The 214,483-nt window shown below is 45.1% G+C and overlaps 16 protein-coding genes, 1 long non-coding RNA gene, 8 other non-coding genes and 1 pseudogene across 38 annotated transcripts in view; 7 read left to right on the forward strand and 19 right to left on the reverse strand.

Moving 5' to 3' along the window:
* Positions 1 to 7,359: 7,359 nt before the first annotated feature.
* On the reverse strand, positions 7,360 to 11,320 carry Ubxn1 (UBX domain protein 1). Its single transcript, XM_055614210.1, has 10 exons — positions 11,276 to 11,320; positions 11,105 to 11,190; positions 10,948 to 11,001; positions 10,748 to 10,854; positions 10,576 to 10,645; positions 9,339 to 9,530; positions 9,193 to 9,244; positions 8,783 to 8,899; positions 7,647 to 7,839; positions 7,360 to 7,502 (listed from the first exon to the last, which is right to left on the reverse strand). The coding sequence occupies exons 2-10, from the start codon at positions 11,161 to 11,163 to the stop codon at positions 7,453 to 7,455; spliced, it is 894 nt and encodes a 297-aa protein (XP_055470185.1). The 5' UTR covers positions 11,164 to 11,190; positions 11,276 to 11,320; the 3' UTR covers positions 7,360 to 7,452.
* A 146-nt stretch (positions 11,321 to 11,466) lies between these two features.
* Positions 11,467 to 13,973, forward strand: LOC129681822 (microfibrillar-associated protein 1-like; annotated as a pseudogene).
* Positions 13,974 to 34,828: 20,855 nt separating this feature from the next.
* Bscl2 (BSCL2 lipid droplet biogenesis associated, seipin) lies at positions 34,829 to 52,996 on the reverse strand. Of its 6 annotated transcripts, XM_055613758.1 has the most exons (13): positions 51,035 to 52,996; positions 49,106 to 49,322; positions 47,425 to 47,741; positions 45,675 to 45,756; positions 42,891 to 43,034; positions 42,089 to 42,223; positions 41,818 to 41,915; positions 40,615 to 40,756; positions 40,417 to 40,483; positions 40,155 to 40,226; positions 39,974 to 40,054; positions 38,663 to 38,758; positions 34,836 to 36,704 (listed from the first exon to the last, which is right to left on the reverse strand). In XM_055613758.1, the coding sequence occupies exons 2-13, from the start codon at positions 49,178 to 49,180 to the stop codon at positions 35,980 to 35,982; spliced, it is 2,034 nt and encodes a 677-aa protein (XP_055469733.1). In that variant the 5' UTR covers positions 49,181 to 49,322; positions 51,035 to 52,996; the 3' UTR covers positions 34,836 to 35,979. The 6 variants fall into 6 exon arrangements, with proteins under 6 accessions (XP_055469737.1, XP_055469738.1, XP_055469739.1 ...); XM_055613759.1 differs by lacking the exons at positions 49,106 to 49,322; positions 51,035 to 52,996 and adding an exon at positions 48,282 to 48,352; XM_055613760.1 differs by lacking the exons at positions 34,836 to 36,704; positions 38,663 to 38,758 and adding an exon at positions 39,644 to 39,877 and having other exon boundaries at positions 51,035 to 51,664.
* Gng3 (G protein subunit gamma 3) lies at positions 49,661 to 51,094 on the forward strand. Its single transcript, XM_055613767.1, has 3 exons — positions 49,661 to 49,903; positions 50,249 to 50,348; positions 50,614 to 51,094. Exons 2-3 carry the CDS (start codon positions 50,250 to 50,252, stop codon positions 50,740 to 50,742), a joined length of 228 nt encoding a protein of 75 aa, XP_055469742.1. The 5' UTR covers positions 49,661 to 49,903; position 50,249; the 3' UTR covers positions 50,743 to 51,094.
* A 2,152-nt stretch (positions 52,997 to 55,148) lies between the features above and the next one.
* Hnrnpul2 (heterogeneous nuclear ribonucleoprotein U like 2) lies at positions 55,149 to 70,168 on the reverse strand. Its single transcript, XM_055613757.1, has 14 exons — positions 69,189 to 70,168; positions 66,871 to 67,006; positions 66,498 to 66,574; positions 66,113 to 66,252; positions 65,468 to 65,558; positions 65,053 to 65,165; positions 64,465 to 64,728; positions 64,196 to 64,318; positions 63,714 to 63,842; positions 62,641 to 62,809; positions 59,312 to 59,512; positions 58,333 to 58,406; positions 57,959 to 58,069; positions 55,149 to 57,841 (listed from the first exon to the last, which is right to left on the reverse strand). Exons 1-14 carry the CDS (start codon positions 69,721 to 69,723, stop codon positions 57,761 to 57,763), a joined length of 2,244 nt encoding a protein of 747 aa, XP_055469732.1. The 5' UTR covers positions 69,724 to 70,168; the 3' UTR covers positions 55,149 to 57,760.
* A 441-nt stretch (positions 70,169 to 70,609) lies between these two features.
* On the forward strand, positions 70,610 to 83,850 carry Ttc9c (tetratricopeptide repeat domain 9C). 2 transcript variants are annotated; one of them, XM_055613766.1, is made up of 4 exons: positions 70,610 to 70,962; positions 71,317 to 71,556; positions 76,344 to 76,526; positions 80,706 to 83,850. In XM_055613766.1, exons 2-4 carry the CDS (start codon positions 71,319 to 71,321, stop codon positions 80,798 to 80,800), a joined length of 516 nt encoding a protein of 171 aa, XP_055469741.1. In that variant the 5' UTR covers positions 70,610 to 70,962; positions 71,317 to 71,318; the 3' UTR covers positions 80,801 to 83,850. The 2 variants fall into 2 exon arrangements, with proteins under 2 accessions (XP_055469741.1, XP_055469740.1); XM_055613765.1 differs by having other exon boundaries at positions 70,610 to 71,556.
* A 3,548-nt stretch (positions 83,851 to 87,398) lies between these two features.
* Zbtb3 (zinc finger and BTB domain containing 3) lies at positions 87,399 to 89,925 on the reverse strand. The gene is made up of 2 exons (XM_055613934.1): positions 89,905 to 89,925; positions 87,399 to 89,459 (listed from the first exon to the last, which is right to left on the reverse strand). Exon 2 carries the CDS (start codon positions 89,406 to 89,408, stop codon positions 87,876 to 87,878), a length of 1,533 nt encoding a protein of 510 aa, XP_055469909.1. The 5' UTR covers positions 89,409 to 89,459; positions 89,905 to 89,925; the 3' UTR covers positions 87,399 to 87,875.
* A 3,011-nt stretch (positions 89,926 to 92,936) lies between these two features.
* On the forward strand, positions 92,937 to 98,173 carry Polr2g (RNA polymerase II subunit G). Its single transcript, XM_055613704.1, has 8 exons — positions 92,937 to 93,028; positions 93,150 to 93,259; positions 93,902 to 94,061; positions 96,833 to 96,883; positions 96,993 to 97,058; positions 97,141 to 97,212; positions 97,711 to 97,744; positions 97,949 to 98,173. Exons 1-8 carry the CDS (start codon positions 93,017 to 93,019, stop codon positions 97,960 to 97,962), a joined length of 519 nt encoding a protein of 172 aa, XP_055469679.1. The 5' UTR covers positions 92,937 to 93,016; the 3' UTR covers positions 97,963 to 98,173.
* A 3,749-nt stretch (positions 98,174 to 101,922) lies between these two features.
* Positions 101,923 to 115,044, forward strand: Taf6l (TATA-box binding protein associated factor 6 like). Of its 3 annotated transcripts, none has more exons than XM_055613727.1 (11): positions 101,923 to 102,003; positions 104,480 to 104,639; positions 105,082 to 105,168; positions 105,923 to 106,073; positions 106,211 to 106,261; positions 106,750 to 106,844; positions 109,284 to 109,358; positions 109,480 to 109,700; positions 109,990 to 110,122; positions 114,020 to 114,148; positions 114,252 to 115,044. In XM_055613727.1, exons 2-11 carry the CDS (start codon positions 104,493 to 104,495, stop codon positions 115,008 to 115,010), a joined length of 1,848 nt encoding a protein of 615 aa, XP_055469702.1. In that variant the 5' UTR covers positions 101,923 to 102,003; positions 104,480 to 104,492; the 3' UTR covers positions 115,011 to 115,044. The 3 variants fall into 3 exon arrangements, with proteins under 3 accessions (XP_055469702.1, XP_055469700.1, XP_055469703.1); XM_055613725.1 differs by lacking the exon at positions 101,923 to 102,003 and adding an exon at positions 102,042 to 102,205; XM_055613728.1 differs by lacking the exons at positions 101,923 to 102,003; positions 109,480 to 109,700; positions 109,990 to 110,122 and adding an exon at positions 102,042 to 102,205.
* Positions 115,045 to 115,071: 27 nt separating this feature from the next.
* On the forward strand, positions 115,072 to 116,999 carry Tmem179b (transmembrane protein 179B). The gene is made up of 5 exons (XM_055613729.1): positions 115,072 to 115,201; positions 115,874 to 116,061; positions 116,139 to 116,273; positions 116,389 to 116,467; positions 116,648 to 116,999. The coding sequence occupies exons 1-5, from the start codon at positions 115,106 to 115,108 to the stop codon at positions 116,807 to 116,809; spliced, it is 660 nt and encodes a 219-aa protein (XP_055469704.1). The 5' UTR covers positions 115,072 to 115,105; the 3' UTR covers positions 116,810 to 116,999.
* A 58-nt stretch (positions 117,000 to 117,057) lies between these two features.
* On the reverse strand, positions 117,058 to 118,707 carry Tmem223 (transmembrane protein 223). The gene is made up of 2 exons (XM_055613730.1): positions 118,328 to 118,707; positions 117,058 to 117,476 (listed from the first exon to the last, which is right to left on the reverse strand). The coding sequence occupies exons 1-2, from the start codon at positions 118,629 to 118,631 to the stop codon at positions 117,184 to 117,186; spliced, it is 597 nt and encodes a 198-aa protein (XP_055469705.1). The 5' UTR covers positions 118,632 to 118,707; the 3' UTR covers positions 117,058 to 117,183.
* A 21-nt stretch (positions 118,708 to 118,728) lies between these two features.
* Positions 118,729 to 132,604, reverse strand: Nxf1 (nuclear RNA export factor 1). The gene is made up of 21 exons (XM_055613724.1): positions 132,444 to 132,604; positions 127,486 to 127,669; positions 127,134 to 127,287; positions 126,170 to 126,253; positions 125,985 to 126,089; positions 125,779 to 125,859; positions 125,626 to 125,695; positions 125,426 to 125,514; positions 125,202 to 125,309; positions 124,577 to 124,686; positions 122,764 to 122,800; positions 122,449 to 122,517; positions 122,314 to 122,369; positions 122,089 to 122,196; positions 121,931 to 121,989; positions 121,718 to 121,833; positions 121,546 to 121,588; positions 120,783 to 120,855; positions 120,267 to 120,449; positions 119,301 to 119,361; positions 118,729 to 119,065 (listed from the first exon to the last, which is right to left on the reverse strand). Exons 1-21 carry the CDS (start codon positions 132,469 to 132,471, stop codon positions 119,027 to 119,029), a joined length of 1,857 nt encoding a protein of 618 aa, XP_055469699.1. The 5' UTR covers positions 132,472 to 132,604; the 3' UTR covers positions 118,729 to 119,026.
* A 1,678-nt stretch (positions 132,605 to 134,282) lies between these two features.
* Positions 134,283 to 149,037, reverse strand: Stx5 (syntaxin 5). Its single transcript, XM_055613735.1, has 11 exons — positions 148,919 to 149,037; positions 147,941 to 148,184; positions 147,510 to 147,580; positions 147,297 to 147,352; positions 147,021 to 147,091; positions 142,779 to 142,895; positions 142,640 to 142,696; positions 142,417 to 142,498; positions 141,562 to 141,668; positions 141,307 to 141,428; positions 134,283 to 135,014 (listed from the first exon to the last, which is right to left on the reverse strand). Exons 2-11 carry the CDS (start codon positions 148,163 to 148,165, stop codon positions 134,855 to 134,857), a joined length of 1,068 nt encoding a protein of 355 aa, XP_055469710.1. The 5' UTR covers positions 148,166 to 148,184; positions 148,919 to 149,037; the 3' UTR covers positions 134,283 to 134,854.
* A 104-nt stretch (positions 149,038 to 149,141) lies between these two features.
* On the reverse strand, positions 149,142 to 149,811 carry Tex54 (testis expressed 54). Its single transcript, XM_055613736.1, is given in 1 exon segment — positions 149,142 to 149,811. A coding segment is annotated over 1 exon segment (423 nt). The 5' UTR covers positions 149,758 to 149,811; the 3' UTR covers positions 149,142 to 149,334.
* Positions 149,812 to 149,872: 61 nt separating this feature from the next.
* Positions 149,873 to 154,681, reverse strand: Wdr74 (WD repeat domain 74). 2 transcript variants are annotated; one of them, XM_055613732.1, is made up of 11 exons: positions 154,594 to 154,681; positions 154,407 to 154,513; positions 154,202 to 154,323; positions 152,944 to 153,019; positions 152,678 to 152,824; positions 152,397 to 152,498; positions 151,359 to 151,459; positions 151,221 to 151,276; positions 150,705 to 150,850; positions 150,380 to 150,436; positions 149,873 to 150,096 (listed from the first exon to the last, which is right to left on the reverse strand). In XM_055613732.1, the coding sequence occupies exons 1-11, from the start codon at positions 154,655 to 154,657 to the stop codon at positions 149,917 to 149,919; spliced, it is 1,158 nt and encodes a 385-aa protein (XP_055469707.1). In that variant the 5' UTR covers positions 154,658 to 154,681; the 3' UTR covers positions 149,873 to 149,916. The 2 variants fall into 2 exon arrangements, with proteins under 2 accessions (XP_055469707.1, XP_055469708.1); XM_055613733.1 differs by lacking the exons at positions 152,944 to 153,019; positions 154,407 to 154,513; positions 154,594 to 154,681 and having other exon boundaries at positions 154,202 to 154,266.
* Positions 154,682 to 159,587: 4,906 nt separating this feature from the next.
* Positions 159,588 to 162,264, reverse strand: LOC129681742 (uncharacterized). 5 transcript variants are annotated; one of them, XR_008720879.1, is made up of 10 exons: positions 162,234 to 162,264; positions 161,680 to 161,732; positions 161,390 to 161,578; positions 161,151 to 161,200; positions 160,844 to 160,871; positions 160,586 to 160,628; positions 160,342 to 160,375; positions 160,048 to 160,081; positions 159,778 to 159,808; positions 159,588 to 159,683 (listed from the first exon to the last, which is right to left on the reverse strand). It is a non-coding gene; the product is annotated as an uncharacterized LOC129681742 (long non-coding RNA). The 5 variants fall into 5 exon arrangements; XR_008720880.1 differs by having other exon boundaries at positions 161,390 to 161,471; positions 162,234 to 162,262; XR_008720882.1 differs by lacking the exon at positions 162,234 to 162,264 and adding an exon at positions 162,134 to 162,145.
* LOC129682047 (small nucleolar RNA SNORD22) lies at positions 159,882 to 160,007 on the reverse strand. Its single transcript, XR_008720919.1, has one exon. It is a non-coding gene; the product is annotated as a small nucleolar RNA SNORD22 (small nucleolar RNA).
* LOC129682046 (small nucleolar RNA SNORD31) lies at positions 160,202 to 160,266 on the reverse strand. The gene has a single exon (XR_008720918.1). It is a non-coding gene; the product is annotated as a small nucleolar RNA SNORD31 (small nucleolar RNA).
* On the reverse strand, positions 160,454 to 160,522 carry LOC129682045 (small nucleolar RNA SNORD30). The gene has a single exon (XR_008720917.1). It is a non-coding gene; the product is annotated as a small nucleolar RNA SNORD30 (small nucleolar RNA).
* Positions 160,699 to 160,763, reverse strand: LOC129682041 (small nucleolar RNA SNORD29). Its single transcript, XR_008720913.1, has one exon. It is a non-coding gene; the product is annotated as a small nucleolar RNA SNORD29 (small nucleolar RNA).
* Positions 160,941 to 161,014, reverse strand: LOC129682042 (small nucleolar RNA SNORD28). The gene has a single exon (XR_008720914.1). It is a non-coding gene; the product is annotated as a small nucleolar RNA SNORD28 (small nucleolar RNA).
* On the reverse strand, positions 161,274 to 161,341 carry LOC129682043 (small nucleolar RNA SNORD27). The gene has a single exon (XR_008720915.1). It is a non-coding gene; the product is annotated as a small nucleolar RNA SNORD27 (small nucleolar RNA).
* Positions 161,550 to 161,625, reverse strand: LOC129682044 (small nucleolar RNA SNORD26). The gene has a single exon (XR_008720916.1). It is a non-coding gene; the product is annotated as a small nucleolar RNA SNORD26 (small nucleolar RNA).
* LOC129682040 (small nucleolar RNA SNORD25) lies at positions 161,816 to 161,885 on the reverse strand. The gene has a single exon (XR_008720912.1). It is a non-coding gene; the product is annotated as a small nucleolar RNA SNORD25 (small nucleolar RNA).
* Positions 162,265 to 173,778: 11,514 nt separating the features above from the next.
* Slc3a2 (solute carrier family 3 member 2) lies at positions 173,779 to 180,166 on the forward strand. Its single transcript, XM_055613858.1, has 9 exons — positions 173,779 to 174,321; positions 174,766 to 174,939; positions 175,794 to 175,888; positions 178,032 to 178,100; positions 178,206 to 178,264; positions 178,386 to 178,566; positions 178,638 to 178,781; positions 179,476 to 179,553; positions 179,646 to 180,166. The coding sequence occupies exons 1-9, from the start codon at positions 173,916 to 173,918 to the stop codon at positions 180,015 to 180,017; spliced, it is 1,578 nt and encodes a 525-aa protein (XP_055469833.1). The 5' UTR covers positions 173,779 to 173,915; the 3' UTR covers positions 180,018 to 180,166.
* A 20,466-nt stretch (positions 180,167 to 200,632) lies between these two features.
* The window catches only part of Chrm1 (cholinergic receptor muscarinic 1), a 16,026-nt gene continuing 2,175 nt past the window's right edge, over positions 200,633 to 214,483 (reverse strand). Inside the window, exon 2 of the mRNA XM_055613959.1 lies at positions 200,633 to 203,130. Coding sequence (XP_055469934.1) covers positions 201,678 to 203,060 — 1,383 coding nt within the window. The 5' untranslated portion in view covers positions 203,061 to 203,130 and the 3' untranslated portion in view covers positions 200,633 to 201,677. The remainder of the gene's footprint in view (positions 203,131 to 214,483) is intronic.

The raw sequence follows: 214,483 nt of genomic DNA on the forward strand, positions 1-214,483 counted from the left end.
TTTCTTTCTTTCTTTCTTTCTTTCTTTCTTTCTTTCTTTCTTTCTTTTTAATAATTTTATGTGCATTAATGTGAAGGTGTGAGATCCCTTGGAATTGGCGGTATAGACAGTTGTGAGCTGCCAATTGAACCCAGGTCCTTTGGAAGAGCAGACAGTGCTCTTAACCAGTGAGCCATCAATCCAACCCCAAGTGGTACTTCTTTAGTGTGCACACACCTTCTGGACAGTCTGAAAATTTTAGTGTGTGCACCTTCACACACACACAAGCCTGGAGACAGTTCTCTCTTGATACCATGATATGCATGAAAATAAGTGAGAATGAATGATGGTCACTTGGGGATTATGAAGGGCTCCAAAGGGACACCAGTGACAGAGTACTGTGAAGAGATCTCTCACTTTGAAGGTTGAGAGATAAATTAGGAATCAGACAGTGAACATAGGAGATGCAGATGAGCTTCCACTAAAAGGATGGAATCTGTCAGACATGGCTTCAGATGGGAGGGCAGAAGGATCCTGAGTCATGCCTATGTCTCCCATTCTGCCTGTATGTCAAGTAAGTTTGCTAATGTAAGAAAGAGACTTTTAAGGGAGGGATTGGGAGGGAATGAGGGAGCGGGACATGGCTGGGATACAGAGTTAATAAAATGTAACTGATAAGAAAAAAATAAAATTAAAAAAAAGAAAAAAGAGACTTTTAAAATAATTGTTTATAAGTCATAGCAGTAAAGTATGATGGAAATGTAAGAAGTACTGTTTACAAAAATATGGAGTGCCTAAGAGTAAATCTTTTAGGGCTGGGGAGAAGGCTTAGTAGACATTTGCCTAACACAAAGACCTAAATTCAATCCTAAATTGTCTTGTTTTTTTTCGAGACAGTGTTTCTCTGTGTAGTCCTGACTATCCTGGGACTCTCTCTATAGACCAGGCTGGCCTCTAACTCAAAGAATTCTCCTTCCTCTTCCTCACCAGTGTTGGGATTAAAGGCATGCCCAGAAAATTATTTTAGTGTAACATTTCTTTTTAATTGTTTCATGTATATGGGTGTTTTGCCTGCATGTATGTCTGTGTAACAGGTGTATACCTAATGCCCTTGGAGACCAGGACATTGAGTCCCCTGGAACTGAAGTTTGAGCCAGTTATGAGCCACTATGTGGGTTCTGGGAATGGAATGCATGTCCTCTGGAAGAGCAAAGGACTGTGAAGCTTAACTGCAAATTAATTTCTTCAGTCCTTCTCTCAAAAAGTGAGTTATTTTAAAAATATGTGGACTGCATGACGACTCAGTTAAGAGCGCTTGCTGCTACCTGAGAATAAAGTGTGGGAGTGTATGCCTTTATCCCACAACTCAAGAAGCAAAGGCAGATCTCTATGAGTCTGAGGCCAGCATGGACTATCTAGTAAGACCTCTAAGGTGGGGGTCAGTGACGGGAGGAGGACGTGATCTTGCTATGTAGTCAGCTAACCTTAAAGTCTGGAATTCTTGGGCCCTCCTCAACCTCTCATGTAGCTGGGACTCTGTATGTGACAAGGTCTAGCCATGTAGCTCAGATTACCTTTTAATTTATTGCAGTCCTTCTGCCTCATGTTCAGATTTCAGACATAAGCTACCACAGTTGGCTAAATATTTCAATTTCCTGAAAAACTTTAAAGAAGTCCTAATTGGAGCTATGGAGTTGTCTCAGAAGTTAACAGTATGTTATACTCTTACAGAGCACCAGAGCTCAGTTCCCAACACCAGGATTGGCTGGCTCATAACCACCTGTAGCTCTAGACTTCACAGGCATCTGCACTCACATGCACACACCCACATACAAACACAGATTGTCTTAGTCAGGGTTTCTATTCTTGTAATGAAACACCATGACCAAAAAGCAGGTTGGAAGGAAAGGGTCTATTTGGCTTATACTTCCACAGTTCCCTGTTCATCACTGAAGGAAATCAGGACTGGAACCTGGAGGCAGGAACTGACGCAGATTCCATAGAGTAGTGCTGCTTCCTTGTGGAGAGCAGTTTGTTTGTCAAGCAGCTTTGTTATTGAGCATTCATCGAAAAACATGTTTTTACTCTGGCCTTCACCTTGAGACAGAAATAAGAGGATGTTCCTTAAAACTTGTTTGTGTGACCTTGGACCATATCTGCTATAGGGAAATAGTTTTAGAAAACAAGTTTGGCAGTTCTTTCTTGTATTGATGTGACTTGTTTTTGCTTTGCCTATTAAAAGGGAATTGTGGAATAAACTAATGCTGCAGTCTTACTGACAGCCCTAGGCTGATCCTGTGTGTAGTGTGACTTGCTTTAATTATTTCAGTCCTCATTCCCCACTCAGGAACTGTTCAACTCTGCCAGTAGGCTCCAGCATTTACTGACTTACTCCCTATGGCTTGCTCTGCCTGTTTTCATATAGAACCCAGGACCACCAGTCTAGGGTTGGCACCATCCGCAATGGGTAGACCTCCCCCATCAATTACCAATTAAGAAAATGCCATACAGCCAGATCTAAAGGAGACATTTTCTCAGTTGAGGGTTCCTGATAACTCTAATTTGTATCAAGTTGAGAGCACAGAGATATACACATAATTACAAACAAAATAATTTAAAAAGAAGTCCTAAATTAATGGTATCTACACCATGTAAGTAGAGAGGAAACTAGATGTTGTTAGTCATCAGTTCTCCACAACACATCTAGAAAGACAGGGCCATATTTTAGTCTCTACTGTGTAACTGTTTGGGTTTGCTGTAAAACAAAGGCTAAATGGGCTCCTTTGGAAGCAGAGACAAGGTGACTAGGAATATTTGTCTTTCTGTTGGACTGAATGTAAGCTCCTGCCTTGAGCAAGCTACTTCAACCCCTTCTACTTTCATTTCCTTACCTGTAAATGGAGATAACAGTAGTAACCTCAGATAATCATTGAGGAGAGTAATGAATTAATGCCTACACAACACTTAAAACAGAGCTTGGTACCTGATGAGCTCCATATAAGAATGGTATGTCAGCATTATCATTTTTTTTTTTTAAGATTTATTTGATTTTGTATACAATGTTCTGCCTGCATGTACACCTAAACGCCAGAAGAGGGCACCAGATTTCATTATAGATGTTTGTGAGCCACCATGTAGTTGCTGGGAATTGAACTCAGGACCTCTGAAAGAGCAAGCAGTGCTCTTAACCTCTGAGCCATCTCTCCATCCCCATCATTATTAGTAAATATTCTTTTTTATAATTTTATGTTCATTGGTATGAGGGTGTCAGACCACCTGGAACTGGAGTTACAGACAGTTGTGAGCTGCCATGTGGGTGCTGGGGGTTGAATCCAGATCCTTTGGAAGAGCAGACAGTGCTCCTAACCACTGAGCCATCTCTCCAGCTCCATCTTTGTTGATGTTGTTGTTTCTTTCTTTTAATTATGTTTTTCAAGACAAGGTATCTCTCTGTAGCCTGGCTGTCCTGGAATTTACTCTGTAGACCAGACTGGCCTCAAACTCAGACATCCACCTGCCTCTTTCTCCCAAGTGCTGTGATTAAAGACATGTACCACCACTGCCCAGCATAAGTATTCTTTATTAATATTTGTTAGTATAGAAAGACCATCACTATTATTAATATTGTAGCCACTTTCAGGTTAAAAATGGTTTATGAGGCAATGAATGTGGTGAGGAGAGGGACATCACACCAAATCCCAAGACCTTTATGGGATAAACCTGGAAACGGGCTGAAATGACAGAGGAACAGGAAGTGGTGCACACCAGATGCACAGGCTCTCTCATGGCTGCTTGAATAGAGATCCATGATCATTTTCTCAATGAATCCTTTCTCCATGTCCAAACAGGAAGGAATCAGAATGCCTTTACAAGCTTAGCAACATCAGGTACTCATTCTGTGAGGGCAGCACTGATGTTCTCTTCACTCTGCTGTGTGTGTAGCCCAAAAACATGATGAGCAAGGAGCAGAGCTTCATTAGACACTAGCAATATGGATGTTCAGTTCTGATGGCTGTTCATCCTTTCCTGAACAAGCAAGTTGTGGCCAAGTAGATGGAAGAGAAGTTTAACCAGAGTACACAGGTGTATCAGCTGTGTATAAACTGTCCCCCACCCAACGCATGCAGTCTTTCTGATCTACCCTACAAGCAAAGCTCAGTAGTCTGTTTTGGAGACAGGGTTTCTCTGTGTGGCCTTGGAAGTCCTGGAACTCAACTCTGTAGACCAGGCTGGCCTCAAACTCAGAATGAATTAAAGGCATACACTACCATGCACAGCCTGCAAATCTCTATAGTTTTAAATCACTCAAGGTTGGAGGATTTTTTTTTTCTTGCTTGTTTTTATTTTATTAATTTATTTTTTTGTAGTATAACCAGGCTAACCTAATAGCAACAGTTCTCAGACTTGATTGCAAATAAGAATTCTCAGAGGTAATTGCTAAGAACTCAAATTCCTTAGTCCCAGGCCACATCTGTGGATTCCAACTTTCTAGAAAGAGGCTACACAATCTGTGCATCTAATAGCCTTTCCTCAAACTCCATGGGAGTTAAGAAAAACTGGAGAAGCTAAGCTGTGAAGGCTGTGATAGAGATGAGACCTCCAGGAGACAGGAACATGAGGAAAGGGATGGTGAGAGAAAAATGTGGGGAATGATTTTGACTGGAATCAGGGTGCTTAAGAAATGGCAGCATATGATGGCTCAGAGGTTAACAGCACTGCTTGCTTTTCCAGAGGTCCTGAGTTCAATTCCCAGCAACCACATGGTGGCTCACAACCATCTATAATGACATCTGGTGCCCTCTTCTAATATAAAGACATACATGTAGACATTGTATACATAATAAACAAACAAACAAACAAACAAATAAATAAAAAGAAATGGCACCATAGCCATTCATAGTATGGGGAGAATACACCTTTAATCCCAGCACTCAGGGAAACAGAGGCAGGTGAATTGCTCTGAGTTCAAGGCCAGCCTGGTTTACAAAGCTAAGGCTATACAGAAAAACCCTATCTCAAAGAAAGCAAAGGAAAAGAAATGGCAGCATGGGCCAGGCTGTGGTGGCACACACCTTTAATCTCAGCACTTAAAAAACAAAGGAAGGTGGACCCTGAGTTCAAGACCAGCCTGGTCTACAGAGTGACTTTCAGGACAGCCAGGGTTATACAAAGAAAACCTGTCTCTAAAATCAAAGAGGAGGAGGGAAGGAAGAAGGAAAAAGCAGCATATGCCAATGTGAGCAATGGGGGAATGAGGTTATTTCTGAGTCAGGGCTGCCTGGTTATACTGAGGCTCTAGTAAGGTCACTCAGGTAGAGACTGCAAAAGAAACTTACGCATGGTGCAGACTCACCACATAGGTTTATTTAGTAGAGTTCAAGTGATCCTGGATGTGATGAGAAGTCATTCAAGGACCTAGCAAGGTGCTTGCCTAGCCAATCAAGGATAAGACTCCAATCCCCAACACCACAAGCAAAGTGAAACAAGCAGCAGCAGGTCAAGGAACAATCTGAGCATGGTGCCATACACCTTTAAGGAATCAATTATTGTGTGTATGAGTATGTGTGTAGCACAGTGCAAGTGTGGAGGCCAGAGGTTGACCTGAAAGAGTGAACTCTCCCCCTTCACCATGGGCCTCTTCTCTGCACCCAGGAATGAGGGACAAGTCAGCAAAGATTTGACAAGACACTAGGGCAAAGAGGAAGAAGCTCCTGAAGTCTAACAGACAGATCTTGAGCTAAGCAGGGCATGGAAACACACACCATTAATTCCAGCCCTCAGGAGGAAGCAGGTAAAGCTGAGTTCTAGGACAGGCAGGGCTACAGAGAGGCCCTTTCTCAACAAAACAAAATACCTTGAACTAGGCTTCCCAAGTGGGAGTACGGGTTCTTATATTTGCTACCATTGTCAGTTTGGACAAGGGCCTTGTAGTTTGCTGGTCTGATTAAAATAATACATACACCTGATCACAATAGCCTTTATATCTCAGGGCTCATAAAGTAGTTTTGACTATGCTTATCTCAGCAAGAAACATCACAAATTCAAGGGCAGTCTGAGAAACACAGTAAAACCCTATATGAAAAAGTAAAGACTGAAGCCAGGCATGGTAGCGCAAGCCTGTAATCCCAGCACTCAGGGAGGCAGAGGCAAGCAAATCTTTGTGAGTTCGAAGCTAGCCTGGTCTAGAAGCGAGTCCAGGCAAGCCAAGACTACACAGAGAAACTGTCTCAAAAATCCAGAAAAAGACTGGGGATACAGCTAAGTGCTTTCTCAGCATGCATAAAGCTCTGGGTTCAATCACCAATGTATGAATGTTGGTATGCATTCATGTGTATCAGGTGCATACCTAGTAGCCAGAAGCCAGAAGAGGGCATCAGATTTGGAACTGAATTGCCTAATGTAAGTGCTGGGAACCAAACTCTGGTCTTCTGCAAAAGCAGCAAGTGTTTATAACCATTCAGCTATCTCTCCAGCCCCATATACTCAACGCATTTTAATGGTACCAGCAAAGCACCATGGCATAGTTATCACTTAGTCTTTACTGTTTGTCAAGGCAAGGTCGTGCTATGTAGTCCAGGCTTGCCTGGAACTCACCACAATCCTCCTGCTTCCTTAGTGTTGTGTTACCACACTTAGGGATTTTTAACAACATAACACGTGCAGTTTCATTTCTGCAAAAGTCACACAATAATTCCTTTCAGTGTTTGTGGACACTGAAAGTCACCTTACATTGGAGATATCCTCCATGGTGGAGTGTGAGGTCATTCCATAGCACCTCAAAAACAAAATCACCAACAAAAAACCCACTACCTTATAGATAGCTAGTGTTTACAGGGAATGTACTGTGCCAAGCACTGTGCATATAGGTGTCTCACACTTCAGGAAATAGGTACTATTAACCTATTAAGCTAATGGAGAGGTTTAAAGAACTCAAGGCACCTAACAGGAAGAATTTAAACTCAAGCCCAGCATGGTGGTACACCCTTTAACCCCAGCACATGGTAAGGAGGCAGGTGGATCTATGGGTCAGCCTGGTCTACATAGTTCCAGGACAGATAGGGCTAACAGTCTACCTCAAAACAAACAAAAATCCCTCATGTATTGCCTTATGCCTATGAACAAAAATGCCATGTAATGCCCCACCCCCAAGCAGCTAATTAGTCCTAAATGATAAAGAGGCCCTATTTCAACTGGGCATGGTGACCCAAGCCTTTAATCCGAGTACCCAGAAGGCGGATAGCTGTGAGTTCAAGGCCAGCCTAGTCTACAAAGCCAAGGCTATACAGAGAAAAAAAAAAAAAAGGGTCCTACTTTAAATGCCTTCCCTTGATCGTCTCTTCATATAGCCTTTCCCAATCACTCAGGAAGGAGTCAGGCATATACAGAACTCAAAGGGTCTATTTATTAGGAAGGAAATGTCAGTGCTTTATCAAAGATGAAGAGGTCAGAGAGAGATGGTGAGATGGAGGACCCTCAGCTGGGACACTTCTTGGCCACAATGAGGACAGCAGAAGGCACGAGTCCTAAAAATGGAAGAAGGATTTTGAATTACAAGGATACTAAGTTTGGGCCTTCAAATCCCTGGACACATACCATGTCTACTAAACCCTTCTATCCCAACTGCCCTCATTCCTTTAAGTCCTGACTCCTGGTCTCACATAACATACCCAGTTCCTGCAGAGGCCGCTCCATGTCAGCCTCTGAGAAAGCCCGTCTGGGGAAGCCACTGAGCAACTGCACAGGGTCCTGGTCCTGTCCAGGTTCCTCCCCACGGTGAAGCTCCACATAAAGCCTCACAGCTGCCAGCTGTTCCCGAGCCCGGAACGTTTGGGTCAGCGAAGTCCCATCAGGCAGCCTAACCTAGAAGGCAAAAGAGAGAAGCAGTACTGTGAGCACCAAAACTGAGTGAGGACTAGGTATGGGGTCGCTCATGACTACAGCCAACACTTAGGGGCACAGGCAGTTTTCTGGAAGTTCAAGTCCAGCTTGGTTTACATATATTCCAGGGCTGGAAGCAGGAAGAACAAGTTCAAGGCCACATCAGGTACATGCAACCCTGTCTTAAAAAAAAAAACAATGAATAAATAAGTGAGGCCAGGTTATGGCAATGCCTATAACCACAGCACAGAGAAGAAATAGCAGACTTTTTCTGGATCACCAGAAGTTAGAGGTCAGCTTGATATTCACAGTCAACTCCAGGACAGTAGGGTAGTACAGCAACCCAGTCTCAAGAGTAAAACAAAGTCCAGAGTGGTAGCACATGCCTGCAATCCCAGCAGCCAGGCAGAGGCAGGGCTTTCTCAAAGTTCAAGACCGGCCTAGACTACATACTGAAGCCCGGTCTGAAGTGCCCAAGAAACGAAAGGAGGGACTATAGTTGGCCCTGCTCTCCTTGGAGTCTGAACCAGTACAAATACTATTTAAAGGACTTGATGAACAAACACTTATGCTCTGCTTCAACAGGTGATGAAAAAGGACTCCCAAGTACCTCACAATCAAAAAAACAACCAGAATTATTTTTTAAAACCAGGATAAATACAGTATTATGAAAAGAGCTGTGTAATGAATCTATGAAAACATGAATAAATAAAAGGCTAACTGCTGACTAAGAGTGAAGTATGGATTTAAATAAGACAAGCAGGTGAAATTCAATCTCTCCTCAAAGTGGAGGAGGTAGGATTTCAAGTCGCTACAAAGAAGGGAGAGATTTGGCAAAGAGAACTTAAGTGCCAACTGCTCAGACCTGAGCACCTTATAGGCCAGTACGGGTTCCAGGAGCAAGACAGCTACCAGAAAACAGTACCTGTATGCGACACTGGTCATACTCCCGCTTGGTAGGGGGCTCCTGGCTGGGAGAAGAAGGAACAGGACCTGGATCTGTTGCTGGTGGGGATGACCGAGAACCCACACTACCACCATACTGGAAAACAAAATGAAACACTAGCTCAGTGGTAGCACAGGAGTTTAGCATGTATAAAGGCTCAACTGCCTCAGGCAAAAACAAACAAAAAACCAAAAACCACACCCATGTTTGCTGCCTCACTACCTTTAGCTCTAACACTTGGAAGGCTGAGGCAGGAGAATAGCATGTATCTGAGACCAGTCTGAGTTACAGTTGTCTAAAATCTCACATGCTTTCTCTTGAGAATGAAAAATAAAATTAACCCATAACCCACCTACTCCATTATACCCACAAACTTCCTAATCACTCACCTTCTTGGCTCTCTCTGCTTTGTCCCTTTCAATTTTTTCTCGAACCCTTTGTCTACAGTGGAGACAGGAAGAAAATAGGTTGGACGTGAACAAGGCAAATCTTGTTTTCTTTTTCAACTGCTAATCAACTCAATCACCGTCCAGACCTGGCAGCTAACTCTTCAGCCTTTTCCCTTCTGCGCTCCTCAGCAGCCCGGCGCATCTCATCTTCCTGTAGTTTCTGTCGTGCAGCTGACAACTCTTGCCCTTGTCTCCTCCGCTGCTTTTCTCGTTCCAAAGCTTCTCGTTCCTCTCTTTCCTCACGCTCCCGCTGCTTCTGGGCCACAAGTTCCAACATTCTGTTTTGCAGAGAAGAAAGAGCTGAAGCTGGACATGGAGTGGGAAGGTAAGTTTATTTATTATTATTGTTAATTTTTTTTTTTTTTTTTTTTTCTTTGTTTTTTGAGACAGGGTTTCTGTATCACCTTGGCTGTCCTGGACTACCTCTGCACACCATCTTGGCCTTGAACTCACAGAGATCCGCCTGCCTCAACATGCCAGAATGCTTGGATTACAGGCATGCCACACAGTTCAGAAGGTCAGCTTAAACAGAGAATTCTGAACAAAATAAGGGAACATATATTCCAAGACAGATGAAAGACAAAACCAAAAAAAAAGTAATTTATAAAAAAGGAAAGCCACATGGTGATGATACATGCCTTTAATCCCAGCATAGGCAGAAGGATCTCTGAGTTTAAGGCTAGCCTCATCTACAGAGTGAGTTCTAGCACTGCCAAGGCTACACAGAGAAACCCTGTCTTGAAAAACCAAAAAAGGAGAGGGCCTAGGCATGCAGTTCAATGGTGGAGCTCATACAGCATACATGGAGCCTTACAGTTTGAAAAAGAAAACGAGAGCCAGGCATAGTGGTGTGTACCCTACGATCCTAGCAATTGCAAGGCAAAGGCAAAAGAACTGGGATTGCAGGCTAATCTGCAGTCACACAGGCAGTTTGAGACCAATCTCAACTACAGGAGACTGTTTATGTTTCCTGGTGGTCCCAACCACACAAATAGAAAGGTTGGATTCTGTAACTTATGTTTGTATTATGAGAGGAAGAAAATCCATGACCCTTAGGAAAGCGAGTCAGTCTATTGACTAGCTATGGTGGCCTACGCCTGTTAACCCCAGCACTCAGAAGAATATGGCTTTGAACTTAGCCTAGGATACATAATGGGGTCCAGGCCTGCTAGACCCTATCTCAAAAAGCAATGCAGGCCATCATGGTGAAGGCTTGTATTCCCAGCCCTCTAGAAGCAGAGGCACCTGAATCAGGAGTTAAGCCTGGGCAAGAGTGAGGCTGACTTCAAACAAAATGTACAAGTGAAACTGCCAGCCAGTTACCTCTTAGTCTGTTCTTGTCTTTCCTCTTCAGTCAAAATGGGTTTGCTTTCTCCAGCAGCAGACCCAGATCCTACAAACAAGCAACCAGTATTATTATTTATAATAAAATCATTCTGGTTTTCTCAGGCCCTCACAAGATGTCTAGAATCACAACATGTCTCCCAGTCAGGACCTTCAGGGCCAACTTGCTCTGAGGATGTGGGTTCCCGTCCCAGGATATGGCCGAGGGGAGTCTCTAGAGGCTCGTCCACATCGGGGTCGTCTTCGTGCTCCATAAGCCTAGTCAGGGAAAGTCATGGCAGGGGGTTAGCCATGAGGCCGCCCTTTTCGGCGGCCCCCAAACCTCCGCTACCCGTGCCGGTGGTCGCTCACCAGTCCATCGCAGCCTCGATGCCCTGGTTCCCTGTGAGGGCCAGAGCCTTCTCCCTGGGGGCAGAAACACGGTGAGTAGCGACCACCAGCCATGGTGACAGTCAGGCTGGGCAGGCCCCGCGGCCCCCCACCACAGGCTAAGGGGAGGCTCCCTTACGCGCGTCCCCTGGGAAAGCCCATTTCGATGAGGCTCTCCAGAGCCGTCAGCTCCGCCATGACGCCCGCCTCCGCTTCCGCGGGGACCTGCGGTGACGAGAAGGAAGGCGGCAAGCGTCAGCCGGGGGCGACTCCGCCCGCGGCACCGCCCTCCCGGCTCTCGCTAACTCACCGGGCTGGGAACCCGGAGGCGGGGGTGGACACTGATGGAGGAGAGCGGAGGGGAAGCGGAAGTGCCCGGTCTGTTTGCGTCACGTGGGGGCATGGTGGACGGGTGCCGGGGAGAGCCAGAAAAGTTCCGCCTGGTGGGCGGGGACCTCTGCCGACGCGAAAGAGACCCACCCACCGTGAAGAAAGAAGAGAGCCGCTTTAGCCCGGCTCCGCTTTAGCGCAGAGTTTCAGAAGCTAAAAGAGGGTCTGTGAGATGGATCAGCGAGTAAAAGTGCCTGCCGCCAAGCCTGACTCTGTGATCTCCATTCCCAAGGCTCACGCGGTAGAGGAAAAGAGGAAAAAGGATTCCTGTTAGTTGCAGAGCCTACACAAGCGAGTCATGGCATTCATGATAAACAATAGATAAATTAATGTATGCATGTAATTTTTTCCTGCTCTTTTCTTTCCTTTGTTTGTGTGTGGTTTTTTTCGAGACAGGGTTTCTCTACATAAGCCTTGGCTGTCCTGGAACTCGCTCTGTAGACCAGGCTGGTCTCGAACTCACAAAGTGCCTTTGTCTACTTTACTGCTGGGATTAAAGGCGTGTCCACCACGCCTAGCTATATATGTAATCTTAAAAAAAAAAGAAAAAAAAAAAAAGATGTATTTGGGTCTTCGATGTTGGGATTCAATCACATTTTGGGAGTCTCTGCCGCAGCCGTCACAATGTCGGTCCCAAGTGTACTCATGAAGCAGCCACCCATTCAGTCTATGGCTGGGGCCGTCCCAGTTCGCAATGAGAAAAATGAGATTTCAATGGAAAAAGTGAAGGGAAAACCTTATGCGTCCGGAAAGAGGCCAGATTATGCCCCTCTGGAATCCTCAGATGAAGAATTTCAGTTCATTAAGAAAGCTAAGGAAGAAGCAGAACCTGAGGAACAGGAGGAGGATTCATTCGTGATCCCTGACTTCGGCCTTTACAGAACCGCATTAGTGAAGACGTGGAAGAGAGATTGGCTCGACATCGAAAAATAGTGGAACCTGAAGTAGTAGGAGAAAGTGACTCAGAAGTAAAAGATGCTTGGCGTATGGAACGAGAAGATAGCAGTGAAGAAGAGGAGGAAGAAACTGACGATGAGGAAATAGAGCTGCGCTGTGGCACGATGCATCAGCCAGCACAGAGAGGAAAAATGAAGAGATGGAAGTCACGGAAGTGGAAGATGAGGACGCTCTGGGGAGGAGTCTGAGTGTGAGGAGTACACGGACAGTGAAGATGAAATGGAACCTCGACTTAAGCCTTTGTTCATTCGAAAGAAGGATTGAGTGACAATCCAAGAACGAAGGAACTGGAGCAGGAAGCAAAAGCTATGGCTGAGGAGCGACGCAAGTACACACTGAAGATTGTAGAAGAGACCAAGAAAGAACAAGCGGTCCCTCGGCCGCCCTGGACGCACTCAGTACCGACGTTGAAAATGAGGAGGAGGAATATGAGGCATGGAAAGTCTGAGAGCTCAAAAGAATTGAGAGGGACAGAGAAGGCCGAGAAGCACTTGAAAAGGAGAAAGCAGAAATGGAATGCATTCGAAACCTGTCTGAGGAAGAAAGGCGGGCTGAACTCCCGGCAAATGGCAAAGTCATTACCAACAAAGCTGTTAAAGGCAAATACAAGTTTTTACAAAAGTATTATCACCGGCGTGCCTTCTTCATGGATGAGGACGAAGAAGTCTACAAGAGAGATTTTAGCGTACCTACTCTTAAGGACCATTTCAACAAAATCATTCTTCCAAAAGTCATGCAGGTCAAGAATTTTGAACGGTCTAGTCGTACCAAGTACACCCACCTTGTGGATCAAGATACTACTTCCTTTGACTCTGCGTGGGGCCAAGAGAGTGCCCAGAACACAAAGTTCTTTAAACAAAAGGCCGCTGGGGTGCGTGATGTGTTTGAGCAACCATCTGCCTGCCAAGAAGAGGAAAATCACCTAAGCTTCAGCTGCTTATTCCAACCGTGGGACACTAGGGCATCTGACCCTCACTTTTCTTTAGCCATTATTTACATAGTTTTTGTGTAGAACCTTCTGGACTTGCTGCCATAACTTGTGTTCATAGGTGCTTTGTGGGAGGTTTGGACTCATACTGAGAAACCCACAAAAAAAGCACTAACCAGTGAAAGACCCCTGCCTCACCCTAAGTTAAACATAGCTAACGCCATTTTGTGGGACACCACTGTTTTGTAAAACTCTGTAGGCTAGATGGAAAACTGAAAAATTACTAAGAAACCCAGCTGTGTCACCCACTTGGGATATCTGCGGTCAGGCTGCCCCTGTTGAGCTAAAAACAGTTTGTGTTAATCACCCTCATGGATATCTGTGAGACTGTTCCAGTTAAGATAAGGGTCCTAAGAAAAACAACAGGTGACGGGCCACGTCAAGGGGTCATCATGACCATTTTGACCACCCAGTTCCTGGAATCTTGGTGTCCCTGCCAAACTTTGACGCAAACTGTGGTCTCATGTAGGTGTACCAATCAGCCCCCTGTAACCATGCTTCTCGCTTCTGTACCCACGCTTCTGCTCTAAAACCCTATAAAAACCCCAGCTTCCCACCTAGGGGGCGCGCAAAGTCCTCCGAATGACTCTGCTGCCCCGGGTACCCGTGTATCAAAATAAAAGCCTCTTGCTGTTTACATCCGAATGGCCTCGTTGTTCCTTGGGAGGGGGTCTCTCAGACGAAAGATACCCTCCGGGGATCTTTCACCAAGTAGGATGGATTAGAGGTTTCCCATTTAAAACTATTTCTGAGAAATTTTAGGTTTCTTTCTCTTGGCTTTTGGTGTGTTGAATCTACTTTGCTAAGTAAATATACTTTTTGATCTGTGTATGTGTGAGAAAAGGGCTGGGGAACCACACCAGGAATATTTTTACTATAATAATTGGAAATAAAATGTATAATCTGACAATTAAAAAAAAGATTTATTTATTTTATGTATATGAACACAGCAGAGGAGGGAATCAAATTCCATTACAGGTGGTTGTGAGCCACCATGTGGTTGCTGGGAATTAGACTCAGGTCCTCTGGAAGAATAGCCAGTGCTTTTAACCGATGAGCCATCTCTCCAACCCCTATATATGTAATCTGAAAAGAAGCTGGAAGGAGCATGGCCCCCAAGCATGTTGTTAGGTAGTAGCTTTTTATCAGGGGGAAGGGAGTAGGTCAGTGGTGTTCTGGCCTAGCATGCTTGAGGCAAAGTTCATCATTATCATTAACTATCATTGTCTTTGTCTTTTGAGACAAGATATATGTAGCCTTGGCTGTCCTGGAACTTTCCAAGTTTGAGACTGGTCTCAAACTCAGACATCGGTCTGCCTGTGTCCAGAGTGCTGGGATTAAAGGCATGGAACAACTTGCCCAGCTATTCTAAATTAAATCTTGATTCCAGGATAGCCTGGATCCTATGAGACCTCAAAACCAAAACTTTAGGCCTGTTAGATGGCTCCCCTGGTAAGAGAGTGGATCTCAGCAGCCCTGTGGCAGGGAAGAACTGACTCTTCCCACTTGTCCTTTTATCTCCTGACCATCACAGAGGAGAATAGCATACAGTCTCCACTTCCATAATGCTTCCATAAATAGGATCATAACTAAAAGAAAAAAAAAAAAGACTGGATATGGTGACATATGACTTTGATCCCAGCACTTGAGAGACAGAGGTAGGTGGATCTCTGTGAGTTCAAGGTCAGTGTAGAGGTGACCTTCATTCACCTTGTACTGAGAAACATCTCTGGGTATTTGTTAATTGCTGAACAGGCAGTGAGCTAAATGCTAACAGATTCTGGTATTGTCATTGCTATTGAGGAATCCCCTGTCTCAATGTGTAAATTAATCCCCAGTTATCTCTGATTGTTTAATAAAGAAGCTGAAGAGGCTGTGAATGGGCAGTGAAGATAGTAGGTGGGACTCCATTCCCATTCTGAGGGTCCCAGGAAGGAGAGAGACTAGAGGATAAGGAAGGTCAACAGGCCCTGAGGAGGAGGTCACCATGGAGGAGTCACCATGGGGACAAGGAAGGAGCAGAGGCTGCCAGGCCAAGACTTGAAGACAGGTAACAGAGCACATGGCTGGGAAGTAGGCCAGGCTAGCATAGTCAAGTTAGAATATATCAATATATCAGTATCTGCCGAGTTATGTTGCTTGATGCTTATTATAAATATAACAGGTCTCTGTGTCATATTTTGGAGCTAGAGCAGGCATGGAAAAAAAACCATTAATTCCAACAGGCCAGTCTAGTCTGGTCTACAGAGGGAGTTCCAGAACAGCCAGACACACACAGTAAAAATCTGTCTCCCCATTTTCCCCTCTCCCAAAACAACTTTTGAAATCTGGGCAAGTAGCTCAGTGGTAAATTTGCCTAGCAGTGTTTATTAGGACCCATGGATATTCATACTCTTGGATCTACTCATGCTGTTGGAGGGGATCTAGCCACCCTCCTTCCTATTGCAAAAGGGATCTTGACACACAAAAGGACCTTGTTCAGGAGTGGTATCTATGAAGCGGTGATAATGATACTTGGCTGCCCAGTGTGTAAGTGCCAGTGTTGCTATGCAGTTTTTCTTTCTTTCTTTCTTTCTTTCTTTCTTTCTTTCTTTCTTTCTTTCTTTCTTTCTTTCTTTCTTTCTTGTTTGTTTCTTGAGAAAAGGTTTCTCTGTGAAGCTATGGCAGTCCTAGAACTTATTTTGTAGACCAGGCTGGCCTTGAACTCAAGAGATCCACCTGCCTCTGCCTCCTGAGTGCTATGATTAAAGGTATGGGGCACCATGCCCAGGTATCTGTGTGGTTTGTCAAAGTACTCTAGGGTAACCTGTACATGGTATAAAACAGGCCCTGACCCTTTGGGCTTACAGCACCAGTTCTCTGCCTGAGATGTCCTGCCTCTTTGCTCACCTTGGGTAGCTCTATGGCATTTTTCATTTCTTTAGACTAACCAGGCTTTGCTTGCTTACATGTCTCTCCCCAAACCCCACCCACCCCCAGTTTTTTGAGACAGGTTTTTTCCCTTGTAGCCCTGACTATGCTAGAATTCTCTTTGTAGAGAGGGCTGGCCTTGAATTTACAGATACCCACCTGCCTCCACTTTGCAAGTGCTGGTTAAAGGTTTGCACTACCACCACCTGGATTTTTTTTTATGGTAGGATCTTATACTCTCATATGTAACCCCCAGTTGGCTGTCCTGAGACTTCCAGTGTTACTCAGGCTAACCTCAAAGTCTTGGTAATTCTGCTTCAGCCTCCTCACTGTTAGGATTACAGGTGTGATCTACCATGCTTGACTTTCTTTTTTCCTTCCTTCCTTTTTTCCCCCCGTCTTTGCCACATGGTCTCACATGTAGTGCTAATTGATCTGGAACTCATTATATAGACCAGGCTGGTTTGGAACCCATGAATCTGCCTCTGCCTCCCAAGTGTTAAAATTTAAAAGCAATGCTGGGTAATGCTGGTGCATGCTTTTAATCCCAACACTTGGGAGGCAGAGGCAGGCTGGATCTCTGTGAGTTTAGGACTAGTTTGGGCTACAATGAGTCCAGGAGAGCTGCCATGGCTTTATTACACAGAGAAACCCTGGGTTATTACAAAACCCTGGAAAGAACAGAAGAAAAAAAAAAAAAGACCACCACACTTGGTTTCACTTTTAAATTACTATTTTATCACAGGTGCTTTTAGATTTGTTTTATGAGTGTTGTGCCTGAGTGTATATATGTATGGCCTGGTGCCCAGGAAAGTCTGAATAGGGCAATAGATCCCCTGGAACTGGCATTTTTGATAGTTGTGAGCCTCTATGTGGGTACTGGAAACTGAGCTAGGGTCTTCTCAACTACTAAGCCATCTCTCCAGTCCCTACACAGAGGTTCTTGCTTTGTAGCCCAGTTCATCTGTTCTGTTGCTGCACAATTCCTTCACTGATAGTAGAGCCTACTGTTCAGCATTCTAATGTAGACTCAAGACCAGCAGCTCTACAGGAATCCTCCAGGCCTAAAGTACCAGGCTTTGTGGGCTGGGGAATTACTGATTGCTATTGTAGCTCCATTTCAGTTCTTCTAAACAATCCTTTCTAGTACAGGATCTTCTTTTTTAAAGCATAAAGCAGTCTTTAACTTAATTAGATGCATTCATTTTATTTATGTGAGTGTTTTGCCTGCAGGTACATACACGAACTACATGTGTGCTTGGTGCCCTCAGCAAGAGCAACCTATGCTCTTAACTGCTGAGCCATCTCTTCAGCCCCTATTCTACCTATCTTTAAAGCGGTATGAACACGTGTTCTGGGTTAAAGGCTAACTCTTCTACTTACTTCCTTTGTGGACTTAGATATGTTAATCTTTCTGTGTCTGTTTCCTATGGCTAATAATAGTACCTATATCATAGAGAGTCTTATGATTAAGTATGAATTAATATTATGAAAAATCTCTAGTGCATATGTTATCAGTATCAATAATAGCTGTTATTATTATACTATCCTCTGATAAACACCTCTGTTGAGGGCTGCAACTAAGCCAAGCAGATCTCTGAGGGATGGAGGCCAACCTGGTCTATATAACAAGTTGCAGGCCAACGAGGGCTACACAGTGAGAAGGAAGGAAGAAAAGCAGGAAGGAAAGAAGGAATTTATGACGAAAGAAATTGCTACAGTAATGGTGGCTAATACCTATAAGCTCTGCATTTTGGGAGCTGACGCAGGCAGGAGGATATCAGTGGTTCAGAGCCACTCTAGGCTACAGAGTGAGACTTTGACTCAAAAAGTTAAGATAAAAAAGTAACTGTGCCCGGTGACACATGCCTTTAATCCCAGAACTCCAATATCGAAGTCAGCAGTCTCTGTGAATTCCAGACCAGCCAGGCGTATGTGAGACCCTGTCCCAGAAAGGAAAAAAAAAATGCCTAGTTTTTGTAGGTAACTTCTTCAGAGGACACATGGACTATTGAAGCCAATTAAAAAGTCTTTATTTGCTGGCTGGCAGGCTACACAAGGAACTTGGACAAATTGTGTAGTTCCAAGCTTCACTGTTTTTTGCCTTTTGTACACAAAAAAACCCCACACTTTGGTTAACACACTTCAGTTAGCAAGAATAGTTGGTGAGAAGTGAAACTCCGGAAGCCAAAAAGCAAGGTTAGTACTTTGAGGAACTTTCTTGGTCCTGGAACTGTGGACCATGAGGTCTTTGATGGATTAGGCTACATGCTGGCTTAAGAATGGTGCCTGTAACATGCTGTCAGTGGTCCTCAGGTCTTAGGACCTACTAAATTCTGGGGCCTGTTATATTCCCCACTGGTTCTATGGGCATGGGTCAAATCACAGACTCATTTTAGAATAAGAGGCTTTATATATCGTCTCCTTACCATTCCTATATTGGTAGCTAGGAGCAAAAGGATTAATGCCCCAGCCATGGCTATAAGTAGAGTAGCTAACCAGGGGCCCAGGAGAACAAAGATTGGTACCAGTTTTTTTGTTTTTCTTTTAAAGATTTATTTATTTAGCCAAGTGCGGTGGTGCATGCCTGTAATACCAGTACTCTAGAAGGCGCCTGGTATTAAAGACATGTGCCACCTCTGCCCAGCTCTTGTTATCTTCTATAGCCTCCTTTAGCTGGGTGTGGTGGCTCCATGGGGTGCCACCAGTGACCTTCACTGTGTAGAGGTGTTAAGGACCACAGTGTGGGGCACATAGGCTGGGTGACCAAGGAAAATAGGCATGGGGCTAGAGTGAGGTCAGAGACGTGTCCAAACCCTAAAAATTTCATCCTAAGACTGGAAGGTGTAGGATCAATCCCTCCCTGCGTCAATGCCTGTGTATGCTAGCCCACAGAATCCAATTCTCAAGGTAATCACAGGTAGTCACATAGGGAGGACCAAGGTTCATAAAGCGCTTGGACATTCTGGAATAAACACACCTAACCTGTTTCACTGACTAGCGTAAACAGTTGCTCATTTATTAAAATCCTTGGAGGCCTTCTTCCCCTTGGCACTCCCAGTTGGACCAGAATTCTACAGGACCCCACCCATTCCAGACTCTGCTACATCTTTCTAGGTTCTTTGTCTTGTGCCCAGACACCCTGAAAAAGGAAGCAGAACATGGAACCACACCACAGAGTAAGTGAGGGCTTTTCTCAACTTGGTTCTAGGGCCTCAGTTGGGGTCTTCTTTACCCACACAAGTTCACCAACCTGGAACTTGAGGGCAGGCTCATATATGGACAAGGCCACAGCCTGTCTGCACCATCTGAAGACTAGTTCTCTGGGCTTGTTTCAGGGCCTGTAAGGACTTGAGTAGGGAGTGGTTAGTCATGTCTGCCTTAATGAGCTTTTTGATATGGGGTACACCTGTCCTTTAGGACCACAAAATGTAGGAGGTTGGCTCAGCTTTCACCAGTCTCAAAGAGGATATATTTAGTTAGTTTCCTTACTATTCATGCTTTGTACCTGCCCTGAGCTTTGTGACCTATAGGCACAATGTAGTTTCCAATCAATTTAGGTTCCCTAAGTCTGGGCCTTTACCAGACTTAGGGAAACATTGGCTATGAAAGTCAGGTTATTGTTGGACCTGAGGGAAAGAACCAACCGAAATCTAGGAATTAACTCTTGGAGGAGTTTCTTGGTGACTGCTGAGTCTGTCTCCATTTGGGTGGAATAGGCTTCTACCCATCCGGGGACAGTTTCTATGAAAACTGTCAAATACTTATACTCAAAACTGTGGGTTTTGTCTCTGTAAGTGTACTTTCCAATGTTCTCTGGGGTTGCTTCCTTGGGTGCAGATCCCTTCCTGAGCTCTTCTTCCTCATTTGGGGTTCAATTGTACACAAGTGGTACACCCAGATGTCCTTGACAAGATTGTCTAATTGAAGTATATAATATCTGGGCCTGAGTAAAACAGCAGTTTTAGTTGCTTCCAAGATGGGAGGCCTGATGGAGTTTAGTGACCAGAACCTGTCTTTAGGTAGTAACGGGCAGAATGGGTCACCCATTCAGCAAGAGCCATTTCCCAGTCAGGCACAAGGGTGCACGCCTATGACCCCAGAACTCTGGGAGGCTGAGGCAGTCAGATCTCTCTAAGTTCGAGCCAGTCCAGGGCAGCCAAGGCTACACAGAGAAACCCTGCCTCGGTAAAACAAAAACAAACAAAACAACCATGTTGAAAATCCTGCCACAGCCAACAGCAGCACTGTTAGTGAACTAAGTAAGCACTGATTTGGTAGAAAAACAGAGAAATGATGGATTTACTTACTTACTTAAAAATAAAGAAATGAATAAGCAGTCTCTTCCCGGGTGAGGTAGAACTATCGTTCCTGTTTTGCTGCTGCTGAAAGGGATGACTGGCTGGGAGAGAGACCTGGCTTCAGCTGTGGGCTGTGTTGTGAAAGGCAGCCTGGCCCCCGCTACTGAGGAGGATAGAGCCAGGGTCTTGAGCCCACTCTCAAGGTACCTTTGCACTTGGTACTGTATATGTGCCCATTAGAAGGCATGTTGGGATTTCACAGTCTGAGCATGTGTGTGAGTGATAGGGTACCCACTTTCTCAACTTCAAGTCATTGCAGTTTCATTTTCCCTGAAAATAAAAGGGTTTCGTGTTGCATTTCTTTCTTTCTTTTTCTTTTTTTTTTTTTTAATTTTAAATGTTTTTTTGTTTGTTTGTTGGAGACAGGATTTCTCTGTGTAGCCCTGGCTGTCCTGGAACTCTGTAGACCAGGCTGGCCTCGAACTCAGAGATCCCCCTGCCTCTGTCTCCCAAGTGCTGGGATCACAGAAGAACACCACCACACCCAGGAATGTTGCATTTTTTAAACCAAGGGAGGTTCTGGCTACTGATGAAGCACAAGAGGCATATCTTGAAAAAGAAGAGCCAGGCTCAGTGGCGCACACCTGTAATCCCAATACTCTGGGAGGCAGAGGCAGGCCATCTCTGAGTTCAAGGACAGCCAAGGCTACACAAAGAAACCCTGTCTCAAAAAAAAAAAAAAAAAGGAAAGAAAGATGCTCTTTAGATTTGGTTGATTTTATTTTTTTCTTATTCTAGGGAAACCGCTAATGGTCAGAATCCTTCCTGCTCTTTTTTTTTTCTTTCCATTAATTAATTTTTTCACTTTACATCTGATTGAAGCTCCCCTCCCTCCTCTCCTTCCTATTCCACCCTCACACTCCTCTCCCCCCTATTTCCACTCCCCTTCTCTCCAGGGAAGGAGGAGTTCCCTCACAGGGACCAACCCGGCCTGAAACATGAAGTTACAGCAGAACGAAGCACACGCGGCGAGTCCAGACAAGGCAGCGTAGCTATGTGAAGGTTTCCAAAGGTAGGCAGCAGATCAGAGACACCCCTTACTCCCACTGTTAGGGCCCCACATGACCATGCTGCACGTTTGCTACAAATGGGGCCTAGCTCCAGCCATGAATGCTCTTTTGCTTGCATTAGCTTTGGTTCAGTCTGTGAACCCCCATGGGCCTGGGTTACTTCGCTCTATAGGTCTTCATGTGGCGTCCTTGACCCCGCCAGCTCCCTCAACCCTTCCCCCTATTCTTCCGCCAGACTCCCTGAGCTCTGGTTATTGTTTGGCTGTGGTCTCTGCATCTGTTTCCATCAGCTTCTGGATGAACCTCTCAGAAGACAGTTATGCAAGGCTCTTGTCTGTAATCATAGCAGAGTGTCATTAATAGTGTCAGGGTTTGGCTCTCTCCCATGGAGTGGGTCTCAAGTTGGGCCGGCCATTGGTTTGCCATTCTGTCAATCTCTGCTCCATCTTTATCCCTGCACATCTTGTAGGCAGGGCAAATTTTGGATCGAAGCTTTTGTGGGTGGACTAGTGTCCCCCTCCCTCCACTGGGAGTCCTGCCTGGTTATAGGAGGTAGCCACTTCAGCTGCCAGGACCCTCAACTAGGGTCACCCCCATAGACTTCCAGGAGCCTCCCCCAACCCAGGTCTCTGGCTTGTCCTAGAGATACCCTCCTCCATTGATTGGGTTCTTTCTCCTAGCCTTCCCCCCACCCTACCCCTGCTGCTCTCCCCACATCTGATCCCCACCCCACCCAGTTTTCTCCCTCCATCCACTTTTTTTTTTTTTTTTTTTGTCATAGGGTTTAATGGTCTCAAAGAGAAGTGCAATCATGGTCAGAGATGCGGCCCCACCTCCTCACCCCGCCAGGCTCTCCCTTTGGACTTCAATAGAAATGATGTGATGCCCTTATACCATGGCCAGACCCAGCACACAGGGTTCTCCTGAAGAAGATTAATCAGACGGTTTGAGGAACTCCTTTGTGGAGCCCCGGATGACATGATGTCACAGTCAAATCGGTGCACAGGAAACAGCCAACTAGTGTCCTTCCATCTGTCATTCGAATGCGCATGGTCTTAAAAAAGCAACACCTGTATTTGCTGCAGGGCAAATCCTGCTCCCGGTCAGAGGTCAGAGTCCAGCTAGGGCAGCACACCCTCTATCCACTTCTGATGTCTATTTTATTTCCCCTTCTGAGGGAGACTCACACACCTTCCCTTGTTAGCTTCTTTGGGTCTGTGGAGTCTAGAATGGTGATCCTGTACTTTATGGCTAATAGCGACTTTTAAGTGAGTACCTACCATGCATGTCTTTCTGGGTCTGGGTTACCTTACTCAGGATGATATTTTCTTTCTTTCTTTTGTTTTTTCAAGACAGAGTTCCTCTGTGTAGCCCTGGATGCCCTAGACTTGCTTTGTAGACCAAGCTGGCATCGAACTCACAGCGATCTGCCTGCCTCTGCCTCCCTGAGTGCTGGGAAAAAGGCGTGCGCCACCTCATCCAACTCAGGATGGTATTTTCTCTCTTTTTTTTAATTTTTCTTTTTTTAAGCATTAATTACAGTTTATTCACTTTGTATCCCAGCTGTAGCCCCCTCCCTCATTCCCTCCTTCATTCCCTCCCAATCCTGCCCTCCCACCCTTATCTCCTCCCTGCCCTCTCCAAGGGGAGATCCTCCTCCACTTGTCTTCTATCGGATTTAGTGTATCTGGTTTTATGTTGAGGTCTTTGATCCTCTTGGACTTGAGTTTCGTGCAGGGTGATAGATATGGATCTATTTGCATTCTTCTACATGCAGACATCCAGTCAGACTAGCACCGGTTTGTTGAAGATGCTCTCTTTTCCATGGTTTTGGAGTCATTGTCAAAAATCAACTGTCCATAGATATAGGGGTTTATTTCTTGGTCTTCAATTTGATTTCATTGATTGATCTGTTTTTATGCCAATACCATGCAGTTTTTATTACTATTTCTCTGCAGAATAGCGTGAAATCACGGATGGTGATACCTCCGGAAGTTCTTTTATTGTACATTATCGTTTTAGCTATCCTGTTTTTTGGGGGATTTGCTTTGCAGACAAGGCTGGCCTCGAACTCACATTGAGACTCCTTCCCCTGTCTCCATGCACCCACACCCGGCTCTCTTTTAAATAATTGGTGGAATTTTTGTTTATTCATTTTTAAATATTTATTTATTTATTATGTACACAGTGTTCTGTCTGCATGCCAGGACACCAGGTCTCATAGATGGTTGGGAGCTACGATGTGGTTGCTGGGAACTGAACTTTGGACCTCTGGAAGAGCAGCCAGTGCTGTTAACCTCTGAGCCATCTCTCCAGCCCTTGTTTTTATTTTTTTTATTTTTGGTTTTTCAAGACTGGGTTTCTCTGTGTAGCCTTCGATGTCCTAGCCTCACTTTGTAGACCTGGCTGGCCTTAAACTCATACAGATCTACCTCAGAGCTCAATTGACGAGGCGCCGGACCTTGAATCTGAAAGTCCAGGGTTCAATTCCCTGTTTACCTCTACCTGTGAATTTCTTATATTCAGTTCCTTTCCCTCCTTTTTTTTTTTTTTTTTTTCCGAGACAGGGTTTCTCTGTGTAGCCTTGGCTGTCCTGGACTCGCTTTGTAGACCAGGCTGACCTCAAACTCACAGAGATCTGCCTGCCTCTGCCTGGCTCCTCTTTAACATTAAAACATAATTTTCAAACCATTTTTACCTGTTCAGAAATGTTGGTGCGCTTCAGGTTTCGTCTATGTGTCTCTGTCTCCCTCTGCTGTTCATCTTAGAATACTGCAAACGGTTGGTTCTGTCCTGTCTTGTAGCTCACAGGGAAGAGGAGTCTCCATCCACGGGGTTGTAGCTGGAGTCTGCCCAGCCCAATGGCCCCCGGGTTTGACCGGTAGTTGTGTCTCAGTGGACGCCCGACCCCCGTCCCTCCGCAGAGTACAATGGTCCCGGGGAAGTTTTCTTCCCAAGTAGGTAGCACGCTAGCTTCTTAGAGAAGCGCGCAGGATCTAGGCACAGAATTGGTCTTAAAAGGCCAAGCCTGGTCTTGAGAGCATAAGCTAAGCAGTTCTGGGGTCTGGTTTAAGGGCCGCATGAGGTTGCTAAGAACGGTGCAGAGCCGCGACATCCTGGCCACGCAGCTGCTGCTTGTTGCTACACCCGCTTAACTCTCTCCAGCGCGAGCTCCCACCCTTAGGGCACAGTTGCTGGGAAAGCCCCAGAGAACTAAGGGTCTTCTGCTCCCGTCCTGTGAGATCCTGAGCCTGAAGTCACCGCTCTTGCAGGGCGCCCCCCACCCCCAAAAGGCCGAAGACCATCTGTGCACTCTTAAAGAGACAGTGTGCCACCTCGCCTGTAATCCCAGCACCCTGGCGGGCAGATCTCTGTGAGTTGGAGGACAGTTTGGTCTACAAAGTGAGTCCAGGACAGCCAGGGCTACACAGAGGAACCGTGGAGAGACAGAGACAGGGAGAAAGACAGAGACATAGAGAGAGACAATGCCTTTTGCCTGGAATATTTCTAAGTTTGGATTCTATGTAAATTCTTGCTTCACAATGGTATGCCAAATATAGAAAATTTATTAATTCATCAGGTTTTCTAATCCGGCTAGCTCCCAAATAATTGAGATAGAGACCTATTGATTTATTTAACAAGCTTAAGCACAAAAACTGGGCAGTTATTAGTATTAGGAAATACTAATTTTCTAAGCTAGTCTGGTTACTTCCCAGCCACATACCCCAAGTTGCCAAAATCGGTCCTGTCTGGGCATCTGCTGCATCAGGCCATGTCCTCTCCATCTTCTTCCTTATGTCCTCTCTCCCATGGCCTCTCCTGAAACTTCAAGCCTGGGGTACTGAAGCCCTGCCTACTTTCCTTCTGCCCAGTTTCAGGCTGTCCGGCCTTTCTTTATTAACCAATCAAAGATAATTGGGGAGCAAAATTTACACAACATTGTTAGGCGTACTAGAGAATGCACTCATCCGGACTTCAACCAGATTTTGGAGCCCAAAATTTAGCTTCAGAGTCCACAGAACACCAGACCAACCCCCAACACAGCAAAGCTGACCCTGGTGGTGGGGTGCAAGTGAGCTAGCCACAAGTGGGAGAGTGTGGGAGAGCTGGCCCCACTCCTCCACCATGAGGTGGCATGGATGTGGGTGATGCCCTCTGCCCTCCCCTTTCGCCACCTGCTATAGTCAGGAGAGCTGACCCCCAGGGCATGAGAGCAGGAGAGCTAGCCCTGCCCCCTCACTGACTGTAGCACTTGGGAGATCAGGCCCTGCATCTCAACTGGGTAGGTAGCACAGGGGAGCTGGCTCTGGAGGTATAGGCGCTAGTGAGCCAGCCCACAGAGCAGTGGGAGAGCTGGCCCCGCCTACTGCCGGTGGTGAGACTGGGTGGCCTCGCTGGAGCAGTGCCGGAGATGGTAGTGGGGGTGAGGGAGAGCTGGTGAAGCTGGCCAGATCAGCTATCACCCAGGCCCAGATCCAGGGCTCTGAGTTGGCCCACACCCAAGTCTATAGCATCCGCAAACAACTGGGACACGTAGAAGGACCAGTCCTGCTGATCCAAATCTGCAGGATCTCCATGACACAGGGCAACAACAGGAGAAATCCCTAGGAGGATCCAATATTGATGATCACAGAAGTCAGAGACCTTATACCAGACCAATGACTTGTTGCAATGAACATTTGCAAGTGAAGATGTGTGGACAGAGGGATATACTGAGGGACAAATTGTGACATTATAGCCTCCATGATGAGATGTTTTTATGCTTTGGTTTTGTTCATTTGTGTGTGTTTTTCTTTTAGGGGGCAGGTTGCAAGGGTAAAGGGCAGATATAAGGGCACAGGGAGATGAATGGGACTGGGGTGTATGATGTGAAATTAACAAAGAATAAAAAGTTTTTAAAAATCTGCTTTGCTAAGAGAAATTTCTTTTTTATCTCCTTTCTTCCTTCCTTCTTTCTTTCTTTCTTCCTTCTTTCTTTCTTTCTTTCTTTCTTTTTCTTTTTCTTTTTCTTTTTGATTTCTTCTTTCTTTCTTCATAGTCTCATATAGCCCAGGTGACCTCAAACTCTCTGCATAGCTGAGGCTGATCTCACCTGATCCTTCTTTCTTCACCTTCTCAGTGCTGAGAGTATCTGTATGAATTATGATGCCCAGATTTTTTTTAAGCTCAGGATAGCACCAGGTGGTCTCAAATTAATGGCAATCTTTTTATCTCAGCCTCTCAAGAGCTGGAATCATAGGTTTGTACTACATACTCAACTTTCTTTCTTCCTTCCTTTCTTTTTTTTTTTTTTTTTTTTTTTGAGATAAGGTTTCTTTGTGTGTAGCCCTGGCTGTCCTAGAACTCACTCTGTAGACCAGGTTGGTCTCAGGCTAACAGAGATCTGCCTGCCTCTGCTTCTCAGAGTGTTGGGACTAAAGGTGTGCACCACCACCACCCAGGTTCTTTCTTGCTTTTTTGTTTTGTTTTTATTTTTGTTTTCTTGAGACACAGTCTCACTATGTGTCTCTCTCTTTTTCTTTCTTTCTTTCTTGGTTTTGAAGGTGGGACTTGCTTATGTAGTCCAAACTAGTCTAAAATTTCGTATATAGTCCAGGTTAACCTCAAACTCTTATGCTCTTGCCTAAGCCTCCTAAGTGTTAGAATTACACTTTGTGCCACCAGTCTTTGTTAGCAGAGCTTTTAATCTACTTTATTCGAGTTTCTTATGCCTCTTTCTCCATTCTCCACCCCTTATCTCTTCCAACACTCCAACACTGGGTAGGAGAGAGAAGATTAGTGGGGAGAAGGGGCATAGTTTCCTTAGGTTACTTTCTGGTGGTTAGGGTCATCGGGTTCCCTAGGCCAAGTCCAATCTTCATTTCAGGCGATCTCTAACTTCTCACACTGCATCAACAGCAGCCAGGTAGAGCAGGGGGAAAGCACCAGAAGCCTTTTTCTTTCTCAGAGCTCCTCAGCACTCTCTGGGCTTTGGCATTTATTCCCTCTCCAGAGTCCTCAGATTTAAACTATCTGTAGATGGCAAAGAGCCTGTCTCAGAGCCCGCACGAGGCAAATAGTTTGCTGCTGTGGACTAAATTAGTCCCATATCCTACACCTGGGATAAAAAAAAAAAAAAAAAAAAAAAAAAAAAAAACATGTTTTGCATCCACAACAAGTCCTAATCATCAATTCTCGATGGGGACTGTTATGTGAGATGGCTTTAATAGGTCAGTGACACTGCGGTTGAAAGAAATCACCAGGATTAAGGATGCAGAAGTTGAGAGGTTATTAGAATATATTGCAGTGGGGCTGGAGAGATGGCTCAGAGGTTAAGAGCACTGGCTGCTCCTCCAGGGGTCCTGAGTTTAATTCCCAGCAACCACATGGTGGCTCACAACCATCTATAATGAGATCTGGTGCCCTCTTCTGGCGTGCAGATGTACATGCAGGCACAACGTTGTATAAATAATAAATAAATATTTAAAAAAAAGAATATAAGAATATATTGCAGTGTGGCTGCTGCAAGTAACATAATAGAGAGACCATCTTGCACACAGGCATTCTAAGAGGCAACATTCTGGGAGAAGTTGCTATGAGGCCAGTAGGCAGTGTTTCCATATCATGTGCTCTCAGAGCAATCACAGCTAGCGTTATGGTAATTTTTTCTGACAAAATAACAGTCCTGCTCCAAGACAACAGCAGCCTTGCTCTGAGTCCATGTCACCCTCTGTAACAATAGCCCTGTTGTGAGGTTAGATTCGCTGATAGCTATCTCTCTCAGAACCATGTCCACATTGACAGACCAGAAAATCAGAACATTAAGAAGGAACAAAGATCTGCCCTCTGAGCTGGGCAGAGACATACAGGTCGGAGTCTTGTTGGTGTTGCTGATCTATCACAAAGTCATGGCTAAAATCATAAAAGGCTTAAAAGTTTCTTTGAAGGAAGGAGGGAGTAACTCTTTGCCATAAACTGGAGGTCAGGCAGTGACATCAGGTCAAGTGGTTGGTATCTCAAGACATTACTATTTGGGGCTTAGTGGCTCATGATCTGAGTCTCGTTGGAAGAGGATATGGAAATCTCCAAATGACACAGTTAACGGGCTATTGAAGTTTCTAGGGTGGAACAAATTAACTCTGATTGTCCTGGAATTTTCTGTGTGGGCCAGGCTGGCCTTGAACTCATAGAGATCTGCCTTTTTCTGCCTCCTCAGTGCTGCCACACCCAGCTCTGTCGGAAGGTTTTAACACAGACCAAATTCTTCCATATAATGGAAAGGAGGTGATTATGAAAAGGTGGAGTCAGGCTTAGGGCTGTGTTTATCCTGGCAATCAGTGACAAACTTGATACAGTCTGTCCTAGCAACATCACATCCCAAGAGGCAGATGACCCTTTGACTCTAATTGGAGCAAAACTGATTGTAAAAGGCTTTAAGAGGCCTCAGGCTGAACTTGTTTGTAGACTGAGGAGTCTATTTGGTATCTTAAAAGTGAAATTGGGGATGGGCAATGCTGTTGAGTTTTGAGAGGAGTTTTTATTTGTTTGTTTGTTTGTTTTTTAAGTTTTAACATTTATTTATTCATTTTGGTTTTTCAAGACAGAACCCTGTGTAACAGCCCTGGCTGTCCTGGAGCTCGCTCTGTAGACAAGGCTGGCCTCGAACTCACAGAGATTCAACTGCCTCTGCCTCCCAGGTGCTGGGATTAAAAGCGTGGGCCACCACCACCCTTGAGAGGAGTTTTATGGGAGATTTTTTCACATATGCATGTGTGCATGTAAGTGTATGTTTGATGGGATGTGTGTCCACATCCATACAAGTGTGCAGTGTGGAGGTATGAGGGAGGGTATGTGAAAGCTGTCAACCTTGGGTGTTCTCTCAGGGATCAAGGTTTCTCATTGGTGCTGCATGAGGTTTTTCATTTCTTCCCCAAGCTCCTGGAATAATGATTCATGAGACTTAGTTATTATTTTACAAATACCCAAGCCAGCTATGTGCGGTGGTGCCTGACTGTAATTCTAACACTCTGCAGGGAGGGGAAGAGGCAGGTGAACTTTTGTGAGTTTGAGGCAAGCCTGGTCTACAAAGTGAGTCCAGGACAGCCAAAGCTACACAGAGAAACCCTGTCTTGAAAAAGAAAAAAATACCCAGGATATATAGCTAGGCTTTTCTTAGACTAGCTCATAACTTAAAATCACATTTATACAAATTTATATTCTGCCACATGGCTGGTTACCTGGGCTGGGGTACCATGCATCTGTCCTCTTTACATCTTGCCAGCTGAATCTTGAGTGCCTGGCTCTGTTCCAGAATCCTATCAGATGTCTCACTTCCTATTTCCTACCTAAGATAGAGGCTATCAGATTAAACTTTGACAGGTGCTACAACCATACAATACACAAGATATTCCTTCTTATACATTGGCCCAAACCTGATTAAGCCTGGCTTGTCCCAGAGCTCCAGGGATACACCTATCTCTGCCTATTCAGTGACAAGATTACAAACATGAACCTCTGTGGCTGGTATTGTATTTTTAAATGATTTTTAGAAAGACTGATTTGTTTAATTTTTTTATCTACTCTTTAGACTTGTTTGTTTTTATTTTATGTATATGAGTCTCTTGCCTGCATGTCTACCTGTGAACCACTTCATTCCTGATTCCCATAGGGGCAAGAAGAGGGCCTCATATCCCTGGAACTGGAGTTATGGATGGCTGTGAGTCACCATATAGTTGCTGGGACTCTAACCCATGTTCTTTGGAAGAGTTGGTTGTGCTCTTAAACACTGAGCCATCTCTCTGAGCCATTTTTCAAAAGTAGCTGGAGAGATAGCTTTGGGTACTGAGACATGAACTCTCCTGTGTTGTGGAAGTGGTTATTAGGCTTTTGAGGGCATCTCAATCCCAGCTAGTTCCCAGATAACTGAGACAGAGACCTTTTTAATTTTTGTATTTTTTGTTTGAGACAGGGTTTTTCTGTGTAGCCATGGCTGTCCTGGACTCACTTTATAGATCAACTCACAAAGATCCCCCTGCCTCTGCCTCCAAGTGCTGGGATTATAGGTGTGCACCACCACACCTGGCAAGACAGAAACCATTTAAGAATTATAAAAGCCTTAAGGCACCATAACTGGGGCAGGTATCAACCCTCTAAACTATTTTTGCTATTTCCCAGCTATACGTCAAATACTTCTTGCCATAATTGTTCCTGCCTGGACCACTTCTGTTCCATCAGGCCAGCCTTCATGGCTACTGCCCCATGGCAACTTCCTTCTCTCTGGCTTCCTTTCCTCCAGCTACATCTGCTTTTTCTCTCTCCTTCTCCCACCTTGTGTTCCTTCTCTGGACCCAACCCCAGGAACCTAAGCTCTGCTTGCTCTCTTCTGCCTTGTCACAGGCTTCAGCAACTTTATTGCTAATCAACTTTAAATTAGGTAGAGTAAAGTTTACACAACAAAGACCAGGGTATGTGAGCATATGAGTAGCAACCAGATCTTGGGGACCAGTAATTTGCATTATCATACATAGCACTAGACTAACCCCGACCACTCTTGCCTTTATTTTCTGTGTATGGGTGATTTTGTTGTTTTTGTTTGTTTCTTTTGAGGCAGGGTTTCTCTATATAGTCCTGGCTGTCCTGGAACTCATTTTGTTGGCCAGACTAGCCTCGAACTTACAAACTCATTGAAATCCTCCCACCTCTGACTCCTGGGTGCTGAGGTTAAAGGCATGCACCCTCACACCCATCTTAAATTTGTTTTTATTTTATTAGCATGAGTTTTTTGCTTGATAGTATGTCTGTGTGCCATGTGTGTGCATTGCCTGTGAAGGCCAGAAGACAGTGACAGATTACCAGGCACGGGAGTTACAGAAGGTTGTTAGCTGTCACGTTGGTGCCGGGAATTGAACTACTATTCTCTGCAAGAGCTCTTAGCTGTTGAGCCATTCCTTCAGCCTATTTTACTTTATTTATTTTTAATTTATTTTGGGATTTACTAAAACCTTTATTGCATTTACTTGAAAATATCAGTTTCTTACAGTAATTCTCCAAACTTCATTAAAAAGTTTTAGATGCCAGGTGGTGGTGGTACATATTTTTTTTTTGTTTGGTTGGTTTTGGTGTTTCAAAGTTTCTCTGTGTAGCCTTGGCTGTCCTAGACTTGCTTTGTAGACCAGGCTGGCCTTGAATTCAGAGATCCGTCTGCCTCTGCCTCTCCAGGTGCTGGGATTACAGGCGTGCCCCACATGGGCTGGCTAGTGGTGCATGACTTTAATACCAGCACTAGGGAGGCAGAAGCAGTTGGATCTCTGAGGTCAAGGCCAACCTGGTCTATGGAGCAAGTTTCAGGACAACCAAGGGTACACAAATAAACCCTATTTTAGAAACAAAAACCAAATAAAAATGGTTTTGGTTATCTATCTATTAAACTTTACATTATGTAAAAATCAATTATATTGGGCCAGGTGTAGTGGCACACGACTGTAATCTCAGCACTTGGGAGGCAGAGGCAGATAGATCTCTGTGAGTCTGAGGCACAGCTACACATTCCAGGACAGCTAGGGCTATGTACAGAGACCCTGCCTCAGAAAGCCAAAAATAAAATATAAATCAATTATAAATTATGCTCTTTTAAAAGAAACAGGATTTCTCAAAACTAGGAAAAGACCACATGCTGGTCAAACCGAGCATGATTCTTATAGGACCATCTATTGTACAGAGCTATGATAAGATGCCTCCCTTGTAGGAGAGGGAGAGTGAGCTCAGGAGGAACACAATGTGCAGCTGGAATTTTTGGTTTTGATAACTAAAAGAATTAGAAGTTTCAAAATATGTAACATAATTAATCTTTTCCAGGTAAGCATTAGGATAAGAAGGGCTGAGCCTGGCCAGCCTTCCATGATTTGACTGCCATATTTTACCACTTCAGCTGAAGTCACTGTTAGAGGATTTGGAGTTTAATCACTATGCCCCCAGCCTTCTTTCCATGTATAACTCCTAACAGTGAAAGTTTTTCATAATTAACTGCGAATCCAGCATACTCAGCTGGGAATGCATGCTCTTTCTAATGAAAGATGATAGAGTTATTTTCTCATTCTTCTAAAATCCTTTCAAAGCAGTTGAGGCAAAGCCTGTGAAAGCAAGCAGGACTGAACTGAACTCTGTGAATCCTGCTTGCAGAAGCATGTGCGCTGGGACCTGCGTAGGCTGCTTGGTGTTGCAGTGCTGAGGGCACTTGATCAGTGTCCTGCTGAGGTCTGTAAATACCTGGTCATGAGCTGTCTTAGTTTTAGTGTGTGCTAAATTTAAAAGATGAAGAATAATACTTTTTTTCTTTTTCTTTCTATCTTTCCTTCTTTTTTTTTTGAGACCTGGTTTCTCTGTGTAGCTCTGTCTGTCTTGGAACTTACTCTGTAGACCAGGCTGGACTCAAACTCCTGCCTCTGTCTCCTGAGTGCCGGGATCAAAGTCATGCGCTACCACCACCCAGCAATGAGAATTATTTAAAAAACAAAACAAAACAAAACAAAACAAAAAAAAACTGAGCAAGTAACTCATTCTTGTGACAGGACCTTACTAAGTAGCACTGGAACTATCTGCAGCCCACGTTGTTCAGGAACTTACAGAAATCCTCCTGCCCCTACTTCAGGAGTGCTGAGATTAAAGGCATGTACCGTATCTGGCTTTTAATTTTTTCCTAGATTCTTTATATCAGTTTACTGAGACCTTGGGTAATAATACCTTTGTTCTGAGACTAAAATAATCCAGCTCAGTGTAGCTACTGTCCTGGAACAGTGTCCACACAGAGACTAAATCCATGGCCATGCTGGGAATAGAACTCAGTGGTAGACTTGCATGCCTTCTATTTCTAGGGCTCTGAACTCAACCCGGCACCCCCCAAAAAAGTTATCAGATTAGTGAAAATGAATTTTCACTATGTAGCAATTTGTAAGGAACTTTTTTACATTCAAGTAATTTCAAAAATAAATTCAAGGAGCTGGGCATTGGTGACACACTCCTTTAATCCCAGCACTCAGGAAGACAGAGGCAGGTGGATCTCTGTGAGTTGGAGGCCAGTTTGGTCTACAGAGTGAGTTCCAGGACAGCTAGAGCTATACAGAAAAGCCTTGTCTTGAAAAACAAAAATAAAAACAAAAACCCAAAAAACAGCAACGAAGAAAACAAAACAAAAAAACCAAAAATACATTCAAGGAATAATAAGATGCCTCTTTTTTTATTTTTGTTTTTTTGAGACTGGGTTTCTCTGTGTAGCTGTGGCTGTCTTGGACTCACTTTTAGACTAGGCTGGCCTTGAACTCACAGAAATCTGTCTGCCTCTGCCTCCATGAGTGCTGATATCACAGGTGTGCACTACTGTACCCAGCTGCTTGCTGTCAAGCTTTGCAACCTGAGTTTGAGGCCTGGAACTCACATGGTGGGGAAGAGAGAACCAACTTCTGAAATTTGTCTTCTGACTTCCACTTGTCTGCCATGGCATGCATATATGTATAGAAAAAATAAGCAAAGAGTTAATTTTTTTTTTTTTTTTTTTTTTTTTGAGACAAGCTCTGGCTGTCCTACACTCTTATAGATCAGGCTGGCCTTGAACTCACAGAGACAAGCCTGCCTCTGTCTTCCTGAGTGCTGGAATTACAGGCTTATGCCAAGACATCCGGCTTTAAGACTTAAATTGTAAATAAGCCAGGCATGATGTTACATGCCTTTAGTCTCAGGACTAAAGTAGCAGACTAGCCAAGGTTATATAATGAGACTGACTCAAACACCCAAACAGCCTGGTGTGGTCATTCATGTCTTTAATCTCATCGCTCAGAAAGCCTAGGCAGAAGGATCTCTGTGAGGTTTGGCTTTTGTTTTTAGGGGGGTTTGCTTTTTGCTTTCTGTTGTGTTTGGTTGGTTGGTTGGTCCCCCCCACCACACATACACACAGGATTTCCCTGTGTAGTCTTGGCTGTCCTGTACTCACTTTGTAGATCAGGCTGGCCTTGAATTCACAGAAATCCACCTGCCTCTGCTTCCTTGAGTGCTGGGATCACAGGCATGCACCACAGAGCCCAGCTCTCTATGAGTTTTAAGCCAACTGGCACTACATAGAGAATTTTGGACCAGAAAGGGCTACACAGTGAGATCCCTTTCTCAAACAAACAAACAAACAAACAAACAAAAAACACAAGTATGCATATTACTTTGAAAATAGGCATACACTTGATCTTGGCCAAAAGGCTGAGAAGTGATGAAAAAATACATATCGAATTAAACAGGATCATGAAAGTTGAAAATACAATGCTTTTAGATTTCCTTTAATGTTATTACAGTGGATAAACAATCAAACAAACTTTTGGAGAGTTATTGGTGTAAGCTGTTAGTAACTAACAAAAACACTTGTGTAGACAGTAGCTTGAGCCTTCTGTCCCCTCCAGCCCATGTTGATTTTTAATCCCCAGCTTCTGCAAACACAGTTGGACTCTGAGCAAGCTCATTCTTAGTAAGGAAAGAAAAGGTAGGAAAAGGGCATAGCCTATCCTACAGAAGTTTATTCTCAGAATATATGTGGGAGCCACCCACAGTTGCAGAGTCCTTTTATGAATATATAACAGGTGTTGGCAAAAACCCAGCCAATGGGCCAAACCTGGCTTGCCTCTGGCTATGGAAGGTCTATGAGCTATGGACAGTTTACATTTTAAATAGCTACATTTTAATTTTATCTGTATGGGTATTTTGCCTGTATATATGTGAATGTCTGGCGCTGGCAGAGGTCATCAGTAGATGCTGGATACTCTGGGAATGGAGTTACCGATGGTTGTGAACTGCAGTGTGGGAGCTGAGAATAAAACTCTGGTCCTCTGAAAGAGCAGCCAGTGCTTTGAACTGCTGACCAGCTCTTGTCTCGCCCCTCCTTTTGTTGCTTTTTTTTCTTTTTCTTTTTTTTTTTTTTTTTTTTTTGAGACAGAATCTCACTATATAATCTGGGTTGGCCTGGAATGTTTCTATATAGATCAAGCTGCCCTGGAAACTCTGCCTGCCTCTGCCTTCAGGGTGCTGGAGATTAAAATTGTAGATTACCATGGTAGACCTTCAATAGCTCCATTTTAACTGACTACATTTAAGTACATACATAATGTCTATAATTTTATCCCCTAAAGCCCATAAAGCTTAAATCATTTGCATCTGACCCCCAAGGAATAATTGCTGTTCCTTTCTAGCCCCCAACAGGAAACATAGTGACCAGTTAGAAACTAAACAAGCTCTCAATCTCCAGGCCAATTGCCTGGGCTTCTGCTCTGGCTTGGCTGTGCCACTGGTGCCAGATGGCAGCAAGCCCCACACTCCTCCTGGGAGTGGGTTGGGCTCTCCAGATGTGGCTGGACTGCACTAGAGTTGTTTGTTGTGGAAGGGACTCCTATCAGAGAGCTTCTGAAGCTTGGGCAGTACCTTGATGTCGGGGGCAACCCCACCGTTCACGAAGGCAGAAATGCCAGACCAGGGCTGCACAGCTCAGCAGAACCAGGGCTGTGCCTACTCCCACAGCTGCATGGACTAAGGTGGTAGGCCTAGGTGGCATGATAAGCTTGTGACAGGGCCCAAAGGAAGGACCAGTCCAGTTCTCAGAACCCTCAACACCTGCCTCAGGAACATGGCTCTCACCAGCGTCATTAGCAGCCACCACACAAAGGACATAAGCACCCCCAGGCTCCAGTCCCTTCAGCTCTGCTCTTCGAACTGTAGCATTGAGGGGGCCATTCTTCTGTGGAGCCCCATTGCTTTCCCAAAGCAGAAGCCAGTAGTGGCTGACCGGAGAGAACGGAGCACACCAGTGGACCACCACGCAGCTTTCCTCAGCCACAATTTGCACTTCTCCCAGACGTGGAGGATCTGGCTGCCGATCCTCCCTGGAGAGCCCTGGGCACATGCAGGCCACTGGCCCAACCTTCTGCAGCTCCTTGCAGGGCACTTGCAGGTGGCGGCATCGGTCATAGTCACAACGGACAGCCAGGGAAGCTGTGGTTACTGTCGAATAACCCTCTTCCTTTTCCTCGTAGTCTTGGGGGGTCAATAGCTGAGCTTTGGAAACCAAGGAGGTGGTCATGGCCACAAGCCACAGAAGGAAAAGAGAGCCGAACATGGAGTCTGGAAGGGAAGGAGTGAACGGATAAATGCTGACAGCCCTGCCTTCCAGGACAAGCCCTCTGTGGAAGCACGACATAGGTCCAAGACCGGCAAGGGAAGATGTGGGACTGAGACACAGTCATTTGTCAATTGGCTTCAGAATGCAGGTTTGTTTTTTTTTTTTTTTTGGGGGGGGGCTGGTCTGAGGCTGGTCCTCAATTCCTACTCATCCTGTCCACCCCTCCAATCACTAGGATTATTAGTGCATGCTTCCAGGCCCTGATTGTGCTTGGTTTGGGATAAAATAGTGAAATACGGTTCCACAGGCAAGACAGATGTCTGGGCGGCACCATGCAAAGTGCTAGAAACAGGCAGCTAATGGATAAACAACAATGCTAGGGAAAAGGAGGAGGAAACAATTTAGTCAGCTCAGTGAAGAAGGTGAAATGAGTCTGCTGTTACCCGGAGGAATGACCTATGCAAAACAATGCTTACTAAGATTTTAAAAAATCCAGAAAGAAGACAAAAGAGAGAAGGAAGAAAAGCAGTGGCGGTGGACATGGGAGTCTTCACTCCCTACCTGCTCTGGCTTGGTATTTGTGCAAATCCTGTCCAAGCACTCCAGGATCCTCCCTGTCAACCCTCTTCCCAGGAACCAGAGCAGCCTCTCACCAGTGGATAGGCCTTGACACAGTGAGAATCTGCCTCCAGACATCTGTGGATATCAGGCGGAGAGGTCCCTGTCACAGGCCACTGTCAGGTTGTATCTTCAATTCTGTTTTGGCTGAGAACTTTTATACCCCTCTGATGTCACCACCTAGCTCGATTGCCAAGAAGAGGGCTGGTTCCCTCAGAGGGACTGAGTCACGGGGGCCAGGAATAGGGGAAGCCGCGTGCAGTGGTTTCAGCTGGAAGTCAGGATGCCTGGGTTCTGACAGGAATGAAATGTGGAAAACGGCCAGGAACTGAGAATCCAAAGGCTACAGTCATGTGAAGGGGTGGGGACAGGAGTATTTTCAGAGGAGGGAGGGCACCTGGCTGGTATCAGACAGGAAAACATCTGTGGATGGTATGGGGCCTGAATTACAAAAATGCTGTTTTGGTAAAAATCCTACCACATCCATGGCAGTCATTTCCTGTCTTCTGCCTCCCAATGGACAGAGAAGGGAGGGGTGTAAAGTCCAGAATGATGTATCCTAGCTCTCCAGACCCGCCCTACCCTATCCCCCTCCCCGAGAGAGATGAGAATCACGTGGATAGAGTAGGAAGCCTATTACTGGCCAGGATAGGATTTCTTCCCTAGATTATGGATGGAAACAGCTACATTGAGTGTGGTGGTGCATGCCCGAATTTCTCAGCACTAGGGATCCTGAGGTAGGATCATTAGAAAATAGCCTGTGCTACACAGTGAGACCCTATCTCTGTAGAAAACAAAGTCCTACCAGCTAGATGAGGTGGTGCAAGCTTGTAATTCAGTATTTCGGATCTGTGGCAGGGGAGTTGCTAAAAGTTTGAGGCCAGCCTCTAAGAATGTTTCAAAATAAATAATAAAAAAGGAAGATAACAGGGGGCTGGAGAGATGGCTCAGAGGTTAGGGGTACTGGTTGCTCTTCCAGAGGTCCTGAGTCCAATTCCCAGCAAACACATGGTCGCTCATGACCATCTATAATGGTATCACATGCAGGCAAAACACTATATACATAATAAATAAATCTTTGGGGGAAAAAAGGGAAGAAAATTAAGCAATTGTCTAAGTCAACCAACAATCTCTGGGCTCAAAGAGCATTCCTGTCTCAGCTGAGCAGCTGGGATAGTGTCTAATGCCTATACTTAGTACAAGAAAAAATTTGAGTATAATTAGGGATATTAGATAATAGACTAAACAACTGTCAATCTTAAATCTCCTTGGAACATGTAATACTCTTGTACTTTTATTTATTAAAGAAAGCAACATAGGGGCCAGGTATGGTAGTACACACCTTTAATCCCAGCAGAAGCAAGTGGATCTCTGTGAGTTTGAGGCTGGCTTGGTCCAGGATAGCAGAATAGCCAGAGCTCTGTTACATAGAGAAACCCTGACTCGGAAAAAAAAAAAAAGGAAATAAAGAAACAAAGGAAGAAGAAAGCAGCAATACAGGGGATAAAGAGATGGCTCCGTAGTTAAGAGTACTGACTGGTTTTTCAAGATCTAGTTTCAATTCTTAGCACCTACATGGTAGCTGTGCTGGCTGGTCTTATGTCAACTTGACACACAAACTAGGTTATCTGGAAGGAAGGAATCTTGAGAAAATGCCTCCATAAGATCCAGTTGTAAGGCATTTTCTTAATCAGTTATTGATGGAAGAGGGCCCAGATCATTGTGGGCTTGTGGGCTTTGGTTCTATGAGAAAGCAGGCAGTAAGCAGTACCTTAGCATCAGCTCCTGCCTCCAGGTTCCAGACCTGTTTTGAGTTTCTGTTCTGATTCCTTTGATGAACAGCAATATGGAAGTATAACTTGTTTTTTGGTCATGGTATTTCATCATAGCAATATTAACCCTAACTAAGACAGTGGCTCACAGCCATATAACAGCAGCTCCAGGGGATCTAATGGCCTCTTCTGGCCTCTAAGGGTACTGGAACTCACATGCACATACCCACGCACAGAATTAAAAATAAATATTTAAAAAGGGAACACACCGGGGCCAGAAGAGATGTCAGGCCAGCAGTTGAGAGTGCTTATTGCTTTTGCAGAGATTGCAGTTCTGTTCCCAGCACTCATGTTTTGTGAAGGCTAACAGCCATCTGTAACTCCATTCCCAGGGAATCTGATACCCTCTTCTGACCTCATGGGCTCCTGCACACATGTGGTACACATATAAAACAAAATCTTCCATGACCCAAGTCTGACTCTATAGAACCCATATGGTGTAAGGAGAGAATTAACTTCAAAACTTGTCCTCTGATGCCCACACAAGCAGCTGGCACAAAATAGTTTATTAAGGGAACAAGGGGAAAAGGGTCTGATGGGAAAGTGCTGGAATGTGAGGAATCAGCCCTCTTTTGTTCAAGAACTGGAGCATGTTGGGCGTTGCCTGAGGGTACCCCTAGAAGGCTCTTGGCTACCCAGTGTCTCAGGGGCAAGGGCAGATGTTGAAGAAGAGGTAGGGAGGTTAACTTCTGTCAGCAAAGCTGCATCTTCCCAGGAGCCTGAACCTGAGCCAGGAAAGGGCCAAACAAAATTGCAAATGAGACAAGAGGGGTGAGATGGCATTCCCACCACACATCACCCCTTCACACAGTGCTCCTCACCATCACTAGCTTCTGGCTCTTGCTCCTCCTCTCCATTCTGGGACTGCTTCTCTGGTTTCTCTTCCTCAGACGGCTGGCCCTCTTCAGCCAAAAGGGGAATAACAGAGGTGTGAAAGGAGGTGAGACCCAGGCACTGAAAGGGAGTGCTGGGGAGGATCGAGGAAGAGGGACCGAATCATACCCGTTCCTGAGGGATCTTCAGGGCTCTCACCATCCTCTGTCACATCTGACTGCTGGGTAGACTCCTCCTGGCCTTCAGGTCCCACAAACAAAGAACAGCTGGGCTCAGTGGCTACACTTGGCTTACAGTGCCAACTGCACCTCCTTCAGCCTTTCCTTACACCCTGGGGTTCCAGAGTACCATATGCTTCATCCCGGAGGCAGGGAGCCCCTCTAACCCAGCCAGTTTACCTCTCAATCATACCGTAAAGCAACCCACTTACCTGGCTGATGGCGAGAGATCCGACACTGGGCACTATGTCGTGAACTATCCCTTTGTCGGATATTAACCTGTGGAGAAGTAACTGCTGAGCAGTGAAGCCTGACTTCCCTTTGCAGTAACCACACCCTATCCCTAGCATGCCCCGTTCACTGACACAGATCACCAAAGGAAGAAAAACAGGGTCTTTGCCCCTTGAGACCTGCAAAGAGAATCGGTGTCGGGGCCAGATGCCACCCCACACCCACTGCATATAGCTGAAGAGCATGATGACGCTGAGGAACGTGAAGTTGCTGGCGACACCCACGAAGGCGCAGGTCATGGGGAAGTTGTATAGCAGGTACCTGAGGGGGGGAACAGGGTCAGGAATGGAGTAGCAGTTACCAGATAGCACTGGTTGCTATCACTCCAGAAATATTTGCCTCTGCTACTATGGTACTCACTCCCAGCCCAGTTTCCAGACCACACTGTAGGGTCTAAAAAGGGATGGGGCTGGAGAGATGGCTCAGAGGTTAAGAGCACTGACTGTTCTTCCAAAGGTCCTGAGTTCAATTCCCAGCAATCACATGGTGGCTCACAGCCATCTATAATGAGATCTGGTGCTCTCTTCTGGTGTGCAGGTACACATGCAGGCAGAATATTGTATAAATAATACATAAATAAATCTTGGGGGGAAAAAAAGTCAAGAACTTCAGGCAGTCTCAGGGTCACAGGGCTTCAGGTACCACAGGGCCATAGCATTACAATGGCTTTAACTATAACCTCTCTAGTCACTCCAATTCTTGCTGAGCCAATGGAACAAGACAGACTTCACTGGAGCAGAGATGGGGGTGGGGAGAGGGTGGTATATGTGGATCTCACTATATTGCCTAAGCAGCAGGGACTACACAGGACATTGCACCTGACTCATGATAATTTTTTTCCCCCTTTTCATTATTTATGTTGAGTGTCTTGCTTTGTAGCTCAAGATTTCTTTCCTTGGTACCCCCCATGCCCCAGTGCTGGAATGAAAGGGTGTGTGATCACATATGGGATTTTAAAAAATGATTCTTAAAATTCTTATGTGTATGAGTATTTGCCTGAGTGTATACGCATGCACCACATGGATGCCTGGGGTCCCTAGAGACCAAAAGAATACATCATATCCCTTGGGACTGGAGTTACAAGATGGTCGTGAGCTATTACCTTGTGGGTGCTCTTAACCCCTGAGCCATATTTCTGGCTGCTCACATGGGAGTTTTAAGAAGCTCTTCTGAAAGCCAATACACATAGTGAAGCCAGAGAGGAGAGCCCCTGGCTTTTGTAAAACATGTGATGTCATACTAGTCATCTCTGCCTGGGACCCTTTTCATTTTGGGGCAGGTCATAGGAAAGCTGCTAGGCTTTACTTCCATGGCTTACTTACCTGAGCCCAGTGAAGTGGGCATGGATCCGGAGGTAAGCTCCGTACATCTGGATGCGCTTGCTGTGGATCTCAATAATTGCTCCAGTTGTTGGCACATACTGCAAGGGGAGGGGTGAGAGCAGAGTCCAGTCAGTCTCCTGCTGCTCTCACTTCTAGTAGCCAGTTTGAGGTCCACTTCCAGCATTTGTGGCTATTGCAGCTGCTTGCCCACGGCCCAGGTGCAATCCTGGGCCAACTAGAGGGCTGTCTCCTACTTCATCATTCCACTTACCGAATTCTCCCTATAGTCTGAGTAGAGCTCTACCTCCAGGAGCTGCTTCTGCTCAGCAAAGCCAAACAGCAGGAGGCTGGAGAACACCAGCGTGTCAAGCATCTGGAGCAATTGGGAGCGGTAATGTAGCATCACCTGACAGGGCCATGAGAACATGTTGGAGACAGGTGCTCTCTCCAGGCTGCCCCATGATTGAGCAGTCCATGTAGGCAAAAGTTCATTCTAGACCCCCTCTTCCTTCATTGTCTCTTTTAGACAACAAATGTCCACCCAACCTGTAATGGCTCCCTACTGCCTGACCTCATTTCTTGATCCTAAAACAGTAAAGGCCTCCCTCTCTAAAACACCTGCCTGAGGTAAGCAGTCTGCTCTCATGCACCTTTCCCTCTGGAGTCTTTTGGTCCCCGTGAAAGGCAGGTGTCCCTAATATGGTTCTGCTGACAGTTAACTGTGGGTCCAGCGCTCAGTGAGCATCCACTGCATGCTAATAACTATATTTCTTTCCTGTCTTGCTAGGAGGAAGTTACTCTAAACTCTAGCAGTTAGGCCAGTTGTCTCAAAGCTGGTTTGTTCTGAGCTGCCTGTTCTAAGAGCAGCTGTACTTGTTAGACTGTTCCAAAGGTGAGCATGCCCATAGGAAACTAGGTGTTTGGCAAATGTTTGGCTTCTTAAGTGGATTCTTCACTTATCCTGGTTTGGGCCTGATCTCAGAGCCAACGAAGTCTTCTCTTGAAGCATGAGCCAGATATTCTGATTCTCCCATCATTGTCCACAACTTCCTAGACTGTCCATAAACACTTACTGAGCGTGAAGAAGTGGAGATGACTCGGCCGCCTCTGGTATAGCATGAAACAGTGACTAAGAACATGCCCAAGTTTTGATTCACAGGGGATTCTGGCAGTTCAAGCTCTAAGGTGACTCGATATGGCTGTCCATACATCAGCACCTGACAAAGGGAACACGCATCTTGTTAAAAAAAATTCTTTTTGTGGTGTCTTGAGACAGTCTCACTATGTAGCTCTGACTGGACTAGAACTCACTCTGTAGACCACGCTGGCTTCAAATTCAGAGATTCATCTGCCTCTGTCTCCCCAGTGCTGGGCTTAAAACTATGCGCCACCATACCTGGCTCCTTTAAGTACACAACAAACTCCCTTTGGTAGCCAGCCCACAAACTTCCCATTGTTCATACTGAGTCGATGCTGCCCCCTTCTGGTCACTGGACACCTTGGCTTTCCAGGCCAGACTTCTCTCTTGTTTGCTGGTTTGATTTTATTTGGGGGTTGGGGTTAATGAGGTAGGGAACCAACCCTGTGTTTTCAGAGGGTCTTGCAATGTATCTTTGGTTAGCCTGGCACTTACTAGATAGCCTCAAATTCATGGAACTTCTCTTGCTTCAGCCTTTGGTTCTGAAATTTTGGGCGTGTACCACCACACTCATCCTGTCAGCATTAAGGTCTGACTAAACCACTATGTTGTTCCGGGAAGAGCCCTGTTGCATCTTTTCCAAAAGTGAACAGTCACATTGCCAAGTGGGCCATCTGTAATTCTGGCCTGTGTGCCACTGGAGCTGTCCCCCTGGGCCCAGCCTGCCCTCACTTGCTAATTAAGCAAGCACTGCTCTGCCTCCCTAGACAGCTCTTGCACAATCACCGTTGTGGCAGTTCACACTGTTATCCTGGTCTCTCTTTTAATTTTTTTAAGGCAGAGTAGTTTATTAATTAAATTAACTTGGGCCGGGTGTAGTGGCATACACCTTTGATCCCAGCACTTGGAAAACAGAGGCAGGAGGATCTCTGTGAGGCCAGCTTGGTCTACACAGTGAGTTCCAAGACAGCCAGGGCTACACAGAGAAACCCTGTCTCAAAAAACAAAAAAAACATATAAAACAAAATTAAATTTCTCTATTTGTGTCTCTGTGTGTGAAACACTGAATTTATTAAAAATGATAGAACTGCCTTGGGTAGCAGTGCATGTTTTTAATCCCAGTACTTAGGAGGCCAGAGGGAATGGATCTCTGTGAATTCAAGGCCAGCCTAATCTCCAATGCAAGTTCCAGACCAGCCAAAGATACACAGTGAAACTGTTCCACAAAGCAAGTAAATAAATAAATAAATAAAATGTGAGAACTGCATACCTTAAGAAGTAAACTATATATTATACAAATTTTCTTTTTTTATATAATTTTATTTTATTTTGTGTGCATTAGTGTGAAGGTGTCAGATCCCTTGGGATTGGCATTACAGTTTTGAGTTGCCATGTAGGTGCTGGGAATTGAATCCGTGTCCTTTAGAAGAGCATACAGTGCTTTTAACCACTGAGCCATTGCTCCAGCTCATAAATTTTATCTTAATGAACCTATTTTTAAAAACCTAGAAAACTAATGGTTGAAAAAATATATCCAGCCCAGGCATGGTGATGCATACTTATTTAGGAGACAGAAGTTTGAGGTCCCCCACTATTCCAGCCTAAATAGGTGGTAGAAGTGCCTTTAATTCCAGCACAAAGGAGGCTGAGACAGGGTAATCACAACTTCAAGGCTAATCACTTTTTGTTTTGTTTCATGTAGTCCAAGTTAACCTTTCTGCCTCTAGCTCCCAAGTCTTGGCTCCTTTGTTTTTTATAACAGAGTACCAATAAGGGGTGGCCTGGAACTAACTTATCCTGTGCCAGTCCTCTGGCACAGTACCCTTTGTAATAACAGGTAACACATACTTGTTACTCATTTCATAATTTTATATTTATATACCAGCTTCCCCCCCCCCCTTTTTAAAATAGGGTCTCAGCTGGGTGCAGTGGCACACACCTGCAATTCCAGCATTCAGGGAGGCAGAGGCCAACCTGGTTTACAAATCGAGTCCAGGACAGCCAAGGCTACACAGAAAAACCTTGTTTCAAAACAAACAAACAGAAAACCAGAGTCTCATTATATAGCCCTGACTAGCATGGAACTTTGTGTGTATGAGGCTGGCCTCTGCTTTAGAAGTGCTGGAGTTAAAGTCATGCACCACCATACCCAGCCTTACATACTAGCTTCTCATACTTAAATGGGTGTCATGCTCTTCCAACTAGCTGATTTGTTCACTTGGGCCCAAAACCCAAACTTTATCTAGGAGCTATGATTCAAGTGATAACTGCTGAATGGGACCAGTCCTAATGCCTGCTGCATACACAATCATTCTGATTTTAATTTGGCGCTGGAAATTGAATCCAGGGCCTTATACAGAGGAGGCAAATACTCTACTGACTGGGACTTATCCCCAACCCTCCTCCTCCTCTTTTCTGAGGATATAGGGTTTGGCTGTGCAGACCAAGCTGATATCAAATTTGGAATAATCTTCCTGCCTCTTCCTCCTAGTGCGGGTTTACAGACATGTATATGTGAAAGTTGACTGGGACTAAATTTTAGATTTTTTTTTTTCAGTATGTGTTGACAGTTGACTGGGACCAAATTCTAGATTTTCTTTTCAACCTCTATTTGCTTCAGTGCCTTTCTCTTAAATGTCTGTTGCTCAACCTCTGCTCTCCACATCTTTCTCAAGCAATCAAAACTTTCCTGATACTTCTGTCTAGCTCTCATACTCACCCGATCACGTCCACTCTTAGCCAGGGAGACATTGGCAACAGGGAAAGAGCAGAGTGAGGCGGTGGAGGAATCGCAGTCTGTCCTAAATGAGAAGGGAGCAGTGATGATTTGTGAAGTTACAGAGCCTACTCTGCCTGCCTGCCTGCCCACTCCCATCATCCTTTTCTCCATTACAGAGACATGGAGAACAAATGTGGCCACAAGATTCAAGATATCAGAATAAGGCTTTCATTCTCTTCCCACTATTTCAGTTTGTTTCCTCATTAGAACAGAACCTGCAGGGTGTGGTAGCACACACCTGTGATCCCAGCACTCAGGGAGGCAGAGGAATGTGGATCTCCGTGAGTTCGAAGCCAGCGAGTGGAGTCTAGAAAGTGAGTCCAGGACAGCCAAGGCTACACAGAGAAACCCTGTCTCGAAAAGAAAAACAAAACAAAACAAACAAACAACAACAAAGAACAAAACCTATAGGTTGGAACCAAAGGACACTTAGGTGTTTCTACAGGCTTCTTTGAATTGCTCATGGTCCTACCACTAAAGATTCTGATTCAAGAGTTCTGATCTGGAGCCTAATTAAAAAAAAAAAGAAAGAAAGAAAAGAAAAGAAAAGAAAAGATTCCTCCAAAAGGATCTATGGGTACATCTTCTAAGATAAATTATAGGCAAAAACTGCACATTGTACATGGGTACACAGCTTATACCTGGGCATGCATATGTACCCACATATCCTATATATATATATATATATATATATATATATATATATATATATATGCCTCGTGTTCTCTAAATGTTTAAGAGGATCTACTTTAGAAATGGCAGCACATGATTCAGGACAGGGTAAAAAGATTTTAAATTGAAAATAAAACTGTTTTCTGTATGTAATAATTAAAAGTCTTACAGCTTTTGTTGGGAGACATAGAGAGAATCTGGCAATGTACATTAATAAGGAATCTAGGTAAGAAGTAGGACTCTAGGAGGTATGTACCTTGAGTTACTGTGTATACCACTGGGGGTGAGTGGCAGTAAACTAAAAGCAAAAGAGATATTTCCTAATGCCTCCTGTGTTAAAAGCCAGGATAATTAATTCTTATGCCCAACAGGTTCAGTTAGGTCAAAATTCTACAGTGACTTAACAGAGCAGACTTATTATTTCAGTCTTCAAAGTGAAATTTCTGGGCTTGGGGAGATGGCTCAGTGGTTAAGAAAGAGCACTGGCTGCTCTTCCAGAGGTCCTGAGTTCAATTCCCAGCAACCACAATGGTGGCTCACAACCATCTATAATAGGATCTGATGCCCTCTTTTGTCATGCAGGCATACATGCAGAGAAAGCACTCACACATATAAAATACATAAATAAAAAAAAAATTTTAAAGGTGAATTTTCTTTTCCTCGGTATGTGTGTGTATGTGTTTTAATCCTATTGAGACAAAGTCTCAACCTGTAGCCCAGGCTGGCCTGGAACTCATAGTAATCCTCCAATTTAGCCTCTCAAGGACTGGTAACATACATGTGACCAGGCTCTTTTTATAGGGTTTTAACCAGAATTTAGCAGCAGAGGTACACCTTGAACTTAGAGCCCTACCAGCACCGACCTGTCCAGCCTTGGCTCGTGAGGTAAGAAGTCCTGTCAGCACACTGGGATAAGATTTCATCCTCTGTCAATACTGGGATTCAACAGAGGACAAACTAGGAGTCCTTGTAGTAATTTTCAAGGTAAGATTCTACTTTAATGGTACAGCCTTCTCACCTGTAGTGGAAATGCACAGGGCTGAGGTGGCTGACTGTTGGCATGTAGGAGTAGTAGAAGGAGCCATAGAGAAACACAGACACCCAAAGCAAGAGGAGGATGGTGCAGAAGAGCACCCCAAACTGTAACAGCAGCCTACGGGCACGGCCTGCCAAGACATGGCCCACTTCCTGGGCCCACAGTAAGGCTGGTACTGGTGGGTCATTGACCATGATGGGGACAGCTGGGGATCTGGCCCCAGCTTCAGGCTTTGAGTTTCTGGCTGGTCTTCCACAGGGACGACACCCTTGGCCATGGGACAGGGCAGCTGAAGGTTCCTGGAGAAAGTGGGAGAAAAATAGTTTGTTTTTTTTTTCTTCCTTTTCCTAGGATATTTGGGGAAGACCAGCTTATTAAACTGGCTTTGAGGAAGTAGAGATAGCAAGACAAAGCAAAGTCATTGTTTCACATGTGCTTCTCTTCCAATTATCCCTTCACCTTCCTCCCTGAGTTCTCTTCCAGAGCCCTTCCTCCAGTCATCGGAGCCTGGGACAAACCTCCTTGATACATTTACAGATTACATAAGTAGATCCAGGACCTTAAATCTCTCCCAAAACAGGAATGACATGGATCCACAATGCCAAGGGTTGGCAGGAGTGGGTGACTTGCCTACGAGCGCACAGCCAGTCCAGCTCAAAGCCAGTAGCCCTAGAGCAGTCACAATGGCTTCCCGAGTTCCTCCCCTCTGCCCGGACCTGCGTTCGCTCACGGAGAGGGTGATCCCTATCCTGCACAGCTCCCTGCGGCTGACGCTGCGGCGCCTACCCCTAGAATAATGCGGTGGATATCAGCCCTCCACCTCAGCGAGGCCAACTCACCAGCCTCCGGCTGCCCAAGCAAACAGAGAAGGGAGTTTCGCCTGCCCAGGAAGCCCCGCCCCTTCTGACAGTCGTCTGTTAAGCACAGGGGAAGGGCTCCTGCAGGGGCGGAGCCCTGCACATAGACCAGAGCCCGTAAAATGCTTTGCCCCTGTTTCCTGTTCCCCACCACCTCTGTCAGAAGCCCATTACACTTCAGCTGAGTGACTAAAGGGGCAATACACATAATCCCCAAGGCGGACTGAGACCTAGCAGGGTCCTCCTTTTGAGGCCACAATCTTGGCCTTCCCTGATAACTTCACCACAGGCCTTTTCACCCAGAAGCCAGAGATCCGGGTGAAGGCCGGCAGTGGGGGAGAGTGGAGATGGTGAAATGGGTGCAATTTTTATTCAGCAGAGTTCCTTGGGCCTGTAGGCGTCCAAAGGAAATGGAGGGGGAAAGACGGGTTTGCCCAGAAAACCTTGCACACTTCTAGAACCAAAATATTGTGTGCTGCACGGATGGTTTGCTGTTCGCTAGTCAAGCGTGGCAGCATTTCAACTCCTTTCAATCTCCAGTGTTTATGCTGCGTGATTGACCTTCCGTGACCCGTGTGGGGCAGTCTGCCTCAGAATACCTACAAAAACACAAGACTAGGTGTCTGAAGGTGGTTTCTAGAAAACCATCTTCCAGGAGGCAAGGCCAATATACATCTTTTTAGCAACAATCTTCTCAAGTTACACGAAAAAAATTGAAATCAATTCCCTATCTCCCCAATTCCTCACTCCAAGAGTCCCACCTGTGTTCACAATATTCATACTAACTACTGTGTATGGTCACTTACCTCCTCTTTGTCTGGTCCTTTGATCTGGTCTCTGCATGTCTCTTTTTCCCCAGCTTCTCTTCTTTGGTGTATCATTTCTTTAGATTATCTTCCTGCTGGTTATCTCTGCCACCCTGGATTGCCCCACTCAGGTTACTTGTGGCTAGAAAGTGGTGATCTAAAAGCTGATCACCTGTAGAGCATCACATTTTCCCTGGATCTGCAGTATGGAGGGTCACTGAAAGAAAAGAAGATTCAGGTGCTAAGTGCTGTGTCAGGGTTGGGGGGGGGGGGCAGCTCAGCTGATGTCAGATTTCCAAATGAGCAGGGTCTCCTGCAGTAGGTACAGACTTTACTGCAGGGGCTGTCACAAGCCCAGACCACCCCACTTGAGAGGGGAGCCTGCTTCAGCCTCAGGTCCTTTGGGTAGGGCTCAAGTTCAGACCAAGGGCTTCTACAATGGGCAGGGGCAGGTAGTGACATAGAAACAGTGGGGGTGTTCACAGGGGATGCAAACAGCAGCCAGACTCCCCCACTGGCCAGGCAGTTGGTATGCTCCAGAATCTGAGCAGCTCCTTCTAGCATCCTTCATCCTTCAGGTACCAGCCATCTGGCCAGTGATTGCACTGCAGAAACTGAGACCACCCCTCCAAGGACCTCCAGTCTGAGCATCTCTAGTGACCTTCTCTGCATTAGCTGTCACTGCTACAGATATTTTAAGCTGCAAGTCCCTTCAGGGTGGAGCACCTGAGGCAGGGTTTGGTGCCCCCTCCTCACTGACCCTACATCCCAGGCTGCTGCCGCCGCCTGTCACTTCAGGTGAGTAGAGAACAGCTTGTTTCTCTCTCGTTAGGGCTTAAGGTGACAGGTGGCTGATGTGATTTCATCAGGGTGGGGCTCTTTCTGACTGAGGCTTTCATTGTTGGTAACATAATTGGCTCAGAGACTGAAAATCCTGAAATCCTTAGTATAAGGGATTTGGAAATAATTTCATCTCATCTTTTCTATTCTCCCCTCAGAGAAAAAGAGATTGAATGGCTACTGGAGAGTGGAGATAAGAGGGGGCCAAAATATTGGGGAACAAACTCAACATTTTGGTCTGTGTGGTTGTTGAAGAGCTGAGTGTTTCAGCTGAGAGTACTGAGTTGTCTGTCTTTTCTCTAGGATGAAAGGGGAGACCCCTGTTAACAGCACAATGAGTATTGGTCAAGCACGCAAGATGGTGGAACAGCTTAAGATTGAAGCCAGCTTGTGCCGGATAAAGGTGGGTGCGACCCTGGCACCCGTTAGTTTTTCAAGCCTCAGCTGTAGGTTATCAAACCGCTTGGGGGGGGGGGTGCTTCTTTTTTAACACGCCAAGGACAGAAGCAGAAATTGGGCTTTGTCAGCAAAGCTGTTCCTGAGGACTGGAGATGGGGGAGAGGACTGTCTCAAAGGGCACTAGAAACTAAAAGATAGCCTAAATGGCGAAGGGAGCTGCAGTCCCTTTCAGAATTCTGGCTAATGTCTTCCTCCTGGCTGTATCCCAGGTGTCCAAGGCAGCAGCAGACCTGATGACTTACTGTGATGCCCACGCTTGTGAGGATCCCCTCATCACTCCTGTGCCCACTTCGGAGAACCCCTTCCGGGAGAAAAAGTTCTTCTGTGCCCTCCTCTGAAGGGCTCTGTCCCTCCTCTGAACTCCTCAGCATCCCGCTCCGAGACCCACCCTTAGATCGGAGATTGTAGCAGTATTTCTACCCGTACATATCCTGAGATTATTTGAAGCACAAGGCCCTCCTAACCCTTGTCTAACCCATCTCCTCACTCTTTGAAGCCAATTCCAAGCACCTTTTACTCTATCCACAGAAGGACCCCGCTTAAATACTAGATTTCTGCCTGTTTCCCTCTGTGATCCATCCGTTCAGGCAATGGAGAGGGGGATGCCCGGGTGCTTGTTCTCAGTCTCACCTGGAGCTACTGGAAAGGTAAAGGCATTTGAAGAATAAAGTCATCCAGAGCCTCAGAGGACAGCGCCTGTGTTAGCGTTCTTGGGAAAGAGGCTCCTCAGTCGATACACTTGCCATATCCGGGGAACAGGGCCAGTCGAGCCGGTTAGACATTGTAAGGAATGGAGATCGCTGGGTGTGAGGCGCGCGAGCGCCCCCAGTGGGGGGTTGTTTAAACGAGCCCTCAGAAGCCGCGGAGCCTTCACAGGCGCACGAGAGCACTGAGCACTTCAGACCGAGCGGGTGGGTTCCCGCGGGCCCAGGGACAGCAGCTCCGGGTGCAGGTGTCCTGAGGAGCGGAAGGGCGGGACAGGGCGACTCAGCGCCCGCAGCCGGTGTCCAAGATGGCGGCTGCCCCTGCGTACTGGCATAGCGGCACGCACCAAGGGTGAGGTACAGCACCGCTCTTAAAATGGCGGCCCCCAGCGTTTCCACTATGGAACGATCCCTTTCGTGGTCCCCTGATCTTAAAATGGCTGCCCCTGCCCTTTCGAAGTCAGAGTCCGGGTCCTTGCCCCATAGAATCTAGAACTCGACATCCTTTAGAGAGACCAATCACCGGAGTTTAAAAAGAAGGCTAGGTTCATAGTTCAGTGTGGTGGCCCACGCCAGTACTCCCAACACTCGGGAGGCAGAAGCAGGTGGACCTCTTGAGTTTGAGGCCAGCTATGGTTACACAATGAGATCCTGACTTAAAGAAAACAACTAGTCACTAGGACTTGGGCCCAAGAAGCACAATGTGGGTTTTGCAAGAGAACCTCGCAATGTGTTCCAGTCCATCTTGCGGCACTGTTCCTTGGTCTCTCTGGGAGGTAAATAAGGAGTAAATTTCAGTGTCTTGGTGAATTGGGGTTATTTTCTCCTCAAAGTGACTGAAGAACATCTACTTTTGTTTTGTTTTTGAAACAGGGTTTCTCTGTGCATCCTCCCCTAGTGCTGGGATTAAAGGCATGTGCCACCAAGCCCGGCTTGAAGAACATCAATTAAGAGAGTACAGTACCTAACACCTCTTTTCGAGAGTTCAGAATGTTGCCTGGCCAGAGACCATCTCTTGAGTGCCTCCTAGATTAAGAATTGGCAGAGGTGTTTACATCCCAACACCTGGGGAGGAAGAGGCAGGTGGATCTCTGAGTTTGAGGCTGGTCTGATCTACAATGGGATCCAGTACAGCCAAGGCTACAGAGAAACTCGGTCTCGAGGAAAAAAAAAAAAAGAAAGAAAAAAAAAATCAGCAGTGAAGGTTTAGGAGACCCAGATTACCTCCTCGCAGATTTTTTGTTCTAAGAGTGAACAAAGGTGTTATGGATTCTAGGCCAGGATTAACTGTTCCATTTGTTTTCAATCATGCATCAAGATCCTAACTTCAGAGACACATCTTTCTGGGTAGGAAGGTCTCATTAGGCCATTTCAAATTTTGTGCATGGATATAATTGGGCTGCCCAGAATGACCAATATGATCTCAGGACAGCCCATCATTCCCAAACCCTATCTTTCTTAAATCTTGTCCTTTCTTTATTCCTTTCCCTTGTCATCTTGGAAACAAAAGTGGGGTGGGAGTATTGACAGGCAGATTCTCCAGTGTCACAACCAAATGGTTGAACAGGTAGAGGATCTTAACTGCAGGCCCAATGACCCAAGTTCCTGCCCTGAATTCAACAAGGTGGTGGGGGAGAGCTCAGAGTTCCTATGACCTCCACAAGTGTGCAAACACACCACCACCAGACTTTCAGCAATGAAGTCTGACTTGAGTACTTAGAATCTTTGTTTCGTTCTTGGTACTTGCGGAAACTCCAGGAAGGATCCTTGTTATAATCCCTGCTTGCTCACAATGCCTAGTATGCCATAGGTGCCTAATACCTAATGAATGTTTTTTCTATTTGTATATGCTTAAATTGTATACAAGGTTTAGCAGAAACCAAAATAAAAAAACTCTTTTGCTACTGTATCAGTGTTGGGCAAATACCAGGGTAGTAAGAAAATCTTATCAGCTCAGATGTGGCAAAAAGCCAAAAGTGCTCAAAACATAGCACTGATATTAAGTTAACCCTCACCTTATCTTACCTCCAACACCCATCTTATTTTTCTCACTCAATTTGATTAGCTATTCAAATTAGGGGTGAATATTTGGTTGAAGATGTAAGCTCTACCCACTAAAATAAAAATAATATAAAAATAATTATAGTGGGGCTAGAAGAGATGACCCAGAGGTTAGGATTAGCTGTTGCTCTTGCAGAGAACCTGGTTTAGTTCTCAGCACCCATGTGTTGGCTAATATCCGATCTTAATTCCACTTTAAGAGGACCCAAAGCCCCTTTTGTTCTGCACAAACCAGACACATATACATGGTGCATACAAATAGATGCAGGGGAAACGTATAAAAATAGAGATGAGGGATTAGTGGATTTTTTTGAGACAGGTCTGAACTCCTGATCCTCCTGCCTCCAACTCCCAAGTGCTGGGATCACACATACACACCACTACACTCATCTGTTCTTGGTGTTTTTGAAACAGGGTCTTGCTCTGTAGGCCAGGTTGATCTGGAATATACTGGTAGGCCTTCTGCCTTGGCCTACCTAGTGTTAGAATAAAAGGCATGTGATATCATGCCCAGCTGTGCATAATTATAATTAGCTCTAACACTAAAGTGCCTCCATAATAGAGGCCAGTAAAATGGTTCAGTGGTTAGAAATGCCTGCCATCAAGTCTGATGACCAGAGTTCAATCCTTGGGACCTACCCATGATAGAATACAGAACCAAATCCCAAAAGTCATCCTCTGATCTTCACAGGTATGCTGTAGCACATGCATGCCCTCACATACAAATTTAACAGGTTAAAAACCCAAAAGTCCTAGTGAGCTTGGTATGGTAGCAGCCCAGGCTACAATAGTCAATACTGTTTCAAAAGACAAAAACAAAACAAAGTTCTAGCTGCCAGCAGCAGCACATACACACAAAGCCCTGTCTGTTCAATACTAGCATCGCATTATTTTTTTAACTTTCATTCTTCAGTCATTAGAAAAATGCAGAAATTTCCTTCTTAGATAATAATTACTTGTGCATAAACTTAATGGCTTTCATCAATGAAACCTTTCACTTAACCTCAAACATCCAACTGATTTTAGCAGAGCCGGAGTTAAATTTTCCACTCAAATGACTCAAGATCTCAGTATAAGAGGGACAGAGATGGTTCAATGGTTTGGCACACTTGCTTGCGCTTGCAGTGGACTAGGATTCAGTACCTAACACCCCCATGGAAGCTCACAATCATGGGTCACTCCAGTTCTAGAAGATCCACTGCCCTCTTCTAGCCTCCAAAGGCACTGCATGCATGTGGTGAACTGAAATGCAGGCAAAACACTCACACATACATAAAAATTAAAAAGGAGTTACTGTGTTGGGTATGGTGGCGAATGCCGGTAATCCCAGCACTCGGGGAGGCAGAGGCAGGTGGATCTTTGCAAGTTCGAGGCCAGCCTAGTCTACAGAGTGAGTCCATGACAGCCAGGGCTACACAGAGCAATTGTGTCTCAAGAAATTTAAAAAAAAAAAAAAAAAAAAAAAGTTACTATAAGCACAGACCAGGTAGACAGGCCCCTGCACAGCTGGTTCCCACGTGAAGGCACTTATAGAAAAGGGCACAGTAGTCATATACACAGAAGCTATTCCTGGTTGCACCTAGTGCATTTTAATAATTAAGCATTTAAAAACAGAAGGTTGGTAAATGGCTTGGCACTTCATTTAAGTTTGGCAATTTGAGTTTGGTCCTTGGAACCTACATAACAGTAGGGGAAGGATTCCACAAAGCTGTCCTCTGTCCTCCATGTGACCTCTATCCCCTGTCTTCGAAATGTATACTTGATCCCTGTGCACACACCAAAATCTAAAATAGGTGAATAAAATGGTTTTGGTGACAAACATGTATAAATGCCGCATTTTGGGGTTTAAGGCATGATCAAGAGTTCCAGGCCAATGTAGGCTACAATGAGATTCTGTCTTAAATATTTAAAAAAAATACATTATTAAATAAACACTTCCATGATCCTTCCAGTCAGTGCAGCCACAGGAGATAGGAAAATTCAATCCAAATGGTAATTTATTCTAAAACTGGAACTACTGTGCCTACATTTTTTTGCCAGAATGATGTAATGAGAACAGGGTAGAGTTACAGATGTAAACAATGACAGTTACATTTTTAAAATGGTACCCCCCCCCCACTTTTTTCACTGGCCACTTCCAAGAATGTTTTACAGGTTGTGCAAAAACACTTACAGGCTCCATGTGGTGTTTGTTTTTCTCATAAGCTTTTCCATCTACAACTACAACAGACGTCTGATAAACACTAAATAAGTCTTTGAAGGAAAACAAAGCCAGGGATTCCTCCTGTTACCATAATCTACCCCCACCCCCATAACATTTCTTTTCATAATAAAAACACAAGACAGAAACAAAATGCAGACATCCACTTTGATGCAGGAGACCTCCTGGACAGACCCAACAAAGGTGTGGCAGTTTCATTCTCCATTCAACTAGAAAAACAGCTTTTTAAAAAGGAGACTTTGACTTTTCTAGTGTCAAAAAATCAGTAACAAGTTATACTCTCTAGCCCATTGCCCCAAACCTCTGTGTTAAGTTTGTGCCTATCTAAGGGCCCTATCATCCAAATCCAGGTCACAGACTACTATAAAAGTATTATTTGTTGGAGGACTAAACATCTTAAGTGGGAGCTTCTGCCTCCAGAAAGTAAGTTTTCTATTATAACATAATCTTGTCCCCTAAAGGGATTTCTTTGGGCTCCAGTTTTTACCTTTTTGCCCTGACATTATAAACAATGCTTTCTCAAACTCCTTTAATAGTTAATGTCAGTGAGTTAGAAAAGATGCATGCAATCATTCCACCCACTGCCACAAACAGGTCTGTTTGTGGCACCATAAGGGACAGGTGCAGTATAAGCAAGTTTGTCTCCTTCCAGTCCCCACTATGGCCTTTGGAAAGAGGTCCTTGAGCAGAAGGGTGTGTCATAACAAACCAGAGTCAGAGCAAGGGTCTGCACATCCGAGAAGCACTGAACAGTGAAAACATCAGGACAAGAAAGATCCAAATCTCAGCATAAGTTTAAACAAGAGATCTAACTGCTTAGGTGAGGAAGTGGAAGTAAAGTATGTTCTAGTAGCTCAGCCCAGAGGTTTTATCACCAGGAAGTACTGTAGGATGCTGCTGCTGAGTAAGCTTTTAGCTAAGCAAGATGATTTAAATTGACGCTAAATATTGAAAGAGCATTGCCATATCCTGCCCACATTCTTGAATCCAGAAACCTGTAGCTGTTCTGTCAAGAACTGGGAAGGTGTTGTTAAAAGTTAAACTATATGATCCCAAAATGAAGACTCTTTATGAGTCTCTAAAGACTCAAAGGGAAACACCCCAGAAGGAATCCTGTTTCAACAAGTTAGGAAAAGGTGCTCCCTTGCACACACTCACACACACATTCATATAGTCTTCCCAAGTTTCTGCAGCCCTACTGAGCTGCCTCCCCCGCACCCCTTTTCTACCCACTCTGTGTATCAAAACAAAAACAAAAACAAAACAAAACAAACAAACAAAAAAAACAGTGGCAGGGCAGAGTCCCTCACACTGTATAAAATAGTTGCTATTCTCAGCACCTGGGCCTGACAGCCCACACCACAGGATTCACCTATATACATATCCTGACGCAGTGAATAGCATCTTGCTGCGTTTCTGTGAACTGAAACCCTGAGAATCATCCTTCCCTCACACTATAAGAGGCAGGCAATCTTAGCAAATGATTCTAGAGCTTTCTTGCCTCTATCAACTTGGAAGACAGAGACTAGGGACTGGCAAATCACTACCTTCAGACTGAGGGCTGTGTTCCCATTTTCCTCCAGACTTAACAGGAATTCATGGAGTATAATATGGATGGGGACAAATTATTCTGCTCTGCAGTCTCCGTATCCCCTTGCCTGGGAATCCTATATAATAGAACCACCCAACTAGCAGTCTCTGTGCCTTGGACAGACAGCACAAAGGCACAACAAAATGGACAATGGGACATTGGGGCCTCCCATCTTCATAGACTAAATATCCCAAAAGGGAAAAGTTGGTAAAGAAAATACAAACGGTTAGTTGGTGCAAGTGATTGATAAAGAGCCAATTGTTTATTTCCACTGCCCTGGTCACACTCCCTCTGCCCCTGCTCCTATCTCCTCTGTCCCCACTCCTGCCTGCTATGCAGAGTTCTCTCATGTTGTTCCCCTTCTCCCACTCTCTCTTACTGGGCTACCAGTCCAGCTGTCTTAGAATGTTGGAGGGTGCCATTTTTAGTTATTTTCCTATCCAGCTGCAGGGTACAGAACAGGCAGCCGTAAGTGCTGCTTTCTGTGCAAATGTTTTTTGATTACAAATAACCTAACTAGGTTTGAAATGTTTTATAGAATAAGACAATATTCTTTTCAACAAACTTTAAAAAAAATGTACAGTTTTGTTTGTTTCCACTTCCCCCCTCCCCAACCCCTGCTTGCACACCCTCCCCCCAACCACCCCTCCCCGGCAGCTCAGCCCAACCCCGACAGCCCCTGTTTTCCTTGGTTGTGGTTTTTTTTTTTTTGGGGGGGGGGGTGCCTGGCACCCCCAGAGACTCAGCTTCATGGCTGACAGGCGAAAACAGCAGAGGCTTCACCGATACCCTTGGTAACCGTAGTAATTCCTGTAGTATCGGTCTCTGTCCTGTTGGTGGTGGTAGTAGTAATTCTGCCACTAGAAGAGAGGGAAACCCCATCACTCAGAGCCAGAGCTGGCTGAGGATGAACAGGCACTCATCCAGCTGGTCCTGTCCCCCTTCACCCTCAATCTACCTTAAGATATTATACTCACATCCCGGTTGTATTGTCTGTAATAGTCTCTGTATCTGTTGTACTCATAATCTCGAGCACTGTAGAATCGTTCATAGTCACCCCTGTATCGATCATAGAAATTACGGTAGCCCTGAGGAAGGAGAGAGAGGAGTAGTGATGATATATGGGTCTCCAGAAGCACAACCCAGTTTCCCATTACCAAGCAAGACATATTTTGTTTTAACACTATAAGCAGGGTAAATTCTTTTCCCAGGTTAAATTCTTCCAGATGATCATATTAAGTGGGCATAACCCTAAAGCCCTAAGAAAACAGCCCAAACCCCTCTGCTCCCCCAAGTCAATAGGAATGGCTTCACAGCCCAGTGGGAGGAGCAGAAGGAGAGCTGCACTCACCCCTCTGTTTCCAGACTGCCCCCAGTACTGCCGCCCGTAGGCCCGGTTGTCGTAGCCTCGGCGCTGCCCGCCCACTGGAAGAGAAATGGAGAGGGCGCTCAGACAGCTGGCATGGGGTCCTGGCTCCAATCTGAGTGGAAATCAAAAAGCTGGAGCCAAAGGCAATACTAGGGGAGGAGGCTTGCCCTGGCCAGGCTCACATACTGTTAATTAAAGCACCAGCCAGGATCTTTATTAAAAGAGTCTGAGAGGGGAGGGCAGAAGAATAGACACAAGAAAACAAAGCCACCCTGCTTCTGAAGTTCCCTAATCCTACCAAACATTTTAGACAATAAAAGAATAGATGGCAGAGTTAGAAACATGAATAAAAACTGCCATTGACAGGATCAGATGCTCATTCCAGAAAGGGATCTGAGGTATCATGTTGCCTATACAAATCACTGTACACAAAATAAAATCTATACAATACTCAAAGGGTTGGAACCATTTTTATTCCCAGTGTCCAGGACATAGCTAGCATTAACCACCAGTTGATTTACAGTTGCACACACATAAACAAATATTTTTAAAAGAGCAATAAGTAGACAGTGGGGCTTTAGATGGCAAACTAGACATGTAGAGGGAAAATTAATTCCACTAACAACCAACTTCCATTGTAATGGTCTAAAATGATGGGAAAATGCATTTACTTTTGTCTGTGCAATTGGGTAAATTCGATAAAGCATCAAGAAATCTTAAGATGAGAATTAGATCTCATTGTACACAGTGAAGGAGGGAACCCACTCGCTCCCATAGAAGCTAGGCATATGATGAGGCATAGTACCGTGTTTCAAGGAAACATTATTTTGCCCCTGAGTAACTATTTTCTGGCTGAAAGATTATAGGGAAAGCATAGGAAACAGGGAGTAAAGGACATAAGAAAAAATAAGCTTTATCAGGAGGAATGCTCATTGTGGGTAACCTGGTCTCTAGGACTCACCATAGCCTTGGCCTCGGCTTCGGTTCTGCCGGTTTCTCTTATTGCGGTTGTTTCGGCGGTTTGTCCGCTTTTCAGAGGGGGGCAACAGCTTCCTTGCTTCCTCCTTGTATTTAGTAACAATGGGTTGAGCTTCCTCTTTTTCCAGCTCCCCATATGTCACCTCATCCATATAGTCGCATTTCTCAGGCAGAGAGAAGTTGGCTACAAGAATAAGAGAGAAGCTTGTGGGCCTGGAAAGTGCACAGACAGGGTAAGAATGCATGAAAATGTACCAAGGAAGTATACTTTAGTTTTTGGTGGCTTGGGAATCAAATTCAGGGTTTTGCAAATGTTAACCAAGTGCTCTCTCTCACTGAGCTATAGCAAGGCTTTGATTTGTTTTTCCCATTCTGAGATTTAATTATATAAACCAGGCTAACTTCAAGTGCCTTAGCCTCTTGCCTTTTGAGTGCTGGAATTAGTTACGGGTCAGCACTCACGGTTTGCTATTATTTATTTGAGACAGGAGCTTTCTACATAAACCCTGGCTATTCGAGAACTCACTATGAAGGCCTGGCTTTAAATTCAGAGATCTACCTGTCTCCGATGGAATAAAAGATGCACACTACTATTCCCAGTTTTGTTATTAATGGCATATGCCTACATCACACCATTTCTTTTGGAAACAGGGTTCTTCACAGAATCTAGAGCTCACTATCCTCCTGTTGCCACCCTGTTCACTGGTGGGATTTCAGGAGTACACAGGGTACCTGGCTTGTTATGTGGGTGCTGGGAATAAAATACCAGGCTTCATGCTTACACAGTAAATACTCTTTAAGGGCCAAGCCATCTAGCCCTTGTGTTTATTTTACTTTATTTTATTTTAAGACATAAAGCCTCATGTTTCCCAGGCTGGTATGAATCTTTCTGCCTCTTGCCTTCTAAAAAGTAGGATTACAACTATAGTTGTTGCTAGTACACTTTGCTTCTATTTTTAGTTTTTTCTTTTCCCCTTCCTTTGAGATGGTTTTGTTATGTATAACTCAGGGTGGACTTTAGCTTGCTATGCAATCTGTGCTAGCTTCAAACTCAAGATCCTCCTGCCTCACCCTCCTACGTGACAGAATAATAGGTCTGATCACCACAACAAGCCAAGCCTAACATTTTCAAAGCTTAACTTAGTAATGTACTAAAATATGCTTGGCTTACACCAACTCACCCTTAAATAAACTAACTGCTTTTTTGAGACACAGTCTCATGTAGCCCAGGCTGGCCTGGAATTCCCTTATATACTAGAGAGTAACCTTGATCCTCCTGCTTCCAATTTCTTTCTTTTTCCCCTTTGTAAAGGCAGGGTCCATCTACATAGCTGAGAACTACGTAGAACTGACAGCAATCTTCTTGCCTCAGCCTTCTGAGTGCTAGACAAGTGCTATTATGCTATAGGCAATTCTTTTCCCTAAATTGTAATAGCACAAGTGAAAGGGCTAGGTGTAAACTAGATTTACAAGTTCTCAAATGAACCATAACAAATTAGCAGTGAGCTATCAGGACAGAAGAAACACTGACTAAATGTAACTGAGTTTTGGTGTTGCTTAGATAAAAACTTTGTTTCAGGAGCTGAAGAAATGAGTCAGTAGTTAAAAGCACCTTGCTTCCTTTGCTGAGGACCTACGTTAAGTTCCAAGCACACATATGGTGGCTTACCACTGTCACTAATTGCAGTTCAGGGGCTCTGATGCCTCTTCTGACTTCCAAGGGCACCAGCATGCACATAATAAACACACACACACACACACACACACACACACACACACACACATATACGTAGGTAAAATACTGAAAAGAATAAGTAAACATTATAAAAAAACAAACAAAAAACCCCTTAAGTCTCATTATATAGCCTGCCTAGCCTATAACTTGCTGTGTAGACCAGGCTGGTCTCAATATTACAGACACCCAACTGTCTCTGCCACTTCTGGGATTAAAGGCATACATCACCCATGCCTGACCAAGAAGTAACATCATCAGAGCTGAGCTGGAACTGAGAGTATAGGTGAGGGCATCACACTTGCCTAGCATGTACAAGGCCCTGGGTTTAAATTCCCAGCACACCTAACCCTCACCCCCACAGAGACCACACATGGACACACAAAGAGGCTAAAAGTACTAGTACTCAGGGTGGACTTTAGCTTGAAGACACATGAACACACAAAGAGGCTACTAGTCTCTAAGGTCTTCCCATCATATACACAACGGCCAAGTATATCTGTCTGTCTCTGAACATCAAGTCCATGGACTTTCACAGTGAACTTTATTTCATAGATTCTAAGATGAATCCAGTTATCCCGATTTTATAAAACTGCACTAAATTCTTCCAAGTCCCTGCTATGGACTGAAATAATTCATTCTGTATAATTCAGACACTCTAGCTCATAGGTGTGGGAATTGATTCTCATAGTTGGGGGTTATGAGTTTCCAGAGCCAGCAGTTCACAGGCTAAGTGGGATGCCACAAACTAAAGGAACCATGATGAAAAATATGATCCAAGGGGAAAAGCACGAAGCAAGACCAATCAACATAATTAAAGTTAATACTGCCTTGAAAGAACAGTACAGTCAGGCAAGTACCAAATCAAGAAAATAAGCAAAAATGAAAAAACATAAACCTGTTAGCATACCAGAAATCAACGATGGTAAAGAGACAATTTTCTACATCTACTGTATTTTACTTTGAATCCTAACAATCATCTTTGCCATTTTCCTGGAATATAATTAATTTTAAAATTTATTTTACGAGGGTGAAGTTTCATTTCAATATTATATTTCCCTATGACTAGGGCAATGCTGGACAAACACTCAAACCCCTTCCTTCAATGCATCTTGTTCATATTTAAACACAGTATTTCTCACTCTTTCATTTTTTTGAGACAGCATCTTGAATAGCTCATACTAGCTTCCAACTCTTTATGTTCCCGCCTTATACTTCCATGTGCTGAAATCACAGGCATGCATCACCCTGCTTTTTATTCCACCCAAAACATGGTCCTACTCTGAAATCCAGGCTGGTCTCCTAATTTATAATCTTCTTTTTTGAGCTTCTCAAGTGCTGGGATTACAAGCATGTGCTATCATGCACAAGTATTTCCCCTTTTTGTAGCTTATCCATGAGTCAAGGGGTATACTGTTTCTCCACTCACTCTATTCATTAGTTTATCCACAAGTGCTTGCATCCATTAAACTGCTCTTCAATTTACACTTTTAGATGTGGAGAGTCACTCTGGGTAATAAGAGGTTCCAGTAGGGTTGCATTAACCAGATATAGGATTCTCTAATATAATTTTAGCCCACCTTTCATCTCCAGCATTATAGACTCGGGCACATCATCTCCCTCCACTTCTTTTCTCAACTCCAACCTTTTCTTCCAATCTTCCTCATTAGGGACAATTACCACAACTTTCCTGGAGAAGGTTTTGAATAGCAATAACTTCCTTCGTTGGCCAGAGTTGTATACATTACACTAGTAATAGGAACAATAAACATGTTTAAGAATAAAAGTCAACAATCAACTTAAAAAAGAAAATTTTATCTTCTACAACTGAAGCATAAGATTAGAAGTCAATACACAAGTTCCTTGCTCTCCTTTCATCCCTCCCCAACCCAAGTTTTTAGTTTTTTTTTTTTTTTTCAAGACAGTGTTACTCTGTGTAGCCTTGGCTGTCCTGGACTCACTTTGTAGACCAGGCTGGCCTCGAACTCAAGAGATCCACTTGCCTCTAACTCCTTGAGTGCTAGTATTACAGGCATGTGCCACTGCACCCAGCCTTTCCTTTGATCTTTGAGACACTACTTGGCAAATATTATTTCATGCACCAGGAAAACTGAAGTTAGAGAAGCAAAAAACTTGTCCAAGATCACAAATGTTAAAGTAGGTCATGACAGATTCAGGAATTCAAGTAAAACGAATGAATGAATCCAAATCTCCTTCTCTCCCTTTATCATGTGAGTCCACACTCTCAGCTAAGCAGTCTAATCTCAAATATACAACACAGAAGTAGATAGTCATTAGCTAACTTGAGTCTTTTTTTTTTTCTGAGACAGGGTTTCTCTGTGTAGCCTTGGTCTGTCCTGGACTCACTTTTGAGTCTATTTCTTAATTCAGTTCTACATGTGTCTGACTCTAAAGATTTATTTATTTATTTTATGTATATGAGTGCTCCATTTGCAAGTGAAGAGGCAGTAGAGGACCCAGATGGTTGTGAGCCACCATGTGGTTGCTGGGAATTGAACTCAGGACCTCTGAAAAAAGCAGACAGTGTTCTTAACCACTGAGCCATCTCTCTAGTCCCTGATTCTAAAATTTTAAGATGCAAATTTTCCATCTCTGGATCTCCTTCAAAAATATGTTCCTCTTATCTGAATACCTGATCAAGAATGAAGTTCCTCTTTGATCGGGAAGCAATCTGGACCAGCTTACTAAGGCACTGGGAGGCTTGCTGAACTAAGAGGTCTCGGCTTTTGGGGTCCATCTCTGGCTCCTCAAGCCCCTTCATCTGATGAATGAGAAATACAAGGAGTTATACAACAAGTTCAAGAGCCCAAAAGTTAACTGCAGCTGCTTTAAATGCTACATGGGTCACATGAATCAGCACACTGCCAATGTTCTGCAGCAGTCACTTCTATACTTAACTTGAATTTACTCCAGATTGTACATTTTCAGAACAGGGATGGGGCATATCTTAAGACACTCTGACAAGAAAGTTACATTTCTATGTGTGGGGTCCTTGTTCTCACACTTCAGAGACCCCCCATCTCTGACTAAGGACAGGCTATCAAAGATTTCCAGTGTCCCCAGAGCAAGCATCATAGCAGACTAACTGCCCCTTCCCACTTCTCAGCAACTGACCCTCATTTGACTAAGCACACTCTCAGCTCCCAGGACATTGTATCTTTTCTCAAGGTTTTCTTTTGCATATTTCAGTGCCCATTGGGTTTTTCCAGATCCAGGAAGTCCCACCATCAGAATCACCTGCAAATAAAAAGAAACTTTATAAAATCTAGCTTTCTTTAAAAAATATTCCTCTATTTTCCCTATCAAAGTGTGATAATTTCAAAATACAACTGAAAGCACATATCCTCACTCTTCTACAGGATGAAGGCTACCCTTCTGTATACCTCACACTCTTCTATGGTCTTGGGAGGGACTGCAGTCCGCACACGCTCATCAACAGGCACAGCATGGATGAACACAAACTCTGCTGGTGGTGGGAAAAACGGTTCTTCCTTCTGACCGAAGTTTAATTCTACAACACAGTTCTTGCAGAGGACATGGGGTAGGAGAGCTCGATCTGCCAGAGATTCCTTGCTGATCCGGAATGCCACACCCAGGTCTTCTCCATTCTTGGAAAAGGAGAGCTCTACTTCTTCAGTCTCAAAATTCTGTAAGAACAAAAGCACAAGAACACTTAAGGTTAACAGGTTTTAAAGACAATGAAGTCTTAATACTTTTGTCACCATGGATAACACAAGTTTGGTCCCTAAAGCCCAACAGAATAGAAGGAGAAAACTATCCTGACTTTCACATTAAATGTCCCCTTCCAATAAATAATGTAGAAATAAACAAATAAATGAATGTTGGGGCTAACATACAGCTCAAATGCATCAAAGTATAAAATATATAAAAATGTGTAAATTCAGTTGGCTGGATCCTCTCAGCCCTTTATCTTACCCTTTACTACAAATTCAATTTTCAGGATCACTTACAGCAAAACAGCCAATGACATCATTCTCCCCAAAAGTCTGGCCAAATTCCTCAAACTGCCCATTTTCTGCCTTGAGTCCTCTTCCATCAAAACCATAAGAGAATTCATCTTCACCTAGAAGAGTCAAAAAAATCAATTACCTATCTGCAAAGTTTCCACAGAGTAAGCAATATGGCAACAAACACAAGCAAGAAGTTACAAAAGGGGCTGGAGAGATGGCTGGAGGTTAAGAGCACTGTCTTAACCAGAGGTACTGAATTCAATTCCCAGCAACCATATGGTTGCTCACAGCCATCTAGAATGATATTTGGTGCCCTCTTTTTGGCCAGCAGGTGTACATGCAGACAGAACACTGTATATAGAAGAAATAAATAAATCTTAAAAAAAAAAAAAAAAAAGTTATAACATAACCTTACCAAGCTGTGGACAGGAAAAATCAACAGACCACCCAACTCGAAGAAGAGAAACTTCTGTGCAGCCTTCTTTCATTGGGAGATTCTGAGTAACCTGGTCAAGTCAGAAAATGAACTCTTAGGTACTTTGATCAATGTAGGTGCAAAGTCTGAGTTACAAAGATAAGATTTATATACAAAATTAAAAAAAAAAAAAGATTACAGCTCAATATCTAAAAAAGAACTTTTACTAGACCTAAACCAAAGTTGTAGGCCTAGGGATGTAGCTCAGAAATAAAGTACCTATTATGTCCAAGGCCCTGAGTTCAATCCCCAACACATAAAACAAACAACAAAACTAAGTCATAAAGGTCGATTTGTTGCTCAGAGTTAAAGGTATGTTCAAATAGGGTGCTTTTTTCTGATCTAATAACATACTGGATAGGAGTCCAACACACAGCTTAAATTAAAAAAATGGTTTTTGTTTTTAGCTTGTTTGTTTTTTCAAGATAGGGTTTCATTGTGTAGCCGTGGCTGTCCTGGACTCACTTTGTAGACCAGGCTGGCCTTGAACGCACAGCGATTGGCCTGCCTCTGCCTCCCACAGTGTTGGGATTACAGTCATGTACTACCAAACCTGGCTAATAATGGTTTTAAAGAAGCTCTTACCTTGGCCTCAAAGCATACTTTTCCCTTTGTTACTCCATAAGTACTTCTTGCCCCAGACCAAAGGGTAGGGAATTTTTCTGAGAAAAGTGGTTGGCCTCCATATCGGTCCTTGCTTATTTGAAAATGGAGATCGGAGGTATCTGTTAAGAAAGAAAGATGTAACTGGTTTAATGCAATACTCAACACCTGAAAAGTGCTGAGAGTGCCATTATGCCTAGTTGTTGCAAACAAATACAAAGACTGTCCTAGTACTCAAGGCATGAAGTTTTCTCTCAAAATAATTTTTAGATCACTCCAGGTGTTAAGATAGGAGGATCACAAGTTGGAAGCCAGGCTGGAATAAACAGCAAGGCCCTATCTCAAGAGCAAAGCAATCTATACATACATGTGTCCAGGTTCACAAGCGTCTGATCCTCTTCTTCATCTTTTGCTTCTTCTTCTGGAGGTGGTGGGGACTTTGAGCTACAGGTAGGAGAGAAGAGCAAATGCAATATAACCAAAGCTACCTTCTTTGAGGTAATTGTGCGGCACTATCCATTTTAAAACTATCAGTGAATTATCAAATTCCAGCAGACAACTTCTTTCAGTCAATGAGAAAAGGGAATAGGAGTTTCCATCATAGACTTATTTACTCTAAAACTTATGCCTATAAAGACCTATTCCATTTTTCAATCCACCCCTCCTTCCAAACTGTCCAGTCAACACCAGGAATACCAAAAGCAGAGCAGACATTCCCATCAAGGGAGTGTTTCCCTCACCGGCTGTGGTAAGCCTCCTCTCGGAATTCATAGTAAGCTCGGCCATGTTCATCCTTTTCATCCCGCTGTCTCTTTACCCCCCGCCGCTCACCATCTGAGCCTGCTGGTTTTGACTTTTCACTATCTTGGTCATCTCCTACAAAAGGGAGGGAAAGAAAATCAGTAGTTTTTATACTGGAGTGTAGAATAAGCTCAGAACTAAGAGAATCTGAGTTAAGCAATATAGAAAACTGAGAATATCTGATTGTGTTCCTACTATATCCATGATTTATTTCCAAATATCTTTTCATTAGTTGAAAAGAGAGGAGACTATGGGCTAATTAAAGTCAAGCAACAACAAAAAACTGGGCAATTTTTCCATTCTAAATGTACCTACTTCAATCAAGCCAACCTGGCATATCTCCTCACTAATAGTACAAGAAAATATCCCTGAAGTCTTTTAAATTCACAGGTGAATTTTAATTCTTACCAGATGTGAATTTATGGTAAGTACTTAATAACTATTTTCTAGTACTTTTCAGCAGCTACATGGCACAGAAGCCTAACATTTTTTTAAAGAAACTGCCTTTTCTACACTAAAATGCAAGCCACACAATGGCAGCTGTATTTTTAACAGGAACTTGAATTGAAAGTTACCAGAGCAAATTATTAAGTCACCAGCCAACCATAAATAACACTGCATCTTTACTTCATGGAATTTGGGTCAGAAAGGTGGTGTTGTATATTTAGCAACATTGTTTTTTTGTTTGTTCTGTTTTTCTACTAGACAGGTCTCACTATGTATCTCTGCTTGTCCTAGAACTCACTATGTACACCAGGCTGACCTCAAACTCACAGAGATCTGCCTGCCTCTACCTCTCAAGTGCTGGGATTGAAGGCTTCTGAAACTAAGCCTGGAAGCAACATTCTTTACAAGGAGTAACACACGGAGTTTTTTCCTTAGGTTTTTATGTTTTAAAAGCTTAAAAGTCAGGGCCTGGAGAGATGGCTCAAAGGTTAAGAGCACTGGCTGTTCTTCCAAAGGTCCTGAGTTCAATTCCTAGCAACCACATGGTAGCTCATAACCATTTATAATGAGATCTGGTAACTTCTGGTCTGCTGACACACATGCAGGCAGAATACTGTATAAATAATAAGTAATTAAAAAAAAGAGCTTAAAAGTCTTTGACAATTCCTCTAAAGTACTCTATCTTTCAATGCTTTTTATCTGCTATTTGGGATACACACAAGTTAAGGATTATGTAATAGGAGTTCTGTCCCAGGCCATTAGACACAACAAAAACCTCAAACACTATACTTTGTATGCAATCATTGTAAAATTTATTTCAACTTCATGACACTCACTAACAGCAAAAAACAAACAACAACAACAAAAAGAAAAAACCCCAAGGCAATCTACTTGAAAGTAAGATTCAGAAGCAGCTCTCTCCCCTCTGACTGTAGGGATTAGTTCTAACCACACAAGCATTTCAAAAGGAGAAAGGTTAACTCCTGGGGGAAGTCTCTACACATCTTCTATCACGAGATTACTTAACTGGCTCAGCAGAACCCCTAAAATCATTTCAGCTTAAGAAGTTAGGAGCATTAAAGGCAATAGTGTAGAGTAAGTCTATAAATATGCTCATTTACTGACTCGGCAGGAAAATTAAAATATAACACAACAGGAACAAAGTAAAAAGCCCTAGTCAAGTAACTAACACGACACTAAAATGTTAGCAAAAGACTTCTCTTTGCTAGTTAATGATTAAACCCAACAGGCTCACACACACTATCTCCTACCGCTTAAGCAGGAAGGAGCAAGGTTAGACATCCAGAGTCTCTGTGAGGCTTAACGAAGGTTTGACAGGGCAGCATTTCGTGGACTGTATTGTTTAACATTTTTACGGTAAGAAATGAACTGCCAGACAGGCCGAAGGCTTAAACTTCAAACTGGTCCCTGTAGACCGTCAGTTTTTCAGCTTATTTTCGGCTAAAGGTATTCAGCTAAAGGGGGCGGGGAAGCGCCAGAGGACTGATCCACAAGTAGCTCGAAAGCAACACACACACACACACACACACACACTATCATCCACTAACACCAAGCAACCACGTTAAGCATGAACTGCAAACAGTGGAGCCACAAGGCTCCCAAACTCTCACAATGATGGGCAGTGGATTAAAGCCTCCTTCCTTAGGGAATCCCATTAAACAGCCACTGGAACCGTGCACTTTCGGGCAAGTGGAAACAAGGAATCAGATCCTGCGGTGCAGGGTGGGGAGTTTGAGGATCAGAGACGAAGCCAGCAGGTTGGAGCCTGGCTCTGCTACCAGTTCCTCACCTTGTTCCTCTGCGGCCTTGTCACCCGGTGCCTCGGATCCCGGCGTCTCGTCTCCGCTCCGTTCCTCCGGCCCGTCTTCCTCCCCCTTGCCGTTGTCATGTTCTTCGTCACCATTTACCCCACCTGACCCGGCCGTGGCCTCCGCCGGTGTGTCGGAAGCTTCGGGCTCGGCTTCCACGGCTGACGCCTCCGGGGGCTCCGGAGGCGGCTGCGAGGCCTGGCCCAAAGCCTGAGCAGGAGGTGGCTCCTCGTCTTCGTCCTCAAGCAGCGCCTCCTCGTCCTCCTCCTCGTCGTCGTCGTCCTCCTCCTCCTCGTCCCCGCCCGGGCCTCCGCCCGACGCGGCCACAGGCCGAGGCTCCGCCTTGCAGGCCCCGCCGGGCCCGGCCCCGCCAACGCCGGCCTCGTCCTCCAGCATCTCAGCATCCAGTGCCTCCTGAAGCCGCTGCGCCAGATCCATTTTGAGGCCGCGCGAATCCAGGCCCCGCCGCTGCAGCTCCGACCGCAGCTCGGTCACTTTCAGCCGCTTCACCTCCATCGCCGCCGCCGCCTCCTCCGCCTCCCGCCGCCTCCTCCCCTGCGAACTGTCGACCGAGCTCGACCGCGCAGGCGCCGCCGCCGCCCGCCTCCGCCGCCCGCGCCAGCACTGAGCCCACGCTAGCAAGTGCACGCACGCAGCGGCGGAGGCCGCGCTGTCTCCGCGGCGTGTCTGAGTCGCCTCCCTTCTGCCCTGCCCCTTTCGGCTAAGTCCGAAACGAGGCAGTGAGGAACAGCCTCCTAGACGCTCGGTTCTCGGCCGCGGGCGAGTGCGCGCCGAGGACGACGGAGTTCCCTCACTTCTCCTCCCTCCCTTCAGGTAGTCGGGCCAATCAGCGCAGGCAGCACAAACGCGCAGCCGCAACGAGGCTGGGAGCCGGGCAAGGCTGGCTGCGGCTCAAGTGCCTCGTAGCACGGAAGCGAGAACGCACCCCTCTCTCCGTACTTCAGTTGTAGGCTCTGCGCAGTCGCGCCGGAGCCCCGCCTACCCCCTCACTACTCTTACTTCCTGCTCGCTCCTAGTGGCCGAGCACCCTAATTCTTACTCCATGTCCTCTCTTCCTTATTCTCTGACTGCAGCTTCTGAGACTAATAACTGAGGACAAGCCGGAGGGCTGGGTGGTGCAGTTTCCGTAGCTGGTAGGCAAAGGCCTTTTCAGTACCAACGAAGAGCGACCCATGCCCGGACCTCTTTCTACCCAGCAACAGAGGCTCTGGCCCCGCCCTTCGCCTTTCTCATTGGCCCTCTTGAATCGCAGACTGTTGCTCTCATTGGTCATCCGATATCGTGCGGCTTTTTTTCCTATTGGAGAAGTGGCCGGGAGTTTTTTTTTTTTTCCGGGTTGGTCCGCTGGAGAGGCGGGGCCATTTCTGCGGGGATTACTTTTCTAGACTCCTTTCTGATTGGGTGGTGTGACGCAATGCGCGCGCCCCGTTAGATGCTAAACTGCTGGCCATCCAGGTCTTTTCCTGTCTGTGCTCCCGCACGTACACTGAATCCCAGGAGGAGTCTTCCGGCCTTGGGCTTCTGCTGCGGTGCAGTTTGGGGGCTTGCCAGTGCTTACACAGGCTCTCGTACTTCACCTGTGGACTGGAGGCTTGGGCCTCATTCACTTCGGTTACTTAGTTAACAGCTGAGCCATCAACAGATGTTTCTTGAATAAGGACAAATAAAGGTTGGAAAGGAGAGAAGCCTTTTCGACTTGTTTCAGCTGTTCCCGCCTACTCCGTCTTCTTCCAGGTCAGGGGGTGTGCCTCAGAGAAAGAAGGAAACGAATTTTGCGGGCGGTCACACACTTCGGACGTTTAGTCGGGCCTTTGATTCTTCCTAGAGTCTGTACTCACGCCGGGATCTCTTCTTCAGAAAATCACTTGATCTATGGCTTCACTATCCCCACAGCATTCCTTTTTTTAGTTTGCGGAACTTCGGGAAACTGAAAACTACCACAGTAGGATAGATGGGACTAGTAAAAACAGCAAAGCTCCAAATCTGGGGAGCCTCTTGAAGGAGGGTAATTTTCTGCTTGCAAAATCGACTGCCACTTGATCCCAACACTACAACCTCAGTTTCTATTACATTTAATAATTCCAACAGTCATGGAGAAGCGCCTGCAGGAGGCTCAGCTCTACAAGGAGGAAGGGAACCAGCGCTACCGGGAAGGGAAGTACCGAGATGCTGTCAGTAGGTACCATCGAGCTCTTCTTCAGCTGAGGGGTCTGGACCCAAGCCTGCCTTCTCCTATACCCAATCTGGGACCTCAGGGCCCAGCTCTCACGCCGGAGCAAGAAAACATACTGCACACGATCCAGACAGACTGTTACAACAACCTAGCTGGTAAGAGCGGGACTGGGGGTTAGGTAGACCATCAAAACAGGACCATAGAGCCGGTCAGTGGTGGTGTAGGTCTTTAATCCCAGCACTCGGGAGACAGAGGCAGGCCGATCTCATAGTTGGAAACTATCCTGGTCTACTGAGTAAGTTCCAGGGCTACATAAAGAAACGCTAAACAAACAAACAAACAAAAAAACCCAGGACCTTCGAGCCCTGTGAACATTGGAAGAAGATGTTCTTTGCTGTCATCTGGTTATTCAACAATGTATTGAAACCCGTTTCCAATCTGTAGGATAGATTTAAGCAGGCAGGGTTTCTCAAGCCTCACCTGGAGAGTTTGTGAAAATACAACTTCCTGGGCGCTAAACCCCAATAACCTTGTTTTAGTGGATCTAGGGTGGGACTGCCCATGGGTTTATCTGGAGGAATGTTGCTAACACCTGAAATACCAGCACTTCGGAGTGGCTTCAAGTCTGAGGTCCAGACTTGTGATGTGTGGTAAGGCCCTGTCTCAAACAAGAAAGAATAAGTTGGATACCGAAATAGTCATAGTCTGGAGCTGTTCCATTTAAGAAAGGATGGTTGCATAGTTTTCATAGAAGTGACACAACATGGAAGGGCAGGTACTGTTAAGGTCACTGCACATTGATCTATGTAATTGTCACAACAGTTCTTCCAGATTAATCTAAGGAAACTGTCAAATATCTAGCAACAAGTGCATTTGAAATTATACCCAAACAGTCATTAATTCCCAGTGCTTAAGTTCTTGTTGCAAGATTCCATGTCCTATTAAAAAAATTTAAAAAATGTACTAAGGAACTGGCCAAAGATTAAAGAAATGAGTTTTAGAGATGGGTACCTATGAAAGCTCTGGGAAACTTTCACAGATGTCTCATAAAGACCCTTTGAAAAACTGGGTAGAGTGGTCCATGTCTGTTCTCCCAGCCATTCCTCAGGAGGCTGAGACAGGAGAATCACAAATTTGAGGCCATTGTGGGGAAACATACTAAGACCTTATCTCTCTCTCTCTCTCTCTCTCTCTTTTTTTTCTGATTTAATAGTGTTCATTTATTGAATACCCATGACATATATGGTGGTCTATTTGCAGCATTTCTCATCTTTACCAGAATTTGGATAGCTACTTCATAATAATCTTCATTTTTACAGATAAAGAAGTCAAATAATACTCCAGCCTAAAAAACTCTCAGTGTCTTCTTGGCCCATATAAGAGAAAATCTACTCTGGCCCTTGCCAGAAGCGTCTAACATGTTCTCACTCCTCCATATACTCAAATCTCACAGCACATTTCCACCTTTAAAGTCTTTGAAGCTCTAGTTTCTTGAGTTAGAATGTTCTGTCCTCGCTGCAAGCACTCTGTGGCTTAGGTAGACCCCAGCTTTTAAAATTTACTTTCTTAGAGTCCGGCATAGTGGTCAGCAGTCAGGAGACAGAGGAAGGGGCAGACAGATATCTGAGTTTGAGGCCAGCCTGGTCTACAGAGTTCCAGGCCAGGGTTACACAGGGAAACCCTGCCTCTAAAAACCATAATAAATGAATGAATGAATGAATGAATGAATAAACTTTCTTAGAGGACCGTTTAGTAACCAAGCAACAGTTTAACTTTATTTATTCTCCAGCAGATTTATTTTTTTCAAGGTATCTTTAAAGTTTCATTTGTTTATGTATTCCTCCCACTTAGGGGTGCCCTGGCATTATTTAATCATTGCTTGATATCAGTTGGTGCTCAGTAGAGATCAGTCAAGCCTTATATCCTAAAATACTTTCCCTAAGCTGGTAAAATCCTGCCTCATAGCTGGGGCCCAAAGGGTACAGTGGGACAATAGGATTCAGTGTATTATATCTTATCTGGTGTCATTACTAAGCTGTTAAACTCAGATCTCTTCTGTCTAAGCTCAAAGACCTCTATCTTCTAAAGTCTTTAAAAAAGAAATTTCCTATGTTTCTTGGGTTATTACTGGCTCTCCTACCAAACTCTCCACCTGCTAATGGCTAGCATTACTAAAAAATACTTCTCCTGAAATCTGTTTCAGTACATCTCACATTAAGCCTATGGAGGAAAAAAATTTATTATTCAAAATAAACAAGGCTAGAGAGATGGCCCAATAGTTGGGAACACTGGCTGCGCTAGCAGAGGATCAGAGTTCAATTCCCAGCACTTACATGGTATTTTACAACCATCTGTAACTCCAGTCCCCAAGGGATATGACACCCCCCTTCTTACCCCCTTGGGCACATACCAGGCACACACATGGTTCACATACATAAACAGGCAAAACACTCATAATAATGAATATTTACAAATAATCATCAAGATGCCTGCCTTGTTCTCCTTGCTTTTAGTTTAGTGTCTGACCATAGTACTTGGTAAGTAGTTATCAGTTGTTGTATTGAAGCTGACGTGCTGGATTAATTGACCTGTGGAGAATACCTCATGTAAAGCCTTCTTGGCGGGGATGTAGCAGGATGCAAGCATAATCCAGGCTTGTTAATGGCTTCATTATACCTGAATCTCCACCATCTGAGCATGATTTAATTTTAATATGTTTAATTCCCATAGCTGTGAAATATCTTTCCCTTTTTATTTTAAAAATAATTACTGTTATTTGTCTTTTATGGGTATGTGCACTTGTCAAGGCAGATAGATGCCTATGGTGTCCAGAAGAAGGCATCCAGTATCCTGGAGCTTGGAGTTACAGGTGGTTGTGAGCCTTCCAATGTGGGTGCTTGAAACCAAGCTTGGGTCCTCTGCAAGAGCAGTATGTGCTCTTCACCATTGAATCATCACTCCACCCTCTTTACCTTTATTTTTGGTGTTGGTGGGGAATGAACTCAGAGCCTCAGTATGCCAGGCAGTCAGGCAGTCTGCTGAGCAACAACCCTTCTTTAAGGCAGAACACTTTTGAACATTGCTTCCTAACCAAGATTTATTCTGGGGTTCTATTAGTCAGCCAAAAGAATAGTGAATTAATATGTCGTTGGAAATGAGGTTGGCATGGTAGCACAGAACTGTAATTCCAGGCTGAGGCAAGAGGATTAACAAGTGTTTAAGGCTGTCCTGGGTTACAGACTGAATTTCAGGACTGCCTGAGCTACAGAGGGAGAATCTTAGTGTTCTGTTGCTGGGGAGAGACACCACTACTACAGCAACTCTCATAAAGGAAAGCGTTATAATTGGGGTTTGCTTAGAATTTCAAGGGTTTGAATCCGTTATAATCACGGTGGGGAGCATGGCAGCATGTAGGTAGACATGTTACTGGAGAAGGAGCTGAGAGTTCTACATCTGGACCTATAGCAGGAAGAGAGAGAGAGCACCCACTGGGTCTGGGTTTTTGAAACCTCTGTACCCACCCCAGTGACACATTTCCTCCAACAAGGCCACACCTAATCTTTTCAAATAGTGACACTCCCTAAACATTTAAATACTTGAGCCTATGGAGGCTGTTGTTATTCAACCATGACACAAAATCCTAGCATTTATTATGGGCATGTGTTGATGCTTGCCTATAATTCTACAGTTGGGCCTGTGGAGAAATGAAGATTGTCTTCCAGTGTGTAGCGAGTTCAGAGCCAGCTGCAGCTATTTAAGACCCCTATCTCAGTAAACTGTGGTAACAATTCTGGAACTTTGGTTTCTTTAAAAAACACAGAACTATTATAAGCATATGTTTTTGTTTTAATCCCAGGTGTGGGGATATGGAGATGCTTTGAACTGTCCACAGCAGCTAACTATGATTTGCCTGGTACTCTAGCAGACGAATGATTTTGCCAGCTGCAGATAGTTTTTTTCAGTTGTGTAACATTTGGAATCCTGAGAACTTTTCAGAGGGCATATAAGTACTAGGGCCCCCGGGAGGTGGGGTTGGTGTTTGTTCAGGAAGTTGGTTGTAAGTTGTTTTTTGGTTTTTGAAACAGGGTTTTTCAGCTGTCCTTGACATGCTTTGTAGACCAGGCTGGCCTCGAACTCACAGAGGTCCGCCTGCCTCTGCCTCCCTGAGTGCTGGGATTACAGGTGTGTGCCACCGTGCGCAGCTTGGTTGTAGTTTGTTGGTAATTGTGCTTAAAGAAGAAAGAAATTAGATCCAAGAATCTCTCTCTTCGCTCTATCCTTATTTCTCTCTTAACTAGTGATAGGGATGAAATGGGGGCCGGGAGATAAAGGGTGGGAAAAAAGAACCCACAAAGTAGCAAGGAGCAGCTACAAGCAAAGAAAGGAGAAGAAAGAAATTAGATTCAGAGATCCCTCTCCCCCTTCTCTCTGTCTTTTTCTCCTATCTAGTGATAGGTGGTGAAACTGGGTGGAATAAAGGGTGGGAAAAAGAAGAACCCACAGAGTAACAAAGTCCAGCTACAGTAGACAAAGAGAAAATTGACAGCACTTGGTTCAGATTTCATGTTCATTCCATTTAGAAGCTCTGAGATCTTGTGCTAATTGCTTATCCCTGAGCCTGGATTTTTTTCATCCATTAAATGGAGGCTAACACTGATTTTCACTGTGGGTGAAAAGATAGGATATATTCAATGTATCTTGTTCTTTCCTTACAAAATGGCAAACAAGCATTAACAACTGTACAATATAAGAACTGTGATAGAGAAGGGGGAGGGAGGGTGGGACCGAAAGGGGAGGAGGGAGGGCCTTATGGGGGGATACAAAGTGAATAAACTGTAATTAATAAAAATAAATAAATTTAAAAAAGAACTGTGATATGCTGGCTGGTGGGATCTCCTGTAATAAGCCCTCCTTCTCTCTCCCTTTAACATGGCCCATTTAGCCTGTCTCCTCCAGATGGAGCCAGTGAACTATGAACGAGTGAAGGAATACAGTCAGAAAGTCCTAGAACGTCAGCCTGATAATGCCAAGGCCTTGTATCGGGCTGGAGTAGCCTTCTTCCATCTGCAAGACTATGACCAGGCTCGGCACTACCTGCTGGCTGCTGTCAATAGGCAACCTAAAGGTAAGTGAGTGAAAGGGACATTAAAGTAACAAGCATATATATAATTGTTTTGTTATCAGCACAAGATAGTGATCAGTGTTTAAGGAGATGACAGTGCTAATTGCTGTAGTCTGACATTAAACACTGTATACATCACGTACTGAATTATATGCACTATACCTGTTTATATGAACAGCTGTTACAGATCAACAGAAAAATAATTCTTAAAAAAGAAAAGAAAAGAAGAAGGGGTAGGGCTATACATAGCTTAGTTGGTAGGCATGCACAGACCTCTGGTTTCAATCCCCAGCATTGCACAAAGTGTATGTAGTGGTGCACAGGCCTATAACCTCAGCACTTAGGAGACAGAGGCAACAGGACCAGGATTCTGTAGTTACATAGTGAGTCTGAAGATGGCCTGGGCTATATGAGATCCTGTCTCATGCTGGTTGTTGGTCTTTAATCTCAGCACTTAGGAGGGAGGGATGGGTGGATCTCTTGAATTTGAGGCCAGCCTGGTCTATAGAGTGAGTTTTAGGATAGCCAGGGCTGCTTCATAAAAAATAAAACCCAGGGCTGGAGAGATGGCTCAGAGGTTAAGAGCACTGGCTGTTCTTCCAGAGCTCCTGAGTTCAATCCCCAGCACCCACATGGTGGCTTACAACCATCTATAAAAAGATCTGGTGTCTTCTTCTGGTGTGCAGGTGTACATGCAGATAGAATATTGTATACATAATAAATAAAATATTAAAAAATAAATAAAACCTAACCAAACCAAAAACACTAAACCCAAAACCTGTCCAATTGAAATGGTACCTCTGGAAAGCAATTTTAGTTTAACTTTGTCAGTTTAAAGACCTATTTATTTTTTTAAGTATACCAGTGTTTTAGTACATGTATATTGTTTACCGCTTTATTGGTGTCATGACCCTGGGAGAGCTGAGCCTAAAAATGAGGTGGACTAAAGTCTCATACAATAGCCAACTTTACTCAGAGCATCAGACAATTTATACTCTGAGGATTAAGAAGAATCAGGAGTAAGGACCAGGAATCCCAAGGACAAGCCACACATGGCAAAAGATGAGTAGTCTGAAATAAACTCAGTCCTTAGCCACTATACCTAGGAGGGGCACGAAATCACATTCCAAGAACCATTCTTTCCTTTTGAAGAAACTCAGGTCACAAGACTCTTGATTTCCTGGAGTTTTCTCACAAGCGCTTAGAATTAATCCCTTCCCACAACTCCATTCTTGGACTGTGTTTCATCAGTATAGTTGTGCACCACATGTGTACCTGGTGTCTTTGGGACAAAAGTCTAGGACTAACTCTTTTCTGGAACTAGAGTTACATAGAGCCTGTAGTGAGACACCATGTGAGTGCCAGAACTGAACCTGGGTCCTCTGTAAAAGCAGCAAGTGTTCTTAGTAGCTGAGCCATCTCTCTAGCCCCAGTTTTTAACTGTTTTTAAAACAGGTACTACAAGCCAGATAAAAATCCCAGGACAGAGCAGGGAAAATGGTCATGAAATTCCCAGATGAGGATTATTGGCACTTGATAGCTGTTAAGAGAGGCAGAGCTAGTTTTCTTTAATGATGTGATCCCTTTGTAGGTCAGCCACACTCCAGAACAGGCCCTATTCCCAAGAGTAGTTGGAGAACATAAACTGTACTGGATGGGGCTGGAGAAAAAGAAAAGTCAAGCCTGGGGAGGAAGGATTTAAGAATATTAAAAGTGTGCACATGAACAAGTTTTCCACTTCTGTAGGGTTTGTGAGGTTTTTATGGTTTTTGTTTGTTTGATTGATTTTTGTTTATTTTGTGGGGGGGCTTTGGGGAGTTCACAGGCCACAGCACATGTGGAGGACAGAGGACAGCCTGTAGGCGCTGCTTCCTTCCTTCCACCATGTGGGTTCTGGACTCCCTCTGCTTGTCAGCCTGGCTGGACAGCGAATGCCTTTACCCACTGAGACATTTCGCTAGTCTGAGGTTTTGTTCTTTTGAAACAGGGTTCTCCCTTTTTGCCCAGGCTGACTTGCAGCCCAGTGCCAGCCTCCCTGAGGAGCACTAGGTTTTACCACCTTACCCAGAATACTTCTGTGTTCTTGCTTTCACAGGAAAGTAACTGTTACTTCTGTCTATATCCTTAGGAATATTTTGCTTAAACAGGCATATGTGTTAGTATTCCATGTATTAGCCCTGCAGGTCAGCGGTTTATATATACAAGCCTATCTCTGGTTATTTTGCTGTTCTGTAGATCAGACTCAGGGCCTTGTGCCTGCCCTGCAAATACTCTACCCCTGTGACTTCCAGTCTGTTTGTTCTGTGTATGTAAAATACCCACTACCATTCTACCCCCTTTTCTGTTTTGTTGCTGGAAACTACACTCAGGACATTACACCTACCTGGTGCTACACCCATGTCCTTATTAAGTTAAATTAACTTAATTTATTTTGGAGTTTTGAGGCACAAACTTTCACAATATAGTCCAGGCTAGCCTGAAGCCCTACCTATTGCCCAAACTGACATTGAAATTGTGATCTACCTGCCTTGGCCTTCTGAGTACTGAGATCATAATGAGGATTTTAGGAACTTGTTTTCTTTTTTCTCATTTATTTGAAACAGGGTCTCATGAAGGTTAGGCTGGCTTGAATTTCTGATCCCCTTCCTCTCTACTTCCCAAGTGATGATGTTACAGATGTATGTGCTACCATACCAGCTTAGGAGGTTTGTTTTAAAGCCTCTACCTTTTAAAGAATGTTAGTGGATCCCAGTGAATGAATTTGATCATCATCATTAAGCCTGCTCTCCAGACAGGAGCTGGGCTTTGCTTTAGATAGTACTTTATCTTTTAGCACATCTAGCTTGGGTGTGACCTAGAAAAGAAGCCACTGACTGGGGAATTTCAGAGTTGGCACTGAGGTTTCAGAACAAAAAGGAAGCTGTGAAGCAGGTGGCAGGCTCATTTCTGCATTGGTTGGTTTAACACTGAATATTTTGTCTCTCTTTTCTTTTTTTGGCTTTTTAAGACAGGATTTCTCTGTGTAGCCTGGCTGTCCAGGACTCACTTTGTAGACCAGGTTGGTCTCAAACTCTCAGCAACCTGCCCTGGTTCTCTTTCTTTAGATATCTCTCTATATGATCCTGGCTGTCCTGAAACTCACTATGTAGACCAGGCCTGCCTCAAACTCAGAGAGATCCACCTGCCTCTGCCTCCCCAAGTGCCAGGATTACAGGTGTGCGATACCCTGCCCAGCTCCTTTTCTTTCATTCTCAAAGCAACTACTGGAAGCTAGAAGCAGAGGAGTCCCAAACATAACAGTACAATAAAACCTTTCATTTATTTAAATGAGTTTTAAAGCCACTACTACAAACTAATGAAGGTATGTGAGACATTTTTTTTTTTTTCTGACTTCAGGCACACAGATGAAATGCTGCTAATTGGGCACAGGGGCACACATCTATACTCCCAGCTATTCTGAGAGGCTGAGGCAGGAAGGTTCATGTGAGCCTGTAAGTTCAAGACCAACCTGAGCAACACAACTACCTCTTTGTGGAGAAAGGGTTTCTTTGTGTAAATCTGGCTGTCCTGGAACTCGCTCTAGATCAGGCTGGCCTCTAACTCAGAGATCTGCCTGCCTCTGCCTTCCACCATGATTAAAGGTGTGGACCACTACAACCTGGCTTGCTGACTATATCATTTTAAAAAAAAAAAAAAGCTTCTATATAGCTCATTTGGTAAAATGCTTGCCTGGATCCCCATCACTGAATAAAACCAAGCCTAGTGGTAGATGTCTATAATCCCAGCACAGTAGGAGGGCCATGAATTTGAGGCCAGGTACAAACAAACAAACAAATAAATCCTAACCTATCGATTTTGTTTATTTATTTAAGTCATAGTTTTTAACTGTACCTGGTGGTTTATGCCTATAATCTCAGCCCTTGGAAGGTAGAAGCAAAACAATCAGGTATTCAAGGCAGTTTTCAGATACAGATCAAATTCAAAGCCAGCCAGGGCTACAAGAGTCTCTCAAAAAAAAAAAAAAAAAAAAAATCACAGTGACAAGACTTTACTATTGCATAGAATGATTGTAATGCATTCAGATTTTGGAAAACTGAAATAACTGGGACTGTTAACAGTGCACTTTGGTTCATTGGTGTCATTACTGTCTACCTGTAAATGTCTTCTCCATTGTCTTTGAAGATGCCAATGTCCGACGGTACCTCCAGTTGACCCAGTCAGAACTCAGCAACTACCACAGGAAAGAGAAGCAGCTGTACCTGGGCATGTTTGGTTAGTGAAGAAAAAAGCTGATTCTTCAGTTGAACTCAAGTGGACCACTAAAGGCCCATCAAGGGAAACTTGAGCCTCAGCAAGAGAAATTCACCCTTTACCTCTGACCCAGGTGGATTTCCATTTTGTTTCCTGTTCTGCACAAGCTCTTTGCTACTTAGCCCATCTGCATTGTCTGTCCCCTAGTGTATTCGTATGGCTTGCAATCATTATTTGCCTTGAGAAATAGACTAGAAAGCATTCATTGACTGAGTGGAATCAACTATATCTTGGGTTTTTGTTTGTCTGTCTGTTTTGTCAAGACAGGGTTTCCTGCATAAGAATCTTGGCTGTCCTGGATTCACTCTGTAGCCCAGGTTGGCCTTGAACTCACAGAGATCCACCTGCCTCTGCCTCCAGATTGCTGGAATTTAAGGCGGGCACTGCCATACCTGATGGAATCAGCTATATTTGTGGCATAGATTTAATGAGATGTTAGATGTTTTCAGATAAAGAGGAGAGGCCCAATGAAGGATGAAATAGTAAGGATAGACATAAAGGAATCTTTTGCTCTTTCCTCAGATACCTTTGTTTTTCCCAGTGGGAAAATATATATTTTTTATGAAACTTGATAATTTATAAATTGAGTCTAAGTATATTTAAAGATTTGAAATTAGTCATTTTTGGGCTAAGGCTGTATCTCAGTGGTAGACTGTTTGCCTAACATGTACAAGGCCCTGTGTTTGATTCCCCAGTGCTACAAATATAACCAATTAAACAATAAAGAAATCAAACTTTTGTTATTTAATCTCTTATACTCCTTTAATTTCTTAGACACATTCAGTTTCTTTTCCCCCATAAAAGTTTCTTCTTTCTAGGCAGACATGAGGGTACGTGCTTGCTGTTCCAGCACTTAGAAATCTAAACCAGGACAATCAAATTCAAGTCCAGCTAGATGTATGTAGTGAGACCTTGTCTCAAAATTGAAGGGCTGGGGATACAGCTCAGTGACAGAGCCCTGGGTTTAATTTCCAGCACTGCAAAAAAAAAAAAAAACAAAACTTTTCTGGGGTTTTGTTTTTTCCTCTCCTGGGAATTTCTAGTTCTTGCAATTGCTTGTACTCCGATCATTAACAAAACTTATTTGTCATTAATTTATTCTGCTTTAAAACTTCTGGAGTGAATACCTGGGATACATGAAATCCTGATTTTTGTTTGTTTTTTAAATGCCTCTGGAGTCAAGTACTTAAGTAGTTAAAAGTATTTGACAACTCTGTCCTCCTGCCAAAAAAGGAACACAAGTTCTAGTGAGCTTTTTCTGGGTATGTGTATGGTGCTGGAGTTTGATCCTACCTTGCACATGTTAGGCAAGCACCCTGTCTTTGAGCTACACAGCTAGCACCAAAGTGTTATTTGTTTTTGTGTTTCAGACAGGGTTTCTCTGTGTAGCCTTGGCTGTCCATGTTTTTTGGTTTTTGTTTTTTGAGACACGGTTCCTCTGTGTAGCCTTGGCTATCCTGGATTCCCTTTGTAGACCAGGCTGGCCTCGAACTCAGAGATCTGGCTGCCTCTGCCTCCCTGAGTGCTGGGATTACAGGCGTGTGATACCGTGCCAGGCCCTGTGTTTTAATTTTAAATGGCTAAATTTCACTTTTCTGAAAGACATTACTTTGTCTTCTTGAAAGAGTATCATAATAAAGCAAAACAGAACCCAAGTTTCCTCTTCACCTGTCTATTTTTTAAGAGCTCAGGACCTCACAGAGTAAGGAAAACTACAAGGAAAGGCATTTATTGCTTAGTTTCATGGAAGCACCTGATAAGGCCCTTTAGAACCTGTGTCACTTGTGGGTACAGGGTACAGATCTAGTGCAGTCCTGCCTCTGTGGGGTTCATCAACCATTGGCTGTTTTGTCATGGTGTTTTTTCTGTGGATTGTGTCATGGGTGCCAATTAGTAGCTAAGACCATGTAGCAGGCCTCCACCTTTACAAGTAGAGATAATAAGCATGTGTCACTAGCTAGCATATAATCATAAATATGTTTCTTGAGGTGGGATCAGCCTGGTTTATTAATAACACCCCAAACTCTCCCAACACATTACTCTTCTTTGTTCCTCCCTATAATCTAAATAATGCGTCCATCAAGGTACAACAAAAGGGTTTCTACCAAATACAAGGACAGAACTAAGTAAAGTAGAATGTTTTCTTTCTCCAAACTTCTTAAACTGCTAAGATTAGCATATGTCTGTGATCTCAGTACTCAAGAGAATTGCCGTAAGGCTAGTCTGGGCTATATTGCTGAATTCAAAACAAAAATAACTCAAAATAGGCCGGGCAGTTGTGGCACACATCTTTAATTCCTGCACTCGGGAGCCAGAGGCAAATAGATCTTTGAGTTTGAGGTCAGCCTGGTCTATATAGATAGAGCTCCCAAGACAGCCAGGGCTACACAGAGAAACCCTGTTTTGAAAAAAAACAAAAACTGACAAAGTAAATGGATAAAATTCCTATACTGGGTTTGACAAAATCTTGTCATAGTGAATCCTGTCACTTTGGGTTAGAAGCCCCTTTGAAGTTTCCTCTTAGTAATTTTCCATGTACAAATATCAACATTACCTCTCGACTGTATATACCCACTTGTCTTGTTGGAGTCATTTAGGTCCTAATCTCTGTGTCCCACTGCAAAACCTGGTTGCTGAGGTTCCTGTTGCCATGACCTTGCCTTTGAATGGTCTGTCTTAACATGCTTTTAGAAATTAAAATCTTTGTCATCTTGCATGCCTTACTTCTTTGGCACTAGTTTTGCTCCCTGGTTGTTGTGTAAAAATTTTATGTTAAAGGAAGCTGTCCACTACATCAATGAGAAAAAATAAAACTGATATTCACAAACATCTTAAAAACTTATCTTGCGGATTAATTTCTTAGCCTTCCTAAGAGGCAGCGCAGTGGTGAGACTTACACAGCAGCTCTTATTCTGAAGCCCAATGCCCAACAGACTTTAAGGAACAGAAAAGTACACAAGGGACCTGACACAGGTCTTAAAGGTCTGACAAGCCTACATTGTGGGTCAGCCACAGAGGATCCCTAAATAATGTGTTCAGAAGTTCAAAGAGGTGCCTTGCTTTGCCAGGCTGTAAGCATTCCCAACAAGATTTGACAATTTTGAATGAAGGAAAAGAAAATCTTTGTGGTGTATGTGAAGGGATCACACATAAAGGGCAGTTTGAGACCGAATTTCCCAAATTGAGACCAACTACCTTCATAGTTTTGCCTCAAGGTCTAGTTACATGTTACCTGTGTGTTTAGTCAGTATGTGAAGGTTAGGAAAAATAAAACTGATAAGGTGTTAGCCTTGTGGTAGAGAGCACTTGCCTAGCACTGCCCCAAAATTATTTCAATATATTTTTCAGCTTTTAATATTTCTGTATCCTTGACTTCCCTTGACCTCATGGCAATCCTTCCGTGTCAGCCTCCTAGGTGCTAGGATTAGAGGCATGAGCCAGCCTACCAGTTAACCTTTACACACTGGTTCTTCCTATGTTGCCCAGGTTAGACCAATTTGTTGAGCTCAAAGGAGCCTTCTGCCTGAGCCTTCCAAGTAACTAAAACTACTGGCAAGTGCCAGTTACCTGCCTTTAAAAATTGTATATTTACCTATTCATGGGTTCTTTTTCAACTTCCGTGATAGGACTGGGATCCAGGGCTTCATGAATGCTTGGCAAGTACTCTCCCGGAGTTACACTCTGGTCCTCTGACACTTGAGTAAAGTATTGGCCAAAGGTTGTGGCCTGAGTAGTGCAGTACTGTTAACTTAGACTGTCTAGAGAAACTACATCCATTCCAAAAGAACATTGTTCTTTGAGGTTTTTGGGGGGACAGGCTTTCTCTGTGTAGCCTTTGTTCTCCTGGAACTCACTCTGTAGACAAGGCTGGCCTTGAACTCAGACATCCAATTGCTTCTGCCTCCTCAAGTGCTAGGGTTACAGGTGTGTGCCACTGAGCGTGGCTTGGGGAACTGATGTTTTAAGACAACATATTCTTTTCAGACATACCCCAAACACTTTTTAAGTGAGAAATCAAACACTATAAAATCCACTCTTTTGAAGGCAACTGATTCTTACAGGCATTTTGATATTTATTGTAGGAAAAGACTGGAAAAGGTGCTTCACTTACCTAGAATAGCTTTTACTATTTTTACTTATATTTTGGCCTGTCTTGGAGGAATTAAGGCAGTAATAATACATTTGCATAAATAAAATTGGAAGACAGATAGTTAATGTAAGGAATGTGAGCTGGGCCTGGTTGTAGATCCTGTAATTACAGTACTGACAAGGCTAAGGCAGAAGATCTAGCCTAGTCTACATTACAGGACTCTGTCTCAAAAGACCAAGGAGGTAGGCATAGTAGTATATGCCTATAGAGAAACCCTATCGAGAGTGGGAGGAGAGAGAGAGAGAGACCCTGTCTCCAAAAACAAGGCAGGAAGAAAAAAAGGAACGAAAAGGAGTGTGACAGGTATACGATTTATTCTTCATTGTAGGGAAGATGTGGTCTTTTTTGCTGCCTCCAACTGCCAAGTAGCTAGGACTATAGGGGCAGCTGCCATTATACTGTACTCAGCTTTAGAATTTTCTCAGTAGAAAAAAAAAAGTCTACTCTTGCTTCCCATAAGGGAACTTTGGCCAGATCCTCAGTGTTCAGCTCTGCTTCCTATCTCAATAGTAGTAGCTTAGTAGGAGGAGCTCATAGTCCTAAGTATGACACAAAGACTCAGAGGAGAGGAAAGAAATCAAAGAAGTTTGGTTTTATTTTGACCCTTTTCCATTTCCCTTTCTGCTTGAGTTGCATTTAGGTCCTTGGGTGCCAAGAGAGGATGTTTGTAGGACACCTGGCTGGTCTATGCTACAGATCTACCTTTCACAGCCTAGAAAGTTGCCTCTTTGACATGGAGCTCCCTCTCCATCCCATCTCAACTTCAAATTGGGGATTTTTGGGTTTTGTTTGTTTTTTGCTATCTATTGCCAATAAATAACACTCTGTATAACCTTTAAGTTTTTTAAGCTGCTGTTATCACACTTGTTTCTTTTGGAGTGCTAGGGATCAAAACTCGGGTCTCAGGCTCGGGAAGCTTTCAGTCTCCAGCCCCATATATTGGAAGTAAAGGTCGTAGAGACTGTAAGATCCTCTTGGGGCCTCCTGCCTTCGCTCTCAACCAGCTGTCATTTTGATGCCTCTGCAAGCTCTTAGCCCCTGTACAAGTCCCTCCTCATAGGGTACACTGTTTTCTCTCATCAATTTCACATCTTCAGAGGCCCCGATTCAAATTCACAAATGGGCAAAACTTGCAAGTTATCAATACAGTGTCTTTTGTCAACACAACCAACTATATACCTTTCTAGGTGCAATGCAGAGGTGATAAGGTAAGGGAACAAAGCCACACTTTTAAAAGAAAGAGAAAACGACTTCCACAGTTGGAAAGATGATTCATCTACTATGATCATTGCTACTCTTCAAGAGGACCCAGGTTCAATCCCCAGCACCCACTTGGTAGTTCACAACCATCCATAACTCTAGGTCCAGAGGAACGTAGGCCCTCTTCTGGCCTCAGCAGAGAACAGGCACGTGTGTGATACACAGACATACATGCAATCAAAACCCCATACACATAAAATAAGAATATAAGCTGGGCAGTTGTGGAGCACACCTTTAACCCCAGCACTGAGAAGGCAGAGGCAGGTGGATCTCTGTGAGTTCCAGGCAGCGTAGTCTGCAGATCCGAGTTCCAGGATAGCCAAGGCTACAGAAAAAAAACCAAAAAATAAATTTTCATTTTTTTGGTGGTGTCTTTTTTTGTTGTTGTTTCTCTGTAGTCCTGGCTATCCTGGAACTGGTAGACCAGGCTGTCCTCAAAGATCTGCCTGCCTTCCAGTACTGGCATTAAAGGTATGCTTCCCTTCTCCACTGCCCTGTAAATAAATCTTTTTTTTTTTTTTTTTTTTTTTTTTTGGTAACAGGGTTTCTTGGGGCTGGAGAAATGGCTCAGTGGTTAAGAGCACTGTCTGCTCTTCCAAAGGACCAGGGTTCAATTCCCAGCACCCACATGGCAGCTCACAACTATAACACCAGTGTGAAGATCTGATACCTTCACACTAATACACATACAATAATTTTTAAAAAAGTTACTTTTTAACAGCTCTGAGTACTATGTCACCACACTGAGCAAATAAATATTTTAAAAAACAAAGGAAAGGGGGCAGTTGGTGCATGCATTTAATCCTAGCACTGGGAGGCAGATGCATCTCTGAGTTCAAGACCAGCCTGGTCTACACAGTGAGATCCAGGACAGCCATGTCTTGAAAAACCAAAATAAACAAAAAACCAAACTTCTAGTTGTTGGCTAACTACCTGCTTTGAACATTGTTATGAACCAGAATATCATGCATGTTATCTGGAGTCAGAAGTCAAGTTCAAATCCTACTTTTTTCCTTTACCAGCTATTCTATAACCCTGAATAAATAAGTCCTGAGTCTCAAGTTTATTTATATCTGAAAGGGGGTGGGGCCAATCCCCATGAAGTTGTTAAGACTTAACGGAGTATATGAAGTGCCCAATACAATCCAGAACACACAAGTTCAACTACAGTAAGCTGTGTGTAAGTATTGCTATTTGAACTCTTGCTAAGTCTATGCTGCCCTTTCCTTGTCTCACTTTTTGCCTATTATAAGCAATCACTCACATGCTTACCCAATGCAGGTGTCAAATAAATGCACTAGAGGACAGACATAAAGGCATGCAGACTTGTGGAAGAAACCAGCCAACACCAGTTCAAAGGGATAATTTCACTGGCAGTTTTATGTTCCAGAATGTGGAGTGAGAAAAAGTTACACCTCAGGAAAATTCCCAGTGCCCTTAGAGAATCCTGGCTCACCTGCTCTGCCCTATAATGTCCTGTTTATCTGTCTGGACAAAGGAGTAGACACCTTCAGCTTGGGAAGAACCTTCATTCTGCTACCCAGTAGGAGTGATGAGATGCCTTCAACCTTCTCTGTGGTCATCTAACAATGGTAAGAGCAGGCCTGGCATCCGTTCGTGTTCCCCAGATGTTAATTTTTGGGACCAAGTACAAATTCTTTGGGTGGTCCACCACCACCACTGCTCTGTCTCTCTATTGTCTGGGAGCCAGAAAGGGGCTGCACCCCTAAAATGGAGCTAGCCTCTGGATCTGGTTTGCTGCGTTTGGCCAGGTCCTCATTGTGAGCCTTGCGGATGTGGCGGTAGAGGTCCCCTGACTGTGTGTAGCTTCGTAAACAATAGCGGCACTCATAGGGTCGCTCACGTGTGTGTACTGTGGCATGTCGCCGGAGTGTGTAAGAACATGAGAAGGTCTTTCCACATGTCTTGCAGGTGGGAACATCCTCTGTAAAACCCCCAAAGCTCCCTGGGGCTGCTTCATACTCAGATGGCGGGTAAAGTGTTTCATGCAGGGCTGGTGGTGCAGGCAGGGGTGAGGTCACCAGGCCTCGATGATACTGCCCTGGACCTGGCAGCAGATGGTATGGTAGATGAGATTCTGGAGGCAGGAAGTGGTCACTTGGCCCTACCTCCTCTAGTCCTGTTGCTCCTGGCTCCTCAAAAGCCTCTGGCTGTGAAGGCTGTCCCCCATACATTGCTCCTCCAGATGGGAACAGCCCTTCAGCTCCCTGAGGCTGTTCCTCTGATAAGTCAGTCTCCTCATCGGAGATCACAATAGCTTCTACTTTCACCTGGACAAGTTCAGCTTCAGCTGGGGCCGGAGCAGGGGGTGGAACTGGGGCTGGGGGATAGAAACCCTGCAATGGTCCTACAGTATCCCTAGGTTCCACCACCCTCAGACTCTCAGGAACCACATCAAGAGGAGCCAAGGGCTCCACGGAAACTGCTGGAAGGCCAGAAGAGAAGTAGTTTACAGGAATAGTCTCTGTAGAACTACTGGGGCTGGCAAGAGAGACAGACACATCAGCCACTGATGGAAGGGGTGCCCGAAGATGAGATGAGTCAACTTCCATGCTCGGTTGTGTAGTGTCAGCCCCACCAGACACTGGTGGCTCATCTGCAGGATGAGCAATAGGTAAGGGAGTGGCTGGACCCTTCCATTCCTCTTTGCTCCAGCGGGCTGAAGGCTCCACAGATGCCAGTAAAGGCTGGGGTCCTCGAGAACTGCCTGACAAAAACTCCAAACTAGCAGGATTGCTTTCCTCTTCCTTCTTGGTACTGTCTGCCTCTGCCAGAGCCCGGGCTTGCAACCGTTGCTTACACACCTTAACGATATCATTCATGTGCAAGTAGCTGGCAGCTGCCAGAACATCTTCTAAAGGGGTGTCCCCTCTAAGGGCCAGCTGACCAGCATACATAAAGTCCAGAAGCAAACCAAAGGCTGGGGCAGTGACAATCTCATTGTGAATACACACCAGATCCCTCTTGTCCAATTCCCGCTCCTTGTAGAAAAGCTGAAAGAACGGGCTGCAGGAGGCCAGGACAGCCCGATGGGCCAAGAACTGGGTGCTACCAACCATCACAGTGCAGTCACAAAGGAAACCCTGGGACCGTTGCTCTCGCAGGCTCTGAAGCAGCTGCTGACTGTGTTCTGGGAACTCCATAGCACCCTAAGGAAAGAAGGGTGCCCAAGGAAGTTCCCCACCAGTGGTTCCCTAGGAAGAAAGGACAGTGAATTAGGGCAGGTAACTTCCACAGCAAGCGCCGCATCAGCCCTTAACTAGGGCTTGCCACCCAAGGCCTCTGGCAATGCACGACTCCCCCACCCCCACCAAACCATGTTTTCAGTTAACAACCCATTTTCCCCTGTCACACCCAAAGACCTGTTGGCTCCGCCCCTACACCTAACCTTAGGAGTCGTCCCCGCCCCTATTCGAAAAAGCCCTGCCCCCGGAAGTCCCGCCCCTAACCAGCTCTGCTTCCTCGATTCCCAGCCGGTGCCTTCCAGTGACTCCTCCAACTAGGACTGTCTTTCGCGCCCAAGCTTTCCCGAACGATGCCTTCACGCCCTGGTCTCGGAACTTTCCGCGCCTCTCCCTCTCGCATTCCAGAGCTAGGGACTCCCAACGTAGGAACTAGCAGAGAAAGCTGAGCCCTCACCCACAACCTAGCAGCCACCAGAAGAGCTCCGCCCCTTCCCACCTTCGCTGTCCTAATTGGTTCAAGCTTGCTCTTTCTCGTCGTGGATTGGTCCACCGTGCACTACCCCGCCCCTCGGCAACCGGCTGCTCCAAATGGGCAATCCCTGCCATCGCTCAGGCGTCGAGGCTCACAATTGGTTGTTGCTCCTGTCTTAAACTTTTTTTTCTTATCCCGCCTTCTTTGCCCCAGAGCCCTCAGGATTGGCCGAACTTCTTACCTATTTTCCGTAGAGAAATTACGGGCCTGGGTGGGCGCGCGAGTTTGGCTCCTGCGCAGTGTGTTCGAGAGTAAATACCCAATTTCGGCTGCGGAGTACCTAAAAGTAGAGACACAGTAACTTGTCTGATACCCTGTAGGCTCAGGTCTAGACCAGGCTCTGCCGAAACAGTGAGCAGTAAACCACACTTCTCAAAAGTGTAGTTCACTCTTGCAGATCCTGTTCTCAAAAAATCCAGGAAGCTCCACTACCAGACTCAGTAGAACTTCCACTTAAACTTACAACGTAAGTGTTACAGTGAAGATGGCTGCTTCTAGGCAAGTGATATTAAGAACAGGAGTGGGACAGTCTATGAATATCTATCTCTGTTGTTAAAATCTCTTTCCTAAGATCCCAATGATAAACCAAGGTATTATGCCACCAAAGTTCACCCTTGGAAGAGTGAGAGACGGGAGGGGGTAGGGGAAGGAAGACAGAGAGAGCCCATAGTGGAGGGGTTACTTAGAGGAGTGTGGATGAGCCATCTTAGAAGGCCCCTTCTGAAAATGTTTACCCAGCATAGTTTTCTTTTAGCCATATCGATGGAGCCCTCTCCCCTTGTCATTTTCCACCTATATAGTCTATCACACACACACCCAGGAGATGATCCCGGGACCTTGTGCAATTAGGGAAGAATTGAATACAACTGTTTGAGGGGAGTGGCTGGACCTCATGACCTTCCACAGCCCCTCTTCATATAAGGGAAAGTCAAGAGTCAGCAAGCTCACCTGACACTTTTTTTTTTTCCGCCTGCACACCCAGCTGAAGTCCTGAAGATAATGGTAGTTTGCCTCTGAGGATAGTTCTGTACGGTCCTATAATCCATATGTGGTAGCTGGCTTCTGGTATGAACTTTTAATCCCAGCACCTGGGGAAGCAGAGATCTCTGTGAATTCAAAGTCAACTTGGTCAACACAGTGATTTCCAGGCCAGCCAGAGCTGAATGGTGGGCCCCTCAAAATAAACAGTTCCAAGACATAAGGTATTTCTCAATGTACCTTCTTTTTGCTTGAAAGGGTATCCCCATGTAGCCCTGGAACTTGGAGTGCTCCTTTCTCTGTCTCATCTGCTGGAGCTGTAGGCAGATACCATTACAGCTGTCAAAGATGGCTGAAGAAACCTCCCCTGCCCCTTTTTAAGGCAGGGTCTTACTTAGCACAGGTTGTCCTCATATTTGTTGTTGTAGCCAAGAATAACCTTGCACTCCTGATCTTCTTTCTACCATCTGAGTCCTGGGAATTTGAGTATTCATAAACAACAAGCAACCTGAATAAATGTTTAAGAGTGTCTAGGCAGATGGAAAGGGCTGTAAAGTAGGGTGATGGCTGTCTCTTGCCTGCGAATTACAAAAGGTTTTCAGGAGTGTGTCAGTACCCTGTCACTCCATAGCACGCACCAATTTGTGACATGTGGTCCCAGGACTTTAAAAACAAAGGCAGGAGAATTGTCAAGCTTAGGGCAAGCCTACTTCACAAAGCAAATTCCCTCCATCTGTGGTTGCATAAGACTGTGTCCCCCAAATAGAAAAAATTGACAGTAAACACAGTGCATACCTACATAAGTAAGTTTGCTTGCTTGTTTGTTTTTGTTTCTCAAGACAGGGTTTCTCTATGTAGTTCTAGATCTCCTGGAACTCACTCTGTAGACCAGGTTGGCCTTGAACTCAGAGAGCCACTTGCCTTTGCCTCCCATATAATCTTCTGGGATTATAGACATAGCCACCACCACCCAGCAATTTATTTTACTTTTAATTATGTGTACTTAATTATATACATCATCTGTGTGTGAGTATGAGCCCATGAGTGCTGATGCCTTCTGAGGCTTCCAGAGGGTTTCAGGTCTCCTTACAGCTGGAGTTGTGAGACCCTGGATATGGGTGCTAGGAACTGAACTCAGGTCCTCTGCAAGAGCTGTATGCAGTGTTTAATCTTTGTTTTTATTTTATATGTATGGGTGTTCTGCTTGCATCTAAGTCTGTTCATCACAAGGGAGCAGTGCCCATGGAGGCCAGACAGGGCATTGGATATCCTAGGGCTGAAGGTGTAAAGGTTTGAGTCATCATGTTTGTGCCAGGAATCATTCCTGGATCCTTTGGAAGAGCAACAAGGGACCTTAACTGCTGAGCAGTCTCCCCAGCTATCTAATCTACATTTTGTTTTGCCTGCATGTATGTCTGTGCACCATTCATTTGCAGTGCTGAAGAAAGCCAGAAGAGGGTGTCAGTTCCCCCTGAACTGGAGTTAGTTACAGAAGATTGTGAGCCACTTTGCAAGAGCTGAGAATTGCTCTGGGGACTCCTCTGCAAGAACAGCAAGTCCTCTTAAGCACTGAGCCATTTCTTCAGCCCCTAAAATAAAGTTTTAAAATGTAAGGTTTTTTTTTTTCTGTTTGTTTTTAGTGTGCTTAAATATTTTACAGGATTTTCACACACAGCCCTGGTTGTCCAGGAACTCATTATGTAGATGAAGCTAGCACACTCAGAGATCAGTGTTTCCTCAGCTGGGTATAAGGGCATGTGGTACCAACCCAGGCGTACAACAAACTCTTTTTTGTTTGTTTGTTTGTTTGTTTGTTTGTTTGTTTTTCGAAATAGGGTTTCTCTAGGTAGCCGTGGATGTCAAGGCTGGAACTTGTTAAACGTGGGTCGGAAGTCTGAACGCTGACAGGCAGGTCTGAAAGGCGGGGCTTCGTGGATCCCCGCCCATGACGTTAAAGCTCAATAAGATTCCCCGGAAGCAATCGTAGAGCGTAAGTGCTTCCTGTGAGGTCCCCACGAGTGGAGTTCTGTTCTCTGCGGGCCAAGCTCTACGGAAGATGTTTTATCACGTGAGCTGGACGTGGGGTGGCGGTGAGGGCAGGGGCAGGAGGAGCACTGAGGCCAAGGGCGTACTAGTCGCCTCCCGTCTTCAGGGCGGCTGGTGGAGTCTCCATCTCCCCTTCTCTGCAGATTTCCCTAGAGCACGAGATCCTGCTGCACCCTCGCTACTTCGGTCCTAACTTACTCAACACGGTGAAGCAGAAGCTCTTCACCGAGGTGGAGGGGACCTGCACTGGCAAGTGAGTGTCTCGCTCACCGTGTGGTCTGCTGAATGCACCCACAATGACCCTCACCCTAATCTCTACCCGGCTCCTCTTGTTAGGGCTTGTCGCTCATCCTGAGGAACCCTTTCACTTTTCAGGCTCCCGAGGCAGCCAGTTTTTGCCTGTTTCGGTCCCTCTGCAAAGTTGAATAACAAAATTTCCATTCTTTGTGTGAAATCAGACCGTTATGCAGATGTTTTTGGTTTTTGAGATGGCCTCACTATGTGGACCAGGCTGGACTCTAACTCAAGAGATCTGCCTGCCCCCGAGTGCAGGGATTAAAGGCCCTGGTCACAACTCCCTGCCTCATTTGTGGTTTTTGAAAGACCTGTCTCACCATGTTGTCTCAGGCTGGCCTTCAACTCTGTCTGACCATCCTGGCTCAGCTGACTTGGTGCTAAGATAATAGATGTATGTCAGCATATCTGGACCTTCTTGGGCATTTACTGTACAATTATGATGGCATCATTTGATCTTACAGGTATTGATCTGTGTCCTGTCCTTTTGGTCACTGAGATTTCTGAGCAGCGCTCCCCCCAACACACACACACTCCTGTTGATGGCTTTATGCTGAAGCTCTACATATACAATAGCTGTCTTGTTTCATTCTCTTTGCAGATACGGCTTTGTAATTGCTGTCACCACCATCGACAATATTGGTGCTGGTGTGATCCAGCCAGGTCGAGGTTTTGTTCTTTATCCAGTGAAGTACAAGGCTATTGTTTTCCGGCCCTTTAAAGGTGAGGTGGTGGATGCTGTGGTCACTCAGGTCAACAAGGTAAGAACATTTACAGAAAGGTTGTGGGGTGGTTCCTAATCTCAGGGCTCAGTCCCCAGTCCATTTACTAATTGCCTTAAGTCTTTTGTTGTTGTTAAGATTTGTTTTTACCAACCAAGGACTATTCATGTAGATAACCTAGAACCCCTGCACAGATGTAGCACATGACAGTTCAGTGTCCAAGTGGGTTCCATAGTAATGGGAAGAGGGACTGCCTCTGACATAATCTGATTGGCCTGCTCATTGATCACCTCCCCCTGAGGAGGGAGCAGCCTTACCAGGCCACAGAAGATGACAATACAGCCACTCCTGATGAGATCTGATAGACTAAGATCAGAAGGAAGGAGAAGCAGACCTCCCCTATCAGTGGACGTGGGGAGGGGCATGCCTGAAGAAGGGGGAGGGAGGGTGGGATCGGGAGGGGGAGGAGGGAGGGGCTTACGGGGGGGATACAAAGTGAATAAAGTGTTACTAATAATAATAAAAAAATAAATAAAGATTTGTTTTTATTTTATCCTATTTTTGTTTTATTTGAGACAGGGATTTTCTGTGTAGCCTTGGCTGTCCTGGAACTCACTCTGTAGACCAGGCTTGTCTCAAACTCAGAGATCCATCTGCCTTTGCCTCTCCTGAGTGCTGGGATTAAAGACATGAGCCACCACCGTCCAGCACTTTATTTTATTTTTAATTATGTGTACTTGTGTGTTATTGTGTGACTACGAGCCCATGAGTGCTGGTACTGTCTGAGGCTTCAAGAGGGTTTCAGGTCTCTTTGCAGCTGGAGTTGTGAGATCCTGGATACAGGAGCAAGGAACTGAACTCGGGTCCTCTGCAAGATTATTTACTCTTTTTTTTTTTTTTTAAGAATTTATTTAATTTTTATTTTATGTGCATTAGTGTGAAGGTGTCAGATCCCTTGGAATTTGTGTTGCAGATAGTTGTGAGCTGCCATGTGGGTGCTGGGAATTGAACCTGGTCCTTTGGAAGAGCAGGCAGTGCTCTTCACCACTGAGCCATCTCTCCAGCCCGATTATGCACTCTTAATTATTGAGCCATCTCTTCAGTTTCTTAGGTCATTTTTTGGTTCTTCAGTTTCTTTATTTGTCAAGTCATAGTCTTCATCTAACTTGGGGTCTTGTGAATTAACATCAACAGTTATACTACAGTAGAAGCCTGTATTGACTGATAATGTGCAAATTCCTCTCTGACTTTTTCTTTCTCTACTCTGTTCTCCAGAACTGAGGATCAAACCCAGGGTCTTGTACTTGACAAGCAAGCACTCTACAGTTAGCTAGGTTTCCCAACCCCAAGACTTTTATTCATTCATTTATTTGTTTGTTTTTGTTTTTTGAAATGGTCTTACTATATAGCTCTAGCTAGCCTGGAGCTTACTTTGTAGATCAGGCTGACCTCAAATACACAGGGATTTGCCTGCCTCTGCCTCCTAAGTGGTGGGACTAGAGGCTTGTGCCACCATGCTTTTTAAAAATATATGTGAATGTTTTGCCTGTGTGCCACATGTGTGCTTGGTGCCCCTGAAGTCTAGAAAAGGGATGTTGGCTCTCCTGGCACTGGAGTTAACAGAAGATTGTAAACTGCCATGTGGGTTCTGAAAATCAAACTTGATTCCTTTGGAAGAGCATGTTTTCTCAACCACTTGAGTCATTGCTCTAGCTCTCTGCCCAGCTCTTTTTTAAATAAAAGCTGAGGTTTAAAAGCCTGGTATGAGCTGGGCACGGCAACATACACCTGTAATCCTAGCACTCTGGGAGGCAGAGGCAGAACGATCTCTGAGTCCAGGACAGCCAAGGCTACACATAGAGAAACCCTGTCTTGAAAAAAACCAACTAACCAACCAACCAAACAAACAGAAAAGGAACACAAAACATAAGAGAGCCTGGTATGGGGCTGGAGAGATGGCTTAGTGGTTAAGAGCACTGGCTACTCTTCCAAAGGACCTAGGTTCAGTTCCCAGCACCCACATGGCAGCTCACAACTGTCTGTAACTCCAGTTCTAAGGGATCTGACACCTTCACACTGATGCCCATAAAATAAATTATTTAAAAAAAGAAAGAAAGCCTGGTATGGTGTTTTAGGCCTGTAAACCTAGTCACTTAGAAAGCTGACATAGGATTGATGCATATTTTAAGCCGATATGGAATAATAGAGTGAGACTCTGTCTCAAAGTTAAAATAAGGACATGGGATATTGTTCAGTGGGCAAAGTGCTTCCTGTGTAAGCATGATGACCTGAGTTCTGGTTCCCAGCACCCTTGTAAAATCCAGGCTTAGTAATATAAGCCTGTAATCATCTCTACTTGGGAGCCTGAGACAGATCAGAAGTTCAAGGCCTGCCTGGGTTATAAAGTAAATAACAAGGTCAGCTAGTGCAGTTTAATGATATGCTAAGAAGCTAAGGATTATAGCTTAGTGGTTTAGAACACCGATTGTTCTAATTGTTCTTCCATAGGAACCTGGGTCTGACTCTCAGCATCCCCACAGAGCGCACAATCTTTTCTAACTCCAGGATCCAACCCCTCTTCTGGCTTCCATGGGCACTGCATATGCATGGTGCACAGACACACATGCAAGCAGGACACTCACACATAAAAATAGTGAAAAATAAAATTAAGGAAGTAAAAGGTTACAGAGAGAGAAATGAAAACGTGCTACAGTTCAGAATGTTACAAAACATGAAAGTAGAAATCAGATAAAGGTGGAAAACTTAGTCCCTCAAAGCAGAAGAAGCATGATCATTCATTTTCCTTTCAGGTTGGACTTTTCACAGAAATTGGGCCCATGTCCTGCTTTATCTCTCGACATGTAAGTCTGGGCATACTGGGTGGGGCCAAGGAAGAGACCCCCAGTTCATGGCCATAATCTAGTGATGGAGCCATCTGCAGTGCTAACCTTAATGTCACTTTCCTTCTAGTCCATCCCGTCAGAGATGGAGTTTGATCCAAACTCAAACCCCCCTTGTTACAAGACAATGGATGAGGTGAGTGAGTGGGAAGAGTTTGGTGAGAGGGTCGGGAATAAGCCATACTGAGCCTGAGTACATGGTTCTTCGCTTTCCACAGGACATTGTGATTCAGCAGGACGATGAGATCCGCTTGAAGATTGTGGGGACACGTGTAGACAAGAATGACATTGTGAGTCTCTTGCTTGACTTCTTACCTGTATCTCAGACTAGCCTCGAACTTATAATCCTTTTGCCTCAGCCTCCCAAGTGCTAGGCCAGTAACCATCATTCCCAGCTGAGAGCTGTTGACTTCTTTTTTTCTTTTTTAAAACTTTACTATTTTAGTGGTTTTTTTTTTAGATCTCATCATTTGTGTGGGTGTGTGTGGGCACACACACACTCACCACAGTGATGTTCAGATACCTTTCAGGTTCTCTACTGCATCTGTGGATTTTCCTGATGAGTGGATGGAACTCAGTAACCAGGCTTGTGCAGCAAGCTCTTTTGCCATCTGAGCTGTTTTACTAGCCCAAGAACTGTTGATTTCTTGCCTTCTATGGGTGTTGGGGGTTTCTGTGTTATTTTTCCATGAGAAGGGGAAGGGTGACAGAAGGCTTCAAATGGGGGGTTGGGAAAAGATGTTCCTGCTTGTTTTGGCCTCACTGCTCTGTTTTGTTTTCTCCTACAGTTTGCTATTGGCTCTCTGATGGACGATTACTTGGGTGAGTACCTGTCATGGGTGCCAGGACTATTCCCTGAAGAAGGGGGTGTGTTGTGGAGAGGGTGCCTGTAGGATTTAATTTTCTAGTCAGAGACATAAATTCTCTTCCTGTTCTCCAAGACATACATCCTTTTGGTGAGAAGTTTATGGTTTTGGCTGCCTGGGAACTCAGTGTCTAACTGATCTGTCTTTCCTCATTTCATAGGGCTTGTGAGCTGAGTGAAGGAGCCTCCAGCCTTGTTTGGTCCTGCTTTTGAAAGTATGACTTTCCTACTTGGGACACTGTTCAGAGGTTCAGTCTGGCCACTGTTAGGTAGGCAAGGAAGGTTCCTTGTCCCCAGAAGATTTCATTGCTTCTTCCAGATGAGCTGTGCTCTCAGCCTTTGTACTCTGTATTCTAACCATAAAGAGTCCTAAGTTCTTATGAAAATGTTCTCCTCTCTTGGTAGGAATAAGAGCTGTGTAGCTGGATTTACTTCTTTATGAGTTCTTATTTTTTCCACCCTTTATCTCCCCTCTTTTACCCCCATCACTAGATAAGAGAGAAAGGATACAGGGGAGACAGCGATATCTGAATCTAATTTCTTCCCTGTTTCTTCTTTGAGCATGACTACTAACAAACCGCAACCAACCCCCCTGTGTGACCAACAACAACAGACCCCACCTGTCATGGGCTCTAGCATTTATATAACCTCTGAAAATTTCCCATAATTCCAAATATCACACAGCTGCAGAAGCTATCTGCAGTTGGTGAAACCATGAGTCTGCTAGAGCACGAGACAAATTATAGTCAGGCTGCCTTTGAACTCCTACTCCTCCTGCCTTCACCCCCTTCCAAGTTTAAGGACTGCAAGTATGCGCCACCATTCCTGTTTTCTTTCTTCTTTTTTTTTTTTTTAGGGGCAGTTGGGCACAAGGATTCCATATTACATCATGTGGCCCCAGTGTTAATTGTGTTAAAGGTTCAGAAACTTTTTTTTCTTTCTCTCCAGACAGGGTTTCTCTGTTTAACTTTGGCTGTCCTGGAGTCGCTTTGTAGACCAAACTGGCTTTGAACTCAGTGATTCGCCTACCTCTGCTGAGGTTCAGAAACTCTTAAAAAGCTAGTAATGTAGGGGTGGAGAGATGGCTCAGTGGTTAAGAGCACTGACTGCTCTTCCAGAGCACCCTGGGTGTTAAGTTTCCAACCTCCACATGGCAGCTCACAGGGTTTTTCTGTGTGGCCTTGCCTGTCCTGGAACTCACTTTTTAGACCAGGCTGGCCTCAAACTTAGAGATCCTCCTGTCTCTGCCTCCCAAGTACTGGGATAAAAGGTGTGTTCCACCACTGCCTGGCTTTAAATATATATATTTTTAATTATCCTTCATTATATTTATGTGTGTGTGTCTGCAAGAGTGCAGGTGCCTGCAAAGAGGCCCAAGAGCTGAAGCTGGAGGTGGCTATGAGCCACTGGTATGCATGCTTGGGTAGAATAGTAAGTACTTTTAACTGCTGAGCCGTTTCTCCAGCCCCATGAAAGCTAGCATCTCTTCAATTGGCCCCAGGCTAGTCATAATGTGCTTTGTGCCCCAAACATACAATTTGTTTAACACATATAACTTCAGAACAATTCGGTGAAGTAGACTTACCTTGCTTTACAACCTTGTGAAATTGATCAGAGGTGAGCTGATGTGCCTAAGCACACAAGCCAATGATAAAATTCAACTACAGATTTTTATTTTTGAGACAGGCTCTTACACTGCATTCCAGCTGGCCTTGAAAAAATTCTCTTGTCCCATCCTCCCATGGTTTGGGAATAGAGGAATGTTCCAACATGCCGGGCAAGGGTCTGAAATAAAGCAGTTTGTTCTTTATAGGAACTAGGTTTTTGGGGAGTAAGAGGAAGCTTTTATGCTGGGGACCATGTTGGCAAGTCAGTGGTGCAGTGACTGAATTCACCAAAGACCAGACTGATAGAAATGGAAGATTCTTTTGTACTTTATGTACACTGGTATGTCTGATCCCCTGGAACTGGAATTACAGCTGTGAGCGTCCATGTGGGTGCTGGGAATTGAACTCAGGTCCTTCAGAAGAGTAATTCTTAACCACTGAGCCATCTGTCCAGCCCCAAGAAGTGGAAGCCCGCCGCCCCCCCCCCGCCCCCCCCCGCAGGATTTATCTGTGTAGCCTTGGCTGTCCTGGATATGCTTTGTTGAGCTGGCTGGCCTGGAATTCACAGAGATCCGCCTGCCTCTGTCTCCCCAAGTGCTGGAATCAGAGGTGTGTGCCACTGCACCCAGCTCAGAATTGGAAGATTTAATGAGGCACCACCAAAGTTGCAGGGGTGTGGGGGGGAGGGGCTGTTTAAGATTTTAAGGACTGCACCTGACATAATGTGGCCCCAATCTTAATTAGAGAGGGAGGGAAAAAAAGCTCTTAAAAAGTTCAGTGGAAATTTCTCAGGTCTAATCAGGAGGGACACCTGTGAGGCTCTTCCTTGGTTGGCCAGGTGACATGACCTATTGCTGAAAACTAATGACTTTTACAGTGTGGGATGCCTATCCTTGGGACTGGCCATCAGTCTCAGGCATGTGCTGTTAGTGGTCATACTTCTGCAAATGTAAATCTCCTTAAAGTGTACACTTCTCTGTATGGTAATAGGGCTCCTTAAGATAAAGTGTAGCCAAAGTGGTTTTGTTTTGAGGGTGGAATGGCTCAGCACAGTGACACACCCCAGATGGCATCCACCATAGCCACCTTTATTTTTGTGATAATGTGGATCTCATTACTGCTTTCCCCAGATCCTGCCTCTACTCTGGTTGGAAGCAAATAAACCCCAAACATACTACATACAACTTCACTAAATCTGATAGTCCCTGACAGCTCTGGGCCTTCCTCTATCCTCTTCTGCCTCCAAGTGGCCAAAGGTTGTCCAGAAATATAAATGTGAACAGTGTCAGTCAGCAACACAAATGCTACTGGGCTGATAAATTAAGGCCTTCGGGAATGGCCTCTCAGGTGGACAGTGCCCAAGCATGGAAACCAACTGGAATTAAAGTGAAAAGTACGGGCTCAGTGGTTAAGAGCGCCTCTTAGAAAGGGCCTGAGTTTAATTACCAGCACCCAAGTTAGCTGCTCACATCCACCATTACTCCATATTCCAGTTTCAAGGGATCTGATGCCCTCTTCTGACTTTCTTTGGCACCAGGTACATACGTGGTGCACAGGTACACATGCAGGCAAAATACTCATACATCTTAAAAATATTTTAGATTAAAATAATTCTTTAAACACCAGGTGAGGAGGCACACACGTTTAATCCCAGAACTCAGGAGTCAGTGCCAGGCGGATCTCTGTAAGTTTAAGACCAGCCTGGTCTACAAAGTGAGGCCAGGACAGGCAGGGCACATAAAAACCCCGTCTCGAAAAAGCAAATAAATAAACAAGTAAACAAATCTTCTCAATATTAAAGGACACTGAGGATGTAGCCCAGTGGTAGAACATTTGTCTACCCAATACAAAGCTGTAGTTTTGATCATCTGAACCACAGTAAATAAAATTTACTTTCTTAGGACCTCCTATATGCCAGGTTAGTCTTGATACGTAGCTGAGGATGATGCGGAACTTCCGATCTTCCCACTCTCACCTCGCAAGCCCTGGCATTACAAGTGTGTATCACCTCACCCAGTTTCCTGCAAGTTCTACATAAGCGCTCTACCAAGTGAGCGGTATCCAGCTTTACACGGGACTGGTGAGATGGCAAAAACAAGTAAGAGTTGTTGTATAAGCCCGACAACCTGCGTTCAGTTGTTGGTCTCCGGATGGGTAAGGGCATCAGCTCCTGCATGTTGTCCTCTGATTGGCAAGTACGTACACGCACACTATTTTTTTAAGATCAGCACCTGGAAAGCGGTGTAGTGGCACACATCTGTAATCCCAGCACTTTGGAGGCAGAGGAAGACATGTAAATTCAAGGTCAGCTTGTTTACACAGTTAATTCTAACTGCACACATCTGTAAACCAACCAACGAGAGCTGTTGCTTTAAGAAGCGCCAATCACGTGACCAACGACGCCTTGTTGCCTTTACCGCACATTCACACTGACCAATCCTGAAGTGGGACGCCTCCTTGGTGGGCGGGAAACTCAGCAGACGGCCACCGATTGGCTCCGCCTATGGAGGGCGGAGCCTGGGCGCCGAGAGAGGGAATTAGTGTGAGCCCGTGAGTGGAAGCAGCTGCCGCCTTCCCGGCGGGCGCCCTCACAACGCCGGAGTCCGCAGGTGAGCAGGCTCTGCCGGGACCTAGGGCTCCGCGTCCAGCGGTGGGCTGCTCACCAGCCTCGGAGCCCGGGGGCCCCGCCCCCTTCACCGAGCACGTGACACAAGTTCCGTAACCCCTGACCTCCCCACTCCACCCCACGCCCTCTGGCTCTGGGACGAAGGAAGGTGGGTCGGAGGATGCGCAACCCAGAGGCCTTTGGAGGTCGGTTCCCACACTGCCTAGTCAGAGGGAATTAGGAATAGGATGTGCGGGACAGGAGAAGTGGGAGACCCTGGTCACAGACCGGATTTTGTGAGGTCTCGACAGGGGAACATAATAGAGAAACTCTCCTGGCTTTCCACATGCACAAGATCGAGTGCTCCCATTTTACTGATGGGGAAACTGAAGCGTACTCATTTAGTGGTGAGTCTAGTGGTGGGACTCCAAATCTTTGGGCTTTGACACTAGGCCGAGTTCAAACACAAGCCTACTTGTGAATATAATATCCTGAGTTGTGGTAAGGGTGTGTGTCCCTGGCATTTAATTACTCAGTGCTTACTGTTTGGTCTTGGAGAATCCAGGTAACCTCTGTAAGCTATGACTTTTTGGCTTTGTGAAATGGACACAGTGTATAATACTGTATATCTTGTCTCATAGGATGAGGGCATGTAGTGTTGCTAACTGGAAGCCACAGAGATTTATATGCTTAGAAAAATAGCTGGGCTGTAGAGATGGCTCAACAGAGCACTGGCTGTGCCTCCAGAGTACCCAGGTTCAATTCTTGGCACCTACATGACTCACAACTGTCTGTAACTCCAATTCCAGGGGACCGACACCCTTACACTTATATACATTCAGGCAAAACACCAATGCACATAAAAACGGATGAATCTTTAAAGATAAATAACTATTCTCAGTAAGGAGTGACCCGTGCTTTTAATCTTAGCACTCAGGAGGCAGAGGCAGAAAGAGCTCTGTGAGTTCTGCGAGTTCGAGGTCAGCATGGTCTACAGAGTGAGTTCTAGAACTAAATAGACTGTCTCAGAAAATAAGCATTCTTTTTCCATCAAGTGTTAATGAGGGCATAGTATGTACTGACACTGCTGGACTCTTCGGGTGCAAAGGTGAGCATTCGGGCCATAGTCTTTGACGGTGTGCAGCTTACAGTATACTGGGGAACTACATTCTGAGCCCCAGCACCCCTTTAAAAAGAGTGGGATTGATGGTAAAAAGCTGTGTGTAGAATAAGCTTGTAACCCAACCCTGGGCATGCCAAGATAGGCAGGTCCCTGGAGCTTGCTGAGCAGCCAGCCTAACTTCCACTGTGGACCTCAGGTTCCAGTGAGAAAGCCTGTGTCAAAAACACAAAGTGGACAGTTCCTCAGGAGGACTGATACCCAACGTTTTCTTCTGGTATGAACTCTGCAGACACACACACACACAAGTTATGCAAATGTGTAGTTACAGACTGTTTGAACTTAAGGCCTTACACATGTTAGGAAAGTTCTCTGCCACTGAGCTAGGCTCCAGCCTCCCCCCCTCCCCCCCAGGATTTTTTTGTGTAGCCCTGGCCATCCTGGAACTTGCTTTGTAGGCTTCAAACTCAGAGATCAGCCTTTGCCTCCCCGAGTGCTGAAATTAAAGGTGTGTGCCACTACTGCCTGGCTCCAGCCTTCTTTTTACATTTTATTTTGAGATAGTCTGAGTTGTTAGGGTAATCTTGAACTCACTTCATAGTTCAGGTGGGCTTTGAACTCTCCATCCTCTTGCCTCATAACTGCCTTGAAGACAAACTTCAGGGTCAGTTACACAATCCAGGAAGACGTCCCTGAGCAACTGATCTGAAGGAGGGAGTAGGTAATGGATCGCAGAGTCAAAAATATTCAGGAAGGAGAACAGAGAAGGGGCGGTGTCAAATAGAAGAAACACAGTGGACTGAGATAAGGAAATGAAAGTGGCCATGGTTGGAAGCGTATAACACAAGGGAAGCTGTAAGGTTTTGTAGACAGACAACATATGCATAGCCTTTCTAGCATGGCCAGTTCCTTTATTCCAAAAGCAACAGGAAGCTGGGTATGGTGACATGCACCTTTAATCCTAGCATTTGGGAGACAGAGATAGGTGGATCTCTGTGAGTTCAAGGCCAGCATGGTCTACAAAGAGAGTTCCAGTATAGCCAGTGCTATACACAGAGAAACCCTGTCTCGGAAAACAAACAAAAGCCCAAAAGCTGCAGGAAGCACTGGGAGGAGGACTGTAGGGCTACACAGGTTGCCCATTGGTTTTAGAGATGAAGAATGACGAACCCTTGCTGGGGCCATGGGAGATACCTCTGGCTCATCTTGGACCTGGGCCGTGCTGAGCCTCTAAACTCCTGTTTGCAGATTGGAGAGCAAGAGGAGCAGGCATAGTTGAAACGGTCTTGCTTGGCCTCATGCCTGAGAGAATCTCAGAGATACTAGGGGCTGCTTTACAACCTTCCTTTTCCACTTGCAGCTCCACCAGGGCCATGTCAGAAAGAGAAGAACGGAGGTTTGTGGAGATCCCTCGGGAGTCAGTCCGGCTCATGGCCGAGAGCACGGGGCTGGAGCTGAGTGATGAGGTGGCAGCTCTGCTCGCCGAAGACGTGTGCTACCGTCTCAGAGAGGCCACACAGGTATGCTGGTCTCAGTCCCCTCACCCCTTCTTCCTTTATTCTTCCCTGTTCCCTCTTCCCACACTGACAGTGTTCCACACATGTGTGTCAGGTACCGTGTGCTTCGAGGTCAGGAGATAGTCTATGTCTGTTAAAGAGTCCAGTTCTAGCCAGTCAGGCCTCTGGAAAAGAAAACCCCTGCTGGGGACTTTCTCAGGATTGTTTCTTACAATGTCCTGCTGCCTAGGCAGAATGGATGGGTAGTGACACCATGAGACACCGAGGCACACAGTGGGGACGGAGGTGACATGTGGAAGTTGTACATGGGCTAAATTGGAAATGGCAGGCTTTCAGATCACCAGTGTGGGGTCCTCTTTGTCTTTTCAGTTTAGCCCATTTCCCTTGGGGGTTTCTACATCTGCTCCCTGCCCCTTGACTCTGGATTCTTTTCCTTCCCTTCCAGAATAGCTCTCAGTTCATGAAACACACGAAACGAAGGAAGCTAACAGTGGAGGACTTCAACAGGGCTCTCAGGTGGAGCAGTGTGGAGGTAAGTGGAGTATGGCCGTGGAGGGCTCAGATCAGGGCTGGCATTGTAGTGAGACACGAGGGCACACACTGTGTAGCACGCCAGGTGCTAGGCCCAGACCAAAGAAACATGAGTTCCCAAAAACTGGCAAGGCCCCTGAGGTCCTAGAGGATGGGGAAGGCTGAGTAGATGAGGTAGAGCTTGAACTGGGCCTTAAAGAGTGCTGAGGAAACCAGGTAGTGATGGCGCACGCCTTTAGTCCCAGTACTCAGGAGGCAGAGGCAGGTAGATATTAGTGATTTTGAGGCCAGCCTGGTCTACAGTGTGAGTTCCAGGACAGCCAAGGCTATACATAGAAACCCTAGCTCGAAAAACTGAAACCAAAAAAGAAGAAAAAGAGTGCTGAGGAAATTGAGCTTGGAGTACTCTAGAAATAAAAAGGCATGCTAGATAAAAAAATAGCCTAAAGAAACACGGGATGTTATCCTGTCTTGGTGTAGTTCTCGGATAGGGAGTTGAGGGAGGAAAGTACTGTGGTTTTAGAATTGTTTGGGCATTGAGTGAGACTGGCAACTCAGCGGTTTTATAATTCTGTGAGGGAAGCCAACACCCACTCTTGACCTAGTGAACCGTAGAGAGCTCTGAGCCCCAGACTTCTCTCTTCTAGAGACCCGTGGACTCCTCCAGCATAGGCTTCCTGCTCCAACAAGGAGAGCCTCATTCTGCCTGTTGTTGCTTCACTGAATTCACCTGTTTATCAATCCTTTCTCCTCAGGCTGTGTGTGGCTATGGGTCCCAGGAGGCATTGCCCTTGCGTCCCGCAAGGGAGGGTGAGCTCTACTTTCCAGAGGATCGAGAAGTGAACCTGGTGGAGCTGGCACTGGCCACCAACATCCCCAAAGGCTGTGCAGAGACAGCTGTCAGAGGTGGCTGCCAGGGTTCTTGGGATTAGGACAGGAACTGGATGGTCCAAGTGGTGCTCATGGGCCAACTTTAAGGTATGCCAGAATTTGGAGGGGCAGAATTTGTCCCAACTGACATCATCTTTCTCCCCTGATTCTAGTTCATGTCTCCTATCTGGATGGCAAAGGAAACCTGGCACCTCAAGGATCAGGTAAATGGCAATATGGAGAATGGGCTGTCTGGAAGAGCTCTAAAGGAGCGAGGGACCTCTGTGCCTTTTGGTCTGTGTCTCATAAGGATTTATGGGTGCCTGCCGGGTTCTAAAGGGAATCCTGACCTATTATCATTCATAACATATGTTGGAGACCAAGACAGAAGTTTGGGCTGCATGCTGAAGCCCCCAAGAGTATCTTACTTCCAGGGTATGCTGAGCAGAGCTTCAGAGAGCCCGAGTCTTGTACCCTGGGAGCTTGAGGCATGAGCAGGAATCTGTGTTGCAGGGGATGGGTGGCAGTAGATAGAGCCAAGAGATGTGGAGCCGGCCTGATCAGCTGGAGCAGCTGGAACCTGTGCCTACTTATTATGCTTGAATGGGTTTCTGGTGGGTGGGTGTGGTGGTGGTTGTAGGGCAGCAGCCTGAGGAAGCCTCTAGAAGGCTGTCCCTCCATCTGTGACCACTTCCTTCCTGACTTCTCACAGTGCCCAGTGCAGTGTCTTCACTGACAGATGACCTACTCAAATACTACCAGCAAGTGACTCGGGCAGTTCTGGGAGATGATCCACAGCTGATGAAGGTGAAACAATGGGTCTGACTAGGCATAAAGTCAGAGTTTTAAATCCTTATGAAGTATTTTCAGCGGTCTAATTCCTGTTCTCTATATATGAACTAGTGACTATGGGGGACCCTGTTGTCTAGTGGTGTGTGCACTCTGTGTGGCCCCTGCTATGCCAGTCCTGACCCCTTTATGCTCTAGTAAAAACCCTTGTTCCCTGGGCAGTGGGCAGTAGAGCAGGTGCTTCTAACAGAAGATATATTTCCACACCTTCATTTGGATTCCCTTCTTTTGCTCTGGAGCCAGATGAGGTGTTTATTTATCTGGACTTTAAGGAAAAGGGAAGAAATAGAGGTCCAGGTTAGGTGGGTCCTGTTGCCTCGCCAGACCTGTGCTGCAGACGTAGTTCCTGAGCTGTTAACTGCTGCAACTGCTTACACCTGGACACCCGTGGTCTTTCCTCTTCTGCCCACAGTCAGATGAAGGCTGTGCTTTGCCCATCATGTGAGATTACTGTGTGTGGTGTAGATCCTCCATATCTGGCTGCTGCTGTTTTGCTTAAAAAAATTAGGAACATTGCCAGCATCCGTTTCTATCATTAGAACTTGGCTGCTGGACTAGCCGTGCATTGGCTAGCATGTGCAAAGGCCTGGATTAGAGTCCCAGCACTGTAAGACAACACAGAAGCAGCCATGGTTGTGTGGGTCTGTAATCTTAGCACTGGTAGAAAGATTGTAAGTTTGAGGCTGGCCTGTGGCTACTCTGTAAGACCCTGTCTCAGCAGACAACAAAGCCCAAGGAAACAAAACTTAGCTCTTGCTTTGCTCCTTAGTCACCTATGGCTAGCAGCTAGGCTTGGGAGCTAAGCCCCTTTTCCTTTCAGATTTTTAAAAGGTTTGGAGGATCCAGGTCATAGTGGTTTATGATGTGGTGGGTTTCTTTGGTTTATGTTTTTTTGTGTAGTTCTGGTTAGCCTGGAAACATTATGTTGGCTTGGCTGACCATGAACTCGGAGATCTGCCTGCCTTCTTCCCTGGAGCTCTAGGATTAAAGCTGTGCACCACTATACACAACTGTTTGCTTTCACTTCTTTGTTTTGTTTGTTTGTTTCAAGACAAGGTTTCTTTGTGTAGCCTTGGTTGTCCTAAAACTAGCTCTGTAGACCAGGCTGGCCTCAAATTCACAGAGATCCTCCTGCTTCTGCCTCCCAAGTGCAGGAATTAAAGGTGTGCACCACCACCCAGCTCCGTTTTAATTTTTTAAAGAATTATTTCTCTATTATTTTATGTGAGTGAGTGATTGCCTGCATGCATGTTAAGAGCATTATCTCTTCAGTGCCCACTGAGGTCAGAAGAGTGCACGTATCTCTTAGAACTAAAGTTACAGGTGTAAGCTGCTAGTGGGTGCTCGGAACTGAACCCTGGTCCTCTTTAAGATCGGCAAGTGCTCTTAACTCCTGAGCCATCTCTCTAGCCCTGGATGAAGTTTTTTTTTGCTGTAATAAATGTCTTCTGCCTATAAAAGTAATACAAGTATATATTTATTATTGAGCTACATATAATATAAAAGCATACAGTCTTCTGTTCACTCCTGTGTTTGTTCTTATTACAAATAACAGCTACCTTAATATAAGCATAAGTGGTATCTGGTTTTACAAGTGACCTTTTTTTCCCTTCAGTTTTATTTTGTTTTGAGACGAGTTAGTCTTAGTCTTGCTGTTGGCCTGGAACTCAACATGGAAACCCAGGCTGGCCTCAAATTTGGAGCAATCTTTATGTCTTAGCCTCTTAAGTGCAGAGACTATAGGCTTCAGCCACCAAGCCTAACCTACAGCTTTTTCTTAGTTAAAAATGTTAAATAATTCGGCATGGTGGTGAATACCTGTAGTCCTAGAACTTGGGATATGGGAAGCAGGGGGATCAGAAGTTCAAGGTCATCTTCAGTTACATAATTAAAGGCCAGTCTAGCATATATCAGACCTTGTCTCAAACAAAAAACAAATCTTGGATATTCTTTTTCTTCTCCTTTTCCTTTTTCTCCTCCTCCTCCTCATTCTTCTTGTGTGTGCTCACACAATTGTGCACGCTTTGGCACATGTGTGAAGGTAAGAAGGTAGCTCTGAAGGTAAGAAGGTGTCTGATATTTGAGCTTAGGTTGGTGGCCTTGGTCAACAAGTGCTTTTAATCACGCTCTGAACACTCACAGGCCCTGCCTTTTTTCTTTTGCAAAGAGAGTCAGCCTGGCTGTAGACCGGTCCACTACCTGCCTTGTGTGCCACGCTTAGCATATGTTTTTTTTTTTGTTTGTTTTTTTTTTTTTGTTTTTTTTTATTAACAGACAATACTGTTCTTGTCTGTGTCGGTGGGAATTTATGGATCAGGGCATGACTATTTAACGTGATAACACATGGGTGCTAACCCACCCTCCAGGCTTTTCTTTTATTGAGGTGGTTTCTTTCAGGTTGCCCTTCAGGACCTGCAGACAAACTCCAAGATTGCAGCACTCCTTCCTTACTTTGTTTATGTGGTCAGTGGGGTAAGTGACCAGTTTTCTAGTGAAGATGACCCTGCAGTGTTTAGGGCTCATAAAAAACTCTGTCAGAATGGCAGGCTCCTGTCTTTTCATATCTTTCTAAGCCACCCACTTCTGCAAACAGGTAAAATCTGTAAGCCATGACTTGGAGCAGCTGCACCGACTACTGCAGGTGGCACGGAGCCTGATACGGAACCCACACCTCTGCCTGGGGCCCTATGTCCGGTCCCTGGTGGGGAGTGTGCTCTACTGTGTCTTGGAGCCACTGGCTGCCTCCATCAACCCCTTGAATGACCACTGGACTCTGCGGGATGGGGCTGCCCTTCTACTAAGCCACATCTTCTGGTAGCCACTGGGCTCAAGCTGAGCAGAGGGTGGGGTAGCTTAACAGAGCTGATTGGGTTGTGGTAGGGAGCTGTATGAAACCTTTGGCTTTTAGATTAAATGCTGAATGTGGAACTTTCCTTAGAGCTCTCTAGCTGACATGCCATGGAACAATTACGAATATTCCAAGATATTTGTCTTTGTCCCTTGGATCCTGCGCCAGTCAAACCTGGCAGCCAATCCCAGAGTTCAACAGATGTTCAACTCCTTATGTGTGGTACCTCACTGTCTTTCCTGACTGCTCCCACAGGACTCATGGGGACCTTGTGAGTGGACTCTATCAGCAGATTCTGCTCTCCCTGCAGAAGGTCCTGACAGACCCTGTTCGGCCTCTCTGTTCTCACTATGGGGCTGTGGTAGGGCTGCATGCTCTAGGCTGGAAGGTGAGGACCCTGGCTTTTCTCACAGATCTCTGAGAGTGGCCATGTGTGTTGGAAAAATAGCATTGATGTGTATTTTATTGCGAAAGTTGTGTGTGTTTGATGCTGCCTGGTTGAGACCTTGCCTCAGGCCAGGTTTCTGATACACCTTGACTGTCTATATGTAAGCGCTATCCCTTCAGAAATCCTTTTTTGTTTTGTCTTGTTTTTTAAGATTTATTTATTTATTTTATGTTTGAGTACTCTATCTGCATGTACACCTGCATGCCAGGAGACATCAGAACACATTATAGATGGTTGTGAGCCACCATGTGGTTGACTGGAAATTGAACTCTGGACCGCTAGAAGAGCAGCCAGTGCTCTTAGTGGCTGAGCCATCTCCAGCTCAGAAATCCTTTTTTTTTTTTTTTTTTTTTTTTTTACATTTCCTGCTCATTCCATAATACCATGTTAGAAAATACCCTCAATTTCTTAGTTTTTCTCCTTTTCTCTTGTTGTTTTTATTTGAGACAGAGCTTCTTTTATAGCATATACTGGCCTTCAGTTTGTGATCCTCCTGCCTTAGGCAACATACTTGTCTTTTTGTTTTATTGCATATTTTATGAACAGAAATTTAGCATCCATAAAAATCAGACGATTATGTGTCTTAATTTCTTTAATATGACTATGTCCACTGAGTCATTCTTTGATAATTGGAATAATTCTTTTTGTTTCATTTTGAATTTATCTTGCTTTTTTTTTTTTTTTTTTTAGTTTTTAGAGAAATACTATATCAAGTAATTCTGTGATTCTGTCGGTTGGTTGGTTGGTTGGTTTGGTTTGGTTTTTTTAAGGCAGGGTTTCTCTGTGTAGCCTGGCTGTCCTGGACTCACTTTGTAGACCAGGCTGGCCTCAAACTCACAAAGGTCTTCCTGCCTCTGCCTCCCAGAGTTTTGGAATTACAGGTATGCGCCACTGCACCGAGCTAATCAAGAGACGTATTTGCATGTTTTAAGGAGTCCTCGCAGTTTTTAGGGTACTTTCACAGTTGCCCTAAGGAGAACCAGGACACTGTTTTTGCAGTGCTGGCTGTCAAATGCAGGGTCTTGTTCACCTTGGCCAGCCTCTACACCCCACCCCCACCTCCCACCTATCTCTTTTGTCCTTTCATGGGGGTTGTTTCTTGTTGGTTATAGAAATACAGTTGATATGTTCGTGTTTTAAGCTCAGAAACAGTTCATTAGAGTTTAAAAGGAAAACATACCAGGGCAGGCAAGCTGCAAATCTCATTATCTGCCAGAGGTGGAAGTTGAAGGAAAGAAGAAAAAAGCCATGTCATTTGAGCTAAAGTGGCTAGTGGTAGGAAGCCACATGTTCGTTGGGGAGAGACGTTTTAGAGAATGAGTAAGGAAGTCCAAATGATCAGAACAAAGCATACTTAGGTTCTAGCCAGCATTTAAAAAAAAAAAAAAAGAAAGAGCCAAAAACAAACCAAAAATAAATAAATAAATAAAAAGTAAAAAAAAAAAAAAGTTTTGGCACATGCCCTTAATTCCAGCAGGCAGATCTCTGAGTTCGATGCCAGCCTGTTCTACAGAGTCAGTTCCAGCCATGGATACCCCTCCCTCCAAAAAAAAAAGGACGGGTGGTAGTGCAGGTCTTTAATCTCTGCACTTGGGAGGCAGAGGCAGGCGGGTCACTGTTAGTTCGAGGCCAGTCTAGTCTACAAAGAGAGGGCCAGGGCAGCCAAAGCTACACATGGAAACCCTGTCTTGACAAAATCAATCAATCAATAAATGAATAAATAAATAAATAAGTACAGTTTCTATTGGATTAAACTAGACTTCTATTTATCCCAGGCTGGCCACGGACTTGCTTTGTAGCTGAAGGGGACCTTGAACCTCCTCCCACCTTCCAGAGTGCTGGCATGCCAGAGTTAAAGGCATGTGCCCTTACACTTAATTCATTCAGTGCTGAGATCAGAGCATGTTAGCCAAGCACTTAACCAACTGAGCCATATTTTAGCACCTTTTGCAGAAATGTTTATTGTATAAGTACATGATATGTGTGCATAGGCATGTTTGCCATATTACATGTGTGGAGGTCAGAGGAGATAGCTCTGTAGAGTCAGTTGTCTCTCTTAAATTTATTTGGGTCCAGGCATTGAACTCAGGTCACAAGGCTTGTACAGCAAGTGTCTTTATACAGTGAACCATCTTGCTGGCCCCTCAATGCTTTTTGTTGTTGTTTTATTATTATTGGCTTTTTAAAATTTTTATGTCTATTGGTGTTTTGCCTGCATGTATATCTGAGTGGGGGCATAGGTCCCTTGAAACTGGAGTTACAGACAGTTGTGAGCTGCTTTGTGGGAATTGAACCCAGATCCTCTGGAAGAGCAGCTAGAGCTCTTAACTACTGAGTCATCTCTCCAGCCCCTTATTGGTTTTCTAAACTGCGTTTCTGTGCAGCCCTAGCTATCCTAAGCTTGCTTTGTGGACTAGGCTGCACTAACTGCCTCCTCCGAGCTTACACCCCCTACCTCTTGCTGGGATTAAAGGCTTGAGCCACCATCCCTGGATTTGTTTGTGTTTTGTTTTTTTAAAAAGTACTTGGTCTCAAACTCATGAATGCTAGAGTTATAGACTTGTACTTCAAAATCTGGCTGATTTATTTTTATACGATTGAGGTCACTTTCTGAGTGTATATTGATATCTGTTAACTTTTAGCAGGATGTTTTGGTGTCTTTCATAGTTATTTAAAATGTAATCCCTATTTCTTTCTGTCAGTAACATTTTTCCTAGAAGTTTGACTGTTGGTCAGCATTTTCAAATGTTCATGCTCTGTGGATGAGTGGTACAAGTCTACCTTATATGTCAAAGTCCATCTCAAATGTCATTGTCTTTATTTAGACAGTGCTTTGCCCGCAGCCATGTGTGGTATTATGTAAAATTAACTTTTATTTACCTGATTAACCTAAGCCTAGTCCTGGAAGCTTCTAGCCTATATCCAATCAAATCTAGGACGAGAATGTTTTCATTTTCAGCCTCTGAGACTTAACTGCTGAATAACCTTACCCTTTCTTGTTCTTTCTGAGCTCTGACTGGCTGGTTTAACTCAGCTGTTTTGGCTCAAATTCCTCTCCAAGCTGAGTGACTCAGACTGGCTTCTCTCAGCTTCTGACTGAATTGTTCACCTTGGCCTGATACTAACTTTGGCAATATGTTCTGGCTCCTTCTCATCCTCTGGCTCGTTCTGTCTTTATCTGTGTTTAGCTTGTTCTCTCTTTGACCTCTCTCTCTGTAAAACAGCCTCCTATCTTCCTCATTCTCTGTGCTGCTTCACTTTCCTCTCCTTATGAGAGTTGGGCATATCCTATTCTGTCAAATCTTTGGTCACTTTTTCTGCCACTAGAAAGTTTTTGGATGTGATCTCTTGCCAGAGCAGCCATGTTGTGAAATAAAATTCCTCAACAGTAGTACACTATAATCCCAGAGCTTAGGAAGCTAAAGAAAGGGAATTCTCATGAATATCATGCCTAGTCTGGGCATCCAGCATGTTAATTTCAACAACAAAAAACCCAGTATTGTTTTTATGAGTGTGGTCTGAACTCAGCTCTCCTTAATGAGAACGCGACTTTCCTACTGTTTGTATTCACTAGCAGTCTGCAAACCATGTCATAATGATTCCATTATGCCTTAGTAGCCCATGGTAAATGCCAGTAAGGGGGCATTTTATATGGCCTGCGTTTGTATGTCTTTATTTCTCATGCTTACCGAAAGTAGTTCCCAGAGATATGTGGGATATCTCAGTGATGGAATTGAGGACTAGCCCTGTCAACAATCGAGTGTGTCTTTTGTTGGGAAGGGTATTCCGGGCATTTGGAACTAGGTTGCTTAACTGCATCTCTTCTTTCCCTTCTAGGCAGTGGAACGAGTCCTGTATCCACATCTGCCCACCTACTGGACAAACTTGCAGGCGGTGCTGGATGACTATTCGGTATCTAATGCGCAGGTCAAAGCAGATGGGCACAAAGTCTATGGAGCTATTTTGGTGAGTACCAGCCCCAGCTTCTACCCGCAGATACTCAGCAGGTCTACTTTGAGATATCTCTTGGGCCTGGGCCCAGGTTCCTCCTAGCTCTTTTTTTTTACAGGTAGCTGTAGAGCGACTACTGAAGATGAAAGCCCAGGCAGCAGAGCCCAACCGTGGTGGCCTTGGTGGGAGGGGGTGCCATCATGCAGAGGATCTGCCTTGGGACAGCCTTCTCCTGCAAGAATCTCCCGGGGCTGGTACCGAACCAGGCTTTGGATCTGGTCTCCCCCTGCCGCCAGTGGGTACAGGGCCAGAGGACCCTTCTTCCTTGACCCTGGCAGACATCTACCGTGAGCTATACGCCTTCTTCGGTGACAGCTTGGCCACCCGCTTTGGCACTGGCCAGCCCGCGCCCACGGCCCCACGACCGCCCGGAGACAAGAAGGAGCCAGCAGCCGCCCCGGACTCAGTGCGGAAAATGCCGCAGCTGACTGCCAGCGCGGTGGTCAGCCCTCAGGGGGACGAAAGTCCGGGCGGCGGGACCGCAGTGGCAGCCTCTGCCGCTTCAGAGAGCAGGCCACTGCCGCGCGTGCATCGGGCGCGGGGCGCCCCTCGGCAGCAGGGTCCCGGCGCGGGAACGCGAGATGTCTTCCAGAAGAGCCGCTTTGCGCCCCGTGGCACCCCTCACTTTCGGTTTATAATCGCAGGGCGTCAGGCTGGGCGGCGCTGCCGCGGGCGCCTCTTTCAGACTGCTTTCCCCGCGCCCTATGGGCCGAGCCCTGCGTCCCGCTATGTGCAGAAGTTACCCATGATCGGCCGCACTGGCCGTCCCGCCCGTCGCTGGGCGCTCTCGGACTATTCGCTGTACCTGCCACTGTGAGACTACGCCTCGGAGAATAAATCCCCACCTGGAAGTGACGTGTCTGTTCTCGTGGGCGGGGCTTGGGCGGTTGGCTTCCTGGAGGCCTGGGCGCCATGGCGCTCCCCTGGTTGCAGAGAGCTGAGCTCGTGCTCTTCGCTGCCGCCTTCCTGTCCGGGGCAGTGGCGGCCGCGGCGCTGACCCGGACCCAGGTGTGGCTGAGGGGTGGGCTGGTCTTGGCGTCGAGCAGGCCGGCATGGGGGTTCTGGCCCCGGTATCTACATTGGGCTGGGGACTAGAACTTCCCAAAGTTGTTTTCCTGGCCAAAGGAACTGGACGCGCAGAGCGTCTTCGAGCCCAGTTTGAACCGGTTAATTACTGCATAAGCTTACTGGGATGCTGAGATACAAAGGCCCAGTCTCTGCATCCATCCTAACAGAAACATTTGTATCCAAAACAAAAACCTAGTGGAGGTGATCAAGATGCTGCATGATTGTACCACGATGTGTGAAATGAGGAAATGTATACACCAATGTACTTTTACTACTGCTGGACAGTCTTGGTAATGGAATACTTTTGAGTTGCTATAGGAGTCTAGGACGCCTACTTTTGCAGATGAGGAGAGCGTCTTGTTAAAGGGCATACAAAGTCAGGGCTTTAGAATTTCTGTTCACAGGGAAGGCTAAAACTTGGGATTCTCTTCGGTTCTTTATATTTATAACCCACTGAATTTTCTGACTCTCCTGGGTCCTGCAGACTTTGTTCCCAGCAGATCCACATCAGTCACTCTGGTTCACCTAAGTTGTGAGCCAGCTCCGACATCTGACAGGAACCAGCATCTAGGAGCACTGAACTGAAATGGACTCAACAGCTTCTCTCCACAGGGCTCCTTCGGTGGTAGCTGTCCCTTGTATGGTGTGGTTGCTCTCAACGGCTCCTCTTTGACCTTGTCAAGTCCCTCAGCCCCTTCTCTCTGCTACTTTGTGGCTGGGGCTTCAGGCCTCCTGGCCCTCTACTGCCTTCTGCTTCTCTTCTTCTGGGTCTACAGCAGCTGCATCGAGGATTCCCACAGGTGATTGCCCTACCTAGGACAAGGGAGTGAGGTGAGGAGTCCCATCACAGCCACAAAGTTTGTTTTCTTTCCCTCAGAGGTTCTGTAGGGCTCCGAATTGCGTTGGCCATCTCAGCTATAGCCATCTTCCTGGTGTTAGTGTCTGCCTGTGTACTTCGATTTGGAACCAATTCTCTCTGCAGTTCCATCATCTCCTTGAACCATACAATTAGGTAATGGGAATGGGAGGGAAGTGTGGCAGGGACTACCTTCCCACTGTAGGGGACAAGTCATTTAAGTTCCCATTTATCCCCATCCTCTTTCTCACAAGTGTCTCTGACCTCACAGCTGCCCTGAAGCCCAGAAATTCTCATGGACACCTCCTGGAACTGCTGTGCAGTTTTACACCAACCTACACAATGCTGAAGTGAGACAAAGGGATGTGATAAGATTAAGTAACTAACTTAGGAGTGTTCACCGTGTGATATGTACTTGGCTCAAAGTAGCCAGGGGACCTGTTACCTTAGTCTGACCATACAGAATATTGTGTGGGTAGGACTGGATTGAAGAAGGATTCCCTCCCTCACATTCCTGTTCTCTCTCACAGACCTCTTCTTGGGTGAATCTGATATTGTGGTGTCTGGCCTTGATGCTCCAGGTCGTGCAGTGCAAGTCTAAAGCCACTCCATACCAGCCGCAGGAGAGGGGTGACCCAGAGTGGAGCTCTGAGACCGATGCTCTTGTTGGGCACCGCCAGTCTCATTCCTGAAGAATACTCAGTGCTTTCTACCACCAGAACCTCCACGCCTAAGTGCTTTTAATCCTTTTGCCTCCATACAGCCCTGTTTATATTGGGAACCCCAGTTTTCCCTCCAGGAGGGAAACATTAGAATAGGCCCCCTCTGCTTTTTCTCCTTAACATTTTTTGTACCAAAATAATATATTACTTTTCTTCACAATGGTATGGAGTTCTTGATGCGAAACCAAATAGACATATAGGAGAGAGGACAGAATGTCTTTAAGTAGGCATGCATCAGGCCCTTTGTAAGACAGATTTATTGGCTGTTAGTGAACTCTGGGCACCTTTTCATTGCCCTATAGCAGTCTCCTTATGGGTTTACATCATCTGAGAGGGGCCACTTTTCACAGGCTCCGGTAGGCACCCACAGTGTTATCAAAGAGTTGAGTGTTGGGGAAGTGTCCAGCTTTGTCCAAAAGGAAGTAAAAGCGCCGGCCTTTGACCTTCAGAGGCAACATAGCAGGAACTTCACCTCTGTGGGCCATGCAGGAAACCTGGTTCAAGGGAACTGTGAAACGGGTCCCCAAGCCAAAGGGGGCATAAGTGGTAAGTGTCACTTGTTTCCCTCCTGCAAGGAGCATGACTGAACGCACAGATCTGAGAGAGTAGAGTAGACCAGCACCAAGGACCAAGGCTCCTGCAGAAGCAAAATGGGGTAAAGGGTTATACAGACCCTCTTAAAGCCAAGTCAAATTACTGTGATGGAAGCAACAGCTTTGAGCATTTATACTATAGAATTTTGTGTTCCTAAACCCATTTTTTTTTTTCCTTAAAGAGACAAGAGTAACTAGGCAATGGTGGTTCAGACCTTTGCTCTCAGCACTAGGGAGGCAGAAGCAGGCCTGGTCTAAAGAGTGAGTTCTGGGGAGCCAGAGCTACACAGAAAAACCCTGCCTTGAAAAACCCAAAAGGGGGCTGGAGAATGGCTCACTGGTTTAAGAGTACCGGCTGCTCTTCCAGAGGACCACATAGCAGCTCACAACTGTAAATCCAGTTCCAGGGGATCTGATACAGGCATATATGCAGGCAAAAAAAAACAAAAACCAATGCACATTAAAAAAATAAGTCATTTAAAAAAGAAACAAAACAAAAAGACAGGTCCTTTACTCCATGCTGGTTACAGGTTTGCTATATGTTCAATAATTTTGATTTGTGTAAAGAATACACCTGGGTGCCACTATATGTGGTTTATGTAGTTGCGGGCTAAATCCAAGACCTCATGCACACTAGGCAAGCACTCTATAAATTGAGTTCTATCCCACTGACATTTTTATAGATGGCCAGCTCCAACGTTAAAAGAAGAAAATGGGCCCGTAGCTTCAGTAGCCTGCTTCACGGCTAGAGATGGGTGCAAGGCATTTCAGGCATTGTAAACACACGCCTACCGAGTATTCCACTTTTTGCTCATTTGGGAGGATTAGGAGCCCTTCTGTCCTGAGTGAGCATTGTGCTAACAGACCCGCAACAACCTGTAGCTCACGCCCTTACCCACTGTGCCGCAACCAAGAGCTAGCCCGTAGCGCCAGAGTACAGAGCGCAGGTCCGTGTGTCCCCGGTTGGGAGCCTCCGCAGGAACTCGGTTCAGAGGTCTGGACAAGGCTGCAACAGCGAGGGAGGTCCAGAAGATGCCCTGACCCGCGCAAAACAGTCCAAGGATGGCAAAGAAGCGGCCCCGTTCGTGTTGGAAGAGCAACACATCCCGTGGGACCCCGTTTTGCAAAGGCCGGTACACAGGACGGGATCTCAGGACTGACAACAACCCGCCGATACACCGCTGGCAAGGCGCCGCCATGGCAGGGCACTTCCGTCCTTAGGGCGGGACTTCCTGTCATGACGCACTTTATCACCCTCCTGCCTTAAGGGAAACAAGCCAGTAAAGGGACACAAACTACAATATCACTCTTTATCTTAAAAAGTAAAGGGAATCCTGGGGTTAAGTACACAGAGCACCTAAGTCCTTCGGGTAGTTTAGTGTCAGCTCTACAAAGTAAGCTTTGGCTTCCCGGCACCATGAGGCTCAATCTTCCGGAAGTCTTCTTCTCTAAGTCTTCCAGAAGGTAGATGAGGATGGAGCAGCCGTCCCTCCTCAGTCACAGTTACAGGGTGGCCTCAGGCTGGACAGGAGATGGCAGATGACAACCAGACAATATTATCCAAGGGCTATTTACAAGGGGGCTTTTCTTGTGATCATTTCATAAACGCTACTTCTGGAATTTCTCCCTTGGCCTGCAGAAAGATAAAATATAAGTTCAACAAGACGACCTCTTTTCCCATCTTCCCCAGGCAACTCATATCAACCCCTGGCTGTCCTGGCACTCTCTATGTAGACCAGGCTGGCCTCAAATTCAGAGATCTGCCTACCTCTGCCTCCCAAGTGCACCACAGTAAGTCTTAATCTGAATCTGACCCTTTCAAAGGCTTGGAGATCCCTGTTTTTAGACACAAAAATCCCATACCTTACCTTGAGATGAGTGAAGGCCTGAGCAGATCTGGTGTAGTCCCAGTTGTTGTCTTGAAGGCACCTGGAGTGTGATTAAAATAGGAAGTTACATGAGAACCAAAATGCAGTCCCTCTCACCACTCTAGAATCCATCCCATGGATAAAGTCACCAATGTTTTCCATTAAGTTTATACACCATTGCACCATTTACACAAATGAAATACTAAAAGGCCAAAATGTCTAACAAAAATGACCAAGGTAGTTTTACACTGGTAGGGAAAGGTTTACATGTTTAAAAACTAAGTTGCAGCTGGGCAAGATAGTTCAGGCATTTAATCCTAACCACTCTGGAGGCTGTAGCTGGTGGGGACCTCTGTAAGTCTGGGGCAAACCTGGGCTATATAGTGACTTCCAAGCAGCTAAGGCACACAGTGAGACCCTGTCTCAGAACTATATATAAAAAGGACTTTGGAACCAGGTATGCACCTATAGTCCAGCTCCCTTGGAATGCTGAGGATCACTGGAATCTAGGACTTGGTAAAGAGTTCCAGTCCAGTTTCCGACAACTTAATGAAACCCTGTCTCAAAATGAATGACAAGAAAAAAAAAAAAAAAAGAGGATGGGTGGCCAGGTGCAATGGTTCATGCCTTTAATCACAGCACTCAAGAGGAAGAGGCAGACAGAACTCTGAGTTCAAGGCCAGACAAGTACATAGTGAGACCCTGTTTCAAAACATAAGGGCCAGAGACATTGGCTCAGTGGTACTGTGCCTATCTAGCATATGTGAAGTTTTGGTTTAATCCCTAATTCTGCTGTGGGGAGAGGAGAGCCACAGGTAGGTGGGAGGACGAAAGACAACTCTCTGTGCTTTGTAATTTTTAAGATAACGTATGTAGAATTCTTAGTGGAAATAATTTTTTTAAAGCACTATTATTCACTGTTAGACCATCTGTTTCCCCTTGGTCCTACCCATGCTCAGCACTCACTTCTGAGACCACTCGAGGTTCATGCCAGACTGAGTAGAAAATGCTTGCAACATTTCCTGCTGTTCTGGGGAGAGCGTGGGTACTGGGCTGGAGGAAGGTGTGGGTGCAGGCATGGCGAAGGCTCTTTGGATTTCTTCAGGGCTGGCATTCCGCACAAATAATTCATCATTTACAATACACAGCCTTGGGGACAAAGAACACTTTAAATAAATGGACAAATAACCTCACCATTCTACACCGTCTGTTTTCAGATCTGGCTAATATCCACATGGTACCCCCCTTGCCCCATGTTAACTTTCATCATTTATTCTTTGACTATGGGCGAGATATTTAGGAGGATCATCTCTCAAACACACCAGAATTATTATATATTCACTCCCTATCCTACTGATAGTTGTTATTCAAACTTCATAAACTTCCTGTTGCCTTTCTGCAATTCTGAAAACTCTACCTTCCAATTATCACTGCTGTCCTGGGACTGAGACTGATACCCAACCTGATAAGCTGTGCACTTACCCTGAATTGCTGGCAGGAACAGCAATAAAAGTTCTTGTGAAAGCACGTAAAGAATCCCGAGACTTCCCATCCACTGCAATGAGAATAGCGTGGTTATTTGGACACAAACAGAGATGAGATGAGGGAAATATCAGGGAGGACAGTAACAGAACTTGCTGAATGCCACAGGAAGTAAGTAAAACAACTTAGAAAGTATTTAGCCTGTGGCCTGGCAAAGTGTCTTAAGTCACTTCATGTCCTAAAGCACCAATGTACAAAAGTATCACGGGGCTGGAGAGATGGCTCAGTGGTTAAGAGCACTGGATGTTCTTCTACAGATCCTGAATTCAATTCCCAGCAACCACATGGTGGCTCACAACCATCTATAATGAGATCTGTTACTCTCTTCTGGTGAGCAAGCACACATGCAGGCAGAATATAGTAGGAATAATGAATAAATCTTTAAAAAGAGTATCACGAATCTCATCTAACAAAACAAAAAACAAAAAAAACAAAAAAAAAAAATTGGAAGATTTGGAGGAAAGGTAACTTTCCCAGACCCACAGAATAAACACAGGATAGAAATGAAAACCTGCCTGACTTTTAGAACCAACACTGTTCTGGTTCCCAGGCTTCTGTCACACTACAGATAAGACAGGTGGAGGAACTAAGGCCAAACCAAGACGTACTGGGCAGAAAAGGGAAGAGGTCAGAGAAGAAAAGGGATGAGAAATAGCTGGGAAGCTAAGACTACTTAGAAAGGTCCAGAACTCAAAATTCTTACCTTCCTTGAAGACTCCATTGACAGAAAAACACAGCAATGTGCTCTGAAAGAGAAAAAAACACCAGAAGCAATGGAGGTCTCCAACCAGAGCTTAGGCCTCTTCACCCAGTGTGTGCTGAGTCCATTACCCACCCCCTTGCTGGGCTTCTGTTAGGAGAGAACACATGCTTACTGTTTGGGCACTTATGTCTACCACAAAGGAATTGATGTCATGTTGAGTTTTGGGTAACTCATTGAGGAAAGCAACAACGTTGAGACGTGTATGCTTTAACAGCCGGAACCGCATGGCTATGAGCAGAAGGAAGAGAAACCAAGGTTAGTATACACCCACACTGGCTAGCTCTGATTGTTTCCCAATTGTTGATTGCTCACAAAATATACTTACTGGGATCTTTAAGCTTCTTCACATTTCTACTGTCTTTGAAATATTCAGCTAAGTTGCTTCTGAAAAATAAAAGGGAAAGATAGTGGTGGTCACAACAGTGGCCTGTATCTCCCAGAGAACCCTGTGGTTCTGGACAGCTTCTGACATGTGCTACTCACCGGACAGAGTTCTGGGGTGGGGAAGGAATGCTTAGTGAGCAACAGGCGCCATCATGGTAGGCATCCAGGAGACCCTGGCGGTCTCCTGAGTCATAAATTGCATAGTACCTGTAAGGAGAGTGAAAGAAAGAGCCTAAATTCTGTGTCTGGAAGCAAAGGGACACAGCAGTGAGCAATGCCCAGGCAGTCACTCTACCCAGCCCTAAGGGCTCCTAGGATACTCACTGCTGCAAGAAGTGCAGGACCAGACTCTTTAGGTTCTCTGTTCCAAAATAGCTCCCCTAAAATCAAACAAGACATTAATATCATGGGACTAGTAAGCTTCCCACTCTGAGTTCTAACTCTAAACCCAATTCTGACCTTGCAGGGTGGTAACATTGTGGGTGCTTCGACATCAAAGGCAATTGGAGGGGGTAGCTCATGGCCATCCTGTGGAAGAAGTGAATGTAACATGTGAAACACAAGACTGAATATGTGAACACACAGAAAAGCTAAAAGTGAAGGGTCAGCAGTCCATCATAAAAAGCATAAAGTGTGTGCAGGAATCCTATAAACTTTCCCCCAGGCATTTCTAGGATGGTGACTACCAGTTAGCAAATTTTCAAAGGGATCTAAGCACCCACATTGGTAAAACCTTGATTGCACTTGTTAGATAGAACAAAGTGTTATACTTACCAGGCGTAATAACTTGGGAAATCGTTCGCGAATGGCGCTGTCAAGAACGGGACAGAAGTAAGTGACGCTTCAGAGCCATCACGCCTCCTGGGCTGCTCTAGGAGCAAATACACCAAAAACCCGAGGAACAGCCCATCCCACCCTGCTCATGGCCCACTCCTCCCCAGATTGCACTTGGAGACAAGAACCCCCATTTCCCTCCTCACCAGGAGCACCCCTTCTGGACTGCCTTGAAGGCTGGCTATGTATTCTTACTGCCTGATCCCAAGTGCCACAGGATGAACACTCTTAGCCTAGGCTTTAAGCCTAGGGCCACCTTTCCCACCTTGCTCCCCTTACCTTCCACCTACTTACCTTTACAGCCCCGGGAGGAGGGAATGGGGTGGGAGCACAAGGGCTCCGCTGCCTCACCAGGTATCCACCAGTTCTGCCAGGTCTGGCCTTGGCCAAGACCAGAACACACCACAAGTATGGCACAGGATGTTGAGGCAGGGAGATGAGCAAGACAGGCTCAAGAGGAAAGACAGGAAGGGAAGAGAAGAGGCCAAGGGAAAGGAGAAGAGAAAAAGAGAAAGGCAGGGCAGGACCAAGGGATATATGAGGAGACAAGGAGAAGAAGCAAAGCAACAAGGAAAGAACTGAAGGCAGAGGCCCTCAGAAAAGAATGGCAGAAAGAAAGACCTCCTGATACAGCCCTTTCCTTCAGCTGCCCCTTTCCTGTGGCACCAAGGTAGAAATAGAGAATGAATCTTATAGTGGTTTGCAGTTGCTGTTGGCCAGGTCTCTGTCTGCTTCCTGGGTCCCGATCTGAGCTGGGCGTGGGAGGTAAAGCAGCCATGGGGCCAGGAGACCTCCCTCAGAAGATATGAGGGTTCAGGCCCCTGCCGAGTTGGGGGGGTGAGGGTCTATGCCCCACCTCAGTTGGCCCCCAAGTTTTCTCCTGATGGCCCCTCTGCGACTGTGCCTGTCTTAGGTTGTTCCTTCCCTGAGGAATCTTACCCGTCTCTGGCTAACCAGCCATCCACGGGGGCCAAGCAGGGTGATGTGAGGTGTGCAAGTGAGGGAGGGGCAGTGCCCCTGACAGGGTCATTTCTGTCTCCGTGGTAGCTGATGCCCCTGTGGCCTCCACGCCCAGCACTTGCCTTGGGAACCCCTCGCCTGCTGGCGGGGCCCCGGCTTTGGTCACATCTTAGGGAACCCAGGGGTCTTCTCCAGGAAGGGCCCAGCTCACAGCACTGGGCAAGAGAGACCAATAGCACAGTACCAGCCTCCAAGAGGCATCAGCCTCAGCATGGACAGGAAGGACCAGGCCACAGCTTTGGGTAAGTGGATCATGAGAGGAGAGTCCCTCTTGGCACAATGGCAAGAGGGACCATCAAAGGGCAAAGGAAGGAAGGCCCATCTCAGTAGGCAGTCCTAGTTAGAGAGGGCTTTCTCAGCCTGAATAACACAGGCTTTTGGCTGAAACACAGGAATAGACATACATAAGACACCCCCATGTCAGAACAGAAAAGGGAAGAGGTGTCCTTCCTGGAACAACAGGTAGGGAGATTCTAGAAAAGGCTGTGTTCAAGAAGGAGAAAGGCCAGAGAACTAGAGAACAGTAATCAGGTGAGAAAAACAGGAGTGTTCTGGGGCAAAGCTGGGAGACACAGACAGGCAGAAAAAGAGTACGTGATCCTCCTCCCAAAGGACAGGTGATTCCAACTCAGGGCTGCATGTTCTCCTGTAGACGGGCACTGGTCAGGGTGCATTAGCTCAGCCTCCCAGGGGGTGAAAGTCCCCAGGAGGGGAGACAGAAACTACAACTGACCTGATATAGGTGGACTGGTCTCGGAAGGTGTCACACATGGGGTTTCTGTCAAGCCACAGCTCTTCCAGCTTCAGCCCTTTTATCTTGTCTAATTCCCGCTCAGACTTCAACTTAAAGGATGAGGGAGGGCAAAGAGAAGAAAGAGACCCTTGTAAGGAAAGCAGCTAGATCCCCACATTCCCAAACACTACTAAGTTTTCTTGCTTGCCTCCCACCATGGCCGGCCAAATTCTCCTCGTCTTCCACCACCACAGCAATATACCAGGGGTCAAGGTGATGGCACAGTGGGCAGAAGCTCTTTCTGTGCCAGCATCACAACCTGAGTTCCAGCCCAAAAGCCCACAGTGGAAGAAGAGAACCAATTCCCAAAAGCTGTCCTCTGACCTCCACCCACTCATAATCAGTAACTATTAAAAACAAAAGTATTGGGGCTGGAGAGATGGCTCAGTAGTTAAGAGTGCTGTCTGCTCTTCCAAATGGACCGGGGTCCAATTCCCAGCACCCACATGGCAGCTCACAACTGTCTGTAACACCAATTCCAAGGGATCTGACACCTTCACATTAACACACATAATAAAAATTAAATAAGTTAAAAAAAAAAGTATTACTGGGGTATCAGTCTTACTTCATTTCCAGAAAGATTTAGGGTCTTTAGGTTTGGCGCCTTCTGCACAATGCTGGACATATCATCCAGCTTGTAGAGTCTGTTGTTGCTCAAATTCAAAGACATTAGCTGAGAATAGAATAAAGTTTGGATGTGTTACCATAAGTAAACCAGAGATAAGTTTGGGTCCTCATCCTACCCTATCTCACTCTGCTTTATCATGCATTAATAAAAAAAAGCTTCACCTCAGGAATGTTGTCTTCGATGATACGCAAAGTAGCTGCCATACAGCTTCTGCGGTTTAGAACAACATCAATGTTCTGGGCCACCAAATCTTTATTAGGCAAAAAAGAAAAAGAAGTCTAAGAGGGCTCGTCCACACAAGTGTTATAAAGATCAATTGTTCTCCTATCCATCTAGTCAAGATCACTGCTGTCAACCATACCTGGGTCTGAGCGGAGGCCCTTGAGGTCAAGTGCTTGTTGAGAGCCATCAAATCGTTTGCTCATAATCAGCTGAGGGAAGAAAGACAAAGGGTTTAGTGGTCACTGAGGGAGATTTAAAGACTGCTGGACCATATCAGTTGAGCCAGCCTCACCTTGAGCTGCTCTATTTGTTCGGGCTTCAGTTCATTCTGTACAGTGTAGGGTGGAGCAGAGGAGTTAATGATGATAGATATCTGAAGAGAAAACAGAAAAGCAAGTGTATACTTGAAGGAAGCCTAACCTCCAGAACTAAGACCTAATGCCTTTTGCTCAGTGCATCAATGTTATCTAGGCCATACCACACCCTCTGTCCACATACCTTTCTGTTCTCTGGATCATGAATCTTATAGTTGACAGCTTTTAATGCAGAGGCGGTACTAGCATCTTCCACAAAAAACTGGGCCCGTGTGTTTTCATAATGAAACTGGAAGAAGAAAAAACAAGAACATTAGATTTGGAGTCCAAGAGCCCTTACCCAACATCCCAAGCCTCATTTCACCTCACCTCAATGGGGTTGAAAGGGACACTGCACTTGCTCTGAATCATACTCAAAAGCCACGTTTTGTCATACTTTCTGCCATAAGGAATCTGAAAGTGAGAGAGAACATATGTAACCAAGCCAGCACATTTCAGTTCCTTTATACTTTCTGCCAAGACTAAAAAGATTTCTAGCGCTTCACGGTGGAGCTCAGAGAGAGAAGGCATACTTAACAAGGCATTCAGTGATAGAAGGCACTTAGCATGCATATCTCAGAGATAGGGTGCTTACATGCATAAGGCTGGTAGATCCCTTCTATCACAAAATAACTTTTTCCTAATGAAAGAACAAGCTGTATGATTTCCACTTGAGATACAAAGATTCCTTAAACTCCTTTCCATATACATATTATTTCTGGACAGATGGCTCAGACAACATGGTCTCATATCAAATGTATTAATTATGAAAGTTCTAGGATATTATGTGTGCTTTACCTGGACCCCAGAAACTCCACAGCCTCCTAGAGCCACACTCCTAGCTTAAGTGTTACTATACATCCTGATCATATTTATCGGATTCCATTTCCATTTGTCATCTTACCTATCCTTTTTTTTTATGATTTATTTATTTATTCTTTATACACTACTCTGCCTGCATGCCAGATGAGGGCACCAGATTTCACTATAGATGGTTTTGAGCCATCATGTGGTTGCTGGGAATTGAACTCAGGATCTTTGGAAGAACAGCCAGTGTTCTTAACCTCTGAGCCCTTACCTATCCCCCAGCTCCCTTACCTATCCTCTTAAACTCCCTTCCTTAACACTGTTCTTAGATGTTCTAAGGTACTCATTCTAAGGGGAAAGAACAGATTAGTGCGAAACTTGATTAAAGTAAACATCAAAGAAAATGGATCTGAGGGGTTGGGGAAAGGTGTCAAAAAAAACTTCACAGAGTCCAGTCCCTGAATCATCTACTTTCCCAAATACTCACTGTAATCTTGAACCAGTTCTTAGTGGTCCCATCTTGACTGGTGCCAGCCCCTCCTCTCTCTGGAGGAGCTCTGTCTCTCCGTACAGTAATATGAATTCGATCTCGATTGTGCCAAGTATCTCCCCGACGGTTAGGTCGGTTGGTATAGGGGTTGCTATTGGGAAGCAGAATTAATTTCCATGAACACCAGGAAAGATGAACCTTTCCTATTAGTGAAAGAAACTACAGCTACTAAATTAGTTCTGGTCAAATATCACTTTACAAGGTGAGAAGAGAAATGACAAGAAACAGTAAATAACAAGACTACATAATGCAGTGGTGACTATTCAAAGCAGACCAATTAGTCACTTACTATCTTACTCGGGGGCCATCTTGGGGATCATTCATTGCCACATCTCCATCATCATCTTCAAATCGGGAGGACCGTATACCAGAACCACCTCTTCCAGACCTACGATTCCCCTCACCACACTTCCATCGGAAAGGCCCCCGACCTTTCTTTCTTCTTTGAGGGAAACTAACACGGTCATCATGCTCTGGAATTGAAAACAGACACAGAAATTAGTAAATACATCAGTGGTCTTAGTTACCTTGGTGCAACCACCAGTTTCTAGTACTCTGTACTTCTGGAAAAGCCAGGTACTAACTGCAAAGGCTACCTCCATACAGATGCCTTTGCCCTGGCCAAAGGAAAAAAATTTCTTCAGGACATCAACATCAGGAACAAGTTACTGAAAACCTGTAGGGATACTGAAAAATAAAAGGGTCAAAAATGTACCACAAGGGGCTGGAAAGATGACTCATTCTCCCAACAAGACAGGGTTTCTTCTCTGTGTAGCTCTGGCTCCCCTGGAATAAACTTTTTCTGTAGACCAGGCTATCCTCAAACTCAAGAGGTCCACCTGCCTCTGCTGGAATTAAAGACACGTGGCACCACTGCCTGCCAAGATGACTTTTTTCTTCTCTGATACCATACACCCAGACTGCAGTCTCTCCTCCCTACCTTCTCTCAGTCTCCCACCCAACTCCCTTTCCACACTCAGATCTACTGTTCCATTTCCATTCAGAAAGCTGTCCTCCCAGTGATATCAACTGAATATTCAGGATAACAAGATGCAATGAGACTAGGCACAAGCCCTCATATCAAGGCAGGACGAGACACTCAGGAGGAGGAAAAGGGTCCCAAGAGCATGTAAAAGAATCAGAGACACTCCCACTATTAGGAGTCCCACAAAACCCCTAAGATAAACAACCAGTATGTATGCAGAGGATCTAGTACAGACCCACGCAGGCTCTGTGATTGCCACTTCAGTATCTGTGAGTCCTTAGGAGCCCTACTTAGTTGATTCTGGGGGCTGAATTATCCTAGCGTCCTCAACCCCTGACTCCTACAATCCTTCCTCCCTCTCTTCCTTGGGGTTCCCAGAGCTCTACCTAATGTTTAGATGTGGGTCTCTGCATCTGCTCCCATCAGCTTCCAGGAAGCCTCTTTGATGACGAGATGACGATTAGGTTAGGCACCTCATTCTTTCTTTCTTTCTTTTTCTTTTTATTTATTTATTTATTTATTTATTTATTTATTTATTTATTTATTTATTTTTTGAGATAGGGTTTCTCTGTGTAGCATTGGCTGTCCTGGACTCGCTTTATAGACCAAGCTGGCCTCAAATTCACAGAGATCTGACTGCTTCTGCTTCCCTGAGTGTTTCGATTACATGTACCGCCATGCCTGGCTTAGGCACCTAGTTCTTAAGAATACTAGCTGCTCTTCTAGAGAACCATCTTTGATTCCCAGAATCCACACTACAATGCACAACTGTCTGTAACTTCATTCCAGAAGCCTCCATTGGTACCCCAGGTACTCACTGATACACAAACATACAAGCAAGCCAAACACGGATATATATGAAAGAATAAAATACATAAAAAATTAAAAGAAATGTAGATCACTGGTAGAACGCTTGCCCAGCACACTCAAATGATTCCCAGTCGTGCCTCATAATAAGCAAACAACATAAAGAGCATTTTTCATTTTAGTGTGGTAGCCCATGCTTTTAGTACCAGCAGCTGAGGGGTTCAAGGTCAGTTACAGCTACATCCTGAATTTAAGACCAATCTGGGCTACAAGAGATCTTGTCTTAAAACAAAACAAAGGTTAAAAAGGAGAGGGAGATCCTTCCTACAAGTTCATATGAATTCGGTGGGTTAGAGGCTGGAGAGATAGCTTAATGATTAGAGTACCTGTTGTTGTTCTAGAGGACCCAGAATTGGTTTCTAGCATCCACATGTTATCTCACAACTGTGTGCTGTAGTGTGGAAACAAAGCTGGTATTCTAGAAAAGCAGCCAGTGCTCTTAGGCAATGAATCTTCTTTGCAGCCCCTTGAATATATACTTAACCTTTTTATTTCTCAGTATCCCTAAATTTCCAATAACTTGCTCCTGATGCTGACATCCTATAAAAAGTTCTTCCCTCTGAGGCTGGAGAGAGCACTAACTGCTTGTTCAGAGGTCCTGAGTTCAACTCCAGCAACCATATGGTGGCTCACAACCATCTATAATGAGATCTGATGCCTTTTTCTTTCATGCAGGCACACATGCAAATAAAGAGTGATCATATACAGAAGTAAATAAATCATAAGAAAAAAAAAAAAAAAAGAGTACCGGCTGCTCTTCCAAAGGAAGAGTTCAAATCCAGCACCCACATGGCACCTCACAACTGTCCGTAATCCAGTTCTAGAGGATCTGACACTGTCACAGACACAAGGTAAAACATCAACACACATGAAAAGACATAAATAAAAACAAACTTTTAAAAATGAAAGGTGAGTATAATCACAATATATTGTGTAGCTGTATAGAATTGTCAAAAAAATAAAACTTAAAGGAACTTAAACCAGTTCCCACAAAAAGTAAAATGCAGAAGTGTGAACAACCCCAAAATGTAACCAGACCACTTGGGATTTCTTTTGCCTGATGGTCGCAGAGCCAAGTGTTGTGGCAAATACCTGTAATCCTGGCAATCGGGAAGTAGAGGCCTCAATTACACAAGAGTTCAAAGCCATCTAGGGCTACATGAGATTCTATTTCAAAAAGAAAGAAATTCTTACAAATATGACATACTTTAAATTCTCCTAAAAACAGCCACTACCTCCTGTACTCTGAATTTAGTAAATGCTAATTTCTTTGAGCAGAAATGGCCTGCACCTGAAGGGACTTCTAGATTCAGGATGTGATGGAAGTTGCACATTAGAGTCCTGGAATGTTCTCCAATATAACCTGTGTTTGAGGCAGGAAGGCTGCAAATTCCAGACCAGCTAAGACCCTGACTTAAGGAAAATAAGCTAAGCACAGTGGCTCACACCTTTAATCCCAGACAGAGGCAGGCAGAGCTCTTTGGAGGCAGAGTTTTAAAGGCCAGCCTGGTAAGTTTCCAGAACAGTCAGTACTACACATTGAGTCCTTGTCTAAAGAAAGAAAAGAAAGAGGTTCAAGGTCATCCTCCACTACATAGAGTTCAAGGCCAGCCTGGGATTGAGATCCCATCTCTCTTAGTATGTCTCTCCATATATGTAGACAAGTAGGATAATTCAATCAATCAATCAAAGGAAGGTTGAGGATATAGCTCAGGTGATAAAGTGCTTACCTTACCTATTCTATCTACCACACCCCCCATCACCAGCCTAAGGCTGAGGCAGGAGAATTTGAAACTCAAAGTCAGTATGGGCAGCTCCTGCCTTTAATCCCTGAGGCAGAGGCAGGAGGATCTCTGTGAATTCAAGGCCAGCCTGGTCGACAAAGTCCAGGACAGCCAAGGCTACACAGAGAAACCCTGTCTGGAAAAACAAACAAACAAAAAGAGTCAGTCTGGGCAACTTAGAACATCTCAAAAAATAAAACAAAACAAACAACAACAAACAAAAAGGGACATGGAAAACAAAAGGCCTGGCATAGGTTCAACTCTTAGCGTGCACATACACGCAGGCGCACACATACACATACACATACATACACATGCACACACGCACACACACACACACACACACACACAGCCAGATGGTGGTAGCACACGCTTCTAAACCCAGAACTCAGGAGGCTGAGGCAGTTGGATCTCTGTGAGTTCAAACGCCAGTCTGGTCTACAAAGTGAGTTCAGGACAGCCAAGGTTACACAGAGAAACCTTGTCTTGAAAACCCCGCCCCTTAAAAAAAAAAAAAAGTAAAGCTCTGGTGGCCCATTACGTGTCCCTGCATCATTGAACTTGGGAAGCTGACACAAAAGACTCTAGCCTGGAATACTAAAGCTGACCGTATAATTGAGAATTAGCTTTCCCATGGATGAACTCCCTAAATGGTTATCCAATCTCAAATGGTAAGCCTTAAAAACAAATACATACAAGCAACACTAAAAGGATTCAGCAGGTTGCATGAATTTGAGGAGATGGAGGCCAAGAGAGTGACTGGAAGAAGGAGATCAAGTAATTTTAATTAAAATAAGGGTTCACTGGGTAGAGAAAACTTGCCCACGATTTTTCAGGCATCAGTACCAAACAAACAGAAACACGTTTAAAACTTCCAAAGAAATCTACCTTAATATCCAGCGTTCTGTAAACAATGACCCTCACCAAGTGACCGTAGTAAAAAGGAATACCTGAAGAGACAGTGTAGCTACGGTTCCATGAAAAATCTCCACTCCAATCACTGTATTCTAGGCACCTGATAGAAATGATCTCATACACACACACACACACACACACACACACACTCGGGAGACAGGTATCCACATGAAAGAGGCGGAGAACAAGGCCTTAAAGTTTACACTCGGGGATGGCATAGCCAACTCCAGATTCAAACTCAGCTGTCATACTGTCCTAATCACCACAATGAATTAAGAAGTCAGGGTAGGTGTTCGGACTAGAAAACTAGTAAACAATAAGCAGCAAGCTGCAGAAACCGATTGATCGAGTTAAAAGAAAAAAAAAAAAAAATAGTGCACCAGGGAAGCCCACAAGCAAGTGACTGACTCACATTTAAAGAGTCGGGCCGCCAAACTCAACTGACGGACATCAACCACCCTCAAAGTTGAAAGGAATCTTGTCACCCCACCCCTGCGCCACAGGTCCTCCAACGCCAGAATCCGGGCGACTCTGGAGACCCCGGGTCCCGCGGCACCCCGCGCCTACTGCCGCGCGGCCACCGCTGCCCACGGACGCAGCGCTCCTCGCGGCCTCCCGCCCCCGGGCTGCGGCCTAGGCCGGGGCCGCCCACCCCGACCCACCGCGCCGCCTCCCGGCCCGAGGACCCGCACTGACCGTTGTATGACTTCCCTTCGTCCGCCATGGCAAAGGCAGGTACAGGGGCGGGCTCAGGCGCAGAACCTGACGCCACCAAACGCCCGAACGCCTTGGCGCTCAGGACAGAAGCTCTCCTACCACCGGCGCCACCGCATTTATCCGGCGAAGCACGTCGCGCGCCGCCGACGTCCCCAGGATGTGGGCGGTGCCGCGGGGCGGGGACGTGCTCTCTGCGCCTGCGCAGAAGCAGGGCGGGCGCGCGGAGGCGTGGCCAGGCCCTCCGAGGCCCGCCCACGGCTGGAGCTTGGAGCCCGATGGCTTGCCGGCAGCCGTCGCCTTTCTAGCTTCTCCGCCCGCCCGGCAGCACCGGGTTTCGTGCTGGACCTGAGCGATCGGCTGTACCCCTGGACTCAGGCAGCAGGGACGAAAGTCACACAGAAGAATGGAGACTTGGCCTCTGAGCAGGAGTAACGGCTCACAGTTCCCACCGGTGGGATCCCGGCAGCGTGTAAGTCGCAGCTCAGCTCCTTGCCAGCCGCGGCCCTATGCCCTCCCAGCTTTCCTCGCCTCTACGATGGATTATGACGAAATAGAAAATTGGAATGTAAAACTCCACTGGAGCAGGAACCTTAACTAATGCACAGGTTTTCTTCCTCGGGCGCGCCTGTCTCAGTATCATGCCCAGTGTGAAATCCAAATGTGAATTAAACCCTGTTTTCTCATAAATTGCCTAATCAAAGAAGTTGGATGTAGTGGAGCACGCTTTTAAACCCAGCATTTGGAGGGCAGGCGAATCCCTCAATTTGAGGCCAGCCTTGTCTATTTAGAAATTTCTTGGGACAGCCAGAGCTATGTAGAGACCCTGCCTCAAGGAAAGAAAAAAGTCTTTTGTCTTAATTCTTTGGAGTTCAAGGTCAGAATGGTCTACATAGCAAGTACAAGACAGCCAAAGCTACATAATAAGACAGTCTCAAAACAAAAACAAAATCAGGTGTATAACTATGGCCCTGACCTACCATTATGCCTAATAGAAAGACCCAGGTCAGCTAAGTAGGTAATTAAAGTTGCTAGAAGTGATTGGAATTTTTTTTTCTTAAGTTTTGAGACAGGGTTTCTCTGTGTAGCCCTAGCTGTCCTGAAACTTGGTCTGTAGTCCAGGTTGGCCTCAGAGATCCACCTGCCTCTGCCTAACAATTGTTGAAATTTTAGGTGTGCCACTGTGCTCTGCTGTGATTGAAATCTTTAAATGGCAAACCTAAGAGCTCTTCCAGGAAACGACCTTTGGTGTGGCAAGAAATGACTCTAGTTTAGCCTGAGGTTCCCTGGATCCAGTTGCTGCCGAGGGAGGGAGAAGTAGATGGGGCACGGATAGGAAGGGAACATGACTTCAATACTGATCAGGAAGGAGAGAACAGCTCATTAACCTCCCTTCAGGGTCTGTGTTAGCTGGGTTACCTCCATTTTACAGTGGCTGGTTTGATTTGCTTAGTGTCTTAGAAGGTGCCAGAAGCTAAGTACCAATTCTCTTCTAGCAGCAGAGCCCTTGTTTCACTCAGTTCAAGAATCTGGGCCAAGTGATTTGATATAGATGAAAACAGGCTTGGGATGGACCTGGAAGCTACCACCCAATTATGAATCATCTCCGCTCCAGCTCAAAGAAAAAGTCTAATTAAGTGCCATTGTACTTGGTTACTCCTTTCTAGGAGGAGCTGTGGGCACAGAGCACCAGGGCTACCTGGCTTATCAGTGGGGGTCCTCAGAGCCACCAACTCAACCCTTTTAGTTCTGGTTTTGGGCAATTGTTTGCTTGTTGCTGAAGCCCTTGACAATCCCACCCATAAATGACAACATCACTAGTGAAGCTGACAGTCTTGCTGTAATTGGGAGGAAACAGGCTGCAGCACATTTGGCAGATTGAAAGTCACCAGTAGCCAAAGTCAGGTTTGTGCAGGCAACTGTAGGGCTCAGAGCCCCCTCACCTCACATGGTGAAGTGGGGAAGGCAGTCAAGTTCTAACTAACCCAGATGGTAAAGTTGGTCCCTGGGATAGTTTTACTTCCTTGCCTCACTCTCAAGAAGGCAAGGAGGGGCTTATCTCCTCTTGTTGCCAGTTTACCTTTGGGGGAGGCTGGGAAGGGTTTATAAAAATCTCATGGTGGAGACAACTGGCCCCTAGCTGGCTTCTGCTCCAAGCTACTTCATAGCAGAGTCCAAATCCAGAACCAGTGTGTTTCATGGGCCTGAAGGTAGGACAGAGTGGCCAGAGACAAGGGTGGGGAATATCAGGGACACTGGCCATTCTTAGCAGTTCCAAGGATATGGCCTTTCTCCCAAACACCCTGCACAGGTTCCATGGCAACAGTGGCCACCTGACCTACCAAGAGGGTCCTAAACCCTCCATGGAGTGCCTCAAAGTGAGGGAGGTGGGTTCAGGCAAGGAAGACAACAAAGATGATGAAGAAGACAATGAGGATGAGGAAGATTTTGACCATGAGCCATCGATTGGAGGTGACTGACTGGAAGTACTTGAGGATCTCTGAATGGGCAGCCTCAACATCCAGCTGGGCTCCAAGCACATTCTCGTCGATCCTAGAAAGAGCCAGTAGAGAAAACAGGACACTGGGTTAAAAAGAATGCTGTGACACCCATTTATTAATATGGGAAGATGGTTACAATGTGTGGAATTAAAGTCTTTTCTACCATGTGATCTTGTGGACATGTTTGAATACACACAAGTTTTCTGAGAATAGTAGACCATGCTTGACTCTAGTTTGAAAACGTTCTGCCAGTTACCAGCTTATAACTGAGTTATTTGAAGTTTATTTTCCGTATCTGAAAAATGAGATTGACATAAACCCTGCCCACTTTCATGAGGCTTCAGTTTTCTGTGAGTTAAATGATACCCCCAATCCATATGATCACCCCAAATGGTATAATTTTTACTCTTTAGCACTTATATTATTTTTCAGGTAATAAACATGTATTACATTGTGATAATGGGTGGAAAGTTCAGACCATTACACTAAGAAAATTCTGGTTGGGCAATGGAAACAACTTATACAGACAAAGAATAATACAAGCGTTCCTTACATCCAGAGAAACAAGTCCTCAGAGGAAAGAATTTTGAAAAGTTACTAAGGCAAACAAAACCCTCCCCAGCCAATCTACATATACAATCCTAAAACCCAAATACTGTGGCTGGGTAGACAGCTCGCTTGCTCAGCAACCAAGAGGACCTGAATTTGGGTCCCAGTTACTCCCATAGCAAGCTGGCCCATACTCATAGCACAGTGGATAAATGGAGAAAGTAGGAAAGAGCTGGGTTTTGCTGGTTGTCTGAAACAAAACCAAATTTTAGGCTAAGAGAGTGATCCTACCTCAAAAGAATAAAGTAGCCAGGAATGGTAGGCGCACACCCTTAATTTCGGTGCTCAGGAAGCAGATGCAGGCTTATTTCTTGAGTTCAAGGCCAGCCTGGTCTACAGAGTTCCAGGGCTACACATAGAAACACTATCTCAAAACAAAAGGATAGAGTAATAGACATTCTGATGCCCTCCTCTGCTCATACAACACAACACACACACGCACACCGTGAAAAGAATGTTAAACCCAAATACTATCCTATGTCACAATGTCTCAGACAGTGGCCTATATAGAAAATATGACAGTCAACTAGGATTGTACTGCCTACTGACATAAAAGTTACTTGAGATCTATATAACTACACTCTGTGAATGGTAAAATCTAATGACAAGTTTTTCAAGATATAACCCCATCAGTAAGCAATGCATAATGAAATACACCTTAACTTTAGAAAAGGGAAATTTGTGGCATGGAGCCCTCTAGGAGCTGAGTATGGCCTAGGTGGGTCCAGACAATCTGGCTAGAAATGGAAAGGAAGACCTGGGCACGGCTGCAAGCTTAAGGTCCTAAGAAGACAATCATGAGGACTGAGCTCATCTAAGCATCTCAAATTCAGAAGCTTGAATTGTGGTTCTTTTTTATGTTGGAGAAGCAAAAGTATCAGGCTCATAGCTTTTGGCTATAATTATTTTTTGAGACAGGTTCTATGTAGCCTTGGTTCCTGAACTATATTACATAGGCCAGGCTGGCCTCAACTCAGAGTGGTCCACCTCTGAGTGCTTGGAATTAAAGGCATATGCCACCATGCCCAGCCCTTAATTATATTTTCTTTTGTTTGTTTATTTATTTAGGGTTTTCAAGACAGGGTTTCTCTGTGTAGCCTTGGATGTTCTGGACTCACTTTGTAGACTAGGTTGGCCTCAAACTCACAGAGATCCGCCTGCCTCTGCCTTTCAGTGTGCTGCCTTTCATATGCCACTCAGCTCTTAATTACACTTTTAAATGTGAGTACATTTTCTGCCACAATGAGTAAAGCCCATAATGGCAATTATGAATAGCTTTGCTTAACAAATAGATAAACCTTATAAATGCAACCTGGTATATAAAAGATTATAGGGGTTGAGAAGATGACACAGCAGGTACGGTACTTGTCTGAGAATATGACTTTGATTCCTGTGACCAACATGGTAGGAGAGAAACAACTCCATGATGCTGTTACTTGTATACCTAAACACACCTGCACACACTAATTCTCCTGGGGTTTTGTTTTGTTTTTAATTTTGAGAAAAGATATCCCCTGGCTGAGCTGGAACACACTATGTAAACCAGGCTGGTTTGATACAGATCCACCTGTTTCCAGAATGCTGGGGTTAAAGGTACATCCCACTATGCCCTGTGGAAAAACAATAATTTTTCCAGTTAAAAAAAAAGCGTCCAAAATGGATCTCTGAGTTTGAGGTCAGCCTGGTCTTCAGAGTGACTTCCAGGACAACCAGAATTAAAAAGAAACCCTGTCTTGAAAAGAAAAAAAAAAAAAAAAATCACAAGTAAGGCTAAGCAGGGGTGGTGGTATAGGGCTTATAAACTCAGTATTTGGGAGGCAGAGGCAGGCAGAGTTCCACGCCAGTTAGAGCTACAGAGCAGACCAGAAAAACCTTTCCAGTGAAATACATGTAATTTGTCTGGATGGAGCTTTACATTTTTTTCTTTTACATTTTATCTTGTGTTGTCTATGTGTTTGTGAGTATGTCCTGGCCCTTATATGGAGGTCAAAGGACATGATGTAGGAATTGGTGGGTTCCAGGGATCAAACTCAGGCCATCAGGCTTTATGGAAAGCACCCTTACCTGTTGAGCCATCTCACAGGTTCTTGTCTGGAGTTTTTAATTCAAGAGGAAAAAGGCTAAAAAACAATGACTACGTATGTTACACTGAGTATATAGAACACTGACTAGCATGTACAATGTTTGGGATTTATCTCAGCACCACAAAGGGAGTAGCAGAACTATATCTGATACCTATCCTCCCTGATAGAAAGGAAGTGTGACATTAAATGCTCCCTAATGAGCTTTTCCACAGTCGCTTCTGTTAAGTATTCCATACAAGCCTGTATTTGGTTTTCTAAATAACATTGAAGACCAAGCTTTTTTGTTTTGAAAGAATAGTTAACAAGTCCAACAGAAAAGTCCAGGCTACAGGATACTGCAAAGTATGTAACCTTTTCACAAGGCAGGCTAGTCAGGAAATAAAATGAGCATCAAACAGGAAACCCTCCTGCACCCCATTCTGATATCCATCTCTAGCTGGCCTTTTTCAGCCCAATTTCAACCAGACCAATCTTATAAGAACTGTAATTCCCCTTCCTGTTTTAGGTCCAAAATCCTTGTAACTGATGGGTAAGTAAGGATCAACGCCTTTGTTTTGAGACAGATGGTTCAGAATTATACAATTGATGTTAGTTGATGGTCCTGCTTCTGTCTCTGAGGATTAATAGTGCATACTACATACAGGGTTCTCTTTATTTGTAAGATGCCTTTGATAAGCCAGGCACCGTGGCACACGCCTGTAATCCCAGCACTAAGGAGGCAGAGGATCTTTGTGATTTCAAGGTCAGCCTGGTCTACAAAGTAAGGCCAGGATAGGCAGGACTGCACAGAGAAACTCTTTGCCTTGAAAAACCAATAAATAAATAAATAAATAAATAAATAAATAAATAAGTAAGTAAGTAAGTAAGTAAGTAAGTAAGAATAAAACCAACTTTTAAAAAAGTGTGTATATTAGAGGAACATAACATGTTTAATTTTAGAATATTTGCTCCAGTCCTCCCTTCCTTCCTCTTTCATTTTTTTTCTTGTAGGCTAGGGACTGGATGTAGGGCCTTACTTTATCACTGACCTATTTGTAAGCTCTTTTTCTTATATGTGTATTAATGTTTTGCCTGCATATATTAGTACCACATGCCTGCCTGCTACCTGTGGAAGCCAAAAGAGGGTGCTAGGTTCCCTGAAACTGGTGTCACATGTGGTTTTTAAGATGCTATATGGAAATTCAGAATCAAATCCAGATCCTCTTGAGAAGCAGCCAGTGCTCTTAAGCACTGTGCCATCTCTCCAGCACCACCTTTTAATTCTTTTTGAGACTGAGTCTTATGAAATTGTCCACATAGGCTGGCCTTAAATCTATAATCTTCCCAACCTCAGCCTTCACAATACTTCAGAATATAAATACAAGCAATGAAACATGATTCCTTGCTGCATTCTGAAACAAAACTCCTGGAAAAGGTTGTTTATTCTTTTTGCTTCCCTTTTCATTCTGTTGTACCAAAAACTGAATCCAGAGGCTAGTAAGTCCTAGGCAACAAGTAAGCACTCTATTATTGTTTACATCTTTCACTTGTTTTTTGAAACTGGATCTTAAAATACAGCTCAGACTGGCGCTGAACTTTCTACATAGCTAATAACCCTTAACTACTGGTTCTCCTGTCTTCATCTCCTAGGTGCACCACACCAGCCTCCTCCAATTTTTTTTTATTATTATTACTTTAACTATGTGTATATATTTGTCTGTGGAAATGTCGGATTGCCTGGACCTAGAGTTATAGGTGGTTGTAAGTCACCTGGATGATGACGGATCTTGGATTCCCGGGAAGAACTGAGTGCTCTTAAACCACTGAGGAATCTCCTCAGTCTCAGATTTGTTGTATATACATGTATGGTGTGTGTATGTATGTATGCATGCACATAAGTGCCTTTGTGCACAGACACCAGAACAATCAAGTCAGGTATCCTGTTCTACTATGTTCTTTCTTGAGACAGATGCCTCTGTGTCTCTCACTTAACCGGAATCTTACTTGTTCTAGGTAGGCTGACCGAGCAGTGAGCTGCTGTGATCTGTGTGTCTCTGCTCGCCACCTTGCCCATGTGGGGGTTTCAAGTATCCGAGGCCATATCTAGCTTTTGCATGGATGCTGGGGATCTGAACTCAAGTCTTATGTTTGTGCAACAAGCACTCTTTACCCACTGAGACAACTCCTGAGCCCTTCTCTAAAGTTTATTCTTAAACTTTGAAGTAAGATCTTCCTAAATTGCTAAAAACTTACTTGTTCCCAAGTAATTTTAAAACTGAAAATTAGTCAGAATGATGGCACTTGTCTATTACAGATAAGACACGAGAGCCTGTCTTGAACAAATATTCACTATTTGAAATTAAAATTTCTTGGTTTAAACAACAGAATGAAGATAACAGTGAAAGCGTGTATTATTTGTTTGTTTGAGACAAGATTTTACCAGTAGACCTGACTAGCCTGGAACTTGCTATGTAAACCAGACTGATGCAAGACATCTAGGGACTGGAGATAGCTCAGCAATTAAGAACACTTGCTGCTTTTGCAGAGGACCTGGGTTCAAGTCCCAGTACCCACATAGTGTTTCATAGTACTCACAGTCCAGGTTCCCAGGAATCCGAGCCTTCTTTTGCCTGCTGAGGACACTAGGCACACACGTTTCACATACAGGAATAGACGAAACACTCACACACTCACAAACCAGAACATCAAGAGATCTGCCTGCCTCTATATCTAGAGTACTGGGACTAAAGGCATATGCCACAACATTCAGCTCTCAAATTAATGTGTGCTTTGCCTGTATATTACATACAAGCCTGATGCCTGTGGAGGGCAGAAGAGAGTGTTGGATCCCCTGGTTAAAGGCTGTTGCAAAACACCATGTAAGTGCTAGGAACTGAACCAGGTCCTCTGGAAAAGGAACAAGTGCTCTTAACTGCTAAGCTATCTCTTAAACATTTTTTGAAATAGAACTTGAATATACTGGCAAAGCTGGCCTTGAACTGGGCTCAAAAAATGCTCGAGAGTAGCTGGATTTTAAGGTCAGTACACTGTGCTCCCTTCTCAGCTGTTTATTTACTTATTTTTTTAACATTTTTATTTAAAATGTTAAATAAACACAGATGTGTTGGTCAGAAGACAACTTCTGTGGCACTGGGCTCTACTTCGATCTTTACCTAGTTGCAGTGATCAAACTCATGCCACTAGGCTTGTGCAGAAAATGCCTCTGCCCACTAAGCCAACAGGCTAGTTCCACCAATTGCTTTCTTTCCTTTTTCTATGATTTTGAAGACAGATCCTAAGATTTCATGTCTGGCAGGCAATCACCAGGCTGTATTCCAGGTGCCACCTCTCCCCCCCCCCCCCTTTTTTAAAGGATCTCTCTATGTAGCCCTCCCTGGCTCCTTGAACTGACTATGTAGACCAGAGTGGCCTGAAATTTACAGAGAGATCTGACTGTTTCTGTCTCTGGAGAGCTGGAATTAAAAGTGTGCATCACCACACTAGGCCCTTAATAAATTCTTATTAAGTGAGGAGAAGCAGGTGAATCAGGACTCATAGGTGGGTAGGATTCACTTTACTCTTCCAAAGAACACCAAGCTGTCCTCAGGGACTTCAAGATGCCAATCCATGGAGGAGAGAAGGTTTCACTGTATTGGGGGGAGAGTGTCTCACCTCTGAATCGTTTCCTCCTGTTCTTTAACCATGTGTGCCAATTGCTGAAAAATGGAGCCCAGCTCAACGATTGTAGACTCAATGTTCTGCATGGTGTCTGCCCGACTCTGGATGTAGGAATCCTTCAGAAGAAAAAAGCACCTTCAACTAGGGCCTCAGTTTTTAAGACCCTTTCACCATGACACAATCCAAACACTCTGGGGGACAACAGAAGACAAACAAAGAGCTGATACTCTGATCTCAGAGCCTGGGTACCTGCTCGTCAATGAGCTGAAGTTGCTGGCTTGTTCTAGAGTCTATCATGTCGATGGCCACATCCCTGGAAGCTCGGGACTCTGTTCCCAAAACTATGGGACCACCCCCTGGGGAGGAAACAGGACATGGCACATTTTAATGGTTAAAAGCAGGTTCAGGGCCTGGCATGGTGGCACATGCCTTTAGTCCCAGGATTCCTGAGGTTGAGGCAAGAGGATCTCTTTGAATTTGAGGCCAGCCTGATCTACACAGCAAGTTCCAGGATAGCTAAGATTAGAGAGATCCTGTCTCCCTCTCCCTCCTTCCCCCGAACCCCACACAAAGCAATTCAATTAGAGTATGGTGGCACATGCCTGTTATACTAGCAATAGAGAGATGGAGGTAGGAGGGTCAGGAGTTCAATCCTTAGCTAATAATAATCGACAGGCCAGCCCAAGCTATATGAGACCCTCGCTCTAAAAACAAACAAAATCAAACGTACAAAATCCACGGGCACTAGATTTAAATTCAGTGCTGGATAGACTATTTAATCTGGGTTTCAGTTTTTCTCATCTGTATAATGGAGCAAACAACAGTTGCTTTTCCACAAGATGGTTGTGAAAATTAAATGAAAAAATATGACTAAACACACAAAATTTCACACTGCCATTCTTCTGAATATGTTTCCATTTAGCCCCATGAGAAAACATAGGGATTACGTGTGGGTCATGAAACTCAAAAACCAGGTTTGTCCTCTGGATTATGCCTAGCACCATCCTGGCCCCTCCATTCTCCTACTCCACACCTGTATTTAGACAACGCTACTGCAGGCAGAATAACTTATCCCTTAGGCTTCTCATACTATCTCTGACTTACCAAGGTGGTTGGGGGCAAGGGGCAAGGCCGACACTGGTGCCCTGGAGAACTGTTCCCGACGGTTCCTCTGCTGTTTCAGATTCTGATGTTGGGGGGAAATGCAAAGGTCCTGAGTCTCTGAAAAGTGGGTATGATGGCCCCATGACTCTGGGTAACACATTCCTTCCCTTTTTCCTCTTGGGCCCATATCACAGATTCTTACCCACTTATAGATCCCACTTACCTCAGTCCTCACTTCTAAAACTGACTTGAAGTCATTGGACATGGAAGCCAATTTTGACTAAAAGGCAAGGAAAACTGTGTCATTCAACAAAGATACTTTGTTATTCCCTTCCTCCCTCCCTCCATCCCCAAGGTCCCACCTGCAACGAAACTACAATGGTATTAGAATGGGTCTGCAGATGCCGGCCACTCTGGCTGCCCTTGGCCCTCACAAAATCTTGAAGCTGAGCAATTTGTTTGTTGAGGCTATTGATGTCCTGGTAAGAGACCAGAAGAAGAGTATCACGCAGGGGAATCGTCAGTCACTGACCCTATCTATGGCTGTCTGTCTCTAGCAGGGAAGACAAGATAAAACCTAGTAGCGGAGCGAGTGTCTAGTCAGGTCAGAGTTGGCACTAGCACTTTCCAAGCTCTGTTCATTCCTTGCAGAGAAAAGCCAGAAAAAGAAAGTTGGGGTCTCACCATTTGTAAATGAATGACTCATCTCCCCCTCTACCCTCCTGTTATACTTTACCCTAAGAGGCCAGAGAACCCTTACAAAGGTCAAAATCTTGTACCTAGAGCATGCTGACAGAATACATGAATAATACTCAAGAAAAGGCAAGCATCTCTCTAGTTTCCTAGATGCACCAAAGAAGTAAATTTTTACACAGACCTTCAATACTGCAAAAGATCAGCTGTGATTTATTTATCAAAGTTATATACAGTGACTTCATATCACAGCCTATGTGTTACCTGCATCCCATTCTCCACCGTGAGGACGGAGAAAACCTGTCCCAACATACTATCACCCAGGAGGAGATGGAAGGTATTAAGAATCGTGAGCAGGAGGGCCAGCAAGATGGCTCGGCAGATAGAGAAGCTTGCTGTCATGCCCGGCAACCTGAAGTCAACCCCAGGGATCCACACAAATGTTGCAGGTTATTTGAGGAGATAACCAGCTCCACATGCATGCTATGGCACTCAGGCACCACCCCCCAAAACACAAATAAATGTAATTTAAAATTTTTAAAAAGTGAGAAATATACTTAAGATTAAATTTATGCATTTCTAGAGGTTTTCAAGGTAGACAGAACCCCACTACTTTCCAGACCCCTGGACTCATTTTCATTAATGACAGGTTTACCTTTCTAGAGTTTCAGACCCAAATGCATTTCAGGGTTTGTTTGTTTGTTTGTTTGTTTGCCATAATAGCTCCTTCCTTGGGTTCTAGCTCAGGAAAAGTACTATTTCCCATGCAGGAACTCAAGGCAAAAGCTTCTACTCAGCCACATCTCCTTATCCTACCTACCTGCTATTTTACAAGTATAATCTACGATACTGACTGGATAGGAGCTCACCTGATCAGAACCATAACCTGCTAAGTGCTTACTGTATGTATACTCAATACTATATCAAACATAGTAAGGGTGTGGGGCAGCAAACACAGGCCTGGGCTTCTTTCCCTGCATCCCAAACAAAACATTTAAACAAAAAAAAAAAAAACCAAAAAAACTCATTAACTGTTTTTTATTTATTTACTATTTAAGCATCTTGCAACTTTCACTCCTAAACTTAACATAGAAAACCCTACTACTTAACAATTCTTAATCTATCTCCCTCCAGGACACATCTCCTCTGCCTTGTCTCCATTCTAGTAAATATACCACCGTTTACCAGATGCTGGTCATAGCAGCTTATACCTAAAATTCCACCTGAGGTAGATAGACTTCAATGAATGTAAGGCCAGTCTACAGTCTGAGTTACAGAATGAGACTCTGTCTTAATACAAACAAATGGGCTAGAGAGCTGGCTCGGTGGTTAAGAGCACTTGCTACTCTTGTAGAAGACACTGGTTCAACTTCCAACACCTACATGGTACTCAAAACTACCTGTAACTGCAGTTCTGGGGAACCCAATGCCTTCTTCTGGCCTCCATAAGCATCAGGCACACATGTGGTACAAACAGATATATGTACACAAATCATTCATACACATTGCAAAAAAATGTTAAGTAGGCATGGTGCTGCATTCCTGTAATTCCAATACTTAGGAGGCAGAAGCAGGTGAAGTCTATGAGCTCAAGGCCAATCTGGTCTACATAATGAGACCCTAAAAATAATAATAATAATATTATTATTATTATTATTATTATTATTATTCCCTTTTCCTCATATCCATTTGTTTTGTTTTTGTCTTCCAGTGTATATTCTAAATTTATCCACATCATCTCCTTTTCTAACTCAAGTACCTTAACCATCTTCTCTACTCTCAAAAATGTCCCAGATGGCTCAGTGGTTAAGGGCACTTACTGTTCTTCCACAGGACCTGGGCTCAAATCCCAGCACCCACATGACAGTTCACAACTGTCTGTATCTCCAAGATTTGACACTTTCACATAGACACGCATGCAGATAAAACACTAATACACATAAAGATAAACAAATTTAAAAGACTGTCCTCTTTCCAGTCTGCCTTCCTATGATCTGTTGCCTAAATAGTGGTCAGCGTTATCTTTAAAAGCAAAATCAGGGGAGGCATTGTTACCCTTCTGCTTGAAAATCTTTCCAGAGCTTATGACTCAATTGAGAATACAGCCTAAATGCCTAAGCTGCTTTACACAGGCCCTTTCTGTCTGGCCACTGCCTGCTTTTGTTTTATATGGCACCTGTGCTTTCCTAACCCTTCCTTTTCCTTGCCCATTTTTCTACTTTTTGGAATGTATTCCCACCCTATCTTCAGATGAACTGCTTTTCCTCACTATACAGACATAGGCTCAAATATCACTTCTCCAGACAGACCAGCTTGGATCAACCAATGCAGTAGTTTTAGCCTTGAAAAAGCCAGTGTCAGTGACCGACAAAAGCAAACAAATGATCTTCAGAAGATCTGTGGGACAGGTACTTTAATTATCTCTGCCTTCTTGGTAAGATAATGGCAGCTCAGTAGTTAGGAGTCACACAAGGTCACAACCCAAGTGAGTGACAAAGGCACTTCAAGTTCTTCAGAATCTAGTGGGATAGTTCTTAAGTGGTAAGAAGTAACACCCCAACAGTAATCTAATACTCTCTTCCATCAACACAGCACCCCTTAAAACAGGTTTGCTCTTTGACCTCTGCCTCCATATTGTATCAGAACACCATAGGAGCTGCCTTCTTAGCCTCTACCCCATCCCATCCACATTCCAGATTAGACTCTATGTGTTGCCCAGAATATTCAGGATGATTCTACATTTGTTATTACGCTCCACAATGCTCTGTACAACTAGCCACTCAAACAACCAACTTCTTGACAGTTACTCATTTAAACAACCAAAAGTCAGCCAGACATGACTACAAGCATTTGTGATATAGCTGTGAACAAGCAGAAAGAAAAATCCTGAGCAGGCATGGTGATACACATTATAATCCTTGTGCTTGGGAGGCTGAGGCAGGAGACTCACAAATTAAACACCAGCATGGAGTCATGCATAATAGCATATGCCTTTATCCCCAGCACTCAGGAGGCAGAGGCAGGCAGATCTGAGTTCGAGGCTAATCTGGTCAATAAAGCAAGTTCCTGGAGAGCCAGGGATATACAGAGAAACCCTGTCTGAAACAAACAAACAAAAAAAAAACACCAGTCTTGCCTATTCATCCAGACAGTCTCAAAACCAAAACAAAGAACCTGCTCCTAGGGTATCAGTGTATCTTTTATCCCCACTTCCCACTCTCTCTTTTTTCTCTTCTCTTTCTTTTGGATAAGTAGAAAGGACATAGGAAATGAAGACAAACATAAAATAATTACAGAGAACGTGACTCCTGATACTTGAACTTTCCCTTTCTTTTCTTTTTTTTTTTTTAAATAGTTTCTCTGTATAAGCCTAGTTGTCCTGGAACGTCACTATGCAGCCGAGGCTGGCCTCAAACTCACTGAAACCCACCTGCCTCTGGGATTAAAGGCAAGCGCCACCACCATCCTGGCTGAAGTTTCTTTTTTTCTAAGCAACACTGTATATAGCTTCCCTAGCCTAGTAAGTCCTTTTACTACCTCTATATAAACTCTGACTCCAGCTAACATTATATAACTTCTGTCAATCTTTCCCAATATCCTGTTTCATTCATCTTTTTTGTCAAATCTTTTCTATACTATCATCTACTCATCTTAAGCCAAAGCTCTTGATGCTGGGTAACTCTTAAGGAAAATGAGCCCTTGAAGACAATAATCTTGCTTCATAGTTGTTTTATCAGCATCTAGAGCAGTGCTTTATAAATGTTAGATGATCCTAAGACTCTATTAACTCAATGGAGGATCAGGGTGTTTGGACATGGGTCTATATACTTACCCTGGGGATTCATGGCGATGGAAAATGATGGAAGTAATCTAATTAGAATGCTGGGCTCTCCTGATGGCTAGCAGCTCACCTGTTTGATGATGTACGTTAGCTCCTCAATTTCTACTGCTTTATCATCAAAGAGGGACTTGCGCTTTGCCACTGCAGAGACAGATGAGAAATTACAATAGGTGAGGGTAATAACAAGGCTCAAAGGTCTAAGAATACAGTTTAGTGATAGAGGCCTTGCCTTAAATCCCCAGCATCACAGAAAAAAAAACAAAAAAACAAAAAAACCTCCAAGAGCCTCACCTCCTAGTACTATGTTTCACTGTCCCACATAGGAAAAGACCTCCCAAACACTCACAGATTGTTAGCTTCTCCAGCTTGGCAAAGGTATTGCTGAGATCTTTCCCAATGCGCCTGCAAATGATCATTAGTGAAAAGGTTGTGGTAAAGGGCAAGAAAGAGGCTATTCCCTTAAGGTTCAAAACAACCAGTCCCACTCAGCCAAATCACCACAGGCATATCTACTTCTTAGACATTGTATCACCCCACCACAAAGCCTCCCTCAACTCACTTGGCCATGAGGGTAAATTCACTGCGTTGTCGGGCAGCACGTAGGGCTGGTTTATTTGTTTGGATTCCATTCTGAAAGGTAATGTCAAAAAGTAACTAGTTTAGTTCCCATCACTATTCATGCTCAGATTTTCATTGCTCCCTCACATACTCAACACTCCAGTGCTGTTGGTTTCAGACAATCTAAGTTTATCAGTGATTTATAGCTAAAAAAAAAAAAAAAAAAAAACAGATGTAGATTTAAATCCGGTACTCATCGCTTGTGGTATTTAGGACAAGTTAAATTATTTTTAATTTCTACTGAAGAGAATCCGTCCACTTCTACTAGTAAGATTCGATCATCTAAAAGTTGAAAAGTTTAGACAAGTAGTAAACAAAACGTAAGCATTAACTAAATGGGCTCACACCTGTCTTTCCACTCCAGGTCCTTACCTGACGGCTCTGCAGCGACTTGCAGGCAGACAGGAACTCCTGGGTCCGATCCCGGCAGGACATGGTGTCGGGAGGAGAGGGGACCTGGGCCACCGGGGTGGGCAAAGGAGCGATGTCGCTGCTGCTACTGATAGCAGTTGCAGGGGACAGAACCTGCGTCTTTGAGAGACCCAGGTAGACACCCTGATCCGTGTTCTTAGATCCGTAGCGTTTCCGCGGGATCATCGAGTCGCATAACCTCGGACTGTTGTAGAGAGGAGAATATCATTCTCCAGAGAGTCGAACCCAAATTCTCCCCTCAACTAGAAAATCCTCAGTCCCTTTCGCGTATCTGACAGACTTTCGAGCCCAGGCCACCCGCAGATCCTGCAGTCCGGCCACAGCGGGAAGGGTCAGCTTCCTCCAGGCCCAAGCCGAAGCCTCCTCAGATTTTCCTTCCAACTTAGCTCTGACAGCCAAAGCACCGGCAGGGAGCTCTAATGCCGAAAAAACAGCCAGAAGCTGATCCTGCGGCCCTGAGCCTCCAGACAGACATTTGCTGTTGGCCCAGGTCTTAATCGTGACCTCTGATATACGAGATTTCCTTCAACTTCTCACGGAAAAAAAAAAAAAGGATAACAACCACAATAACAAAAACCTGAAATCGACCAACAGAGGTGGGCACACTCCGGTGGGCGGAGGGGAAAAAACAAACAAACAAACAAAAAAAAACAACAACCAAAACCTCTTAAGTTATTTATTTGAAACAGGAAGTCCCACCTCCATGAAAGTTCCGCCTGTTGGAAGACTGCAGCCGCTGATTGGACTGGGACAAAGTCTTTCTCAACAAGGCCGTTCCTGATTGGACAGCCGGGTATTCGCTTACGCGGAGCCTCCAGCAGGACTTGGCCCTGCCTCCCTTCCCCCCTCCCCGGCAAGCCGCTGCCCCCCGCTGAGCCGACCGACAGCGGCTAGGCTCCTACTCGAGCGAAGCCTTACCTCCTCTGATGCCTACCGCCGCAGCCACTGCCACTCTCCCCAGGCCGTCGGAGCCTCCTCGCCGGACTTGTACGGCGCCGAAACCGGACCAAAGAGTAGGAGCCGCCACGTCACCCACACGTACCCCGACCCCCGTGACGTGGCTGATGTGCCACGCCTTTTCTCGCCCTGAGATGGAAAGAACACAGCCCTGCCCCAGCAAGCTCGATTCCGCCCTCCTATTGGCTAGGTTGCCGACTCGGCCCCGCCCCTAAGGCTCACGAACAAATACCAAGGGGCTGGGCCGGAGGAACCTTACAGAGCTTGCGGCCGAGAAGCCTACAGAGCTGTAACTTGCTCTGTAAACCAGCCTGGCAGATCTGCAATACTAATTTTATTCTCTGGATTGTTAGGGAGGATTGAGACCAGGGTTGGAGTCAGCCCTTTCCTGATTCCTTGTGGGTTCCGTCACGTTTGCGCTCCTGTGTTTTACTGTCCTGCTTTTGCATCTGATCTGAGGCCCTCTTGCTTGACCGTGAGGACCCCCGACGGCTGAACATGGATAGCCTGCGCCACAGCACGGTGATCAGAAGACTTTCGTTAGATCTTTGTTTACGGCGGCCTGTGTTCTCAAAATCAGTGTCGACGCCTGTAAGAACCACGTTGGCCACTTAGTGCAGTTCTGTTCTTTCCAGCCCCACCGCTGGAGCAATTCCTTGGTGTGGGGGAGGGGGCGGGAAACCTCCCGCTCCTGCAACCCTTTTTTTGTGTCTGGTTCTACCTTCCTTACCTCCCTCATTCACTTCATCCCTTCCATGCTCTTCAGAGGGCCGATGGTCCTTATCTTGACAGCAGCCCATGGCCCAGAATGGTGCAGGACTCTGCCACCCTCCCCAGGCTGCCCAGCTTTTGTGACGTCACGTTTTCCACCCACAAGACACCTCTCCTTTCTCCCATCACAAAAGGTTCATGATCTCAGTGTGTGTTGGGTGGTTTATTAACAAAGTGAGCAAGGGGCTTCAAGGACTAGTAGATCCAGGCCGCTTCTTTTTCTTCCTGCTGCTTTGGCGAACACCTTGTGTCTGGTCCAAATCAGGGAGCTTCCGCTTGGCAGCTGCCTCTAAAGATGCCCAAAGTTCATCTGTCTCTGTGTCTTCTTGGGGCACCATGCTGGCTTCTTGAGGTTCTTGGGGCTCATCCTGATGAGTGAGAAGGGCACTCACGATAGGCACAGGGAAATATACTGGCTGAAAAATAATTCCTTTGGGTACCACTGCTTTGATCTAGAAACCAATACCCTTCTGTTTTGGAGTACCTCACCCTTGGCAATAAGCCTAGAAGGGTTTGAACATCCCTCAGAGAAATTAACTTACAGTAAAGAGACAACCCTGTTCTGTATTCTGCCTCCCATTCTTTCTACAGAGACTCCCTCACCATCATGCCTTTGGCTCCCAAATTCCCACACCCTAACTAGCTGCTCACCTCCCAGTTATCCCGGCCTGACAGGAGAAGGCAATTCAGTTGAGACTTGAGATAAACCTGTAAAATAAACCGGGATATGGTGGAGGCAGAAGCAGGTGGATCTCTGAGTTCAAAGACAACCTGGTCTATAGAGTGAGTTCTAGAACACCAAGGCTACACAGAAAAACCCTGCCTCAAAAAACAAACAAAAAACTTCTGTAAAATAAAAGGGGACTTAGACCAGACAAACTGAGACAGAAACTTTAATGTGGGACACAGGAAACGGGATAACCTCCAGAAAAAGATAAGTTAAGAGTGGATGAATGCCAGAGGGTTAAGCTCTCACCTTATGCTCTAGCCCACGTGGATTGCGGATCCTGTGTATCCTTAAAACTCTGTCCAAGCCACAAGAGGCTAACAGGGGCTTGGAAGGGTGGCACTGCAGCCCACGCACACTGCCTGCCAGCCCCTTCAGACAGCCCAGTAGACGCCCTGAAGAAAGGTAGAAGGCATCAGTGCTAGCTACCCAGCCCATGAACATCTTTTCTAATTACTGTTATTGTTCAAACCACTTATGTTTCAGTACTTAATCCTCAAAATGACCTAGAAACAGGAGTTAGCAATGATACTCCATTATTATAGGTGAAGAAACAAAAGCTTCATGATCTCAGTGTGTGTTGGGCTGTTTATTAACAAAGCAAGGGGCTTCAAAGGCTGGGGACCAAATAACTAGCCCAAGGTACGGTTTTTGGTTAAATCAGAACCTGAACACAAAGAATGAATGTGCCACTGACAGGGCTCTGTGACTCCCTGACTTCCTCTTTGTCCCTTCCCCTTTTCAAGCAACCCATCATCCACTCACCTTGCCGAAAATCAATTTCTGCCAGCTGCCCATGAGTGTTTCCTACGATGACAGAACTAAGGAGGAGACCACATAAAGGGGATTCAATATGTCTTCTGAAGTCCTTCCAGGGCATTTTCCCTTTCCCTCAACACTCACTTGCCCTCAGGAGTAAGGGTCATAGTTGTCAGTGGGTACTCTCCATAGGTAGCCTCTAGGACTGGCCTGCGCTGGGGGGAGAGTGGATCGTATACACGGACCTAGAAGAAGACTGAAGTATCATAAGAGTATCCTTACTCACATTGGCCCCGGTATCTTCATATTTATCATCATCCTTCTGAAGACTGCCTACTATTATTATTTTCTTGGTGGTGGTTATTGTTTTGAGACAGGGTCTCTATATAGCCCTGGCTGTCCTGGAACTCACTCTGTAGACCACGCTGGCCTCACAGTCAGATCCACCTGTCTCTGCATCCCAAGTGCTGGGATTAAATGGTTGCACTAACATGCCTAGCAAGACTGCTTTCTCATTTAAGGTATGCACCTTATCTCATCTCAGAATTTTGGGGGAAGGGCTCGGGAGCATGAGCACAGTCTGAAAGCAGTGGAGGGATAGAAAGGCAGATTAGACCAAAGTTTAAAAAGTGGTAAATTCCAAGCAAGGAAGCTTAGTCTTACCAAGGGAGGAATGGGAAGTTCTCCATATGTTGTGAGCAAAGCCCTAGTACCTATATCAGACTTTAATGTACAGGACTATACAAATGGCAAATAGTGACCCAACCCTGCCCACTTGTCTTAGAACTTCAAATGAAATAGGCCACAAAGATCCTTAGCCAAGCCCTCACTCAAAACTGGAAGAGCTGAGACCAGAGAGTCGTCCCCAAAGCAAATCAGACTATACGTGGACTACAAAGTTCTGAGACCATACCATCCAAAATATACCCAATCTTGTCAGATCTCATGAGCCTGGTTAGTACTAGATGGAAGGACTATAGAACTGTTTTGACAGCCAACCTGAGGTATCTGTTCCCTATGAAACCTAGTAGAGGAATACTCCCTTTGCTTTCCCTTCTAGGTAGGAGAAATAAAAAGAGTTTAGGAAATTCCACCCTTGAATGCAGTAAGGGAAAGTCGTAGGCTCAGACAGAGGAAGTATGATCTCCTTTCAGATCCCAGGAGTAAGCAAGAGAGCCTCACCTGGTGGTACCCTGTGCATGTGACAAGTTTCTGTGACCCAGGGAGGAACTGTACATCCTGGTCCCAAATAGGAACCCGTAGATCGAGCCAATCATTTCGCACCTGGTGTGGAAGGGACATGTGACACAAGGCATTGGTAAGCCTGACCTGTTTCTTTCAGTCCTCTAATCCCTATCCTCCTCCCTCCATAAAAAAAATAAATAAACCATCTAAGCTCTAATCACAGTCAGTTGCTTCCACTTCCCCCAACCTCAGACAGCATCTCCCCAATCATCACTCACATTCTTGGATCTAAACACAGGCTCTTCAGACCCCTGCAGGTCCCATACTTTCAAAGCATTCTCTTTTCCACATGTGGCAACCACATGGGTGCGTGTGGGGTCTTGGCGCATCCTACACACTCCAGGACCCACCTTTCGTTCCAAGAGCTGAAAAGAATCAGAGATGAGTCGGTCCCAGAGTCCTTAATCTTTCCTCTACCAAATTCCCCATTAGACCCCTAATCTGGTTTCCACCCTCCTCAAAGGCTGGGGCAGGTGAATCTTACTGGGTCTGAGGATACTTCCTTGTCATTGTCACACCAGACTCTGAGGATCCCAGAATCCACACATGTAATAAGGGCACTGCAAGCAGGGAAGGGAACATTGGGATGTTAAAAAGTGTAAGCTAGGTTTTGTGGTGCATACCTACCTATAAGGGCAGTGGGGAGAGGGGTGTTCAAAGTAAATCTGAGCTACCTGGTGAGTTCATATGCCATCCTGGCTATATAAGACCTAGTCTCAGGAAAAATAAAAATAAAAAGCAAGCTGGGTATGGTTGTACATGCCTTTAATCCCAACACTTGGGAAGCAGAGGTAGGCTGATCTCTGTGAGTTCCAGGACAGCTAGGGCTACATACAGAGAAACCATGTGGGAGGAGACAAAAACCAACCAAAAAAACAACCCAAACCAAACAACAATAACATAAACCTCTTCCCAAGAAGCCCAAGCCTTTTCCCAGGCTCTGGATAGCCTGTGCCTATGCTTTTCCTCACATCTGCCTACCTGGGTTCAAGCTCTATATTGCTAGCCTGGGCTGTGGCTCAGAGCTCTGTCCATGGCACTTCCCATTCAAAACCCAATATACTCTAATACCTATGAAATAAAATCTCAACTTAGTACAAAAGCCCTCTTTCTATTTAATCTCAACCAAATACAAAGCCAAACTTCCATGTACATGATAATTTCTTGATGTCAACCTCCAAATTTACTACTTGTCCTATGTATGTAAACTTTTAGTCTTTTAACCTGTCCTTAGTCTCTGCATTTTAGAATGTCCTTACCTCTTCTCTGTCAATATTACTCCTGTACCTGAAACCCAGTTCAAAACTCCACCCTCCTTCAGGAGCTCACCTGTTGAATTACCAAAGCAGCCTTCTCCATTGATCTAGAAAAGCTGCACCTAGGTTACTAACCTACGTGACTCTTTCTTCCTAGCCAACACTTCGGAAGCTTCACTATCTTGTTGATTTTTGTTAGTCATTACTTAAAAGCATGTTCAAAAGCACTTAATTAGTTGCACATAAAGGAGCCAGAATAGAAACTCTAGGATGCAAACTTTATAAAGACACATGGTTTACCCAAAATCCTTCTATTTTTCCCTCATGCCTGGCATTTAGTAGCTGTCTAATAAATGCATGTTAGACGGATGAATGAAGGCTAGATTCTTGTTTTCAATCACCTATCCCATCACCTAAGGGAGTATTCAGTATTCACTAAGTATTCAGTTCACCCAAGGGAGCCTCAAACTAGGGTGTGGTCCTTACCCATCGGCCTGGGCGAGACCTCGGAACGTGCCCTCCCCACCTGGGCAGTATCTCTGGCTCTGAAATGTACCCTCCTCGGCATCAAAGTGCTTCACGGTCCTGTCCGCGCAGCCCACCAAGATCTGACAGCAGAGAAAGGAAGGATGGGGAAAGAGCAAGGCTTCCGGGGCGTATCCTAGCTCCGGCCTGGCCAAGAGCCACTCACCTGGGTCTCGCCACCTATACCCCAGCACAGAGCATTCACTGCCTCCTCACGCCGTGGCTTTCCGGATGGCGTGAAGTTCGCCGCATGTTTCCGCTGAAGGTTCACCCCTGAGGGACGAGAACATCAGTCACGCTGGGTTACAAACAAGCGACTCCTGCACCTTCCGATGAACAACTCAGATACTCACCTTTCAGGATCCCAGTCTCGGTGCCGACCCACACATGGTTCCAGCGAGCAGCCGGAGCAGCCATCGCAGGGTAGCCGACGCCTCGCACTTCCGGCGCGCCACACGCTGCATCATCAGGGGCGCCGGATTCAATCTGACAACGCCGCTCCGTCCCTCACTACCCCGCCCAACCTCTCTTTTCTCGCCCTACTTCCTCATTCCCTCCCCTCTTACCCTCACCCCTCAAAAAGGCACACACCTTCAATCTTAGCACTCCGGAGGCAGGGGCTGGTGGATCTGTGTGAGTTCGAGGTCAGCCTAGTCTACAAAGTAAAACCAGGGCAGCCAAGGCTACATAGAGAAACCCTGTCTCGAAAAGGAGAGGAAAAAAAAAATTAAGGATCATCTTGTGCTGTCATTGAAAAGCATTCTCTCTGAACTACAATGCTGGGTGGAGCCAGGTCTCATAGGTCTCCCTGAGCATTCTGTGTTGGCTATATCCCACACTATTTCAGAAGTCATTATTTTCTAATTATGTGTCAGTGTGTCGGAACTCCTGGAGAGAGCCAGAGTTGCTGATGGTTATGATCTGCCTTGTGGGTTCTGGGAATGGAACCCAGGTCCTTTGGAGGAGCAGCAGTGTTCTTAACCGCAAAAACATTTCTTCAGCCCCATGATTCATTATTAATGAGGTTCGTGACTTCATCCTTGACTGTAAACGAAAACTAAAAATGGAAAGTGAAACTGTCAATTCGTTTAGCTCAGTTTTGAAAAGTAGAGACCAGGTTGTCATTGAGACTTCGTAAAAAAAAAAAAAAAAAAGGCTCTAATTTAGAAAATACAAATTCACAAGATTAATAAAAAACATTTTTCTAAGTCAAGTGTGGTGGCACACATCTGTAATTCCAACACTCAGAAGGTTGAGCCAGTTTGGACTACATAGGACTAAAACGAAGAGACTGTCTCAAAAAGTGTGTATGTAAACTGGGTAGTGGTGGCAAATGCCTTTCATCCCAGCTCTTAGGAGGCAGGGGCAGGCAGATCTCTGAGTTTGAGGCCAGCCTGATCTACAGAGTTCCAGGACAGCTAGGGATGCACAAAAAAAAAAAAAAAAAAAACCCTGTCGAAGGAAAAAAAAGTTTACATCAGACATTCTCCCAAATATACGGTACAGAGCTTGAGAGAGAGAGATGCCTAACAATCTTCTTCTTTTTTCTAATAATTTATTTAATTTTATATGCATTAGTGTGAAGTTGTGAGATCCCTTGGTATTGGTCTTATAGACAATTGTGAGCTGCCATGTGGGTGCTGGGAATTGAACCCAGGTCCTTTAGGAGGAGCAGACAGTGTTCTTAACCACTAAGCCATCTCTCCAGCCCTCACCTAACAATCTTCTAAACAAAACTTTTTGGCCAGGTGCTATGGCTTGGCGCAGGCCTGTAATCCCAGCACCCAGCACTCGGAGAGGCAAAGGTAGGCAGATCTTTGTGAGTTCGAGGCCAGCCTGGTCAACATAGGGAGTCCATGATAGCCCAGGCTATTACACAGAAAAACCCTGTCTCAAGAAATCCAACGAAAGTTTTAAAATTGTGCCAATAGAATGAAACATTGCATTCTTGCCTTTTGATAAACAGCCTACATCTGCATACTCAGGTTTTCTGAGTTTAGGGTTCCACAATAATAGTAAATCATTCTGGTTCCTACAATAAAACAGCCCCACCATCAAGGCTTGAAGGTAAATTCCACACACAAACCTACATTACCTACATTATACAAAGAAACACCGTAAGTCAGAGAAACTTCTACTTGCCCCTCAAGTACTCAAAGCATTTATGAAGATTTCAGCCTCACTTTATTTTTTTTTTAATCTCACATTGAAACAAGTTTTCGGCTGGGAAGATGGTTCAGTATTTAAGAGCACTGGTTGCTCTTCCAAAAGAGTTGGGTTCTGTTTGCACCCAAGTAGAGGATTACAATGTCTGCCATGGAACCTGACACTCTCTTTTGACCTCCAAGCATACATATGGTGCAGGCATACAAGTAGCCAAAACACCCATAAGCATAAAAAAAAAAGACAATAAGGAGCAAGTTTTACTCCTCTGAGAACACTGAAACAAAACTGACAATAAAATGCTGGAAAACCGAAGCCTAAATGACAGGCTTTCATGTTTTTGCAGCTTTCATGTTGTGCTGTATTAGAATGTACCCCCAAACTGTGTACATGCATTCAGAGACCTAGAACTCATTGGAAAAAAAAAAAACAAAACAAACAAACAAAAAAGCCAAGAGGTCTGAAAATGAACAACCATGTACATAAAGTTGAGAAGATGGATATACTAAGAACAGTTAGGGCCGGGCCGTAGTGGCATGCACCTTTATCTCGGTACAGACTAAGGCAGAGGCAGGAAGAATTCTGAGTTGAGATAGAGGTCAGTCTGGTTTCAGGACAGTTTCAGGACAGCCAATGCTACAAGGAGAAACCGTCTCTGAAAACCATAAAAACAGAAGTGTCACAAATAAGGCCAGCCAAGGGTGGTGGTAGACAGCTTTTAATCTCAACATTTGGAAAACAGACTACATGATGAAACATGTTGCTACCAGTTCTTGTAAAGTTCCTATGTTTAGAGACTTTTTTTTTTTTTTTAACATCATATATTGCTAGGGAGAATATCATTCCTGGAAGCACTGTGAGAGTGAAGGGTTTTCTTTCTTTTTTTTTTTTTTTTTTTTTTTCCCATTTCCTAGTCTGTGAAACAGACTTTACATATATATTGATCTTAACCAAAAGGCTCAGAAGTTATACTGTCACTTCCTTCTTCAAGTTAGACTTAGCTGTGGCCCAATATTCTAACTATTTCCCAACATACAGATTTTAAAAAATAAATGTTTCAGGGCTGGAAAGATGGCTCAATGGTTAAGAGTGCTGTCTGCTCTTCCAAAGGACCCGGGTTCAATTCCCAGAACCCACATGGCAGCTCACAACTGTCTGTAACACCAATTCCAAGGTATCTGACACCTTCACACTAATGCACATAAAATCAAAATTACATAAATTAAAAAAATAAATGTTTCACAATTCATACTACACAATAGGAGTATATTTTTAGAAACAGTACTTAGAAAGTGTCCTTTACTTTCTGCCTCATTTTGTATAATCCCACAGATCCCACTTTAAGGCTTGAGATTCGTCCACATACTTTATATTTGCAATGCCTAGGTGATCTCTTGTTCTTCCAGCTTGTCAGTCTGTTTTTTTTTTTTTTGGGGGGGGGAAGGGTTGTCCCAGTGGGACTAAAGTAGGGAGTGGCTTCCTAGGTACTGCTAGAGGACATGGCAAGGTTTCAAAGCTCAGGTTTAGGAGTTCAAAGAACTGTCTTGATTTCTGCTTCCCAGTTCTGAACATGATGTAAAGCTTGCGTCTTAGGCTCTTGTCACCTCTTTTATTAAAAACGTATAAACAGGCTGGGCAGTGGTGGTGCATGCCTTTGATCCCAGAGGCAGGCGGACCTCTGGTCTACAAAGTAAGCCTAGGACAGTCAGGGCTACAAAGATATACAGTCTCAAAAAACAAGTGTCAACAGTACAGGAAATATGAGCACTGGAAACAGTGAAAGGACATCAGTGTCCAACAGAGCCTTGGTTTTTTTCTGCATCCCACTTCTACCTTTGTGGATACCGGTTTGTGATAAAAGGCTCATTATGCTTGTCTTGAGGTCCTCTTCCAAGTGGTATCAGCACTTTCCAGGTAGTACCCAACCTGGACAAGGCCCTGCCAGAACCACATTCTCCACTCCAGTTAAGTAAATGGAGGCAATTTTGTCCATCCCCCTGCCCCCACCAAGTCAAAGCCTGCCTATATGCAAGAACTACCCTGGCTAAGAAAGGGCTTCAGCTTTATTCCCTTGGAAACAGTATTAAATTGGAAACCTAGTTTTAACCCTTAATCTGGGTTAGAAATAAAGGTTTGGCTTTATGTTTTTTCTTTTCAATAGTTTCTGGTTTCCTCACCGTAACAACCCCAGCTCTCCTTGAACTCACCTGGTAGATGAGGCTGGTCATCGGAGACTTGTGCCACTAACCCCCCCAACCCAGTTTTTTCTTTACTAAGATTAATAGTGGCTCCCATAGCCCAGACTTCCCTAATGCATCCCTTTTGCCTGTTTCATTTAGGCAGGCACCTGAAGGATTAGTGGGACAGCAATACAGAATGGCTTATCTGAAACAAATGTCTACTTGCAGGCACGTCTCAGCCTTGTTGCCACTTGACCTTTTTCTGGCCTTAGAGCAGTACCCTGAAGTTCATAAGCTCTGCAGGCTTGCAGCACTTTTAGTACCTTCACGGCCAGCCCTTCTATCAACAGTTAGGTGGCTCCTTTTCATGACCAACTCACCCCTTTATTGTATATTGGTAACAAAGACTCATCAACTACCACAAAAAAAAAAAAAAACCCTTCAAACTTGGCGATCCTTGGAAACCATGTAGGAAAACGATCTCTAACCTTCCAGGAAAGGCCTGGGTTTGACTCCCAGCATCCATGTTGGCTTGACAGCATCTAGAACCTCCCTCTCAAGAGATCCAGTACTGACTGGTGTCAGCCAACATATCCTAACCTGCCATCAGGATCAAAGTTCTAAAGCAGTAAATGGTAGCCCATGCACTTAAGCCCAGAAGCATGATTTAATGTGCATTGCTGTTTCGCTTACATGTCCATGAGGTTGCCTACAACCTCTAGAAGTGCAATTAGTTTTTAGTTATGGTATGGATACTCCAGGTCCTCTGGAGGAGCACTGACCATCTCTTCAGGCACCAGTGATGTATTTAGAAAAAACATCTATAGATTACCTAGAAGACAAATTCTCAGCCACTTCCTGGTTTGCCAGGTCTGTGTCAGAACTAAATTACTCTAAAAATTCCAATTAAAAATCTCAAATCTGATAAACCTTAGGTTTGTATCTGGTTCACAGCAGATACAATGGATCTGCTAGCAGGTATTTAGCAAATAGAGGACTCACAATAAATGGAAAAAAAGAACTTTATTAGTAGGAATAGATGACAAACTCCAAATAACCAAAACTGCAGGAGGATGATAAGAGATCTTTGTTGTTTGTTCCTGTAAAGAGGAAAAAAAAGTTAAATCCAAAATCAGGTAGCATGCCCAAACTTAACACTTAAGACTATTTCTCATGACCTAAAGGACCACCTACCATTTACACCCGGCTCATGCTTTCCTCAGACCTGTAAGACATAAACCACCTTATGTTTTTCATCAACTGACAAAAACTTTTCCCTTTCTGTGTACAAGAATGCAATCCCTCAGACAGTTCCTTCTGGAACAAATGTTCCTCTTATCCCCCAGCCAGCCCCAGTGGGTTCACCTTTTCAGGCTCTGGAGCTAGGACAGGAAGTAAGACGTGTGAATGTTTCTTCATGGGGAAATTATAATTCATTAGACCTTACATTATTTGTTTTCTCACCTCACTTTAGCTGGGATTGTGAAGACATGATTTCCTACAAGATAGATCAGAAATTGGCAATTATCCCTACTGCTTAGAAGAAAACTTTACATGAAAGCTTATTCTATATAAATCATGTGCTCACTTAAACTTCTTCCTGTTTGTGAGGTAAGCTCACAACTCAGAAAATACCTTTCTTCAGTCATCAGACTGGGGCGGTATTCAAATCATCATGGTGAGCAGGAACACACTAGATTGAGGCGTTACACAACGTCACATCTAACAAACTATACCAAGTATCAAAAAGCCTTTTACCTGGCATGGCTCAGAGTCTGGCCCAGACACCGACCTGAAACAAGACAATTATCAACAGTTTAAATCTTACAATTGACAATTCTCTTGTAACCCATCATTTTGAGAAAAAAAAAAAAATCAGATTTCCAGGTCTCAGCAGCAATCATCAGCCGAACGAGATTCTATGAAAGTCATCATATACATGCCTTTTAGGAATGCACCAGAGTAAAATGCCCAATGCATGCACCAGAGTAAAACTACTCACCTATGCATCAACAAGTATGGATGTTTGGCGCTGCTATCAGAACCTGGGTAAAAGAAAGCAAACTATGTAACAGATGGCTGGATTCAGGCACCTTGGCCCCACCCTACTCTGCAGTTTCTCAGGTGTTCCTGTGTTTTCACTGGCAGTCATAGTGAGCTAGTTTGATTCATCATGGAAACTGTCAACCCAGTGAACAAAACCCATGTAAAAAAAAAAAAATGGGTTCAGCCTTCAGCACTATCAGGAAAATCACCTCACCTTTTCATAAAGAAAACATCAGGAGAGCCTGGGAAGGAGAAATAAGCAGTCATTTTCAATCATCAGGACAGCACAAAATTCCTGTATCACCAATAACTGCCATCAGAACTCTAACATGCTATTAATTTACAGCTTCATTGAGCATCAGCGTACAAATTCAAATCATCTGACAGTGATATGGCTTTATAAAGAACAAACCCTATGACTAAGCAGAGCACAGTGAAAAAAGCAGTTCGCTGGTTAATGTTTCCCTCCTGATTATTTTAGACTCTCCCTGCAAATGCTCAAGTCCCAGTTAGACTCTTACCTGTACTCATCCTGGGAGGTAGCTTGAAAATCCCAGAATGTCACAGGACCCTAGACACAGAAAAAGCAAGCCATTACTAAATGTAACCATAGCCGTCGGTGCCCCTTCTTGATCTTCAGCCCACTTTTCAGTAGTAAAATGACATCACTGTAGTTCAGCCATATGCTTGTCATTTACATTCATCATTAAGAGGTAATCTGTGTTTCCCTCCTCCCTAAAAAGCAGAAATAAGTACCCACCTGGACTACCAGCAAAGTGTTCAATTTTTATCACTAAACAGGTCTGTCTCCAAACTGTAAGCTGCTTTAAGGTCAGCCATGTCTGAGAAAATAGAAACAATCCAAACCGAATACTTCAGTAAACACTTTTCTTCAAACCAAAACACCTGCCGTTCATTGTGCTACTCAGATTTTTGTCTGTCTTCTCCACTACACAATCAGAAAGAGAGAGTTCAACTTTTAAATCATCCCTGTAGCACATTCACATCTTAGGGAACACAAAGAAAATAAGTAATGGCACAAACACTTACTCCAAAGAGAGAGCCTACTCCCATCCTTTCGAGTGCAGTCAAGTGCCTCAAACCTGCAAAATAACGTTAGCATGCGGTCACTGCTATGTCGCTTTTGGAGAAAGCTCGACCGGCACAGAGGCTGTATACAAGGCCATCCTCCTCAGAGTCACTTATCCTCACGGAGATCAGTACAGGTCTGTGAAAAGGTACTCATCATAGGGGATGGCCTCATACCGCCACCATTTTGTCCTTCACAAAGCCATGCCATTTCTACGTCTTCAACTCCCCCCAAAATAACCTCCCCTCCCTAGCTACGGAACAGTGTACACAAAATTACGTCTAGGACACGCTATGTTCACGACGTCTTTTATAGAAAACCGCTAGAGAAATCTTACTAGGAAAAGCCAGAGGCTGGCGGTTCAAGCCTTTAATCACAACAAAGGCAGATAAATCTTTGTGAAACCCAGCTCACCGCGGATACAGGATATTGCTGGCTTAAAAACAAACTAACAAAGGAAAAAAAAAAAAAAAAAACCAGAGTAAGGCCACGCGTCCTAAGCGAACACACTCACCAGGACCAAGGAAAAATGAGACCGAGGCGAACGACGAACGACCTATAAATACCATTTCGCAGAGGCCCACGGGATTTGGAGGCGGGACCAAGACGCGCGCTCACGTAAACGTGCTGAGAGCCGGGGGAATTGTGGGTAGAGGATTCCACCCAAGGTGCGGGTAGAACGCTCCGCCTCCGAACTTGCGGCGCGAAAAAGAGGCGCAGGCGCTTTACGGAAGAGTGGCGGCAGGCCCTGGGCCCAGTGCTGGTCGGTTCCGACCCACTGCGGATAAAACGTCATTGTGGAGGTTTGGCTTCGGCATCACTGCGGCGGGGCTAGCAGTGTTACTGTTACCGGTGCCCTTACCTTAACGCGATTCTTTGGCTCCCACTCACGCTAAACCGCGTGTAGATCCATCTCTATGGATGCTGGACCCACCGAACACCCCACCGGCGGCGTCTCGGTTCCCCGCCAGCCGCCCAGCGCGCAGACGGGACCTGACGTCCAGGTTGTCAGCGCTGCGGGCGACTCAGGTACTGGGCCCCGGTCTGAGCTCGGTTGGAGATTCCTTCATGGAGCCTTTTAGGGAGACACAGACCTAGATGCCTGTGTCATTCTGGTGACCGATTTTTGTGTTTTGCTTTCTGTTCTGTTTTCGCCATGATCTTGGCCCGGACTGAGGTAGGGCCAACATTAGATGGCATTTATGTAGCATATTGCACGTTTTTGTTTTTAACATGCTATAGATTAGACCTGAGGCCGTGTGCATGTTGTCCTCTACTTCTGAGTCTGACACCTCTCCACCCAGCCACCTGGGTTTACCGTTGTAAGCACCCGATATGAATTAATACTCCACTATACTAGGAGGTAGTGACAACCCTCATTTTATACATGGGCGGTCTTAGATATAAAGAACGCTGGGGTGGAGGAATTCTTAAAATTTACCAGTTGTCTAAGCCTCAGCTATACAGTGGTTATTGAGACTATGCGGCAGCATCACATCTTTAGTCATTTATAGCAAACATCTATTGCATAAGCTTGCCTTGTAAACATTTATTACTCTCTTATTATTAGTTGCTCTTCTCTATGACCTCACTTAATAATCCTACTATTCAAGTTGGAAGGTGTTAAGGTAAGTAATAGATGAGGAACCCATGGTCTAAAGAGATTAAGTAATTTGCTGAATGCTATCCAGATAAGCAATATTAGATCCAAGGTATAAATCCAGGCAGCCTGATTCCAAAGTCAGCCCTGGTTGCTCTTGCTTGGAGGACCCTGGTTCAATTCTCAACTCACAGCCATCTGTGATTCCAGTTCTAGGGGATCCAATACCCACTTCTGGCCTCCAGGGGTACCAGGCACACATGTACTCATACATGTATGCAGGCAAGACACACAGCTAAAGTAAATAAATTTAATTTAAAAAGTAATGCTGGGCATGATAACGCATGCTTTGAATCCCAGCACTAGTGAGGCAGGGGCAGGTGGAGTCTGAGGAACTCTGCATTTTCTACATGAGTTCCAATCCAGACAGGGCTACGATAGTTGCAACCCTTTCTCAAAAAAAGACTTTTTCGTTGTTGTTTTGATTTCTTTTTTTTTTTTTTTTTTTTGTTTCAAGACAGGGTTTCTCTATGTAGCCTTGGCTGGCTTCGAACTTGCTTTGTAGACTAGGCTGGCCTCTGGCTAATGAGAGATCCACCTGCCTCTGCCTCATGAGTGCTGGGGTTAAAGGTGTGCCGCCACCACCTGGCCTTTTTTTTTTTTTTTTTTTTTTTTTGTAATGTGGGTTCTGGAGTGTTTATAACAGGAGATTTGTGGTGGTGGAGCAGTTGCGCTCAAACGCTGCTTATTTTCTAGCATCCACGCTATGTGGCTCCCACCACCTGTAACTCCAGCTCCAGGGAATCTGACCCTCTTCTGGCCTTGGACACCTGCACACATGTGGCATATATTCACACAGACGTATACGTGAATAAAAAATTTAAAAAACCAAAACAATTCCATTTTCTAGATGAGGAAAATGATTATTATATTTATTCCACGTCGCTACCTGGCTACTGTGGCAGAGCTAGTACTTACTCTAATTACTTACTGCTTTTGACCCATTAAGGAAAATTATCCCAGATCTTGGAAGTATGCAAGCTTGAGTACATTGATGTAAAGCAGGTCCACCTTAACTGGAGATGATCTATTTTCCTAGGAGTAAATGCTTGTAATCTTTGTAATGACTTGGGCATCTTACAACTGCTAATTGCCTTGTTAATTCTTAGCAATGTATATATTGCTATATATTAGGCAGCATACTAAGTAAGCCCATGTAAGCATTTCCTTTTCTTTCTTTTTTTTTTTTTTTTTTGAGACAGGGTTTCTCTGCGTAGCCTTGGTTGTTCTGGAACTCACTCTGTTGAACAAGGTGGTCTTGAACTCAAAGGTTCAGAGAGGCACTGCTCTGCCTCCCTCCCTAGTGCTGGTATAGATATCTATATTGATATAGATATCTATATCTACATATGGGTATAGATATCAATACATATATGGCGGAACCTGAGAGAGTGGAGCCAGTAAATGAGGTGGACTAAAGCCTCATGCAGTAGCTAACTTTATTGAGAGCATCAGCCAGTTTCTACTCAGAGGGTTAAGAGGAGGTACGTGAGTAAAATGTGCAATCCCAAAGACAGGGTGCATGTGGGGATAAACTGCAGGTGGCAACTGAGGGGTATGAAAGCATTTTCCAAGAACAACTCCATCTTTTTGAAGAAACTGAGGCCATAAGATCTTTTGTTGTTGTTGTTTTCTTACAGTTTTTTGTTTGTTTTACACTGCAGCAGTCACTGTGAGGCATTTTATTCATTGAGTCCGAGAAACAATGTGTCAGAGGAAGTACTACAACAGTCTTAAACTGAGCCAGAAAGTGATTCCCAATGTCTTCCCTCAAGTGATCCTGAGGCATGCACCCCACTCTACCCCTAGACGTTAGTCCTAGGGATGCTGGGGGCCACTGTGGCCAGATCTCCCTGTCCCTGCAACTGAGACCTGGGTGCCCCAGGTCCTGCTGAGGCACTGGGCAGTGTGCATCCTGCAGTACCCTTTGTGGAGATCCTACACTAGAGCAGCCCCGGAACTCCTGTGGGCTTCCTCCTACCGAGGCCGCTCTGCCTCCTCCATTTTCTTGTAGTTTCCTCACAAGCACTCAGAACTCTCCTCACACTCCTTCATTGTTGGGCAGTGTTTCAACACATACACACACAACTTTTAAAATATATCATTACTTTATTATTCTCTTTGTGTGTATACATATGTATGTATATACTATATATACACACACACACTTTTGAAATGTAACTTTATTTTAGAGACAGGGTTTCATGTAGTCCTCAAACTGACTATAGCCCAAGAGGACCTTGAGCTTCTGATCCTCCAAGTGATAGATTATATCCATGTACCACCATGTCTCATTCATGTGTGATGGGGATCAAATTCAGAGTTTTGTGCACACAATGCAATACCAACTGAGCTACATTCTCAGGCCTTTATTAAGTTTTTTACCTGTTAGCAAATACTAGGATTTTTCTATTTGGATTTTTTTTTAAGATCTCACTGTATAACTGGCTGGCCTGGAACTCACTATGTTAAATAACTAGGCTGACCTTGAATTTGCTATCCTCCTGTTTTGAGACAGGATCTCCTGTAGCTTTGACTGTCCTTAACTCCCTCTATAGCCCAGGCTGGCTTTGAACTTCACTTCATTAGTGCTATTACAGGATTACAGGCACCCTACTAAATAAACATTCTTTTTCCTTTCTGTTTTTTTTTTTTGTTTGTTTGTTTGTTTGTTTGTTTGTTTTTTGAGGCGAGACAGGGGAGGAGGTTCTCTGTGCAGCCTTGGCTGTCCAAAAACACACTCTGTGGACCAGGGTGGTCTCCAACTCAGAGATCCAGAAAGGCATCTGCCTCTGCCTACCTAGTGGAGGGATTAAAGACGCCTGGCTCATATAAACATTCTTGAGTGACATACTATAATTTTCCTTTCCTAGAATTTTTTTAAAGTTGTTTTTTCCTTTAATAAGCTCAATAAAATCATCTATGTGTATTATTTTGTGTTTGTATTGAGTTATGTTTCTTTAAAAATTCCACTTTAACAAACTATTGTTTTTTATTTATCTGTGCCTCTGTGTGTGTGTGTTTGTGTGCTTATATGATGTGTATGTGGGTTCAGGAGTTTGCATGCTCTAGCTTATCTGTGGAAGTCACAGGACAACTTTGAGGGGTCAATTGTCCTTCCAGTTTGGGCTCCAGGGGTTGAATTCAGGCTATCAGGCTTGTGCAGCAAGTGTTTTTTACCTGGTGAGCCTTCTCACCAGCCCATGTTTTTTGTTTTGTTTTGTTTTGTTTTTGGAATGCAGTCTCATGTAGCCCAGGTTGGCCTGGAACTCATATCTAGCCAAGGATGGGATAACTTTGGACTTTGGATCCTCTTGCCTCTACCCTTTGAGTACTGGGATTACAGGTGTGTGCCTGATACTGGGTTTTATGAGGCAGTAGGTTCGAACCCAGGACTTCTGTATGCTTGTAAGCCCTCCACTAACTTTGCTACATCCCCACCTGTAGCCTTACTCCTAGGGTTTTTGTTTTTTTTGTTGTTTTTTTTTGTTTGTTTGTTTGTTTTGTTACCACAAACTGTCATATTCGTTTCTTCCCTTCTAGTCCATTCTTTGTAGCTAAAGTGTGCAATTCCCAGCACCCACATTGCAGCTAACAACCATCTGTAACTTTAGTTCCAGAGGATCTGACACCCTCTTCTGGCCTCCTCCGGCACCAGACATGCATATTGTGCACATGCAAACAAAACACCCTACACATAAAATCTTTTAAAAAACTGTTTAGTTCACTTCTCAGCTCACAGTCCTTCAGTGCCCCTCCACTGTCCTAAGGCTACAGTCCAGTTTCACTAATAATGCAGTAAAGAAACATTGCTCCCTTGCCAATTTGCTTCTGTCCTAAGTTCCTTTTTGTTGCTGTTTAAGAGAAGCCCTATGAAATGAAGGGGCCTTCATGTGTCTTTCTATGTCAGTTAATTAGGACAGTCCAGAACAGACATGGCTACAGGTCAACCCAATGGAGATGATCTCTCATTGGGACTCTCAGGTGACTCTTAACTTGTGTTGGGTAGATAATTAAAGCTGACCATCTGGGCTGGAGAGAGATGGCTTAGAGGTTAAGAGCACTGGCTGCTCTTCCTAAAGGTCCTGAGTTCAATTCCCAGCAGCCACATGGTGGCTCCCAACCATCTAGAATGAGATCTGGTGCTCTCTTCTGCCGTGCAGGTGTGCATGCAGGCAGAACATTGTATGCATCATAAATAAATCTTAAAAAGGCTAGCCATCCATTCCTTTTTTAAACAAACCTTTATTGCAATTATTTATTTGTGCGTGCCACAGTGCACACATAGAGGTCAGCGGACAACTTTTAGTAGTTGTTTCCCTCCTACTATGTGGAACACAGGTCATCACAACGTCACAGCCGTATGAGTCCCAGGTACTGACCAACAGACTTGAAGGCAAGTACTTTCACTTGCTGAACTATCTCATCAGTTCCCTTCCTGAGCCTGACCTACCTCTCTTGCCAGCCACAAAAATCTCTGAGATTTGATTTTATACAAGTGAATTGAAAGATCCCCGGAGGGTATCTTTCGTCTGAGAGACCCCTGCCCAAGGATCAACGAGCCCAGGCGTTCGGATGCAAACAGCAAGAGGCTTTTATTTTGATACACGGGTACCCGGGGCGATAAGTCATTCGGGAGACTTCCGCACCCCCCAGGTAGGAAGCTGGGGTTTTTATAGGGTTTTAGAGCAGAAGCACTGGTACAGAAGCGAGAAGCATGGTTACAGGGGGCTGATTGGTACGTTTACATGAGACCACGATTTGCGTCAAAGTTTGGCAGGGGCACCAAGATTCCAGGAACTGGGTGGTCAAGGGGGTTATGATGACCCCTTGACGTGGCCCGCCACCTGTTATTTTGTTTTTCCCTATCTCAGTTGGAGCAGTCTCTGACAGATATCTCATGAGGGTGGTCATAACAAGTTGTTTTTAGCTCAATTGGGGCGGCCTGACCACAGATATCCCAAGTGGGTGACACAGCTGGGTGTTCTCAGTAATTTTCCAGTTTCTCATCTGGCCTTCAGAGTTTTACAAAACAGTGGTGTCTCACAAAATGGCGTTAGCTATGCTTAACTCAGGGTGAGGCTGGATCTGGATCTTTCAGAATCATCTCTCTATTGCCTAGCAGGATATAAAACACAAATAGAATTCAATGTGTAATTTGTAGTTTGTTCAGATGTATAGATGATAGATGATGCTAGGTATATAGGAGTTTGGACTGGTTTTGAGCTTGTTTGTTTTTTCGAGACGGTTTCTCTGTGTAGCCTTGGCTGTCCTGGACTCCCATTGTAGACCAGGCTGACCTTGACTCAGAGATCTGCTTCCCGAGTGCTGGGATTACAGGTGTGTGCCGCTGCACCAGGCTGCTTTTGAGCTCTTAGGACTGCCTCAACCTCCCTTTATATCTTTGACTGATCTTTTTCAGCCTCAATTGATTCACTGTCACTGGTTACTAAGCAAATGAGCTTGCTGTTAGAGCGCTGATGAATGTTTTGTCAAAGAACAACCCTGCCCCCACCTGGTAGCAAGAGGCACTACCTCCCTATCGTGGAGAAAGGAAATGTGCAAATGACTGTATAGCTTCACTTGGAACTAGAAGATCCAAGTGGAGAAAAAATTCTGTCAGTCTTAGTTTGTTCTAGGGATCCAACACGAGGACTTAAACAGGCTAAACACACACTGTATCACTAAGCTATACCCCTAACACTATGTATTTATTTGATAATTTATTTTTATTTATTTACTTACTTATTCATGTGAGTAGCAAGTGTGGAGTTCAGAAGACCATTTTTGAGAGTTGATTCTCTCTTCCCATGATGTGTATCCCAGGGATTGAACTCAGGTCACAGTTCTTGACTGCAGAGGCTACTATCTGCTTAGTCATCTCACCAGGCCCTAAGTAAATTATCTGTTTTTTTTATGGTTCTGAGGATTGAACTGTGGAGTCTTGTGTGTGCTTGGCTACTACTGAACTATACCCTAGTATAATTAATAGATAAAAATAATTTAATGTAAAGTTTTATTTATTTTGTGTGGTTTTTTGCTTTGTTTTGGTTTTGCCTGCACCTCTATCTGTACATCATGTGTGTACAGTGCCCTTGGAAGCCAGGAAAGTACATAGGAGCCTGGAACTGGAATTACAGTTGTTAGCTGTTGTGTTCCAGGAATCAAACTCTGGTTCTGTGGAATAGCAATCAGTGCTCTTCACCACTGAGCTATCTCTTTACCCCACACTATTTCTTTTAAAGACTTATTATTATGTATACAGTGTTCTGTCTGCATGTAGACCTGCATGTCAGAAGAGGCCCCCAGATCTTATTACAGATGGTTGTTGAGCCACCCCGTGGTTGCTGGGAATTAAACTCAGGACCTTTGGAAGAACAACCAGTGCTCTTGACCTCTGAGCCATCTCTCTGGCCCTTACTCCCCACTATTAATTTATTTTTAAGATCATGTTTCCCTCTGGAGCCCAGGTTGGCTTGGAACGTATGATCTTCCTGGCTTAACCTTCCAGAGTGTTTGATTATGGGTGTTCTCACATCAAGTTCTCTTCTACTTAGTTTTTCAAGGTTGTTTCAGAATATGACTATCCTTTATTAATAGCTGGTACCCACAAATCCTTCCATTTCTTCCTCTATGTAGTCTATTCAAGACATCCTGTGTTACATAGGTGCTTTTTTGCATGTGCATAAATGGTGGTGGTTCTGATGGGGGTCTAGGCTACTTGCTTTTATTGCTTCCAGTTTTTGGTTCTGCTTCAGCCTGAAAGAACTGTTTCATGTTATCAAAGACTATGCTAGATCTGTGTAACATTAGGACTTGATAGGGTCAGAGAGCATTCAGCTCAGGCTAGAATGTTCTGGATGTGCTCTGACTGTTCCCTAGTCACTTTGTACTTTGGTTACATGTAATAAATGTGGTTCATTCTTACTCATCTTTGCATCTTCAGAGGCTCAGCTGTGTCTTTCCCTTTCTTACTGTCAGCTCTAGACAGCAGTGGAGCCACCACTTCGTTTCTAAGTGATGCAGATGCTCCTCTCACCAATATATACCTGCTAGCTTTGATAGATGTCTCCTCTGGGCGTTTTCTTGGACTTCAGTTATCATTAAAGCCCCACATAATATACACATCCAGCATATTTATTATATTTACTTTTTGTCTTTGCTTTTGCTTGTTTCTGAGTCAGGGTCTCATGTAGCCCAGGCTGGCCTCAAACTTTCTGTATAGTTGAAGGTTATGTGCTTATGGGATTATAAGCCTGTGCCTCCTCTGTGCTTGGTTTATGTGTGCTAGGGATAGATGTTAAGTAGGAACACTAAGAACTGAGCTACAACCCCAGCCCTTCATTCGTCAATACCTGAGATGCTGCTGATTGAACCCTGGGCCTTGCACATGGTAGGCAAGCACCCCTCCTCCTAACTTCATTCCCAGCCCTTTAAATTTATGTTGGTCAACACACATTAGTAGGATATGAGGCTCTCTACTTTTCTCTGGAATCTTGACCTCCCTCTTCTTGTCCTTCTCTCTGTCAGTCTCCTGTAGCCCAGACTTGCCTCACTGTGCTTCTGAGACTGGCCTTGAACTCTCCTGATCCTCTAGTCTCCAACTTCCTAATGCTTGGATTGCATGCGTGTTGTATTATATTAATATTTACTATTGATATATCTTTTAGTTAATCAGTGGTTATTCCTAAACAGCTGTATACCCAAATCACCACACAGGGACTAGGATTTATTTAATTAACCTAGAATATAATGCTGGGCAATAGTTATTCCATCCTAAACCTCCAAGCCCAAATAATTTCCTACCATTCAGATTCACCTATCATCCTTGCTTTTAGTGATATCTTAGGTCCGGTTCATTTCTTCAGGTGGTTCCAAGACCTCTCTTCCTCTCCTCTCTCCTCCTTCCTTCCTCTTTCTCCCACTCCATACCAGGATGTCCCACCCTGTCCTCTACATTGCTCAGCAATGTGGCTGGTTGTTTTAATTGACAATTTAGAGAACAAATGGTGACATGTTTACACAAACTTGAGACAGGTGATGCTTAGAATAAGCATCAAAATGCAATGTCTGGATTGAAACCAGATAGTGGGCGCTCGGGGGGAGGGGGAGATCAGTGTTTGAATGAACAAGGGTAAGGTGTATACATTCCAAAAGAATATTATACCAACACATGCGTATGCCAGCATGCCTGGTACCTCTGGCCTCTTTGTCTACAGTCATCTTTTCCTGTCCTCCCTTCCTTGCCACCATTTCGTTTTAGTTTAAACCTAACAAGTCTTGGTTCATTTTCTTACACAAAGTGCTTCATCTTGGCATAGCAGTGCTAACTTTAGTTGCTTCTAAGAAGGGAACAGTGGGTTTGAATGGGACAGTTCATCCACTCATTTACCAAACACTTCTGAAAGGCTTACAGTATGGTATTTGAGCAGACTGACTGATAAAACAGCATGAGGCTCTCACCACTTGTCTACAAGTGCAGATACTCAGACAAAAAAACAAAGACAACAAAGGTGGGACCTGAGTTGTAGCAGTGCTGAATGACAGGTGGAGGGAAAGTGATTCCAGATGGGAGCTTTCTCCCACTGTGATGTATCCAAGTGAGGGAAAACAATCTACTCTAGGGAGTCGAAATGCTGTCACTTGAGTTATAGTTTGAATGAGGAAGAGTAGCCCAGGAGCAGCCAAACAGCAGAGCAAGAGCATGTACAGAGGCATAGACTGGAAATAGGCATGTGTTGTGAGATTGGAAGGTGCTGGAAAGCTGCTGTGTCTGGGCAGTGGTGATTGGGAAGGCGTGCTGGGTGGGAAGAATGAGGAGGCTTCACTTCTCCAAGACACTTTGGAATTAATTTTTGCCACCCAGAACTGTGAGGCTGGGAGAGAGTATGTTACTTTAAATTTGTATTTATTTTGTGGGGGACTGTGAACACATGGAGGTCAGAGGACAACTTTTGGGAGCCAGTTCTCTTTTCACCATGTGGGTTGAACTCAGATTGTCAGGCTTGGTGGGCAAGCACCTTTAGCAGGTGAACATCTTGTTGGCTTACTCTCATGAGCCATCTGATTGGCTGGAAATACTGTTTCTAGGGAGTATTTCATTGAACCACCTCAAGGAGCGCTTCTGCTGGCATAGTCCACAAACCTTAGGCTTTCATGCTGGGTACAAAGTCTGTCCTGAACCTTTCTTATCTGGCATGCCCAGGGCAAGGTAGGCCTCTTATCATCTGTGAGCACTGGCACGAATTTTAAGTTCTACCCACATTGCCTCTTCCTACGAACTAGTGTATAGGCTTTTCTCTAGTGAGGCTGGAGAGGATCTTTGGCAGGTGATGAGACTTTTCATACCCCTTTCTCTCAGACCTTGGTTTCTGCTTTCTTTCAAATACATAGCAATCTTGGCTGCCAGCCTAGGTGGGAAAGAGAGAAAGGCCTGTTGTTTCCTTCAGCTTCTCTCTGAAAATAACCCAATTGGCTGTGGTAAAGAACACGAAGTTCCTGAGTGTTGGCACTCCTAGAGTTGATATCCAGTTGTCCCTGCTGTGAACCCAGTCTGCCTCATTTACCTTCCTCTTGCCAAGGACCTCTGGGGTGGGGTGGGGGGTAGGGAGGATTTGAACTTTCAAAGCTGCCTCTAGGGCCTAGCATAGTCAAGTGATATAGGAAGCCTGGCACACTGGAGGGTTTGAGAGTTACTGCAAGGTGTTACCGAGTTCTTACTGAGTGAGAACATCTTGTACATTGAAGGGGTAGATACCTCAATGCCTTTGAAATGTGTATTACAGCCCCGTACAGTCTCTTCTGGATGTGTGATTCCCAGTGGGCCAACATTCCCTTACTAGTAACTAGAGTAGGATGAGAATGGCAGGGTCCACTTCCACTCTCCAGTTCTCTCCCAGATTAAATTTAAATCAAGGAGAAGAATGGTTTAGAGTTAATTCTTTGCAATTAATGAAACAAAGGGTTGGAGTGGGTAGTCAGTTAATAGTTGCTACCTGAGGAATTAAATTTAAGGAGTCTTGAAAAGTGAGTGAGTGTAAGCCCCAAGGGGAAATCAGGACCTGACTCTGAGAAGATAAGAACTAGAGTGAAGAAAGCAGAAGTGGGATGTAGTGCCAGGGTCTTAAGTTGGGAAGATCAGGTGTTAGCTTGAGCCCTGCCTGGGGCGAAGGGATGATGATGAGAAGGAAGCTGGTGCCATTTTGCAGAGAGAATTTAGGCCTCCCGGGGAGTGGGGCCGGAAGATCAGAGGAGGGGCTTTGGAACCTGGTCAGGACAAATTGGAGTTGTTATGCATAGGGTGCCTGCCTACATTCTCAGTTTCCCAGACTCTGGCTCTGCATCCCTTTAAGGGGCGGGCCGGGGCGGAGCCCTTGGGTCATTTTCCGCCGCCACGCCCGCCAGGCGGCAGAAGCTGTTACGGAAGCTAAGCTAGTCTCACAACCGCGGGACACCTACTTGAGCTGGGAGGTCCAGGCACGATTCGAGCCGCCCAACTAACATAGGCCGTGTCGTGTCACCCGTTCTACAGGCACCATGAGCCAGGACACCGAAGTGGACATGAAAGAGGTGGAGCTGAACGAGATAGAACCGGAGAAGCAGCCTATGAATGCAGCGGATGGGGCGGCGGCTGGGGAGAAGAACGGTCTGGTGAAGATCAAGGTGGCCGAAGACGAGGGGGAGGCTGGGGCCAAGTTCACGGGCTTGTCCAAGGAGGAGCTGTTGAAGGTAGCGGGCAGCCCGGCCTGGGTGCGTACCCGCTGGGCGCTGCTGCTGCTCTTCTGGCTCGGCTGGCTTGGCATGCTGGCGGGAGCCGTGGTAATCATCGTTCGGGCGCCGCGCTGCCGTGAGCTCCCGGTACAGAGGTGGTGGCACGAGGGCGCCCTCTACCGCGTCGGCGACATTCAGGCCTTCCTAGGCCCGGAAGCCGGAGGGATAGTTGGTGAGTGGGGTGCACACCTCATCGTTTTCCCCTTGTGCTCCCTCCTTTTCGAGCCATCTGCTGCTTTCCTCCCTTCTCGCCCTCTCTAGAACTCAGATGGTTCTCCACTGCACCCTGTTTCCGGGACCATTCTTTGGCAAAAAAAAGAAAAAAAAAAAATCCCTCCTTTCTTTAAAGAAAAAGCTAACCTGACCCCTACTTCTTCCAAAGGGTGGCTGACTCAGCACATTCAAACACCTCCCACCCCCAACCACGCGGCCCCTGAGCCAGTCCAAACCAGTTTCTGAAGTAATGTGCGAGGCTCCTTGCGTCAGCTCCTTTGCCTCAGCTACTTTGTCTCGTGATTCAACCCCCTCCATAGGGAGTCGGAAAGTGTTGGAGAGAATGTGGAGGCCGGGGGGTTTTCATGCCCCACTGGTTAACCCATCCCTGTCCTCCTCATAGGTCTGAAGAAGCATCTGGAGTACTTGAGCACCCTGAAGGTGAAGGGCCTAGTGTTGGGCCCAATTCACAAGAACCAGAAGGATGAAATCAATGGAACCGACTTGAAACAGATTGACCCCACGTTAGGCTCTCAGGAAAATTTTAAAGACCTTCTACAATGTGCCAAGAAAAAGAGTAGGTCTTTCTAAGAAAGCAGAAGGGGTTTGTTATTCTGGCTAAGAAGCCGGATAGGGTTTTTGTTTGGTTTATTCCTAGCTGGCTCAGAGCTTTTACAGGACAGACGCAGGGGAGATAGGATGTTATGATTCACATTAAGCAGTGTGGTTCAAATGTTCTCTAGTTAGCTGAGTAATTTTCATTTATTTTGGTTTTGGTTTTGAAGTAGGCACTTATCATGTAGCTTGGATTGGTGGGCCTGTGCCTTACCACATAGATCAGGCTGGATGCAAGTTTACAAAGTCGCTGATCCTGAGTGCTAGAAGTGTGCCACCATGGCTGGCTAAAATCAATGGCTTTTAAATTTACGAAGTGGATCCTTCATGTGCAAGGGATTCCAATACTGTTTTAAAAGTCAATATAGAGGGCTGTGAATGTAGCTCAGTTGGTAAGAATGCTTGCCTATTATCCATGAAGCCCTGAGTTTGATTGCCCTTCACAACATAAAACAGATGTAGAAGTATGTACCTATAATCCCAACACTTGGGAGGTAGATGTAGGAGGCTATTTATCCTCAGCCAGCCAGCCTGCATCTACATAAAACCCTGTCTCAAGATGGAGGGCAGGGGGACAAACCAAAACCTCAGTATGGAAACATGTTGAAAGACGTTACCCTGTGGAGGGGAAACCCAGGGCTCTGTTGCTCAAACTTACTTGCTCCACTATAAAACAAATTGAAGGGTTTGGTGGGGTTCATTCAGGTCTAAGCATTTGTACAAACCCTTCATAGTGTACATACAGCCTTGTGTTCAAGTTCCTTCTGTCCTTTTATTACCCCAAAGAATTTCTCTCAACTGGTTTTTTTGTTCTAGGCATTCACATCATTTTGGACCTTACTCCCAACTACCGGGGCCAGAATACATGGTTCCTCCCTGCTCAGGCTGACATTGTAGCCACCAAAATGAAGGTGAGTTTTATGGCTGGTGGCATATAGATGCTGGGGCTATTTGGATTCATTCACAGCAATCCTCTGTGCACGTAGCATGGTTCTCACAAGTAGGAATCCCTCCTCCCATCCCATGGTGCACAGTGTTTCTAGCTATTTCTTTTCTGACTGCTCTTTTTTGTGTTTCGTTTACTCTAGAAGCAAGGCTGTGCCAGGAAGGGAATTTCTCAGATGTCAGTCTGGAAGTTTTAATTTTTCTTTTTGTGACAGGAAGTCTTTTCTTTCTCTGTGGGAATCTTGACCTGACTGGCTTCCCGGTTTCTGTTTGATATGTTTGGAATGGAGCCCAGTTTGAAATTATAAGCACTAGGGTCTTACTATGATGTTCCTGGGATTTTATTTTGTCAAGTATTTTATTATTTAAGAAAAAAGTTTAACTCCAGTATGAGTTTTTTTTAAAGATTTATTTGTTTTCATGTATATGAGTGTTTGCTCACATGTGTATGTATATTCTCCATGTGCATGTCTGATATCCCAGGAAGCAAGAAGAGGGTGTTAGATTCCCCTGGCACTGAAGTTACAGAGTTGTGAGCTGCTGTATGGATGCTGAGAACTGAACCTGGGTTCTCTGCAAGAGCAGCAAGCACTCTTTAACCACTGAGCTATCTTTGTAGCCCCCTATCCCAAGTATTTTATAGCTTGTATCTAATTTCTTCTGTAAACTCACAAAATGCCTGTTATTGCTAATCTGTTAATGAGGAAATTGAAACACAGTCACTGCATCTTTTCCAGACTTGCAGTCTCAAGGAGTCTTCAGTAATCTGCCTTTCCTTGAGGTAGTGGCTCAAACTCTGCAGCCACCAGGCCAGGGTAAATCTTCTAACGTCATCCTAGCTTTTGATGTCTATGTGTTAGGACACTGGCAGGTCCAGGATGGACATGACAAACTAGAAGCAGATGCTGACACTTTACTGTCAGCTGTGATTCTGAGGGAGTCATATTTTGGATTATCAGCATGTGGGTAGGACTCCCATAATCATCCAGGCTCTTGCAAGTTTGGCTTTTGTTAGTTACTGGGAGATTTGTGTTCTATAACTTTGTTGCCTTGGATGACCTTGAGCTCTTAATCCTCTTGTCTCCCAAGTGCTGGGATCCTATACTCAGGAAATCTGCTAAAAGTTAATGATAAGGAAGTTCAAAGTACTAGAGAAAGCCTGTAATATTAGCACTTGAGAGTTGGAGGCAGGAGGATCAGAAGTTAAAGCACAGTCTCAGTTATGTAATGAGTTGGTCTTCAGTCAAAAAGAAAAGTAACTGGTACTGTTTTCAGGTGGTAGCCTCAGATGAAGGAGTAGTGCAGATGAGAGGGGAAGAAAGAGGGAGTGGGGGTGGGGTTCTGTGCTGAGTGCCAGTTGAAGCCAGGGCTTAAACCTTCAGGCCTGGGCCTGTTCTGCAGAGCTGGCCTATTTTCAAATGTCTTAACATCCCTCAGGCTGTGTTTTGAATTTCAAACTTTCTCGTTCTTGGCGTTGCTCCCACCAGCTCTTGTGGGAGAACACAGGCTCTGCAGGCCTCAGGAAAGTAGGAAAGGAGCAAGTACATTTGCCTTAGGGTTTTGACTGGTATGGTAGGTGCTATCTCTGCTGTTCTCAATTATGATCTTAGCCATGTCTTGCTTCTCTGAGCCTGTTTCTTTGTCTCTAACTTGAAGATATTTTTATTCCATATACTAAGTGTTAAATGTTAGAGCTATGCATGCAAATTTTCTCTTGTGTCATTTCTATAGTTGTTAAAAATGAAGCTGTGTGATTTGTCAAAGGCAAGAGTAGAGCATAGAAAAATGCTATTGCATAACCAAAGCATTGATGAGGAACCAAGGGCTAACCTTTGAAATTGGGAGAGTGGGGCTGGAGAGATGGCTCAGGGGTTAATTTCTTCCAGAGGTCCTGAGTTCAATTCCCAGCAACCACATGGTGGCTCACAACCATCTATAGTGAGATCTGGTGCCCTCTTCTGTGCAGACAAAACACTATATATGTAATAAATAAATCTTAAAAAAATAAACTGAGAATAAACCCCTGTTTTCTACGGGTCGAGGGAAATTTGATGTAGGTAAGGGCTTGCTTGTGTATTGATTTTTCCTTTGTTGTTTTGTCCCCTGTAGGAAGCTCTGAGCTCTTGGTTGCAGGATGGTGTAGATGGGTTCCAAGTTCGGGATGTGGAAAAGCTGAAGGTGAGTGTCCTTTCTGCATTGAGAGGCAAAGTTTTGGTGAGAAGAGTGGGTCTCAGCCAGGGCTAGGTAATGTTCTCTGTTCTGATTCTGCTTTTTTCCTACTAGGATTCATCCTTGTACTTGGCAGAATGGCAGAATATCACCAAGAACTTCAGTGAGGATAGGTAGGTGCCTGACACCCCTGCCTGGCTGAGCCCGTTATGAGAGCCCCTTGGAGTTCAAAGCCAAGAGGGGAGTTTACCTCCTGCCGTTTGCTAATGACACTTGTGTCCTTGTTTTGTGCAGGCTTTTGATTGCAGGGACTGAGTCCTCTGACCTGCAGCAAATTTTGAGCATACTTGAATCCACCAACGACTTGCTGTTGATTAGCTCATACCTGTCAAATTCCAGTTTCACTGGGGAGGATACAGAATTCTTAGTCACTAGATATTTGAATGCCACTGGCAGTCACTGGTGCAGTTGGAGTGTAAGTACCATGCTATTGTAGGGAAGGTGGTTTTAGGGTGGGAGGTACTCAACAGGCATATCTTCCTTTAGGTGTCTCAGGCAGGACTCATGACGACCTTTGTACCAGCTCAACTTCTCCGACTCTATCAGCTGCTGCTCTTTACTCTGCCAGGGACCCCTGTTTTCAGCTATGGGGATGAGATTGGCCTGCAGGCAGCTGCCCTTCCTGGACAGGTACCCCTTGTCTTCTGCCCAGCACAGTGTGGGAAATAGTATTGTTTTATGTATCACATAATGGCATCTGTGGATGACAGCCAAGAGACAACAGCCTTAAGGTAGAACTTTGTTAGATTTCTTGTCAGTCATCCTGTGGGTTATGTTGCAAGTATATATCTTTTAAACAGGGTTTTCCTGTTGTCATACTCATTGTATAGCCTGGGCTGGCCTCAGACACCATGTAATCTGTTCTCCTGGAATGGAACTCAACATGTGTGGGGGGAGAGGGGAAATGTAGGTTCATACACAGGGATCAGTACAGTTTTGTGGAGTAAGTTCTTGCCTTCAGCCTTTCTGTGGGTTCTGGGGACCAAACTCAGGTTGTCAGGCTTGCATATAAAGTGCTTTTACCCATTGAACCATCTCACTAGACCTATTTTCAAAGGTATTGCCTGGTGTCTGGTAAGATGTTCAGAATGGTGCCAACATTCGTTTATTGGACAGTGGTACTTTGCATCCATTTGAGCCCTCTGGGAACTGGTAGCTTAGTGACAGTCCAGACAAACAAGGCACTGGGTGCCATGATAGGGTGCTATCACAAAGGCATCTACCAGCAGAAAACAGCACAAAATGATGAAATGGAAATATCGAGAATGAGAAGAAGGAGAATAGATCCACCCTCTTTTAAAGTCCCATACTCTCTGTTTGTTAGCCTGTGGAGGCCCCATTCATGCCATGGGATGAGACCAGCATCTCCCACAGCCCTGTAAGCTCCAACATGACAGTGAAGGTAAGCAGTTTAAGCCTGACCCTCATGGTGGACAGGTGGCTTACGGATGCCTAAAGACCCCCTCCTTTCCTTCTGTGTATGTCTATTTTCAGGGACAGGATGAAGACTCTGGCTCCCTCCTTACCCAATTTCGGCGGCTGAGTGACCTTCGGGGTAAGGAACGCTCTCTGTTACACGGAGACTTCCATGCACTGACCTCCTCATCTGGCCTCTTCGCCTACATCCGCCACTGGGACCAGAATGAGCGCTACCTGGTGGTGCTCAACTTTCAGGATGTGGCCGTGTCAGCCAGGCTAGGGTCCTCCAGCCTCCCTGATGGCATGAACCTGCCAGTCAGCGCTGACCTGTTTCTCAGTACCAACAGTGCCCGGCTAAGCCATGAGGAGGATGCCTCCCTGAACCTGGAAAACCTGAGCCTGAATCCTCATGAGGGCTTGCTGTTACAGTTCCCTTACGTGGCCTGATCTACCTGTCCAGACCCCTTCTCCTTTCCCCAGGCCATTTGAATTCTGTTTTTTTTTTTTTTTTTTTTCTTTTTAACTTTTGCAGATTACATACAAATTCTCACACTGGGTGTTTTTGTCTTCAAATAAAAATCACCCCTGCTTCATGAGATTCTGTCTTCCCTTCATCCTTCATTATAGGATTTCTCTTCCTCTCTTGGCCTACCCCGCCCCCAATAGTCTCAGCTAGTTCTATACAGCTGTTCCAGCTATTAATAATTTAGGGACCAAGGCTAGAAAAGGGCCCTTACAAGGTTAACAGCAAGGAGGTGTCAGGGCTGGAGCAGGAGCCACACCTCATTCTAGGGACTTGGTTATTTCCAGCTTTTCCTTATCTGTCTTAGCACAGGTGTCCATCCCTGGTGGTCAGTTCTCGTTCTCTCTCTCTCTCTCTTTCTCTCTCTCTGCCATTTGTCTCTTCAAGAAAAAAAAAAAAGGGGGTGGGATAGCTTGAAGAATGCACACAGGGCCTGTGGGGCTTCCAGCAGAGAAGAAAAGCCCTTTCAGTCGGTGGTGAGGCCCTGGTATGCACAGGACACTGATCCCTAGCGCCATACCCCCACTCCTGAAAAAAGCCAGTTAGACAAAACCTGTGCTTCCATGTAGTCTCTTGTGTGGAGATAAAGAAATAAGGAATAAACATTTTCGTGCGATGGATATGGATAATCAAGAAGGAAAAAGTTGGGATAGAGAGATGGAGTGTAAGAGTACCAGATACTTTTGTAGAGGACCCAAGTATAGTTCCCAGTACCTGTATGGTAGCTCAACCATCATTTATCCCCATTCCAGGGGATCAATATCCACTTCTGGTTTTGCAGGCATCAGGTTCAGGGAAAGCACACAAATAAAACTGGAAAGATGCTTTTGGGAGTAGGAGGGTTGGGGTTGGAGGAGGTCACACCAAGGATTTGAACTAACCCATGCATGTGGCCTGGTACAAAGTCAAACAGGTTACACTGTCAGAAGTTTGACATATCTGGTAGGTCTGGAGAAGTTTGTGGTTATATGAATGGAAGAATGATTGGTACTCATGAAGGAGTAAATGAGTGAAAAATGAAGGTTATTCGGTGAGCAGATCACAAAGGGCTTCATAAAGCAGTCACAGAGGATGTGAGGTTTGGTAGACTGCACGGGCCGTGGGACTGCCCTTTTCCAAGAGCCTTGTTTGTTTTTTGAGGCAGAGTTTCTCTGTGTAGCCTTGGCTATACTGGATCTCTGTGAGTTTGAGGCCAGCTTTGTAGACAAGGCTGGCCTCAAACAGATCTGCCTCTGCTGGGAATGTCGGTGTGCGCCTCTGTGCCAGCTCCAAACCACTGTTTAATGAGCTCCCTTAGGAGCACTATGTGCTAGGATGAGTCACAGAATTGTCTTACTAGCAAAAGGGTAGACAACGAGATAAAGGGAGAGGGGCATGGGCAGAGCCTGGGATGTGGGAAGGTTTCCCTTATCATCTCCCAGGATTCAACACCACCTTGCCATAAGTCACAAGGAAGCAGGAAGCTCACTTGAGCCTTAGGTGACTAGAGTTGTATTGTCTCAATTTCAGTGGAGCCAAGAATGATGAACTGATCTTCCTGTCTCTACCTGTAGAATTACAGGCATGCCTCAGTCTGCCAGACTTGTTTCTGGTTTGTTTGTTTTGAGGTAGTATCTAGCAATGTAGTCCAGGCTGTCTTCAAACTTGGCAATCCTGCTTCCGCTTCTGAGTGCTGAACCTCATGTATCAACTTGCCTTCAGTCTCCAGCAACTCCTGAGGCTCTGGACAAATACTTTAGCATCCATTTCCTTAAGAGGTTTCATGATAGCCACAAAGACAACTGAGAAGGGACATTCTAGGGACCTAGAAATTACTTACCTTGAAGCTGAGGACAAAGGCCAGACTTGTGGGGAAGAGTCATTTGGAACTGAACATAGGGTCTAAGGGAGTGGAATAGGAGTTGGAGGGCCTAGAGCAGTGACTTCTGACCTTTTTTTTATTATTATTATTATTTATTTTACATATATGAATGCTCTTTCTGCAGACCACCTGCAAGCCAAAAGAGGGCATCAGATCCCAATATTGTGAGCCACCATGTGGTTGCTGGGAATTGAACTTAGGACCTCTGGAAGGACAGAGGGTGCTCTTCACCATCTCTCCAGCCCCCACTGACTTGTTTAACAACCTTGATTGTGTGATTAGCAGAAGAGCAGGGAGGCAGGTGAAGCTGGCTTGGGACGAGCCAAGGAGACCTACTAGGGTGATGATGGAGGAGGCAAGGCAGAAGGTTGCTTCTTGCATTGATTTGCAGGTCACTCCATAGGATTTATTGTTTTATCAGCCAGTGATTTTTTTAGATGGTCTCCATGGGCCTTGGTGTTAACTTCAACCTTCACAACCTGAGGAACAAGAACATGGTGGATATTTTGACTCTTCTAACCTTGGAGAAAAGAACATGCTGGACCTTATGTGCAGGCAACCTCTACAATGGGCTGAAGCTTGATGTGTGTGTGTGTGTGGGGGGGGGGCTGAGCCTCTGAAGGTATTCTCCTGTAGAGGACAGATCCAAGATATTAAAAGCTTTAACCAGCCGGGTGTTAAATCTACGGGTGTCGTAGTGGTGCACACCTTTAAACCCAGCACTCTGGAGACAGAAGCAGTTGGATCTCTGTGGGTTTGAGATTGGTCTACAAAGTGAGTCCATGACAGCCAGGGCTCTTGTTACATTGAGAAACCCTGTCTCAAAAAAACCAACCAACCAAACAAACAAAAAACAAAACAAAATCCTTAACTAATTTAAGACCCAGCTCTTGTTTTTTTCATCTTCTCCTTGCCTGAGGCCTTTGAGAGAAGTCCACATTGACTCCTGCTCTTAAGACATACTACCCTTGGACTGGGGAGATGGCTCAGAAGTTAAGAGCACTATCTGCTCTTCCAGGGGTCGTGAGTTCAATTCCCAGCAACCACATGGTGGCTCCCAACCATCTATAAGGAGATCTGGTGCCCTCTTCTGACCTGCATGTGTTTGTAGGTAGAACACTGTATACATAATAAATAAATCTTGGGGGAAAAAAAAAAGACATACCACCCTTCCTCCCAGCACCCCTTACCCCCTAGCTTTGTCTATTCTTGACCTCTTCCTTGAGGCTCCCACCCCTTCCCTCTGTTTACTTTCCCAGGGTTCTCCTGATCTTCCCTTTTCCCTCTTCTTTGCTGCCTAGTTTGTTTTGTTTAATAAGCTTGCACTATGTAGTTCTGGCTGGCCTGGAACTCACAGAGATCCTTCTGCTGCTTCTTCCTAAGTGGAACCACCAAGCCTCGCCTCATGGTTCTCTTGACTGACTCAGTTACAGTGGGGTACTATGGCATGTGCTGTGGCTGTTTACTGTGGATTTTCTACTTATTTTAAAAGTTTGTTTTTATTGTATATACTTTATGGGCTGGAGAGATGTATTAGCAAGTAAGAGCACTTTCTGCTCTTGCAGAGGACTTGGGTTCAGTTACTAGTGGCCAAATGGTGGTTTATCGGTAGCTCCAGGTTCAGATGATCCAATGCTTTCTTCTGACCTCTGTAGGCACCAGGCACACTTGCAGTGCACAATGCATAAGTGTAGGTAAAACAGTCATGCACATAATAAAAGTAAATAAATCTTAAAAGTTTATGTTCTTTGGCTCATCGGTTAAGGGCACTAGCTACTATTCTAGAGAACCTGAGTTTAATTCCCAGCACCTACATGGCAGCTCACAATCATCTGTAACTCCAGTTCCAGGAGATCCAGTGCATCTTCTGACTTCCAGGGGCAGAAATACATGCCATCAAAACATCATACACATAACAAAATAATAATAAATTTAAATAATAAATAATAGATATAGTTCTTTTTCTTGGGCCTGTGGCATCGGCAAGATGGGCAAGTGTCGTGGTCCCCGTACTGCAGTCATCAGAAGTGGCATGATAAACAATACAAGAAAGTCCCCTTGGGCACAGCCCCGAAGGCCAGTCCCTTTGGAGGTACCTCTCATGCAAAGGGAATTGTGCTGGAAAAAGTAGGGGTTGAAGCCAAACAGCCAAATTCTGCTTATCTGGAAGTGTGTCAGGGTGCAGATGATCGAAAACGGCTAGAAGATCATAGCATTCGTGCTCAGTGACGGCTGCTTGAACTTCATTGAGGAAAATGAGGAAGTTCTGGTTGCTGGATTTGGTCAAAAAGGTCATGCTGTAGGTGATATTTCTGGAGTCTGCTTTAAGGTTGTTAAGGTAGCCAGTGTGTCTCTCTTGGCCCTGTACAAAGGCAAGAAGGAAAGACCAAGATCTTAAATGTTGACAATGCATATGAGGCAAAACAAAATGAGACCTAGTTCTGCTCCTTACTACTACAATGATACAGGGAAGCCTCAGAAACTGAGTTTGTCAGGGTCCTGGTGACACTCTGCCTCCAGACCTCTGTGTAGTGAGAAAACAAGTGGGAACTCTTGGAGATCCCACTGAAATCTGCAAGCTCTGGACCCTGATGGTGCAATCATCTTGAAAGCTAAGCGGGGTGTGGCCTGGTTAGTGCTTGTCTGGGAGGCCAAATGGGAAAACCAAGCATTGGGCTGGAGATACGGCTCTGGTTGAAAGCGCTGGCTGTTCGACAGGGATCCTGAGTTCATTTCCCAGAAACCATGTGGTGGCTTTCAACCATCTGTAATGAGATCTGGGGCCCTCCTTTGGCATGTAGGTGTACATGAAGGCAGAACACTGTGCATGATAAATAAGTCTTTAAAAAAAAGAGTGTAAGCATAATACATGTAAAAAGGAGCTGCATGAGGTGGCTCATCATGCCTTTAATGCCAACATTCCAGGGGCAGGTGGTTCTACACAGATCAAAGGGTAACTAACTTTCTTTCTTTTTTTTTTTTTTAAGATTTATTTATTTATTTATTTATTTATTTATTTATTTATTTATTTGTTATACCACATTCTGCCTGCATGTGTGTCTGCACACTAGATCTCATTATAGATGGTTGTGAACCACCATGTGGTTGCTGGGAATTGAACTCAGGACCTTTGGAAGAACAGTCAGTGTTCTTAACCTCTGAGCCATCTCTCCAGCCCCCAGAGGGTAATTTTCAAGAGTCAATTCTCTTTTCACTATTTGGGTTTCAGGGACTGAACTCAGGTCATCAGGATGGGCAGCAAGCACCTTTGTCTGCTGAGCCATTTCCTTGGCCTAAGATTAAAAATAAATTAACCTGTGGTGCTAGGGATTGAATGTAGGGTCATGTGTGTATTAGGCAAATGCCTTACTGCTGGGCTGCATCCTTAGGCCTTGGATAGACTAAGTGTGTGTGTGTGTGTGGGTACTAGGTATAAGGGGAGCTGGGCCATTAAGCTGATTAGGAGAGGCAAGAGAATAAGAGACAGGAAGGTGATGGTCTGGGTTTAGGTTCTCTAGGACCTACAGATGGAGGTTTCCAGCAGGGTAAAGTACAGCTCAGTACAGGGCAAGAGCTAGAAACCCTTGAGGTGTAGGTGGTGTGTGAAGGAAGTATTGCTGAGTGATGAGAAAGGCAGAAGTGGGAGGCTGGAGCCAAGGGTTGAGCACATTTACAGGATGAACGGTGGAAGGGACCCTAACAAAGAAAGAATAGAAGCAAACTGAGCCTCAGGAGTGGTGATAGGAAGGCAAGAAAGTGACAGGTTGGTGTCAGATAGAGTAGGTGGCCTTCAGATTGGTGACAAGAGTATTTAGTGGTGGTCTACAGGGCATGTTTTCCAGAGCCTTCAGGGGAGAATATAAAAGTAGAGTTTTCTCGTTGTACATGTTTCTAGATAGTATCAGTTGGTGTACCTGGTTGTCTTAAGCACCAAAAGAACTTAGTGGAAAGCTACCAGGAAATACCAGAAGAAAGCAGGATTAGACTCAGGAAATGGGCAGGAAGCAAGCACCAAGAAGCAGGAAGTTCGATTGTCTTTTAACTGGAACTGCCTGGGAGGCTGCCACAGGGGACATATTGCCAAGATGTGTGTGGCTGGGCACAAAAGCACAATGCACAAAGGCACAGTCTCTCTCGGTGGGGTGTGGGTGGTGCTGGAATTTACAATGTGTTCTTGAATGGTCCTGGTATATCCTGAGTCTCAGGATGAAGAGGGTTATTATTTTTTAAGTGCAGTTATTTAAAACATTTTAAAATAGGGGCTGGAGAGATGACTCAGCCATGAAAAAAGCCAGGCATCTTGCACATGCCTGTAACTCCAGTTACAAGGAGAGAGCAGAGAGGAGGATTACTGGGCCTTGTTGGTTTCCTATGAGGCAAGAAAGCATGAGCCCCAGGTTCAGGGAGAGACATTGCCTCAAAGGAATAGTTGAAGAGTGATAGGGGAGGGTACTCAAAGCCCCCCTTCAGCCTATACATTCACACAGCCCCACACAGACACACATATACACAATTAAGTAAATATATTTAAAAATGAAATCAGTAATGGCTGATTTGGCTCAGTAGGTAAAGGTTCCTGATGACCTGGATTCGACCCTGGCACCCACATAGTAGAAGGAGAGAGCTGACTCCTTTACCTCAATGGACACAGTTTTGCATGTGCATTGCATCCACCCATGAGTAAATGTAAAGGAAGTAAAAACATTTTTGTTTTGTTTTGAGACACAGGGTTTCTCTGTGTAGCCATGGCTCCTCTCTAACTCACTCTGTAGACCAGGCTGGCCTCAAACTCAAAGATCCACCTGTCTCTGTTTCCAGAGTGCTGAGATTAAAGGTGTGCACCACCACTGATCAGCAATAAGTAAAAAAACTTAAATTAACATACATAGTACTAGGTTTCATTATGCATTTTCAAATAAAATTGTTTCTATCTATTTTCCTCCCATTCTTTCCTTCATCTCTTTGACCCATGGCCTCCTTTCTGTTTTTATGTCACATGAGACCTCAATGCTTTTTTTCTTTTTCATTTTGCTTGTTTGAAGACAGAGTCTTTGAATGTAGCCCTGGTTGTTCTGGAACTCGATTTATCACGTAGACCAGGCTGACCTTAAATTCACAGAGATCTGCTTCCTAAATGCTGGGATTAAAGCCATGCCAACATGCCTACCTTCTTTTTCTTTAAAAAAGAAATTATTGTGTGTCTGCATGATGTGTACATGTGTGTGGTTCATGCCACAGTTTGAGCATGGAGTTAGAGGACAACTTTGTGTAGTTGTCTTTTTTCATTTTTATGTGGGTTCTGGGGATTGAACTCAGGTGATTAGGCTTATTCCGAAAGCACCTTTATTCCCTGAGCCATCTTTCTAGTCTCTCAGTACCTCTTTCTCCCCACTCTTATGGTCTCCATTCTAATATCATAGCCTATACTTATACTCATTCTCACAAATACATCTCTATGAACATTGTAAGCTAGGATCTACATATGAGAAAGAACATGCTGTTTTTTTCTTTCTGAATCTGGATTAAAGAGGGTGTGTTAATCAGGGTTCTCTAGAGGCACAGAACAGTTAGAATGAATTTATATATATTAAAAGGGTGTTTATTAGAGTGGATTAGGTGCTGAGGTTTGACTAGTTGAATGATGTCTGTCTTTTGGAAAGTCCAAGAATCCAGTAGTTGTCTGGTCCTTGAAGCTGCATGTCTCAGCTGGTTTTCAGTGTACGTCGGAATCCTAGAGAAGTATTCTCTAATACCAGCAAAATAATACCTCCATTGCAGACAGATGAATTTATCAGCAAGAGTGAGGACAAACAGACAACCCCCCAAACTTTCCACTTCTTTTTTCTTTTTTCTTTTTTACATAGGCTGCCACCAGAAGATGTGGCCTAGATTTAGGGTGGGTCTTCTGACCTCACATGATCCAGATTTAGGGTGAGTCTTCCCACCTCATATGATCCAAACAAGGAAAAATCCTTCACAGGTGTGCCCACCTGCTTGGGTTTTGTTTATATGGGTTTTGATTATATATGTAGTCAAGTTGACAACCATTATTAACCATCACAGACTGTTCTTTAAGTCATGCCCTTGAGGTACTGTCACTGAACTGAAAAGACAATATCCTGTTCTAACTCACACAGTGGTGTCACTAAGCTTTAGATGGGAGAGGGCTGTGGTAGCTTGCCTTTAATCCCAGCACTCAGGAGGCAAAGGCAGGCAGATCAATGCTGGCCTACATAGTGAGTTCCATGCTAGCTGGGGATATATGAGAGACAAAAGAAAGAAAGGAAGACAGGAAGGAAGGAAGGAAGGAAGGAAGGAAGGAAGGAAGGAAGGAAGGAAGGAGGGAGGGAGGGAGGGAGGGAGGGAGGGAGGAAGGAAGGGAGGAATAAAAAAAGAATTAATGAAAGAAAAAGAAAGGAAACAAAAAGGAAGAGTTGAGGCTTTTGGTTGGAACAGGGAGGAGAATGGACCTGCCATTTACTAAGAGGAAGGCTGCAGTTGTACACATCGCTGGTTTAGAAGGAGACAAACTATGAAAGGGGAAGGAGATGAACCTCCAGGTCTTGAGCCCACCAGAGGAAGCTCCTTCTTAGGGGAGGAGGACAGAGTCTGCCTCCATTTGTAAGCACACAGATGGTAAGAAGATAGACGGTGGGAGGGTCCTTCTAGGTGGTGCTGTGAAGGGCTGGAGGCCCAGGATGAGAGGCTGGGCCCTTTCCCAATTGCTTATAGGAACTAGGACCCGATGAGTGAAGGTGCAGAAAAAGAAACTGCTCAAGAGACAAGGAGAGAGTGTTGTGGCACTCTCACTCTTGGGACTGGAGGAAGCGCTCCCAGAGTAGAGACAAGGGCTAGGAGAGCTGTTCCAGAAGCAGAGCCAGGACAAGGACTAAGACAGAAGTGATGCAGCAGTCAGAGAGGGGAGCCAGAGCAAAAGGAGGAGTTCCCTGGTGGCGGTGGAGGGGAGAGGGGGCTCAAGGTAGAAAAGACTACCTCCCCTACCCCCAGCAAAGCTGGGGGAACTATTTTCTCCTGCTGGACCAGGGGCCATACTGGCAGAGCTTATGGAGGGGGAAGGTCAGTTTTCTCCAGTAGGACTAAGAGAACAGGTAGAGGCTTCAGTTTCTCCAGGCAACCTGGCCTCGCTAAAATGATTCAGATCTCTAAGAGGGCACATGTCTTAAGCTAGGTTGGTGGGCCTCACACCACAGAAAGTCGCTGGTCAATCTGGAGAAATGTGATGGGGTAGCCTGGGTCTCCAGTCACCACATTTCAGGTGTTTTGAACTACCTGGGGGTCCAGAGATCTGTCAGTGGGCCACCCGACTCCAAAAGAGGGCCAATGTACTTCACAGAAGATCTGGAGTTTTCTGGGCAAGAGTTGGAGACTGTAAGTCCTTGTCCACAAAACCTTCATTGACAACATAATTTAACATACACTTTTATAGTCTTTGGACTATTCGTTCCCTTTCCTGTTGAAGCTCCCTTTCTTCCTGCCAACAGAATTTAGAAAACACACAGAGAGACAGACACACAGTGAAAAAGACAGGCAGGGTGGCCACCACACAGACTTAAACCAGGAGATCTGATGATGACATCTCACACAGATCTCCAGGCACTCAAACTAGGGCCGAATGCAGCCTTTCCTAAGCATCCTATGCAGAGGGCACCATAAACACACTCACTTCCAGAGGGGGTAGATCCAAGTAACTTTCTATACTTTCCAGTTTAGAGCAGAGGCATTGGGATTGTTCCTGGGTTGACAGGGACAGAATTGGGAGAAGCTCCTGGGGCCTTGGAACTTCTCGGGGTACATACCTACTAGGAACTTCCTGTTTATTGGCCTAGGGGACTCTGAAGCCCCTTGTACCCCCACATCTTAGTCTCTGAAAAACTCTGGGTGCATGGTAATTCCACAAGAGACTACACAGACATTCTTAAAGCTGTATAAAGAGTCTGTATTGCTGGCTAGTGACCACATGGGGAACTTACCCAAATCATGCTTTTCTAAGCTTTACCATTCTTTGTCTTTTATGCACAAAACCCACATCCTGGTTGACATATTTTTGTTAGCAAGAACAGTTAGTGAGAAGCTAAACGACAGAAGCCAAAACTCAAGATTAGTAAACACATTTAGGGACTTTCCTGAATCCAGGAACTGTGGAGTAGGTCTTCGGTGGATTAGGTCTTTGTTTCTATTTTGGCAGTCGGTGGGGCCTTCATGTTGGGTTCTAATGTCAGAATGGTGACTCTAACATGGTGTCAGTGGTGCTAAGGTGTTAGGCCTGTTACATTAGACTCCCTAGAACTGAGGTTATACTCAGTTGTAAACAGCCATGTGGGTGCTGGAAACCCAACCCTGGCCCTCTGCAAGAACAACTAATACTTTTTTGTTTGTTTGTTTGATTGTTTTTAGAGACAGGGTTTCTCTGGAACTTGATTTGTAAAACCAGGTGAGCCTTGAACTCAGAGATCCACCTGCTTCTGCCTCCCAAGTGCTGGGATTAAAGGTGTGCACCACCACCTGTACACCCAGCTATACAACAAATGTTCTTAACTACTGAGCCATATTTCCATCCCCTTGTTTTTTTGAGACAAGGACTCATGTACCTCAGGCTGGCTGATGTCAAATTTGCTACATAGTCGAGGCTGGATTTGAACTTTTTCTTTTCTTTTGGCCTGCGTGTTGGTTTTGGGAGATGTTGGTTCTGTCCTTCCACCAGTGGGTCCTGGAGATTGAACTCAGGTTTTCAGACTTGGCAGCAAACACCTTGACCTGACAAGCTGTTTTCTGGTGTCTCCCATCTTCCAAAAAACATTTATGTAGGTACTGGAAACATGGCTCAGCAGTTAAGAGCACTTGTTGCAAGGGACCTGGTTCAATTCTCACAACCATCCCTTACTCCAGTTCCAGGGGATCTAATACCTTTTTCTAACCTCTGTTGGCATCAGACATAAGCTGGGCTTACTTCCTCCCCTACCCTCCTTTTCTGTCTTCTCCTCTCCCATTTTCTCCTTTCCTCTCTGAGCTCTGTCTTTCAGACCTTGATTCTTTCATCTTCCTCACTCCTTCTTCTCTTGTTTCTCCTTTTTTTTCTAGCTCTGAGGATCACAAAAAGGCTCGGTCTATGGTGGGAAGGTGCTATATCACTGAGCTTTGCCCACATACCTGGCTGGCCTTCGTTCATGTGGCTCTACCTTGCAAACTTCAGGTTTCTTTAACTGTTGGTTAAAACTAAACCCAAAATAACAACAACCCCCAAGCAAACAATGGAACCTCAGAGCTGCCCCCTCAGAAAAAAACAAACAAAAGAACCCAAATAACCACAGCCAGTCATCGTACAATCTTTGTACTTGGGAGACTGAGACAGAGGGATTGCCACAAGTTCTAGTCCAGTCTGGGCTACACAGTGAGGCTGTTTTGAAAATCAAAACTTCAAACTGAAATAGAACCAAATGAAACACCATCGCCTGAGAAGGAAGACATGTTCCCTTGTTCTGTAGCAGAAATAAAAGCAGGTCCTTTTATGGATCATACAACCATCCCTTGCGGATATTATTTCTAACAGGAGTCTTGTCAGGCAGCCAGATTTAAGAGCTATGCTTTGTCCTGAGAAAGTAACCTTTAACTTAAAAAGCTTGTGATTCTGATTGCCTGTCTTATTTAATAATGTGTTGCCTTGGCAATACTATTTAAATTCTCATCTCTGTTTTCTAGAAGGTATAAATACCTATGAATTTTCTTTGTTAAACCAGAGGGGGAACATCGGCACATCCCTCCTTTTCCAAGTGCATGAGGTGAGATAAGCTCAAGCTCTGAAAGATTCTTTCTTTTATTATTTCTTTTCTTTGTTTTTCTCTCTCTCTTTCCTTCCCTTCCTCCCTTCCTCCCTTCCTCCCTTCCTCCCTTCCTTCCTTCCTTCCTTCCTTCCTTCCTTTCTTCTCACCATGTATTCCTAGCTGCTCACCTGCTAGCAAGGTGGTGTGGTGCATGCCATTAATCCCAGCACTTCGGAGGCAGAGGCAGGTGGATCTCTGTGAGTTTGAGGCCATTTTGGTTTACACAATGAGTTCCAGGAAAGACAGGGCTACACGGAGAAGCCCTATCTTGAAAAAACCAAAGCCAACCCAACCAACCAACCAACCAACCAACCAAAAAAAAAAAAAAAAAAATCCTCACCTTCAGTTCAAAAGGTGAGTGCTGTCATGCCTGGCTTCTGGAAAGTTTGTTGTTGTTGTTTTTTTTTGTGTGTTGTTGTTTATTTTGTTTTGTTTTTGTTTTTTTTTTTTTTGAGACAGGGTTTCTCTGTGTAGCCTTGGTTGTCCTGGACTCTCTTTGGAGACAAGACTGGCCTCAAACTCACAGCAATCTGCCTGCCACTGTCTCCCTAAATGCTGGGATTAAAGGTGGCATCCGTTTTAAAAACTTAAGTAATCAATGAGTTTGAAAATCTGGTGTTTTCCTCCTTTTCCTCCTCCTCCTTCTTTTTGCTGTTTGTTTGGATATGGGATCTTCCTAGATTGTTAGTTAGTGTTACATACCTTTCTTTGGGGATTCTATTCATCTCAAAACAGCAACAACAGACTAAACAGTACCCAAGGCTATATTGCTTGGTGACCAGTGAGCTCAATGGACCTCTGGAACCTAGGTCCTTGGGAAAAGCACCCACTGCTCTTACCTACCGACCATCTCTCCAGCCCTTGGAGGTGCAGCATTTTGCTCAGTGACTGTTCTGCAATGGGTAACAAGAAGAGGAAAGCAGAGGTCTCAGTGGTTAGGCACTGTACCACTGGGACACCCTGGCTAGAAGCCCTGAATTGCAGGAGCTCGAGTGTCTCTATCAGTACTCCAAGATGGCTCTCTGTGGGACAATCCTAAAAAACTGTGCCAACACCTTGATGTTGGGCTTCTGATCTCCAGGACTGCGAGACAGTCAGCCGGCTTCTGTTATCCCGAGTCACCCAGTGTGTGGTGCCTAGGAACACCACCTGTGCACCACCGCTCATGTAACCTTTTTTTTTTTTTTTTTTTTTTTACCATATTCACTATTAAAAGTATTTTGTGTTATGGCCTGGTAGATGTGTATATGTGTGTGTTTTCGCTTTTTAAGTTCAAAAGGTGAGTTGGCAGGTAAAGGTACTTGCCACTAAGCCCAGGAACCCCAGTTTGATGCACAGAAGGAGAGAACTGACTCACAAAACTGCCTTCTGATGTCTGCGCATGCTCACTGGCACCCACATGCACCCACACATAATAAATAAATACAATAAAAAACCCTCAACAAAAGCTTCAAAGAGTCTATACCCTCATTGGTGACACTGTCCAAATACATCCTAAAGATTTCATTTAGAGAAAATTCTGGAGTCTCAAGGGCAGATCAGTGTCAAAGTGCTTGACACAAGGTCTTAGATTCCATCTAAGCTAACAGTACTAACAGCTAACTAACTAATAAAAATATCTCTGTGATCAGGCACTGGAGAGATGGCTCAGTGGTTAAAAACACTGGCTGCTCTCCCAGAGGGCCCAGGTTTGATTCTTGGCATCTGCATGGTAGCTCACAACTGTCTATAACTCCAGTTCCAGGCGATTCAACACCCTTTTCTGGCCTCTGTGGACAGCAGGCACATGTATGTACATGCTGATGAAACACTCATATGATTATAATTAGAAAATATTGCTGATCATGGCTTTAAAATGGGGCTACAATTCACCTTTTGAAGTTTGTCATAAGACTGAGCCTCTCAAGGGTGGAGGCCCTGTCATTACTTCTTCAGCTGTAACAACTCTAGTTTTCCAGGAAAGAAATGAAAGCCCCGGGGTTGAAGAGATGGCTCAATGGTTAAGAGCACTGTCTGCTCTTTCAGAGGTCCTGAGTTCAATTCCCAGCAACCACATGGTGGCTCACGACCATCTCTACAGGGATCTGATGCCCTCTTCTGGCATGCTGGTGTACATGCAGATAGAGCTCTACATAAAATAAATAAATCTTGAAAAAAGAAAAAAAAAAAAAAAAAAGAAACGAAAGCTCAGATGTGCAGAAGGCCATCCAGCTCATAAGAGGAATGAGGTAGTGCCTCATTAGGCACTTAGTTAGGCCTTAGTTAGGCTCCAAGATCAGTTTGGTTCCAAGAAAGCACCACTGTGTGGGCTGAAAAGATGGCTCAGTACTTAAGAGTACTTGCTAGGGCTGGAGAGATGGCTCAGAGGTTAAGAGCACTGGCTGTTCTTCCTAAAGTTCCTGAGTTCAATTCCCAACAACCATGTGGTGGCTCACAACCATCTATAATGTGATCTGGTGCCCTCTTCTGGTGTGCAGACTTACATGCAGGTAGAATACTGCATACATAGTAAACAGATAAATAAATCTTAAAAAAAAAAAAAAAGAGTACTTGCTATGCTATGAGGACCAGAGTTCAGACTACCAGCAGTCAGGTAAAAAACCAGTGTCACACATACGCCTGTTATTCCATCGCTTTCTGACAGTCTACCTTCCTAGAGGCACAGAAGTGTGCAGCCAAGTGACCGTGGACTGAAACCACTGACACCGTCTTCCTTCTTTAAATTGTTTCTTTAATGACAACCGAGATAATCAGGTAATGGGGCTCCTTCAAGGCTGAGACTGTCTACAGTGGGCATGGTGGAAGGGGTCGGATGAGGGTAGGAAGAGCTATAGCAAAACAACATTTATCCTCTCTAAGACCCACACACACAAACCCACTTTGGGACAGATTTACAGGGAGGACCAGAGAAGAGAAGGGATGTGTGTATGTGTGTGCATTTATGTGTGTATGTGCACACATGTGTCTTAGTTACTTTTCTATTGCTGTGAAGAGACACCATGACCAAAGCAACTTATAAAAGGAAATGCTTATTGTAGGTCATGGTTTCAGAGGGTTGGAGTACATGATCATTATAGCAGGAATCATGGCAGCAGGCAGGCAGGCATGGCACTGAAGCAGTAGCTGAGAGCTTACATTATAATCTACAGGCACCGGAAAAGAGAGAGAGAGAGAGAGAGAGAGAGAGAGAGAGAGAGAGAAAGAAGAGAGAGAGCACTAACTAGAAAGGGCATGGGCTTTTGAAACCTCAAATCCTGCCCCGGTGACACACTCCTTCCCAAAGACCATACCTCCTAATCCTTCTGAAACAGTTCCACCAAAGGTGGACCAAGCATTCAAATATATGAGCTTGTGGCGGACACCGTCATTGAAACCACTACCGTGTGTATATATGAGCTTGTGGCGGACACCGTCATTGAAACCACTACCGTGTGTATGCATTCATATGTGCACATGTACATGGAGGCCACATAGTATCTTCTCTACCTTAATTTAACTTTTAACTTTATATCTTGGAGACAGGGTCTTACTGTGTAGCCCTGGCTGGCCTCATAACTTGCTCTGTAGATCAGGGTGGCCTGTAACTCACAGAGATCAGCCTGCCTCTGCCTGAGTGCTGGGGTGAAAGTCAGCCACCGTGGTGCCGGGCTTCCGACTTTGTAGTGACAGGGTTTCTCTCTGAGCTCAGCACTGGCCATTTTGGGTAGACTGACTGACTAGAGTGCTCTCCCCTCCCTTCTGGGATCTCTGCCCTCCAGCACTGGGGTTACAGGTGTGCCCGGTTTTTATGTTGGTCCTGGGGATCCAAACTGGTCCTTTCAGTTGAGCGGCAAGCTCTTTGCCCACTGAACCATCTCCCCCAGCCTCTCATTGTTCCTTAATCATTTTTCCTGTTTATCCTGGCATACCGCCTTCCCTTTCTGCCAAGCCCAGACATCTCCTCAGCACCCTCCCTGCTCACCAGGCTTCTGGTGCTCCTGCATTCCAGTTCTTCTCTGCCACCTCCGGACTGGCTGAAACCAGTTGTCTACTGAGGTACCTTGAGCTCCAGTATGGGAGTAAGTGCTGCTTTTTCTTTCTGGATCCTGAAGGACACATACATAGATGGTCTTGGGATAAGAGTCCAAGCAGAGGAATCAGAAAGAGGAAAGACATGAAGGAGTGAGTCTAGAGCCTGTCTGAAGACCAGGAGAATTCCAGAATTTGTAGGAGAGATTATTCATCCAAGATGCTCAATGGAAGGCCTTTGGCTAAGGGGCTTGCTTTGGTTTTTGGAGATAAGGTCTCATTTTTGCATCCCAGGTTAGCCTGGAACTCTGTAGTGCAAGCTGGCCTCAAACTTGAGAGATCACCAGATTCCTGTTGAGATTGCAAATGTGTATAGCTTTGAGTTTGCTTTTTTTTTTTTTTTTTTTTGAGACAGTTTTCAAACTCAGAACCCTTTTTTTTTTTTTTTTTTTTTTGAGACAGGACTCACTTTGTAGTCCAGGCTGGCCTCCACCTGCCTCTGCCTCCCCAAATGCTGGGATTAAAGCCATCATGATCTGCTATTTATTTATTTATTTATTTATTTATTTATTTATTTATTTATTTATTTAATTACAGGCATGTGCTACCATGGCCGGCTGAGACAAAGTCTTCTATAGTTCAAATTAGCTTTAAACTCCTGATCCTTCTGTTTCTCCCTCTTGAATACTGGGATTATCCCAGGAAAGTACAGTGTATGAGTATGTGTGTGTGCGTGTGGAAGTGTGTATTTAAGTTTTTTAAAAGATGTATTTATTTTTTATCTGATGTGGATGAGTGTTTTGCCTGTATGCATACATGTGTTCTGTGGGTACCGTCTTTGTGCCTGGTGCCTATGGAGGCCAGAGGAAGGAAGGACTCAGATCACCTGATTCTGTTATGGATGTTTGTGAGTACCATGAGGGTTCGGAGAACTGAACCTTGGTCCTCTGCAAGAACAACAAATGTTCTTAACAACTGAACTATACCTTCAGCTCTTGTTTTTTAAAGGTCTAAAAATAAGAGCCTATAAAACTTTGGAGCTGGAGAAATAGCTCAGAGGTTTAGAGCACAGGCTGGCCTTACAGAAGACCTGGTTTTGGTTCCAAGCATTCACACAGCAGCTAGCAAGCACTAAGAGTTCCAGTTCTAGGGAATCTGGTGACCTTGTTCTGACTTCCATGGTTAGAAAGTACGCACACAGTGCACATGCATACACACAGGTAAAAATTTATACACATAAATAAATCTCTAAAACAACAAAGGCTGAAAACCTTTATAAAAGAAGCAATAGTGTTTTGTGACACGTGAAAATTATGTTAGAGTCCAATAAAGTTTTATTGGTATACAGCCATTCTTATTTGCTCTAGTATAGTATCTACGGCCACCTTCAACTTCAGTGACTGAGACCATGCAATATACCAGTGCTGATGTGTAGCCTTCATTTTGTCTCTTGGCTTATAGAGTCTAAAAATGTCCGCTCGCCGGCCTTTTACAGAACAAGTTTGATACTTCTGAATTGAGGGATTGTTTTAGCACTGTAGGCAAGAGCCCTGTTGTGCAATGGAGAAAACAGGATTAATGTAAGAACTGTTTAGAGGTAGGCTGGGTACGTGAAGTACAAAGGAGTCTAGGCTGGCTTACAGCTCTCTGGCTTGAGCAACTGTGTGAATGGTCGTTCCAGGAAGGCAGAAATACCAAATATCAGGGCCAGGAGGACAAGGGCTGGAAGAGCTGGACTTTTTAATGGAATAGTCAGACTGTTGGACTTCTCTAGTTTATCATTGAAGCAAAGGCCTTAGAAGTGATACCACAAGCCCTTTGGAGTCCGAGGCTGGCAGGGACTTTCTTGTTCTAAAGGTGAGCAGGTCCCAAACTCAGTTTCTATTTGGAGTCAGTTCTGAGTCCCATGAAACCTGAGTTAGGCGCCTAAGAATGAGACCACAGATTCTACAGGCCTTGGGAGGCTCTGCAAGGATAGGCCACCCAAAAGTAAGACTATAAAGGCTTCAGGCTAAGGGGCTTGCTTTTGTTTGTTTGCTTTTGAGGCTTGCATTGAGCTATCCCCAGATATCAAGATCCCCTTGCCTTCATGGCCTCACTGATTATGGCATACCAGTCAGAGAGGGGAGGACCTGTTTCTGAATGGTTACAGAGCCTTTAGTGTTGTTGGATTCTTGTTGGAGTTTGGGGGTAGCTGCTGGCGTGACCAAGATCATCCATTGTATTGTTCAATATTGTCTGTTTTCTGGAGAACATGGTCCAAGGCAAATAGCAGGTTTCTTAGACAGGCTATTTCCTCAGTGGCCAGGAGGTGGCACTAAAATGCCATGGTGGATACCGAGGTAGGGCAGAGCTTTGCTTGTGGGAGGGGCGATCCTAACCTGTTGGTCTTCTTTAGGCTGGCTCCAGTCTATTGGGACTGGTAGAAAAGGTGATAGTCACAAAGTGACCTTATTCTCTCCTTACTACTACGAAAAGGCCTTTGTTTCTGGGGTGAAGAGACTCCCTCAGGGCAGGAGTGATTGCAGTGTGTGGGATGGACAGATGCCCATGCAACCACCCTCTCCTTCTTGGCTCATGTCATTTCCTCCATCTTATACACTATGGATTTACAGAACTCTTTCTTCAGAGGCCTGCAGGACCCAGACTCCACCTGGATTTTACACTCCTTCTTGCACTCCTGGATACTCTTCAAACCCAGTCATATTAGCGTATTAGGTTGTGAGAATTTTGTCTTCCTGGTCTGAGGGAATAACACTGTAGACTTTTCAAAGCCAGATCAGAGGTACAGGATAAGACCTGGGTGTTTCTGGCCTTTACCTGTGGCAGCCTCTTCTGTGATGACACTGGTGGTACAGCCATTTCGTGCTTTTACCAGTTTGCCTCATCCTTCTGATACTGGCAAGGGCTCTACTGAAGACAGGAGGCATGCCTAAAGTCATTTGGTGGGGGGCATGTCAGGACCATGGTGACAAGTGTGAGCTGCTACTCCTATTGTTGATGCTAGTCCCATCCCCTGGCTTCAGTAGAGGCAAGTTCCATTGACCCCAAAGCTTCACTTCTTTCAATGCTGCTCAGCTTCCTCAGCCCCTTCACCTCTACGCCTTTGACGAAGGCAGGACATTTATCCCTGAAGGGGCCTTAGGAACCACAGGGAGCACAGTGTCTCAGCTGACAAGCGGGGGTGGGGGGTTTGCTGTGCTGGTGGCGCAGGGGTATGGGCTTTACACCTGACGGTTATTCCTGCACAATTGTATCTCCTGTGCCTTCTGGCCAGCTTCTCCTTGTCCACCTAGCGGGTTAACCTTGCCCACGGTGTTGGAAGATTCCATTCCAAAGGTTATGGGTGATGTGAGGGTGAGTGACTGAGACATTTGTCACCCCATTGATTACTAGGGTTGATTTGCCTGATCTGGCTAGCTAGGCAGGTGTCTTCTTCCTCTCTCACCCCTCCGTGTTCACTCTGGCCAAAGCTGTACACTGAGTTCAAGAGGATGACCTTCCCAGGTAGAGGAGGCCCTTCTTTTGGTCAGTGGTATACCAAGAGATGCACACCCCAGCTAGAACCTCCAAACAAGCTCTCGAGGTACAAATGCTTCTGGGAGGAGAAGCTAAATGTGTGGGGTGAATTCCCATTGGTTTCTCTGCAGGGATTTTTTTTTTTTTTTTTTTTTTTTTTTTTGCCCCCTCAGACTTTAGCCTGTACCAGAAAACCTCGAGGTTGCTGGTTTCAGACAGCTGGTTTCCATCCTCAGAATGCCCCTTTTAGTAAATTTGTGGTGACCCCCAGATATTTGCCTATGTAAGTTCCCAGGTGACAGTGATGCTCCTGGTCTGGGCTACTGTGAGCTCAGCTGGCTTCGGGGAGTCATGGCAAACTACTGCACTATCCAGCCTAGAAGAAGATCTTTGCTCATCTGTGTACCCTGTTGGGCTCCTGTGCCCAACCTCTAGTTAAAACATCAGACATCAAGGTTTCTGCTGGGCTTTTGTGGCTGGCAGCATATCATGTAGGCTGCCCTACATCATTGTTGGAGAAGTAGTCTGTGACTCCCTGGGAAGAGAACTGGCATCTAGTGACAGTTACTCTAGGTTTCTGCGCTGTGCGCTTTCTTTTGTTCCTGTTTTCTTCTGCATTGTCTCCCTGTGACAGTGACAGACTTTAGTGGCTTTGCAGAGTTCTGTATGTTTCCCAGCAAATCACTGGCATTAAATTGGCCTTGGGACTCCCAGCCACTACTATGCTTTGCTGACCACTGCTCAGGACAGTGGGGTTAATCTCTTTAGGTTCCTTTTCATTAGACTTTGGGAACCTCCCTTACCGATATAATGCTGTGGCCTGAGGGTTACCCTAATGGAGTGCTTTGGCCTAGAGGATCCTAGGTCTGTCATCTCCATAGTCCAGGGTTCACGAGGTTGTGGACTACCTGGAAGCCTGGGTGCTGCCTCGTGGGCTAATCCTAAACAATCCTCCTGGGTCTCCGGGTCTTAGTTTCCCCATCTGCAAACGGGAGTTTGGAGGAGTTTTGTTCTCCCTGGGTATGATAAGGCCCCAGAGCAGATATATGCAGAATATATAGGGGTGTTTCATCTAGTCACCTCATTTCCAGAGGTCAGATGTGCCTGGTTTAGCACCACTCACCTGAGCCCTGGATGCCAGGGTGCTGGGGCCCACAGGCTTTAGTCGCTCTAGCCCTTCAGTGCTGTCCCCTGGATCCACCTTAAATGCTGTATGCAGCCTACATTCTGCAAGCAGTACTTCTGCCTTCCCTGACCCAGCAATCCTGGCCCTGGGGCCAGGACAGGGAGGAATTCCTCGTGGTGCCTGCTGGTTACGTGGCTTTTATTCACAGACTCAGCATATGCTGAGGATGGAAGGAAAGAACAGGGGACAGGCAGGGCCTGGAGATTAGGGTTGTAGGGAGGCCATGCAGGGGTTGGATTGGGAGTATACAGAAGAGAACCTGCTGGCTGGGCAAGGCTGAAGGCAGGCAGCATGCGGGAGCTCTGGCTAGATCTGCCCAGAGCAGATCCACCCAGGGTACGGCTGTGAGCCAGGAGGGAGGGATGGAGATTACTTTGGGGCAGTGAGAGAAGAGGATGGGTGTGGGACTGGATAGCAGGCACCTTACCCCTCCCCCACCCCAACCCCCCCACCGGAAAATGGCATAGAGGACCGGTTAGGACACCTGACATTTGGTCCTGCTACTGCTTTGAGGCTTGGTGTGTCTAGCCAAGCGGATCTCCTCTGGTGTTATTGTCCTGCTCACGTGTAGACAGTTGCCTTGGAGGTGACCCACATGGGGATGACCTGGGGGCATTTGTAGGAAGCCTGGACAATCTTGGAGATCGTGCCTAGGGCCTACCCAGATGGGCTCTGCCTGTGCAGGGAGAGATTTCCAGCCAGGGGTCACCAACTCCCTTCTGTCCCGAACTTTTCTCTCTGTGCTTGGTGTCAGCTCCCTCATGTAGATCCAGGGGGCGCTGTCTCCCACTGCAATCCAGGCCCCTTGCTGTGCCAAGGAAGACTGCGCAGTAAACTACTGGCCCGCCCTGCTGGCTCCTGACTTCCTGCCTAAAGGCAAACAGGAGTCCAAAGCCTGGTTCCTCCTCCTGGGCCTTCTTCCTGGTGAAAAGCCCATTCCCACACAGCAGGGATCAGAAAAACCAGTTCCCCGGGTTTCACTCCCTGTATGGGAATAGCAAAGTTTGGAAAGCTGGCAGAGACTCTCTGGGCTGTCCAGGAAGGTGACCCAGGGGCCTGGGAAGTCAGGGGAGGTCTGAGCAGAGCCCTGGGGCTGAAGATGTAGCCCATGGACACTTTCCACCGGCCTCTCCCTGGAGCTGGGGTGAAAGGATGCAGGAGAGGGGGGCCACTAGCACTGGCGGGAGGGGGTGCGGTGCACAGAGCCAGGGCGCTTGGGGATCTTGCGCCAGCGCCGCTTGTCCCAGCGGCAGAGCAACAGCAGGCGGAAAGTGTCCCGGAAGGCTTTGTTGCAGAGTGCGTAGCACATGGGGTTGACAGTGCTGTTGACATAGCACAGCCAGTAGCCCAGCTCCCATAGGGTCTCGGGAACGCAGTCCTTACAGAACGTAGATACCAGCACCATGATGTTATATGGTGTCCAGGTGAGGATGAAGGCTAGCAGGATGGCACTCAGGGTCCGAGCTGCCTTCTTCTCCTTGACCAGTGAGAAAGTCTTTCGCTTGGCCAGTTGCTCCTTCCCTCGAGGTTTTTGCCCCTTGCCACCTCTGTCTCGGCCTTTCTTGGTGGGCCTCTTGACTGTATTTGGGGAGCTTTTGGGGGGCTGCTTGGTGGGTGCCTGTGCTTCAGGATCTACCATAGGCATCTTGATCACCACTTCTGAGCCGGGCTCCTCGCCCTCAGAGGATGTGAGGGACTCCATGGAACCTTCATCCTCCTCTTCTTCCTCCTTCCAGCTGTAGGCCTGCAGAAGCCTGGGCGTCCGGCAACAGCGACAGCAGCGTCCTGGTGGTGACTCTGGCGAGCCCTCAGCCCCTGGCTGTGACCTCTCTGAGCTGCTGCTGCTGCCACCACCTTTGCCCGGTGTCTCAGAGCCCTGTAGGGCTGCCAGCTCCCGGGCTCGGTTTTCTGTCTCCCGGTAGATGCGCCAGTAGAGCGTACACATGACTGTGACAGGGAGGTAGAAGGCGGCCATGGCTGTGCCGAAAGTGATGATGGGTTGGGAGAGGAACTGTATGTAGCACTGCCCAGCCAGCACTGTCCGCTCCCCAACTAGGTACTGCCAGAAGAGGATGGCTGGGGCCCAGAGGACAAAGGAAACCAACCAGGCCAGGCCAATCATCAGAGCTGCCCTGCGGGGTGTACGCTTGGCTCTGTAGCTCAGGGGTCGGGTCACTGAGAAGTACCGGTCAAAGCTGATGAGAAGAAGATTCATGACGGAGGCATTGCTGGCCACATAGTCCAGGGCCAGCCAGAGGTCACAGGCCAGTGTGCCCAGAGCCCAGTGGCCCATGAGCAGGTATGTGGTGTAGAGGTTCATGGAGAAGGTGCCAATGATGAGGTCAGCACAGGCCAGGCTCAGCAGGAAGTAGTTGTTGACTGTCTTGAGCTCTGTGTTGACCTTGAAGGAGATGAGTACCAGCAGATTGCCTGTCACTGTAGCCAGAGACAGGAGGCCTGTGGTGATCCCGATGAAGGCCACTTGCCAGGGACCTTTTCCTGGTGCCAAGACAGTGATGTTAGGGCTGACAGCAGGGGCCACTGAGGTGTTCATTGCAGCCAGGCAGGATGAAGGGGCAGCCCCTTCCTTCAGTCACAGGTTTTCCTCAGAGTAAGGACATCACCTGAAAAGAAAGGAGACGGGATTGGTTGGGCCACTGGGCATCTCTGGCATCCGAGTGGGAGAATAAAAGAATACAGCCCCTGACCTATCAGAGCACCAGGCAAGACAGCATTACCATCACCTCCAGGCACTGGCACCTACTCACAGAGGTTAACATCGTGCTTTCCAGACCAAGGAGATTTGCCAGCTATCTGGGGTGGCCCTTAAGCCTAGAGATTTGCGTCTTCATTCCAGTTTCACCATTTAGACTCTGAGCCTCAGTTTTCGCCTTGGGAAATTACTGCTAATTCCTGTCTTCAAATTTTTAAACAATATTAATTTGTTTTTATTTGATGCATATGAATATTTTGCCTGCAAATATGTTTGTGCACCATAGGTAAACAGTGTCCAAGGAGGCATCAGGTCCCCTGGAACTGGAGTCACAGACATTGTGAGCTGCCTTGTGGGTGCTGGGAATTGAACACCAGTTCCCTGAAAGAGTAGTTGGTGAGTGTTCTTAACTGTCAAGCCATCTCTCCAGCCCCTAATTCCTGTTTTCCATAAGTTTCATGCAGCAGGAATTGGGAGAGCTACTTTGGGTACAGTCCTGTGAAATTTTCCAAGTATTTCACTAAACCTTATTAAAGTCTTCATTTAAGGAGGGCTTGCTACATGCCAGACACAGTGCTAAGCACCTAATCAAGTTATCTAATTTAACTGTCCTGCTCATCCTTAGCAGGAAGGCCCTTGTCATCCCTTTCTTGCTGGAGGCAATGGTGACTGAAAGGCTTCAACCTCTGCTATAGCCACAAGATGCTGAGGGGGATCAGAGCCCAGTTCCTCCACTTGCTGTGCATGAGCTGCTCCAGTGTGATTCTTTTGTCAAATAAAGAGTGATGGGAAGAAGGAGAAGGCTCCAGAGAAGAGGGCTGGGAGCGGTGGCACACATCTGTAATTCTTCACCTGGGAGATGAAGGCAAAAGGATCAGGAGTTTAAAGTCCGTCTTCTGCTACATAGTGAGTTTGAAGATAGCCTGAGCTACAGGAGCCTCCAGAGAGGAGGCAGGAGACAGGGAATGGGGTACATGGGAATGCATGTGTGTGTCTTTATGTCTGCACCTTCTTTCATGGATTGTATGTGAAGTAGGCAACAGGAACAACAGCCTCAGCTACCAGTCAGGTGAGGGTCTGGCCCCAGATGGGATGTGGGCGGCTCCCCTCCCTCTCTCTGCTCTGTTCCTGGGCCCCAGCTGCGAGGAGGGCAGCATGGGGAACAGGAAGATCCCCCAGACTTTCTGGGATCTGGAGTCTGGCCCATGCACTAAAGTTGTGAAAAAGGAAAGGCCAGGAGGTAGAGGAGGCCCACAGCCAAAGCAAAGGCAGATAAAGAACTGAAGGTCCCACTCAGCTACAGCCCAGCTGCTGCATGATTTGGTGGGCCCTTTCTTACACCTCCATCTGCCCACTGACGGGTCCATTTGGGGTCTTCCTAGCCCAAAGCTGTGGCCTTTAGGATTATGCTATTGGGAAGATTCTAAAAGAGAAATGGTGGGTAAGAACTTTCCAAACCTTGGTGTCGCTTGGGGCCTTGGTCTGTGACACAGAGACTAACGTGTTGTGCCTTTGATCATGTATGACCTGGAGTATGTGTGGCGGGGGCCACCTCCGTGGCTCTTGGTGAACTGTCATTGTGATAGAGATCAGTGTGTGACAGCATGAGCAAGAAGGCCTGTATCTGTCAGCGTGTGCATGTGTGTCTGAGACACTTAACATTTGAGGGAGTATGTGTGACGTCACAGTTAAATAACCTAGCCTCCAGAGCTAGGCTGCCTGCATTTAATACTACACAATATTAGCTGTGGGAGAAATAGCAACAAACGAGAGTATTGGTGTTGCCAGGGTTTTTAATTTGTTTTTGTTTGTTTCTTTGATTTTTCAAGACAGGGTTTCTCTGTAGAGCCTTAGCTGTCCTGGAACTCCCTCTGCAGACCAGGCTGGCCTCAAACTCAGAGATCTGCCTGCCTCAGCCTCCTGAGAGCTGGGGTTAAAGGCATGCTTTACCATGCCTATGCCCAGTTTTGTTTTGTTTTGAGACAAGGTCTTATGTAGCCTACATTGGCTTGAACATTTCTTCGTAATCGAGAATGACTTTGTACTCCAAATCCTTCTCCTTGTCTCCCCCACCCAAGTGCTGGGATTGCAGATGAGGCCTGTCTGGATTTGAATCCATGCTTCATCATTTACTGTTTGTGATATTGTTAGTGATGTAATGTAGGAAAAAAAAATCATCCATAGGAGCTGGAGAGATGTCTCAGCAGGTAAGGATGCTTACTGAGCTGGGCACACACCTTTAATCCCAGCACTTGGGAGGCAGAGGCAGTGGGATAGCTGTGAGTTTGAGGCCAGCCTGGTCTACAAATCGAGTCCAGGGCAGCCAAGGCTACACAGAGAAATCCTGTCTTCAAAAACCAAAACCAACCAACCAAACAAACAAAAACAAAAACAAAACAAAACAGAAAGAGTGCTTCCTGCTCTTCCAGAGCACCTGAGTTCAGTTCCCTGCACCCACATGGCAGCTCACAATGGTCTATAACTCCGTTCCTGAGGATCCTACACCCTCTTCTGGCCTCCGTGGGCACCACTCAAATCAGGGCATGGATATATGTGCAGGAAAACACCCATATTCATAAAATAAAAACAAGTACATCTTAAAAATTCTATAATTCACTACAATACAACTCCCATACCTAAGGTTAAGAAGAGGAACAGCGAGATTGTAAAAGCCAGAGAATCAAGGAGTTTGCTGTAGATGCTGTCTTAAATGAATGTCAGAAGCTACACCCATAAGGTCTCACCAACATGACTGACTAAACATGACATGTTAAAGTGGGAGCAGAAAGCCCACAAGGTTTTAAAACTACACAAAGAATTACAGGCAACTAAGGAATGCTGGGAGTGGGAAATCTAGTCTTCCTCAGGGAAAGGCACACCAAATGGTTATCCAATACTAAATGGTCAGCCTTGAAAACATTCATACAGATGGCTCACACCTGTGTTCCTAGCACTTGGGAGGCAGAGGCAGGGGTATGGGATCTCTGAGTTTGAGGCCAGCTGGGTCTACCAAGAGAGTCCAGGATAGCCAAGGCTACACAGAGAAACCCTGTCTCTACCCTCCAACCCCCTTAAAAAAAGAAAACATAGATACAAATAACATTATACAGACTGAACAAGTTGCATTTATGTATTTAGGTGTATACACACATGTATGTAACAACAAGTAAGGAAAAAGGTCATAAACTTGCAAGACAGCAAGGAGGAGTATTATGGAAGGATTATAGGGAGGAATGGGAAGGAAGGAATGATGTAATTATATTATCTCAAAAATGAAAGAAATATTTAAAAATAAATCATTCATTAATTTATTTGTGACAGGGTCTTATGTAGTATAGGCCTGCTTCCCTTTCTGTATAGCATGCAGGAGGATGACTTTGAACTCTGGATCCTGCTTCTATCTCTCAGGTGATAGGAGTAAAGGCTTGCACCACCGTATCATATTTTATTGTTAATTTATTACTATTATTTTGTTTTTTAAAAAAGATTTATTTATTTATTTTATGTATATGAGTGACAGAAGAGGGCACCAGATCACTTTATAAATGGTTGTGAGCACCATGTGGTTGCTGGGAATTGAACTCAGAACCTCTGGAAGAGCAGACAGTACTCTTAATCACTGAGCCATCTCTCCAGCCCTGTTTTGGTTTTTTGAGACAGTGTAGCTCTGGTTGTCCTGGACTTGCTTTTCAAGCCAGGCTGGCCTTGAACTCAGAAAGATCCACCTGCCTCTGCTTCCTGAGTGCTGGGATCAAAGGCCTGTGTCACCGTACTTGGTTTGCCCTTTTCTTTTAAGTGATGTTATGTCTATACCCATAGATTCCTCACTTAGGATGAAGGGATTAACTAAGAGCTTTAAGCTAATAAACTACCTCAAAAAATTGTTGAGAGAATTAAGTGAGTTTTTGAAAATCAAGTGCTTAGAATGGCTCTTAATGTACAGTGAGCATTGGGTCCCCATTAATTCAGTCTATGTGGGAATGAAGGCTCCCTCCTGCTTAAGAGTGTACACTTCTATTAAAAACCTCCCCTAAAGAGGGAGGAATAGTCTTCTTCAGGGATTGAACCCAGTGGGTTATCCAATACCAAGGGTCAGCCCTGAAATCATATACATACAAGTAACACTAAAGGGACCAAGCAGGTTGTATTCATATATGTAGGCATATATACATACATATATGTAAAAATAACAACTAAAAAGAGATCATGATTTTGAGAGGGAGCAAATTCTGGGGGTACAGGGAAAGTATTAGAGGGAGGAAAGCAAAGAAAATGATGTAATTGTATTTTACTTAAAAAACAAAAACACCTCTCCTAAGGTTGGGTGTGGTGGCACACACCTTTACTCTCAGCACTCAGGAGGCAGAGGCAGGAGGATCTCTGTGAGTTCAAGGTTGTCCTGGTCCACATAGTGAGTTCCAGGACAGCCAGAGCTACGATGAGAAACCTTGTCTTGAAAAAAAGAAAGAGAGAGAAAGAAGAAAGAAGGAAGGAAGGAAAGAAAGAAGAACCTTCCTAGAGGGCTTGAGTACAATTTGTGGTAAATCACTTGTCTAGCTTATTCAGCCTTCATAGGGCCTTGGGTTTCACCTCTAACACAGGACAGCAAATCTCTGATCGTGTAACGCTGGTCACCGGTCATGGTGCCTGTTGCTGTTGGACAGCTCACCCTGAGTCGCTGCTAAAGTATTTCTGCACATTCATGCATTAGCTTATTTAATCCTGTGTGTGTGTGTGTGTGTGTGTGTGTGTGTGTGTGTGTGTGTGGTGTAAGGAATCAAACATGGGGTCTAATACATGTTCAGCAAGTACTCTACCATTGATCCTCAGTCACAACTGAGGATTTGTTTGTTTGTTTTTAAGACAGAGTTTCATCTCACATAGTCTGCACTGTCCTGGAACACACTATGTAGTCATGGGAGAGCTTAAACTTTTGATCCCCCATCTCCAGAGTGCTGGGGTGAGAGGCATGGGGGTACCATGCCAGTTTTACATGGTTCAGACAATGGAACCCCATTCTAGGTAAGCACTCTACAAACTGAGCTGCATCTCCAACCCCTCACACTGGGCCTATGACCTAGGCACAAGTTTACAGATAAGGGAACTGAATGAGACCCAAGGGAAACAGCATGAAAACCTGCAGAAGATCACACAGAATCCCAGTCGTCCTTTCCAGTGAAACTTCATTTACAAGAACCTATGACTGAACAACAGCACCAACAGCAAAACAAACAAAAATACGAGAAATCCCAAACAAATACAGCAAAGAACTGAACATCACTGGAGACCAACTCACTAATTTTAATTTTAAAAACATTACACAAAAACACAATTTACCTGCCACCTCCACACCCACCAGCCAGCACTGTGATTCAAGCCCAGGACTTTGTGCGACTAGACAAGCACTCTGCTACTGAGCCACAGTCCTAGATCCTCACACAGTTTGCTATGTACAACCTACACTGGACTTGAACTCATGACTGAGCCTCCTTCTTTAGCCTCCTGAATGCTGGGATTAGAGGCATGAGCTACCACATCTCGAAAAATACGATTTATCTTTATTGTCCAGTTTTGTCACACACTTTCTGAACTACAGTCGAGCACGGGGCTGGAGGCTGAGATCAGGATGGACGGGTAAGGCTGCTGGTGGCCACTCTCTTGGGAATTTGGCCTGCATAGGCACTGTCTTTGATCGTCTAAACTCAGGGCTGTTTAATGCCCAATGCACAAAGGGAATATCCGAGGCCCAGCAACAGCAGATAGGCATTGCCAAGGTCTCCTTGCTCCTAGACTGAGTACGGTCCCCCATGTGTCACCTCTGTGTATTTTGGGGCAACAGAGCTGAGCAAAGGCCTGTAAAGGAACTGGAGCAGAATCACTGGCTGGACAGAGAGGCTGCACCCTCCCAAATGCAGAGGCCTCCTCAGGCTTAGGGTGAGGGGGATGTCTATCTTGGCCACAAAATTTAAAGGTGCCCCCAAACCTGATGGTAAATAAACTAATATTTTATGTAATATGAAAACAAATCAATCTATGATGAATAAAATGTCAAAGGCAGGATTCAGCCCTACACTTGTGGGATCCCATCTTTTTAGCTTTACCTTAAACCTAGTTCCCATGGACCTTTATTTACAGAAAGAGTTTGCCTGTTGCAGAGTTGATGGATTGATAGAAACTAAGTCTCACTATGTAGCCCTATGTAGCCATGACTGGCTGCAAACTCAGAATTCTTATGCCTTAGCTCTCCAAGTGCCAGGATTACAGCCATGCTCTACCAAGTCTGGTTTGTTATCTGATTTTTTAAAAAGTTCCAGGCTGTAGCAAAATTATCTGAGAGGCTTTCACCCAGCAACTGATGGAAGCAGATGCAGAGACCTATAGCTAAACATTGGCTGGAACTAGGCCCTCTGCACATATGTAACAGATGTGCAGCTAGGTCTCCATGTGGAACTCCTAACAGCAGGAGCAGGGTCTGTCTCTGACTCTGTTGCCTGCCTTTGGTTCCTTTCCCTAACTGGGCAGCTCCTTTCTCCCACCCACAACAGGAGAAGATGCACCTAGTCCTACTGTGACTTGATATGCCAAGGTGGGTTAATATCCATGGGAAGCCTCCCCTTTTCTGAGGAGAAAGGGAGGATGGGAAGATGGGAGGATAGAGTTAGGGAAGGTGAGAGGGAGGGACTAGGAGGAGAGAAAGGAGGGAAAGCTGTGTTCTGGATGTAAAGTAGGTAAATAAAAAAATAATGTAATTAATTTAAAAAGGTTTCAGGCTGGATGTAGTGGCACAGATCTGTAATCCTGGCACTCTAAAGGTGGAAGCAGGAGGATGTGGAGTTTAAGGCCAGCCTCGTTTACATAGCAAGTTTAAGGCTAGCCTGAGCTATTTGTGACTCTGTCTTAAGAACAAAAAAAACAAGAAAACAAAACAAATCAACAACAAAGCTGCAATATTATCTTTCTGGGTTATAAGGTTTCTTCTCTCTCTGTCTCTCTGTCTCTGTCTCTCTCTTTTTCTGTGCTGGGGACATGACCTTGTGCATACTAAGCATGTATTTTACTACTGAGTAACACCCTGTACCCCTGTGACCCTTCAACTTTTGCTTCAAGGTGAGTACCTCACTTGACTTGCTCCAGTCTTGGCATCAGGGCTGAGGACCCACGGCTCTGGGATGAGGCTCAGTGGTATCCCTTCTTCCATTGTTATCAGTACACTCTCTCAGCATTTCATCATCTCCTGCCCCTCACTCCCCAGCTGCTGGCTGGGTCCGGAAGCAAACACACAGTTAAAGACCTCTGCTCTTCTTCCAGTCTCCCTGTCCGTATCTGCTTGTCACCTTCCCTGTCTTTCCAGCCCTACCCCCTACTCCAGCTCTTTCCTGGTTCTTAATCTGCTCTGGTGTATAAAAGGGGATTTGGAGCATCCTATCATCTCTGGGAGGTGTGCAAGGTCCTGAATACAACATCTCCAGATGCTGTGTAGAGAGGACCTAATTCCCTGAGGTGAAGCTGAAGGCTCACTCAGGTCCCTTCACTAGGAGCCGAGGGGATGTCAGCTCTGGGTGGAAACATGGTGACCTCTTGCCCATCACGAGCTTCTCTTAGATGCTAGTGGTGACTGCTATGAATGATGCAAGTGCTTTTATTTGATTTAATTTAATCTTTTCTTTTGAGACAGGGTCTCACTGTATAGCCCTGGCTAGCCTGGAACTTACTTTGTAAACCAGGCTAGTCTCAAACTCATAGCAATCCACCTGCCTCTCTGTCTCTGGGTGCTGGGATTATAGGTGTGAACCAGCATGCCTGGCTAAAGCAAATGCTTTGAGTACAGGACACCAGAGAGAAGGGATCCAAATATCCTCGGAGGTGAGGGAAGGCTGGCAGTGTCTTCCCTCAATGGCTATAAATTCCTGCCAAACCTTTTTAACAATCAAACTGGTAGCCACCACACTTAGGACACGTCAGTCACTAGGTACTGGCTATGTTCCTTTGTTTGCTGAACACTCTTATCTCTGTAGAGTAGGTGAGGTAGCCGAGGCTCAGAAGGCTGGGCTGCTTTCTGATGGTCCTGCTAGTGGCGTTGAGATTGTGACACTAACTTGTTTTGTCACTAACTTAGCCAGTTGCTCTGTGCCTCTCTGATGTTTGTCTCCCACTGGGAATGTTTAAGGAGAAAGGGCTGAGGTTTTAGGGAACCAGAGTCAGATTTTCACCCTTTAGACCCTCCACTCTCCTCAGTGATGCAGCTCCAGGTGGTCGTGACCCTGCTTTTCTGTTACAGTGAGAGCAGGGTAAAGAAAGAGTAAGAGTTTCACAATGATCTACTGTAGTCCTTGCTGTGCAGCCTTGGCAGGTCTTTGTCTTAGCCTCTCAGGTGTTAAGATGAGACATCTATGCTATTATCCTTAATCAATTTGTTTTTGTTTACTTGTTTTTGTTTTGTTTCTTTGCTCTTTTTTTTTTTTTTCTTCCCTGTACTGGGTATTGAACCCAGGGCCTTGCAAATGCTAGATTTCTAGCTGCTATTATCTATCTATCTATCTATCTATCTATCTATCTATCTATCTATCTATCTATCTATCTATCTATCTATCTATCTATTGAATAGGGTCTCATGCAATCCAGGTTAGCTTTGAACTCCCTATGTGCTGAGGATGACTTTGAACTTCTGATCCACCTGTCTCTACTTCCCAAGAGCTGAGATTACAGGTGTGTGCCACTATACCCAATTTATGGGGTGCTAGGGACTAAACCCAGGAGATCTGGCCTGCTAGGTGAGTAGACCACCAATGGATCTATATTCTCAGTTTTGTTTTATTTTTTTATTTTATTTATTTATTTATTTATTTATTTTTTTTTGAGATGGTTTCTTTGTGTAGCCTTGGCTGTCCTGGACTTGCTTTGTAGAGCAGGCTGGCCTTGAACCCACAGAGATCCACCTGCCTCTGTCTCACTGAGTGCTGGGATTACAGGCATGTACCACAGTGTCTGACTGGTTTTTCATTTTGCTTTTAAAAAAGTTTAAAATTTCTGGGTGTGGTGGCATGCCTTTAATCCTAGTACTTGGGAGGCAGAGGCAGACATATCTCTTGAGTTCCAGGCCAGCCTGGACTACAGAGTGAGCTACAGGACAGTCAGGCTATAGAGAGAGACCATGTCTTAAAAAACAAACCAACCAACCAACAAACACAAGTTTAAATTTATGTCTGTGTGAGTGTATGCTGTGTGTGAGGGTGATGGTGGAAGCCAGAAGAGGGTGTCCCATCCCCTGGAACCGGAGTTACAGGTGGTTGTGAGTTGCCTGATATGTATGGGTGCTTATAAGTGATTTAGTCTGAGGTCTCACTATTTAGTCCAAGATGGTCTTGAACTCTAAACAATCCTCTTGCTTCAGCCTTGTGAGTACTGGAAGTGTAGGTGTGTACTACCATGACTGGCCTAACTTTTGCATGTATGTGTGTATACCCTGAGTTGTTTTCCCATTACCGATATCAGGCTAGCTGGCCTGTAATCTTCTGGGGGTTCATCCTTGGAGGGGCACCAGGGTTAAAAGCAAGTACAGATGCTCGAACTCAGGCCCTCACGCTTGCATGACAAGCATGTTTGCTCACTGAGCCATCTCTCTTTAACTCTCGATCAGGGAGATGACACTACGTGTTGATGATGGCCACTAGAGGATGGTAGACGTGAATTAACTTGGTTTCTCACAATTGTAACTATCCCAGGCTGAGAGATGTGGATTGCAGGGTGGGTCAGGCAGAAATCCCTTAAGTCAACCCTTAGCTTCAAGCTTTTGTCTCACCGACCTTAGGCAAGCCACTATCCTGATCTGAGAGCCTTTATGTAGGATGGGGCGGAGTTTCTAGTATGAGTATTTGTGTGTGAGGGTGTGTGCATTGCTGAATGAGACTAGGCAATGGTGGGGGTGGTGAGCCCATAGCTTGGTGGGGATGAGCTGGGATCTTGGAGCTTTTCATGTTTTGGGCACAAGAAGGTGTTAAGAAATGCAGAGTGCTTTTCTGCCCAGGACTGTTGCCTCCTGATGAAGACTGTTGGGAGCCTTTAATAATATTACTATTATTATCATAGCAACTGATATTTACTGGCTGCTTGAGTATACCAGACATGGCTCTACGCATTATATGCATAACTTAATTTACTTGTTATAACTCCTTGAGAGTAGATTCTATTATCTCTGATTTACAAAAAGAGGTGACTTTAAAACTCATCAGTGATGCACTCGTCTGCCACGGAGACCCATCTTGGGGAGCCCGTACCCTAAACTGCTCTTGATGGGGTTTGCCGGGGAGTCTCTCCACCCATATCCACTAGCTTGGCCAAAGCCTAGTTTGAATCAGCCAACAGACCTCACTTTAGATTCTGGCTTGTGTATATATGTCATTTATCTGTGTGATGAATTATGACAGTGTGGGGGAGGGGGAGATCTAGCCTTAACTCTGATGGAGAAGAAAGGTAGGGGCTCTGCTTGCTTCATGTACTGCTTTATCTTGGGGCTTGCTACACAGTAATTGCTCAACAAATATCTGTGGAACAAATATGTGAATGTATACATGAAGGGAGGTCCTCCTTAACAAGTTCAGGCTCTGTAGACTGAGGATGAGCCTGTGGGGATCACGGCCAACTCCAGAGCAGGGTCTAGGGGTCCCTCTGCTTTTATGACCCCTTATCCACCAGGACTCTGTTCTCTTGGGCAAGGGTGTGTCTGGCATGAGAGCACAGGGGAAAAATGTGCAGGAGCATCTTCATCTGTTCAGTGGTCCAAGAAAATCCTGCTCTATTGAGAGGCACAGGGAAACTAAGTGAGGTTCACAAATAGAAGTGGAGTGGTGTGTGTGTGTGTGTGTGTGTGTTTGTGTGTGTGTGTGTGTGTAAGTTAATGTGGGCTCCAAGAGTTATGGGATGAGGTCAGAGTCTCTAACACAAGGCAGGCCAGACTGATGACCGCCAGGGCCCTGAACCAATCCCTAGGGACCAGGGATCTGGCTGGTGAGAGAAGGGAGAAAGAAAGGAGCTACTGGGGGAGGACAGGAAGGGGGTGGGCGAAGGATTCCTGAACATTAGGTTTTCCTAAGCATGGTCAAGGAGTGAGAACGGGAGGCTGAGAATGACAGCATTGCCAGGGAAGATTTAAGAAGGAAATGTGGAGCCATCTTGTTATTCTGGGGCTAGAAGCTGTCAGAAAATCTGTCTGGGGCAGAGATAATAATAATAATAATAATAATAATAATAATAATAATAATAATAAT

The sequence above is a fragment of the Psammomys obesus genome, unplaced genomic scaffold (assembly GCF_907164565.1).
Source record: "Psammomys obesus unplaced genomic scaffold, mPsaObe1.curated_primary_1811, whole genome shotgun sequence".
Classification (NCBI taxonomy): Eukaryota; Metazoa; Chordata; class Mammalia; order Rodentia; family Muridae; genus Psammomys; species Psammomys obesus.

Excerpts from the sequence above, each read along its gene's own strand:
- Ubxn1 (XM_055614210.1), bottom strand. The coding sequence starts at position 11,163 with ATGGCGGAGCTGACGGCTCTGGAGAGCCTCATCGAAATGGGCTTTCCC. Across the intron at positions 11,002-11,104 it reads GGCTTTCCCAGGGGACGCGC|GGAGAAGGCTCTGGCCCTCA; the intron begins GTAAGGGAGCCT and ends TTCTGCCCCCAG. Across the intron at positions 8,900-9,192 it reads AAGCAGAGAGAGCCAAGAAG|TATGGTGGTAGTGTGGGTTC; the intron begins GTGAGTGATTAG and ends TTTGTTTTCCAG.
- Bscl2 (XM_055613758.1), bottom strand. The coding sequence starts at position 49,180 with ATGATACACCAAAGAAGAGAAGCTGGGGAAAAAGAGACATGCAGAGAC. Across the intron at positions 45,757-47,424 it reads CCTGTGCATTTCCACTACAG|GACAGACTGCGATTCCTCCA; the intron begins GTGAGAAGGCTG and ends CTTCTCATTTAG. Across the intron at positions 42,224-42,890 it reads TCTCCACTTCTTCACGCTCA|GTGATGCTACATTACCGCTC; the intron begins GTAAGTGTTTAT and ends TGGCCCTGTCAG.
- Gng3 (XM_055613767.1), top strand. The coding sequence starts at position 50,250 with ATGAAAGGGGAGACCCCTGTTAACAGCACAATGAGTATTGGTCAAGCA. Across the intron at positions 50,349-50,613 it reads CCAGCTTGTGCCGGATAAAG|GTGTCCAAGGCAGCAGCAGA; the intron begins GTGGGTGCGACC and ends GCTGTATCCCAG.
- Hnrnpul2 (XM_055613757.1), bottom strand. The coding sequence starts at position 69,723 with ATGGAGGTGAAGCGGCTGAAAGTGACCGAGCTGCGGTCGGAGCTGCAG. Across the intron at positions 58,070-58,332 it reads GGCAGTCTGGAAACAGAGGG|GGCTACCGTAATTTCTATGA; the intron begins GTGAGTGCAGCT and ends CTCCTTCCTCAG. Across the intron at positions 57,842-57,958 it reads ACAGACAATACAACCGGGAT|TGGCAGAATTACTACTACCA; the intron begins GTGAGTATAATA and ends CCTCTCTTCTAG.
- Ttc9c (XM_055613765.1), top strand. The coding sequence starts at position 71,319 with ATGGAGAAGCGCCTGCAGGAGGCTCAGCTCTACAAGGAGGAAGGGAAC. Across the intron at positions 71,557-76,343 it reads CTGTTACAACAACCTAGCTG|CCTGTCTCCTCCAGATGGAG; the intron begins GTAAGAGCGGGA and ends TGGCCCATTTAG. Across the intron at positions 76,527-80,705 it reads TGTCAATAGGCAACCTAAAG|ATGCCAATGTCCGACGGTAC; the intron begins GTAAGTGAGTGA and ends TTGTCTTTGAAG.
- Zbtb3 (XM_055613934.1), bottom strand. The coding sequence starts at position 89,408 with ATGGAGTTCCCAGAACACAGTCAGCAGCTGCTTCAGAGCCTGCGAGAG.
- Polr2g (XM_055613704.1), top strand. Across the intron at positions 93,260-93,901 it reads GAGGGGACCTGCACTGGCAA|ATACGGCTTTGTAATTGCTG; the intron begins GTGAGTGTCTCG and ends TTCTCTTTGCAG. Across the intron at positions 97,059-97,140 it reads GTTACAAGACAATGGATGAG|GACATTGTGATTCAGCAGGA; the intron begins GTGAGTGAGTGG and ends CGCTTTCCACAG.
- Taf6l (XM_055613727.1), top strand. The coding sequence starts at position 104,493 with ATGTCAGAAAGAGAAGAACGGAGGTTTGTGGAGATCCCTCGGGAGTCA. Across the intron at positions 106,262-106,749 it reads CCTGGCACCTCAAGGATCAG|TGCCCAGTGCAGTGTCTTCA; the intron begins GTAAATGGCAAT and ends GACTTCTCACAG. Across the intron at positions 109,701-109,989 it reads CTACTAAGCCACATCTTCTG|GACTCATGGGGACCTTGTGA; the intron begins GTAGCCACTGGG and ends CTGCTCCCACAG.
- Tmem179b (XM_055613729.1), top strand. The coding sequence starts at position 115,106 with ATGGCGCTCCCCTGGTTGCAGAGAGCTGAGCTCGTGCTCTTCGCTGCC. Across the intron at positions 116,274-116,388 it reads TCCTTGAACCATACAATTAG|CTGCCCTGAAGCCCAGAAAT; the intron begins GTAATGGGAATG and ends CTGACCTCACAG. Across the intron at positions 116,468-116,647 it reads CCAACCTACACAATGCTGAA|ACCTCTTCTTGGGTGAATCT; the intron begins GTGAGACAAAGG and ends TCTCTCTCACAG.
- Tmem223 (XM_055613730.1), bottom strand. The coding sequence starts at position 118,631 with ATGGCGGCGCCTTGCCAGCGGTGTATCGGCGGGTTGTTGTCAGTCCTG. Across the intron at positions 117,477-118,327 it reads TCTTGGTTGCGGCACAGTGG|GAGCCTTGGTCCTTGGTGCT; the intron begins GTAAGGGCGTGA and ends TTGCTTCTGCAG.
- Nxf1 (XM_055613724.1), bottom strand. The coding sequence starts at position 132,471 with ATGGCGGACGAAGGGAAGTCATACAACG. Across the intron at positions 121,834-121,930 it reads GAAGAAGCTTAAAGATCCCA|CCATGCGGTTCCGGCTGTTA; the intron begins GTAAGTATATTT and ends TTCTGCTCATAG. Across the intron at positions 119,362-120,266 it reads AACCTCGAGTGGTCTCAGAA|GTGCCTTCAAGACAACAACT; the intron begins GTGAGTGCTGAG and ends ATCACACTCCAG.
- Stx5 (XM_055613735.1), bottom strand. The coding sequence starts at position 148,165 with ATGATCCCGCGGAAACGCTACGGATCTAAGAACACGGATCAGGGTGTC. Across the intron at positions 147,092-147,296 it reads GCTGGAGAAGCTAACAATCT|TGGCAAAGCGCAAGTCCCTC; the intron begins GTGAGTGTTTGG and ends CTGTCTCTGCAG. Across the intron at positions 141,429-141,561 it reads TTCAGCTCATTGACGAGCAG|GATTCCTACATCCAGAGTCG; the intron begins GTACCCAGGCTC and ends TTTCTTCTGAAG.
- Wdr74 (XM_055613732.1), bottom strand. The coding sequence starts at position 154,657 with ATGGCTGCTCCGGCTGCTCGCTGGAACCATGTGTGGGTCGGCACCGAG. Across the intron at positions 154,324-154,406 it reads GTATAGGTGGCGAGACCCAG|ATCTTGGTGGGCTGCGCGGA; the intron begins GTGAGTGGCTCT and ends CTCTGCTGTCAG. Across the intron at positions 152,825-152,943 it reads AGGAAGTATCCTCAGACCCA|CTCTTGGAACGAAAGGTGGG; the intron begins GTAAGATTCACC and ends GATTCTTTTCAG.
- Slc3a2 (XM_055613858.1), top strand. The coding sequence starts at position 173,916 with ATGAGCCAGGACACCGAAGTGGACATGAAAGAGGTGGAGCTGAACGAG. Across the intron at positions 178,567-178,637 it reads GTCACTGGTGCAGTTGGAGT|GTGTCTCAGGCAGGACTCAT; the intron begins GTAAGTACCATG and ends ATCTTCCTTTAG. Across the intron at positions 179,554-179,645 it reads GCTCCAACATGACAGTGAAG|GGACAGGATGAAGACTCTGG; the intron begins GTAAGCAGTTTA and ends GTCTATTTTCAG.